The 288,358-nt window shown below is 43.0% G+C and overlaps 1 protein-coding gene across 1 annotated transcript; it reads right to left on the reverse strand.

The window, feature by feature from the left end:
• Positions 1 to 52,833: 52,833 nt before the first annotated feature.
• Positions 52,834 to 223,010, reverse strand: LOC130114572 (A-kinase anchor protein 13-like). The gene is made up of 47 exons (XM_056282434.1): positions 222,789 to 223,010; positions 183,663 to 183,706; positions 175,749 to 175,917; positions 170,492 to 170,589; positions 169,768 to 169,845; positions 169,154 to 169,535; positions 161,826 to 162,018; positions 153,853 to 154,090; positions 149,737 to 150,517; positions 144,721 to 148,557; positions 136,299 to 136,375; positions 117,806 to 117,899; positions 111,241 to 111,371; positions 109,812 to 110,010; positions 108,983 to 109,169; positions 107,393 to 107,452; positions 106,029 to 106,088; positions 102,013 to 102,205; positions 101,770 to 101,878; positions 97,553 to 97,595; positions 97,070 to 97,184; positions 88,901 to 89,063; positions 81,360 to 81,427; positions 79,567 to 79,624; positions 76,774 to 76,948; positions 76,404 to 76,510; positions 75,968 to 76,114; positions 75,635 to 75,744; positions 75,222 to 75,365; positions 72,838 to 72,963; positions 72,079 to 72,196; positions 71,785 to 71,905; positions 69,353 to 69,483; positions 68,495 to 68,571; positions 68,082 to 68,148; positions 67,696 to 67,810; positions 66,146 to 66,228; positions 65,679 to 65,870; positions 64,760 to 64,915; positions 64,063 to 64,133; positions 63,573 to 63,617; positions 63,310 to 63,357; positions 62,835 to 63,032; positions 60,178 to 60,459; positions 59,706 to 59,825; positions 58,903 to 59,101; positions 52,834 to 58,197 (listed from the first exon to the last, which is right to left on the reverse strand). Exons 2-47 carry the CDS (start codon positions 183,693 to 183,695, stop codon positions 58,139 to 58,141), a joined length of 10,257 nt encoding a protein of 3,418 aa, XP_056138409.1. The 5' UTR covers positions 183,696 to 183,706; positions 222,789 to 223,010; the 3' UTR covers positions 52,834 to 58,138.
• Positions 223,011 to 288,358: the final 65,348 nt, after the last annotated feature.

Below are 288,358 nucleotides of genomic sequence, written 5' to 3' on the forward strand. Positions count from 1 at the left end.
CTCCCACCTGGCTGTAGACAATGCCTTCAGTGTAAAGTTACTGGCATGTTCTGTGAGAGTGGTCCAGTGGTGAACTGAGGAGCTTAACAGAGTGTAAAGTTGTTGTAAAAGACCAAAGAAGCTGACAGATGTCACAGATGACTTGGCTGCACCACCAACAAGGTTGTGACTTCTACAAGGAACACATAACACCTTGCCCACCCACCCACAAATCTGGCCTCGACAGCTGGAAAGATCCAAACCTAGTGTTTCTAGGTGCCCTAAAAATAACTCACATAAGCCTTTTCCTGTTGTGTCAAGTGCCTGAAGAAAACCAACAAATTGCTCATGAATAGAGACACCTTTTGAGGTCTCACAATTTACAATTTGTAGCACCACTGATAACGTCTTATTTTGACTGAGGTCTGTAGTGCAGTCCATGATTACTGCATGATATTTGACTTTTTTTTTACTCTCTCTACAATTGTATCAGTTGTACACTTTGCCACAAGGGAAATTAGTTCATTTTGAATATGGTTGCTTAAGTAAGTGTCACTTAGCTCTTTTGCCTAAATTCCCCTCAAATGCTCTCTCATTACTGGGTCAAACTGAGCCATCAGTTCTACTTGCTCAAGGAAATTTCCATTGCCAGATTCAAACAACCTTTCTGAGTCTCCAAGAAATACAAGGATGCGCTCTTCCAGATGGTTCACAATTGCAATTAATCTTCTTAAAATCTCTTTCCAGCGGTTTACTTCAAGAGCAATTACATCTTGGTTCACATGATGTATAGCTGTGTTTGTTTGTTGTCTCTGTGATAGACTGCACCACGTATCCATGTTTGTGATGTGTTCAGCAGACTTCTCATGCTGTCTCAAGTGGGCTGAAATTTTTTTTCAGTTATTGAACCCATCCCCATTTAGCTAAGTAATCTTTTCTTGGTTTCCAAACAGGTGGGGAAAAAAGCACATAACACAGTCTTTTTATTTTCCACTGCACATGAGCCAAGACCTGCTTATCTTTTTTCCATTCTTCATTTGCATGTAATTGTTATGGCTTGTAAATCTGCACTCCTCTTGATTTTTTAGAAAAATTCTGTCCTTGACCTGAACTGGTCCTCTCTGCACTATTGCACAGCACTCCTTGTCTGACAGCTGTTTCAGTCAGAGTGCTGGGTCATCTTCAAGTGTAACACATAGGTTGGGGTGACTGCTAGTCACTAGTTGATTATTATCTGTGTCACCATCTTCATCATAGCCATAGTTATCATGGAGAATGAACGCGGCAGTTCCGTTACCATTTCCAGTTGAAGGATCCTGTAAGGTTGTCTTGCATGTAGCAGCAGCATCGATTGAGCAGCCCGAGTTGACACTGCTGGCAGCAGTGGGTAGCTGCTCTTTGCTAATATTAGCAATGCTAACACCAGTGCTAGCACAAGCAGCAGCTTCTTGCTGCTCTTTAGTATTGTTAATGTTGTAAGTATTTGTGGTGAAAAAGGTTGTGACCTTTGGCAGTTAGTAAAAACTTTCTGCTTTCCTCCTGTTTCCTCTTTTGTTCAGCATCGCTGGGGTAGCTTCGCTTCATTTTTCATCGGTTTGTACACCACACCAAGCCATTTGTTTACACGAATTGGTTACTGTCTTCCTGAATCATTTCGGCAGATGACTGAATATACAATAAGGTAATTCAGGTATGGGCTTGGCTAATACTTGGATGGGAGATGTCCCGGGAAAACTGAGTTGCTGCCAGAAGCGGTGATAGTCGGCCAGTAGGGGGCAGTCTTTCCTCTGGTCCTAATAAAATAATTTTAAAAAATCAAATGTCAACGCCCCAGTGCAGTGATGGGGACACTGTACTGTAGGAGATGCCGTTTTTCGGATGAGACATTAAACCGAGGTCCTGACTCACTGTGGTCATTAAAGATCCCATGGCACTTATCGCAAAGAGTAGGGGAGTTCCTCGGTGTACTGGCAAAATTCCCAACCTGGCTCTCTCCATCTGGCCACCTAATCATCCCTCCATGTAACTGACTCAATGATTCCTCCCTCGCCACCTCAAGCTGATGTGTAGTGAGCGTTCTGGTGCAAAATGGCTGCCGTGCGTCACCCAGGTGGGTGCTACACATTGGTGATGGTTGAAGTGAGTTACCTCCTTCAATGTGAAGCGCTTTGGGTGTCTAGAAAAGCGTTATATAAATGTAATGATTATTATTATTAAGAAGAAGATGCAATTAGATCATGGCATAGTCCAAATGTAGAGGGGACTGAGGGGGGAGGGCCCTGAGACACTCATGAATTAAGCATTCTGATGCCTTTTTAGCGTATGGATTTTTAGAAAGACAATTAATTAGAGAAAAGTTAAAAAAATCTTAACCATAAGTTTATAAGGTATTTTATGGGGCCCTTGGTAGCTTGGAGCCTAAGGCAATTGCCGACATTTGCCTAACGGTAAAGTCCACCTCTGCTGTGGATGATGCAGTAAATATGGCACACCACTTCATCCTCCAGTACCTGGAGCCTGCAGAAACCTATGCCAGGATCCTGTTCGTAGATTTCAGCTATGCCTTCAACACCATCATCCTGGGTCTGCTGCAGGACAAGCTCTCCCAGCTGCACATACCTGACTCCAGCTGCAGGTGGATCACTGACTTCCTATCTTTCAGGAAGCAGCACGTGAAGCTTGGGAAATATGTTTCTGACTCCTGGTCCATCAGCACCAGTTTCCCTCAAGGCTGTGTCCTTTCCCCTCTACTCTTCTCCCTGTATACAAAACAGCTGCACCTCCAGTCACCAGTCTGTCAAGCTCCTGAAGTTTGCTGATAACACCACTCTCATTGGGCTCATCTCTGGTGGGGATGAGTCCACCTACAGGTGGGAGATTGACCATCTGGTGTCCTGGTGCGACCAAAGCAACTCTGCTTTGGTCACATTTCCACTGTCTTTTAAGTGTTGAGCTCTAAAGACAGTGGATATGGTTCTGGACTTCAAAAAGCACCAAGCCTCCGCCCCCATCACCCTGTGTGGCTCCCCAGTTGACACTGTGGAATCCTTCCACTTCCTGGCACCATCATCACCCAGGAACTCAAGTGGGAACCGAACATCAGCTCCCTCATCAAGAAGGCACAAAAGAGGTTGTACTTGCTGCAGCAGCTGAAAAAGTTCAACCTGCCAATGCCAATGATGGTGCATTTTTATACTGCCATCATTGAGTCCATTCTCACCTCCTCAATCACTATCTGGTAAGCTGCTGCCACTGCCAAGGACAAGGGCAGATTGCAGCGCATCATTTGCTCTGCTGAGAGGATGATTGGCGGCATCCAAGACCTCTACGCCTCAAGGATACTGAGGCGAGTAGGAAAGAACATCGTTGACTCTTCCCACCCAGGCCATGGTCTCTTCAAAACACTCTCCTCTGGCAAGAGGTTAAGGTCTATAAAAACCAGACCCTCACACCACAACAACAGCTTCTTCCCAACAGCAGTAGGCCTTTCCAACAAGCCCCCAGACACCCACAGATACTGATGCTGCCCCCCATCCACCCCCCACCCCCTTTAGCCCTCTCCCCACACCATGGCATGACATACACCTACACAGATGCAGACACACTCACCTGCACACACACAGTGCAATATATCTATTTGCCCCTATTGTGCCCTCTGTACATGGACACTTTGCATAAAGCCCAGACTACCCTGTAAGTAACTCTTATTCTGCAATAACTTCTCGTTTTGTAAATAACTTAAATAAAATTCTCATTTAACATTCTGTCAATAGAGTACTTTCCATATTCCTAGTGTTTCCTCATTATTGCACCTTATTGCACCTATTTTTATTTTATTTTGTCTTGCATATATATTTAATTATATTATTCTTTAACTTTTACCTTACTATTTTCCCCTCTTGCACCAATATACCAAGTCAAACTCCTTGTATTTTCTTGAACTACTTGGCAATAAATATGATTGTGATTGTGATTCTGATTCAATAAAAATCCAATGTTGGTATGGATCAACATGATCTGCTAACAGTACATCCATTGTAAACAGAATTTGAGGGTTAAACTTGGGATTTTCTCATTGCATAGTCCCAGTGCAGAATTATCCTTAGCTTTAAGCTAAAAATAGCTTCACTCATTTCAGAAATTGTACCCTGCAGCCTCAGAAAGTCTCCTCTTTTTTAACTCTGCAAAAACTGGGGTGTAACCCTAAAATGGAGCAGGGCTTGCCCGCCTTGGGCTAAAGTTAGGGTCAGTTCACTTTATAATATGTCAAATGTCAAGCTAACCTAAGGGTCGGTGTATGCTTTTTGCCTGAAGCGAGGTTCATTATGAAAAGGAAATATAAAGGAGGCACAGAGAGAGACTTGGAAGTAGGTTACACTAAACTCTCTACCCCTTTTTCTGATAAAGCATGAAACGCTAGAAGTGAAAAGACTTCTTGTTTCGTATAGCTCAAGGGAATGGCCCAGCGAGGTTTATGATTTAAACAATGAATCATTTATTCAAATGGAATTTTCAACAGAGGACAGACAGCCTCCCAACATGGTTGATTTACAGTGTTTAGATTTTGTTTTGACTTTTTTTCTAGACTTAAATGTTTTAGCGCTTGTATTCGACATGATCACTTAGTTCTTAGCTTTTACTCCGTATTTGTATTTAAACTGTTTTACTGGGTACAAAATCCCACTCACACTGGGGGAGTAAGGGATATTTTTTTCCACTGGACCCACCGATTTTAAAAACATGTGTCCATCAATTCAAAAGGCATTTTGTAAGGATGTGCCAATAACATGGCCCATTATGTTATTTTTAAAAGTATTTTAATAGGTTCTTCCAATGCAGCAGTTTCGCAATTTTTTTGTCTTTCTGGGAAAATGGTGTGTATGCAAAACTCTTTACTGTGTCCTCACCAGATCTTCGCATCCCTTTAACATTGCAACCAAAAGGTCACAGGTTTTACCCATAAACCAATGATTCACAGTGTCTCAATCTGGTGCAATGTTGCAGTGGAAAATAAAGATAAAAAAAATAAACAAAAACTGCAATTTGGTGTAATATTGAGAGCTTGGAACTAAGACAGAGCCATACACCTTTACTACTGTGATATAGTTTGATACTGTGACTAGTCTTATCTTTGAACTTCAGAATTTCTTCATAGTCTATCCCTTCCTCAACTTGCTGACAGTATCTGCCCTCATCCCCACTTAAAATTCTGGTGGTGGCCTGCAAGGCTACAAAGGGAACCGCTCCCTCCTGTCTTAAGCCCTGAATCCACTCACCCCTCTGTGGGTGACCTGGCCATCATTTCACATGCAATGCAAAAAAACAAAAAAACAAAATTCACAACCTCAACAAGAGATTATACGACTTTAGGATATCTTTACATGAAATCATTTTTGAATCCTTTTTGAAAGAGTTGCTGTTCTCCTTTCTGCACTACAAAATAATGTGGACTTCTCCAAAACCAGCCCAGACGTTTCTTACAACATATGCAGTGGTCTGTTTCAGCCGTGGCTATTCAGTTACTATCTTAGCACAATAATAGATTTTTAATGGTTATGCTTGACCTTCATATAGATAACAACAAAAAACATTATGAAAGACAGCACAAATACATTTAATTTACCATAAACATACTGAAAAAATTATGCAAACTTTAGTAAGAAGACAGAGAAAAATAATCTTAATGTTGAGAAGTCTACTGATATTGTAAGATCTCTCCCTTCACTTGAGTTCTACATATTTTTGAACAAGCACCGATTCTGTACAAACCCACAGCATCTTCATAGCAATAACTATTATTAATACAGGTCCTTTTCAATACAAGTAGAGAAATGGAGGGGTTTCGGTGCTAATGTCTGAAGATTCAATAAATTGAATTTTCAGAAAAATAAAATTAGAACTCAGTAAAGTGTATTTCTTCCTACCTATTTACCCAACATGGATGTTGTTAAATTTCTTTGGAAAGAATTTGAGCATCAAACCCTCCCCCCTTTTTTCTCAGTTGTGCATTTACTATTCATCTAAAGTGTGTGTGTGTGTGTGTGTGTGTGTGTGTGTGTGTGTGTGTGTGTGTGTGTGTGTGTGTGTGTGTGTGTGTGTGTGTGTGTGTGTGTGTGTGTGTGTGTGTGTGTGTGTGTGTGTGTGTGTGATATTTCACTTCTCGCAGGGAGACGCCAGATGCTTATTTAAAGCATCTGGCTTCATGGGGAGCATGAAATGGCTATATCTCACCCAATCGAATTCCTCATCCATCTCTGCAACAACCCATTCATCACCCAGCCAGGAGCACTTCTGCAAGCTTGCCACAATGACCAAATTTAAAGACAACAGAACCACTGCAAAAAGGCTGTTTTCTTCACCTTGAGACCATTACTGAATAAATGTCACCTTTCAGACTTGGACCCTAGCTCTGGTGTTTCTATGCAGGACCAAATCAGCCTTATACCTTTTCTTGGTAGGTGCTGAAGTTTACGAAATGCCTTTACAAGTGTCTTTTTGTGTACAAAAACAGTCACATGCAAAATCCAAAATATGTGTGAGAACGAGTGCGTGTTTCTATTCATTGCGACAGAATGGGAACTGTAATATATTTCCCTCTGCTATGAATCTAGCCAAATTTATTGGTGATTGAGTAATAACGTAGCTAAATGTCACAGAGTCATAGTTAAGCCACACATCTTTAACTACAGGGAAATGAAAGGCCATCTAAATTGTTCCATCATGGTTAGTTGTAACACTGTCATGCCACCATTTGTATCTGTCTTATGGTTGTCATCTTACATCCCAAAAGTTTACATTCCATCTTGTAATATGGAAAATGTATTGTGTCTGTTACATCTAATCTGCTTGTTTCTGTGTATTACAATCTCTCTGGCCCAAAGACATATTCACAAATAGTCGAGATAGGGCCACACACAAAAAAAAGAAAAAAGAAAAAAAGAATTGGAAGAGATTTCAGGGAACAAACATGAACAGATGACTGAAGCAGAGAAAAGCAAGTCGCTGCCAAATTGCTAAATTAGCTTAGGTGTTGGCAGATGCACTGGATGTTGCAGTCATCTGGCTGCCTTGAAAAACGGCATGGTGAACTCAAGCTAGGTAATATGACAGTGAGCTAAAGCTGGTCTTTAAACAGTGTTTTACAGTGGGACAATGAACCCAAGTTGTTTTTACTTCAGCATGGTTTAACATGTGGACCAATACATTTTGCCTCATTTAAGTCTTTTAAAAATGAATACCACATTACCCTACTGCTAACAACTCCCCACCCCCACTCCCTTTCAGCCTCTCATTCAGCTTGCCTCCTTCTCCACTGAGGCTCAACAAGCAAGATGTTAGTAGACTTTCCGGGTAACAGAGAAAACCCTGGCTGGGATCACAGGCCTTTTTGCATGCAGAGTCAACATGGTCCACGGACGACACAATCACCATGGGCTTACACATCGTTGTACACCATCTTGACAGAACGGGACAAAAATACATGAACTCCGGCTCCGCTTTCAGCACCATCAGACCTGAGCTGATGCAGGTTAGTTCTTCTCAGATACACAAGCACTTGTGCACCACCAGGCTGTGTCCTCAGCTCTGATTCATTCTCTTTCAACCAGCGACTGCACTTCCACTTACCCCTATGTGACATTTCTGAAGCTTGCTGATGAAACATGCCGATATTTTTTTTTGGGGGGGGGGTTCCCCCTTTGTCTCCCCAACTGTATCTGGCCAATTACCCAATTCTTCCGAGCTGTCCCGGTATCTGCTCCACCCCCTCTGCCGATCCGGGGAGGGCTGCAGACCACCACATGCCTCCTCCGATACATGTGGAGTCGCCAGCCACTTCTTTTCACCTGAAAGTGAGGAGTTTCGCCAGGGGGACATAGCGCATAGGAGGATCATGCTATTGCCTCCAGTTCCCCCTCCCCCCCGAACAGGTTCCCCGACTGATCAGAGGAGGCACTGGTGCAGCAACCAGGATACATACCCACATCCGGCTTCCCACCCGCAGACATGGCCAATTGTGTCTGTAGGGACGCCCAACCAAGCCGGAGGTAACACGGGGATTTGAACCGGCAATCCCGATGTTGGTAGACAACAGAATAGACTGCCACGCCACCCGGACACCCTTTACATGCTGATAGGTTTAATGAATGATGGCCACATCAGGTCAGCATGTAGCCACAACCACTAGGGGCTTAGCGCTCCTCAAGTGGTGGAGATGATGGTAAACGTTGCCTTCCTGCCAACACAGCAATCACCTTTGTGGAATTATTCCATTTCCATCTTTAAAAAGGTACAACAAGGAATGTACTTCCTGTGACAGCTGAAGTAATTCAACTCACTCTTGACCGCTAACTCTGTCCTTGTTTCGTCCATAACTATCACTTCGAGCTAGCCATGCAACTAAATAGAGCTTGACTATGACGTATCATCTGGGCAGTGGAGGAGACATTGATTGTAAGTTTATCATCCCCAAACACCTCTGGGACTTCAGGCAAGAGAAATGCATGGGCTAAAGATCATGATGGCTGTCACATATTCCAATCTCTCCTTTAAAGGCCTCACAGATTGAAAGATTTTGGCCGTCTTGATCGTTTGTTGTAGGTCACATTGTACGATGGGAAAAGGGTAAAATCTTGACACAGTAAACTCCCCTTGTGAGACTGTGCAGCTTGACATGAGACTACTGTCACGTTGTGCATTTGACTGAACGACAAGGCTACGGCCTAGGTCAACTCATGACAAGCCAACCCTGCCCTATGACACCAAAAAAAAAAGACACTCAAAATGGTGTCATTGCAAAAATATGCAACTGCATCAATGATGGCAAGTTTTTGCCTCGAGGAACCTAAAACAAAAAATGAAAAGGAACAGTGCATGGACCCATTTGACAGTCAAAAATGAACTCTGACAAGCTAGTCATTATTATGGTGACAGCGTTTCCCTGGAGAGCTATTGGGCAGCTTTGACTCTATAGATTGACATCTATTTTTTAGACCCTACCAGAGGCCTGAATAGGTACACTGCGCCATTGTACACTTGTTATCTTAAGGACGTCTCTTTTCCCAGTAGCCACACTTCCATTCAAGTGTTTTTATGCACATTTTGTTGTCTTGAATGAAAGAAGCCAGACAGAAACAGCAAATTTAAAATAAAATCCCTCTAAGTCACATGTTTGTTTGTTTTTTTATCCGATATAAATAAATGTCATGAATTGTGAAGGAAATGCATTTTGCTGAATTACAAAAAAATAAGTGCAAATAGAATTCAATCACATGATCAGCTTTTTCTTACTCTTAACTGGTCTATGCTTTCAAGATTCAAGAACTTTTTTTTATCATAGTAAAAGGATATATTTCTTATCACAACTAGAAGGATATATTTCTTATCACAATGAAATTGCAGTTGTGTCAACCTCAAAATGGTGCATACATAATGAGCTAATAAATATATCCTTCTAGTGGGTGTTAAAGTATGTGGGCCTAAATTCAGGGTTTTATTCACTTTAACAGACCTGATGGAAATACAACTAAATGTGTATGATCTTTTTGAAATTTGAAATTCATTCAAACATTGGGTGGAAACAGAAATACTGAGACTCAGTGATAAGCTCTGGTTTATGGTAGTAAACAATCTTTGCAGGGCAGCGGAGGAAGTCTTGAAGAAAGTGGATACCTCTAAGGGACCCAAGTATGGACTGAAAAGGGATATTGGAGCTACCAAGGAGGGTTCCTCTGGACTGCTGAAAAAACAGCTTTCACACTACAACGCTTCAGTGCAGACAGACCTTCAGGAAATCACAAATTACAAGAAAACTCCCAATTCTGCAGATGGCCTCCAGCTGACCAATAAATTCAATGAGAGCATTTACATGCAGAGTTGGGAGGGTGACTTTATAAATGTATTCCATTACAATTACAAATTACCTATTGAAAATGTATTTTGTAACTTAGTCTAAGTATCACAATATTAAAGTAATGTAATCTGGTTACTTTCAGTTACTTCTGGATTACCTCAATGCCAAATATGAATGACGAAAGAGAAGAAATTAATAACAGTAGCAAAAAGGCAAACAGACAACACTGTTTTAGTGTAATACATAGATTAAAGGCACCCACACCCACCCTCTCTTTTAGGCCTGCTACATGAATTAAGAGTATCCACAGTGTTTTTTTTATTCAACAAATCAAGTGTCCACCTACTGAACTGTCAAAAGGGAGATAATAAAAGACATTCAGGCAGTAGGCCTCTATGGATTACACATTAAAGTATAGGCTACAAGTATAGGCTACACATGTCCTGCATTGTCTCACACAAACACACTATTTGTCCCGTATTTGGTTTGTTGGCATCTGGTCACACTTCATGCAAGCTAGCATAAAATAAGTTGCCACAGAGACAAATTTGGACAGCCCGTCAGTAGCGTTGCCATCTTTAGCTCAGAAAAATAAGGGACACTTAACCCTATCCCATCTTGGCTCCCACAACTGCCTACCCAGGCCCCATGACCCCCACCTCAACGGAAAAGTTTTGTTTTGTTTGTTTATAAACAATTTCCCTGATTCTGTGGATGTACACATGGTGTTTTCATAATGTGCCTTGAAAGGCTTGAAAGGTTCATGTAAAGGGAAATATACAGTAGGCCAGACAACTGCCTACACTCAGTAGACCTGTCAGAGTAATACGTCTCTAGAAAACAGACATGTAGCTACATAATGTTTCAGTTAAGTGCTTTATTGGCAAACAAAAGCAACACAAAATGAATTCAATAAACATAATTCACTATTGTACAAAGGTACACTTTTTTTTATTTCTTAACAAAATTATACTATTTGGTTTAATAGTAAATGTACAATTTTAGGACTTAGGCCAGGTGCCCCTGGTACCACCGCGCCGAAATACAAGGCACTGCCTGCATATTTCTCCCTTCTCCAGTTGTGAGAATATGGAACAAATAACACTCTGTACCTGTTCAGCAAGGAACGCATCATTTCCTTCATATTTTAAGGGATGGGAGGCAATATAAACAAGCATGAAACGGTCAAGACCCACGGCGCACTCGCCAAGTGTGAAGTCGATTGGATGGATGGTTGCCAAGGAAATCGAAGAACAGACAGACAGACAGACAGACAGACAGAGAGTCCTTCCATTTTAGTTAGATTATTCCGAGGAATTTTGAAATGAATATAGTTAATTTATCCAAGACTAACAAGAACACGTCTTTCTAAGCGTTCCTCTCAGGTCATCCATGAGTGAGTGAGTGACCACAATTTGCGACACACCGCGGCAGTTGTGCGCCAGGCCGGATCCAGACGAGGGCAGGGGTGGGCATTACAAAATTTTAGCTCTGCCCACCCAAAATCACTATGCCCAAGTAAAAAAGCAACAAGAGTTTTAATTTAGGTTTATTTCTTGTTTTGATAAAAAAGCCTCTGTGGCTACAGTGCAGCTTCATAAAGTTGTCCTCTCACATAGCGGTTCACATTACTGTCAGTCAGTTCCGTTAGCTCACCCACTGCTGGAGAGCTGCTGTCGGCAGGAGCAGCTGGGCTCAGTCAGTCAGCTGTGGTCCATTCATGAACAAATAAGACACAGCAGCAAGTGAGCTGTTTCTGATCATTTATTTTTCCAACAGAAGAAAAAGTACAGCTTGCGGACTGTATCTGTGACTCTATCTGAATGACTGAAATAGTTTGTTGTGACCTTCTTGTCAAGTGCAGTAGGACAAACTCCATTCAAAATTCCTGCAGTTTAATATTGGCTTACTTATCGATAAATAAACATACAATTAGAACAAAACTTAAGACCTCTGACAAATACCTGGTGTCTTTTAGAAAATTCAACATGTATGTGATTCACAGAACATCTTGGCTGTGGGAACTAGGGGCTGCAGCACCTCCTAGTGAAATGTAGAAAAACTATAACCATAATTTAAAATTTTATTTTAATAAATGATTAATTATTGATGGTAATCCCCCCTCCCCCTTAGTCATTATCATAAATTAAATGTAATTTGATTATATACCTTGGTTGGTTAAAAAAAATAAAAACACAATAGATCAGAATGAATCTGCAATTTTTGCCAATGGTGAAGTGCGCCACGCATAAATAGCGGTGGGAACTTCCCGGGTCAAAAGTTTGTGTTGTACAGAAGTTGGTTGCAACATGGCACAACGGATTTCTTTAGAATTCCATCCTTGGCTAAAAAGCCTTTTAGACCTGGGGCAGAAAATCCATGAACACGGAGACATCGTTGCCTAGTTGGATATTCATGCCATGATGAAAACTTTCATCAGTGTCACCCCAGAGCACAAACACACATTTGGAGTGTTATGACTGCAGCACATAGTAAGAACGCTGGTTTATTACGTACGGCCACCGTGTAGTGAATGGGCATGATTTATCAACTATTCAGTTCAACTGGAAGTTTATTCATAAATTGGAAAACCAGAATGAGGTCACACCTTACAGTTTTAATTAGCCTACTGTATATCCTGTTATGCAATCATCAGGCCTGTTAGGCCTATACAGGTTAACACACGTTCAAAACTTTATTTTATTTTTGGGGGGGATTTTTCCCTCATTTTCTCCCCAGTTGTACCCGGCACATTACCCCACTCTTCCAAGCCATTCCGGTCAGTGCTCCACCCCCTCTGCCGACTCGGGGAGGGCTGCAGACTACCACATGCCTCCTCCACATGTGGAGTCACCAGCCGCTTCTTTTCACCTGACAGTGAGGCATTTCGCCAGGGGGCAGTAGCGCATGGGAGGATCACGCTATTCCCACCGGTATGATCCCTGTATCTAGTGGTAATCACAATAACAATAATAATAATAATAATCACCGTCACCATTACGGGTGGCACGGTGGTGCAGTGTTTAGCGCAGTTGCCTCGTGGTAAGAAGGTTTTGGGTTCAAGCCCCGGGGCAGTCCAGCCTTGGGGGTCATCCTGGGTCATCCTCTGTGGGGAGTTTGCATGTTCTACCCGGGTCTGCGTGGGTTTCCTCCCACAGTCCAAAGACATGTAGGTCAGGTGAAACGGCCATACTAAATTGCCCCTAGGTATGAATGTGTGTGTGTGTGTGTGTGTGTGTGTGTGTGTGTGTGTGTGTGTGTGTGTGTGTGTGTGTGTGTGTGTGTGTGTGTGTGTGTCGGCCCTGTGATGGCCTAGCGACATGTCCAGGGTGTTTCCCCGCCTGCCGCCCAATGACTGCTGGGATAGGCTCCAGCATCCCCGCCACCCTGAGAGCAGGAGAAGCGGTTTGGATAATGGATGTCTGAATGGATAATAATCATTACATTTATATAGCACCTTTCCAGACACCCAAAGCGCTTCATATTGAAGGGGGTAACTCACTTCAACCACCACCAATGAGTAGCACCCCCCTGGGTGACGCATGGCAGCCATTTTGTGCCAGAACGCTCGCCATACATTGAGCCAATTACATGGGGGGATGATTAGGTGGCCAGATGGAGACAGCCGGGTCGGGAATTTTGCCCGGACACCGGGGAACCCTTACTCTTTGAATTAAGTGCCACGGGATCTTTAATGACCAGTGTCAGGACTTCGGTTTAATGTCTCATCCCAAGGTTAAACCGTTAAAAGTCCTACAGCACAGTGTCCGCGTCACTGCACTTGGGAACTGGGATTTGATATTTGTTGTTTTTGAACAGATGGAAGAAATAATGCACATTACGTTATAGTCAAACATACAACTTTGCCATTGTGTCTCAGTGAAATGGATCAAATAAGTTTGCAGTAATATCAGAAAATCAGTATACAGCAGTAGGACGTATTAAAGTGTATTAACAGTAGAATGACGAGAGTTTTGTACTTTACAGAGCTTCATTTATGGGAGAAACGTCCTCACATGATGAAGAGGAGGCCAAGGCAGGAGCACCCTCCCCGGTTAAGGAGGAGCAGGAAACTATCTTCAACAGTCCAGACCCAGTGGAAGAACACTGTTTGAGAAGCGTATGCCCTACTGAATTACCCTCACCTGATGAAGAGACGGAGGCCAAGAGAGGACATAAGGTCAAGAAGGGCTGTCTCCGGCGCCTCTTTGGGAGGCTGAGGAAGATTGTTTGCTCCTGCAATGACAAAGCTCTGTCATGAAAGAGCCCTTCTCTCTTCAACCCTGCTACCAAATGGTCTACAACGGCCTTAAAAAAATGTAAAAAAAAAAATGACCTGTCTCATTATAATTATAATATTGTACAGGATGAAAGAAAGGAGACGAGACCACTTCTCCTTTTGACCACACAGCCATGGGGTCGTTCACCATATTAAAAGCTCAACCTTGTGTCTACCCACAATCCCCCTTGCTAACCCCCGCCCACTGTCTTAAAGGGACTGTCTCTGGTCCACATGGTGAATATCTAACCTGCAAGTAGGCCACTACAATATCAATATTATTATTATTATCATTATAACTCTGTTATCCTCTTTCAATGTTGTATTGTGTAAATTGTGTAAACACATCATTGCACGTTGTCCGTCTTGGGAGAGAGATCCCTCCTCTGTTGCTCTCCCTGAGGTTTCTTCCTGTTTTTTCCCCTGTTAAAGGTTTTTAATAGGGAGTTTTTTTCTTATCCGATGTGAGGGTCTAAGGACAGGATGTTGTGTAAAGCTCCTTCAGGCAAGTTTGTAATTGTGATATTGGGCTACACAAATAAAATTTACTTGACTAATTCATTTTGTCATTCAGTTATTCAGTGGCGTGTCTTTTCCACTAGGTGGGGCTGCTTTGAATCCAGCACGTCAGAATTATATTTTTTCTTGACACACAGCAGGCATAAGAGTCTAGTCCCCGAGGATACATCATTTAATATTTTTTTAAGAAACATACACAAGTCTATTTCCAAACATCTAATACATTTCAGAAATAAAAACAAATAGCATATAGTTAACAGAACTCGTTTATTTTTCCGTTTGCCTGTCATTGTCTGACACTACATTTAATTTATGTAATGTAGGCTTGATAACATGCATTAATTGAATTAGACAATTAAAATGATTGGCTATTGGTGATTTTGCATTTGAAACTGTTATTCTATTTAAGCCACAACTAATCAAATTTCAAATTTCACAAAACAATCAAATTTCCACCCATAAACATCATTTGCAGCCATATAAATCTCATTAAATTAATAGCGCAAATGCGGGAAAGTTTCCAACAAATAGACGTACATATTGTGCACAGAAAGTGTTCCACATAAAATAATGAATGAGAAAAAACTAAACTATCGTAACATAGGCCTACAGTAGCCTACTATGTATTGATTGATAAGCATCTGGAAAATATCAAAATAAATTTCACCAGCCCCTCCTAATTGTTCGAAGCATAGACTGTATGAAAGGTTCGAAGACAAGTGCATGTAGGCCAGTTTCGGTCGTGTTTTTCCACTCCAAATCAAGGCTACTCCCCATAGGGGTTAGGCTACTCACTTATAGTAGTTGAATTTGGCCCGTCGTTCTTTCAATGATGCGAATCTGTCTATTACCTTGGAGTTAAAAGTGGGAATGTCCTTCACGAGTCTCTTTTCCATGGACAACATGGCAAGTGCATTGAGATGCTCGTTGGTCATTGTGTTTCTGAGAAATGTTTTGATCCTTTTTAGCGTCGAGAAACATCTCTCAGCCTCCAATGTTGTCATCGGGGTTGTGATTTGGATGCGAAGGACGTTTAACAATCGCGGACAGGGTGAGTTGGAGGTTGTTTTCCACTATGAAGTGGAGCAGAGCCACAGAGCCACAGCGCCGCTGCACACATGGAACTCCTCTCTCGTAGATAAGAGAGAGTTCTCTACGCAGTTTGGTCTTGTTGGTCGTCAGGTATGCCTCAGCTGTGCTGTTGAGTGCTGCGTGAGGGAAGTGCTGTTTGTGAATGATGAATAAGTTGTTCTGCAACAGTGTAGCATTTTAAAAGTGTTCCGTGAATGCAAAGCGCTCGTTAGCATGAGCTAATATGATATGGCACACCTCAGTAGCCATTCCGCGGTATGTTTCCAGGTCAGGCCATCTGCGCTGGGAAGAGGCCATTTGGAGAGATGCTGAACGCTCTCTGCACAGGGCTGGAACAGATTCACCAAGCACCCTCTGAATATTGTCTGTACTGCTACACCCAATGAGACTCTTGTCCTATATTACGTTTTACAGCTGTTTTACATTATCTAATACAGTTGATGCAGACAATCTTTTGGAGGATCCTGCTGTCGATCTAACAGATTTTGAGGACTTTAAGGAGTGAGAGGAGAGTGACTTATTCTCCTTGCTGTCTTGACCTTGAGCCTCTAAATTTTCCATTATGTCGATGAGTGCTTGACTTGAAAAGGCTTTGTCAGTTACTGACCTCTGGCTGAGTCCGACAGCTAGTTGATGTTCCTCGCAGAGTGCTAGCTTTTCACTGTACTGCTACACCCAATGTGACTATTGTCCTGTATTAGGTTTTACAGCCAGCTAAACTCTCCCTTGCATCATATCCTCCAAGGAACAGACCAGTGTTGTATATGGACGGGATATAATAACAAGGAAGTCTGAAACTGAAAATAAACATACAGAAAAGCATACATCAGTATACAATATAAAATAGCTTACTCAATCTAGAGTTACAGATAGGATAACTAATCCTCTATTTTTCAGGAAACAAAGGTAAGCATAAAACTAACATTTTCTTTGCAGGAATAAAATGTAAGTTGTAACTCATCTGGTATAGCATTGAACACTGTATTTACACTAGCATCAAAAGTATAGCCTGAATGCCATCATTAAAATGTGCTGTCATACATGTTACCAAAATTATACAAACTGTAGCAAATATGTAAAAAATACTTCAAAATAAAAATTCTAACAATGATAGATCATAGCTTTACTTACAGATATTGCCACTCAAAGGGGTAGAAACTAGGTGATGGCTAATGATGGAGCATGAATATTGCTGTGTTGTCACAGGAAAAGGAAGTAGCTGAAACTGCGGTACTTATCTATGCCACTAGAAGGCAAAAGACTCAAGATAATGGAACTATGCCCCTAGTGGCAGGGAGGCTATAAAAATAAAGGAAACTTCGATTACACTCCCCGTCTGGCATTATTTAAAATGCCACAATAAGCATTTACATAATCTAATCTTCTGGAGACAAGAGAAGAATACACTCTGAGATGGGTCTGGAGAAAGTCTTAGTAGTCTTGTGACAGGTAAGCTTGACCTCAGCTTTCCTGACTACTCCATCTTTGCTGAGGTCATTGTCCTGATACCAGAGAAAGCGAAGAAAATCTCTGTGATCTTCCTGAACAACAAAACATTAGAATATCTGGTCTATGTCTTCTGTGACAGCAACAGGTTCCTTTCGGAAGTGGAAAAGCACACCCAAAAGGGTGTTGTTGAGGTCTGGCCCCGAAAGCAGCTAGTCATTGAGAGACACTCCATAAAGTGGGAAGATACCATCTGTCTTTATCTTTGTCACAAGGTGGTGCCAGCGCTGCATGATTGTTATCGAGCATTTTCTGCATGAACTCGACAAGGTGTTCTCTCATGTCTTCCTTCTTGTCCAGCTGGTGTCGAAGAGACATACACTACCGTTCAAAAGTTTGGGATCACATTGAAATGTCCATATTTTTGAAGGAAAAGCACTGTACTTTTCAATGAAGATAACTTTAAACTAGTCTTAACTTTAAAGAAATACACTCTATACATTGCTAATGTGGTAAATGACTATTCTAGCTGCAAATGTCTGGTTTTTGGTGCAATATCTACATAGGTGTATAGAGGCCCATTTCAAGCAACTATCACTCCAGTGTTATTAATGGTACAATGTGTTTGCTCATTGGCTCAAAAGGCTAATTGATGATTAGAAAACCCTTGTGCAATCATATTCACACAACCTAAAACAGTTTAGCTCGTTACAGAAGCTACAAAACTGACCTTCCTTTGAGCAGATTGAGTTTCTGGAGCATCACATTTGTGGGGTCAATTAAACGCTCAAAATGGCCAGAAAAAGAGAACTTTCATCTGAAACTCGACAGTCTATTCTTGTTCTTAGAAATGAAGGCTATTCCATGCGAGAAATTGCTAAGAAATTGAAGATTTCCTACACCGGTGTGTACTACTCCCTTCAGAGGACAGCACAAACAGGCTCTAACCAGAGTAGAAAAAGAAGTGGGAGGTCGCGTTGCACAACTGAGCAAGAAGATAAGTACATTAGAGTCTCTAGTTTGAGAAACAGACGCCTCACAGGTCCCCAACTGGCATCTTCATTAAATAGTACCCGCAAAACACCAGTGTCAACATCTACAGTGAAGAGGCGGCTGCGGGATTCTGGGCTTCAGGGCAGAGTGGCAAAGAAAAAGCCATATCTGAGACTGACCAATAAAAGAAAAAGATTAAGATGGGCAAAAGAACACAGACATTGGACAGAGGAAGACTGGAAAAAAGTGTTGTGGACGGATGAATCCAAGTTTGAGGTGTTTGGATCACAAAGAAGAACGTTTGTGAGACGCAGAACAAATGAAAAGATGCTGGAAGAATGCCTGACGCCATCTGTTAAGCATGGTGGAGGTAATGTGATGGTCTGGGGTTGCTTTGGTGCTGGTAAGGTGGGAGATTTGTACAGGGTAAAAGGGATTCTGAATAAGGAAGGCTATCACTCCATTTTGCAACGCCATGCCATACCCAGTGGACAGCGCTTGATTGGAGCCAATTTCATCCTACAACAGGACAATGACCCTAAACACACCTCCAAATTGTGCAAGAACTATTTAGAGCAGAAGCAGGCAGCTGGTATTCTATCGGTAATGGAGTGGCCAGCGCAGTCACCAGATCTGAACCCCATTGAGCTGTTGTGGGAGCAGCTTGACCGTATGGTATGCAAGAAGTGCCCATCCAACCAATCCAACTTGTGGGAGCTGCTTCTGGAAGCGTGGGGTGCAATTTCTCCAGATTACCTCAACAAATTAACAGCTAGAATGCCAAAGGTCTGCAATGCTGTAATTGCTGCAAATGGAGGGTTCTTTGACGAAAGCAAAGTTTGATCTAAAAAAAATCTTATTTCAAATACAAATCATTATTTCTAACCTTGTCAATGTCTTGACTCTATTTTCTATTCATTTCACAACATATGGTGGTGAATAAGTGTGACTTTTCATGGAAAACACAAAATTGTTTGGGTGATCCCAAACTTTTGAACGGTAGTGTAAGCCACTTGTAGACATAGGGTCTGTTGTCTGGGAGTAGACGTCTGGGGCTGCAAAACGGTAATGGGGTGACCCAGCTGTTAGTTTCATCTTTGAAGACTCCTTTCATCTTCATCAGAAAAAGCATGTCTTCGACAGATGGTGCAAGCTGGTTGTCGGTATCAGTGCAGCGAAAGACTGTCTCCCCTAAACTCTCTTCAGTGGGTCTTGAGTATGGGCTTGAAGCTTGAAGTTGATGGGGAGTGGCTTTCGAGTAACTCAGACTGAAGTTCTCCTTCACATTGATGTGGCTGTCACAGGGGGTGAGAAGGCTTGGGCGTCCATTATCTAATACATGCGTTTTTAGAGCACTCACTTTAGTTGGCTTGTGAGCACTGCCGAGGCACACATCGCCTAGGATAACCCAGCCCAGGTCGAGCTTCTGTGCGTATGGGTCATGGTCTCTGCCACTGAGCTGCTTTCTCACCTTGTGAGCTCTCAGAAGGTTCCGTCCAATGAACAGGAGGATGTCTGCATCTAGGTCAAGGGGCAGTATCTCAGCAGCTATTGACCTCAGATGGCGAGGGTGTAGTGCAGCTTCAGGAGTGGGTATTTCTTCCCTGCTGTTAGGGATAGCATTACACTCAATGAGCGTAGGGACAGGAAAACTCGTTTTCCCATCTACTGACTCTATTGTGTAGCCGCAAGCTCTTCTACCTGATGTTTCTACTACGCCAGCGCAGGTCTTCAGCGTGTATGGTTCAACTGTGCTTTGAATGTCAAACATGTCAAAAAACTGTCTGTGAATGTTCTCATTCATCCAGGTCATGGTTATCCAAAGGAGTTGAATCAAGTGCAACTGGACTTGGTATATATCCGTGAAGACGTTTCGCCTCTCATCCAAGAGGCTTCCTCAGTTCTTGCCTTTCTGACTAGACCAAGCTAGTCTGACTGGCTGGTGATGAGACTTAGAATTTATCCTCTAGGAGTCGTTGTCAGAGCTATTGATATGCGTGGCTCTTTGTGTCCCGATGTTTACCAACGCCCGTCGCTAACAGAACCATAGATACGAGTGGCTCTTTTGTGTACAGATGTTTGGACGCGCCCGTCATTATCGGAGCTATTGATATGCGTGGCCCTCCTGTGCTCCGATGTCTAGCCATGCCCGTAACCATCGGAGTTATTGATTTGCATTTGTTTAGCAGCGACGGTCGCTGGGGGTGTTAGTTTCGACTTCATTATTCAGTGGTCATGAGAGTCGTTGGAGCCGTTAGTGACCGACTGTTGTTCTTGGAGGCTAGGCTTCTTGAGTCTCCTGGGTAGAGATGAAAGGACGGCATTGTAAGCGGGAGCTTTAAAAACCTGCGGCTACCCCAGTTGGACCTTTGTGAAAACTGCAACACGTTCCAAAAAGACCAACCAGGTGAGCGACGAGGAGAAAAGAAACAGAAGGAATAGCACAGTCATCCCGTACGTTTCTGGGGTCTCCGAGAAACTCAGGAGAATTTTCAACAAACACAGCATCCCGGTATACTTCAAACCCAGCAACACACTCCGACAAAGACTGAATCATCCCAAAGACTGTGTACCACACACCCGGAAAAGCAATCTGGTGTATGCTGTACAACGCAATAAGGATTGCACTGACCTATACATAGGAGAAACCAAACAACCACTACACAAACGGATGGCCCAACACAGAAGGCCAAACTCCTCAGGACAAGACTCAGCAGTCTATCTACACCTAAAGGAGAAGACACACTGCTTCGAGGACAGCAACGTACACATTTTGGACAGAGAAGATAGGGTGAAGGAAGCCATCTATGCGAAACTGGAAAAACCATCCCTCAACAGAGGAGGAGGTCTGCGACACCACCTATCTCCCACTTACAATGCCGTCCTTTCATCTCTACCCAGGAGACTCAAGAAGCCTAGCCTCCAAGAACAACAGTCGGTCACTAACGGCTCCAACGACTCTCATGACCACTGCATAATGAAGTCGAAACTAACACCCCCAACGACCGTCGCTGCTAAACAAATGCAAATCAATAACTCCGATGGTGACGGGCGTGGCTGGACATCGGAGCACAGGAGAGCCACGCATATCAATAGCTCCGATAACGACGGGCGCGTCCAAACACCGGTACACAAAAGAGCTACTCATATCTATGGCTCTGTTAGCGACGGACATTGATAAACATCGGGACACAAAGAGCCACGCATATCAATAGCTCTGACAACGACTCCTAGAGGACAAATTCTGAGTCTCATCACCAGCCAGTCATACTAGCTTGGTCTAGTCAGAAAGGCAAGAACTGAGGAAGCCTCTTGGATGAGAGGCGAGACGTCTTCGTGGATATATACCAAGTCCAGTTGCACTTGAGTCAACTCCTTTGGATGTCAAAAAACTCAGTTTTTGCAAGGGACAGATTACTTTGGTTGTCCACAATTGCATACATCTTCTTGCTGTTGTGTTGCTGACCTTCAGGGAAGACATGCACAAGGCAAATCTTCGAGCAGGATTTTCCTGTGAATCCATTTCCACATACCTTTGTACACGTTGCTGTAACATCCAGCTTTGATGAGCTTGCTTCCTCCCCGCCATGCTGTTTAGGGGCAAATAGGGGCTCGGTTGTCTGTGGTGCTGGGCCAGGGTGAAGAGCTGCTAAGTGCCTCTCACTTTCACACTCCATACACCCGATGGTGACATTACAGTCCTTTGCCTGGTGACTGGTGGATGCAAGGCAACGGTAGCAGATGTTGTTGTCTTTGATGAACTTCTTTCTGTCTTCAAGCAGCATCATCCTGAAACCTCTACATCTTTTCAGTGGGTGCGGCTTGTGATGTATAGGTCCGTGTCTGTTTAGATCTTCAACTACCCTTTCTACTTTTGTGGTTACCTCTGCTGACATGTCTGTCTTGTGCACCGTAACTGATGGCTGTCTGTTGTAATTACCCAGGGGCCTTTCTTTCTTGAAGCTGACAGAGGAGATAGAAGCTGTTGTAAAGCTTGGGTCATTCCTTGCTCTGGCCTCTTTCTGCACAAACTCAGAAAAGACAGAAAGGTGGGAAGGCCACTCTATGCTCTTCTTTAAATGCTGACCCAACTGTTGTCCACTTTTCTTGGAGGTGAAAGGGTAGCTTCTCCACAATTGGACCTACTCCCCTGGCTGTGTTGAGGTAACTTAAACCAGGTAAATATCCATCTAGCTTTGCAGCTGACAGTTCTAAAAGCAAGTCTGATAGCTCGCGGAGCTTTTGAGGTTCTTTGCTGGAGAGCTTTGGGAAGTTCTCTATTCTAGAGAACAAGGCTCTTTCTATTGCCTCTGTTGAGCCATAGCATTCTTCGAGTCTTGTCCAGATCATACCTAGACCAACAGATGGATGACGTATGTTGACTGCTTTGACCCTTCTAGCATGTTCTGAAGACTCTGGGCCCAGCCACTTGATGAGCAAGTTTACTTCTTCACTGGCAGTAAGACCAATGTCTGCAATGGTACTCTGAAAGGTAGCCTTCCAGCTGAGATAATTCTCTGGCTTGTCATCAAACTTAGTCAGTCCTCCAGTTACCAGCTGGCTCTTTGCTAGGAACTTGGCGAGGTCACTGGTGGTGTTGTCAGTAGGTGCAGGTTTTGGGTTACACCTCCACTATGGTTGTGGCTCACTGTAGGAAAGACATTGTTGAAGTGTATCTCTTTGCAGCGCCGGTTTACTGCCCTCTGGTGGTGATGAGTGGTACTGATTTGGATCTTATCTGAAGTAAGATGCGAACTCTGGTGAAGGTTTCACTTGTTTTTGCTGAGGGGTGACGTCATCATGCTGAGTGGACATGCCTTTGCGTGAGCTCAGTGTAGTTGCTTGAGTGTTTATTTATGTACTCACTCACTTTCTGCTCTGGGGTTACTTGGATGGGCAAGAAATCTAACTCTCCACTTTGCTCTGCAATAAACTGAGCAGCAGCAGACTGCATTACCTCTGCTTTGGCCATGAAAGCGTCAGCTTCTTTCTTGGCTTGAAGTGCATCAAGAGTTGCATCTAAGCGGACCTTTTCAACATTTGCATTAGTTTCTATGTGAGCTTTCTCTAATTTAATATTCATTTGTTGGTCAGCGTAGGCTGCTCTGGCTTTAGCAGCCTGTGCTTCAGCCAGTGCTAGTGCTGCTGCCATACTGGCTCTAGTTGACGCGGACGATCTTTTTGAGGATCCTGCTGTCGATCTAACACTCAGCTTTCTTGAAGATTTTGAGGACTTTAAGGAGTGAGAGGAGAGTGACTTATTCTCCTCACTGTCTTGACCTTGAGCCTCTAAATTTTTCCTTATGTCAATGAGTGCTTGACTTGAAAAGGCTTTGTCAGATACTGACCTCTGGCTGAGTCCGACAGCTAGTTGAGGTCCCTCGCAGAGTGCTATCTTTTCACTGTACTGCTACACCCAATGTGACTTTTGTACTGTATTAGGTTTTACAGCCAATTAAACTCTCCCTTGCATCATATCCTCCAAGGAACAGACCAGTGTTGTATATGGACGGGATATAATAACAAGGAAGTCTGAAACTGAAAATAAACATACAGAAAAGCATACATCAGTATACAATATAAAATAGCTTACTCAATCTAGAGTTACAGATAGGATAACTAATCCTCTATTTTTCAGGAAACAAAGGTAAGCATAAAACTAACATTTTCTTTGCAGGAATAAAATGTAAATTGTAACTAATCTGGTATAGCATTGAACACTGTATTTATGCTAGCATCAAAAGTATAGCCTGAATGCCATCATTCAAATATGCTGTCATACATGTTACCAAAATTATACAAACTGTAGCAAATATGTAAAAAATACTTCAAAATAAAGATTCCAGCAATGATGGATAATAGCTTTACTTACAGCTAATGCCACTCAAAGGGGTAGAAACTAGGTGATGGCTAATGATGGAGCATGAATATTGGTGTGTTGTCACAGGAAAAGGAAGTAACTGAAACTGTGGTACTTATCTATGCCACTAGAAGGCAAAAGACTCAAGATAATGGAACTATGCCCCTAGTGGCAGGGAGGCTCTAAAAATAAAGGAAACCGTTCCATTACATTGTCCACGAATGTGTTGGTCGCTCCTTGCACGTACACTGCGTCGAAATTTCTTCTCTGCAATTGACTGAACAACACATCAACGTGAGGCATAACAGCGTGAAATAAGTCCAAGAAGAAGTTAAACTCCCAGTCCTCCAAAAGCCGTAGAAATCCATGCGCCTCCCGCTCGGTAGTCGGATCGTTGCCCATGACCAGGATTGTTTGGAAACACTCGATTAGATCCAGTTTGTGTTCGTAAACTGCATTGACGGCCCGCGAGTGGAAAATCCACCGCGTTTGAGCTGCTTTTGGTAGCCTGCACCTTGCCACATCATCCAGCACAGCTGTCCTCTTTGGGGAGCGAGAGAAAAACGCAGAGAACCCACTCAAATGTGAAAAGAAAACGCGCACTCTCGCAATCTGGCTAGCGGCTTGCTGCATAATAAGATTTAATTGGTGGGCATAACAGTGAATATAGTAGGCAAACCTGGTATACATCTTGAATTCTCTTGCGCACGCCACCTGTTACTCCCCGCATCACGCTCGCATCGTCGTAAACCTGCGCTATCACTTTATATCTCTGCTGCCCTCCCTTCTATCACTTTATCTCTCTGCTGCTCTCCCCCTCTATCACTTTATCTCTCTGCTGCTCTCCCTTCTATCGCTTTATCTCTCTGCTGCTCTCCCTTCTATCACTTTATCTCTCTGCTGCTCTCCCCCTCTATCACTTTATCTCTCTGCTGCTCTCCCTTCTATCACTTTATCTCTGCTGCTCTCCCTTCTCTGGCAGGATGTGTTCTAATTGATTGCGAATTGATGCGGCAACAGTCTCGGCATTGGCAGTCTGTATGGGAATAAAACTGTGAAAACGCTCCTGAACCTGATGTGATTTGTCAATATAACGTAGTACAAGCACTATAACTGAGACTGCGTTGATACGTCAGCGGTTTCGTCGGCCTGAATGGCTAGAAAGTCTGCGTTTTTAATCTCATCTACTATGTACTCTCACATGATCCCCAATATACAATCCAGCAGTTCATTCTGAATAATAGTTGACGTACCTTTAAACACGGTTGCCGTTTCCACATGTTGTTTCAACACACTGTCCAATTCAGCAGCACAAGTCACCAGTCCGATAAAAATCCCAGGGTTGGCAGTGTCACTGCTCTCATCGTGGCCACGTAACCCAAGTTCATACGCTCCACAAAATGTGACACAGTCAATAATCCTTGAAAGTATAGCTCTATTCCTGCCCACCTCTTCATTGTGTTTAGCGACGCCGATCTTGTAGCTGTCGCTAAGTTGGCTAGCAATGTTAGTTCTCCCAAACATGGCTAGTTTCATGGCATTATCCATATGAGCCTTACTGTCTTCGTGTTTTTTTTATTTTTTTCGGAAAGATGCTTAAGATCGCTCACTCCGGTTTCAGTTCAAGCCTTGCCCGATGCGGACGTTGGAAAAAGTAAGCACGGAAAGCAAAAAACAGCATGCCGCTTGTCACCTCCACAGAGCCATGGTTTCCGAGCATACCAGTTGCTAGCAAAATCCCTGATGTTTGCTTTGCCACGATCACCAGAGGGCTGTCGAATGTTGAGGTTCTCAGGCTGATCTGGACCCAACTGCTTCACAATAAGCTTCTCCGACAAACCTCTCCGTTCAAATGTTTTTTCAAACGAAGAATCAACACTGTTAGGAGCAGGTTGTTCCTCTAGCTAGCACATCAGCCATTGTTACATTAGCCACTTTACTAACCGCTAGCCAACTCCCCGACTTCCAGCTCTACCACTAACAACTACTATGCATAGTTTTACACAGCGCCCTCTACCAAATCGGGCGGGTATTTCTCCGCCCAAGAATCGGCTCGTTTCGGCGCGCGCCGTCAACCAATCCAGTGTGCGATGGCGTGGCTGCATTTAAACCCGCGTGTCTCCCGCCAGGCGGAGAAAAATGCGCCTTCCGGCGAACAGACAAACGTTGCAAGTGTAACGGGGGCAGTCCTATGGTGTTCTATGCTGGTCAGCCTGCTGCACGCCCGTCACTCTCATCATTGGTTCTGCGTTGTGTTCTATTTTGGGTGGGGCCCCAGGTGTTGTGGGGGGCCCTCAGTCTCTCATCATCATCATCATCATCATGATCAAGGAAGGAGGGGGGACACACAGGACTCTATTTGGCCCACCTTGCCATTTATTTTGGTTTCAAACCCTTCGGCAAACGTCCAGTCCTCCAGCGGGAGCGGTGTTTCTTACGGACGTGGTGGTCGAAGCTCAACCACTGCCCGGACTCCACTCGTCTGCGTTAGAAGGAGAAACCGTCCACGGGACTCCGATGTAAGAAAGGATAAACAAGTATTTTATCCCACAGCTTGCAGTATCTTCTTACAGGGATACTCAAGGTTACGTTCTCCTCAACCAGAAAACTGTGCTACGGTAAGAAACACGCGTGGCTCGGCTCGATCGCTGCTTGACACTCCCTCCACAAAACAAAAACGGCCTCTCCCGCGTTCCCACTTCCGTGTACCCACAAGACCTCTCTCTTAAAGCGACAGTACAGGTACATGACGGTCGTTATAAAACATACATTAAAGTAAATAATGACATAAAATAAAATGTAGTAAACAAATAACAGCACACAGACAGGATTTGGTGATATTTCATACTCAACCAAAATAAAATAAAAACATTAATTTTAACCTGGTTACACAAGCAATGTTTTTTCGTCAGTTATCCCACTTTTCTATTATAATACATGCTTTATGTAAATATTGGATTTTATACACACACGGCACCACAATTAAAAAATATATATACATTATGTAAGGTGGTAATGTAAATCCGCCACAGGGTGGCACTGTTACGCTGTATGTTCCCCTGGGAATGCCGCAAATGGCGATGTTTGTCCCTCTTGCAACACCGTACCCTTAGTTCTTGTCCCGGGCAAAATGCTACGTTGATCAAATGTTTTTGTTTTCTTCTGCCGGAAGCTGTGAGTATGATGAGGTGAAGTGCAAGCGAGTGCCAATAAAGTGTCCAGGTCTCAGCCACGATCCCAAGCCTCCGCCTCCTTCCTTTTCCACGCAAACATCATACTACAACAAACACAACGCAGAGTCCCAGGGCGTGTAGGGAGACGACGGCCGAACGCAAAGTTCGGGTTACATCATGGTGCCGTGACCCGAATCGTGGTGCTTCGAGATTCAAGGAGATACAGAGACTCGCGTCCTCGCCTTTGCTGCTGCATTGAACTGCGTTACCTTCAGTGACTGGACAGTGTGGTGGACTGAACTACTGTCATCGGCGCTGCAGCGTTGGCAAGATACTCACCTCTTCAAATATCCTTTAAAGACTGTTGAAAGCTTGCTATATCCATTTGAGGACTTTTTATGATATTTCGATAAACTTAACTGTTATTTGAGTTGTGTAAAAGTATGCTATGTGAGATCCTGCTATAGAAACACTGTGTTTAACATAAAGCTGATATATATCATTCATAATTTTTTGGTTTTGGTTAAGGGTTGTGTATTGACCGTCTGATTTTGACTCAAGTTTAATGTGAGTTTTGAGTTGATAGTGATTATTGTTTTTTGATATATTTACTGGAAAAAAAGGAGATTTTGCATACACAGCTAAACTTATTCTGTGAACACAGTGAATCATTAATAGTCATCTGTTTTGACACCAACAGTTACACCAGTCATAGTGATTTAGAAAAAAAAAATCAAAATGTTCAGTGACTATGCAGATTATCAGTCAAAGCAAGAAGGTGCCTCTGCTGCCACACCGGGTTCCCAACTGCCCCCGATGCCCACAGCCAGCCACAACTGTGACTCTCCAGCCCAGACACAACCCCACCTTTCAAGCAAGGGCGTAACAACCACCAGTGCTGCAAATCAACAGCAATCAGTGAGGTCAAAGCTTAACAACTACTTCACTAGCCCCACCACCACCCAACAGCTGATCCTCCCTCAAGACCACCACAGCAGTCAGCAGCCCCCATACCCAGGACTAAGTGCACCACTCACTCCACCACCCCCAATACTGTCACCTTACCCTATTCACTACTCCACTCCAGCTCATGCACCCACCTTGTCAGCCTCTAGAGCTCCAATGCAAGCACCCTCACTATGTTTTGACAGCAGCCCAGCTGCCAAACCAATCCACTGAAACAGCAGGCCAGACTACAGCCTGCCCAGTGCATCCCTTCCAGCTGTACAGATATTAGTGGAACCTAATCCCCCGGCCCAAGCCAGTGTGAAACAGCACACACACCCTTTGCCCATTCACAGCCTCTCGTGCCCCACCTCCACGGAAATGCAAACTGTACAGCAGCCTACCATGACTCACCTAGACACCCCTCCTTACCAAAGCCCTGCTGCTGAGCCTAAACCCCAGGTGTACACTGGTCCTGCATATAATCCCCCTGTGCCCCAGGCCCTCATGCCAAGCTTTCAAATGCCACCAATGATGAACATTATGAACTACCCCTCTTCTACTGGCCAGACCCTTCAAAGTTTGCAGCATGGATCAATCCCCCAGGTGCATATGTCACAGCCTGCTGCCCTCTACCCCCAAGAGGTGACCACCCCACTAGCAGTGCAACATGTAGCCCCTAACCACACAGCCCCTGCCTCAGACCCTCGAGCTGTCATGTACCACAACACACTCCCACAACACCCTCCACCACACCCATCCACCACCCCGCACATGCACCCACGTCCGTATGAGCCCCCAATGAATGCTCCCGTCAGAGCCGCAGCCAACACAACCCTTCCACCAGCTGCATATGGTGGGTTCATGCAAACTCATCAGGTAAAAAAATGTCCAAATCTTCACTGGCAATCCAGACAGCAAAATACTTGTAGAAGACTGGGTTCGTGATATGCAGTACCTTCTGGAGGCAATCGAGCTCCCCACACACCTCCGCTTTTCGACTGTTGTGCGACACCAGAGCGGTGAGGCCAGGAAGCTAGTCCTGAACCTACCCCCCCACAACCAGACTCCAGAGAAGGCGTTTGAGGAGCTCAGGGCTGAATACAGCGACACACAAGGCTCACTTGATCCACTAGCCGACTTCTATGAGCGCAGCCAGAGGTCCGGAGAGTCTGCCTGCTCTTATGCTATTGCTCTGGAGGCAACACTGAGAGCGGTAGAGGAAAGTCAGAGAGGGGGCAGGCAATTTCCTGATCGTGATAGTAAACTCACTCGACAGTTTCTAAGAGGGCTTATGGATGAGATGGTGTATGCAAGGATTGCACCAATGAGGCCCAGGCTTTTGAGTTTCCGGGAGCTGCAAGCAGAGCTTAGAAACCTTGAAAAAGAGACTCAGAAGTTCCAGTCACAACACAAGACAAAGAAAGCGCTCACCCAGGTGCAGGTCACATCAGAATGTGATACCAATATGAGGTCAGAGAGGTCAAAACACACTTCAGAATGGACAGAGCTTAAAGATATGGTCAAGAAATTAGCTCTTAGCCAAGAAGAACAGATGACCAAGTTGGCTCACCTTGAGTTGAGAATTGCTGCACCTACCCCTGCACCAGCCCCTGCACCCCCACTAAGGCCCCAACCATCTCCCAGAACAGTTACTCAGGGCTCCAGTGTTGTTTGCTACCGGTGTGGGAAGCAAGGGCATATAGCCCGAGTATGTCGAGCGGTGCTCCCAGATCCCAGTCCGCCCTGGACTCACCAACCCCAGCCTGCGACCTCCGCGGAGAGCACCACGCCCCACTCAACACAGCATTTAAACGCCTAGAGCCTGTGGTAACTGGGGCAACCATGGGCAAGCAGCAAGACCCCCCACTGCAGGTGAGCGATACTGATAATGGAGTAGAGGACATTCCTATTGTGGGTCCCAGGAATGAGGGTGAGGTGGAAGTCAATGGATTAAAGTGCAGGGCTCTTATCGATTCCGGCTCTCAGGTAACCAGTATTACTCATGGATACTGGTGCAACCACCCTGACCTCCATGGACAGAAACTACGGCCCTCTAAAATACCCATAGCAGGTGCAGCAGGTCAGGATGTGCCTTACTCTGGTGTCCTGCGCATTAGGTTGAAAGTGCTGGGGAAAGAGTTCCAGAGTGTGCCGGCTTTTGTTGTCCCTGACTCCGAGTATCGCTCCTCCGTCCCACTGCTTGTGGGAACTAATGTCGTCCGTGCTGCCAGGAGGCACCTCCAAGCAACCTATGGGGAGCAATATCTTCAACGGGTGAAGGAAAGCCATCCAGAGTGGTACACAGCTTTACTGGAAACTGGCGACACTGAATATACAGGAGCAGACGACATGGTGGGCCCTGCTGTGTACACTGGCCGTAAAATACGCATCCCGGGAGGGAAAGAGATGGACTTAATGTGCAAAATCAAAGCTGGCCCACAAAGAACGACATACACAACGCTAATTGAAGGCCACACCTCCATTCGGCTTCCCCAGGACCGTATGGTCGCCAAAGTTCTTGCAGATGTGAAGAAAGGCTGTGCTCCTGTCAGAGTGATGAACCTGTCCCAACAAACTGTCACAATCAAACCACACACACAGCTGGCCAGCGCCTTCCTGGTGGACAGTGTTGTGGATTTTTTCAGCCACGGAACAGGGTTGTCATCAAAATGAGGAGAACAAAGAGACATACCTGTGTCTGAACCAAGTTGTGAACAGTGGTGGGGTAGACATAAGTGAAGCAGCTGTGGAGAATGAGCACCAGCGCGCCCTCCTAAAAGAGCTTGTGGAGAGGAATATGGGGGTGTTCTCACAGCACTCAATGGACTACGGCCACACAAAAACAGTGCAGCACGAAATCCCCCTGGTCGACTCAAAGCCCTTTCGACTCCCATACCGCAAGATTCCCCCTTCACAGTGGCAGGATGTGAGGAAGTTGCTGACAGAAATGGAAACAGCAGGGGTTATCAGGCCTAGTAAGAATCCATATGCTTCGCCAGTAGTGATTGTTACCAAGAAAGACGGATCACTAAGATTATGCATCGATTACCGGAGGCTTAACGCCTGTAGCACAAGAGATGCATTTCCACTGCCCAGAATAGAGGAGGCCCTGGAGGCTCTGGGTCAAGCAAAGTATTTCTCAACACTTGATCTCACGTCTGGATACTGGCAGGTAGAGGTGGCGGAGCAGGACAAACACAAAACAGCATTCAGCACTCCCATGGGGCTGTTTGAAGCCAACAGAATGCCTTTCGGCCTTCAAAATGCTTCGTCCACCTTCCAGAGACTCATGACCTGCTGCTTTGGCGATCTGAACTTCACCCATCTCCTGATCTACCTTGATGATCTGATCATATTCTCTAAAACCTTTGATGAGCATCTGGAGAGGCTGCAGCTGGTGTTCGATCGACTGAAGGAGCATGGCTTGAAGTTGAAGCCTTCCAAATGTCAGCTTGTGAGAAAGGAGGTACACTACTTGGGTCATCTGGTGTCTGCGGAGGGCATCAGGACAGACCCAGAGAAGATCACTAGAGTCAAGGACTGGGCGAGGCCCACGAATCGTAAAGAGGTGCTTCAGGTCCTGGGATTCACCGGATATTACAGGCGGTTTGTGTGCAGTTACTCCACCTTAGCCGCGCCCCTGTACTGCCTTACCGCTGATGACCCTAGAAAGAAACGGAGAGGGGGGAAGAAGAGGTTAGTGCCTGACCCGCCCTTTGTCTGGACTGATGAGTGTGAGGAGGCTTTTCAGTCACTGAGGGAAAGATTGACAACTGCTCCAGTGTTAGGCTATCCAGACTACAGCCTACCCTTTCTGCTCCAGGCTGACGCCTCGGGGGAGGGGCTTGGTGCTGTATTAGCCCAAGTTCAGGACGGAGTCGAGAGAGTCATAGCTTATGGCAGCAGAGGCTTGAGCCCAGCAGAGACGAGGTATCCTGCACACAAACTAGAGTTCCTTGCTCTGAAATGGGCAGTGACCGACAAGTTCTATGACCATCTATATGGGCGCAAGTTCTCAGTCCAGACAGACAATAACTCCTCAAGTATGTCATGTCGTCTGCAAAATTGGATGCTACAGGTCAGCGGTGGGTGTCTCGGCTGTCAGCATTTGATTTTGATGTGCAGTATCGAAGGGGACAGAATAATGTGAACGCTGATGCCCTCTCCTGGCTGTCTAACCAGGAGGTCACCCAAGTCCTGCAAACCTGCCCTCAGCTTGTATCAGCCAAAGTACAAAGGTGTGTAGAGGAACAATCTCCCCAACAACTGGAAAGCTCCGCTTCGGAGGGACCTGAGCATCAAGAACCTCTGTCACACACGCTCGGTGAATCCTATCAAGATGTGGGGATGGACTCTCTACCTACATTGACAAAACAGGAGATTCGTGCAGGGCAAAAAGAGGATCCTGTAATCAGTCCTGTTTTGCACTTTAAAAGTGTGAACCAAAAACCGAGCCACAGCGAGAGGATTGGTGATGGCAGGCAGGTTTGCCTTCTCTTAAAAGAGTGGCGGAGGTTATTAGTAAGGGATGGAATAATGTATCGTCAGGTCCAAGACTGTCAAAGGGGAGTAGTAGAGCAGCTGGTACTACCAGAGAGATTTCACACATCCGTCAACACTGCACTTCATGATGACTCAGGGCATTTAGGGTTTGAGAGAACGCTGCAGATGATAAGGGAGAGATTTTACTGGCCTAAGATGTTCCAGGAAATCAAGGCTTGGTGTGAGCAGTGTGAAAGGTGCTGCCTCAGAAAGACTCCAACTGCAGGCCTCAGGGCTCCCCTGGTCAGTATTCACAGCAGCGCTCCTATGGAATTTGTGTGTGTAGACTTTCTGACTCTGTAGAAATCAAAGGGAGGCATAGAAAATGTGCTTATTGTTACTGACCACTTCTCCCGGTACGCCCAGGCCTATCCCACTAAAGACCAAAAAGCCTGTACAGTGGCGAAGGTACTGTGGAAGAACTGTTTCTGTCGGTTTGGATTCCCAGCAAAACTACATGCAGACCAGGGGCGTAATTTTGAAAGTGCTGTGGTGAAAGAGCTGTGTAAGTGTACTGGTGTCACTAAGACACACACAACCCCCTATCACCCCCAGGGTAACGGCACCACCAAAAGGTTCAACCGGACTCTCATGGACATGCTGGGGACATTAGAGCCTCACCTGAAACCCCGCTGGCATGAGTATGTGGATGCAATGGCACATGCTTATAACTGCACCAAACATGACTCTACTGGGTACACACCGTATTACCTAATGTTTGGTAGACATCCACGACTCCCAGTCGACCTGATTTTTGGGCTTTCTACCACCAAAGAGCCATGTGAGTATAGTGAATATGTCCAGACCCTTCATGACTGTCTGTCAGAAGCTTATACTCAGGCTAACCAGGCCTCACGACGTGCAAAAGAGCAGCAGAAAAGGTACTATGATCAAAAGGCAAAGAGTCAAGGTTTCAGCCCAGGGGACAGAGTCTTGGTCAAAATATGTCATGTGGAGGGACGGCAGAAACTGGGAGACAGATGGGAGTCACGCCCATACATTGTGGTGAAGAAACAACCCAGTATACCTGTGTATGTGGTCCGAACAGAGGATGGTGAAAAAGAGAGAGTGGTTCACCGCAACCTTCTTACACAGTGTATGTTTCTTCCGGTGGAGCGGGCTGGTGCAACAACAAGTGCAGGAGTTGAGTCTGACATGGGGGACTGGGAGGTGGATGGCATGGAGGTAATGGGGGAGGAAGATCTGCCTGGCACAAGAGACGGGCTGGACGAACACACAGGAATGGAGGAAATGGAAGTGGAGGCCGAAAAAGTGAGTCAAGGGGGGAAAGAGGACATAAATGTCAGTGACACCAACGCACTTGATGGCCCCAGCCTGAGGAGGAACCCACAGAGAACTCGACGTCCCCCAAAGAAACTGTCTTACGAGTCACAGGTGGTGAGATCAAAAGAGGAACAGCAGAAGATAGAGAGGGGCTGGACATTGTGGCAGAGGGCCATAGCAGAGAGAGCAGGGCACGTATAATCCACGAAAAAAACAAACAAACAAACAAAACAAGTTTTTATTAATGGTTTATTTATTTTGATTGCATTTACACATCTACATTTCATATGCAACACATGGTCATAAGTTTTATTTGTTTTGTTTTGTTTGGTCTGATGGCTGGGACGCCGTCAATTAAAGAAGTGGTAGATGTAAGGTAGTAATGTAAATCCGCCACAGGGTGGCACTGTTACGCTGTATGTTCCCCTGGGAATGCCGCAAATGGCGATGTTTGTCCCTCTTGCAACACCGTACCCCTAGTTCTTGTCCCGGGCAAAATGCTACGTTGATCAAATGTTTTTGTTTTCTTCTGCCGGAAGCTGTGAGTATGATGAGGTGAAGTGCAAGCGAGTGCCAATAAAGTGTCCAGGTCTCAGCCACGATCCCAAGCCTCCGCCTCCTTCCTTTTCCACGCAAACATCATACTACAACAAACACAACGCAGAGTCCCAGGGCGTGTAGGGAGACGACGGCCGAACGCAAAGTTCGGGTTACAATTACAATACTTATTTTCCAGTTGGAACTGTACCTAGGGCGGCGCCCTAGCGCCCCCAGTGGACGAACCGCCACTGGATAGTGAGTTCATAAACAGTTCATGCATGTAGCCTGTAGTAGTCTGACATTAAAACGAGAACAGACTGTAATACAGCGCACAGCGACATGAATAAAGAGTTGCCCAGCCCAACTCTCTGATTGCCCCCCCCCCAATTAAAGCAGCCTGGAACTTGGCCTGGTTGTGGGGCGCTGAGAGAAAAATATATATTTTATGATATTTTTGAAATGTAATCCTGAATAATAATCCTTGTTTTTTCTTTTTTTTAAAAGTTATTGATAATCTGATTACATCTTTTTATTCTGTAACTGTATTGGACTACAGTTAGTTTTTTTTGTATCCTGATTACATAACCCCCCTTACTGTATTCTATTACCCCCCCCCCAAGCCTGTTTACATGCAGATAAATGATCCCACCCAAGGACCCATAGAGGCATTACTCCGACTTTAGAAATATTAATGTAAATGCTTTATCGGGTTATAGCTATCGGGGCTAGATTGATTAAAGGGTAAGCAGAACCCAATAATTGCACCTACATTTGAGCTCAATCTTTTGATTTAATACAACATGTAAACAACATAGTCATTTAATAATCTGCTTTTTGAAATTCTGCATGTAAAAGCTTACTGTTAACAGGATATTGTCTGAACAACACAGCAAAATGATGTTTTTAGGGAGACTGAAAAAAAGACGTGTTAGAGATATAACAAGCATAAGTCAGATCCATGTACATTGGTGTAGACAGCATACTATTGCAAAATGAGTATATTGTTGCAAAAATCGACACTCTAATCAGCCATATTTCCTAAATATGGTGGCAGTCAGTGATCTATCCTCTGTGTTCATTTTTTTTCCCATTCCTCATCTCTGTGGCCTAAATTTTACCTCACATTATCACCACAGCCCCACAGAAGACATACACCAGGATAGCATTTGTGGACTTCACGTCTTCCTTCAATACCACGGTGCCAGGATTCCTGCAGGACAAGCTTTCCATCTGCCGGTGCCAAACCCCATCTGTGGATCAGCAACTCCCTGATAGAAAGGAGCCAACACACGAGACAAGGAAGGGAGGGCACAGAGAAAACACACTGACTCCTTGTGCAAGTACTCTACAAGGGTGTGTGCTCTCTGTTCTTCTTTCCCCTCTCCTGACAAAACTTTTCCTTCCAGGAAAAGTTCGCCTGAAATTTGCTGACGATACGAAGTTAATTGGCGTCATACACAACAACGATGAATCATCCCCATTTAACAGTGCTGGTTCAACATTCTCCCTTGATCGTATTTCTGGGAATTGGGATGTGGTGTTTTACTGCAGCACTGCCACCCTCAGTCTAACCCACACCACCGTCACCGTCCTCTTCATCTACACCCGTTTTTTGTGTGTTTTTTTGGTGTTTTTTCTAAAGGTGAGTAGGCAGAGACAGGCTAAAAACAAGTGCAAACTTACCACTTAAATAGGGAGATTACATAGATGTCACGGTCTATATTAGCACAATCAGAAAGGCCTAGCAGAGGATGTGCTTCTGCAGCAGGTAATGGTAGCCCAACCCACACAGCCATTTCTGAGTCTGTTGTCCCCAAATGAGATCAAAAACAACAATCTCAAGAATGTCAGACAAGTGATGTCTTCATGAGAAAAATGCATACTTTATTTCAGCCTCTGAAGAAATTTGCACACAATTTATAACTTTACTTAATTTTTTCCCCTTTTATCTCAGTCTTACACAAGATGAAGAAAATGATCGCCACAGTTAATGCATTTTTTGTTATTTTTACCTGTAATCATTCGCTGCTCTTAAGGGCTTGCAACCCAAATTAAAGTTGAATCATTCATTGAAATTACAAATTTAGAGGATGAAAAACATTTTCTTTTCTTAATAAATCAGAAGACCGTTTGTTTCCATCAGACAGGATGCTTTACACCAACATCCAAGTGTCACAGGTATACTCCGCTGCTGATGGGCTGGAGTCCCTTTTCACTCTTTGTCTGTAATTCACCTTTTAATGGGCAGCACTCTTAAACTGGCCTCGTCAGCACTATACTAGATCACTTAACACAAAGACCAAAGAGAGAGAACATGACGATAGAGAGAGAGAGAGAGAGAGAGAGAGAGAGAGAGAGAGAGAGAGAGAGAGAGGAAATGGATGATAGGAAGAGGGAAAGTAGGAGTAAACATAATTAAGTAAAGGAAGAGGTACTCTGAGAATGAACAGGTTTAAGGATGCTTGGCTCTTGTGTTTACACATGGATGCATGTGTGAATGTGCATGAGATAGGTAGGGGTCGAGGAAGACAACGAGAGAGAAAGAAACTGCACATGAAAAACACTATGTGGATTAAAGGCACAATGAGTATGATTTGTCGGTTGTGGCTTTTAAACGCAACATTCAAAGTTGGTCCCTCCTCCCCAGCTCAGTGACACCAGAAGGACACACCCCCTGACCGCAGCAGCCAGAACACTTCCCAGTGTGCAGGCCAACTCCACGTCGCTCTCCATTCCCATCCTTTTTGTCAGTGCTCGCCAGCGGGTGAAAGCCAACCACAGATTCACTCTCGTTTTGGGACCAGCTCTGTCCGCTTGGCCTTTCGCCTCGTTATATTTGCATCTTTTCGGCGTTGTGTCTGCCAGTGTCGTAGCGTCCTCTTGGATATAAGCTTACAGATCTCAATCTGTAGAAAGCCACTTTATTTTGTTATTGTAGGTTATGTGTTCTCTGTATTTAACCCATCCTATTGTATAGCAGCAGTGGGCAGCTGCAGCGCTCGGGGACCAACTCCAGTTCTTCTCTCCGTTGCCTTGCTCAGGGGCACAGACAGGAGTATTAACCCTAACATGCATGTCTTTTTGATGGTGGGAGGAAACTGGAGCACCCGGAGGAAACCCATGCAGACATGGGAAGAACGTGCAATCCACACAGAAAGGACCTGGGACGGTCTGGGGTTCGAACCCAGGACCTTCTTGCTGTGAGGCAACAGTACAAACCACTGGGCCACCGTGCTGCCCCAAAAGTAGCAAAAAAACAGGGGACTGGCTGTCTGTGGGGGTGCTGGGCGCTACAACCATAACCTCCACCGTGCTGCTGAAAACAAGAGCATACTCAGAAAGGAGCGAGTTACCAGAAAGGCCCAAACCACATCCTCAACCACTTCTTCACACCCTTGCCCACATTGCCCAAAAATATGCTGCTCCAGGATCAGCCTCTTCGCCCACCTGAAAACCCACAAGACCTAGAAGGCGGACAGTCATACTCGACCCCAAGTGACTGCTGATGATGATGATTACGATAATGATGATGATGGTGTGTGTGTGTGTGTGTGTGTGTGTGTGTGTGTGTGTGTGTGTGTGTGTGTGTGTGTGTGTGTGTGTGTGTAACAAACCAACAAAGGAGAAAAAGATTGTGTGTGGTCAGGAATGTGTGTGGTTATGTAAGGAAGGTACAAAGGGAGGAAGGTAAGGTAGAGATGGGGGGGGGGGGGTTGAATGACAAACGAAGGGAGAGAAAGCCACAAAGAGCAAGTGGCTGACTGAAGAAACAAATTAGAAGATGCATAGCTGTGCAGCATTGTGCCAAGGTGTTTTCCTAGTTCACTCTTTATGATAGATTAATATACAATCATATCCTCACATGTACACATTCCTGCTCTGTTGTACCACTGAGAAAATTCTTTACTCGCCTTTATCTGGATTTGTTCATCACTTCAGATTATTGGCAATGGCTTATCTGTATGTTATATCCTGTTTATTATGTGTTGGAAATAAATCATTCATTCATTCATTCACCAGTGACACAATTTCTGGACTCTGCGATGGTAAACCCTTTGCAGGATTTAGTAAATCAAAATGTCCATTTTGAGAAACTACCGTAGCTCATTTCATTTCACTGCATTAATTTCATTTTAACATCCTCAGAAAGCAAATGTATGATGTCCAGAAACACCAAATGTAGCTCCATATATAGATTTACATCACCTTTAAAGTTGTGTGCTATGTCTAAATGTTGCAGTGAGCAGTAAGCCAGCCTATGTATGAGAAAACCTATTAACATAGATCGTAATTTGATTCTGTATTTTGTTTTTGTTTTTAGTTGGTTTTTTTGTTTTGTTTTTTTTGTTTGTTTGTTTTTGCAGACCCGTCATCATGTTTCTGGGCCACAGACTTGCTCACCATAGGGAAGCACCCCAGAGTTGTGTATGTAAACTGATACCATGACTCATGCCATAACATAGCCCACGCTCCATGGAGAGTGCCTGTTCGGAGTCTCCTATAGCAGCATTGTGTCCAGGAATTATTTGTAGTAAAAAGAAAAAAAGGGGCTATCCCAGCTCCTGCAGAATTTAGCAATAACTCCTCTCATATTTGACAGGTCAATCGTCAACACGAGGAATTCTTTCACAACGCTAGAAACTGGGGGAATGAGGCTCCTTATCGGTGATGTCATCATTAGATAGCACCGGAGGCTTCACCACTGGCAATTAATGCAAGGATGAGGATTTACTGGAGATGAGTTATGCCGTATCAGAGAACAGCCTCATCGCAGCTCTGCTATTCATCATTTGCTCTGCTTGCAACGGTCCCTGCAGTGGCCTAATTTTAGAGATTCAATTGTGTGAAGTGACGCCGGGATTGGCAGCGGGTCCCCGTGATGACCAAAGCAATACAGAAGTAATGAAGCACAAGAGGCTGTGGTTCACAGTGCATTTAAAACCGCTAAGAGTTTGGCAGTTTGGCAACAGCTCCCTCCCCATGAGCGCCGCCTGACATATTGCTCTCATAAGTGTGGTGACTCACCAAAAAAATAAAAAAAATAAGAGTGGTCAGAGTCCAAGAGCTCATTTATATTTTTAATGGTGTTTGTTATTTAGATCTCCAACATGCCCTCAGCATTATGGTTACAAAGGGACAAGCTAGGTGGGATGAGTGGTTCATTATGAATAGTACACTGCAATGCAAACCAGAGAAGTGTATGAAAAACAGTCCGGACAAGTGCTGCACAATTAATGCAGCAATCGCGACGTCAGCCTGTGCAATCGACCCGTTATCGCGTGACGTTAAAGATGCGCGCGCAGAACGTGTGGCAAAACATGGCCGAGAAACAACGCGCATACGTATGAAACTCACACATGAAAGAGAATGAAACTTAAAATTAAACGGAGAAAAGTTAGAAATTTGAGAAAATGGAAATCTCAGAATACGTTGAAGGTCTCAGCAATGAAGACAGAAAGCATTAGGACTCGAAACTTACCCTAAGCACTGGAGATAAACTTCCCTATCCGTTTATACTTGCTGAAGCTCAGCGGACAAGTGACGTCACCAAGATGCCAAACATCGGCTGGAGGGATGTGACTGAACACCCCTTAGACCAGGGGTCTCAAACTCAACTTACCTGGGGGCCGCTGGAGGTAGAGTTTGGGTGAGGCTGGGCCGCAAGTATTCCAAAAAAAAAAAAAAGTACAACCGATCCAATGTTCTCAATCTTTTTTTTTTTAAATTTTTTTAATTTATATATACAGGTGATCAAAACAAGACAGGTAACAGTACAAGTGCAGGAACAAAAACGAACAGTGTGAGACAAAAAGGGGACACCAGGTTCTGTTATGACAAGATGGAATACTAATAAGCTAATAAGCTAAAAAAAAAAACAAAAAAAAACAACAAAAACAAACAAGCTATCAAATAAGCTCATTGACCTGCACTGCAGGTCAATGAGCTCCATTTGAAGCACAGGAGGGGCATCTTGCACATCAAAGGAGAAGGGGTCAGCAAACATTTGAAAAGTGGCTCTGTGTGTCTTGAACTCTGCAAACCTGTGATCAAATTGCTCCTGTAGCGTCACAATGGCATCAGCATACTTCTCACCACTGAATGGTGTGCCTGCATTCATGAGTGCCTTGCGTGCTGGGAAATGGCAGAGGTTTGTCTGAGAGAGCTGGGCTTTCCATAACACAAGTTTTGTGGAGAATGATCTCACGTTGTCATAGGCAGCACTGACAAGCTGCCCTTGGTTTTGTAATTTCTTGTTTAGTACATTCAGCTCATGTGTGATGTCAACAAGGAAAGCTAAGTCCATGAGCCATTTGGGATCACTTAGCACAGGAACAGCCATCCCAGCCTTCTCCATGAAGGCTTTCACTTCTGCTCTCAACTCAAAAAACCTCTTCAAGACGTTTCCCCTGCTGAGCCAACGTACCTCAGTGAAGTAGAGCACATCCTCATATGCTGACTCTATTTCCTCCAAAAAGGCGCGGAACTCCAGGTGCTTTAAACCCCTGGATCTGATATGGTTGATGCATTTCACAACGACAGACATCACATTGTCAAACTTCAGGCATTTGCTGCAAAGGGCCTGCTGATGGATAATGCAGTGCAGAGCAATGGCCTCCTCCACACCCTTCTCTTCCAGTTTTTTTTTAACAAGTGCCACCACTCCATTTCTCCTCCCTGTCATTGATGCCACTCCGTCGGTTGTTATTCCAGCAAACCTCTTCCATGGCAAACCCGCATCCACAATGGCATCACACAGCTGGCGGAATATCTCTTGAGAGGTGGTCTGGCCATGCATTGGAATCACTGTGAGCAACTCCCCCATCACTTCAAAACTGTCGTCAACACCACGGACATAGATTGCGAGCTGCGCAGTGTCAGTGATGTCTGTGCTCTCATCAAGAGCGACTGAGTATGCACAGAAACGTTTGGCTTTCTCACGCAGTTGATCATATATGTTACCTGACAGGTCAGAAACGAGCTCTGCCACTGTGTTGGCTGCAAGGCTGATGTTGCTAAACTGACCCTTCTTTTCCGGACAGACTATACTTGCAGCCTGTAACATGCACTTTTTAACAAACTCCCCTTCTTTGAATGGCTTTCCCGACTTAGCAATCATCTCACTCACCACGTAGCTAGCTTCGACTGCTGCTGCATCATGATCTTTGCTAGCTTTCTTGAAGAAATCTTGTCGCTTCAGTAAACATGTTTTAAGATTGGCGACCCGTTTCTCTCTCTCGTCTCCCTGGTATTTTGTATACTCATCATCAGCATGTCTAGTCGAGTAATGACGTCTGATGTTGTATTCCTTGTGCACCGTCACTTTCTCGGTGCATATAAGACACGTCGGGCTGCCTCCTCTGTGCTCAACAAAAAAGCATGCCGTCTCCCACTTTTCCTGAAATGGTCTGTGCTCGTCACCAACTTTTCTCTTCACGGCAGGTTTTGAGAAAGACATAACTGGGGCTTGCTGACAGGATATATTTTCCTTCCACTTGGTGTCGCTCCGGAATCAAGTTTCAACCAAGTTTCAACCGTTGCTAATTCGCGCTGCCCATTATAGTGCGTTAAAGTTGTGCTCGGAAGTCGGACTTTCTGAGCTCCAAGTTGGACATTTCAACTGGAAGTCTGAAATCCGAGTCGTTCTAATTTACAACTTCCAACGTAACGGGAACGCACCATGACTTGACAACAAAGGCGACACCGGAAGCTGTCATGAGCCTGCGCTATGGTAGCTCAGTGAAAAATAAAAGCCCAGGGCAAGCGCGGGCCGCACTAACACTAAACTTTGATGTCAAGTAGGGGGCCACAAAATAACGCGGGCCGCGAGTTTGAGACCCATGCCTTAGACACACCAAGTATATTTACCAAAGAATCAATGAAGGCACACAAGTCTTTAGGAGCATATGATTACTTTGTTGGTGGACATGTCCAAGGCTGCTTTTACCACCCGTTATCGAAGGAAAACAAGTGTAACCGGTTATTTTCTTGCCCGGTGCGGGATTCGACACGAGTGTACTGCACCACAAGGCGACATCACTAACCGCTCGGCTAAAGGGTCAGACCCGCTAGCTAGGGGCTAACGTGTCTTAGTAGTTTACAGTCGTCCCCCTCCCCGGAAGCGCGCCCTCGCGCTTTGTTATTCCCGCGCTCCGAAGAGACTTCTGAGGATCTGCACACTTCCGGATCCCACCGCTGCCACCAATGTAACCGGTTATTTTCTTGCCCGGTGCGGGATTCGATATGGGGTGTGCTGCACCACAAGGCGACATCACTAACCGCTCGGCTAAAGGGTCAGACCCGCTAGCTAGGGGCTAACGTGTCTTAGTGGTTTACAGTCGTCCCCCTCGCCGGAAGCGATATTATGAACCCTACATAGCCCTCGCCAAAATCCCGTACCCTGTCCCAAATCTCGCGAACGGACGCCGGATTTCCGCTGCGTTGCTAAGGAAACAATCAACTATCAACTCGGTGCGAAGCAAAGCTAACGTTAGCTACCTTCAATTTTGTAATTTTGTATTTTTCGCAATTTTGGACAGCTGGCTGCTTTTGTAATTTTGGACTGCTGGCTGTCAACAACAGAACGGAGGTAAGTAACGTTAGTTGTCTGAAAATGAACATATATCTAATAAATAGACTTTCTCACATTTGGTGGTATTTTCAATTATTGCAGTCGCTCCTGTCGAGAGTGAGGGGTCGCCAAAGTTAGTAAATTTCTCCCCCTAGTGGCAAAATAATAATTAAAATGGCAGTCTTATGTGCTCTCCTCTGTTCATGATCCTCATTGCTCATTGAAACTTGAGTAGTTTCGATGTCTGATACTTCATTACTTTTACCCAAGTAGCCTATAGCTTTTCAGCAGGCCTTCTTTATACAACACTGTGCACTATACACTATAGGCCTAGGCTAATAGTAGAAAATGTAAACTTTCTGGTAAATGAAGTGAAAGACATGACTAGGATGTTTGTCTTATGATTTAAGTGTTTGCCCTGAAAACGAAATTAAGCAGGAAGTCTAGATTATTTTTGGTTTTGATAAAATAATCAAAATATTAAGTTACATAACTTATGAATCGTCTAAAAAGTGAACCATGGGGTTGAAATTATGATTGTGAGGGAAAGAATAGCCTTAAGTTGACTAACCTAACAATTTTAGGTTACAAGGTCTGCCTCTGCTCCTTGGATACGTTATTGGTATTATATTAATGTTGATTGTGGATAACTTAGACAGGTTAAATTGTGGGTGTACAGCGTTTCCTTGATGAGCGCTAACCCCATAACAACATATTTTCGCGTTGCTACGGTGGCGCACACGTGACAAAGCCAGAAACGGGATTTTGGCGAGGCCTATGTAGGGTTCATAATATCGCTCCCCGGAAGCGCGCCCTCGCGCTTTGTTATTCCCGCGCTCCGAAGAGACTTCTGAGGATCTGCACACTTCCGGATCCCACCGCTGCCACCAATGTAACCGGTTATTTTCTTGCCCGGTGCGGGATTCGTTACGGGGTGTGCTGCACCACAAGGCGACATCACTAACCGCTCGGCTAAAGGGTCAGACCCGTTAGCTAGGGACTAATGTGTCTTATTAGTAGTTTACACAAGTTTTGCTTCAACAAATCAAAGGTGAACCCTCGTAGTTTAAATGTTTGTACGGTTGAATTGTTTGTATTCAACAAAAGTTGAATTGTTTGTACGGTTATGAGAGCGAGGCTGGAGTCAAATTATGACCTCAAACATCATGACACAAGAAAGCTGATGGATGGAATCGTTGTCAGACTTGAGCAAGGCTAGGCATCAACAAGCCAGACTTTGGTTTGGCAGTTGCTCTACAAGGACAGTACTGTAGAGCCGAAGGAACGGAGAAGACCGTAGGTTCACACTTTAGCCGTGTAGGCAACTTTCTTTAATCCACGGTAAATCAGAGAGACAACCAAACCACAGCTCGACTGAGCGGCGGTGGCAAGAATCCCCAGAAAACTGGCTGGACAACCATAACTTAACCCTGCGTTAACCTGCCAGGGCAACCATGACTTAACCCTTAGTTCCTGGGTTGAATTCTGTCCCCAATACGTATCCACCACATGAGCCCCCCCAGAATTCGCCCTAGTAATCGAAGTCAGGCAGGCGCGGGGGGACGACAGGCCGTCCGCGGCGGCTCCGGATAACAGGGGCCGGAGTGTCTCCGGGAGGCATTGACGCGGGCCTGTGGAGGTCGGCCTGAGGAGCAGAAGAGGCAGCTCGGGCCTCCACGGGGGGAGGAGGCGGAGCCGGGGGACGACCGCGACGAGGAGGTTGGGCTAACTCCAACGGCTGCGTCAAGTCCAGGTGTGCGGGTTTAACTCGGTCCACTGAAACATGCTCGGCCGTGCCCCCAAAATCCACCACCAGGTGCTTAGTTCCCCGTTCCAGGACGCGGAAGGGGCCGTCATAAGGGGGTTGCAGAGAGAAGATGGGACAGGTGTTCTTCCTCGGAGGCGCTGGCGATGAGTATGTCGTCCAAATAGACAAAGATGAAAGGAAGGCCACGGAGCACTGAATCCATCAGCCGCTGAAAGGACTGGGCCGCGTTTTTGAGTCCAAATGGCATTCGTAGGAATTCAAATAGGCCAAATGGGGTAGTCACCGCTGTCTTGGGGATGTCTGAGGGGTGCACGGGAACTTGATGATAACCACGGACCAGGTCGACTTTTGAGAAGACGCATTTGCCAGACAGGTTTGCAGAAAAGTCCTGGATATGCGGGACAGGATAGCGGTCGGGCGTGGTGGCGTCATTTAGTCGGCGGTAGTCCCCGCATGGGCGCCAACCTCCATCAGGCTTAGCGACGATGTGGAGTGGGGACGCCCACGGGCTGTCAGAGCGGCGGATGATCCCCATGCGTTCCAGGTGCTCAAACTCAGACTTGGCAATGGCGAGTTTGGCGGGGTCGAGACGCCTGGCTCTGGCGTAGACCGGGGGCCCCTTCGTAGCAATGTGATGCTCCACCCCATGCTTAGCGGTAGGTGCAGAGAAGGTAGGCTGGGTGAGGTCAGGGAACTCAGCGAGGAGGCGGTTGAACTTGTCTGCCTCTGAGAGAGAGTTGGCTAGACCTGCATAGGCCGCTTCCCTCCGCGTACATGCGAAGGAGGAGAAGGTTAAGGCATCGACCAGACGGCTGTTCTGAATGTCCACTAGCAAACCGTAAGCGCACAAAAAATCAGCTCCGAGGAGGGGAAGCGTTACATTGGCCATGACGAACTCCCACGTGAAACGTTGTCCACCAAAACACAGTTCTACAGACCGCACGCCGTAGGTGTGGATAGGGCTGCCGTCAGCCGTCGCCAACTGGGGGCCCCGCTCCCCGCCCATGATGTCGACGTCAGTAGCAGGGAGCACGCTCCTCTGTGCGCCCGTGTCACAAAGAAATCGCCGACCGGAGATGGTGTCGAGGATGAAGAGTAGCCTGCTCGTATCGCCAACACTCATGGCCACTACTGAGTGTTGGCCCTCTCGTTTCCCGTCGGCCTGTAGTTGCAGGGGGAACGGCACCGTTTAGCTTTCGCACCAAATCGAGCGTGGTACATACAGAGTCCAGAGGGCTTGTAGCGGTCTGACGCTGTGGCGCCACCGTCGGGCCACGCCCGCGATGTCGGCGGGGGGCCAGTGAAGGTAGGAGCCAGCACCCCGGCATGGGAGGAACGTTGTGTAGCGACGAAGAATCGGTCAGCCTCCTTTGCCAGCTCACGGGGATCAGTGATGGTGGAGTTAGCGAGCGCAGTCTGGACGTGGGGCGGCATGTTGCGCAGAAACAGCTCCATAAACAGGAAACATGGCTTTTCTTGACCCAGTAGGTTTAACATCCTGCTCATTAGCTCCGATGGTTTGCCATCTCCCAAGCCCTGAATTGCGAAGAGGCGACGTGCTCTCTCCGTTGTTGACAGTTCAAAAGTTTCAAGGAGGAGATGTTTAAGTGCGGCGTATTTACCATCGGCCGGTGGGTTGGTTATGAAACCGCTTATCCTGGAAGCCGTAGCGCACCTGGTCTCGTCTGCTGTTATGTCTCTGAGCGCGAACTGCGCCTCAGCCTGCGCGAACCATGTAGCCGCGGAAGACTCCCAAAACTCCGGCAGTTTAATTGCAACGGCGTTCGTAGCCATAATGTGTGTGGTTTCAGAAAACTTATCCGAAAACCGACGTCGGGGTCATCAGTGTAGAGCCGAAGGAACGGAGAAGACCGTAGGTTCACACTTTAGCCGTGTAGGCAACTTTCTTTAATCCACGGTAAATCAGAGAGACAACCAAACCACAGCTCGACTGAGCGGCGGTGGCAAGAATCCCCAGAAAACTGGCTGGACAACCATAACTTAACCCTGCGTTAACCTGCCAGGGCAACCATGACTTAACCCTTAGTTCCTGGGTTGAATTCTGTCCCCAATACGTATCCACCACAGTACCACGTTTACAGCTGTTACAGTACGTTCAGTCACAATACGTATTTGTGTAAGAAACGGATACATAGCAGATATGACATGTTCTCCGCAAAGCTTCGCCTTTGATATTTGCTCCTCTGACCTTCGTCTTCCAGTCCTCTCGGCGGATCGCATGAATCCAGGCCTGTCTTCTCCGTTTTTCGACTGGAGTTTTCGCTTTCCGCTCAGGACAGAAATGCAGATGCTTGTTTTTACCGCCTTTACGATTTGTACAACCGACAGCGTAACGACCGTGAGGCATTTCGTTTCGTTTTAAATCACTTCCTCCGTGATGGTCTCTTAACACCAGACTTGTGGCCCCTTTGTGCCTCACAGACTGCACTCACACATTTGGTGCATGTAAATAAGGGAACACGTCTATCATATAACCGCAAATGCTGCGATTTAATGAAGTAAAATGCGTGTGTATGTGCAGGGGCGTAACGGATCAGCACCGGGCCCTAATGCAAGATGGTCGAAGCGGGCCCTGTAGTAACAGGTCGGACCACCATAAGGCGCACCTCTAAACACAGAGGAAAACATAACGGTGCCGGCACACCAACACATAGGCCTACATAAACATTGTGGTGACAGCGCTGCACCAACACGTATATAAGCCACCGCACACTGACAAGTCAAATAATTAATAAATAAGTTCTACTTGCATCATAGGCGCACTCTCCTGGCTTTTCGCTGTGTGAAGTTAATTAAACCATTAAGATCCAGCTGGCAGGCACAGGCATTCTCTTGAGAGGGTGGCAAGTCGAGACAAACAGGCCTGTCCCATTGCGCTCCTCAGATACGACTTGATGAGCTTTAGTTTTGAAAATGACCGTTCTGCAGTTTCAACAGTCACTGGAAGTGTTAAGAAAAGTAGTAAACCTGTACAGACTTCCCCAAAGCTTGCAGCGACGCAGTTGTTGTCCACGATCAACATGTTGGCTAGTTGTTGGATTGTGTCGACGATATTTTCTCTCAATTAAACGAGCACAGAATGACATGGGTTGCATTGGAAATGCTGAAGTGACGTCATTTTTGTAAATATCACACAACTTGCTTGCTGGCTCAAAAAGTTCATCATCTGTTGCGATGCACAGTGTTTAAGGCTGTACAACTTGGAATGTGTCCACTGTTGTCCTCAAACCCGTGAATCGCTGTGTCAGCTGAGAGATCACAGTGTCGAGAGAGGCACTGAACACAGCCACGCCAAAACAGGACTCTGCGTCTGCTAAACGTTCGTCTTGACAAAGTCCATCAAAATGCCCTTTCACTGTCCTCGGTCGAGTATCCTCAAAGGTTTTGCTTACCCCCCATTTCTCTGCGAGAGCCAGTCTGTTTGGCATCCTCAAACCGGTCTCGGAAGGCCTGCAGGTCTGCAATGGCACTGTCTAGTAGCCTAACAGCAGGTGCAGTTGGCTCTTGCTCAGCTGAATTAGTCCTGCTTTCTACCTCCTCGTCTTTCTTACTTTCTTTTTTTTAAAGACACTATTTTGGGGAGCTTAGCTTTTTCCTTCCCTGCTGCTTCTTTTAATTTTCTTTTTTGAAACCCGCTTTTGTGTTTGTACTCCATCTCCATGCTGCCTGCTGTCAGTTTATTTAACGTTACTGGTCTGATTTAAACTAGCTGTAGGCTATCGTGTAGTCTCGTCACATGATCGAATTGAGACTTGACATTGGACAACAACAACAACATGCAGTATTACCCAGCAATCACTACATATTATGTGTAAAATTATGACAAATATACCAAAATAAGAAGCACTAATTCGTCGTGTTTCATAGTTTATAGATTGCTACAGAATACTTTATGTAGAAACCATAACGGAGAATGCCTTTTTGCAGGTATATATGGCTCGCTCCACGGGCCCCTTCACCTCCATGGGCGGGGCCCAGTGCAGCCGTGCTGCCCACCTTGGCCATATTCGGCTGTGCAGGGTGGGCCCCAAATCATCGCTGGCCCCTATGCAGCTGCATACTCTGCATTATGGTAGTTACGCCCCTGTGCACGCGAACGTATTTGTGTGCAGTCTGCATATCTACGCCCATAATTAAGAGACGACCAATCAGTCTCTGTTTAGTGAAGCATGTGCAGTCTACGGTCACATGACTATCCGGTGTGCTGTGCGCAGACCAGAAAGAAGGAAAAAATTGATACCTACGACAACGAGCAGGTTAACGGACTGGTGGCAAAAACAAAAACAAAAACCAAAACGCGACCTCTGTTATGTGGCGATGTTTTGGAGTCGAGCCCAGCGACATTGAGCAGAAAGAGGTACTGTGTAAAACATGCAAAGTGAAAGTCGCTACATGTATTATTGTATATGTATGTAGTATTATCTGTATATGTATAAATTTGTTTGTTATATCGCAATAAAAGATCGCGATATTGTCCACAATAATCGCGATATGACTTTTTTCACCAAATCGCGCAGCGCTAGCGACTCAGACCATCAGCATGGTCTTCAGCATCACCGGGGCTTGAGGACCATGAAGTGTGCCTGCAGCATCCTGGCTGACCCATATCCACTCTCAGGCACCACGTATATATCAATTTATAATTTAAAGCTGCTACGATGAATTTTTTACTGATTATTTATCAGTCCAAATCTAATTTTGATGCCTCTATATGACTGCCATCAGCAAATGTGAACATCAGTGCATTATATATTGCTATATAATGGTTTCAAGTACGTTTCTCCGGGTTGGATTCCCTGCAAAATCTGATGAAATGATGTACGACACACAGACGGGCTGCATAGCCACAGTTAGAGACACATTACCTCATTGCTGTATATCTTGTTTTAAGCTGTGTTTTCCAAAATATTACTACATCTCTTCATCTTCTTTTCAAAACAAATGCAAAACAAATGTGTGAATGCAGATTTTTCCAACAAGAGACAATGCTTATGACAAATGAAGCCGTTCTTCTGCAACACACTACTGCTTTTGTCCACAGGGATGCACAAAATCAACAGAAATCCAAAACTCTTCGTAGCAACTCGAAACTAACACAACCCGGCATGAGAAACATCTTGTAAGCCCAAGCAGTGGGCCTCATTAAGAATTGAAATGCATCACTAAAAAAAAAACAATAAACAGCTAATCGGTACCTGGAAGGCTTTAATAGAGCTACGTGTTAAAATCTACCGCCTTGGATATATGACAATGTGTCGTATCTGCCAAGGAATCAAAGCACACAATCGTTTCCTCAGGCCAAAGTGATGTTAATGTGTTGGAGCGACTCACTCTGCGCCATTTGCACTCCAAACATCTGCAGAGCAAGATATGGCAGCCAAAACCAGGTCAACAACAAGCAAAAACAAAAACAAAAAAATTATACCCCCTTCCCCGTTCAAACAGCTATGTACTATGTAATATACGACCACCACATTTAACACCCTTTAACTACCCTTTAAATAGCAGCCAGAAGTGGATTAGAGACCCATTTCCCTTACTGGCATCTATTAGAAAGCAGGCACAGATGGTGGAAGAATCAAGACACTAGTTGCTGATAGAAGTGGAACATTTAACTCTACTGGTACATGTAGATACTATGCTCTTTATGACCTTACAGGCTCCAAAGGTTTAAAGACCCAACCTGGAATCAGACAACGGGCATGATAAGGACTGTTGAACATCAGAGGTCCGAGTTGGACACAGACAACGACCTAGGAAGGCATTATGAACCTGAAATTTAATATCGAAAACAATGCTTTTTGACTTTCGAAGAAAGAAAGAAAGCCAATTTATTTTGTCATTGTAGGTTACAATGAATTAGTTTCCTGCACTTAACCCATCCTGTTGTATAGGAGCAGTGGGCAGCTGCAGCGCCCGGGGACCAACTCCAGTTCTTCTCTCCATTGCCTTGCTCAGGGGCACAGACAGGAGTATTAACCCTAACATGCATGTCTTTTGATGGTGGGTGGAAACCGGAGCACTCAGAGGAAACCCACGCAGACACAGGGAGAACATGCAAACTCCACACAGAAGGGGCCTGGTACAGCCTGGGGTTCGAACCCAGGACCTTCTTGCTGTGAGACAACAGTGCTAACCACTGAGCCACCGTGCTGCCATTTTAATTACTCAGCAATCAGGGGCACGCTGAAAAACTACATGTGCTAAAAGCTTTCTTGAGAAAAGTAGAAAATAGTTTACTTTACTGAAAGAAAAAAAATCAATTTTGAGAAAGTGGCTCTTTAAATTATTGATCTTTGGAGACACTGAGAACACAACAGGGGGTACAGAGGTTAACTGTTACTGGTGATTATCCACATTATATGCAGCTATTTCAGTTTTTATTCGGTAATAATGTCAACGGAGAGTGAAAACAACAGTTTGGTTCCTTTCTTCCTAATGTTAGGTGACATATAGTATGTCCCCCTGGCAGAAAACCGATAACATCTAGAAATACCTATGCAAATGATTCTTGAATATGTGCCGCTGATCCAAATATAATCAACTGGGTATGCATCTTCAGTCATTTTAAGTGTTTTGCACTTCCTTTTTTTTTTTTTGGATTTCCACAAATGGTTAACTGACTATTTTTGCATGTAGGGAGACCTTGGTAGAAAATACAGATAGCAGCTAACAGTCTAAGTCTTACCATGCTGTGTGAAACAAAGTGCAGGTGTCATGGAAAGTGGGCTGACATTTAGGAATTTAAATCAACTTAAGGCAGCAAAGGAGACCTGATAACTCATTGGGCGTTGTCTTTTATTAAGCGGGCCCCCGTGCTGACAAATCTCATGAAGCACAAGTAAATATCTCTGCTCCTTGTGACAACAGAAGGATGAAGTGATGCCACTTATATCTGAATGGCCTTGGCAATAGGAGAGAGTGCCATAGCAACCTTTCCTCCTTTTGAGCTGCGAGAAGCATCGACTACTGAGGCAAAGACAGTTATTCACAGTTTACTGGTGCCTTTATAATGAGGTGCATTAGAGAAACCATGGCAGCTGTGGGCCCTAGACTCCCTCTTACTACTAAAAATTACCAATGAACTTTCTTCCCGGCATTCTCTGCAATGTGTTTGTGCCATGAGAATTAGATTAGAGAGAATGTGATTAGTATTGATATACCGATGTCTCTTCATCAAACCCTTGAAGAATATTCACTCAATTCAATTAAAACCCTGAGAGGGCAACATAAGGCTTCATCAGCAAGCTCCATTTACAGATAGAAGATCCCGAAATTCGATCACCAGCACACCTGTTTTGCAGTTTTCCATATTCCTCCAACGGTCGGATGATGTACACGGTCCCCTAATCTGAGACTTCAGACTCTCACAACTATGAATGTGTGCATGAATCATAACACATCTGGGATGCTTGCAGGCAGGCTGTGCCAATTCAGCGGTAAAAACTGTTGCCGCTTGTTGGGACACAAGGTTAAATATACTGGCACATGCAAACAAACCAAGTAGGTTAAATACACAAGAGGCAGGAAGCTGTGAGACTCAGAGGATGTACGTACATGTACCGATTCACAGTCACTCCCACACAGCAACCTGCCATCACCAGCCAGTTGCTGTAAATTATATTGTAAGGCGGCTTTTCAAAGCGGATGCAGACGGCACTGACGGCTAAATGAGCCATTCCCCGAGGCAAGCTCTCCGTCTTTTCAGTCCATTCTCCCTTCTCCTTCTCACCCCCCCCCCATCACCTATTCCACGGCTTTCATTACACCATCTTTCACTGTCTCCATAATTCTCTTATCTCAGACTTTAGCACACACTCTTCTCCACTTTTCGCTGCTCTAACGCCCTCATCATATCCCCTTCCTCAAATCCTTCTCCCTCCGGTCAGAGCCTGAGAAAGAATCCATTCCTGCAAGGGGGGAGCATCTTTCACTGCATCATGAAATGGACTCACAGACAAAACTACGGACAAGCAACCATAGTTATTTATTGTAGAGGGAAAAACTGAAACTGTACATTTCTAATAACTTTTATACCTGCAAAACAGGGAGAGTAAAGATAAATAAAGCCTCATTTTATATATATATATATATATATATATATATAAAATGGATCATCCAACAGAACAAAACCCACAGTCATCAATACTTTGAAAGTTCAAAATTTGTACATAAAATGTATATACATGCTTTTCTGCTTTGCCCTTTTTGCTTTTTACATGAAATAAGAAAAAAAAAAAGCTTTGTACCTTCGTGTCTGTAGTACAAATACACTTAAAAAATCTTTGGCACACAGTGCAAAACTGTAAGGTCTAATGTGAAATTTCAAAGCCTTTGTGAATAGTTTAGTAATATTCTAGTGCATTTTAATGTGTTACACAACCTTAATAGAAGAGCACGGAGCCCAGCGGGAAAACTGCCAGGCATGCTAGAAATATCTCTGGTCAAGCTACAAAACAAAAATTAGATTTTTCAAAATCTATTATCTATATGCAAATCTACATTTGTCTCTTTGTATTAAACCTCTGATTAGAGTTGTTTTTGATTCCCGGTGCCAACAGGATGGAGCTTTACAGTGGTTGGCTGGTTACAAGAGGGTGGTATTTGGTCTAGGGGGCTCTGTGTGCATGTGTCCGATATATCATAGGAACTCTATTGTCAGCCTGATAGTTTGGACTACAAAGACTTCAACACTGGAAAAAAAGAAAGAAAGGAGAAAACAGGACAGCTACTGAGTGACATGAGTCAAAGCATCACCGCAGGTAGTTGTGTTAGGATCAACCAAACGGTTCAGCTCCTTGTGAAGGTGCGTGTGTGTTGGTTGAAGTGTGTCGTTAATCTTTATATGTTAAGAGCAACGCATGACTGAAGGTCATTTAATATGATGAGCGTTTCCTATATCGTCACTGCTTCTGTTCAGCGTTAATGTTTCGAACATGACCAAAGAGGGGCACCTTAAGTAGTTCAAGTTCAAATCTGGTTTATAAAACCAGATTCAACATGCTCAAATATTCTAAGAGGGTTTGGAAAGAATACAAGTGCCAGTAGGATCGTATCAGGGTTGGTTTATATTTTCCAATTGGTAAATTTAAAAAAAAAAAAAATGCAAATGCCAATAAAGGCAAGCAGCCAATAAAACTAGTAACAATCGCCCAGTTCATATATTTCAACAAAATAATTAAACTAATGAGTAGACTTCAAAAATGCTTATTCTACATCTTGATTGAGAACACGAAATAGTATTTATGTCATAAATTAATATGGTGGTCAGATTTAGACATTCAATAATCTCTTTTTTCCTCCCATCTTGCTTGGTCAACGTGACATTCTGTTAAGTTTACAAAAAGTGGTAAAAAGGCACCAGTGCCATCTGCTGGTCAGTGGCAGAACAACACCATAGGAAGACAAATTTGACATACTGCAGTTGCAGTGAGGGGTGATAAACATGTTAAAGTCTAGCTTTGATTATAGTCTAGATAACTTGTGTATACGAGTCATTTGACACCAGTGCGGTTTACAAATCTACACTTGGACATCAGAGAGTATTTTCAAACCAATTTTACATTTTCAAGACCTGATGACTGGATGATTCCCCGTCTCACTTTTAATTCAAAGAAATCCTCAGTTTGCAGCATATGCAATACGGATATTTACAAATGATGAAATATATATTTTGTGTGCTCAGGGTGATGTGGGTTTGGTGAAAAGATAGAGTGGGTATGAAGAGAGGGGGGCAAAGGGAGGAACGCGGACACATATGGAGAGAGGGGACATGATGATGGAGGAGGAGGAGTGTGAAGGAGACAGAGGAAAGGTGAAAGGAGATAGAGAAAGAAAGTGTATTACCACGAGGGAACATTTGAGGACTGCTGTGCTTTCATTTTTTTTTTTTCTAAATACAAATCTGCTCCTCTCAGCAGAAACACAGAAATGACGTGGTAGGTTGACATATTACGCTTTAGTCTGCAGGCTCCAATGAACTCCATCCCCTCAGAGAGAAGGGTAGAGAACAGAGAGGGAAAAAAAATCAATGGGGCAGAAATATAAAGCTATGAGTTACTATTCTGGATGGGCGGCGGGAGCATCCACTATGCATTTGTGTATCAGTACTGGAACTGCCCATAGGGGGAAAAAATACAGAAAAATAGAGGAATGATCTGGGAACCCCCCCCCCCTTCATTTTCACCCAGTAGATTATTGTTGTCATTTTGGTACAATGAACTGAAAACACAACTAGGCTATAAATCAATAGGATTTTGTCTTAACTGTTTTTTGCTGACACAGATTTTATGCCCAATATATCCTTATGTCATTTGTGTCAAGAGGCGAAGCATGCTGGACTTTAAAACAGTTACTGATGGATTTGTTTAAACACTTTAAAAAAAAAGCCCTCCGACACATCTGCCTTGTTGTTTTTCTTGTGGATAGAGACGCTTCAGTTGAGAATGATCAGAATAGTCACATTAGATGTCATTGCCTTAAAAAAAATAAATTCAAATGAAATAAAATAGGAAGAATCTCAACAAAACCACAAGAGGAGGAAACGTCGCTATACTGAATAGCGTCGGGCTAATTCACTGACGGCAGATAATAAAGGAAATGGATTTTCTCCGAAATCCAATCAATGATAAACCTTTTGCATGAGAATGCTTTCTCATTCAACACATTGATAAATTAAAAAGGAAAAAACAAAACAAAACAAAAAGGATTGCGCTGACCAATGTAAATAGTTTATCTAGATTATTTTATATCTCATGAAATGATTGAGCTAACAGTGAATTGACCGTAGCATTCTATTCACAAACGTGACGCTGAAGTTTTTTTTTTTTCTCGACTCAAAAGAAAAAAAAAAGTCTCTTAATGTAAACTCAATGATTGTCTCATTTTAACTGGAAGCATTTGAGATTTCCTACAATTTTACTACAAGTCTATGTGCTTCTAACGTCTACCTAAAGTGCTTATAAATAGCTTTCTAGCCTTGATCGAATGGCATCGCAGTGGCTGACAAAACCAACAGAAATCCTGTTGCATTGCACCGATTGTCACATGAACTCCTATGCGGCTGCAGGAATCGGGGATGCACCGATGCACTTTTTTTTTTTTGTCAGTCCCTACACTGATTCCAAGAGTTAAACTTCAAATAGTGGCCGATAAAGGGTGGAGAAAGATGACAGGATACAAGGAGTCATTTACACTCATATGGATCTAAGAGCTGTCAATGTGTGAAAAATAAGAACCAAGCCACGCTGCTTCGATTTCTGGCAGGTTACATGAAGCATCTCCTTCTGGTTTTGAGTAGCCGGCTACTTGCAAGGACACTAACGGCCTTTTTGAACCTGACAATGTACTCCATACCAGAATCAGTTTAGTTTTCATCCCTCATAGTGATTGTCACAGATACTTCTAGTTTAGACTGGGATGACTCTGATGGGGTACCAGGAATGTACTCTGGGTAAACATCTTTTTACATTAACATTAAATGGATGTAATTTTGCTGCCCTTGATTGTCCATTGACTGGACAGCTCACATTATGTCAACACAATTTCAGTAAAAAGTAATTCTGAAATGTGCCACTCCAGTATTACCAGGGACATTTCCTATGCTCATACCTATGCACTGCTGTTGTGTGAAGACCTAGTACGTCTGTTTTTTCCCTTAATATTAAACTGATTCATAACGTGGACCTTGTCTGTGGTATACAATTCATGTGAGTGGGCCCAGATTAAAAACCCAAACAGCCATCGATTCGAAAATCCGGCTTTTTTTGCAGAATTCCTGAGATGCTGACTTTCATGGGAGGTTTATATATGACCAAGGAGAAAAGCTGAGTCCGTATTTCATTCCACAGCCAAGTTGTGTGTCAAAACACTCAACAAAACAGGGAACACCGGACAATGAAGGCACCAGAATCACTCTTTGCAGGTCTTTGGCTACCAGTCCTATTTTGACACAAAACAGAAAGCTTTTCTCAAGTCTTTCTTTGTTTTCCCCCTTTTTCTCCCAGACTTTATTCTCTATCGATTCCTCCACAAAGAGACAAACGTGTCTCTTTCTAGACTCATCCATCTCTCTCGAGTGTCCCCGACTTGTCATGTCTGGGTGCCCGGGGCTTACATCCTTTCAAAACTGTTCCTCCTTTGTTGTGTAAAATGACCAAACTTTGACCTCATCACATGGTCAGTATAGTGGAATATACCAGAATCACTCAATCAGTGGTTACAAAGTGTTAGAAATAGTGTGGCAAATATAATTTGCTGCAGCCAATTCCCATAGTAAACCAGAATGATTTCTTTGCCGACCCGGCTGGTAAAATAAGAGCATAAATAAATCAAAGAAAGAAAAAGTTGGTGCCCATTTGTTTTAAAACAATATAGCTCAAAATAATACTTTAGACCAAGGGCCCTGCCACTTTTTAAGCCTGGAAGGCAAACCAAGGAAAAACAGTCTCTCTCATCCTGGCACCTAGATACATGATAAAGCGAACTAGCACTCATCATGGTGATGTGTCGCTCCTCCATCACCTTGAGCATTGAGAGTTAGCATCAGCTATATGACAAAGAACAGGCCACGCGGTTATTATTGCTTCATCTTAAAGCTAAAGATTGCTACAGTTTCAAAAGTTCTGAGATGTGACTACCTGCAGCATGGACAGCCCTCACAACAGATGGACAAGTTTTAACAAATGTCTCATTTATATGTCACAACAATTGCTGGAAAAATAATCCAGATTTATTTTCCTCTTGTAGGTCCCTCAGCCAGTTGTCAAGAAAAATGTCAGTCATCCTGACTGAAGTGGCAATTTACAGTCAGTTCTGAGGCGGGGCTGGGTGCAGGAAATAAGGATCTTCAACTTTGTTCCCAACAAACCTGAGACACAGGGATTTTTTTCAGTGTCTTGCACTGGGAATCAGGCTATTACAACATATTGCTGCTCTTGCTGTGTCAGGACACACCAGGAGTCGGCTCATTATCCATTATGGTTCCCAGCCTACAGCTTGAAAGACCAGCGCTCAGTCTCTCTGGCTGTCTCATAGGAAGGCTTGGAGAGATTCCAGATGAGAGGTCTTCATCAGAGGAAGATGTAGATTTATGAAAAGCACACTGTTTGACTCAACCTGAGGTGCAACATGATGCTGGTTGAAGAAACCCTCATCAAAAGATTAGCTTGGTGCACTGGAAGTCGCCTGGCTCCTCAACGGTTCAGGCAGACAGGGTGATGTGGAGCAAGCCCAGACTGGCAACGGAGGATGTCTCGACTTCTGATTCTCAAGACTTCAACAGAAGTAGATGTCTCCATCATTCTGAGCTTCTGACGTCACTGTGGCCTGGCTTTCTGGACATACAAAGAGACAGACAGTCAGAGAACAGCACGAATCTTAATATTGGTTTTCAGTTCTGGGTTAAACAATCAGAGCTTCTGCTTAAACTGAGAATTCAGGTCTTAAATAACCAGATTTCTACAGCAGAACAGAGAATGGGTTACTATGAGGTGTTTCCTGTGGTTTTCCATCACAGAATAGACCAGACCCACGGAAAAATATAATTTGCAAATACTCTTAAGTTTTCTTCAGCAGAGGATAGAGGAGGTTTGCTTTAAATGAATATAATGAACATTGAACATTTTCTCCAATAACAATCAAGCATTTGAAAGCTAGTTTAGCATAATTAGCTACGATTGACATTTTGAGTGAGCTGAACTGTCCTGATGAAACATAATTTATCCGGTACCATGAAAATAACCTCTGCATTACAATTTGACTGCTCTGGCTATAGACCGGCAGTAAATGGTTTGCAGTGCCAAAGGGTACTTTTGTTCAACCAAGGGTCTCATATCACAACATGAACAAAGAAAAAATAGCTAAAAATAGTTTGAATACTCAGCTAGTTCACATCAGTTCTGTACTGGCCAGTCAGTACAGAACTGACGGTTTCAGTTGGCTTGTTAGTTTGCAACAAGTGATTTGTATTTCAATGAATGATGACTTTAAAGAAAGCATTTTTCAGTTTTTCAACCATCACAGAATCTTGTCGATTGTACCTCCTCCTTTTCCCTTCTTCTTCTTTTTCTCTTTCTTCTCCTTGGGTTTAGCCAGCTGGAGAAGTCTAGTAGGGAGCTGGGACTCCTTCTCACTTCCCTGTTTGGAGGAAGAGGAGAAGGGGTTGAAGTTCTTGCTCATCCTCTTTGATCCAATGCGGAGGAAGGGTTCTTTGGTTGGGGCAGAAGATGAGAGTTCCACCTATGAAACAATGAACAGAAAAAAATAATAATGTTGTTCAGTTAAGAATTTCTTTCTGAAGTTATCACACAGGTTACACAGGCCAAACTATAGGTCAGACAAAGTTGTATTAATGACCTGACTTGCATCTGTATTTCCTGAAGGCAGTTTTTTGTGGCACATAAAACATGGTACAAAAACCCTGCACCAGGATTTAGTTTGCAAACAGTTCTCATCTGGTACATTTTTTAAGCCAACTTAGCCTGTGGATGGGTAGAGTCTGTCCTGAGATGATACTGTGCATTCAAATTTAGCAAATTTTGAACAATGAGTATATAAGTTTAGCGGCTAAACTAATGAAAATTTGAAAGCAAATTAATTTTCCATGACTGGTATTTACCTACCGATCAGCAAATGGTCGTCATTCAATAAATCACAAATGTCTAGGCAACTTACAACAAGGATGCTGTCACACGAAATATATTACATGGCCTAATGGCACAATTTTGTGCCGTAGCATTGTTGCTAATGTCTGCAGTAACAACACTTATCTACTTACCTCGTATGTTAAGGGTATGAAAGTTCACACAGAATTTAACAATTGGAAAACTAATATTTTCCTTACCTCTTGAGCTTGTTCTGGTGCCTCTCTCGGCTCCAGGTCCAGAGAGCTGGAGCTGTGGAACCTCAGCGAGTCATCGGAGGTGGTGGAGGGGGTCCGCTGGTACCTGTGAAGATGGTCTGACTAAAAACGAAAAAGCCAAACATGAACATTTGACAAGGACATGTCATCACTGATAACATCCCTAATATTTTTTTAGCAAGCAGGCAAATCATTGGCTGAAGTCCTAGTTGTACTTCTTTCCATGCATCTACTCCGAACCCGTTTCTTGGGGTTACATCATCTTATAAATGATGAAATGTATTAACTGAACGAGTGGTGTGTTCTGAGGACTAGAAACTCAGCACTGCCCGTTCTGTTGGCATAAAGGATAAAAAAAGAAAACTAATACTAGAAAAACCGTTTCTGTTGGGCATGCAGCCTCCAGTTTTACCATGTTTACTCTCTCACACACACACAAACACACAATGCTTACCTCGTCTCTCCCCACTGCCTCCATTCTCTCCGTCTCTCTCCTCAGTGCCTCCTTGTCCCTCTCTAGCCTCCGTTGTGACTCCCTCAATCGCTCTAAATCTCTCTGGTAGTCTTCTTTTTTCTTCTGGAACTCATCTCTCTCCTCCTCCAGCTCCTTGCGTTTCCTGTTGGCCTCCTCTTCTTCCTCCCTCAGCCTGTCATGTCTCTCAGCCAATCGTTTCTCCTTAACCTCCCACTCCTTTTCTCGTCTCCTCTTTTCTTCTTGGTGTGCAGCCTGTTGTTTCTGCCATTAGAAAATAGCAGCAATATTGTACTGACCATGCACAAATGGTGAAGTTTCTCAATGAAAGCAATGAGAAGCAACTGAACTGAAAATGAGACAGGAGATTTAGAAGGTGTCTGCTGACATTTTTTCACGTTAATATTTAACGATGCTAACGAAAACTTAGCATCTTCAGCTCTGCCACCTCCAGTTCTGCCTCCTGTCTTTTCGTCAGTGACCCTGTCTCCAAACCACATAACATAGCTGGTCTCAATGCCATCTTGTAAACCTTCCCTTTAACTCTTGCTTCCCTTCTGTCACAAATCACTCATGACACTTCTCCACCCACTCCACCCTGCCTGCACACTCTTCTTCACCTCTCTTCTGCACTCCCCATTACTTTGAACAGTTGACTCCAAGTATTTAAACTCATCCACCTTCGTCACCATTCTGCTGTCCTCCCTTTCATTCACATATATGCATTCCATCTTGCTCCTACTGACTTTCATTCCTCTTCGCTCCGGTGCATACCTCCACCTCTCCAGGCTCTCCTCAACCTGCTCCCTACTCTCGCTACAGATCACAATGCCCTCCGCGGACATCAAAGTCCACGGAGACTCCTGACTGATCTCGTTCTTCAACCTGTCTATCACCATTGCAAACAAGAAAGGGCTCAGAGGGGCGTCTGGGTAGTGTAGTGGTCTATTCCGTTGCCTACCAACACGGGGATCACCAGTTCAAATCCCCTTACCTCCGGCTTGGTCGGGCGTCCCTACAGACACAATTGGCCGTGTCTGCAGGTGGGAAGCCGGATGTGGGTATGTGTCCTGGTCGCTGCACTAGCGCCTCCTCTGGTCGGTTGGGGCATCTTTTCAGGGGGAGGGGGAACGGGGGAATACCGTGATCCTCCCTTGTGCTACATCCCCCTGGTGAAACTCTTCACTGTCAGGTGAAAAGAAGCGGCTGGCAACTCCACATGTATCGGAGGAGGCATGAGGTAGTCTGCAGCCCTCTCCAGATCGGCAGAGGAGGGGGAGCAATAACTGGAACAGCTTGGAAGAGTGGGGTAATTGGCCCAAGGATACAATTGGGGAGAAAAAAGGGGGAAAATTACCCCCCCAAAAAAAGGGGGGGGGCTCAGAGCCAATCCTTGATGTAACTCCACCTCCAACTTGAACCCATCCGTCATTCTAACTGCACACCTCACCATTGTCACACTGCCCTCATACATATCCTGCACCACTCCTACATACTTCTCTGCCACTCACTCCCGGCTTCCTCATACAATACCACACCTCCTCTCTCAGCACCCTGTCGTACACGTTCTCTAAATCCACAAAGACACAATGTACATAACTCCTTCTGGCCTTCTCTATACTTCTCCATCAAGATTCTTAAAGCAAACATTGCATCTGTGGCGCTCTTTCCTAGCACGAAACCATACTGCTGCTCACTAATCGTCACCTCTTAAGCTAGCTTCTATTTCTATTTCCCATATCTTCATGCAGTGGCTGATCAACTTTATACCTCTGTAGTTGCTACAGTTCTGCACATGGCCCTTATTCTTGAAAATTGGTACCAGTATGCTTCTTCTCCACTCCTCAGGCATCCTCTCGCTTTCCAAGATTGTGTTAAAACAATCTAGTTCAAAACTCCACCACCTTTCCACTCTCTGTCCTCTTCATAGCTGCCCTCACTTCCTCCTTGTTAATCCACCGCACTTCCTGTTTCACTATCCCCACATCATCCAACCTTCTCTCTCTCTCTCTCATTTTCTTCATTCATCAGCCCCTCGAAGTACTCCTTCCACATTCTCAACCCACTTTCCTCACTTGTCAGCACATTTCTATTCTTGATCAGTTTTAATATTGCAGCATTTCCTCTAAATTTAAACAGTGAAGCACAATGAACAGATGCTATTTTATGTAATGGTTGCTACATCTCTGAATGTTGAGTTTGAAATGACTGAATGTTTACTAGGGAGCACAGGAAGGTATTATCATGTTTTAAGCTTTTGTAAAACAAAATGAATACATATTTTTTGGATTGTTACAGTTTCCTTGTTTTACTTTGTATAAGAGGAGTTAGACCCTTAAACAAAAATCACAACATCAAATCACAATAATCATATTATTGTGATATTCAGAAAATCACAGTATGTATTGAATCGGCACTATAATATCATCATAATATCGAATCTGGTGGTGCCCGGTGATTCTCAGCCCTAATTAATATTTCTTAGTATTTTGATGTTAATATTTGCTAGTATTTTGGTGCATTTCAAACATACTGCTGTTCTGATAAATCCCATGGTTTTTCTACCCAAGTAGAAACCAATGAATAACATGCTTCATAATCATCCTAGACTGGAGAAGGAGTGAGAAGTGAAACCAAACCTGCAGGCTAGCCGCCTCCTGCCGTTGTCTCTCCAGGCTCCTCTGCTTCTCTTGCTCGATTAGGGAGGAAGGGCGGGAGGAGGAGGTGGACGAGAGGGAGGAAGAGGAGGAGTGCCGGGAGGAAGAGTTGGTGGTGGTGCGGTCGTTGAGGGCCTGGCGCTGGTCCTCAATGAATGAGTCCTGCTGGACCACCACAGCCTTGGCAGAAGGAGATGGGTGATGGTTATTTGGAGACATAATTATGATAAACATGGACTCTGATCTCACCATGATTTATAGCTGAAAAAGGGGCAAAATTATTTTCTTTTAAATGAATGTTTTTCAGTAGCAGTTTTAGTTTTCCTGTTGTGGCATTTTTGCAACTGCTGAACGCCTACAGTGGAAACTTGGTGGATCGGTAAATGGACGGATTGAGTTTTAGTGTTGGTGGTGTTCCTTGCTGATCTAGAGGAAAAGCTGGTGTGTTATCTGGTACCTGCAATGATGTAAGCAGGTCGTGGAGACGTGTAACACTGTGCTGGACCTGCTGGATAAATTCATGAAAAGCATTAAATTACACTTTCTGAGAAAAACGCTATATCTAAAAACAGTTTCAGAAGATGCCAGTTGAATTATCTTACTTGCTTGACGTTATATTATTTAACCTTGCCGAACGCTTAAATAAGGTTCAAAAGAGGACACTGTAAAGTTTCACTGAACAAATCCACCATCATTTCATGGGGTGGACACTATAATTACCTCATTGTTCCTCTTCAGTAACATCTGTAGGCTGGTATTTGCCCCCTGAGGTGGAGACAAACAAATGTAAACATGATGGTAAAATATAGCTTTTTTTCCAACTCTGAACCATTTCAAAAGTAAAATCTTTGCTCTTGTTCCAACACGTTGGAGAAAGTTCTTCATGCCACCACTGCCACAACTCATATTAACTTGGTATCAGCCAGTTGCCAATATTGTAGCTGCCTCTGCCTGACTCTAGTACACCAAGGACACATCACCACTTCCCTGCTTTTCTCCAATGGCTCCCTGTGTGCTATAAAATCAATTTCATGTTGCTGTTTTTGTTTGTTTTTAAAGCCTTGATTGATTTACATTTCAAACCATCTCCATCCCCGGCCAACCCTTATGAGCCTTAGAGTCTCAGATTACGGCTCTACAGTGTAAAAAATAACATACTGGTCAGATATTAGACTAAATACATATGAACACACAAACACATAATACCCACCTTCTTCAACACACTGTCTGACTCAGTCCTGCGAAGGTCAAGTGAGTCATCCCCTTCTTCTTTCTCACCATCTGAGGAAAAGATTGAGAAAGGATGAGAGAGAGAGCGCAAGGGGGGGCATAAAAAGGAGGTTATGAAGTTAATTATTTCCTGTAACAGCATAAATTAACTTCAGATGATGGTCCGCTGTAGCGATCCCTAACGGGAGCAGCCAAAAGAGGAAGAAGGAACTGTAACATTACCAAGTTGTCAAGACACAGCATTTTATTCTATGATGCTATTCCCAGCAGAATATCACAAGACGGTCACACCAAAGATGACTGCAAAAACGCCTCATGATTAATACAATATCCTACCAATACAAACTGTAACGATCACAATAAAACAGCTGAAGTATGACACAAACCTTCTGTAAAAATGTTAGCATCATCTCCCTGATTCAACACATTTATTTCATTTGTACAAAATCGTTACTATTGCAACAACAGTACCTGGTGTGTGCACACGGATGTATCGGTCGCATGTGTCTCTGTGACTGCAGTAAGTGTCCCAGCATGCACACTGTCTGCACACATTAATGTAGTATGTATACAGGTAACCGTACTTGTGTGCTGCAGCTAATCTGTATGGATGTGCAGAGGTTATGTGGAGAACAGCTACATGTCTGTGTGCATTAATGCTTTTGCATGAGTCTTACTCTTGCTGCTGTTCATTTGATGACTGTCAAAGCCTCCGAATGTCTCCGCTCTCCTGGGAAGACACACTGGTCCTACACCGCCGCCTGTAGCACTGACTGGTGTAATGCACCCTGCTCCACCTAGACCAGTGTTCACCAAGGCATGCAGTGTCTCAACTATTGAGAAAGACAGACAGACAGAAATATTATAAGTATATTTTCAACAATTTCATTGGACATGGATAAATAATGTGCTCAAGCATGTAATAGCAGTGCTTTTTTTTCTGGATCTACCCCCCCTTTTTCTCCCCAATTGTACCCATCCAATTACCCCACTCTCCCGAGCTGTCCCGGTCGCTGCTCCACCCTCTCTGCCGATCCGGGGAGGGCTGCAGACTACCACATGCTTCCTCCGATACATGTGGAGTCTCCAGCCGCTTCTTTTCACCTGACAGTGAGGAGTTTCGCCAGGGGGATGTAACAAGTGGGAGGGTCATGCTATTCCCCCCAGTTCCCCCTCCTCCCCAAACAGGCACCCCAATCGAACAGACAAGGTGCTAGTGCGGAGACCAGGACATATACCTACATTTAGCTTCCCACTCGCAGACATGGCCAACTCTGTCTGTAGGGACGCCCGACCATGCCGGAGGTAACACAGGGATTCCAACCGGCGATCCCCATGTTGGTAAGCAATAGAATAGACCGCTATGCTTAATAGCAGTGATTTTGATGGTAAAACTGAAATAATTTCAGCGTCAATTGCTCCAAATAGTTATATATATATATATATATATATATATATATATATATATATATATATATATATATATATAAAAAACAAAAAAAAATGCTGGACAATCTGAGGAAAAAGTATCTCCCGCTCTACTCCCCCCCTCCTTATTTCATTCAGGACTCTTCTGACTGGTCGGTTTCAACTAACCCTCCTTCAGGGCATCCTTCATGATTGGCTCTCCTTTTGTGACATCGTCAGGTGTGGCCCTGAATAACATGCGTTCCCCAAGTGGTGGGTTTGTATCATCGGGGGCTGAGTTACTATCACAGAGGTCCCTGAAGATGTGGATTTTCTCTTTCAACAGTGAGACGATCTGTTCATCTTTTCTTCTTAGTTGTTCTGCAGCACAAAGACAGTCGGATATCAGATAAAGAGAATGTGAAGTAATGCTCACACACACACACACACACACACACACACACACACACACACACACACACACACACACACACATACACGAACATGCATGCTATGAAATCTCTGCAAAACTAACAAAGAACGACTAGCGTGGAAGAGAATATAATAGAATAAAATAGAATAGAATAAAAGACAGACTGACAAAGAACATAATTAGGCAAAGGAAAACAGAAAAAAGGAGAAATGTTATAAGCCACCTCTGATCTCTTTGGCTCTATTCTCCTGTTGTCTCCTGTCCTCCTCTGTCTCACTGGGAACCCCCTCATCCTCGTCCTTTTCCCTGTCAACATGGTGTAAAATGGACACATTGTTAAGTCGTCACAGCCTTTATGAAAAGGGAAAAATATACAAAAATGCGACTGTACGTACAATCAAGTTGACTTCTTAAGAAAAATATCAAGCCAAAGGTTAACACAGTCAAACAAGCCTTTAAATGGACTTGAGATTTTCAACCCAGGAGATAATAATAATAATAATAATAATAATAATAATAATAATAATAGAACTAAACTATTTCATGGCACTTTTAAAAAATGTATGGTTTTACATGTTTCACCAAGACATGTAAAACCATAAAGACAGTGTCAAATAAAAAGTGAAACACACCAAAAGGATGAAAAGGTGATACTGTACAGATGAGCCTTTCTCCAGGATTTAAAACAATCGGCAGATTCTGCTGTTCTGAAATCAAATGGAAGACTGTTCCATAATATAAATTTAGATTTAAACTTAGTAGGAGGGGCCGCTGAAAGACCTTGACCTATGGTAGGGGTGCAGGAGTTCGATACACTTTGGAGCTCTGCCATGCAAGGCCTTGTGTGAAATGAGAAGAATTTCAAGATTACAAAACAAACTGGGAGCCAGAGATGCTGTTTTCATATTCGTTTAGTTCTTGACAAGCACATTGTTTGTCATGACTGCCCTACACAACACTTTTTTGTTTTGGATTTTTCCCCTTTTTCCTCCCCTATTGTACCCGTCCAATTGCCCCACTCTTCCAAGCCGTCCTGGTCGCTGCTCCACCCCCTCTGCCGATCCGGGGAGGGCTGCAGACTACCACATGCCTCCTCCGAAAAATGTGTGGCGCCACCAGCCGCTTCTTTCCACCTGACAGTGAGGAGTTTCACCGGGGGGATGTAGCACATGGGAGGATCATGCTATTCCTCCTCCACCCCAAACAGGTGCCTCGCCTGGCCAGAGGAGGGGCTAATGCAGTGACCAAAACACATACACACATCCGGCTTCCCACCCGCAGACACAGCCAATTGTGTCTGTAGGAATGCCCGACCAAGCCGGAGGTAACACGGGGATTCGAACCAGCGATCCCCATGTTGGTAGGCAACGGAATAGACCGCTATGCTACCTGGACATCCCCTAAACAACACTCTTTAAGGGGCCTAGTCCCTGACTGGTTGGATGAGGCAGGACTGGGAGGACAGTGGTATCTGTCTGTATGTACATTTTAAGACCAGAGACTGACTTGAGCCGAGATAAGCTGGTGACAGAAATAACTGAAATCTAAATGGTTGAACCGTAGTCTAACTCTGGGTCAAATGTGACTGCTGAGTTTAGAGTTTGATTCAAATGAAACAGAAAATAAAGACAAATTAATTTGTCTCTTCAGAATGTTTTCTTAAGTCTGGGTCCAAATTTAATACGAATTTATATACAAATTCAATGCAACAAGAAACAACATGAACAATGAGCACAAAGAAAGGTAAGTGTGTGTGTGTCTGTGTGTCATTACATGCACTGCATGGCGTCCTGTATAATGGCCATCCATGTGTTTCGTTCTTCTTTGCTGCTTGCCAATACCTCCACCATCTCAGGTCTCTCTATCCCAGCTGTGATGAGAAACAGACCTGGGAGAAAGACATTGCATCATCGTTATAATCAAAAGGCTTCAGTTCAGCTCTAATTCACTGCAGTCCAGCTCAATTTGTTCGATACAAATATCTCAGTTTAGCACAATGAAAAATCAGTTTAGGGCCAACAGAGCATGTTATTGTCTGAGGCGTGGGAAATAAGTCTGACCTTCTAAGCTCTGTAAGAGTTGTAATTGATGTTGACTATTTGGATACCACTGAAATTTTACAATGAATGTAAAGGGGGGGGCAAAAAAGAGAAAAAGACCTCGTTCCTCATTTGCCACTTCTCTGACAATCAGCTTTTGTAAAGAGATGACTGTAGACCGCTGGTCCTGAGGGAAAACAGAGAATAAATTATTAAAAACAGAATTAAATGAACTGTTCTTAATTATCTTTAAGAAACACTAAATGGCGTAAGCAGGCTCTAAAAGAAAACATTTTGCAGGTTAAATATGGATTTCTATCAAATTATTTAATAGAATCACATTGGATGACATTAAGCGGGTTTAAATGTATGATTGTTCTGTTTGGGAACAGCGCTGGCATATTGCAGTCTTGTCTTTCAAGTGGTTGAGCAATAGATGCAAGGAAGAATCCTGTATCAAAGGGATAACAAATCACAATAAGTGATGAATTCAAGAGTCTACATGTTATCTTGATTCTTAAAACTTAATTTACCAGAGAGGCAAAGACGTATTTCTGGTCCTTTTCCTGAAGAAACACCAACACATCAGACAGCAGCATGGCGTGGACATCTAAAGTGGGGGCAGAGAAAGACGTCAGCAGACTTCAACATTTTTTTTTTTGGCATTTTCCCCCCCTATTTCTCCCCAATTTACTTTGGCCAATTACCCCACTCTTCCGAGCCATCCCGGTTGCTGCTCCACCCCCTCTGCCGATCCGGGGAGGGCTAAAGACTACCACATGCCTCCTCCAATATATGTGGAGTCGCCAGCCGCTTCTTTTCACCTGACAGTGAGGAGTTTCGCCAGGGGGACGTAGCGCGTGGGAAGATCATGCTATTCACCCAGTTCCCCCTCCCCCCTGAACAGGCACCCAAACCGACCAGAGGAGGCGCTACTGCAGCGACCAGGACACATACCCACATCTGGCTTCCCACCCGCAGACATGTCCAATTGTGTCTGTAGGGATGCCCGACCAAGCTGGAGGTAACACAGGGATTCAAACCGGCGATCCCTGTGTTGGTAGGCAACGCCACCCGGACACCCTGACTTCAACATCCTGAGTGCTCCCCAACACATACTTGTATTTTCTCCTCGGACAAATCTTGCATTTCATTTTTTCCCTTCAGTGGCTCAATTTTGAATGAAAAAAATAAATATATTGAAGCGGGAAGAACCATCGTGAAAGCACATAAACAGACACAGAAGACATCTCTCTGTGCCATTAATGAAATAGATAAAGAAAAAAAGGAAATGTGATAAATTAATGAGTGGCCATTGTGTAAAAATTGAGGCGGAAGATTATTTTAGACTAATCAGGTAAAAAAAAAAGTGCAGAGGAAGTGTGTGAAACCTTTGAGTCTTCCAGCGGTATTCTTCAGCTGTAGCACTCCATCATGAAGCAGCCTCCTCCCTCTGATGAGGTCTTCTTTGGCAAACATCTGACCACTCTTCATCCGCATGATGGATTTGCTGTCGGTGCGGCTGAGATGCCATTTAGAACAATCATTTATTATCCATACATTACTTTCATCGTTGGTCACTAACTGACAACTCCTTATTTTGGTCATGGTTAACTGCAGCATAAACAGCAATCGTAATTAATAATTGTAATATAAATAATAATAAACAAGTAACGTTAAGACCAAAATTGCAATATACACTACCGTTCAAAAGTTTGGGATCACCCAAACAATTTCGTGTTTTCCATGAAAAGTCACACTTATTCACCACCATATGTTGTGAAATGAATAGAAAATAGAGTCAAGACATTGACAAGGTTAGAAATAATGATTTGTATTTGAAATAAGATTTTTTTTACATCAAACTTTGCTTTCGTCGAAGAATCCTCCATTTGCAGCAATTACAGCATTGCAGACCTTTGGCATTCTAGCTGTTAATTTGTTGAGGTAATCTGGAGAAATTGCACCCCACGCTTCCAGAAGCAGCTCCCACAAGTTGGATTGGTTGGATGGGCACTTCTTTGAGCAGATTGAGTTTCTGGAGCATCACATTTGCGGGGTCAATTAAACGCTCAAAATGGCCAGAAAAAGAGAACTTTCATCTGAAACTCGACAGTCTATTCTTGTTCTTAGAAATGAAGGCTATTCCATGCGAGAAATTGCTAAGAAATTGAAGATTTCCTACACCGGTGTGTACTACTCCCTTCAGAGGACAGCACAAACAGGCTCTAACAGGTACTATTTAATGAAGATGCCAGTTGGGGACCTGTGAGGCGTCTGTTTCTCAAACTAGAGACTCTAATGTACTTATCTTCTTGCTCAGTTGTGCAACGCGGCCTCCCACTTCTTTTTCTACTCTGGTTAGAGCCTGTTTGTGCTGTCCTCTGAAGGGAGTAGTACACACCGGTGTAGGAAATCTTCAATTTCTTAGCAATTTCTCGCATGGAATAGCCTTCATTTCTAAGAACAAGAATAGACTGTTGAGTTTCAGATGAAAGTTCTCTTTTTCTGGCCATTTTGAGCGTTTAATTGACCCCACAAATGTGATGCTCCAGAAACTCAATCTGCTCAAAGAAGTGCCCATCCAACCAATCCAACTTGTGGGAGCTGCTACTGGAAGCATGGGGTGCAATTTCTCCAGATTACCTCAACAAATTAACAGCTAGAATGCCAAAGGTCTGCAATGCTGTAATTGCTGCAAATGGAGGATTCTTTGATGAAAGCAAAGTTTGATGTAAAAAAAATCTTATTTCAAATACAAATCATTATTTCTAACCTTGTCAATGTATTGACTCTATTTTCTATTCATTTCACAACATATGGTGGTGAATAAGTGTGACTTTTCATGGAAAACACAAAATTGTTTGGGTGATCCCAAACTTTTGAACGGTAGTGTATGTATATATGTATATCAGTGAGACTCAATTCTATCACAGTAACCAACTGCACTTTAAGTCCATTTACATGTTTATTGACATGTAATGACAATGGTGCTTAATAAACAGTGTTAGCAAATAATATTCATGATTTGTATCAGCCCACTTAGGTTTAAGTGGCAGATGTTCAAGGGATTTTGGAATACATTTGAAAGTCAATAACGTCTCACTAGATGTCTTAAAGAGAAAATTCACTGATTTTCAACCTTATCTCTGCCTAGTATCTGTGACAGGGATAGCACATAAAAAAACCTGTGGTTGTTTCTGCCTCTCTGAGGCAGCAGTGAAACCAAGTTTGTTCCAGCCAACAACAGACGTCACGACATGTCAGTTGGCGGCTGGAAATACTAAATACAGCCCAACAGGGTTTCCAATACTCTAATCTACTCTAAACATGCTGTTCAAAATCGCATCCTCATTCTCTCGGCTAAGCTACATTTCTGATGGTGGAAATAACATCCCACAACACCAGCGCAGAGGATTTTATGACATACAGAGGCTTATGTGCAATGCATTCTGGTATGTGTAGGCGCTGTGGAAAAGACTCTGAGCAGGACAACACAGATTGCTCTGTCAATATTGTACGCAGTGAGGACTTAACTGCTTCAATCCACTACATTACTCATCAATACTGATTGCACATACACAAAACCATCGGTTAAATTTCCCTTTAACATAATCAACTTAATAAATAACTTAGTTGAAATTGTTTTGATGTCGTATACCACAACTTTGCATTTTAAGAGCCATTATTGTATGGTGAAATTATCTGCATATCCTGGTTAAGCCAATCAAGTAAAAGTAGGGAGTAGGGTCAAAAATGGGGAGACATTTGTCATCAGGACCACATCTAAATAACGGTAGCAACAGTAAGGACCAAGTAGTACCTGTAGACCTCCCTCAGTCGCCGTTTCTTCTCCTGCTCATTGACCTTGCTGTCCACTGCTGCAATTAGCTCCTTCACACATCGCAGTGCCTCAGACACATACCCATGGTCTTCATCTGTGTCTATTAGGAGACGACACATCAGTATTTGTCTTTAATGGGGAACTTTCCACTTATTTGTGTGTTAGTGTGTGCTCACTGCTACCTCGTCTTACACAAAAAGAGAGATGTGGGGGTAGAAGGTCATAGAATTGTGCAGGTCTCCTCTGAAAAGCCTGTCTTTGTATCATCCTTACCTTTGGTGTGCTGCAGTATCCTCTGTATGAGAACAGGGTATTTTGTAATCCTCTGGGTGACTAACAAAATACACTCGGGAATACTGAGTCGTCGCACAATACTGCTGCTCATCATCCTCTGCAAAAATGAATAAATGAATAAATGAATAAAAGCAAAACATGGGGGCAGAACAGTTAAATACAAACAAGTGTCAACTTTAAGTGGACCTGGCAGCTTGGACATGCTGCACGTGTTATTACGTAAATGACAGAGGCCAGACAGTGTGCAAATATATTTTCCCTGCAGAAAATTCAATCATTTTTGGAGTCCATCGCAGAAAAAAATCAAAGCCCCAGTTTTAATTGGAAGAAAGTCTGCTGTTGTTGGGAAGCTGATTTGCGTGGTTTGATGTATCCAGTTTTTAATACTTTTCCACTTCAAAGGGTGAACTCAAAAACAGTCTAGATGGAGGTTATGCAGTTAAGCAGTCTTGTTTGTCCAGTCACTGGAAAAATGTGTGTACTTCGAGAAAGGAATGAGTTCTCCTCCTTTACAGCTTAATGAATATTCTTGCACAGATGTCAGTGGTTGGTATGCAGAAGGGAGACAGTAGAAGAAAAAATGGTGCAGGAGATGATACCAAGAAGTGTGTAGCACAGCACAAAAACATCATATCTAAATACTCCATAGAGAACAGCTGGACAAACCATCGCTTCCTGTATCGGACTTCCTGAGTACCCACTATACTGAAGACCTCTTTAGGACAGTTGAGTCCTTACCTTGATGAAGGCCTGGAAGCGCTTGTCTTTGGCGAGCAGCTCTTTGTAGAGGTTGACAGCGTCATTGTGACGACTGCAGAACTTCCCGTAAACTTTTTTCAGACGTTCCGCATTGCAACCAGAGAACTGAATAAATTGACAAGATTGAAGTGTCACTATAAACAGGAATCATTGTTAAGATAAGACAAAAGTGTAATTAGAAATAAAAGTCATAATCAGATCAGTGTTTCCCATACATTGATTTATTTGTGATGGTTCGCCACAATATCATCATTGACCGCCACATATTGATTTTTCTATTTTTTTTTACTATTTAAAATGGGTGAATTCTTATTTTATTGTAGAGCTGTGTGCAAGTGCATTGATTCAGCCCCTCCTTGCCCTGCTCTTGCGCTCTCTCACAAACATAGCTGTCTGTGAATAGTCCCTCCTTTCCGTGCACAATCTGAATCAAAACATGATCATGCACAGGAGGAATGATTGCTGTCGGCTTTTCCCCGCAGAGATGACAGCTGGTCGAATTCCTGAATAGAATCAATCCGGAGTTCATGAATGGTTATTATCATGAACACCTCTGCACAAATCTGTCCAAAACTGATGCGTTCAAATTAACTGATAAGTTACGAAGTCTATCGATGTTCTTATCACAACGCTGTCAATCTCGGAGACCCAACTCTTCAAATAAGTTATTAGCAAGCATGTAAGGAGCCTAGCTAGTAAGGATAGCGATAACTTAATGTTAGAATACAGCTGGGTTGTCAAGGTTAGCACGCTATACATAGCTGCTAGTCAATTTTAAATTTAAATTCAAATGTTTATTTGGGAAGGGACAATGTACATTAATCAACATTCAAAACAAATGTAAACATACCCGATTAGCTAATAGGCTAGTTTCCATTGACAGTCCCTTTGCCTGATGTTGTTAGGCAAATATCAACTGCTCATGCATGTGGATAACATTAATGTTAATTCTTTAACTCTGATCCTGAATTTGTGCTTCCTCAATCCAGATGAATACTTAAAAATATTTTCAAAGACTCAAAAGGGCTTGTCTGGTGGAGGCACAAAGACAGTCTGGACCAGAGGTATTAGCAAAACAGCGTACCAGGAAACTTAAGAAAACACATGTGGGACAGCTTAACAGTCCGACCAGTGTGATTAGCTATCCAGCTAATTGGTTTTGAATATTTCCAGGCTTCAACCAGTGCTGCTGTGGCAGCTGAAGCAGCAACAGAGGGTCAGAAAGGGATAGCAGTAGCTGATGAAGAGAGAGGAGGAGGAGGAGGAAGAGGACAGCAGCCAACATGCTGCTGTGGGACAGCCAGCTAGGGCAGAAGCAACAGTTGAGGTTGACAGCAAACACAGAGATGTGAAAGCAGGGCAGGTCAGAAAGTAGATTTCCCAGGAAAAGGGGCCTCATTTCTATTCTTCTGTGCTTTGTAGACAGGACATCAGCAAGCAGCAAGCACAGAGGCACTGGATTTGATCCAGAGTGGCTGAATATGCCTCAGTTCAAGACTTGGCTGTACCACACACAGCATAGTAAATTTAATATCTGCATAATTTATGCTATCATGAATAAATAATCAGAAATAATGTTTTATTATTTTTTTCTGTTGTCTTTCTTATTTCTTCTTATTATAATGTGATATCTTTTATGTCATGTCTTGTGTATATAATTTAAAGATAAAACATGATCACAAAAAAGAATAAATAATTAGGTATATGTGTGTGGCTATTTAGCAAAACTGTTAAATGATTGCTCTACTTTTTAGGGATGCTTTGTCAACTGTGCAGCCACCACAAGCTGTACATTTTTCAGTTATTTCAGTTAGCACTGTATATGTTTTACAGTTATTTGACACCAAGTGAAGCAATGGAGCACTGTATATAATTTGTTATTTGTTTGACACAATGTGACGCAATGGAGCGGTTTATATTTACTTGTCACAAAATACTTGGCAATAAAAAATATTTGCAGTGGTGCACCTTATATATGGTATCATTTAATAATTAATTTAAGAAAGCATGGGTGTGCCTCCTTCTGCATGCACCCCCCCCCCCCCTCATCAGCTACCACCACAAATAGAGTGTAATTCTGTGGGAAGCACTGCATATGGTCTGATATAAAGTGGATGTTGCTTTGGCTTTGCAGAGTGTCAAGTCTCACGTGCTTGCTTTATTCAATTCACTTCTTTACATTGTTTCTTTTATTTAAGTGTTAGGTATTTTTATGGTTTCTTGTGATGCACTTTCTGTCATCTTTCTTTTTTATTTTTACAATCGTTTATTTTTAATACTACATAATTCTGTATTTAAAAATGACCACTTTCCTCTATTTACAGCCCCAGGCTATTATTGACCAATCAGCTCTTCTCCCTCACCTGATTGACAAGGACGTCACCAATACTGCGGATGAGGAAGCTGTTGTTGTTCCGCCCATCAGCCAACGAGGCTCTCTTTCGCTCCAAGAGCAGTGTGAGGAAGTGCGTGTGTGTGTCCAAGAGGTCTTCTAGCATGGGGAAAATCTTAAGAAGAGGGGGGAAAAAAAAGAAGTCAGGTCTTCATGTGCATGTTATTATCTGGCTCTACTCCATCACACTATTTGATTCTAAAACCCAAGATTTTAGAGAATTTTGATGGGTTTCATTTCCATGGAAATCTCAACTCTATGTACTTGCATTTCCTAGACTACGTAGCACCATTTCATGTGAGAAGAAAAATGAAGAAATAAACTAGTCCTGGGTGCTTGTATGCGGATACCTTCATCTAGAAGGTTTCCTAGCACACTGATTACCTTGTCCAGAGTGTGAGTGTCCAGCTGCAGTTCTTTCTGAACACCTTTATAGTAAACTTCAGACATTATTCTCAGTGTCCTCAAATGGTGGAACTCTGTCTGATATAGCTCTGCGTACAGGGAGGGAGACTGATGTTATTTCCATGTGCATTAACAATAATATGCTATGACAGTCTGTGCTAAATCCATCCAAAGAAAATGAATCACACTGTTACACAGACCAATTAAAACACACCGATGCCCCTCTTGAAATTAGTAAATGTGTCTTTTTACCCTAGCGGCAAATGTAACAACGATGATAACGGTGTGAGGTAATTTTATTTCTCCCTTTACCGTAGATGACGTCTTGTCTCTTGACTTCATCTTTTTTGTGCAGCTTCAGGAACTTCTTATCTACAGTGGCGCTCCAAGAGTCTGCTTCTACATTTTTAACTTCGCACTCAAACTCCCCCATCAACTGACTGTCCATCATCTCTGTACCTGTGAACAGACAGACAAAGCAAGTTGTCACATAAGACAGACATAAACATCTTACAACTGCATATCGAGGATTCTGCTTTAAGGTTACTTCACTATAATACTTGCTGTTAGTCATATATGTTCCTGCATGCATGTACACACACACACAACACCTATCTGAATAACCTCACGTAAACAAACACACATACAAAGACACACATAAATACATTTCTTGAGATTAAGTCAGTAAAAAACTTCAAGGGAAAAAAGGCTTTAATTTATTTGGAGGTGCATATGTGGCTGCCTTTACCTTCATCGGTAAGTGACTCAGTGGAGGCATTGACCTTGCTTCCCTGATGGAGAGAGTCAGTAGACTGGGAGAGAAACTTCAGACCTTTCAAAGGAACTTCATCAAGCCTACAGAGAATATGACCATCAAAGAGTTGAAGAGGTTTAAGTCCATTGTGAGTTATGATTCATACATTTGCTATGGTGCTAACGCCTTAGCATATTCTTGCATCAACTATTTTCAGCAAATCTGTAAGGGGAACATATTTATCCATGTTGAGTAGTGAGACATGCACTGTCCCAAACTGTGCACATTAAACCTGCAAGTTGTACTGTACACACACACACACACACACACACACACTTACTTGTGTTACTTGTGTGTGTCTTACCCTGCTATGTTACTGGTGGAGATGCTCTTGGACAGGTTGCTGTGTGTGTTGAAAGACAATATACTGGGATTCCTCCTTGGAAACACCAGGCCAACCTGATCCTCGGGGCTGGTTAGCGCGGACCATCGTTCCCGAGTTGACGATGATGACGGCAGAGACGATGTTGAGGATGTAGCTGGTTATAGACATAAACAGGAAGTGTCGGCTTTAGGAAAGCAAATACAACTTTAAAATTAGAATGTAAAGTAAACTCTCATAAATGTCTGGGTTTCTTTGGGGTTTTTTCCCCCGTCAAAGACCCTAATTTAATATGTCACTTTGGATCCCAGGTTTATGAAAACATACTGACAATCCTATCAGTGAGGTGTAAACTTTCTCTGTCCAAAATCATAATTTACAAAACAAGACTGGAAAGGGTCATGAAGCTGTCTAAAGTATAAACATTAAACACATGGGCTCAGATAGGTTATCATATAAAGCTTAAAAAGCTGGGGCTTTTTTAGTGGACCACATGATAAGAGTATTGGTCTGTTTTAATGAGCTAAGTCCCATGGAGAAAGACCAGATTCACTCTGGCTAAAATATTTGAGTTCTGGAAGAAGAATAAAATATCACTTTTGTTGATTGAAGCATTTGCTGCTTATTTGGTGTCGGGTAAAAAAAAAAAGTTCATTAGGTGCATTTTGGTGTCTCCTTAATTAGTTTTTGGCTAGTTTGCGGCCAGTATAAATCTGAATGAGCAGTCTTGCATACATAATGGCTCATAGATATTTTCTTTTTCACTTCCGCTGTGGGAAGATGGTGGCGCAAATTCACATTTGCAGCAGCCTCAACCAGTACCAGTGTGGGAAGATGGCGGAGCGAATTCACGTTTGCGGTGGCCTCCCCCAGTACCGTCCACGCAGTGTCTTTGTCCATGTCAGTGTCTAAGTTTGTCTTTGTTTGATGGCTGGGAGAGCTGGCGCTGGATCGGCTGGGAGAGCTTGGTCTGCTGTGTCCGGTGGGCCCAGGGACCACGGCCCTGCCTGGAGCTGTGCCCGAAGAGGTAACACCAAGGGTGGTCTGACAGAATGCGGAAGCAAGGCAGGCTAAGCTAACTGCTAGCCCATGCAGACTGGCAGTTCCGATAACACCAAGGGCGGTCTGGCGGTGGCTTTGCCTAGCCTTGACTGTGTTTGTAGTGTTGTCATGTGGAGTGTGGGGAAGTGTGTTGAAAGTGTCTGGCTGGGAGAGCTAGCATTGGATCGGCTGAGGGAGCTTGGTGTGCTGCATCCTGTGGGCCCAAGCACCATGGCCCTGACCGGAGCTGCGCCCCAAGAGGAAACACCGAGGGCGGTCTGACAGGACATGGAAGTGGGGCAGGCTAAGCTAACTGCTAGCCCATGCAGACCGGCAGTTCTGACAGTCATCCTGGCTGGCATTCGTTCTCTTGGACAGTGATTTTTTTTTTTTTTTAGTTTAGATATATGTGTTAGTTTGGATATATGTGTTCTTGTAGTTCTTGGATATGTGTTTTTGTCTTTTTGTTGCACTGTTGTGGGCTTGGGGGAAACGCTGTTTCGTTTTATTTCATTTCATGTGCGCAAGTGCATGAAATTAAATGACCAAGTCTTTGATAGATGAATTCTGAACCGCAGACTATGTTTTTTATTCGATAATATAAAGCTGTCGACAGTTTACTCCCTCTATTTCCCAACTATAGAGTCACTAGATTCATTACAGACAGTTGTTGAGTGCATTTGAGGGGATGGGTGTCTAATGGGACCATCTGTTTGTATTTCTGCCCATCTGTCTGGCTGTCAATTCTTCCATCTCAGTGTTTGTTTGCCAACCCTCTTAAGGCCATCTTAAACTTAACAATTATTGTTTCTTGCCATGGAATCGCTCCTGGTTGGCCACATCTGACAGCCTCTGAAACCTTTCAACATGGTTATAATTTAGTTGCAACCAACTGAGATCTGTTCAGCTTCATGCAACCAGTGCCATTCAATATCAGAATGCAGATGGTGATGTTTGTCAATGTGCAGACATGCTCCATTTAAAAAAAATCTAGCCTGTATTAGTTAGTTGGAGCTCGTTATCACGTTTCTGAGCTTGCTTAGTCCACTCATTCATTTAGCTTGCCAGCTATGACTCAAGAAAATCTTCATATAGTACATAGTTGCTTCTGTTAACCAAGCAAATAGCATTAGTCTATTCACTTATTTATATTGCAGCTTCAAATAACCTCAACCCAACATTAAATGGCAACATTACATTACAGTAGTTATCTAGCTAGCCAGCATTAAACGTTTGCTATTCCAGTATTGGCATTATCTATGTTGTCTTTCATATAAAAATCTGTCCTGCAAGATGGCTAACTGCATCGGTCAGGATTACATACATATTGTAATGGTCCCTGAGTCCAATTTAAATTGCAACAAGTTGCTCTATTTAACAGTGAAGCTGCACAGCATGACATCACATGCAACTTGTTGCTGCAATCAAATTTGCATGAAAAATGCTTTGTGCACATCATGAACCTTACCTATCTTTGTATGTGTAAATCTTATTTAAATATATATAACAGAACAAGTGTACCTTTAGATTTACCACTGAAATGAATGAAATGGCCTCATTTAAATTTTTTAGTAGGCCTGTGATGACAACTGTAAATGTTGCACTTGGTCCAGATTTACTTACAAGGTTTTGTGGAAGTGCAATTTTCCATGTACAAATGCCTTTCAGTGTTTTGATCATTGGTATTTGTTAACAGGCTGGGAAAGTGTTCAGCTGTGTGATGTGTGTTCTTACATTTATTCCTCAAGTTGACAGCTGACCCTGGTCCAGCTTCTGGTGCCAATGACTGCTGCTGGAGACAAAAATATTACATTACTAAAGGGAGATAGTATTTAATCATTCAAATTAAGACTTCATAAATGTTAATCCTTCGTTTCTTGACAGTTCACCTTAATTACATCACATCTGAGTCTATATGCTTCTAGTTGACTGTCCTGGCCTAGGGGAATAACATGTAATTTTAATGATTTTGGGAAAAAAATGGCATGACCTCTATCTACAAAAGGAACATACAAGGAATCGGCTTAAGTGAGATGCTAAACATAAAGACACAGGGACAAGAAAATTATGCTTTAAAGTAGAAAAACACTGAGACCATCCAACATTGAAAAGTACCTAAAACCATAGAAATATCAAAATATCTCATTTACACCTAAATAAGGTATTATTGGATGATAAACAAAGTTTCGGGATTTGAACCACAAAACAATAAACCGGCGACAAAATACTGATGCAATTAAAAAGAAAAACAAACTAGAACAGTACACTCAGTAGAGTGCAGATCCCCGACAGGTGTATCTCCTCTTCTCCGGTGCTCAGACTTGGGCAACAAACCAGCTGAGGCGTTAGCACACAATTGCGGTATAAAAAAGGTTTTCAGGGCATTCAGGTAGCATAGCGGTCTATTCTGTTGCCTGCCTGCATGGGGATCGTCGGTTAGAATCCCTGTGTTGCCTCCGGCTTGGTCGGGCTTCCCTACAGACACAATTGGCTGTGTCTGCAGGCAGGAAGCCGGATGTGGGTATGTGTCCTGGCCGCTGCACTAGCGCCTCCTCTGGTCAGTCGGGGCGCCTGTTCGGGGGGGAGGGGGAACTGGGGGGGAATAGCATGATCCTCCCATGTGCTACATCCCCCTGGTGAAACTCCTCACTGTCAGGTGAAAAGAAGTGGCTGGCAACTCCACATGTATCGGAGGAGGCATGTGGTAGTCTGCAGCCCTCCCTGAATCGGCAGAGGGGGTGGAACAGCGATCAGGACGGCTCAGACGAGTGTGGTAATTGGCCAAGTACAAGTTGGGAGAAAAGGGGGGGGGGTTTAAAGGTTTTGAATCACCCGCATATGAGAGGTCCTTGTTCATACAGTCATAACTGTGCACTAACATGATTAGGCTGACAGGCCCAGTAGTACGTGAGATTAGCAGTGGACAGATACCTGCACACATGGGCAGAAAAACCAGTGTTTTTCCTGCCATTATAAGACTTTTGTGCAGTGCCCAAGTCAAACTGAATGGGAAATATGGAAAAAAAAGTCTTTATTATGCAGTGCTCAAGCTAAAAAAAAATCTACTTAATAAAAAGGTTTTGCCTGTCAGTCTGTGGATGTGCAGCCTTCAAGGTGGACCCTCGCACGAATGTGACCAAGTCTAATATGAACTTGCACTTTCTAAAAAGAAGAGGTTTGCTGTGTGACCATTTTGGTCTAACCCTAATCTGTCTTTATTTTCATCATATAATAAAGCTGGGTAAACCATTTATGGTCACGCATGCGCTACTCACATCTACAGTTGACTCAGATGAGGCAGTGACAAGAATATGAAACACTTCCTGTTTTGACTGCAACTGTAATTATTCCCCGCCAGGGAGGACTGAGATAGAAGGACTGTACGGTATATAGGTGACAAATATAGGCAGTACATGATTGCAGACATGGCACTGTAATTCACACTAGATGAAGATGCTTGACAAAATGCTTATGCTAGGCTAAGCTCTGTCATGTAATGTCATGTTTGGGGTGTGTACCAGGACTACCTTCATTTTGCTTTTTGCACAAACAGGCAGACTCTCTCTGCAGCTCTTATGGACATGGGCACCACAGTCTGAAAACAATGAAGAGACAATGAGCATTAGAAGTGTTTATCATTCTGCATTTGATTATGTGATTAGATATCAAACTATGTGGAAATCAAGCTGTCAGTCAGCCCGCATGAACCTCTTCATGTTGTCGTGATCACCCCAAAAAACCCAAACATTCCTACAGAATGAATGTCACAAAAATTGATCCAGACCTCTTTTTAGACAATCAAAGCCAATTTCTCTGTTTATTTCCAAGTGGATTCCAGTGTCGCTTCAGGGTCCAGATTAGTTGAGCTTTACCAAGAAGTTATGAGACACTGGTGTTGGGTTTGGATTACATAATAAAAAGTACACAACACAAATGTACATAAACAAATAGATGCATTTCAAGGAAATCTGCAAATGATATATTTTCATTCACGCTTCAAAAATCTGCTTTCATTCACGCTCCAAAAATCTGCTTCTAAACTTTAAAGCTAACACTCAACTCTCCCATCAACTGGCTGTCCATCAGTTCTGTACCTCTGAGCAGAGACAGACAAGTTCAAACACAAGCAACCTTTAACAGCGAGGCTTACAGTAGGTGACTCAAACAGCAGTGCGTCCAATAACACTTCCTAACAGTGATGTTCTGCATATTTGTGTGTGTTCCAGCTTGCAAGCATTTAAGTATGCTTTCTTGCATGCACGTGTTTTGTCTTTTTCTATGCTTTGAGAGGAAGCCTGCAAAGGGGAACACTTCTGCATCCACTGAAGTCTTGTCTTGGTTTCACAAGCTATTTTTTTTTTTGGAAAAGCCTCGGTGTTTTGACAACTTTTTTTTCTTCCAAAAATCCAATTGCAATTCAATTATGCACATTTATTAGAGTTAAGTCAATCATCTGCTTGTCTCGCTGTCCTTTTATCAGTATGAATTCAAAGAATGAAAAATCTTCTCAAAACCATCGGAAATCTTTACAGATTAGCCTTCTGTAGTTTGAGATGCGCCTCTAGTCAGCTGACTGCAACAGTCAGACTCTTTCTTACAGACTAGCCTACACCACACTGAGACAGCCACTCCAGTGTGACTCAGACAATCCAACCAGTTGTCCAAGAGGTCCGGCTACAACAATACACACTGGGGCTCTGTCTCCCTCCGGCACACACAGACACACACACAAATGCAGACGCCATCTCTTACACTGTCGATCAAATGCAAAGTTTCACACAGACACACTCTCGCTCTGTGTATCAAACAGGAAGTTTGTCTCTTAAGCAACAGTGGACTGACCAGTTACGTCATTGTCAGACACTGCCGTCTAGTCCCAGCATCTCTCTCTCTCGCTCTCTGTCTGTCTGTCTTGCTCTGGGTGATGCAACTGGTTGCAAGAGTGGATAGACTGGCAGAGGGCCAATCCTCCTCCTCTCGTGTTGATGCTCGACAACGGGGCAGTGTGTGTTGTGTGTGTGTGTGTGTGTGTGTGTGTGTGTGTGTGTGTGTGTGTGTGTGTGTGTGTGTGCAGAGCTCTGCTTCCACTCCCTGCAAGCACAGTGGGTGTGCCAGCTGTTTTATTTTTTTCTCTCATATGCATGCTGCAGCTTTCATGGCGACAGAATGAGAGGTAAGGCTGCAAGTACAACTGCTCTTGTCCACCGTCCACGGCTTGTTGACAAAACAGACACACGGAACGAAATATGGTATTATTTCGCTTACATAGCCGACACCACAAAGCCCGCCTGTAAAAGATGTTTTAAACCCATGCAGACCAAGAGAGCCAACATGGCCAACTTGGCAAAGCATCTCACTGACAGACATGCCAACCTGTTCAAGGAACTCAAAGAGCGACAGGTTAGCAAATGTAATAAGACAACATAATTACATGTCCTCAAATATTAGTCAAACGAGTGTGGTTTATTTTGTGACAAGATAACTTTTTTTCACCATTGGAGTTTGACAAGACAATTAAGGGAAATTATAACTGTTTAATTTGGCTTTAGCGTTTCAGCTAACTTACCAATGTGGCAAACATCTATATGCAAACGCAATGTTCACACTGGTAATGTCAACTTTTTTTTTCTTTTTTGGATTTAACCCCCCCTTTTTCTCCCCAATTGTATCCAGCCAATTACCCCATTCTTCCAAGCTGTCCCAGTCGCTGCTCCAACCCCTCTGCCAATCCGGGGAGGGCTGCAGACTACCACATGCCTCCTCCGATACATGTGAGAGTTGCCAGCTGCTTCTTTTCACCTGACAAGTGAGGAGTTTCACCAGGGGGATATACCACGAGGGAGGATCACACTATTCCCCCCAGTTCCCCCTCCCCCCTAAACAGGCACCCCGACCGACCAGAGGAGGTGTTAGTGCAGTGACCAGGACGCATACCCACATCCGGCTTCCCACCCACAGACACGGCCAATTGCGTCTGTAGGGATGCCCTACCAAGCCAGAGGTAACACTGGGATTCAAACCGGCGATCCCAGTGTTGGTAGGCACTGGAGTAGACTGCTACGCTACCTGGACACCCTGGTAACGTTAACTTTACCATAACTTGCAAGCTGCTAAAAATCAGGCATTCATAAGTATGCAGATCAACAACATCAGATATAAAAAATGATCAATTTATACTCAGTCAGTACCGGTAATGGTAATTATGGCATGTACACTTTTGTCAATAATAGCAAATATGCTCAGTAGAGTGCTGACCTCTGCCGAGGTGGTGTATTGAGTGATTTGTGTTCAGTCTACTTTAGTGCACTACTGTAGTGTGCAGGGTAATAATCCTGGGTTTAAGCGTTATCAGGAAGTGCCAGAGTTAGTGTTAATGTAATTTATGTTTATCATTTTTATGCTCAATGAAGTCATAGTTAATGTGTTTTCTACTATGATTGCTGAGCTATTAATTGAAAGTAAGGTTATGTTGGTTGCAAATATAAAGTTAACTATCAAAGAAATCCCATAAACTCAAGCATAGGGGACATCAGATCACTGCATACCATGTAAAAGCTTTAAGAACACTACGAACTTGATCTAAAATAAATGTACTAATTTATTGCCAAAAACACACCTACATGTATGAAAAACAAAACAAAAAGAATTTTTAAGTTCCATGCTATGTCATCTAATATATATTATTCTTTTACTTTTCCTGATGTTCTCGGCTTTTGCCGTGGTATCGTTTCAGTATCGGTATCAAGATATTTAGGCAGGTATCATATCGAAGTCATGATTTTGGAATCATGACAAAACTAGTGTAGTATTTATGTAGTTTGCATCAATTAGATGTAGGTGTGCCAAAGAACCGGCATTGACAGTACTATTGTTAGCATCTGTTCTGTCTGTCTGTCAACGCTGTTAGGTGTGCTAGCACATTTAAATCAAACAGACCCATTATTCATGTTACTAGCTACAGCTGTGTTTATCCTGCTATGCTTACGCCACAGAGTACTAAGACCAACCTGCTGTGTTTTTAACCTTTAGATGGTTTTTAACCTCTAGATGTCCGCAAACTCACCAAAATGGTCTACTTTTTAGTTACTCTTAACATTTCCTAAAAAATTTTATTTTTCTCCAAACTCCTTTCCATTTGAATGGAAATGCCACTTTAGGGATTCACTTATTCAAGGCATCTTTTAACAAGTTTTATAGGAATCTTATGGCATTCATAGCAGTGCAAGAACAAAAAGTGTAGATAACATAAAATTGCGCTTTAACTTCCATTTTAACTGAGCTTCAATTTAACCATATGGTAATTTCAGTGTTGGATATCTGCCGTCTGTCATCACTTTGCTGGTGATATCTGAACTCTTACTTAAGAAAATTAACCGAAAACAAAAGAATACTTAAATAAGAATACTTGCCAAATGGCAGAAGTTTTTTTTTTAATCCAAATATGCCGTCGTATGTCTAAGCTCAGCATCAAATCCAGGAACTAAGAAATTATTTTACGCTATAAGGAAGTTACTTGAGGAGTCGATATGTTTTTTGTAAGCCCTCTTATCGCATGCACAAGCTTTTTGCCCATAAGAAAAAAAAAAGGTGACGTTGCAATAACCACCATAACCCTCCTCAGTTATTACAACATTAAGTATTGTGTAACTGATGGTAAGAGGCAAGGCATGCTGTGGGTACTTCATTTCAGGACCACTTTACATTGTATTATGCAAGTATACATACACTTGTAATATTGAACAGAAAATAACTTCCCATTTTTCTCAGTTTAATACAAACAGAGTTGAAATTTCTTTAAGTTGAAAGTCACAGAATCAAGTTGTCGGTCTGAGGAAGTGTTTAAGTGAACATGTTTCAAAACTAGTATGCCCACTTCTGTCAGACCAAGTTTCCATTTAGTTCCCCTCAAATGAACGAGTTATAGTACCACACATTATTGTCTTTGTATATGGGGATTTGATTTAACTTATTAAGATCATCTCTGGCTCCTTCCTGATTCTGATATCTATTTTTATTTGAGGGTGTTAAGTGTGTGTGGTGTAACTTTTTATTTGGTTTCTCATTCTAAAAGCTCACCGTGGGAAAACAACATAGTCTGCCCTGCAACACAGACAACTCTGTACAATACAGTTTCCTGGATGACCGAATTCTCTTACAGTGATTGTGTAATTGTGAAAACTGCCTTCTCAGACTTCCGATAGATAACATCATATGGGCCTCTATTTGTCAGCATGGGTACATAGCTGCCAACAAGATAAGACTTTCACACCAACACCTTCCTGTTGGCTGGTTTTCCTCTGGTATTTTAAAAATGATGTCAAAAAGATGTTCAAGGAAGATTATTTTACCACACTCAAATGCCCCATAACAGACCACATGTGGGTATTCTGGTCTGAAGTCAAAAAAGGACTTGTCTGGGGACACGGGTTTATATAAAGGCCATCCTCTGACAATCTCGTTAATGGAATAACTAATGCAGCAAAAAAAGAGCAAATGTAAATTCAACTAAAATTCATACAGAGGATCTTAGTGCATTGGTGGCCTTAATATAAGCAAATGTAGGATGCACTGATACCAACGCTGGTATCAGATGTTGGGCTGACACCAGGCTAAAATTAATTATTAATTTGACCCAGGACTAAAATCTAATAACAAAAGCCATGAAAAACATGTTATAAATACAAGAAAAAAAATCTTGATTTACTTCATTTTTGGCAAATGGTAGGCCATAATTCTTTAATGGTAGAAAAAAAAAGGTTTCCGTCTTGTTATTTTGCCCCATGACCCCAAATTAATGGTCTAAGTCTGTACCGTTCAGCAGTATATGATTACCTAACATACAGATCAGGGCGGCCCTATATATGAGAATGAATTACAGGAACAGCTATCAGGTGAACTTGTGTTCTCTCCTCTCCAAGTTTGATGTCAGCAAATAACAGTTACACTAAGTTGATGCGCTAGCTTGCAGTGCATCTCCCTCTAGGTGGTCTGTCTTGCTAACCTAGCTGGGAAGTGCATCTCTTGGCCTGTCTGTGTCTTCCTTGCTTGCCAGCCAATTCCAGGGCTGTTGTTCTGTGACTTTGTACGCGACAAAGTGAGAGTGAATAAATTGTGAGTGTGTATAAATTGCAGCTGGGAAAAGATAATCGTGTCACGCGTGAACATGCGTTCATATGCGCGTGCGCGAAATGAAACTTGTGCTTTCCAGCAGCAAACTCTGTGGGGACCAGTCCAGACAATATATGGGTGTAATGGCACTCCTCATAGGTGCACATAATTTTAAAACAAGACAATGACTATCTAGTCTCTATGTCAAGAATTAGTTACAACTTTGGACTAATGCAAGATGGAAAGCAATGGATTAACAATGACTATTGATTAAATGCAGAATTTAAAATGTTGATTAGCTGGGCATACTGGGCAATATGGATGCACATCTCTCAGTAAATAATAACCATCAAGTATTCAGCCAAGCCATAGTATGAATAGTATTTTATATTTAACGGAGGGTGGTTGTAGTGGGAGCACTGGGGTATCAGGTGTGACTGTGTGGCAATGGCACATGGTTTACATGGCTCACGGGTCAGGTAGGAGGGCCCCTTAGCAGAATTTTGCTTAGGGCCCCAGGGAGGTCAGGACCAGCTCTGCTAACATGCCAACTCTAACACCATTACAGAAAACATTTCAAATCCCTTTCCAAGAATAACAACTGAGCAGTCCATCTTCATAAAACAGAGTAGGAAAGTAGGAAAATTAATGGATTATATTACTAATTTCTCCAGGTTAATTGTGATGAGAAGACTCACATTTGTTGCTGTGAGTACAGTTTCTATTCTACTTTTTTTTATTTTTAACCACACAATTTTAGCCAAAGTGACTTACAAGAGTCAGCAATTAGCAGAAATATTCATATGTCAACCTACAAGCATCATACAGCACTTAATAGTAATCATATTATCATAGCCAAGACTGCATGTCATGTCAAGTGCATTTAGTCTAACTGCATAACTGGTAGATCACTAACAGAAACATGAGTATGAAATTCACACGACGAATTAGGTAAATAATGTCACAAATCACTATTACAGTATAGCAGTATTATACCCAAGAGTACATGAACTATCAAGTGCAAATATTATAAGGGTGCAATAGGTGAAGTGAGTGAGTCTGCAGCTCGATGGAAACTGGAAGTTCATCATAAAATGTTGGGGCCAGGTGAGAGAAAGCCCACCTAAAAGACTTAAAATCCTAAAGCGGGCATTGACAATAACCCTGCAAAGGCAGAATGAAGAAGGCAAGAAGAGCGTACATGTTAATAGGGGTTTGCAGGAAACCTACAGCAAGGTTTTAAACTTTATACAGGCAGCAAAAGAGAGCCGGTGTGAAGAAACAAAGAGAGGTTAGACGTGTGCACATCTTGGAAGGTTGAAAACCAAACGTGCTGCATTATTCTGTATCCTTTGCAGCAGGTGGGAAACCAGCGAGAAGCGTTTTGCAATAATCTAGTCTAACCGAGAGATGATTAACAAGCACCTGATGTGGATTTGAGAGTAATTCACACAGTACTGGACAGAAAAAAACAGTCCAAATCCTAGCTAGAAAGCTGCAGCTCCTAAAAAGGTGTCTTCTAGAAAGCAAAATGTGGAGCTGTTCCAATAGCAACTAAATTAAAACTTCCAAGAACGTCACGTTTAGAGTGTGAATATAAAAATTGGCTGGTACTTTCACTTTAGTGCTCATGATAAAATTAAACTGCGAGAACAACAGAGCGCATATTAAGGGAAGTGAGCGAGGCAAACCATAAAGAAACTGGCAGGAGGATTACTTTATCAAATTTATTGAAAACAAGGAACAGGCTGAAGAACAAGGACAAAGGTGAGAGGAGAAAAAGAAAAGACAACGGTAAAGGCGACAGAGTAGAGGACACTATATTTAGATTCTGGCAGCAAAGACGAAGAGGAGGAAGGACAGGAGGAGGATGAGTAGAGTGTATGGAGAGAGAAGAGCAGAAAAAGAAGAGGGAGGAGGTGGAGGAGGATGAGTAGTAGGAGTAGTCTGTCTGTCTTACTGTTACAAAGGAAGGCTTCCTTCGTGTTGAGGGCTTTGGTACACTGTTGACAGGCTGAGGAAGGGCATGGAGGTACTGGAGAGAAGAGATGACCGTTGACAAGCTTCTTTTCTTTTTCCCTAATCTCTCGCTCTTTCTCTCCTTTTCTGTCTTTGTCCTTCTCCTGAGGTAAAAAAAAATGGGAGAAAGGGGAAAAAAAAAGGATCAAAACAAGACTTTTGCTAACACCTAAAGTAATTGCATTCATACACATCTGTATCTACAGTCTAAAATGTGCATTAGGACTTCACACCGGTATCCAGACAATACTAAGTAGACAACTCATTAAAATCTATTGACTTCCTCCATTATTCCCATAACTGCTTTGTTGACATCACACGTGACCTTGCAGGACAAGCAGCACACTTACTTGGCTTTTTCGAATATATAAATGTCATGTGATTTTGTTAGTCCATACTCCCAACCCATAACCTATATTCCCAGTTAAGCCAATGGACATAAACTTTAGAAAATGAGAGGACTTCGGAAGAGTGGGAAAATAAAGTAAGGTAGCTCTGCTTTTTGATATTCAAACATATAAATTTGGCTTCTTTTTATCTTCTACGGATTCAGAAGTCATCCACAGTTGTTTTTTTTTGTCAGCCGAGTAGGCTGCCACTACAACTCCCATTAATATGACCTCTGTCAATTATGCCTTTTATGGATATCATTAAGAATGCAGCAGCAGGGATCTAAAAATGGTACCAAATGAACAGATTATATGTCCCAATTTAAGTATCTCTTCACTGCTGTCAAGTAGGAACATATTTTAAGATTTCACTGACTATGGTATGAAAGCACGCCTTGGCATCTCCTCCATTGTATACTTGTTAGTATCTTAGGATCTGGCATGCAGCCCGAGAACCTCAGGCAGGGCCCCACTGAATGTCTTATGATATAAAAATCTTTTCAGTCAAGTCAAGTTAACTTTATATGTATACCCAATTATCACAAAGTACAAATTTGCCTCAGGGGGCTTTACAACAACACAACATCCTGTCGTTAGACCCTCGCATCGGATAAGAAACAACTCCCTAAAAAACACCTTTAACAGGGAGAAAAATAGGAAGAAACCTCAGGGAGAGCAACAGAGGAGGGGTCTCTCTCCCAAGACGGACAACGTGCAATGGATGTTGTGTTTACACAATTTACAGAATGCAACCTTCAAAGAGGATAACACAATTATAATGGAATTATAAAATATATGAAGAATATGATGAGGAGGATGCCAAGCAGTGTCCAGACGCCACCGGAACAGCCCAGGACCCGAGCCACGCGACCACCATCACCATGTATTTAAAACTATTTTTTTTTAACTTTGTTAACTTGTTTTTATGTTATGCTCCTCATAACCTTGTGTTGGGGATGCAAATATTATTGTCATTAAATGACTGTAATCTCCTTTTTCTATATTTTAACTGAATTCGTTTGAAACTGTTGGTTATAAACGGTGTAGTAGTACTGCGAGGAACCATGAACCACAGCATTTTTGGCAATGGCTCACAAACTTGCCCGAGTATTTCATCGAGAAATGTAGTTTTTTATTTTTTATTATAGAGCTCTGCATGAGTATCCCACTTACAGACAATGCATTGTATTCGGGTAAGGCTCTATTAGACGGTGAGCTGCACCATTGAATAAACCCACCAAGTCCAAGTGATGCAATGCTGTTAGCGGGACAGCCGTCTAAATGCTGCTGTAAACTGCTTAAATTGTACTGTAGTGCCGATGTGGAGACAGGACGGGGGGGAAAAAAAGAGTTATCTAGGAGAAAAGTATTCAATGGATCAAATTAGGGAGAGGCCAAAATCATGCCTTTATTGCGAAAAATAGCTGCGCTCCATTATACTCTATTCTGGTATCGGCTCTTAACCCACGTGCAACCATAAATAACGTCATACTGTATACCTTCTGTCTGCTTCGCTATAAACACATGAACATATTATGGTCTGACTGCCTAGATACGGACGGGGCATTGGTTTGATCGGAAACTTGACTCTAATCAACTTGTTGAGTTTGGGTACATGGCATACAAAGTGGGTCAAGATTATGAAGCCCAAAATAGCTTCAAAATAGCAGCAGACCTGCTCGTCCTGTGAAAATGCCCGAGGAATTACTCCCACCAGCTCTGTATACATCTCCCTTGCTCCCGTCATTCACACACACACACACACGTGCTTTAATACCAAGTAACAGATACCATTATGACAGAAGCTAAACCCTTTACAGCATACACACCACACAACGACGAACTACCGCTACAACGCCTACTGATCAACCCTGAGGAAAAAACAGCTAATAATCAAATGCAATTTCAGCTCACTTTTTAGCAGGCAGATGATAAGAGGAATGATCTGACAAGAAGTTCATGGAAAAAATGTGAGTTTGACATATATATCTATTGAGCTCTATTCAAATTGTCTTCAATGTCATCGCCACCATCACTGGTATCACGACACAGTAGGGTACACTGAGGGTATCACTAGCCTCAGTGTACCCTGAGGGTATCACCGAGGGTATCACCAGCCTCGGTGTACTCTCATTATCACTGCCACCCGTCCATTACGGCTTCCATCATCACCAACATCAACACTGTGTGTGTATCACTGCCTTGCTGAGCTCTCTCCTCATACACACACACACACACACACACACACACACACACACACACACAGACACACACACACACACACAGGCAGACAGACACACAGACAGACACACACACACACACAGGCAGACAGACAGACAGACACACACACACACACACACACACAAGCACACAGACACACAGACACACACACACACACACACACAGACGCTCACACACACACACAGACACAGACAGACACCCACACCCACACACACACACACACACACACCTGTACAGCCATCATCTTCTGCCTCCTACCTCACAGAATCTATTTTCTGCTCTCCGTTTTATTGAGCAGGTGAATCTTTTACACGCCATCCTTGACATAATCCTCTTCGTCCTCGATCTTTACATTAGTTTGGGATTTGTTTGTCTCTCCACGTCTGTCTCCATCGTTCTTTCTACTTTTCAATTCCTATCTTTCTCTCCTCTTTTCCTTTGTGCTCTCTAAATAAGGTGCCCGTGTCAGACAGACGTCTGACTTGTCTTCTTTCTATCTGGCTTGCCACTGTCTACACGCCGTCATCTGCCTTCTTTAAATATCGGGAAGTGAGCGCACGCACATTCATAGCTGAAGTGCAGAAGTCCTCCACAGATGCTCAGACATGCACACAGAGGCGATCACTGCACAAGGTTCCTCTTTCTTGTAATTTTGCCTCTTCTCAGACTCCTGAAGAAACCGCGCATCTTAGAAATGTTAATGTTTTAGGATATGACAAATGTCTGCTTCCTGTCCCACGAGAAGCCGATGCTGACACAGCACAGAGCAGGGAGGATAGTGTGGTTTGGTCGGTAGATGATAAAATAAGTGAAACATACAGCATCCCAAGGCAAATGAAACAACACTTCAGCACAAGGTCCATGTTCCATTTGTAAATTAGATGTGCACACGCGCACACACACACACACACACACACACACACACACACACACACACACACACACACACACACACACACACACACACAAACCCATCCTCTTCCTTCCTGTTCTCTCTCACGTCCCTCTGCCACCCTAACACTCCAGCAAACATCCTGTGTAACAGTTTTGATTCAGGCTACACTTAACCCTTATGTTGTCTTTGTGGTCCTCCTGGAGACCCCAGCCAACCTTTGATAAGAAAAACATCATAAACACCGTTTTAGACAGTTTAATACTTCACAACTTTGTTACTGTGCAAGAACTGCTCGTCTTGTCTGCTCATATGTACCCTAGTCCCATTGTATCTCATGCACATTTGTATGTAGTGTCTTTCTGTGCGCTCAATAATCCCGCTAAGGAAATCACAGAAAGTTGAATCAGTTGATATTGACACAACATCACTCATCTGACATCTTCAGTTTCAACTGACTGCAGGTGTCTCCACCCCTTATAAACAATACAGTGGCATAACGGCCGAAAAAACCCCAATTGGTTTCATATGCAAATTATTGTGACCATTAACTAGAGTTACAATGGCTATGTGTACTATTCACAGAGGATTGGGGAATAACTGCAACCACCGCATTGTAAGATGGCAACAGATGTACTCAGATCTTCTCATGAAGCTGTGTCTTCAGTCCATGTACTTCACATACAGGGGCCAGTACTACAGGCAGAAGCATGGATGCGCTATGGGTTCCCCAGTTTCACCTATACTGGCCAACTTGTTCATGGAGGAAGTGGAAAAGATGGCTCCGATGTCCTATCCAGGGACACCACCTTGCCATTGGTTCAGATTTGTGGACGACACCTGGGTTGAAAATAAATCTCAGGACGTACCAGATTTCGCCGACCACATTAACTCTGGACATCATCATTGGCAGCCACTCGGGGTCGAGTATGACTGTCCTCTTTCAAGGTCCTTGTGGGTGTCCTTGTGGGAGGACACCTGTGCATGACAGCTTTTTATGTGGAGTGGCTGTTGTGCCTGCAGCCACCGCACGGTCCTTGGCAGGGGGTGGCCAGAGTCCAATGGCATGGAGAACCAAGACGATTGGGGACCATCCTCTGTTGCAGCCTTCATCCACTTTCACTAGCACTGTGACCTGAAGACATCTTCTGCCAGTTCCGCCACCGTTGAGGTCTTTGTTGGATCACACTTCATCTGGAAGCTCCTCCTTGCCTTGGGTGACCCTACCAGGAGCCAAGCTTTGGACAGCATAGCTCTTGGGATCATTAGTACATGCAAGCTTCTCCACCACGACAAGGTGGCGATAGGAGAAGTCTGTGGAAAACCACATCACATTCACTAGGGAGGATGTGAAAAATGACAGGTTAGCCTTCTTAGACTGTTAAATTGTAATTGGTGATGGAGGACATTTAATTGTTGATGTTTACCGTAAACCAACACATAATGATCAGTACTTAAGGTTTGACTCTCATCATCCATTGGAGCACAAACTAGGAGTTATCAGGATGCTGTACCACTGAGCTGACAATGTCCCCACCAACACAGCGGCCAGAGAAGGGGAGAAATCCCACATTAAACAGGCCTTAGTTAAGTGTGGTTATCCTAACTGGGCGTTTGTCAAAGCCAGGAAGACATCCAAACAGTGCACCAGCCAATCGAAGAGAGAAGGACAACAGCTGCCCAAGTGTAAACCGGTGGTGATTCTGTATGTGGCGTGAGTGTCGGAACAATTGAGACGCGTATTTTTCAAACAGTTCAGTTGCTTTCAGACCCCAAAACACGCTGTGCCAGAAATTGGTCCACCCAAAGGATTGGTCCCCCTGCACAAACAGCAATATAGTGCCAGGAGGATTGCTGTGACTTGTACATCGAGGAAACCAAACAGACACTGGCGAAGAGGATGGCACAACACAGAAGAGCTAACATGTCAGGCCAGGACTCCGCAGTCTCCACTCATCTACAGGCCAGTGGCCACTCTTTCAAGGATGAGGATGTGCACATCCTTGATAGGGAGGAATGCTGGTTTGAATAGGTCCAAGAAGCCATCTATTTGAAGAGGGAACGACTATCCTTGAACTGGGGGGGGCTAAGTGGACATCTGTCACCATCTTACAATGCTGTGATTGCAAATATTCCCCAATCCTCTGTGAATAGTACACATTGCCATTGAAACTCTAGCTAATGGTTATAGCAATTTGCATATGAAACCAATCGTTTTCGGTTGTTATGCAACTGTATTGCTTATCAGGGTGGGCATACCTGCAGTCAGTTGAGACTGAAGAGGTCACTTAGACGAGTGATGCAATGTTTCTCTCAATAAACGTTGCGTCCAGATGAACTGATTCAACTTTCTGTGATTTGTATTTAGTACGTGTTGGTACTGGTTGGGACGAGTATCCAGTATGAGTACGTGGCTTAGACTCCTAATGCCATACAAGCCAACTACCACAGACATGAGTGAGAGTAACATGAACAGAGTCACACTAGCTCGGACGTCACCTGGGTTAACAAGGTCCACATCAGGTGTTGGGGAACCAGGCTAAACTGATGAGAAATGGGCCACTGGAACAAGACATTCATGGACAAGGGCTAAGAAACTGGATCTGATAGCTATCAATTAATAGCTTTTCAGCAGCCAACCGCTTTTATTGACCAAGTAGTGCGGTAGCGTTCACACAAGCGACGTTTTCCCAAACATTGTCGAAGCTCAAGCACAGCAGAGCTTTCTGCTACGGCCTGAAGGAAAACTGCAACGCCTCAGTAAGTGATGCCACCGCCGTACACGGACCTGTACGTGTAGCTGACAGAAGCACTTCCGTATGACGGTGACATCACGCACCAAACCTTGGGCTGATGCCTGCAACTTGTCTACTGCAGGGGAATACAGACACGCCAGCGAGTTAGAGGTTACTTGATGGAAAGACGGCAGAGGGTGCGGACAGAGATAGAGCTTTTTCTGACACACGCGCGCTCATACATACACACACACCAAATGTTATTTTGAGGACATGCTTTTTTTTTTTTGCCATGTTGTTATTGTTTGGAGCAGGTTTATTCTGCTGTGGTCTGAGTTGAGTTATTGAGTTTTCAGTTAACTTACAGTATGCAGATTGAGCACAAGTCTATTTTTTTTTAAGATTTTTTTTTTTGCTCTGTGATCATCTGGCGGCCTGTCCAGGGTGTTTTCTCACCTGCTGCCCAATGACTGCTGGAATAGCCTCCAGCATCCCCACGACCCTGAGAGCAGGATAAGCGGTTCAGATAACGAATGGATGGATGGATTTTTTTTTTTGGCATTTTCCGCCTTTATCTGATAGCGATAGTCGAGAGAGAGACAGGAAAGGCAGGGGAGAGAGAGGGGACGACATGCAGCAAAGGGCCTGAGACGGATTCAAACCCAGGCCATTGCGGCAAGGACTCCACGTTATGTGGTATGTGCTCTACCAGGTGAGCCACCGGAGTACCCCCAAAGTCTAAATTTAGCATACCAATGCACGCACGTGCACACACACACACACACACACACACACACACACACACACACACACACACACACACACACACACTCTCTCTCTCTCTCCACACCTTATTGTTATTATGTGGAGCACATGTTTTTTTGTTTGTTTGTTTGCTTTTGTTGTCAAATTGGCTTTGGAGAGCACAGCTTATTGTTTAATAAAGAATTGAACTGAATATTTTTTGCCTGCTTATCTTATTGACTGACAGGTTTATTGATCACTGAGCTAGCACTGACTTGGAATGAAGTTCCTTCAATGTAAAAAAAAAAAGCTTCGATGTAGTAAACTACTGTTTCCATGTAGCTTAGCAAGCTACATTTCTCTTAGTGTAGTGAAGCTTCATTTAATGTAGTACATTTTTAATTATATTTATATTGTATATTTCATGTAGTAAACTGGTAAACTACCAGTTTAATGTGGTAAACTGGTAGCTTAGCTCACGACACTTTCCAAGTAGCTTGCCCAACATTGCTTAGCCAGGAAGTCTCATACAGAGACTTTTTCCTCCGAAATTACTAACAAGAGTCAGCAAATACGTTGATATATATTCACGTGTCAACCTACTGATCATAGAACACTAGTAATCAAATCATTTCTTTGCATGGATGACATTTATAGTGCAATTAGAAATTACAATTTAGCTGGACAAAGCCACAAATGACCATTAATGGATTAAGGAAGGCATGGAAAAGGAGAGTTTTTAAATCTTTCTTGAATGCAGTAAGCGAGTTTGTAGTCCTGATGGAAAATGGTTCATTTCAGCAATTGTATTTGAAATAGGGGGAAACTGACAAAGAGAGACGGGCGAATAATGAACAATGGGGTGCATTGTTGTCAGGTGCTGCGCTGAACTGTGTCTCTGTCTTTGGCTATACCTGGAATTATTGATTGATACATACAAATTGTGCATACCTCAGATGATGTATGATACAGAGCAAAAAAGAGAAAGCTTGTTGGGTTATGCTACAAAGAACAACACACATACACACACACACACACACACACACACACACACACACACACACACACACACACACACACACACACACGCCAAAATGATAAACACTCACCTTGCTTTTCTTGCTCATCTTGCTGCGGAGGTAGCTGAATGTCCTGCTGACCTTGGTTCCTCCTCCTCTCATCTCAGTGTCGCTCCTCAATGGACCTGGCTCCTCCTCTGAAATACTGACAGACAGATTGAGAAATGGTGTAACCATGAATTCTTTATTAGGCACAACAGTTGGGGGTGAGAAGACAGACAAACTGCATGAAACATCTACAAAGAAGTTTAAGATTCCTCTTTTCAATGCTATGATCCCTTTTGGGGCTCAAGTCTTCCCAGGTGCCTTCATATAAAGGTTGAACCCAAATTAAGCAGTTTTGGCCCAGAGTTGAGTCATTCTGATTCTAACCCGCTTGTCATCATCTATCCTCACACTGATGTCATAAGCCACAAGAGAGCAGTGCAGAATCCCTTGTGGAGTCCAGCATCATAAATAAGGAAATTCATAGCATTGGAAAATACGATTATTATTATTAGGCTACATTCTTACCTGTATTCTAGTGACCCAGAAGTGCTGGAAGAGGAACCCACTCCTACAGGAAGTAACAAAATCATCACATTAAGTTGATAATATTCAAACCTTTGTTTTGCTGTGCATGTGTTAATGTGCATCTTGTTTAAAGGTATAGTCTGGTTAGCATTATTGTGATGACAAGGGATCTACAATGGTTTAAAATTTAGTCTAAAATTATTTAGCTAGTGATAATGTACTCATACCTGTGGGTCCTTAGTTTGACCAAAATTATTAGTTTATTATGCACAAACTTTATTTGTGGTTTCCACAGAAAACTAAATAAAAGTTGCACCAAACTGAAATATCACTAAACAGTATAAGGAAGGAGAGAAGGGGGAGGGGGAGGGGGGGCGGAGGAATAACCTAGTGAGGGTAGTTTTCTTTTTTAATAGTGGACACTGTGTGGCAGGTTTGGGGAGAATGCCAGGAAACAAATTAATCAAATGAATTGGCTGATGGAACTAAACCCATCGACACAACATAAAGAAGCAGTGAAAAGAGGAGAATCAGAAAGACCCAAGGGCAACCAAGGGAGTGTGAACGAGTTATCAGCATTACAAATAATACATATAAGTAATGAGACACCTAACCCAAAGACAGTTGTTCAGCACACATACACATGCACACACACACACACACACAAAATAAATAAACTACATTTTTATTACTAGTTATAAAAAACGGTTACCCCAAAGGCGCTGGACATTTTTTTTTTGTTCCCGTAAAGCTCATTTGTCCCCAGGCAGTTCAATGGGTACAGCAATGAATAAACACAGCCAGGATTGAGGGTTCCCACTAAGGGGCAACAGTTCAACATGTGTACATAATCATTATAGTACCTGCAACTGTTTTGGAGGAAGGCGTGCAGTAAATTGCCACGGTTACGCAAACATAACAAAATGGGGTTGTGCCCATTTATTGTTTCTTGGGGTAAAAATGAAAATTGAACTGTGGGTTCAATCTTATGCTTGTAAAACATAAAACTTCTAGGAGAAGGGCCCCATTTGGACCACTAACTGTATCAAAGCTATAAAGATCTCAATGATGGGAACCAGGGGCATGAATTTAATTTCCTGTTGATATTCAATGAGGGTGGAAAGACGGATGAGGAGAGAAGGTCGGAGATGGTGCCAGATGGCAAAACAAAAAACGTGCCATAGAGAACACATGCAGGTTTGTCATTCCCACCACACGCTACTGTCCATTAGCTGATTTCATTCATCAGTACACGTCAACAACAGAGAGTGAAACTAATAAGTGAAATCCACAGTAGTAGTGTCTGGCTGGTACAAAACCTGGCTTTTGATTGCAAATGGCTGAAAAAAGTCTGGGCTTAACAGATGAAGAGCCTTAAGGGTGTGTTTTAACTGAACGCGAAGTGAAATTTATAAGCGGCACGAATTTATGAAAAGAAAATGGAGGGAGACGAATGGGCGGAGTTAATCGCAACTACAATCGTTGCAAAATTAGCGTTAGCTCAAGCGAACTTTCGCCTAGCGAAAACCAATCACCTTCAAGTAGGGCTATAAGCTACGCCCCCTTTAAAGACATCTCTTCAGTCAAGATGGAGGACAAGCTGATTACCAAATATGTTGCACCGGTAACCAACACAATAAAACGTTCAATACACATGTGAAGTAGTGTCTGATGTTTTTACATTATTTATCATTCATACATCATTAATCATACACCATTTGGGTCTTATTGCTGAGCCAAATCTGGCTCACTAAAAACTTAGCTGTCTTTTATTGGGTCTAGCAAACTTGCTAGCAGCGTGTTATCAAAAATGCCTGCTTGTGATTTGGCACGAAATTCACTTGTTCATTTTTCAGGCAAGCACTCAAACCTGGGCATGGTTAAAACGCATAGTAAGGGTTGTGCCTGTTGAATGTAGAAGAGTTGAAAAAGCGAGTAAAACTCAATACAAGCCACAGGCTTTCCACTGAATTTCCGTATCTAAAATGAGTACTCCATGTTAAATTGCATTCATAGATGAGTAATAATGTATTCCTTTTTTGAATATTCAATGTAATGATACTGTCTAGCCAATGCCAACCTAATGCACTGGTGTGAATATTGTGCAACACTGAAATTAGAAAATCCTTTACTGTCTTTAAACATGAATGACATAACACTTTAACTTATCTTTTTAAGATACTGGGTTTTGAGGAGTCAAAGGTTTAAGTTAGGGGTACGTGTTTTGTGGGGGTTTTCAATTTAGCAACAGTATCAACATTAAGTAGCATACTATTCCAGTTATCACATGTATGTGAGGGGAAACGCCCTGAGGTTTTAGGAGAGGCCAGAGGTCAGTAACCAAATAGGGATAGGATTACTTTAGACCAAGAAATAAAATGGATAGAACTTTCCTTTCTAATTCAATGTTTCTGATAAATTACTTGACTGACACACATTTAAGACGGCTGCAAGAGCACATTTCTTTCTATGAAGAAAGTGCAGTGATTAAGACACCGTCATGACAAATTACCAAGTTGAAATCTCTGGCGGGAGTTGCATTGAACTTTCTATCATTTTATGTTTGTATTAGGGGTGGGACAATACTGGATCGAATTCCGAATCGTTCGATACGGTTTTCACGGTTCGAGACGCTCTGCATTTCACAAAATCATGTTATTAACACTAGAACGACCGGGATTTCACTCCTACCTAAAACAACCATGGGCGGTCAAAATGACGGCTGTTTTTTTAAACTCTACATTCCGTCAAGATAAATTCCCAATTGAGATATTAATGCATTGTATTTGTTAGTATGTCTGTTAGGAAACGACTGACACCAAAATTAATATTTTAACAACTTTAATACTGTAGCGAATTCATGGGGCAGCTAGGAACTGCCGCAGCTGGGACGCGAACCCGAGTCTCCCGTACCATGAGTACTACGTTAAGCGCCGACTAAAGGGTCTGATCCGTTAGCCAATGGGCTAGCAAGTGTACACATCCGTGATCGTTAGAATACTATTTTTCAAACAATTTAAAATCGCCGCTGTCCAACGCCTGTAAATACTGCAACGCCTCGGTGGTAGTCATGGTGCGTCTGAAACAGCGGCTGTACCCAGACATGTTGGAAATAATACCTGGAAAACAAAATGGAAAACACATACTGCTAATCTAACAAACATAACAAGGCCTATAAAACATGAAATGCAAAAAACAACTGAACGTTGTGACGGCAATGAAAACTCATTTTAATGCATATATATGCAATTTTAGGAGCATTCAGGGAGTGGCAGGTGTGTATCTTTTTTTTCTCCACAAAGTTATTAAACTTTGAAAATCCAAAACCGTCAAAATGACCGCCTTGGTCGTTCTAGTAATTTTTTAAGTTTTTAAGTAAAGCAGTTGTGTTATACAAGAAGAAAAGATGGAAAAAAATTTTGTTAGAACTTTTGCACTTGCATTACGTTTGAATACGTGCCTGGATAATGCCAAAATGTTGGGCTTAGTTCTTAAAATAAATGAAAAATAGAGAACTGCAATAGTGTTTTGTTGCCTGCTTATCAAGGCATCCACTGTATCGTATTGAATCAAAATTGTGAGCACTGAATCGTGAGACGTATCGAACAGTGAAATTTGTGAATGGTCCCACCCCTAGTTTGTATAAATGAAAATTTGTATTTTTGAGCAATTTTGACATATGGTGCATCTCATTTGGAATAAAGGAGATAACAAGAAAGTACTTTTTCTATCCATTCTGATTCTACACCAGGAAGTGGCCATTGTAAGCGAGCAATTGTCTTTTGTCAGACACATTAAAGGGCACCACACCGACACAGAAAGGGGAAACCCAAACCCGCAGGAGAGAATCGGGGATTCACTGTACTTACTACCTCCCTGCTCTTCCTCATCACTGGAGGAAGAGCCAATAGAAAAGAAGCTTCTAGTTTTGGGTAGAAGCGGGGAGATACTGAGGGAGAAGCTGATTCGTCGCTTTGCTCGAGGTCGTCCAATCACTGAAGGGTATTGGAAGGGGTGGAAGGATAAATAGGAAACCAAAAAGCTAATTTTTATCACAGTCTTTCAAAAATAAAAGTTAAAGAATTAAAAGGTGCTTCGAGAAATGAAAGCTGATGAGAAGTCTAAAATGAAACGAGCCCAACAATATTTAAGAAATGCAAAATGAGTGTAATTTCAGAGAAAGAAGAAGAGAAGAGAATTTGGAGGCAGACACTCACCGTCTGTTTCACGGTGACTGATGGCAAGCATTGAGATGGATTTGGTGAGGATTTGGTGGTGGGACATAGCATGACAGCTGGTTGTCATAGACAGGGCCCGGTGAGAGCCCTACGATACCCACAGGGAAAAAAGAAAAGGGAGGAAAAAAGAATTCAACCTCAGACATGGATTGTTCAGGCACGCACGCACATACAAAATAAACAACGTGCATATGCGCAAACACTTTCACACACAAACCTAACCTGACTATCAATGCTGCTTGCATCTCCTTCCTGCTCCTCCTCAGTGAGGGAGACGAGTGAGCCTCCTCCTTTCTCCTGGTTGTCCAGTCGTACTCCCCTTCCCAAAGACCTCCCTTCCCGATCAGACATTCCAAGATTTGCACATGAGGCTGGGCAAACTCCCCTCTCCACCTCCAAACCTTCCAGACTGTAGCTGTAGGTAGACAAAAATTGGAGAAATAATATATAAGAGTTAGATGAGTTCAGGTAGTGTCATGAGTCTTTGGCTTTACCCCTCAAGTTCTGTCTTGGTTGCAGCTATGCAAATTATGTCCAGGCAGTTTCTGAATTTAATTTTGTTTCACTACTATCAGTGCAATACTGAGATCGGAAAGCATGTTGCATTGGTTGTGAAGTTGTAGGCCAGCACAGCAAAATACATTATTACAACTGCTATTGAGAATTTCTCTCAAATCAAATACAGGTGTGGAATCAAAGTATCAAAATTAAGAATCATTTTATTGCTGCAACCTGCACAGACAACTGTGAAGCCGGAATCTAAATGTCAATCTCAACAACATCTTCAGTCTATAGGTTAGCATAGGAAACACAGAATACATTTCTATAGATGAGTGCCATTTATCTCATTGATCAGTTTTTAAAGATGTTCGATATAACAATGTACACAATAACATGCTTGTTCTCTTTGAAGATATGTGAGTCTTTATGTGCCTAGCTTTACTGATTGAGCATAGCTCAACCAGTTGAAATGCTCAAATATCTGAAGTCTGGTACAACTGGAACCTGCACCAGCATAAAAATACAACAACCAGAAGCTAAATTTATAAATCTGAGAAGCACATCTTTTATATCCAACAAAAAACTAATGGCTTAACTGAACCTCCATTTAACAGCATTCTCATGAAACACAAAGTCAGCATTATGAGGTCATGTCAGAATTTGTTCCATTTACCATGTAAGTTTCACCACACAAAGGAAACTGATGAGTGTCACCGTGACTGATGTACCAAGCTAATTCCTGATATGTGAAAACTAACTCTGCAAACAAAACTGATTTTGATTCTATACTGAGTTCATAATAGGCGATACATTTCACAGACATGGCTACACTATTATGGCCAGCAGAATTTGTTGTTTTTCAAATTTTGGGTTGTCATTGCCACTGCCTCAGGTCAGCTTCTCCAACTGTCAGTCTTAAAGTGTGCGGTTGGAAATCTACAGAATATGGAGATTCCCTAGCGGCACGATGGCGCAGTGGTTAGCATGGTTGCCTTACAGCAAGAAGGTCCTGGATTCGAGCCTGGGGTAGGCCAACCTTGGGGGTTGTCCCGGGTTGTCCTCTGTGTGGAGCTTGCATGTTCTCCCCGTGTCTGTGTGGGTTTCCTCCGGGTGCTCCAGTTTCCTCACACAGTCCAAAGACATGTAGGTCAGGTGAATTAGTCGTACTAAATTGTCCCCAGTTGTGAGTGTGTGTGTGTGTGTGTGTGTGGGCCCTGTGATGGCCTGGCGGCGTGTACAGGGTGTCTCCCCACCTGCCGCCCAGTGACTGCTGGGGTAGGCTCCAGCATCCCTGCAACCCTGAGGGCAGGCTAAGCAATTTGGATAATGGATGGATGGATGGATGAGTGTAATATATATATATATATATATATATATATATATATATATATATATATATATATATATACACTTTTTTTTTTTACAGCATATGAAATATTACCAAGTCCTTGCTTACCAGCACAATTTTATTTTATGATTTTCCACACCACTTCCGGTGTGGGAAGATGGCAGCGTGAATTCACATTTACAGCGGCCTGACCCAGTACCGATGTGGGAAGATGGCAGCGCGAACTTAAGTTTGCGGCGGCCTCACCCAGTACCGTCCATGCAGTGTCTTTGTCCACGTCTGTCCACATCCTCGTTTGATGGCTGGGAGAGCTGGCACTGGATCGGCTGGGAGAGCTTGGTCTGCTGCGTCCTATGGGCCCAGGGGCCACGGTCCTGCCCGGAGCTGCGCCCGAACAGGAAACACTGAGAGGGCGGTCTGACAAGACACGGAAGCGGGGCAGGCTAAGCTAACTGCTAGACCATGCAGACTGGCAGTTCCAATAACACTGAGGGCGGTCTGGTGGCGGCCTCGCCTAGCGTTGACTGTGTTTTTGGTGTTGTCGTGTAGAATACAGGGAGGTGTGTCGAAAGTGTCTGGCTGGGAGAGCTGGCGTTGGATCGGCTGGCGGAACCGGGTCTGCTGCGTCTGGTGGGCCCAGGGACCACAGTCCTGCCTGGAGCTGTGCCCGTGGAGGAAACGATGCGGAAGTGGGACAGGCTAAGCTAACTGCTAGTCCATGCAGACCGGCAGTTATGACAGTCATCCTGGCGTTCATTCTCTCGGACAGTGATTTTTTTTTTGTTTTTTTTTTTTGTAGTTTGATATATGCATTCTTGTAGTTTTTAGATATGTATTTTTGTCTTTGTGTTGGACTGCTGTGGGCTGGGGAAATTATATTTCACAGTGTTTCTGATTTCTGATTCATCGATGATGCTCCTAATACTTGTCATTCTGAACAGCAGCTAATTTATTAGCTAAAATAGCTAATGTCTTACTGTAGCTAAGATGTTCTGCTGTTGACTGTCAATCATAAAGTAAATTCGCCATCAACAGGACAGACAAGCACCAATCCATTAATCTATCACTTAGCTTATTAATAACTGACCAATGTATCAACTGCAGACATTTTAAATGGCCATGACAGACGTGAACCAATCTGTCAGACAGTGTTATGCTTCTCATGGAAACTACTAAGATACCAGCTATGCAACATAGTGAACTGTGTGATGAAAGCTCCATTCACACCTGTAATCAACTGCTTCTGTCTCGGATACGCTATCTGGAAAATGAACAATCCATATTCATACCTGTTGACAGCAGGGTATAGCAACCCTGAAAGGAGAAAGGGGATTTTTTCCCCCAAGATCCTCTTTGGTGAGTCCATTTCCAAATTTTCATAACTTTGAAAACTTGTTTTGAGCATATCCTAATAAGATTACAAAGGGATGCAAAATGTTCTCCAAGGATCCTTTTGACAAATTCCTCCTACCCCCCCCACACACCCAGACAATTTATCTGAATATATTGACCTAAGAAAGGTAATAATCAAACAAGCAAACAAAAAATAGAAGCCTTTTGTAATTCTAAGAAATATTCTCCTTTCCAGTCCCAAAATATTGACTTTGTGAGGAAGCTGAAAGCTAACAGGTAGCTTCTTGCACCAATTTCAGTCAAAGGAGTTCAGGATTACAAACGGCCTACGCTGTTTCTTAGCATTCTGCTCAGATCTCATCCTTCCTGCACAACATACACATCAGGTCATCATACACATACACATCAAGTCAAATCTGGCGGGTGTACAAGCTATTTTACTACACAATGTTACCTTCCCTTTCCTTTCATCTTTGAAGGGAATCTTTATAAACATCTTTATAAACAGCACAGTTGCATAATAATGACCAAAACCGGCGATCAGTTTCATATGCAAATGCTGTGACCATTAATTGGAGTTAAAATGGCAATGTGTACTATTCACATTTCAGTTGTTATGCAACTGTGCTGTTCGTAAGGGTGGGACCTGCAGTCAGCTTAGACTGACAAATCAAGATGAATTATGAAAACGTTTTTCCCACTAAACATTGTGTCCAGAGGAACTGATTCGCTTTCTGGGATTTCCTTACCTGGATTACTGAGCATGCATCAGGACATTTTGGTCCTTTTCTATAATGTATTGTAGTGTTGACAGCTAAAGTATTATGTAATGAAGAGCATTTCAGTTGCATTTAATGCAGCAGCTAATTTCTGAAATATTTTATGTTTGTCTCTGGGCCAGCATTTGCGCTCCTTTAACGCCAACATTTGGACATGCAGCTGTATTTTATCTTAATGTAATCTAACTGCAATCCAGTGCAAATGTACAAACAATTTGGTTCCTTAAATCAATGACTCAGTGATCAATATTTATTACCTTCTGTTGTCTATTTGCTCCTGATCAGGACGAGGCAGGTTGGAAGGACACCAACTCATACTGAAGAGATGGAAGGACAGGGGGAAATATAGATGAATGAGAGAAAAGCATTAAATAGAGAAGAATCCAGAAAGAAGGGATAGCGAAGAGGGAGAGGATAGTTGGTCAAAGAAAGGATAATGGAAGAAGGGAGGATAACAGACAGTAAAAATAAAAAGAGAGAGAAGGTTGGATGGACAAAAGGTTAGAAAATGATGGCATGATGAGCGCTTCAAATGGGATGGTTAAAGTTGAGAAACAATAACAAGCGGTTTCTGGAAACAACCAAAGTTCATTTAGGGCTGGTTTGTTCAGGCAGTAAACAATTCTGCAAAAACTGAAAATGTAATGAATAATTGCTATATCAACCAATTGATAGAAATGTATCTTGGAGTGTTTGGGCTTAAACTAGGACATTAAGGTACACATGTCTCCCCATCACACCCACTCCAATGTACAGTGATGACATAAACAAATCACTCGGGAAATTGTTGTTAACCATCCTATATGCAGAACGCCATAGGAGAACAGAAAGCCTCAAGTGGCATGAAACTAATTAAAGCGGCGTACTTCAAACAGTCAGATGCTTCTGCACAGTCTGACCAGCTGCAGAGGCGATGACAACTCAGGGGAGTTGCTCTGGTGAAGCTAAACTTAATACATCTGAGTCTTCCTATGGCGTTTGGAAGGAATCAAAGCAATTTTTTCCATTTCCATGCTCATTCTGTCTTTACAGATGTTATTTGCCAGTTCTTTCATTTCACTTTAATAAGGACTTTTCCATTGAATACCGTGCATGAGACTTGGCCCCTGTATAGCTGAATTCTAATATCAACAGGCCGAAAGCGGAAAGATAGAATGATGCAATAGCCCTTTTCTCATGTTACCAGGCAGAGGATAAAAGACCGAGCCCAGACACTATATTGCTTTGGCATACCGTTTATTGACTACTTTCTGGCACAGATTTGAGCTGGACAGATTTGACAGTAAAGGGTATGCTGGATAAGGTGAGGGAGCTCGAGTCTCTTCTCATACAAAGTATACAAGCCTACATGTGCTGCTCTTCTCTTTAATGGGTAGGCTGGGCAGGAAAGGAGGATAGATTTAATATCAGAATTACTAAGACTTCAACTATGAAACAGCCTGATATTGGCTCTATAATTAAAAAAAAATTTTTTTTATAGGACCCTTTGGTGTTTAGATTTTTGGCTACAAATTTTAGATTGTTCTTCATCAATAGGGACTTTAACAATCTTCCTGATTGAGCCAGTGTAACATGTTTGCGATGGGTAAATGGAGAAATGGGGGGATGGTAAAATACCTACCTTCTCCTGTGAAGGGGTGGCTTGGTTCTCCTTATCTCTCCCGACAGGTTCTTCAGTGAACTGACAGGGGGTAGATGGAGTGAGAATAGTTTAAGCAGATGGAGAGGAAGAGAGGCGTGTGAGTGAAGGAGTTAATTTGGATGTATCTACGGTCAGAAATAGCTACTAAGACACCAACTCTTTGCCACAGGTTGATGAAACAAGAGCAGAGAAAGAACATTTTTAGTTTTATGACCATGCTATTAAATGAGTGTAATTAAATGCAGTATAGGATGAGAGAGATGAAATTCGGGTTTAAATGTGAGAAATAACGGATAGCGAAATTCACCAAAAATCTCCGGGTCGTCATTGGTACTACTCCTCAAATTGTCTTTATTGTCTGCAAATGCCTCTCTGACTTGTTTTGAGATTTGGGATGTTGTAATTTACGGTGTAGTGATTAAGAGTCACTACCCCGGGAATGACAGGTAGCCCAACTGGCCTTGCTTTAAAGTCCATTAGAAAACTACTCTATACATCTTTGCTGATCTGTAGCTCTGTCAGCCACGTTACTTCCAGACAGAGCAGAGCAGCAGATAAAGCATACATGATATCCTAGTTGAACATTCATCTTCCCCGCCCACACAGCTGTTTAGGAAAGCTTAAACCTTTGGAGATTCCCACTTGACTCAGTGACCCAAGCAGGGCTTTTCCCAGCATGTAACAAGAGAAGGGGTGGCCTCTCTGGTCATGTTACAGTACACACGGATGCATGCACACAACAACACACCACACACACACACACACACGCGCCCCCCCTCCCCTTTTGCTCCCAAATGTACTTGGCCAATTACTCCACTTTTCCGAGCCGTCCCGGTCGCTGCTCCACCCCCTCTGCTGATCCGGGGAGGGCTGCAGACTACCACATGCCTCCTCTGATACATGTGGAGTCACCAGCCGCCTCTGTTCACCTGACAGTGAGGAGTTTCGCCAGGGGGACGTAGCGCGTGGGAGGATCACGCTATTCCCCCAGTTCCCCCTCCCCCCTGAACAGGCTCCCCAAGTGGCCAGAAGAGGCGCTAGTGCAGCGACCATTACATATACCCACAGCCGGCTTCCCGCCCGCAGACACGGTCAATTGTGTCTGTAGGGACACCGGACCAAGCCAGAGGTAACACGGGGATTCGCACCGGCGATCCCCGTGTTGGTAGGTAATTGAATAGATCGCCATGCCACCTGGACACCCCACCACATGTTGTTTGACTGTATAGATCACAATCGCACTGAGGCAATGGATTGATTTAATCCACCCACAAAACACTATGTCAGTGACCCACTTGCCACAATTGACAACAACAAAATACACCCAATTAATGCATTTTAGTATGTTCATTGCTCTGATGTGTTTATGTATACATATATTAATGAATGTGCGACTCTGTGACTATATGGGAACAGTGTATTCTTACAGGGACTAATGCCATATCCAGGCTGTCCTCCAGTCATGTGCCAAATGCTTGCTGGGCTAGACTCCAGCCTCCCGTGACTCAGAATTGGCATAAGAAGGAATAGTGTGTGTATGAGTGTGAGTATTAATGCGTATATGCCAACCTGCGATGTGCCATGTCTGTTTCTCCAGCTGTGTTATTTTTCCCTGGCTCCCAGCTGTGACGGCGGAACGGCGAGAGGGATCGAATGGAAGCACGCAGGATGGCAGATGACACTGGATTTTCAGTCAGCTGGTCTTTCCTCTCCTCCTCTTCCCCTCCGCCCATCCCAACTTCTTCACCTTCCCCTCCTAATAATCAAAATAAAACATCACGATATACTAAACTTAACAAGTTGAATGAAGTTGGACGGACATTAACAGATAGCTACAAATTCAAGATTCATATTCTGACACCAACGCTGTTTAGAATACAAAGGTGTTTTTCTGATACAGCATATTTCATCCTGATTATTCTCATGTCATACAACTAAAAGCAAGTCATTTGGCTTTACATTTACTCATGCCTTTGCTACCAAAGACTTGGTTTTTGTTCAGTGTTTTATATAGCCTCTTTTTCCAATTCAAAGACATAGGAAAGATTTGGCAATGCTACAAAGGTGACTACTTACAGCCAACATACTGAAACATACAGCCAACATAAAAATATATCAGACAATTATTTCTTCTAAATATATTTAGCAGCGGTGGGCGAAGAAATTCGAAAGGCTAAGAGAGTAAATGACAAGCAGAGGAAGACACATTGCTCACAGCCAAAAGATGGATATTTGTGTTTTCCTCTAAAAGGCAAACATGCACACAACCATTGTGCAGAAATTGTGCTTTTTCACTTAAACTGCCTGAATAATAATCACTTCAGTGGAGCTCAAAATGACACTCATCCACCACCGCTACCCGACCTTATAGAAAAACACATCCAAACGCGAAATGTACCTCCTTCCTCGGTTTCTGACTTCCAGGGATCTGCTGAGCTCCAAGGTGCTGCGGTGTCGCTGGCAGTTGCTGACCAGGCACCGCAGCTGGGAAGAGAGGAAGTGCTGAGGCGGCCCAGGCTGGAGGTATCATCTGTGGAGGACCAGGACACACACACCCCTCTTTCTCTCCTCTCACACCCAGGGACAGGCGCTTCAGGCTGGGGATAGATAACACATTCACCGGTCCAAAAATATGGATAACTGACATAGACACATTTTGGGGGATAAAAGGTACAATTTTTGTTTAAACCTGTTACCAATACAAAATTATATAACTAGTACTAACAAACATTCTGGAAGTCCACAAAGAACCTCGAGAGAAAGGGCCCTTTGTCAAGCATGGAGGAAACACACACACACACATACACACACACATACAATTCTGAAAAGTGTCTCCAAGTTTAAGAATTTCCCCTATTTGTTGTTCTTGTTCAAAAGAGAAATCTAGAGTCGGTCTGAGTGCCGTTTCAAAGGACTTTCCACCCTGCCAAGAAAGTTTTTTGGAGAAAAACACTAGCTTGAAGGCAAAAAAGTGGTCTAAATGACAGTTTAATCATCGGAGTGGCATGATTGGAAAAAGCCCTTTCTTAGAAGAACTGAGTCATACACAGCTCACTTTTGACGGTCCATATTCCAGAGTGACTTTCACTCTCTTTTCTCAGTCCTCACTTAATTCTCTCTCTTATCGCTCGCTTCACCCCCTCTGCCTCTTGTCCCTCTCTTTCTGTCAGAATCCCATCATCTCCTGTGACCAAATTTCCATGGAGCTGTGTACAACAGTGACTGCCAGCCAACTGGTTTTCCTCGTGTTTCTGTCTTGGGTCCAACAGGATGCAGAGGGGGCAGAGCTTCAGAGTGTGTTGCATAATACCATCTGGACCAGGGCCTCATTTAGCTAAAGGTTTTCCCATCAAATTTAATTTTAGAAAGTTGCGTAGGTAGGTGTCCACGTCAGTGTTGTTATTTCTAAGCTTGGGGTGAAAAAAGTTCCTAGGCCCATGCCAGCAGCCAACCTGACGTTATATTCACCTCAAATTGGTGTAATGTACACGACCATAGATTATGGGCTTATGGAATTTTTCCTCTTGCACACTGCACAATAAAAGCAATACAATTTTTTTTTTGCCACAGCCTTGATATGTGACCAGGCCCTTAGATGACGTTGTATAGCTAGTGATCAGAAACAAAGATGTGTGCCTGTACGTGGAATATGTGAATTTCTCTGCAAGTTTGCATGTTCTTTCACACTTTAGCATCTACACATATCCCTCCTGACCCTTGCAGCCTGCCTGCCCATCTCAAAAATGACCAAACTCTCTGGTGTGTGTGTGTGTGTGTGTGTGTGTGTGTGTGTGTGTGTGTGTGTGTGTGTGTGCGTGTTTCCATACCTTTTTGAAGACACTGTCATCCAGTTCAGCGCCAAGTGTCAGACTTTCTGCTTCACTGCCCGCTGTGTCTCTCTCTAGCACACACACCGACACACAATCTTCTTTATTCGCCTCGATCACTGGACGGAGATCTGCAGAGAGAAAAGGGAGAGAGAGAAACCAAAGTTTTAGGAAAGAAAAAGTCACTTAAGGGACTGCATGCTGGTAAAGCAACCCGTGTATATACAGTAATTTACCCTTTTAAAAGATGCAATGTGTAATATTTCAGCTTTCTTGAAGCATAATGTGACTAATAAGTATCAGCAGGAACCGCTGAATGGTACTGATTAGAAGAAAGTAAACAATTCTCCACCCTGCTTTCTGTATTCAGAACACGGGTTGTTTTTCTTTGACATCCCACCTCCCCTAAAGACTCGGCTTACATTTGGAAACTATGCAGTGACCACAACTAATGAGATTTACCTGGGGCATTCAGATATGGCAGATGTCAGCAAATGTGTTGTGTGTTTCTACATCAATTTGTCAGCCCGGATTGCTTTCATTTGTTGTTTTTAGGAGGTAAAGATTCAATATCATAGAAGAAAAGAGTCACATAAAATTGCTCATAGCACTTTTAAATAGCTGCAACAGTTTGGTGAGCAGGAATGATCTTCTTTTCTTTTTTTAAATCACTGTCCAATTTCATATCTATACAACTATAGACAAAGAATGACTATGAGCTAGATCTACTAACATTTTTGCACTATTGCAAACCCTCTTCCAGCATTAAAAAGCAGCTGCCGAGATTTACTATAAGGAAGCAATGGGCATTTTGTGCCAATTAGAGGGAGGAGTAGGTGGACAAAACTTTTTTTATGCATGAGCAAAATATGGGGAGGAGATAATGGATATAAAACACAACTGCGACTTATCAAGGCTGTCAGTAAATAAAGTGTTGGTGATTGTGCATGTTATTTAACGCATGTGAAAAGCATGTTTTGTCTCGTTGTGCCTCTGACATAGCTGCAACTGATGTAACTCGAAAAAGGCACTGTAGGATATGCAGAGAGAAAGGAGTTTTGTTTTTTAGCAGTATTTTTAAGTTTATTTACAATGTCAGATGAAAACACTGTGAACATATCACCTGCCAAGGCACATTATGCTTGATTTTCTGGAGGAAAACAAAGCTCTGAACCACAAACCAGAAGTCATGTAACCCCAGTGACAACTGAACTCCAAGCCACCACTTCCTTTGTTTGGCTCGGATTTCTTTCAGCAAATGGTGACATCTCACCTTCGATATCAATATTGCAGTTTCCCATTTTTAACACTATAAAAGAAAAATCAAAATCAAACTAGAGGAGTGCACTCAGTAGAGTGCAGATGTCCGCCAGTCGTACGTATCTCCCCTTCTCCAGTGCTCGAACTTGACGACAAACCCTTTTTTCGCCTACCGGGAAAAGGGAAACACACGCAGACAGAGAAACCAGTGTTTTCCTTACTATTGTATTATAAGACTTTTGCGCAGTGTCCAATTTGATTGAACGGGAAATACAGAGAAAAAAAATCGTTGTTAATACGTAGCGCTCAAGCAAAATAAATAAATAAATAAAATCTACCTAATAAAAACGTTTTGGCTGTCAGTCTGTGGATGTGCAGCCTCCTTAGCAGATCCTGGCAAAAAAGTGACATGAAATTTCATGTCATATCATGTCTGACATGAAACGACAGATCAGGCTATCATGATTTCAACCTTATTAAAAGACTTCAAATGTGTTTAACCATCGCAGTTTTCACGATATAAAATGAATCAGGGTGAATGGCTGCACTGCTGGTTGACTTTCATTGGTGAAACAATGATAAGAAAACATAGCTCAGCCATGGGATATGTTTTATTGTAGCTGCTGAGATGATTTCCAGAAGTGATTGTAATTAATCCCACTCTTGAAATTGTATTTTAATAGCGGAGTTCTAACATTGTAATCTATGGCATGTCCACATGGTGACGAGGTGAATAAAGCAAATTATTTTTGGTTCATCCAGTGTTCCTCCCGTTCTCCTGTGCTGAGATCAGCGGTGAATGATTTGCCGGCTTGCGAAATACGATCCAATGCCTGTTTACTTTCAAGACTCATGCCCAAATACAAAAATGTTTTGGTTTTGACACTACTGCCGCCCGATCTGACTCAACATGTGAGTTGTGCATGTGCACGGTTGAGTCGGGGTGTGCAGCGATGGAAAGCCGCATTGGTCGAACGAGCTAGAGAGTGAATGAAGAGAGGGAGTGGCGATAGCGGGAACAAATGTTTTTTGAAGGTTTTTAATCCCCGCAACCACGAGGCGTTCTTCATCATACAGTCATAACTGTGCACAAAATTTTTTTAGGCTGATACGTCCGGTAGTACACACACACACACACACACACACACACACACACACACACACACACACACACGTGCACAAGCGACCACACACATAATCCCCTCCAGGCCTGTCGGAGATTAAAAAAAAAACAAGCCCAAAATCCCAAATCTTAAATTCATTTAAGGAACAAGTAATGAGATTTTGACAAATTGTATCTAATGTTCTAATTCATTCATTCATCCATTATCCAAACCGCTTATCCTTACTCAGAGTCGCAGGGATGCTGGCGCCTACCACAGCAGTCATTGGGCGGCAGACAGGGAGACACCCTGGACAGGCTGCCAGGCCATCACAGTCTAATGTTCTAATTTTCCATCATTATCTGGAAATAAGAGCAATGAACTGTTGCGTGTTTTAGGGACCATTATCAACCACAGTCACAAGTCCTTTATGCACTAGTGCAAAGAGTGCAGAATTATATACGGTTCCCAAATGACCATGATGCTCTCAATGCAAAACAGGGGTTTCGTAATATAGTGGAGTTCTCAAATGTACTTGGAGCAATTGAAGGGACACATGGGCAAAAGGTGTTAATGATTAACAAAGCTGTGCCTGTGTTAATCATCCTGCAAATGCTTAGTAGATACCCTACTAAATCAGCCACCCCGATCAGCCCTAATTGGTAGTAAACTTGCGCTAATTTGTGCTTTTCTTAGACGTGGCCCTAAATGTCTCTACGTATGTCCCATTTTGAGGATGGTAAATTACAAACGCAACATAGGATTCTTAAAGAAGTATTTTTAAAGCTATGCTAAAAGCACTCACACCAACACACAGGGCAGAGGAACAGGGTAGCAACCACAGCAAAAAGCGTTGCAGTGCTGGTTGCAATCCACCAAGGCAGGAAACTGACCTCATATCACCCAGACCACAGAAATAGTCTGGAGGAAGTGAGAGAGAGACAGAGGGAGAGAGAGTTCATGCTTATATATGTTTGTGTGTGGAGTTCTCTGTACCTTTCTTTTGGTGTGTTTTTGTCTGTATGTGTCAGCTGTTATGTTGGCAAGGAGATTATTAGATCAATGTAACAATGTATATTATTAATGTTTATTAATATATATTATATTATTATAATATAATAATAATGATAATAATAATAATAATAATAATAATACAATATAATTAATATATTATATATATTCTGTGTATATGTATTCGGTGTCTGTGATGGGCTGGTGGCCTGTCCAGGGTGTCTTCCCACCTGCCGCCGAATGACTGCTGGGATAGGCTCCAGCATCCCCGCGACCTGAATTCGGATTAGCAGCTTGGATAATGGATGGATGGATGGATGTACCGATGTTAAAGTGACATAATTCACATTGTGATAATTTGCACAGCAAAGATCAAGCTCAAGCTGACTAAAAAAAAAAAATGCACTGAATAATACAAGTCCAGATAAGTAAATCATCTCTGTCCTGAAGAAAAACTGGGGGAAAAAAAGGGTTTATTTACTGTTCAGAATGGGTCGGGTGGTTCTGGTGAGATATAATTTACATTTTTGTAAAGATAATTTCAATGGACAAATCCAGACTATGGAAGTAAAACAACTTCAATGCAATCAAAAAGAAGATGAAGTAAGACAAGACATGGCCCAAACAAATAGAAAATATGGTATAAACCAAGACCAAAGTGGGGGTTTAAAACCTTAACGCCTAACTGTTTGTTACCTCCTGGTTATTCGTTAAACAGATTTTAACCTAATTTTAGACTGAATCACTGATTGTATGGATGCTTCATTTGCATTCCTGGAGTGAACCAAGTTACCTGAAACCAAGCCATTCTCAAATAGTACATACTATGTGTTTAAGCCTATTGAGGTGCCAGACATGGAAGGTCTTCTATGTGGAACAATGCAATGCCAGAAAATTGAGATAACCACAAGAAATTATATGTCTATTTTGTATACTTGGACACAATATGGGTGAATTTAGTTCACTTTCCAGCAAACAATGTTTAAATTGAGTATACAAAAAGGTAGTACTATATAACCATAACTAAATCGTGATGATTGGTTTCTCCCTAAGCGATGCTGTTGTATGTAAACACAGCTGTAATTCACAGATGACCTGGAGCTGGACACACTCAAATCAGTGGCGATGACAGTGGACTTCAGGAGGAGTCCCCTAACACCGCCCCCCTTTGCCATACTCAACAGCATGGTGTCTGCTGTGAAAACCTACAGATTTCTGGGTCCCACAATCTCCCAGGACCTAAGGTGGGCAACCAACATAGACACAATCATCAAAAAGGCCCAGCAGAGAATGTACTTTCTCCACCAGCTCAAGAAGTTCAACCTGCCTCAGGAACTGTTGATTCAGTTCTCCCCTGCAATAATCCAGTCTGTCTTCTGCACATCCATCACTGTCCAGTTTGGTTCGGCCACCAAACAGGACAGGGACAGACTACAGTGGACAGTTAAGTCTGCAGAGAAAATCATTGGTGCCAACCTGCCCTCCATTCAGGACTTATACACCTCCAGACTCAGGAAACGGGTAGGCAACATCACTGCAGACCCATCACACCCTGGTCACAACCTGTTCCAACTCCTCCCCTCTGGTAGGCGCTACAGAGCACTGTACCCCAAAACAACCAGATGTAAAAACAGTTTCTTTCTGTGGGCTGTCATTTAAATGAATGCTTAACACTGTCAATAAATCCAGCCATTTTGTCTATACTGTACTGTACATTGTATGTATACTGGTACGCTCTGTCATGTTAAGTACACTGAGAGAGCCATGAAACTGGAGTCAAATGCCATGTATGTGCAAACCTACATTTCCAATAAACATGATTCTGATTCTGATGACGGCAGTAAACGCAATATCTGAATGGGAGCCTACTTTCTGTAAAGGACCTAAACACAGCTGGATTATACAACATGCATGACATCTTTTGGCTTTGGTTTTCAGCGAGGGACACAGGAAGCACAAGGGTGAAGTATATGGTCTGTCAGGGTGATGATATGGTTTGGCCTGATCTGATTTCATTTCATGCTCATGGTACTGACGTCACAGAGAGTTTTAATAGCGTATCTGTTAGATTGTGTTAGACTGTGTTCGGTACAGAGTTGAGGCCTTCCATCTTCAGTCCATCCAGATATTCTCAATAATGGAGTTACTGCAGATTCATCTGTGGGGCATGTATTTAATCATATCAGACTCTGGGAGGACACAAGCACAGACAGATGCAGAAACAAACACACGTCTACGGACATATTTCTAACATAATCAACAACAGGGAGGTGTCTGTTCAATGACCTCAGGCGCACCATCAACTTAATCTAATTCCAATCTGTAGGTTGATCTCTCGAATGACTTTCCTGACAAGAATTTCACATGTGCCAGCATACACATCTATCTAGTTTCCTGTATGAAGTGGCTATCCAGGGTCAAAAATCAGGGTCAAAAAATGTCTCTGCACAAAACTCCCGTTACAGCTTTAATTTGCATCATGATACAGGAATCAAAACTTGAATTAGCACCTTTTTGTAAACCATAGTGCTGTATAAGACAAGTGTGCAACCACAAAAGGTTTAGGGTGACAAAAAAAGAAGGTAATTTACATAAAGGTCTCTTTTTTAATTCTCACCCAACACCCTCTGTGGTAGCACACCTGTTTTAAAGCACCAATATGTATTAAAATTTTGAAACTATTTTTGCATACTTGAATCTGTGTGGATTTTCCCTGTTCAATATCAATGTACGTGTATTTTTCCCCATACATCATGATTTCGCTTATGCAACCGATAAGAAAAACAAATGTAAAAAAAAAAATTATTCAATAAGAGCGCAAAGTATTTTCTGTATTTTCTTGAATGTGCACTTTTAGTAGGACGTGCTGCATTGCTATTACACTGACCTGTTTAAAAACGTTTTAAGCCGGCAGGATTAAAATCTAATGTCTGTTTCTAAAATCAGTGAAGACGGCCATTTATCATATATATCGCATATTTTCACAGTCAAGGTGGATAAGAGAGATTCAAAACATCCCAAACAGTGTAATGTGCTGAGAAATTACCCATGCCTTTTTCAGCATGTTCGATCAGTTTTTAGTTGTTTTACATGAGGGACAGCTCTCATTGAGCATCTTAGCACATTTGGGATGAGACGGTACAGGGCCTTCCTCATCCTCTGTGTTAATGCCTGAGGAGACTTGGTCGTACCCGTGCATGTTGTCACCGCTGTGCTGGTCAGAGCTGGAGGACGGTATTCAGGGCACGGCTGGAGAGGGCAGAAGGTCTCTTTCTCCCGCTGGATCTAATGACAGCAGAAAGAGCAAAAAGAGAATACATTAATTATTCAAAATAATCAAGTTTTCTAACATTTTTTTCTTTCTATTGGAGGCAGTGTTAAGTGTGTTATTACCACATCCTCTTGTAAGCGAGGTAAAAAAATTTGAATGCTGCAGGATGCAAAGAAAGATACTGCATGGCTTGTTTATTTGTGATCTTAGCGTGAGCATGTCCCCAAGCTACCAAGGCTCTTTAACTAGCGAATACAGATATGCTTGTGGACGCCTGGACACACACATACAGCTCACAAGTAAATCATTGTTACACCCATGCAGCTACAGACAGGAGTCCAGTGTTAATGTCAAAGAAATGTAGGAGGGGGCCTCTCTAGGGGGCAGTTGTAACACAAACGTGCGCACGCACACGCATGCACGCACGCACATGCACGCACACACACACACGCACACACGCACGCACGCACGCACACATCCCTTTTTATCTCTAAGGCACAAAGAATTGACAGTGGGATGTGGTAAAGATTTGTGGAGGACTTGTTTTTTTATACACAAAGGCACACTGTAAAAAGTAGATATTTTTTTAACTAGTCTTCTGAACATGTGAAAACAATTTAACATTTCTAATACACTCTCATTTCTCCAAACTGGATACAGTTATGTACATCTTGACGAGAACTGTCCCACCTGCACAGTTAACTGAAAATGTACTTGGTGGTATTGCTCATTAAAGCCAACGTCTACGTAACCTGTTTCAGTCTAGGAGTGCCCTTTGGTTTGAGAAAGGAATGCCCCACTGCCAAACAGCTGTTAACTAATACCCCCCCCCCAGAAGCAGAAACTTTTCTCACAGAGTGATACAGACGCTCAAAAACACAGAGCAGGAGAGATGAGGCAAGAACAGAGATCATGAAAATACTCTGATCCTCTGATCTTGTCATTCCCTTCTGAGAAAACTGAGGTTCTCTGGTGTGGTACAACTGAGGGTGGTGTACTGTATACACACACACACACACATCTACAGAGGGTATACATATACAGAGAGTGTGCAGTGCAGATTAAATCAAGTCTTCAGAAGAATGCTGGGAAAAGGCATTGTTTGCAAGGTCGTTTGGAAAGCGACAAAATGCAGCCGTAACAGAGGAGACAAATCGCCTCATTTCAGCTGTTTATCGTGGGAGAGGACTCAGAATCTGGTTGCACTGCAGTGTAAGATGTCATGTTTCCTTCTCACATCCACATATCAAAACCCCTGCTGGTCCATGCTGTGTGACTTCTTCTGTAGGCTGAGCCATCAGAATGAGCTCATATTTAGTTGTCTGATCATTAATCACCAAAGCCAATGACCCCTTTGTTCTCTTGTCTCAATAGATCTATTGTGCTGCTCCTATTATGCAGTCTCCATTATTAACATCCTGCACTAAACTGTCTTCTCTACAGAGAGCTGATTTTCCTACATGCATATGAGAAACAATGAGTCCTTATCTATCAATCTGTTCCTACACTGCCTGTATATTTCTGAGGCCAGTGCAGTCATAATTTTTAATCTACTAATATAATCCCTGAATACATATACGTATAAGACATTTTAGTCATGCTACGAGGTTCCTATGCAACGACACAAGAACTCATCTACTTTGACCTAAGCAGGCTCTCAGAAGTTTAAGAAAGAGTTAAAACTCATCATTTGCAAAATAATTATAGGCACTATGATAAACCAATCAGTACTTAACAACTACTTCAACCAACACCACACAGAAGACAACAGAGAGTAGGTTTTATGCAGTGCTTGACAATGCTAGAGTTGTTGATAGATACAGCAAAGGCTAAGGAATATGGTATCTAAAGTGTTGTCAGCTAAACCTACAATACAGATTACTTTCCTGAGCGATCACTTACCCCTGGTGGCAATTTGCTGAGGTACAAAGCACCAGTGTTAATTTTATAGCGTTTGACAGACATAGTAACAGTAACTAAGGAAGGTCAGGTTGCAGACATTTTTGCAAACAGTGAACCGTTTGCTTTAGTGATTTTTAATGCTTCTCTCCGTGCTAGGACTACAATGTGGAATGTACAAAGGGCCAACAGAAAACTGCATTTTACACAAGCTATAATAATCATCATATTGATAATATTCTACAACAGCATTTAAAGAAAAAGAATGCTTCCCTTTCAGTTGATTCACTCAGTACAACAGATATAGTATGGGATATCCCGACCCTTCATGGCCTGACTGAAGACACCTCTATTCACGCCTTTATGGCAGATGATCTGTGGTGACGTATGTGAGGCACCACCTGCATAAAAAAAATCTGTCACCATGGTTATCCCTCAGTTCTTCACTCTCCACCTTGCTAAGAACATCTCCGCCGAGTCAGGAGAGCTAGCTATACCTAGTTAGCTCTGTTTCTTTGCTAGGCTACTGCCGGCTCAAAGTTAGCTTAATGGCCCCAGCTGGTGTCTTTATGCATGCTCAATAATCCAGGTAAGGAAATCACAGAAACTTGAATCAATTCATCTAGACACAACGTTTATTGACAGACACATTTATTCACTCATCTAAGTGACCTCTTCAGTCTCAACTGACTGCAGGTATCCCCACACTTATATAAACAATACAGTGGCATAACGACTGAAAACAACAATTAGTTTCATATGCAAACTGCTGTGACCATTAACTAGAGTTACAATGGCAATGTGTACTATTCACAGAGGATTGAGGAATGGTTACAATCACAGCATTGTAAGATGGTGACAGATGTACTCTGATCCCACCCCCCTCTAGATTCAGGGATGGTCGTTCCCTCTTCTTATAGATGGCCTCTTTGACTCCCTGTTCAAACTAGCATTCCTCCCTATCAAGGATGTGCACATCCTCATCCTTGACAGAGTGGCCACTGGCCTGTAGATGGGTGTAGATTGTGGAATCCTGGCCTGATGCCTTAGCTCTTCTGTGTTGTGCCATCCTCTTTGCCAGTGTCTGTTTGGTTTCCCCGATGTATAAGTCAGCCATCCTCCCAGCACTTAGCAGCATACACTCTCTTGCGCTGTTTGTGTCGAGGGGACCTGCTCCTTGGGCTGGACCAATTTCTGGCACAGTGTGTTTTGGGGTTTGAAAGCAACTGAGACACAGTGTTTGGAAAATATGCATCTCAACTATTCCAACACTTCCGCCACATACGGAATCACCACTGGTTTACGCTTAGACAGCTGTTGACATTCTCTGATAGGCTACAGCACTGTTTGGGTGTCTTCCTTGGCACTGACAAATGCCCAGTTAGGATAACCACACTTAACCAGGGCCTTTTTAATGTGGGATTTCTCCCCTTCCCCGGCCGGAGTGTAGGTGGGGACGTTGTCAGCTCAGTGGTACAGCATCCTGATGACTCATACCTTGGGCTCCAGTGGATAATGAGAATCCAACCTTAAGTAATGATCAGTATGGGCTCCTATTGGTGTTAGCCACTGGCTAATTTTGAGTGTGTTTTGTCCACGAGCTTGGTGTCTCGGAATGAGCAACAAGCCTAAACAGATAAGGAAGAAGTTTTCTGTTTGCGCCTTTCCTCAGGAGTGTGGGTTCTCTTTGTATGACAGGGACCACCACAAGGCATTTCCCATCTGTCCAGGGACTGTCAACGCCAGGAGAGCAAGGATTGAGTCGGAGTCCTGTGCGTTTTGTTGCCAGCTCCGGCATTCAACCCTGGAGAGGTGGGTCACATTTGTGGAGAAAGTGCTGGGAAAGAATACCATCGCATGGCATGATGCCCTCCAATCCAAGTCGAAGGACCCAGCTTCATCTGAGTCCAACGGTGAGGAGCTTTAGGTCAAAGTCCCCACTGGTAACTGGGCTGACCACATGGAGTATATGTTGAGGGGGATAGCCGAGTTTGAGCCGGATCCCCCCGGGAGCGCTAGCCAGCCATAGCTTGAGTTAGCCGCTTACCATGGTGATGATGACTTGCTGGAAATTGGCTTGGACATGCATGGTTTATCGAACGATGAACAGGAGGGTTTATCATCAGGTCAGTATGCCACCGCTAATGCACTGGTTGGCCAGGATGATACATCTGTCTTCTCACTGAACCACCATGCAGCTCAGAGACAGGAGGTGGAGTGGCCTTCTTCATCGGCTCAGAACCTGTCCTGGTTTGCAGGACCCCCCCCCCCCCCGAGACAACAATGGTGAAAAACTGCCCGCCTATGTTCCCGGACTTTGTCTCAGAGTTAACCTCGACATGGAACAAATCACTGTCCATCTGTGTCACGGTGTCTGGATATGGGCAGTATTTGGATCTGGATGGAGCTGAAAAGGTTGGTTTGGTCAATCTTCTGCCTATGGCACCATCCCTGGAAGCTTATCTGGCCTCGTCCTACAACCATGGTGTGGGTGGCCCCGCATTCCTCCCATCCAAGCATTGCAGGTTCTCCACATCTCAGCTGGAGAAAAAGTACCGGGGTAGGCAGGAACCACTCATGCCCTGAGCTCCATCACCATGCTTAAAACATATTAAGCCATGTGGCGCTTGGAACACAGATGCCCTCTGACAGTCCACTGACACCTCTTCCCAGTGAGGTCAGAATTGCCATGGATTACATTCTCCATGTGTCCTGCTGAGCAGCACTCTCCCTGGGCAGAGAGATGGCATCTATGACTGTGGCACAGAGACACCTGTGGCTGACTCTTTCCAACGTTCTGGATAGGGATAGGGCCATTTACTTGGATGAGCCAGTATTCTCTGAGGGTTTGTTTGGGCAGTCACTTGACACCATCCAGGGGAAGTTTGAGATGAGGAAGAAGCAGACAGAAGCTCTGCACAGCATCATCCCCAGATGTGATGTGAAACCCAATGAAACCACTAGTGCTCGCAAGGCAGTGATATGACATAACAGAAGATGACAGGAAATCTAAGGGACAGCATGTGACCAGAAGACGTGACTGAGGCTGTAAGTGTACAAAACATTAGTGACATCATCTTATTATTGTCTTGCTTCCCTTTTTGAGATCACAGTAGCCTTAATTTAGATTGTATGGGCCTCCAGGACCAATTTTACACTGAACTGTAAGTTAACTAAATGTAGACCTTCTGTTTCCCTGCAAAAAAATCATGCCAGCCTCCTATTTGTCCTCCACCTCTTTCATCAATGACCGATATTTAATCAATGGCTGGTCATGGACCATTACAGATACACACAGGGTATTATTGTACCTGAAAAAAACAGGCAAAGTTGTGGTTCTCAACACACTTAAACTAGCACATCAAAAAGTACTCCAGAATAAAAAGTAAAAAACACTCGATAGTTTATGCCGGCTGAAGTGGATTTACCCACTAAAAAATTGGGATTATGGGTTTTACCTGGTCCAACCTGCTCAGTCTATTTCAAGTAAGAAGAGGGCCTATTCCCTAATGCTTTGCACAATATAAATACTTAACCATAAATAAAATACTCAAAACATTTTGGAGGTTTAATTTGTCCAAAGGATTTCCTTTGTTAGTCTCCTTATCTCTAATACATTCTCTGCTATTCCTTTAATGTCTCCCCCTGTTAATTAGGCAGAGATGGTGAATAGCTGTCCTACCACAAAAGGTGAAATTGAAAAAGACAATGCTGATTTGTAGTGAAAACAGCCTGGCACATGAATTCAGAGAGGTACATAAAACTATACAACAGAATGCAGAATACATTATCCTTTAGATCATGAATCATTCAGTATGGGTTTCTGCCAATGGGTCAGTATCTCCCAATGCTACAAATGACAGAGCAGAGGCTCTTCTAATGTTATGAAAAGAAAGTCTGACGGTATGCTACTGAAACTTAGTGGAAAATGGACATTAGTTAGTGGACATTTATGAGTTTACTGTCATATTATGTCTGTGTTGTAGTTGGTGAAGGACAAATGCGGCAGTTAACCAAAGCTTTGCCACAAAGTCTCAATTCAGAAACTGATGTTCAGTAATAACAGTAATAGTGATTAAAAACATAGATGTAGGATCAGTCATGAAATCAGTCAGTCATTACTGTAGGATTCAATGGTATAGTCAGTGCTAAGGCAATCTTCCCTACTGACTGACTGGCATTTTTTTTTGTTTTTTGTTACTGAACTATTTTAGATGAACAGGCCTGGCCTAGACAGGACCTGACGCGTTTTGTCTGTGCGTCTTTGTGATAATGTGGCAATAATGATCTCTATAATGATAATAATCTTGCAACATGTCTGTGAATGTTCTCATTCATCCAGGTCATGGTTATCCAAAGGAGTTGAATCAAGTGCAACTGGACTTGGTATATATCCGTGAAGACGTTTTGCCTCTCATTCAAGAGGCTTCCTCAGTTCGTGCCTTTCTGACTAGACCAAGCTAGTCTGACTGTCTGGTGATGAGACTCAGAATTTATGACTCCTAGAGGATAAATTCTGAGGAAGCCTCTTGGATGAGAGGCGAAACGTATTCACGGATATATACCAAGTCCAGTTGCACTTGATTCAACTCCTTTGGATAATAATCTCGGTGGTAATAACGGTCTCTAACCATTCTACATTTGAGAGTCAAATCATGATATTAAGAACCACTGATAACCTTTCTAAACCCTAAGGTTGGATTACTGACTGGGCAAAGTGGGCAACTGCCCTGGGGCCCTGGACACCCAGGAAACATGAGGGCCCAGTGTCGATTGGTTTGTGGTTATTTGACTGAATGCAAATTAGTTTGGGGATTTGCATCATTTAAACACAATATCAAAGGAATTTATAGGAGCCTTAGGAGGGGCCCATGTGCATGCACAACGTACAGGAAGTGGACAATTGGTCTGGTTGGTGGGAGCCAGGGTTGGAAATGAACTTTTGTGTCTATCTGTCACTGTGGCTGGTGGATTCCCAAATCTACCAGCCACTCAATAATTTTTACCAGCCACTTTCTTGTTTTAACCGGTAGTGTGTAACTTCATGTGAAAAATAATACAACATGATCTCCAATATTCAATCATGATTATTTGGGTAAAAAGGCTATTTAAGGTTATTTTAATTCATAAGGTAAATATTTAAACTCTCAAGGAAAATACTGACATTCTCCCTCTCTCATGCACACATATAGTAAGCACACTGTGCTATCTTTCTTACCTGGGTGTGGAAATTGGATGATTATTTGTCTTTTATGGCTTCCATTCCAATTTTAGGATTTTAGTCCCAATAATGAAACTATCAGTTCTCTTTTTTGGCATCTGAAGCGTGTTGACGACATGCCAAACAGAACATTGTCTGGCTTGTCTCCTCATAAACTAACCAATCACAGGACTCTCCATTTCCGGCTTGTCTCCACTTCTCATTATAAAAAAAAAAGAAAAAAAAAAAAGGTTTTTTGACCTTCGCCTGTTTGGTCTGTCTCCTCCTGGGAGGTTTTCTCTGCAGACCTCTTAACCTCTGCGATGCAACGCCATATTGTTTTTTGTTTGTCTGCTACAACGTTAGCCTAGACTACCTGACCTGAGGTGATTCTTTTTAACCGTTGGTTGCTAGTTAGCCTTCTCTGTGCATGCACATGCCGGTGTCTCCTCGTTAAAGTGTCTGAGTGAAACAAGCAGACTCGCAATTCAATCTGCGGAATGTATCAAACCCGCTCTACCTCCTGAGCCGTGCTGCCCCATAAATGACTTGTACTATAGTATAATCCCCAGAACAAGTGTCTCCAGCAGAACGAGTCAGCACCGGGCCCTAATGCAAGATGGCCAAAGTGGGCCCCGGCCTGCCCATCACAATCAGATGTAACACGTCATGTCAGTAAGTGAATGAAAGATGTGAAAGCACGCAGCTTTAACATGACCAGCAAAAGCAAAACGCACTGCACAGCTGACGTCTAATGAAATGATTACGTGGAGACCACCATGCTATAGAAGTCATAATAGTAAGGCCATGATAATGTAGCCTACTTAAAATCTGGTGTTGGAGCACCATAACAGATGAAAACATCGGCGACAGTGCAACCGCACTTAGGCAACATTATTCATGTTTGCACATTGTCCTTATAAACACAAAACACTATTAGTCAGATAAATAATTAAATAATATGTATGTTCTACTCACAACAGAGGTGCAGTCTCTGGGCTTTTTGCTGTGTAAAGTTACCTATTCTACTGTGTAGTATGCATGACCATAATTACGCGCTGGCACACTTTGCACATTTTTGAACATACCATATAGTGTAGATCAGTGCTCCGAGATTTTTGATACGATAGTGGTGAGATAAAGAGGGGTCTGTGTGCGCAGGCCTAAAACTGTTGCATGCCGCAATGCAGCTGCATTATCTGCATATATGGTAGTTTTGCTGCTAAAAATCTCTTGCTGATAAGACTATGAGAGCTTATTGTTAGCTCAACTATTAGACTGATTGTAATGCAAAGGTCAATCTGGCAACTCACTATGTAGGTTAAGTTGTAGAGTTTTAGTGTTTTGTTTTATGGGAGTATATGTAATTCTATGGGCTGTTCACAAATAACGACTCTCAATAATCACCAATACAAAGGCGGCCAACTCAGGAGAGTAAAATCAAGGTCAATACCAATTAGCAGTACGTGTCAACTGTTAAGAGGTCTACCAAAAAAGGCTTTTGTATGAGAGAAACACGAGAAAACTTACATTTCAAACATGTCAAAAATGATTTGATGTGTCAAGGGAAGCATTGTGAAAATGAGTGCAACAAGCCAGACTCCATAAATTGTCTTTAAAAAAGCAACTTAAAAAGATTATTCAAAATAAAAAGAAAGAAGCTGTTTCAGGTTTAAGACCAACAACTGGGCTAAATGCACTTAACTTTGGTAGATATTTAACACCACAAAAACTACAGCCTGGAAATTACCATATTATTGAATAAGTACCTTTGTGACAGTTCACCTTACGCTTCTTAAAGCGGGTATTTACACGAGGGTGGCCTTTTTGGAAAAGGCTCATTTCTAAGGACCACTTACCGAGACTCATAACCTGGTGGGAGGACCACAAAACCCGGTACCATGAACAAATACAATACCTAACAAAGTTGAAAGGCCCAGCTTTCACACTGCTTGCTACATCTACACTGAACTACATCCGTAGAGATGGTAATATATGGTTGTGGACGGCACAGACCCGACATTTCCTTACAGTCATCAGATCTGGAAACTGCTCTGCATCAGTTCACAGAGGCCAAAAAAAATAACAAGCACTTTTACCAGATGAGGCAAATCCTATGGTAAAAAAAAAACAAAACTATGATCTTCCATGTTTTCTAAGATGATTTGTCCCCATTATTACAGCTACATTCAAGGGTGGTTTCATGAAAACCAAGATGACGACAATCCCAAGATATAAACTTTTGGGCCAAGTTGTGGAGCACGGCAGAATTTTTCCAATTTCATTAATCTTTGCCAAGATTGGATAGAAGCTTTCCTTCTTGATACATGGTCCAATATCTAAACAGTTCATAACGTGTTTGACAAGATGAATAAAATGTTAATTATTTTATTCAGTGTGATTTTCTGTCTCATGCCCTATCTCATCATTTGACGATTCTGCCTTTGGTATGTTGTAAAGGAAGTGAGACATGTTTTTTTTTTCTCCACAATTGTATCCGGCCAATTACCCCACTCTTCTGAGCCGTCCCGGTCACTGCTCCACCCCCTCTGCCGATCCAGGGAGGGCTGCAGACTACCACATGCCTCCTCTGATACATGTAGAGTCGCCAGCCGCTTCTTTTCACCTGACAGTGAGGAGTTTCGCCAGGGGGACGTAGCGTGTGGGAGGATCACGCCCAGTTCCCCCTCCCCCCTGAACAGGCGCCCCTACCAACCTGAGGAGGTGCTAGTGCAGTGACCAGGATACATACCCACTTCCGGCTTCCCACCCACAGACACGGCCAACTGTGTCTGTAGGGATGCCCGACCAAGCCAGGGGTAGCACAGGGATTCGAACCGGCGATCCCCATGTTGGTATGCAAAGAATAGACCGCTACGCTACCCAGACACACGAAACATGTGATTTTAAAAGGGCTACACAGATTATGATTATTATTATTATGAAGTCTTGAAGCTATCTAAAAGGCAAAGTGTGCCCTTATTCTTTATCAGATGTTTCACCTACATGCGCTGTAGGGCATTTTCCTCACATGTTGCCTCTTTCTCAAAAGACGCAGTAGCTTGAACCATAAATGCAAGTACTCAGATGGAGACTCCAAGTGTAAATAAGTCCTCTAAACCAGAAGACTTAATCTAAACCAGAACTATCTATCCACCTATAAACAGCTTTGCCAGTAAAATCACAGCGGCCCTGATGGTTTCTATTCTCCCTGAAGCTACACAGCGATAGGTGGGGCTACGGAGACAAAGAAAATAACAACAACCACAACACTAACAAAAAAAAAAAAAGAAAAAGAAAAACAACGGTGTAGTACTTACTTATTCCATCATTATATAGTCCCAATACCAGCTGTTTTAAGATTGTTGGTGCACCAAACCTATAGTTTTTCAGCCCTACTGGTAACTGCATGGGCTGGATTTATATAATAAATTATGGCTAGTTTTGCATGGGAAGAACTGTATTTACAATTATTTACTGTAGAAATGGTTACAAGTCAATCCAAATGCTGACTTTTCTAACAAATTCAAAACACTTTACCAAAAAAAAAAGTATGTCTTTAACATTTATCTTATCTAAGATGCTGTGAAAACAATTAGCAAATTTCTAGGCCATTTTCACAAAGTATTAAAAATGAAGTGACTGTACTGTATATATCCGAAGGAAAAAAATAGTTCCAAGTTTCCCGAGGGAAAAAAAAAAAAAAAGGAAAAACTGCATGATTCAGTTTTACAAATGCAGGTTGTTGAGACGTTACTAAGTCATGGAGATGGCACATTTAGACTTGGAACTGCAAGCTCTTAGTGCTGGGAACTTTGGATCCAGTCAGAAACACACACACACACACACACACACACACACACACACACACACACACACATCGAAGACAGAGTTAAACACACACATAGGCAGATTACACACTCACACAGTGCAAGAAAGCAAGAGATACAACTGGACTGTGTATGTGTGTGTGTGTGTGTGTGTGTGTGTGTGTGTGTGTGTGTGTGAGAGAGCTAGACAGTGAGAGAACTAAACACACCCACAACAAAATCTCTTCATTGTATTGCCTAACTGACTCATACCAAAAAGACTCACACGTGTAAATGTGTGCCTGTGTCCACATGTCTCTGTGTTTGTGTGAATGTGTGTGTGTGTGTGTGTGTGTGTGTGTGTGTGTGTGTGTGTGTGTACACTCATGGCTCACAGGCCCGTGCTCCTCATGCAGAAAAACACTCCATCTCGGAATGTCACACCCTGGTCTGTGACGCAACCTCAGACAGGCAACCAACAGATGCTTGGACCCAACTGCTCTCTGGTGCTACACCACAGCGTCACACCACCCATCCCAACCATCAGAACACCATCACAGCATCACTGCACTCATGGGAAAACCATCAATATCACAAAGTCGTACATTTTGGCCATTAAAACAACAGCTTTGTTGCATGTTTTAAACAAGGCAGTTTTGCTTAAAGCAGCACTGCTAAAAACATCTCACGTTAACTTCAGGGCCCATGAAACCCATCAAAGCTCTGTGAGAGGCTCCCAAACTTTCAAACCATCAGGAACTCCAAATACTTCATGTGGTTTCTGTAAGACACACACAGCATGCAGTGTTGGCGCTGTGCTGTATAGGTGGTGTTATGACATGACAAGTTTACCAAATGTGTCTCCATACTCTTAAATCAAGTATTAAAGACAAAAGGTAACCTCAGAGGATACCTACTTATGTCATCAACCTCGATTTCAAGGTTACCATCGGCACATGTAGCAGAAGAATGGAGTGTAAAGTCCTGCGTCGTTACAGCCTTCCAATGTTTAGTCACATTAAAACAATAGACCACGTTTATGGACCCAGCAGCGAAACCGAGGTTTCAAAAATACCCGTTTTTAGTTCACTGTCCCAATACCTTGGCATTAAAAAGACCAACTTTCGGCTTGCGGTCTAGATACCGTTTCCCTGAAATTACAGTCTCGCATATAACCAGTTTAGGTTTTGACACCTCATTTTATGACACGTTTTTTCTACCCCCCCCCCCCAACCTACCTTAATTAGCACCACATCCACTGTCCTCTCTCCTTTGGCACAGAGGCTGTACCTTCGCTTGTGTCTCTCGTACATGCTAGCAGCCCTGTGACAGTGTACACCGTCAAAACCACAAAAACTAGTTCCTACTGTTGGTGGTGGGTCAGTGTGCAAACCAAGCCCAACATATCAGCGATGCTGTGGTAGGTTCGAATCCCAGATTGCCCTGACACACTGCTATCTGTTTTGCAATGCTGTCTACAAAGGGACTAACATAAGGGAGGGGGCGGCATGCCCACCCTTACAGGAGAAAAAAATAAGCACTCCATTTGTAGCGTGCAAAGCGATGGCTTTTCTCCTTCTACAGCGATGCCAGAGTAAAAACAAGGGACGCAGCCACGCAACGCTTCCCTGGTCCTTAAATTAGCAAAAGGAACTAAAGAAAAGCTAATGAAACCAACTCAAAAACAGAATTGAAATTAAGATACAGCTCTAGTGTACAACTGGCATCAGTTAGCACTGGTGAGAGAGCCAAAACTGACAACCAGTAAATACAAATCTCTTAAACCTAAATTAATAAATAGTTAACTTGAAAAACAACTAAACTCAAGCAGCAGTGTCTTCATTAGTACAGATTAAAAAGAAAAAATAACCAACAACAACTATACAACCAGAGGAAAAATAAAAGGCACTGTAGACTAAAATCTGGGATTGGATGAACTTCTCACAGCATCGGTAAACATGGATAAAAACTGCAGAACAAAACCAAAACGAAAATCTCATGAAACTCTAGTCCTAGTTTCATAGTTTTGCCAGTTCAGAAGGAGATGTTGAAATCCATATTCCAATGCATTATCCGGTGAAGTCTTTCTTGTGCTCCCTCACCGTGCAGTTCAGATCGGAAAATGAGACGCTCTACCCACATCTGTTCACAGCGCCGGCCCCTCCTTCCTCCTTCTCCTCCTTCTTTCCTTCTGTACCTCCATTTTTCCTTCTAACACACTCCACCCAGTGCATTTATTCCTCACTTGCTGAGAAACAACCCCCCCCACCCCCACCCGCAACATCATTTTATCTGTCAGGGCCTTTCTGCTGATGAAGGACACAGGTATAAAAGGAGGAATAAAAGGGAAACAAAGAAATCAAGAGAGGAAAGCATCCAGACAGAAGATGAAATATCAGATGTAGAAGGAAAACGTCCAGACAGAATAGGAATTCTCAGATGTTAGATGATAGAATAAACATTCGGGGCAGGAGATGTTGAGAATGGCAGAAAGAGGGATACGGATGCAGAGGGTAATACGGGAACAGAGCCCAGCACAAAGAGAGAAAAGGGCACGAAATGAAGTCCCAGAGGGACGGTAAGTGTGTGTGTGTGTGTGTATGTGTGAGAGAGAGAATGAGAGAAGGAGGAGGAAAAGAGTACAACGAGAACTTAAACTCGGACAAATGAAGTCCTTACAATGCCACTCTTCCTGGAGTAGTATGATTATAGGGAGGTCTGCATACTTCATTTTATAATCTGCCCTTTTACTTCTACATAGCAACGTCATATGTAATATAACGCCAATCAATTCTTTTCTATGGTTCTTTTACGTATCATCTTCGGTGCTATGCCATCCTGTGTTCATCCATTCAACTGCCCTGATGTAATTTCATATCTGCGTACAGGGAAAAACTTTGAACAAACTTGTAATATTAATTCAAAATGAGTAACTCTGAAGTATAGTGAACCCACTCTTCAGTCTTTTTCCTTTTCTAGCCAATGCTCATTTGAATATATACAAGTGTTCTGGTACGTACTATATTTCAGTCATGTGGGACAAAAATTATGGGCTGTCAAAGCAAATTCTCACTCCGGGACTCAATAAAAAAGCCATTACGCCTGTCATATTCGGGGTGTCATAAACCCATAATAAATTCACAGTTTGGGGTAACTATTAAGTGATCTGGGTGACTATGGTGAGATTTAATAGTTGGCCAACCCAAGAAAACACTGTAGTGATTACACACTGTTTTTCTTAAAATCAGGTGTAAAGACCGAGTCCTCTCCGAGGACAGTCCTGAGAGACCCCGGGACTGTTTCTGCCGCCATATGATCACAAGAGGTCTTTACGTGAAACTGATGTAATGGAAATAGGAATAGGGTGGAGTGGAACAGCTGAATACAGACAAAATAAGGCCTCATTATTTAAACCTGTTAAATCCACTTACTCAGGAACAGGAGATGTGGATGAAGGGGAAACCAAAGGATCAATGTTTTTTTTGGGTTTTTTTCAAACCCTTGAAACAGAGACATTGATGCCAAAAGAGCAATTCAATATCATCAAGATAGTCATAGTATCCTGTACAATTAACATAGGCGTATGCTGTGTTTTTTAGTATTGTTTGAGGATCTGTCAGTGCTTGACTATTGAGTTGCTATATCATCATTTTACCAAGACTTTTCTAGTCTGTAAAAGTGTGAAGCGTTGTTACTTGCTGATGAGAACAGAGCCGTTACTTATAGGCAATAAGTGGAAACAACCAACTGCATCTGTAACCAATCAGAAATATACAAACACAGCTGTCACCATGGCAACGACTACAGACAGTCCAGTTGTGACGCAGTGAGGCAGGGATTTCCAACACAGGGTGAAACAAGCAAGACAGGAGAGAGAGAGAGAGAGAGAGAGAGAGAGAGAGAGAGAGAGAGAGAGAGAGAGAGAGAGAGAGAGAGAGAGAGAGAGAGAGAGAGAGAGAGAGAGATGGCGCGCGAGAGAGAGACATATGGAAGTAGTTATACTGAGACTGAACACAAGGAAGCAGCAAAGGGCAACCAAGGCAGTGGATTTCAAATGCACAAGCATCAACAGCAACACCACATGTTTTGTCTGCATGTGTTGCAGTGTACGGGGGACACAAGGATCGAGGCACAGCTCATCCTCCATCTAACAGCAAGTACTGTGAAGTGTGTGGGTGGTGGCATTGGACTTGCATGGCAAAGAGAAGAATGAATTGAGATGATTTCAGGTAACTTGTGGAGAACGTTCTTCAATGTACCAAACCCCTTAGAGTGGTGGTTTTTAATCCTGCCCTTGGGTATCACCAGTGCTGCTGGTTTTCTATTCTGCCAGACAGTTAATTAGATTCACCTGTTGTGACAGGTTTAAACATTTCCCAGCAGTGTCCAAACTGTTAGTACAGTATACTATTGTCTTTATGCATGCTCAATAATCCAGGTAAGGAAATCACAGAAAGGTGAATCAGTTCATATGGTAACAACGATTATTGAGAGAAATGTTTCTCTAAATAAATGTTGTGTCCACATGAGCTGATTCACCTTTCTGTGATTATACTAGTGTGTAATGCATACATTTGGGGCATACTGTAGTTTGCACTACATTGTATTTGGCACATTCATATCCAAGTGACCCTTCTTAACACCAGAAGAAGAAATTTGTCCCTTTCACTTTGTCTGTTTTGATCTAGTCTTAGCTCTTGTGCTAAAACACACACACACACACACACACACACACACACACACGCACGCACACACACACACACACAATTTACTTGAATCACAGGATTATTTTGCTCCTTATTTGTTGAGCAGTTTCCCTACCGTTGAGTGTTTCTTTTAACAAAGTTTATATGTATATATGTGTGTGTGTATATACACACACACACACACACACACACACACACACACACACACACACACACACTCGCAAATCTATACTTGTGGGGCTCCCTCACTGACTACATTCATTTCCTAGCCCTTAACCCTAACCTTAACCACGCAAACTACATGTCTAACCCTAACCCTTAACTTAACCTTAACCTAACCCTAATTCTAACCTTAACCCTAAAACCAAGTCCTAACCCTAAAATAGAACCTTGTACTTATAAGGCCCCATAAAATGGCCCCACAAACTTGGTACACACACACACACACACACACACACAACCACAAATACACACACACACACACACATGCACTCAATTGTTAAAAGTACATTGGAATTTTCCAATGCTAGGTGCTGCTCCTCAAAATTCATTATCCATCATATTTATTGCTTTGGAAAAATGTCCTCTGAAAAACGGTGGGATAGTTTTGATTGTTTGATTGTTGTTTGATTGATCGCCATAAACTCCAAACTTAATATTTTCAGTTTTGTAGTATGCATACACATCACTTTCGTATACTAAATTTGCATACATAAATTTACATACATTCGCATTGTGCATACAAAAATTTGAATTATTATCAGTATGTAGTATGAACAATGCAGAAACAGTTCCTGATTGGATGGCTGGACTATGTGACACAACAGGTGTTTGGTAGAATAAATAACCAGCTGTACTGGGGGTCTGATGACCAAATAGAGAACCACTGCTTTAGAGTGAGACTTGTTTTCAGACATGACAATGACCCTGAGCATATGGCAAAATCAAAATCAACAGTGCAAGAATGTGTTAACAAAAAACTTTGCAAATATAAAAATAGTACTCTAATAAACACTCTAAAATCATAACACTAAAAATATGATTACTCTGGTCAGCTCTACAAGAGGTGTTGAATGGGAAGTCAGAAATTCTGCAGAATTAATTTGCAGGATTTTGTCAACCACATCAACCACAGTTCCACTTACATGTTTTATTGTCAGTAGAAAAACCTTAGTGTATGTATACATTCTCTCTTTACATCGGCACTGGGCTTAAACTAGTTTCTTGCAACTTTCAAATCACCACCAAGGCCAAGTTTTATGCTTAGAATGGTACTGGAGTCAAGCAACTTTTTTGGGACTGCCCTCTGTTGGTAGACATGATGCTATTACATTTCTTCATCTGAAAGAAACCAATAGTCAATAATAATCCCAAGTAGATTTTATAGTGTAGGTTTTATACTATACTATATAAACTATAGTAAAATATATATAGTATAGTTTGTATTAACCTATACTGAAAATTTAAGTCTACACAAAAAGAGACATTAACCCAAGGATTAATTTAAGAGAACAAACTGAGTTCTCCTTTTTATTTGTTATTTTAACACATTTCTACACACTTTAATTTTTGATAAAATCTTTGTGGCATTTGTGGTGAATTTATGATACTTTTTCTTACTTTTCAAAAATAGCATTTAAATCAATCTTTTCTTAAATGATCCTCAAAGTCTAAAGGCTTCTTTTACATCTTATTTGTACACTTTGCATAGCACTTTGTAGCTGTTATGATGTGTAACACTTTATTTTTCTCTCTAAGGGACCTAATTTCATTAAAAAATGCTAAAAATATAAATGTTGTGTCTACTCATGTTATGATTACCACATCTGGTACTTTTTCTTGTTTATCTCTTCTCGTTCCTCTTCTTCCATGCTGCTTAACTCTTGACATTCCGACATAATAAGCAATGTTGAGGTAATTCAGTTTATCCATCTATTTACCTGCCCATCTATGTATGTGAAACAACACACACACACACACACACACACACACACACACACACACACACACACACACACACACACAGTTGAGGTCCAAGACTGAACATTCCCATATCTCTTAGTGTGACCTCAGGCTGGCTGTAAAGTCAAGGAGGCCAAAAAGTACGTCATTTGGGGACAGTGGAAAAGGATTTATGGCTGTATCTGAGTGACCCTGCCCTGCCCTGACCTAACCTCATACCACTTAGACCTGACCTGACCTCAGCTAACCTCACATGTCATACTAAAGTAATGTAGATGGGAGCGTAGCTGAACCAGTGCTCAATTCTACCATGTTCTAGAAGAAGTTTAAAGCCAACATCATGTAACTTCTTCTGTGTTTTAAAAAGGGACAAAATCTTATTAGTCTATGGAAAACAATGCTGGTTTATGATATCAACTGGGCAAAAAATATCCTTGCACGTGGTTTAGTTCAACTACACAAATGTATGTGTCCCACTGGAGAGAAGCGGTGCAACTATGAAGTGTGTGTTCAATGTTGTAATGCTGTGCATTGTACAACTGTACATTCGACTCAAATGCAGTGTTTTTTGGGGGGGGGGTTTCCACAGCAATGTCCCGGTCTTTACTGCAACTCACTCTCTCACACACACACACACACACACACACACACACACACACACACACACACACACACACACACACACACACACACACACACACACACACACACACATACACACACACACACACACACACAACATGAAAGATATGTTTGATGTGATAAAACAGGTTTGTGTAAAACCTGTTTAAACTAATATGATGGTGGGTTGTTTTAACTCGGTTCTGAACAACTCACCTCCAGATTGAGTTTGGTGTCCAAGTCAGTCTCTCTTCGTTGAGGCTGTTCGTTTGCTGTTGAGCAGGTTTCTACTTCTGTGGAGAAGACACAAAGATTAGCTTGCACATGTTGTCCTATGGTAGTGAAATCCATTATAAGTACAGCAAGAAAAACTGCTGTTTCCCTTTATTCAAGTGAAAATACAGCAGCAGTACAAGTACAGACTTTAACTACAATATCCATAACGAGTGTCTTTTGTGCAACACAGCAGTTATCTTGTCTAGTATCTGTCATATTCATCTCATGAATAAACTTGCATGTTCTGATCCTCATTAATTTCATTAACATTTGCCATTCATTTTGATTAGGAGACACACAGCATTTCAGTCTAATTCTCCTTCTCAGCATGACACCAGTTTGCATTATCAAAGCGTATACGGTCCCCCCATTAGACTAAAACTTCCCCAGTTGGATTTATGCTCTATAGTTTTCAGCATTGCTCTGTTCTTCATATAATTACACAAGCCTTGACAAGCCATCTCTAGTTAGTCTTAAGCGGTAAAAACTTCTAGGACAGCCAACAATTGATGTTGGCAAGGCTTTCATCTATTATTACACATTCTATTTTCATTACGCTTGGAATTGAAAAGTAAAAAGAAGGCTACAAGATGGGTTAGTACAAAATATAATATTTCAGTGATGTTCACTGGTTACAGTGATGCTCTCATACTGCAGAATACTGCTATGATGAATTGCCAGAATTCCAGGCAGATTAAAATTGCATTTTATACCACTGTTGGGTTTGCGTGAAAATCTGCATCCGCACACAATCTGCACAATGTTTTGAATACACTAAAAGGTCTTTGTGAAAGCGTAATGATTACTAACGTGAAGACAAAAGACGTTCAACCACTGACCAAATAATGTCTGATTTAAAGAGAGACTGACATGCCCTTTCTGAGCACATTTTTTAACATTGGGAGTTTGAATCATAACCGGAAATAGGTGTGGTTTTCTGAATTCAAAGCTACTGGCTACTGTCTTCCTGGGTGGTCGTTTGGGTGTGGCTTGGTACCGCTCGTCACTTGCCGTAGGAAAGAGAAAAAAGAAATTCAGTGGTGGAAGGATTTGAATCACTGAGCTAACTAGCTAGCTAGCTTATTTGCAAGGCATAGCTAGCAGTAGGCTTATGGCACGGCAGTGCAATACAATTTGGCGAATAACATGTTCGATGATACAAATAACTGTTAGATAGATAGATAGCAATACGGCAATACGTCGTAGCAAGATCGATAATAAAGTCTCAGCAAAACAGCACAAACTCGAGCCAAGTAGCTAGCAGGAGGGGGTGAAGAACGGCTTCTCCGTGGTTTTATAGCATCTCGCTACGGACACACCCTATTATGCAAATTAACTGGTGTCTAACGTATCCACCGGCACAATTTGTCATTGGACACCATCTACAGTCAATCACAGATCTCTCTCGAGCAGCCGCAGATGTGCTGTTTTGGCCACTGAATTTCTCCGTGGTCACATTCCGACTCGGAACATAGCCTGTCAATAGGAATTTTCAGATTCTGATGTCAGTATCACTTTAAGTTTAATTTGGTAAGATTATTGAAAGAAAAACATTTAATCCTATTTTTCTATCACAATATCAAGTAGAAAGGATTATGTTTCAAATGATCTAATCTATATATTGTAACGTGCATGGGTAAGTAGACACGTTGGTCCTTGACTAACGGGTCAGACCCTTTAATCGACTGGTTAACGTTGTCGCTTGCGGAGTGGGAGATACGGGTTCGCGGCCTAGCTGTGGCGGTTCCCGGACTGCCTCCCGAATTCGCTGCAAAATATATATTCACATGAAAAAAATCACTACCATCCATATCTAAATTTGATAAAATAAATTTGATATATATTGACCGTAGTATTTCACAAAATTGAATTATGTGGTTTTGTGTCCTTAGTTTACTGTAATGGCACTGTCAGAGATCAGTGAAAGAGGCAAAGGACCCGCCCTGTCCTTTATTTCCATTTGAGACATTTCAGAACAAGCAAATTTTATGGGATAAAAAGTTGGGGATCCCAGACTGCCATGACAATGGCGAAACAAACAGCCGTCAGTAAGAATGGGCACAGCAGCTGCCCAGTGAGCCTGTCTGACAGTCAAACAGCAGGCTTGAGCCTGTATGTAGTCCCCCAGTAGGCCACAAGTCCACAAAATAATCAGGGAATAAGGCATACACATTTATCATCCACCTTTTATCTCTGTCAAACAAATATGATTTAGGAGACTATATGTTTTAACTAAATGATCAATCGGGGTATCATCGGCTGCTCACTGAGACCATGTGACAAGTACAGAGAACATAAACTTCATTATTAAAACCAAAGGCAAACCATATGGCGTGGGCCAACATTTTTCAGTACCAGTTAATGTACAGCCAAGAAGCATAAAGCAATCCTTGTCTGGTCAACCATATATTAAATATTGGGGCAATATGGTTTGTCTTCAATGGTGTCATATTGGCATGAACTTTAGATATTGTCATATCGTGATAAACAATTTTGTTGAAAATTAAGTCTGAAATATTTGATGGTGCATTATTTGACTAGTTTTGGTTTGATATTATACTTTACATTATCAAACAACTTAACTTAATTATCTTTAGTTGGATTCTTAAATTTGTTAAGTTTTTTGCATATGTATGCAGATATTGTGATATACATCAATCAGTCAAAACATTAAAACCACCTGCCTAATATTATGTAGGTCCCCCTTATGACACCAAAACACCTCTGACCCATAGAGTCATGGACTCCGCAAGAGCTCTAAAGGTGTCTTCTAGTATCTGGCACCAAGACATTAGTAGCAGATCCTTTAAGTCCTGCAAGTTGTGAGGTAGGGCCTCCATGGATCGGACTTGCTTTTCCAGTGCATCCCATAGATGCTCGATCAGATTGAGATCTGGGGAATTTGGAGGCCAAGACAACACCTTGAACTCTTTGTCATGTTCCTCAAACCATTCTTGAGCAATTTTTGCAGTATGGCAGGGCACATTTAGCCTGCTGAAAGAAGCAACTGTCACATCAGGGAATACCATTGCCATGAAGGGGTGTTACTTGGTCTAAAACCATGTTTAGGTAGGTGGTACATGTCAAAGTAACATCCACATGAATACCAGGACCCAAGGTGTCCCAGCAAAACATTGCCCAGAGCATCAAACTGCCTCCGTCGGCTTGCCTTCTACCCATAGTGCATCTTGGTGCCATCTCTTCTCCAGGTAAATGACGCACATGCACCCGGTCTTCCACAAGATCTAAAAGTAAAGGTGATTTATCAGACCAGGCCACCTTCTTCCATGGTCCAGTTCTGACGCTCATGTGTCCATTGTTGATGGTTTTAGCAGTGGACAGGGGTCATCATGGGTACTCGAATCAGTCTGTGGCTACACAGCCCCATACGCAGCAAGCTGCCATGCATTGTGTGTTCTGACACATGTCTATCATAGCCATCATTACCTTTCTCAGCAATTTGAGCTACAGTAGCTCTTCTGTGGGAATAGACCAGACAGGCTAACCTTTGCTCCCCATGCGCATCGATGAGCCTTGGGTGCTCATGACCCTGTCGCCAGTCCACCGGTTGTCCTTGCTTGGACTAATTTTGTAGGTACTGACCACTGCATACCGGGAACACCTCACAAGACCTGCCATTTTGGAGATGCTCTGACCCAGTCGTCTACCCATCACAATTTGGCTCTTGTCAAAGTCACTCAGATCCTTATGCTTGCCCATTTTTCCTGCTTCCAACACATCAACTTCAAGAACTGACAGTTCACTTGCTGCCTAATATATCCCACCCCTTGTAATAGGATAATAAGATGTTATTAACTTACCTGTCAGTTGTGTTAATGTTTTGGCTGATCGGTATATATCAATATGATGTGAAATACCCTGTGATCTGATCATTTTTTCCATATTGCCTAGCACTATATCAGTATATCCCACATTTTCTTGTTGTCAAAGAGAACATGTCTGCAATAAGTTTTGAGTAGCCTAATGAACTTTAAACAATATTTTTGATACCAACAGTGAATCCAATTACTCCCTGTAATATGAGCGGATTGCTAGTACTGCCAATCACACTGAGAATCAACATCTCAGTCTACAGTCTACCTTAACCATCAGCTAAATGTTTGGCTTTGCCGATCTGACAAAGCACACCGTCCTACCTCCCTCTCCGCCCAAGTTCCTCCTCCTCTCACCGCATAACCCCCCACCAAAACTCAAAATGGCCAACAGCAAAATCCAAGTGTGACTGGTGAAGAGATGAAAACCTCTACCAAACCAAACAGACTCATTTCTGATTGCATCTCAGATGTTGGCGGACCAAATCAAGGCAGAATCACCAGTTAATATCGGACTTGCTTTTGCTGGTTGGCGAGCACTACAAACTGGGAAAAATGGAAAATGAGCATGTTGTTTGATACACTTTGGCCACAGTAGAGACAGAACAGGAGTGGTGAGCAAAAGCCAAAGCTTGGCACACATTGCAAGATTTTTCAAATCTTAACAGATGTTGAAAATGTGAGAGACCCCACACATAATGACGTATAATGATACATTTCACAGTTTTTGATTCTCTGGTGTGTGGAGAGCACACACAATCACACAACACACACTAACACATTCCATTCACAATCAACAATGGTAAGTCACAGTCCTGACTCTCAAAACTCACACGATTAAACCTACACCAAACGTGACTTTCGCAGATGCTGTCATTGCTGTTGCTGTGTTTATGACTTCTACCACTTCAGTCAGCTTGGTTCCCAATTGGCTATTGTGACACCTGACAGTGCAGAGAGACTGCAACCTCTGTGTTCCCCATGGTCCCCCCCCCCCAACACAACAGGATATCAGATCGGATCCAATCAGATTGTAAATATTCAACACGTTTAACACTTGTGATTTGAAATCGGTGCGAACACAATGAGCTTCCAAGCAGATCAGGGGAAGTAAAATACAGCCTTAACATACCTCCCACCACAGAAAAATCTGAATAAGATAATCTCTAGAACCATCAAAAAAAATCATGACTAGTCGGAAGGGGGAAATCAGGCCCAAAACCTGAAATATGTTGTGGTGTGGGCCAGCCTTTAGCTGTGTGTGTTTTGGAATCTCTGTAGTACTATGGTGTGCCATCTAGTGGTCAGAAATGTAGCACTATGGTGTGCCATCTAGTGGTCAGAAATCACTTTAGACAGCTTCAACACTAGAAGGACCGGGATCTCACTTCTACCTAAAATGACCGCCAGTTTTTAAACTATATTCTGTCAACATAAATGCCCAATTGAGATATTAATGCATTGCATATGTTAGTATGTCTGTTAGGAAACGACTGACACCAAAATTAAAATTTTAACAACTATAATACTAGTTTTAAACAATTTAAACTTCAGAGAGACATGGTCGAACTTGAATAGCAAATGTGAAAAAGTGAAAATATTACCTGAAAAACAAAACGGAAAACACATATTGCTAATCTAAAAAACGTAACAAGGCCTATAAAACGTGAAATGTAAAAAAAAGAACTGAAAATAAATACTGAAACAGTCCCAAACGACCGGAACTTAAAAACTACTAGAACGACCTTGACCGCCCACGGTTTTTAAACTCTATATTCTGTCAAGATAAATACCCAATTGAGATATTAATGCACTACATAGGTTGGTATGTATGTTAAGAAACTAAATGACACCAAAAATTAACATTTTAGCAACTTTAATACTATTTTTCAAACAATTTAAAATGGCCGCTGTCCAACGCCTGTCTATAATGCAACGCGTCGGTGGTACGGTGCGTCTGTACCGAGATATTGGCAATAATCAAACATCAAATTTAGACTATTACTCTGTACTGGAGAATGCTAGTCCCCCCCCCCCCCCCCCGGGACAGAGCGATGAAGTTCACGAAGGAAATGATGCAACCAAAACACGTCATAAATAGTGACGTGACGCGCACGATCACGCACAAATTACCAGCGGTCATTTTGACCGCTCATGGATGGTCGTTTTCGGTAGCTTTTATCATAACTTTTTTTGTGCAATTGGTCTAAAACTCTTTTTAATACAGACCTGACGCTCCCTGAGTTCGCATATATATATATATATATATATATATATATATATATATATATATATATATATGCATTTTTATGAGAATTCAGGGAGCGTCAGGTCTGTATTTTTTTTTCTTCACAAAGTTATTAAACTTTGAAAAGCCAAAACGTCATCATGACCGCCTTGGTCATAACAGTTATAAAACACCGATAGGCATTTTAAATTTTGCATAACACTATCAAGGGTATTGAGATTTTCTCAACAAATAGTAAATAATAAACACTGAGTTTGTTGAATAGCAAAATGAAAGAGGTGGCTGTCATAAGGGACAGAACACAGAGTCAAAAGATGTGAAGCACAACTGCTGTTGTGAACAGAACGATACTGGATCATTATCTGAGGTTTGTAACTGGAGGTATGCCTAGTATTAACTGTACAGTTTAATTTGTGTTGCTAATGTATACCGTTTTACTTAATATCCTGACTGGAAGCTTAACATTGACATTGTAAAACTGTTGATTTTGTTCAGGTTCAACAGGGCTATCTGACCAAAAACCCAGAAAATCAAGTTGACACCTCAGAAACACAGCAATTTGGGGATTTTGAAAGTCATGTAATGTCCACTTTCCTAGAAAGAATAGTGGTGAGGGTGCAGAAAAGAAAAATTTCCCCAATTTTCTTACCAATTAGGATTATGATGATAACTAAAAAAAAAAACTCAAAAAAAGATTCTTGAATGTCTTATCATAGCATGCATCCACTTTCTGGAGGGGATGTAACCCCAAGCCCGACCGGCCGAATTTACACAGATGGTAAACGTGAGGCCAAATGTCAGTTTGTGAATGTGTTAGACACCAGGTTCACAAGAAGCTCCTCGTCTAAAAAGGAGAGAACACTGACGTGTCCAGGATGAAAAGGTGGGTGTGGAAAAAAAGGCTCTGCCAACACAATCATATGTTGAGTCACAAAAAACAAGAACACACACACACGCACACACACCCACACACACACACACACACACACACACACACACACACACACCCACACACACGCAGTCCCAGCATTAAGGGATAAGGGTCATGGATTCATGAGGTAATATCTATTTGAAGATGATGATTTTGTCAGGCATCCTGCGTCATTGTTCTGCTAATAATAACACACTCATGACAAACATGCTGTGGTTTATGAAAATGTTCACTTACATTTGATATTGACTCACTTTCTATTCAAAAGCATGTACATGTGTGCCACTGTATATATACCCCTGTAGGAAAGAGTTTGCAAAATATAAAAATGCTTTCTTTCTGTGGAAAAAGCCCACGTGGATGCAACCGAGAGTAAGGGTCCTTTACTGATTGACTGTATCAAACCTCTGAGATACAAACTAAGACCAAGATCTTACACGTTTCTCTATATGTTTGTGCCCAGACGAGTTCACACACGTTAAAACACAAGAGACGTTTAAGCGATGGTCAGGGCTCAAGATTGCTACGGTATTGCTAGGTACTGTCAAAACAAAACCATAGTTAACACCGCTCTTACAAATTCTTATACACTGATGCCAAACACATCCAGACAAGCAAACAAGCTGCTTGACACAACCAGAACGAATACACACACAGAAATGCCCTGACCATTTCTCAGACTGCCTCTAGTTTCACCGTCTACTGTAAGTCTTGATGACCTAACTGTGTTGCCTGGAGACAGCCCCACACAAACAGTGGCGCTGTACCAACTGTAACATGCATGAGTACAAGCACACACACCCAGGCACGTGAGCACACACCTGAGCACCCACACAGCGCCGGCCCGGTTAGTGTCATTATTCACACAAGTGACACGAGCTCCCTATTTATTTTTAATTATTACAGTGAGGAAGTTTAGACTATCATACACCTTAATTATGAGGGCTGAAATGAACAAGGCCAGGCGAGAAAATATCAACCATGCAGCATACACTATACGAGGTTACAGTTCTGGTGTAAATGACACTAGATAGAGCCCTTTACTGGAAGCTAGCATTTACTAGCATTTCTGGTTCATTAAGGAATAAAAAAGAGAAGATATATGGGAGGAGAGATGGCATGCGACAGAGGCTTTGTGGTACATTTGAACCCAGCGCCTCTCAAAACACAGCTAGAGATGAGAATCCTTGTGAGGAAAAAAGTTTCAGAGTAGAAACTGATGTTATGAGGCTACTTCACAATTACCAAAGACTACATTGGTATGATGTATGTGAGAGAGAGGAGATTGACACAGAACATGTCAGACATTTCAGCTATTTTTAGACTTGATAAATGGAGGAAGTAATTTACCTGTGTGGGGCTCCTGTGCTGTGATGGTCTCCCATCTCCCTTCCACTTTGTCTCTCTCCCTCTCCTTCCATCCATCTACAGTATCCAAAGCGTTCAAGTTTTTCTCTCGGTCTTGAAACATACCATTCTCGTTAACCACAAGGCTGGAGTGAGCACCTTCACACTGGAGTGTGCTGTGATCAATCTCTGAAGGGGTGGCAGCAAACCCAATCTGTGGCAAAGGATGGGATGTACCATTATCCGGACACACAGAGGTGGTCAAATCCTTTGAGTCTGGATTAGAATGGACCATACTATTCCCAGTCTGAAGTAGTGACGCCGGGGGTAGAGAGTCACAAAGAGCAACAGGAAGTGTCTTTTCGCAGGAAGGCAACAAAGAGCGAATGACCTCATCACCCTGTGCAACAACATGTGCCCCCTCATGCTGGCTTCCTGGGTCCAGATCACCTTTGCATTCCTTGACCTTCAAATGTGAATGTGGCATGTCTGTGATACCTTCTTCTCCGCTCTCCCTTCCCTCTGTCTTACATCCTGAGTCAACAGTGTCTACATGTTCTTGTTCGAGTGTCTGACCGTCTAGCTTTCCAGCTGTGAAAGTTTTGGCACCTGCACTATCTGTCTCATATTCTTTAAGATTACACTCTAGCTTGTCCATGAACCTCTCCACTGGGATGTCTCCCTCTCTTTTAGAAGCAGAGTCATCTTTGAATGATGTGCGGCAATTGCTAGGGTCTCCAAGTCTCGGATATGCCTCACCATGTGAGTCAAACACATCAGAGACCTTTCCACACTTTCCTGTGATTGTAATAGGGGCGGGTAGTTTGCTATCTTGATAGAGCTGACTTTTTGTATGGTCACCATTTAGGCTGTCTCGCTGAGATGTAGATACTCTTTCAAAGGCGGTGAAAGGTTCTGAGTTGCTCTGGGCTGGACTGTTTATTTTAAGTGGCTCTCTATTTGGCTTAGTTACAAATAGGTTTTCTGTATAGGTTCCTGGTTTCACATCCTCTCTATCAACCTTCATCTGCAGTTCAACGTCTGATGGGGTTGACAATTCAGAATTATCATGCTCTTTGCTATCTGACCGCATAGTAGGTTTGTAATGCATTTGTGTCCAGAGTTGTTTTTCTGGCAGTTTGTCATCTGACTTAAACATTTCTATTTCTGTCAATGCTACAGTAGTCAGTTCAACAGTGTCTTTTTCACCATTAGATTGTGTGGAGGGTTCAATATCTGAATGTTCTACATAACAGTTTTCTGTTTCAAGTGATAATGTGGTGTCTTTATGAGTTGTCTGCTCTTTATCTTGGTCAGTCAATTTAACTGTATTTGTATCTACTAAAAAATCAATATTAGTATGGTCTTTGCTAGTTGGTTGTGTAGACTGCTCAGCGTGTAAATCTTTTTGGAGACAAATTTCTGTTTCAGATGGTACCTTGTTATCAAGTAGCTCCACCTGTCCCCTACTGAACTCCTGAGATGTCTGTGTTGATGGTGTAATCTCTGACTGACTGCCTTCAAGCAGCCGTGTCAGTTCCATGTTAGCAACTGCAGATGCAATGGCTACTGTTACAATTGCTACAGCTGCAGCAGCCAGCTCCTCAATGTAGTGTTGTTTTTCCTGTAAGTCTGTGGTGGCCAGGTCATCACTACCTTCATCCTCTTGCCTACATCTAGCCTCCGTCCTCACCTCTTCCTCTATGCAGGTGGACGATAGCATCGCTCCTAGTTTTGTCTTGCTCCCTTCCTCCCCTTTCCTTTCCTGTCCTTCAGCCATCCTCTTGCCACCCTCAGTATCGGGGGCTACTGGCATCTCACTCTGTCTGCTTTGCCCCTCTCCCCAAACTGTCTTCTGGTTTTTCTCAGCCTCTCTCTTTTCCTCACCCATTTCCTCTTCCTTCTTTGTTGTGCCCATTTTCTTCTCCACACTCTGCCTGTCTCTAAGCAACTCTGTGGCCAAACAATGTTCTAAATATCCCCCCCTTGTCGTTTCTGTGCTTCCTTCCTGTTTTTGAAGCTGTGGCATATCCGATGCTCGCTTAAATAGACGCCTCCCAGGTTCCACAAACTCTGAACATTCAACAGCTTCTTCTGGTTGTACAGATTCAATAAAGCTTACAGATTTTCCAACGGTACGCAAATGTTTGTGAGGCTGTACTGGTCCAGTAGGGCCCATATACTCTTCAGATTTTGTGTTATCTTCAGGAATTTCCACAGAGTCCAAACATTCCTGAAGTTCCACAGGTTGTATAGAGTCGGCCTTTTTCACAGATTGCACAAGTTCTGTATCATGCCTAGGCAAATTAACGAGATGAAAATCCTCCGCCGGGTTCGTGGAATTTGAATACTCAAAAGGTATTTCCTTTGCAAAGTTAGATTCCACCGGTCTGGTCAGCTCCATTGGCACCACAGTTTTAACAGAAAAATCAGTGGATTCCGGTGATCCTGTAGAGTCAATGTTATCCAACTGCATTCTCATTTCGACAACTTTTGATTCTTCAGTTTCCATGGAGTTTGATAAATCCTTTGATTCTGACTCTGCCACAGCCATAAAATCATTTTTTTCTGTAGTTTCCTTTTCCATTTGTCCAATTTCGGGAGTGGTGCTGCTTGAATCAGAACTTGAAAGCTCACAGTTGGGTTTATGAGAGCTGCTGCTCTCACCCTCCGTCTGACTGGGCAGATGCATGGTGCCCGTATCAGCTTCCTTTCTCAAGACTGACTCAGAAGTACTGGGAGACTGGAAGTCAGCCCTTCCTGTTTTAGGCTTGGCCTCTGGCTGTGTCGGCGTGTCTATCTGCCTCTCCAATTCTGACTGCAAAATCAGGTCCGTCTGTCTCTCTCTGCGCATGTGTGACAGTGTTTGTATGACTGTCTCTCTTGCTGTCTCTCGTGGTCTCTCTGTCATTGTGTCCGACTGTTTCTCTGTCTCTGTTGCTACCTGATTATTTGTCTGTGACTCCATTCCAGACGGTGTGTCTTTCTGCATCTCTGTCTGGGTCTGGCTTTCTGTGCTGGAGCTGGAGCTAAACTTGACCTCTGTGCCCCCTCTTTTGCCTCTCTTTTTCCTCCTTTTCTTCTTCCCCCTCTCCCCCTTCTCCTCACTCCCTCCCTTCTCTCCTCCTTTCTCCTCAGCCTCCTCTCCTTCACCTATCTCTTCACTGATTGCAGTCCGTTCTCTGCTATCAGCCACCTCTCCACCTCCCATCACTCCTCCCCCTGGCCCTGGCAGCTTCCTCTTTTCTCCACACCCCTCCTCTCTTCCTCCCTCCTCCTGCTGTGCTCCATGTACTTCCTGTCTTTGTGCAGCAGGCCCGTGTGACAGTGTTGGCTCTGTTCCAGCACCATGGACTTGACTAAGTGCTGATGACAGTGGTTGAGAATAACGGCGGTGTTCTAAAGGCTGCTGAGAACTGGGGCCAGAGTCTTGGAGACGGCTCACATCATGTTCCTTGTGTTTTCTCTCTTCTTGTTCCAGCTGTGGGCCTACATTTTCTGCCAGTGTCGGATCCATCATGTCACTGTCATACCAAACAGCCAGTGGGACCGGCTCCTTTCTTTGCAGCTCCATTTCAGCTTCCTGTTTCGGTGTCCAGTCCGTGTTTTCATCCTGGTACCAAACTGTGTTTGAGACCATTTCTGATCCGTGTGGGGCCGATCCAATTCCTGATCCCATCCAGCCACCGTCCCGCCATAGCAATCTTCGAGGTATCCCTTCCAATCCCATGGACTTGTGGCTGCCTCTATGGCTGAGGTGAGGACTCTGATCACTGGCTGGCTCCTCTGTGTCTGAGTGGCTGTCCTGGGGGTCCAGGGATTGTCCCTGCCCCATAGCTACTAAATGAAAAAGAGGAACATGATTAAAGAAAAAAAAATCAGTTCACAAAAGAAATTTCACTTTGAGAGATGGTCTAGGTAAATGTTTAGATCATTGTAAAGCTCAAATAATTTTTCAAGCGCCGTATACTACTAAACAGAGTATACAAATTAGAACAAATATAACTCCATGTGAAATCAGAAGCAGAAGCAACTAGTATTTTAAGCAAAGTAATAACCTTTTATTTTTGTTTTCAATCATGTATTATGTAGTTTCTGGCAAAAGGTGATCATGAAGGATCTTTTCTGTCCTCGATGTTAAAACATGCTGCAAATAATTTAAGTATAAACTGTTCAGTTACACAATTGACAATCTTGTGGCCATGGGTGTGTCCGTATAGTTGTTTTTTGTTGCCTCCTGTATCTAACCCTCACTCTGACTCTACATTCAGGTATCCGCCAGGTGCTCCTCAACACCTAATCAACCAGTCAACGAATCATCCAATTTCCATCAGCTTTGCAGTCTCCCATTTAAACCCCCACGTGTTCAGTTTGTGTGGTGTCTGGCCCATTTTCGGTTAAGTTTGCATTTTGAGTATTTTGGTTATGTTTAGCCTTTAATTTGTTTAGTTCTTTCGGGCAAAGGGATCAAGGTAAGATGCCCATGGGCAAACACCCCATCACGTAGCTTACCTCTGTTAGACACACTAGGTTAGCAGCGGTTGCCACTTTTTGTCTTTAGGTTTGGTGCTTTTCAGGACTGTCAAGGGTGGGTTACTTTTGTTAGTAGTTTGTTTTGGCAACCGTTCAGTTCCCTTGTCCTGTCATGGTGTCAATAAATATTTATACTTTATTATATTTAAACATTTATGTCTCCCTGTGTTGCACCCTCACCTCACTGTTACCCAGTACACTAATTGTTGCACCCTCTCCAGACCGAGGGTCATAACAGACAATAATGATGTATTTTGTTGACATATATTGTGTAGAGTTTAAATGGGATTTGTGGGTTTGTCATTCTCAAATATTCCAAGTGCCATCTCCTCATTCCTTCCCAAACTCTTGTTATAAATATTTTAAACTGTTAAAGTCCACATGCATGATAATACAGTGAGACATATTGCAATAAAAAGCTACTTTTTTGGTCAACACTACCTCTGACAGTGTTAATACAAAGTCTGACTAATTCTGCTGGCCTACCTTTCACTTCTGTTGCTGATTCACAAGTGAAGTCTGCGTTAGTCTCTTTGTCTCTCTCTCTTGCTGTGTAATTAAAGCCCGTGTCCTTTGTCAGTTTTTCTTTCTCCGTATCTCCGTCAGAGGACTTGAGGCCAAGTTTCGAGTCTTCTCCTTCCTGTTTTTCTACTGTGGTGGTAACTAAGGCAACACCCCTGGTGCTAAACTGATTCCCTTCTTCGCCACCCAGCGAAGACAATGGTTTTATGGGTAATGAGGCCCCTTCATGGCTGCTTTTATTTTCAGTGGACTCCTCCTCAAACACTGTCACTGCTTGTATGGATGACCCTGGTCTACTTCCTGTTGTCTTTGTGGAGTTCCTTTTACTTCCATCTACGGTCTCTGCGGAGGTTCTATCGAATCCTGTAGTTTTTGATGCATGTATTGTGGTCTTTGTAGTTCTTTTTTTGTTTTTCCTGCAACGAACAGTGCACCAGTCAGCGACAGGGATGTCTTCCTGTTCTCCTGTTTTCCCCTCTTCCTGGATGAGCTGATGAGTGCAGGATGTAGCACTGACAATGGTTGAATCCTCCTCTACCCTTCTCTCCTCCAATGAGGTGGGACCTCCAAGTCTGTCTACTGGTTTGTCACAGTTCTCTGAAGTTGCTGCAGTCAAGCCAACGGCTCCCTTAATCTCTGGTTTGTGGTTAGAGCATGGCCACATCCCACCAACAGAAATGCAGAGTCCATGGTTTGAGAAGAGGTGTGGCGAGGCAGGTGTGATATCACAAAGATTTGTGTTTTTCTGAAAGACAGAACAGAAATGGGGAAAAAAACACTTTAAAAAAAGGGTTGAGTTCATCAACAACGGTTTACCTAAAACTTGCCTTTAGTTTCATTATATCTACTACTACTACTGCAGGAGTAGTAGTTACCATTTTAGTTTCATCATATATATTTTCCATATCAAAAAATTGCAGAACTCTTTTTTTGTGATTGTGCTATTAGCTCATTTTTGGAAGAAAGAAATGTTGGTACCAATACATCTGTGACAGGCCATTAATATTGACATCACAACATATACTTTGCATTACCCTGCAGTAGACAGTATGTGACCAATACTGCTAAGATCTATCAAATGATTGATTATACACTGCTCAAAAAAATAAAGGGAACACATAAGCAATGCAATGTAGCTCCAAGTCAATCACACTTTTGAGATATCAACCTGTCCAGTTAGGAAGCAACACTGATTTGTGACTCAATTTCACCTGTTGGTAAATTGTCTAATTTCCACCAGGTGGAAATTAGACAATTTGCAAGACAGCCCCTATAAAAGGAATGGATTTGCAGGTGGTGGCCACAGACCATTTGCCTGTCCTCATCTTTTCTGGCCGATCTTTGGTTAGTTTTTCATTTTGCTAGTGCCCTCACCATTAGAGGTGGCATGAGGCGGTATCTGCAACCTACAGAAGTTGCTCAGATAGTGCAGCTCATCCAGGATGGCACATCAATGCGTGCTGTGGCAAGAAGATTTGATGTGTCTCCCAGCACAGTGTCCAGAGCATGGAGGAGGTACCAGGAGACAGGCCAGTACACCAGGAGACGTGGAGGGGGCCGCAGGAGGACAACAACCCCGCAGCAGGACCGCTATCTGGTCCTTTGTGCAAGGAGGAACAGGAGGAGCACTGCCGGAGCCCTACAAAACGACCTTCAACAGGCCGCTAATGTGCAGGTTTCTGCTCAAACAGTGAGAAACAGAATGCATGAGGATGGTATGAGGGCCCGACGTCCACAATTGGGGCCTGTGCTCACAGCCCAACACCGTGCAACCCGATTGACCTTTGCCAGAGAACATCTTGGTTGGCAGATTCGCCATTGGCGCCCTGTGCTCTTCACAGATGAGAGCAGGTTCACACTGAACACGTGACAGACGTGAGAGAGTCTGGAGACGCTGTGGAGAACGTTCTGCTGCCTGCAACATCCTCCAGCATGACCGGTTTGGCGGTGGGTCAGTGATGGTTTGGGGAGGCATATCCTTGGAGGGCCGCACAGACCTCTACGTGCTAGCCAGAGGTACCATGACTGCCATTAGGTACCGGGATGAGATCCTCAGACCCCTTGTCAGACCATATGCTGGTGCAGTGGGCCCTGGGTTCCTGCTCATGCATGACAATGCTCGTCCTCATGTGGCCAGAGTGTGTCAGCAGTTCCTGTATGTCGAGGGCATTGATGCTATGGACTGGCCTGCACGTTCCCCAGACCTGAATCCAATCGAGCACCTCTGGGACATCATGTCTCGTACCATCCGCCAACGCGATGTCGCACCACAGACTGTCCAGGAGTTGACCGATGCCCTGATCCAGGTCTGGGAGGAGATCCCTCAGGAGACCATCCGTCGTCTCATCAGGAGCATGCCCAGACGTTGTAGGGAGTGCATACAGGCACGTGGAGGCCACACACACTACTGAGCCTCATTTTGAATCGTCTTGAAGAATTTCCACAGAAGTTGGATCAGCCTATGTTCTCATTTTCCACTTTGATTTTGAGTATGATTCTGAATCCAGACCTTAATGGGCTAATGATTTTGATTTCCATTGATCATTCTTAGGTTATTTTGCTCTAAACACATTCCTCTGTCTAATAAATAAAGATTTTCAGCTGAAATATTTCATTCATCGAGGTCTATATTGTGTTTTTAGGTGTTCCCTTTATTTTTTTGAGCAGTATATCATGTTACTAGTAAGGTACACATAGGAACATGAGTTGGTGCAGGCAAAGGGAGGTTTGGAAGCAGGTGGAGCCTGTTATCATAATCAGGTGTTAGTAATCCATTTGGCAGCTGTCATTTTCAATGACAGACAGTAATGCTTCGGATTATAGGCTATGAATTAAATGACACTTCAATTACTTTGATGATGGAATAACTACATTTAGCAGACATTAGAAATATCGAATGGACTAAAAACCAATTCTAGTTTAGTATTTATCTATTGATAGGTGCCATTTCAATCCTCTGTCAAATAAGTAAATTACAAGCTACACGATAGACCAAGAACACGATGTAATCATAAGGTGTAGACTACACCCTGAGGCCTGTGAGCAATGTTCATCCTCATAAGGATGCTATGAATTGAACAGATTAAGTGCACCAACCTGTTCCCATCACTGACATATTGGCATCTATTAGCAGTACATTACAAAATTAGACAATGGTGTACTGAAAGAGTGTAAAGTGACTCAATTTGATACCGGCGTATCTATGCAATTCCTATCATTATTACTGTGTGCAAACCTACAAAAGTCACTTAACTTATTTTAATGCATTGAGAAAAAGCACTTGGAGATTACCTATTGATGCCCAAATATTATTTGTTCCAATGTGTTATCAATATCCACAGTGTCAGTTGTATGTCAAGACAGGGCAAAATTGTGAGAGGTCGATGATATAGGTGCAATAACATATAAGGTCTTCTGCCTCTTATGTAGTAGAAAATAAGGGAAGAATAACATCCAACATTGCTGAGGTCTATCTAATGACAGTTGCCTTTAAGAAGTTCCAACAGGGCACACATGACATTAAGTGACTGTCTATTCCTTTGAAATTTACTTGTCTTTTATTTACAGGCATGGCGGTATGCAAGATGGCAGCTACAATAGCTTCACTATTAAGCAATAGATTATATTGTGCCAGGGATGCAGTCACGTGTCAAACCTGTAACACAACAGTTCCCAAACACAATAATGATAATTGTCTATTGACTTATCGAAAAGGGGAAGTCCTGGATTAACTGAGACGGCTCTTTTTCTAATAAGCCTTAATAAAGATATTCATGAGCATTCTCAGTGTTTAATTGAATCAGACTTACCCTTTTTTTTGCTTAAAATAACAAAAACTACTATTTCCTCACTGTCTTTTGGATCCTTGCATGCATTTTGCTTCAAATTACAAGCTTTGATAGCACACTTAAAACTCAATATCTATGATTGTTGTGGCATTTTGGGTGTCATATGATGTCAGTTTTTGAATCAAGTCCATCTATTTGGGGCCACCGGGGACAAAAGACAGAACTTTAATAATCAGATGTTATATTGGAATTAAAATATTTAAACCACAGAGTTAGCCATGTTCCACCTTACCTTTTTGTCTCTGTGAAGCTGTACGAGTCCTCTTAACTCTGTCACCTCTTCCTGTAAGCGACACCTTTTACTCCTCTGCCTTTCCTCGTGTTCTCCTTCTCCCTCACTGTCTTGGTAGGAGGAGATTGTTAGGGTGTAGGTGCCAAGACTTGGGTGATGTTGAAATATTCGGCCCCCTGGGTAAATGAGTAGCTCATCCCCCGACTCCACCCGGAGATCTGACGATGATTTTTCAAAACTGTAACAAAACAAGCACATCTCTGTCTGAGAATACACTAATACTGTGAGACACAAAGATACAAATGAAACGCAGGTTTGCCTTTCTGTACTTGTGCGGTCCCTCATTAACTACCATTCTTCCCCTAGTCCCTAACCTCAATCATCAGAACTACATGTCTAACCTTAATCCTTACCGTAACCCTAAACCTGAACCTAAATCCAAACCCTAAAAAAGACCCTTGAAGAAGCGAGGACCATCCAAAATGTCCTTCCTGCTTTAAAATGTCTCTGCTCTTATACATAAAAATCTCAAATTGGTCCTGAACACACACACACACACACACACCTCGGAAGGCTGCAATTCCTTCTCTGACACATATACAATATTCCATATTAATAGCTCACTAATGGTGTGCAAAATTATTTTGAATTATGTACAAAATGTTTAACCAAGGTTCACTGTACAACCCTTTTACACAAGTGCATCCTGAGACAATCTGGGAATAAATGCTCAATGCTGTGTGTGAAAGAGGGAGTTTGATTAAAAGATCCTTACATATGAAATTCCTTACTTTGTTTACAACTGCACACCCATACTGTAGCTGTACAAAACCAGTGTAAAAAACAAAACAAAAAGCAAAAAACAACAAAACAAACAAAACAAAAAAGCTAAAATAATTTTTATGCTGCACTAACCTGTAAGCAGGATTGGAGGCAATACTACCTCACAAAAGGCAAAAATACCCTATCTGACACACAACTACACACACACACCCACACTGCAGATGACGCCACTCATCCAGAATTCTCTCGCCCTGCCCAATCCATCAACACCCTTAGCAAGGATCAGATCAGTTGTCAAACAAATTGATGAGCTTTTTGCACAATGGCCAATCTATATTGCATCAATCAGATACTAGCATTGTACTGCATCCGATGGCGGCACACAATAATCCTCCAAAAACAAAGTTTAACTAGACTGTCCCAGTTATGCAGTAAACATGTCTTCCATCTTCTATCAGTGTTTAAGAAACTGTTCATTAGTAGGTTTTAAAATGGGTATTTTGTTTGTTATAGGTCTAACATCATGTTACAGGCACACACGTGCATGCGCACACACACACACACACACACACACACACACACACACACATTAAAAGTATGTGACATGTGGTTTGTTATTCCATCTGAATCAGCAACGGATAAGCGAACACACAGAAGCACATGCAAGCCTGGGCTGACAGTTGGTTTATGTACTGTGTAGCACACATGCACACACCTTCTCAACCAACCATGTCTGTCCTAAACAGGTTTGTCCTCATAACAGGGGCATTAACACTCCATTACTGTGCGTACAATAAAAAACAATGACATTGAAATTTGAAGAACCTGCATGATAAGTTCAGCGAGTTGTCATTTCTCAGTGAAAGTGTGAGCAGCAAGTCATCTTGGGGACACATATCATGTTAAACCACTCTTTGTTTTTCCAGCTAGCAGATCCCGCTGTGGGAGGAGTTTCCACTTCAAATCAAGAATGGAAGGCAAAAAAGTAAAGCAGACGTCGAAAGACTTGAGACTTCACTATATTATCGATAGTCATTTGACTTTTGATAGAATTGCCCCCCCCCCCCCCCACTGTATTCACAACCCATCACCAAGAGCTCAAAGTACAGGTGTTTGCCAAGGCAATATTACTAAAACTACATGATAGCCTGTAGCATTAGTAAGGCTGTCCATTGCTTTGTAAGTACTTCTTATGGTGTACATCTCCTGGGAAGAAATGACAAAACCACATCTGAAACGTACTGTATAGAAACTCACAAATAGCGATGAGCGTTTCAGGGATTTTATAGTTTGGTGTGTTCTCTACTATAAGTAATTTCAGAGGACAGCGTTTGCATTTCTCCCATAACTTTTCTGTTTTTTTAATTAAGGACAGAAACAAAGACAAAGGAAGAAGGAACAAAAAATACAAAAGAAAAAAGAGGGATGAAAAAAAAGAAACAAAGACAGGCACACAACCGGTTGCCACTTTTTACCTGCTGTAATTTCCTCTACAACTGTTGCTATTTTGAGTGTGTTGACAGACACAGTCCAGAGAGCTCCATTGTACTGGTGAGTTATTGGCCACCAGGAGAGTGTGTGTGGTCCACTAAGGTACAAAAGCCAATATTTACATTTCATTTCAGGATCTCTATTAATGAATCCCATATTCATTTGTCAGTGTTTATGTCTGACTTTCTAATGCTACACTCTATTTTTCTGTCAAACTGGTTTTCTCTTCTTTCCTCTTTCTTTTAACAGGTACTTTTATGCATTGTTCTTAGAAAAGTTGGTGTGTGTGTGTGTGTGTGTGTGTGTGTGTGTATGTTTGTTTGCATATGTTTGTGTGTGAATTGGTGGGACACAACCAAAGCAGCCATCTTCTCACAAGTAATTTCTTCTAAAAATCTCCCCACCCACTTCTATCTGTTGTAACAGGGAACGGAAATGACTGACCCGGGGTCTGTGATGTCGTTGAACAAAAAAGGGAGGAGAATTTGAGGGACGATGATTGCGGGGGGGGGGGATGAGAGTGGGAACAAGAGTGTGAGAAAGAGGGAGAAGGTTGAAGGAAGGAGAGAGAGAGACAGAGAGTGAGAAGGTTAAAGGAGAGAGAGAGAGAGGGTTGAAGGAAGGCGAGAGAGAGAGAGAGTAGAGATAACACATTAGACAATAGTTGGCTGGACTATTAATCCGAAACGTCTATCAGCAGGTGACTCAGTATCTCCACTCCTAGATTAGCGCACACGATCGCTCGCACACATGCCTACCACTGCACAACTCGGTGTAACACTGGCATAATCATGTCACTCGTTCATTTTGTCAAAATTAAAGAGCTTCTGCGGTGTCTTTGAAACATTTCACACACAGACACACACACACAGAATATGATCATATGCAGATTGGGATTGGTACATCTTGCAGTACCCACAGTTTGGCTTCTGGTCTCATGGATTAGTACATTTTTAGTACGGCAGAGGAAAATCGCCAAACTAAATTTAGCACTGACATGGTAACTGTCGAGTTTTACATCTTTCTTGTTCCTGGGTGGGGACCCGGAAGGGGTAACATGTCCACCAGTGCAATTAGTGACTCCTAGAGGTGGCGGAGTGCTTGCGCAGCTGCAGATGGATTATGGGGGAGAAGAGCACAATGATGACCTTACACATTATGCTCCCCTGGAAAAACCTGCAGGTGAAACGACATGTTGGCCAATTTGGGGGCATGGTCTACATCACCACACCCTCCCCCCACAACCATCACAGCAGATGTGAAATACCAGCACCTAAGCAGGACACGGAATTGGACAAGTTAAACTGGGCTAAAGGGGGGGGGGTCCTTCACCCATAAATGAGAAAAAAAAGAATAAATAAATACTTAGTTACATCATTAAAGGGCATGTATTTATAAAGATCCAACAGTTTTGTCAAGCTCAGGGTGACTCTAGTACCTGCTTATTAAATTGATAATCAGTGACTATGAACATGCCGATGCACACCATGTTTATGGGCGGACCTGATGTTTAGCTTCTCAACTGGAGCCTACACCTTCGTTTTAGCAACTCAACTCCTTCATCCAAAAATTAACTGACAGCATTTTGACACTTTATTGAGCTTTGTGGGCAAAATTCTCTCTTTACTTGCCCTCTTTAACAGGGAGTACAGGACACAGGGTAGCGGCAAGGCTTGTCATAAGACTGGATTATAAAACGTTTTATGGAGGAACGAATACGTGCACTTCAGTTTAAGAGCTGGTGGAACAACGCCAATCCAACAAGACATATGCAGAAGACAATTTCCATCAACCCCTTGGTTTTAAATATTTCCCTAGATATTTCAAAATTTGCCGAAAGAAATATGAGCTCCATGTTTTTTTCTGCCTTTTTTTTTCAGCTTGACAGCAACTTCAGACAGACCTCCTACATTACCGCACCGTTCAAATGAAATTAAAAGAAGTTTAATGTGGACAGAGGTCTGGTGACATGAGACCAGCTGAGCGTAAAGGACACAAACATCCTGATGTTAGATGCGTGTCAGCATTTCGGCTTCAGCAGGCTTACAGGCATAGCGTGTTTAAACTGTTACGTGGTATGTTTGGATTTTCAGCCCCCCTGCTTGGTGCAGCATACAGTGCTGTTGGTATGGAGAGGGCTCTAATGTTTGGGTTGTCTATTTACACTCCACTTTGGGGACTTTGCAGTTCATTCTGGGCCATACAGTGCCAGTTGGTGAGCAATCCTTGCCTGACTTGACCTCGCGGTACATACAAGGGCACTGACCTGCAAACTTCAATTCCACTTTTGCCCTCGCTTGTTTGATCTCATCAGACGTTCTCTTCAATTTGCTTTTTACAAGCGCTTCTCTTTTGTATGACCGTTCTAACATCAAATAAGGTCAGACGTGGGTCAAACCTTGTCATTCCTCACTATTCTTTCTTGGAAAGATTTGTGCTTTAAGAGGGATCCAGGCTTATGCTATCGCTGCACTCATTTTGAGTGACAGTGGACAGGAGCATCAGTTAACTTCTTCAACTGAACTGTAAGACGCTCATTTCAAACAGACTGTCTCGAGAATTTTTGCATTCAGGTTTTGAGTTGAGGTGCAGATATAAAAACTGTGCTGGTGGCATCTGGGTAGCGTGGCAGTCTATTCCGTTGCCCGTTGCCGGTTCGAATCCCTGTGTTACATCCGGCTTGGTGGGGTGTCCCTACAGACACAATTGGCCATGTCTGTGGGTAGGAAGCTGGATGTGGGTATGTGTCCTGGTTGCTACACTGGCGCCTCCTCTGGTCAGTCGGGGTGCCTGTTCGGGGGGGAGGGGTAACTGGGGGGAATAGTGTGATCCTCCTACACGCTACGTCACCCTGGTGAAACTCCTCACTGTCAGGTGAAAAGAAGCAGCTGGCGACTCCACATGTATCAGCGGAGGCACGTGGTAGTCTGCAGCCCTCCCCGGATCGGCAGAGGGGGTGGAGCAGCGACCGGGACAGCTCGGAAGACTGGGGTAATTGGTCGGATACAATTGCGGAGCAAAAAGGGGGTGGTGGATCCCCCCCCCAAAAAAAACTCTTGCCAGTATAATTTAAACAGAGCCAGAAAAGAACAAAAACTAAACTGTCAGGCTGTTTTTTTGCACTTCATATTCACATATGACATCAGTGATATGAGATAATGCATATTACAGGTGACTGATCTAACATTAACTCATTGCCTTAGTATCTTCTGTATTGATTATTTATTTAATCAGTCATTTCCTCTACTTTAGCCCTTCCCCATATCATTTTATAAGGTTCATATTTATCAATCAGTGCATTAAACAATGTATATTAAGCATCAAATGCATGCACGTCTTATCCAGATGGCAAGCTATTGGTTTTGATGCAAATGTCTAACATAAATGAAGTGTAAATGCATCCAACATTTCAACAGCGACTCATTCAGTTATAAAGCTATTGAACAGCACATGTTTATCAGGCTGTCTGAGAGACTCCACTTTATCAGTTTTCCACTCAGCACTTTGGAAACCATTTTAACATCAGTATGCTCGTACAAATGCACTCAGCTCACATTCCCATAAATCCTCGTGGAGAGAGAGACAAGTATTAAAAGCAGGAAGGAACTGCACCTTGCATCTATCACTCTTTCAAGAAGCTCTTAGAAGCTACGGATCATGAACAGCAAATGGTTATAATCACAACTTATCAACCCAGATGTAAAACCAGAGAACCTACATAGGTGAACTTCAATTCATGCATGCAGGTCTTAACCTGAACCAGACATTCCTAAGATGTGCAACTGTTAGAATGTGAACAGGTATCCAGATGGCACGCCGCTGCTTTCGATACAAATGTCTTATCATAAATAACTCCAAATGCATCAAACATTTTAACAGTCGATTGTTCAGTTATAAGGCTACTGAATTACGGTATTACCCACATGCTGAGATCTAGATTTACTGAACTGTCCTATCACCCATGTCAAAATGAACTAAAATAAAAACTCTGTTTGTCCAAATATTCTTGACCCTATTCTTCTACATGGCTTCTCGTTTGTCAGTATGAATAACTTTTTTTTTCTTTGTCCTGTTTTTTTCCCCTACTTGACCTGCTCTTGACTTTCGAGGTTTCACGTAAATTTCACAGAATATAATAAAGCACGTGTTGTAACACTTGATGTAATACTTTTGATAGTTCAAAAAAGTAGAGGCTAGTTTCAATAGCAATATATCCTTATTGAGTATATAAAAAAAAAAAACACAACCCAACATTCACTCACACTCACGAAAACAAAACCAGGATGAGCAACTTTAATTCCAAGTTCCCGTGCCTTTCATGGTGCTAAGTATGTCACGTTAATTATCTAACATACCTCTGTATCTAATGACACACAGGTACAGTTTGGACACACTTCTATGACATTGAAAGTGATTTTTTTTCCCCTTACGACACCATTTTTATCGAGTGAGTTTGAGAAGGTTGCAATAGAAAAAACAAAACAGTACAAAAAAGTAACAGGTGGGAATCTGAGTAGCGTATCGGTCTATTCCGTTGCCTACCAACACGGAGATCGCCAGTTCGATTCCCTGTGTTACTTACGGCTTGGTCGGGCATCCCTACAGACACAATTGGCCGTGTCTGCGGGTAGGAAGCCTGATGTGGGTATGTGTCCTGGTCGCTGCAGTAGCGCCTCCTCTGGTTGGTCGGGGCGCCTGTTTGGGGGGGGGACTGGGGGGAATACCGTGATCCTCCCACATGCTACATCCTCCTGGCGAAACTCCACTGTCAGGTGAAAAGAAGCGGCTGGTGACTCCACATGTATCGGAGGAGGCATGTGGTAGTCTGCAGCCCTCCCCGGATCGGCAGAGGGGGTGGAGCAGCGACCAGGATGGCACGGAAGAGTGGGGTAATTGGCCGGATACAATTGGTGAGAAAAAAGGGGGACAAATCCACCCCCCCACCCCACCAAAAATCCATCCAGTGAAACTCAAACACAGCTCACACACCCCCATCCAACCCATCGGATCATGACTGTGTACTGCACCCTTCATTACGAGGCACAGAGCTGACCCTGGGCGGATTAATGATTGATGATTTAAGCCAACAATCAGGCAAGTAGAACACGGCCGCTCACTTTAACATAACTATCGAATCTGACTTCCGATTGGCCAAAACAAATACTCTTTCAGACAAGAGCAAAAAAAGTGGAGTCGCTTGCATGTGGGGTTTTGACTTTTAAAACACAGACCAAATTGGTAAGAAAACTCATCATGCCAAAACAAATTAAACACACTCCAATATTTTTGTCCTTCCAAAAGGTCTGCTATTCAGGACAGGGTAGCCTGTTTGCGCAGTCTAAAGATTTAGCCATAACAACCCTGTCCGGTCAAACTTATTTATCTTTGAATGCTCATCATTTCAGCTGATCAAAATTTTCCAACTCCGGCACATATGCAACCAAACAAAAGCCATGCCATTCGTCATTACAGCCCAATTAAGTTGTTTGAACATTTTTGTAAGAGAAATGGAAAACAGAAAACCAGAAATAGCATGCTAGATGGTTTTTACACTAGATTTACATTACATCTTTACTTTGCAAAAGTTCCCATTAAGCTCTTTCAGTGACACACACACACGTTGATGAAATAATAAAAAAAAGTGCATAAAAACAAGGATTTCATCATGTGGAGTGCCCCCCCGGGTGACAACTACTCACCGTGTGAAGAGCTCCGACAGCTGCTGGTCTCCCCTCCTATCTGCCAGACACACGGGAGTTTCTCCCTGAGCGTCGGGTTGCCTCAGCGCCTCCCTGCCTCCAGGCTGCTGCAGCAGAAACTGTGCCACTCTCCTCAGGCCACGACTGGCAGCAAAGTGAAGCAGAGTAGACTTCGGCTGGCGCTTGGAGAAATCTGGGGAGGAGAGAGAGGGAGGAGGTGGGGTGAAGACCTTACAGATAAATGCGTGTGGGCAACATGGGAGAGTAGAGCAAGATGGACACCTCCTGGTGAGGGGAAATAGGCAAGGGAGTCAAATCAAGTCTAGTACAAGCAAGACAGGAGTGAGAGAGGGAGAGAGAGAGACTAGTTGAAGTGGTAATTAAACAAATACTTGGAAATGTGGAGGATGAGAGAGATAGGGAGGTGTAGAGGAACGGAGTAGGAGATACGAAATAGACTGAGATAAGTCGTTTTATTCATGTGTACATGCACATATGTAGCCAGTCTCATATTTTCCAGATATCAAAAGGAAGTGATTGTGTTTTTACCATCTCCAGAATATGATCAATGAAGTTTCTGGTACCATGGGTTTGTACTGCATACTATCTACTGCAATCAATGCATACCATACTTGGACCATACTTACTTATGAATTGCACACTGTGTTGCATTAAAAACCATTTTTATTTGAAAAACACCAATATCTATGCTGCAGATCATCACTTCAGCGTTACAAGTGCAGCACTGAATACGTAAAACTATCCAAGTTACTACAGGCAGCTGTTTATTACAACGTATCATCGACAATGCTGATTACCACCTGATTACCATATCTGATTACCACACGTCAAATGCCTGCAAATGCCTGTGTGGGTGTGTGTGTGTGTGTGTTTGTGTGGGCCCTGTGATGGACTGGTGGGCTGCCCAGTGTGTCTCCCTGCCTGCCGCCCAATGACTGCTGGGATAGGCTCCAGCATTGCCATGACTCTAAGTAGGATAAGCAGCTTGGATAATGGATGGATTACCACATGTGTCAATATCTGATTATTAATTGTTTATGCACTCTTTATTGCTTTTTATAGTTATTGCTTTCTATACCCTTTATTGGTTTAATACATTTTATATATATATAGTATGTATCTGTATATGTGTATAGGTGTGTTTATACACACACACACACACACACACACACACACACACACATACACATATATATATATTATTGTATATCTTTATTTAATCTTCTTTTCTCCGGCTTGGTTGGGCATCCCTACAGACACAATTGGCCGTGTCTATGAGTGAGAAGCTAGATGTGGGTATGTGTCCTGGTCATTGCACTGGTGCCTCCTCTGGTCGGTCGGGGCAACTGTTTGGGGGGGAGGGGGAACTGGGGGGGAATAGTGTGATCCTCCCATGTGCTGCACCCCCCTGGCGAGGCTCCTCACTGTCAGATGAAAAGAAGCGGCTGGTGACTCCACATGTATCGGAGGAAGCATGTGGTAGTCTGCAGTCCTCCCCGGATCGGCAGAGGGGGTGGCGCAGTGACCGGGACAGCTTGGAAGAGTGGGGTAATTGGCTGGATACAACTGGGTAGAAAGGTGGGGGGGATATATATTTTTTTCTTTTTTTTTTTTTCCTCCTGTAACGGTGCCTCCCAGCCAAAGAATTTCACACGTGTGTACTTGTGCAACCGGACTGACAATAAACATCTTGAATTCTTTTCAAAAACTCTTCATTCACTTTTGTCTTACGTGGACTTGCAAGCCAGTTGCCATCACAGATGGGACAAAGACAAACTACAGCCGCCTAGTTGACTCCTTCTCTGCGGAAGGAGCTCCCTGTCTCAGTGCTGCCTGCTGAAGGAGGTGGTTGGTGTAGGAGAGCACAAGTCAACTCCCCCGTCATAGTGCTAACGCTAGTTGTACCTACAACGTCCTAAGCAAAATGGACTCAAGCGCTCTCTGACATCCTCTGTATTGTTCTGCTTTACCTTGTCGAGACTGAGCCTTAATCTAGCAAGCAACACACCTTGATGTTGTTTACTTGTACACTGTATTTATTGTGCGCTCTTATTTTCCAGACCTGATGAGCAGAGATGTTAACCATCCCATTACAAAGCGGTAAAGCAAACTGAGAGCAAACCCACAAATGTTAACCTCTTTCAATTAAGTAAAATCGTGCAAACCAATGCACTGAAAAAGTACCTTTTCTCACACATGCAATGACAAAAAAAGAAAGAAAAGGTAGAGACAATATAAAAGGACAACCCTGAAATCTGATCTTTTTGTGTTCACAGTTGATTATACAGTACTTTTTAAACAGAACAATGGGCGCAAAACTTCGAAAAGACCAAAATTCTTTCCAAATTTTATCTGTCAGAATACTTGCAAAAGCACTGATTTTTTTGGATTTTGAGATACTTTATTGATCCCTGTGGGGAAATTACGCTCTGCATTTAATCCATCCTAGCCATGTAGCTAGGAGCAGTGGGCAGCTGCCGCGCAGCATCCGGGGACCAACTCCAGTTCATCTTGCCATGCCTCGGTCAGGGGCACAGACAGGAGTATTAACCCTAACACGCTTGTCTTTCTGATGGTGGGTTAGGGTTAGGGTGCAAACTCCACACAGAGGACGACCCGAGATGACTCCCAAGGTCGGACAACCCCGGGGTTCGAACCCAGGACCTTCTTGCTGTGAGGTGACAGCACTAACCACTGCGCTAACGTGCCAACCCAGTTGCTGGGATATCTTGGATGATTCACCTTACGGTTTAGGAAAAAGCAGTATGAGGTTTCAGTGACAGCGATGACCTATCTCAGTGGTCCCTCAAGACCTCATCCCGCATGTCCACGCCAATATAATGCTTATCCAACCTCCTTCTCCCCATCCAGAAGTTTCTCATCATGCTGCCTTGTACGAGCCAAGCTAAAGCAAGATTAAGTGGTGTCTATTTAAGTTATTCTAGGGAAAGTAAAGCCAAACTCTGATTAATTTACCTTTATTCAACAGATGGTGTTTCATCTGACAAAGACCTGCATAGGATCAGAGCTTTTTGTTTGTTCAAGAAACGAAACTGGAAAAAGTTTAAAAGTGTACAAGTTTTTCTCTTCCCTGTACAACTTGACTCAGGCCAACACCTTGCCCTGATGTGTGTATAACTATCACCTCTATTTGAATTATTCTACCAGAGACCATCTGATAAAGATAAACATCTGGGAGATCATCTATCCTTTGAATTCTTTAAGCTCTTCTTCAAGTTTTAAGAATCCAAACCTATCAGACCTGCACTGTGCTGGCCTTCGACTGTACAGGTTTCACATGAATGCATTATGTTACCATAAAACATGTCACCTCAGGGATAGCACGATTATCATACAAACCACAAAACTGATGATCAGTCATGATGATTTGAATTGAACACTTGCGGGAAGTTCTGTCATGGTGCCTCAGACCACCATGCAAGAAATAAACAAAATGAGACACAAAACTATGGCACTTCTCATTATAAAATGGTGTTACATACCGCCAACGGAGCTCTATAAATATAAATACATATGCGGTATGCATACACATCCAGATCTGCTGGGAAAAACGGCGGCTTTGATGCTTGGCCAATCTAACCCACATGACTTTGATGCTAAGCGGTGATGGATGCAGCGCTGCCACACTTACTGAGAGATACTTCTCTGCAATGCCAGATGTCCACCAAACAATGGGGCTCTGCAGACATATGCAGCTTTCTTATTTAGGTGCTATTCATCATCCAGAAAAATTGACTGGAATGTATGTCACCGGGATCATTTTCCTTGTCCACACCCGTCAACACCTTTACTTCACACAGGTGTAGTCACATTTAGTAAGGGTTTTTTTTGTACGCTTTTCTCAAAACCTAGGCACAATGCTACAACAATATATGCTATAAACATTATTTAAAAGAAATGTCTACACATTTGGGGAAAATCGATATGATCAAAAAAAAATACTACATAAGTAGTGCATGATTCAAATATAACCTAATAGTAAGCTACCAGGAAATTAGTTCATACTTTTGCAACAGGGAAGGAAATAATTTGAGCAGTTGCATTGGTGAGCATTTTTTGTTCCCCCCTCAGGCAAGCTGAGCTTAGCTGAGTGACACTAATGGCAGTGTGATTTTGATGAGTGCTGAAATGGCAACCTTAGATACTTTTAATAAGACATTTTTCCATTCAGTTGCGCACTGTATTTGACTGCTAACACCTTAACACCTTAAGAAGGTGGAGTGTGCATGTGTGTGTGTTTTAAATGTTTAAAAGACACTAAAAACTATGGCTACAGCCTCATACGAGTTGATGATAGCTAAATTGAGAGATTCTGTGTCTAAATTCACTGAAATTTGGGGTAGCTTTCTCAGATTTACTAGTGGTACACATCATCAGGTGGCAATATGTAAAAGAGAGCCTTGATGTATATCATATAGGGTGTTGTGTATTGTGTGGGTGTGTGTGTGTGTGGGGGGGTGTTGTGGCCTATCATGCTGTGCTGTTAAGTTTGCTTCTGTTTTTTTTTGTATTGTAATGTTGGTGTTTTGGGGAAAAAAATTAAATAAAAAATATTAATGACAAAAAAAAGGACACTGTAAAAACTCTTAATTTTGACAGAATGAATGAGTGACATGATTATGCCAGCATTACACCAGGTTGTGCAATGGTAGGCAAAACAACCCTGTTCACCACTATAGGCAAATGGGGGGCTACCACAAGAGAGACACCTCCTCATCGCTAGCCTCTGTTTTTGATCTGTGTCCAGGTCTGTTTAATTGCAAGCACGGTTACAGCAATGTTAGACACCAACAGCTGTGTTAGATGCCAAAAAAGCACATCATCCCTCTGTTCCTGGCTGTTGACTTAGCAATTCCCTGCTAAAAGCTCACTCAGACAACACAGAGGCAACACGGTGCTGCATGACAGCGTCGTACTTCAGTGCCCTGCTCAAGGGCAACACAACACTAGCTGTGTTGGGGAAGGATTTTGTCACACAACTTTTCAGCCCACATGTTTCTTGGTTTGGAATTACAAATGATGATATCCTGGTCTCAAGCCAAATTCGCTAACCTTGAAGTTACTGGCGCCCCAATTTTTGGCAGGTCAATGGGAGCGGGATCTAACTAGTCCAGCACTGTAGGAAAAATCTACAAATGTTCCTTTGTCTAAGATCCAAATTCGCAAGTCCCTGGTTTAGGAGTCATGTAACTGGTCCAGTGGCTCTGCCCAGAGTCGATATGTTGAATCAGATTGCTCTGTAGAGAGGAGAGAAGCAGCTGGCACATACTGGGCCGGTTATATCTACTCATTTCCTCTCCTCTCTCCATCACTCTCTACACCGAAGCAGAAAGAATCAGTGGAAATACTCTACTCAAGAATACATCTGTATGACCTAAGGGACGCTTCAGGTAGTTGTGCCTTTGTGAAAAATTACATTTTCTTCACCGGGCAGCCTTATACTCCCCAGCTTCACACACACACACACACGCACACACACAACCTCTTCTTTTTTATTTCCTACATCTGATGGGAATCACCTGAGTAGCCAGAGGCCCTGTAAAATGAAATATGCGATGCTCTGTGGCTTTCTTCACTATCACCACATTTTCAATAGCACTCTGCTACTCTTTCTGCACCCGCAGAAGACCATGAGATGTAAAGTTATATATCCTCTTCTTGGTATCACAGCCTTTCCTATTATTTGCTACTACAGCAAAAGCCATCTCTTTTCATGTTACATCTCGAGGGAAGGGGGGTAAAACATAGTTCATGATTGCAATTAACCGATTTTATTAAGAGAACAGTTCTGCAACAGTTTTCTTATGAGAGGCTCGGTTGGGGAGGGGAGGTGGGAAGATGGACAAAGAGACAGACAAACAGACACAAACGTTGCGTGATAATCAGTGAAGTTCCCATGAGTTACATTTCTTGGAAGATATTAATATTTGTCCTGTTCTTTGCCCAGAGTCATTTTGCCAACCGGGGGTTTTTCTACAGTGGCTGAGTTCATTACTGCGAGGCATCATATAAAACAGAGAAAAAAAGGCTGCTGGGGAAAAAAATCTGATTTGTCAGGAGTCTCTCCCTTACTCTCCTTTCCTTATGTCCCCTGGGTGTTTTGATTGACTTTTTTTTCCATTTTTTTCCTATTTTTCTTTGCTTTACTTTCTTTATATCCTTGCCACCCTTCTCCCTTCTCCCCTCTCCCTTTTTCCCCTCAGGATTTTCGGCTATTGTCTTCCTTTCCCTCTCGCTATCTCCCTCTTTCGTGTCTTCTGGCTGGCATTATCACTTCATCCCAGGAGAAGTCTATAAAGCACTTCATCTTGATGGTCACAGATCGGAGCCTCGGTTTCTCTAGCTTCTAACTTGGTCAGATTCACAGTACTGACAGGACTGTTGCAGATTAGGTCAATAGCAAATTAAATCTTGAACTGACTCATATTTCTCCCTGGAAAAGGCATCAATTCACACCCATCCCATACTTCCAGAAAACAACTTACTGGTCAATGTGGATGACACTGAAACTGAGCAAATAAAAGGCCTGGTGTGTTCAACAGCTTTGTGATGCTTTGTTAACGTTCCTTGTAATGACCAAGATCCATAACACTATTTAAATTAATAAAGGTTATTGAATTAACTAAATATAAAGCAGCTGCATTCATCTGGAAATATTTAAGCACCCAAAATCAAATTTTGGAGGGCAGATAGACTGCCCCTGTCCCTGGCTTGTGTGAACCAACATTAACTCAAATCTCCTCCATCACAGAACAGAAGGTACTTAATAGGCGCTATACACACACCGTCATACTGATGGACCAAAGCTGTCTCTAAGAGCAGAAGATAAACTTGGCTTTTGAAAGACTGAGAGTAGATGGCGGTGAAGGGGATGTGCAGGAAGTGGAAGAGAAAGAAAAGCAGATGATATTGAAGGAGGGATGGATGGTTTCCCTTTGAATCAGAGATAACACTTCTTTTCAGAGAATGAATAGAGAAGAGGAACTGGGTGAGAAAGAGGAGGACCAGCTGAACGGATGGACGGATTAGTAATCTGTTCAGTCCATCTGAGACAAATAAATAGGCTTTTCAGAAGATGAATGTTGAGGAGGAAAGATTAGAACCGAGGACATTATGGGGAGGAGGTTGGATGATATGGATGGATGCAGAGACAGACAGCTGCAGGGGCAGTAGGGGTGCCGGGCAGACTGGATGTTGGACATGTGTGTGGTTACTCATTTCAGGCATTACAGGGACCAAAATAACCCTTATCAAAATGAAACCATTCAACACATTCGCATACTCACCCACACCGTTCTCCAGTTCTGTGGAGTCGTCCATCCGTGTGCCCAAGTATGTCTCCAGTTGCATGTCGCTGTTTCTCCTCACGTGCGCATCCATGCATGTTTGCATATTTAAATCCGTCTGTTTGTTAGTGTGTACGCCCGTTTGGTTGCCAACAAGTTTGTCCGTCTGTCTGCACTTGTTTGCATCTGCATGTGCCTTCTGGTGCATATCCATTTGTGTTTGCTGGTCACAGAGTCTCTCTTTGTGTATTAGTTTGTGTGCGTGTCTGTCCATTTGTGGCTCTGTGTGTATTCCCAGTGCAGTCCGTCGGCGCCGCAAGGTGAGGTGTTTCAGGGCAAGTGCAAGGGTCTGATCTAGTCTCTCACACTCCTGTAATGGAACCTGGGAGACATTCAAGCATGTAAAGAGAAGGGAAACCATCACTAGTGCTCTTCTGGGTAACAGTACCTGAATCAAGCATACAATCTGTCAAGGATTTCTGTGCACACACAGGTAGTATATCTCTCCCCTCATAACCAGCATTTCAGCTCTGGTGTTAACTTTGCTGCAAGTGTTAAGGTTCTGACACAAAAACTACAGGAGATCAATTCCACTATTTGCTATTCCTCTTTACCTGATCATCATCCAATAACAGAGCTCCCTGTGGCGCTGTGTTGTTAAGCAGGAAGTTGGCCATGTCCAGAGCCAGGTCCTAAGGGTGACATTAAGAAAAGAGATGTTTTATGTATTTAATCTCAAATGTTCTGGAAAATCTCAAAGCCTTTCAAATTAAACATGGACTAGAACGCTGATGGCTAAATATGTGTAAACAGCAGTTTTTTAAAGCACTTCGCAGGACGGAGAAAAATAATACACACAGGTTGATACCACAGTACTGACTTCTTCCTTCATTGGCCAAAACGGAAGCTGGATTCAAAAATACATTATCGTTTTCCATAATTTAAACAGCTGTGCAAGGTTTGAAAATGAAAAAAAAAAAAAAACTTCAGCCCCTGCTTACCAACCCATGTGACTAATTTATCTATCAGTCACTACGACCAGCCAGGGGCAAAACATACCAATTTATGGCTGCTGGAAAATCCTCCCCCGTTAATAATTGTGTTTCATCAGTACATCCATTGATAAATTCATCCCCTCATTCACATCAAAACACCATGAATAGACAGCATGTGGCTGATCTTGATAGCTCAGTTGACAAACGCTAAATTAAAGTAGTGTTTTCCCTCAAACATCACCTGGAATACAGGTCCCATAAAACATCTGTAACAAAAAGCAGCCCTATAAATAAAACAGGAAACTGTTTTTGTCCATGCTGAATATTTGTCTTATGTCAGTACCTGAACATAGCAGAAGCTCTCCTGCGAACACGGGTCCACCTGTCCACTAGGTCGGGCTGAACACAACGTCACTAGAACCGGCTCACAGACATCATGAGCTGGAAAGAAACGGAAGCAAAGAGAAGAAAGAGAAAAAAAAGAAGACCAAAGCGATAAAGAATAAAGAGAGACAGAACAAATTTAGGTTAAGGAGATTATGGTAAAGTGAAGCAAAAATGACAAAAGCTGGATTTGTTACACTCCACAGGTGCTGCTGGACCTCTGGGATCAGCGATCAGGGATTAGCCGAGTCAGGCAGATGAATTAAAGTGGATCCCCAAGTTCAACTGAAACTTGAGAATTGCCTTTTTAGGATACACATTGCCCTCTCTGGGCTGCTTCCCATCTCTCCCTGTGATAAAACTTAACGGTACAAAATAATTACAACTTAATTGATCCAGACCCTTCTCTACCCTAAACCCAAAATGAAGGGGGCCTTTGCTTCCCAGGCCTACACTGACACATACAGATGGTCTCAAAACATGGCTGTTAAACTGGAACTAACTTGTAATTTGAATCTCTGACAATTTGCATTAGAGTTGCCAATTGACCTATTGCACACTTGTACTATTTGCATGAAAATACACTCTATGCCATGATTTGTCTATGATACCGACTTTGGCCTATCAATGGTGGACTTACGCTAATTGCACTCAACACATAATGCTTTTTATTCAGTGCTCCAAGATAGCAGAAGACGCAAACACAGAAAAGTCACTTTCAATAAAATGTGTCTGTTAAATGAGAAAATACAGATGTAAAATGTAATTCAGTTAATGATTAATATTGACATTTCAAAACTCAAGTTCAAATACATGCTATAGGACAGTCATTATAAACACACCTTTTTACACAACAACTACCTGCAATGCACCTGTGACTATCATGTTGTATAACTCCAAGTGCAGGAAAGCGTTTTGAGTACTGTTCAGAAGTATCATCTGAGAATTCCCATGATGCAATACACAAACATTAGCTTGTGCAAACGGCTCCTCAAAGGAAACCAGAGCATGACAAAAAATAGCCTTTGTTGAGATCAGCGTGTATAATCAAACTACATGCTTCCTCCTCCGTATGTGCGCTGTATGTCATATTTAGATCAGATTAGAGTTTCATCATATAATGGTGTGCTTGCTTTCAGACAAGGAGGCACCAGCGCCACTGACACAACAATGGAGGCTGTGACTTCCAGTCATGCTGCCTTGTAGTACGTTCATCATGTAGTTTTCTATTTTTATTCGCCAATAAACCATTCACTACTGTTCTGCTTTATGAGGAATTTCTATTCTTAAGGACTGAAACCGAGGTGACGGGCACTCTTACAACTTCCAAAGGTGTTTGCCTACTCTCCTCCTATCCCTGAATATACTTCGTGATCTGAGGGGGCACTTGTATTACTTTAGGTTGCTGCTGCTATTCACTCCTTTCAAACACTAATTCATGGGAAATTTGTGATCACTTAATAATAATAATAATAATAATGCATTTTATCTATGGGCACCTTTCACAGCGCTGAAGGACACCTTACAAAACACAATTAAAAACAAGCAGCACTGCATCAGACATGATAAAATCAAACAAAGCAGGGGTATACAATCACAAGTTAATACAAAAGATAGGTATAAAATCATCATCTGTGCAACGCTTAATGTTGGTTTAGCCATTAAAGTCGGGTTCAGACTGAATATGACAGTTTGAAAAGGTGTATTTTGAGATGGGATTTGAAGGTGGAAAGAGAGTCAGTAATGTGAATGTCTTGTGGGAGAGAGTCCCAGAGGCGGGGGGAAGAACAACTGAAGGCTCCAGACCCCGTAGTAGTCCAACGGGCAGATGGAGTAGTGAGCTGGATGGCAAAAGTGGAGGGTGTGTGGATATGAAGGAGTTTGGAAAGATATGAAGGAGCTAGGTTATTAAGGGCCTTAAAGGTGAGAAGCAGGATCTTGAACTTGATACGGTATTCAACAGGGAGCCAATGCAGTTGCTGAAGAACAGGAGTGATATGCTCTATGGAGGAAGTTCTGGTAATGATACAGGCAGCTGAATTCTGGGCCAATTGAAGTTTATGAAGACACTTGAGAAGGAAGACCAATACATGAACACTACAGGAAGTTGCTGAGTGACATGTTTTAGGCTAACACAGCCACAGGTTCAGCAGTTAAGCAGTACATATCCAGCTTTCAGCTGCATAATAAAATGCATTACTGGGCGTCCGGGCAGCGTAGCGGTCTATTCTGTTGCCTACCAACATGGGAAATGCCGGTTTGAATCCCCGTGTTACCTCCAGCTTGGTCAGGTGTCCCTACAGACACAATTGGCTGTGTCTGCAGGTGGAAAACCAGATGTGGGTATGTGTTCTGGTCGCTTCACTAGCACCTTGTCTGTTCGATTGGGGTGCCTGTTTGGGGAGGATGGGGGACTGAGGGGAATGGCGTGACCCTCCCACTTGTTACATCCCCCTGGCGAAACTCCTCACTGTCAGGTGAAAAGAAGCAGCTGGCGACGCCACATGTATCGGAGGAGGCGCGTGGTAGTCTGCAGTCCTCCCCGGATAGGCAGAGGGGGTGGAGCAGAGACCGGGACGGCTCAGAGAGCGGGGTGATTGGCCAGGTACAATTGGGGAGAAAAAGGGGGAGGGGGTAATGCATTACTATTCATAAGGGGTCCAGTACAGAATGTCAACTTTGTTGGTCTGTATTAACCTTGCCTGTCTTTCTAACACTGTCATTCTTCACTTTTATCTTACTATCGCTCTCCATTTTTCTGTCATATTCTCTCTCTACCTCCATTTGGAGTGCAGAATAGTAGAACCGTCACCGTCATGATAGCTTTATGAGGTTATGAGCTACTGTACCAGATTGTCATAATATTTACAAACCACACCGTTTAAAAAAATAACACATTAAATCAGAATTCCAGCTTAATGCACTGATTAGGTTCACATTAGACCAGACCCGGTTCACTTCGGTCTCCTCTGCATGTGTTGGGGGCGGGAAGGATAGGATCGCAACCTGCAGCTCTAGTTGTTTGACTCAAGCCGCAACGAGTATACTCAACACACTTTTCAGCTTGCGTGCACACACACATAAACTCAAAGATGTGCAAAAATGCACACGAGTGCACATTTACTGCCACATACAAACACACAAACCCACAAATTTAGAAGCAGATGCTGATTTGATGAAGGCTGTAATCCTTTTGACAACGTGGGTGGAAGCTGGGAGAAAAAAAAATCTTCTTAATCTGCATCTCTTTAGCATGTACATGTGTTCCATTCGCTTGTGTGTTTACGCTCTAAGCGTGCACACACACACACACACAAACACACACAGACACACACACACACACACACACGCTACAAAAATGCTTTCAGGAGCTGTAAATGTTTACGTTTTCCATCTTCTCCATCCATCTTATCCATTACTGCGGAATGTGCCAGAACTTCAAACTGAAGCTGTTCTGCTCTTAAAGCTGAAAATGGAGGGGGAATGTTCTGCTCTGAAGGAACCAGAGAGGTAATAGAGCACATGGCAGGGTCAATCACAGCCTAGGAAAATAAGGGTGGGGGACCGCAACAAGTAATTAATGCCCCCCTTCTGCCCTCCTGCTGATTGCCGATAACGTGGGGGGGGGGGGCAATCATAAATCACATTATCTCTGGAGTTTTTCACAATTCATGTCACTGTGATTTTCATTTTGTTTTTCCACGGCTTGGTAGCAATTTACTTATGAGTACAACGCTTTTTTGTGCTACTGCACAAACTTTTCTCTTGTTTTCTTTCTTTTCTAAAACTAAGTGGTCAGCAGTACCGGATGACAATATTTTAGGTTTTCAACATGTTCATAAATCGCTGAACCAATACCATCTTTGCAATTTTTATAACAGAGAGTGGTTTGAGTATTTTATATTTAGCGAACTGGATCCTGAGCCAAACAACAGAGTAGAAAACATTTTCGCATGCTTTTGGTCCACTGTCATGTGAACCATGTTTTGCTCTGCTGTTTTTGTCCACGAGCAGCTCGCTAAATTTATCTCACGCACTTTTGGGCACAATGGAAATCTATCTCGTGTTGTTTTCTAAACAACCAAATTCAGTCTACTGTTCACTGAATGTATTTCTTTTTTTTTGTTTTCTTTGAATTGTTCCCTCTTTTTCTCCCCAACTGCATCCACCCAATTACCCCACTCTTCCAAGCCGTCCTGGTCTCTGCTCCACCCCCTCTCTGCCGATCCGGGGAGGGCTGCAGACCACCACATGCCTCCTCCGATACATGTGGAGTCGCCAGACGCTTCTTTTTACCTGACAGTGAGGAGTTTCGCCCGGGGGACGTAGCGCGTGGGAGGATCACGCTATTCCCCCCCGTTCCCCCTCCCCCCCTGAACAGGTGCCCCGACAGACCAGGACACATACCCACATCCGGCTTCCCACCCGAAGACACGGCCGATTGAGTCTGTAGGGACGCCCGACCAAGCCAGAGGTAACACGGGGATTCGAACTGGCGATCCCCATGTTGGTAGGCAACGGAACAGACCACTATGCTACCTGGATGCCCCGCTACCCAGACGCCCATCTTTGCAATTTTTATAACAGAGAGTGGTTTGAGTATTTTGCATTTAGCAGATTGGATCCTGAGCCAAACCACAGAGTAGAGAACATGTTTGTACGCTTTTGGTCCCCTGTCAGGTGAACCACGTTTTGCTCTGCTGTTTTTGTCCACGAGCAGCTCGCTAAAATAATCTCATGCACTTTTGGGCACAATGGAAATCTATCTCGTGTTGTTTCTCTAAACAACCGAATTCATTCTACTGTTGGTTGAATGTATTTCTGAAGGGTGGGCTGGTATGAAAGTTAGGCAATTAACGTTTAGTAAAAGCAAAGAATGTAAATAGCTTGGATGAAGGCTATTAAAAGAAATCTTCCATAGACTGTAGAGTACTATAATGCCATGGTGTTACCAATGTGAGAGTTAATCAGTAAGAAATCTCAGCCAATGACTGGTGGAAAAAAAACATCAAGCCCCCCCCCCCCCATTCTTACCTTTAATGACCCCTTTATACAATGTAAAGTCACCGACCAAAAGATTGTGGTTGTACTTGGAAACTCGCAGGTGTGAACGTGCGTGTTTGCATGTCACAGACTACTGAACAAGCCACACTTTGCTATGTTTGTGTAATTGATGTGTTTTTGTGTATGCGTTTGTGTGTGTATGACTGTTATACCTGGGCACGTAGCCTGCAGCGTCACACGGCTGACTCGAAACGTGGTGGTAAGATGTCGTTGGTTTGAGCCCAAGAAGAGAAGATAAAACTCCACCCCCTCCTCCTCCTCCACTTCCTCAGCCCGCCGCACTTCTTCATTATCAAGCTGAACAGTCAACACACACTCTCCCTGGTCAAAGAAAAACAGATACATTAGCATGTAGCTCCCACCCTCCCATCCGTTATTTTCTCTCCTTCGGTACAGAGGAAGCGGCATCAGCTGCATGCACGCAGGAGCCCACATGTGTAATTTCATTACCTTGCTTGAGCAGGAGCACTCTGCTCTTTCCCAATCACATCTCACTTTTACAAAAATAAGAAGTGCAACTCAAAGACGATTGTGTAAACACACACATTGACTTTCTCTGTTATTACATAACACACTCCCCTCCTCTCATTGCTAAGTCAGTCAGTTGGTGGCCAAATCACAAACCATTGTCGGCCACAGCGTACATCATGCTGTAAATGTGTCAGAACACACAGTTTTCTCAGAGGGGTAATGGCAACAGGTTCCCTCTCTTTCCTTCCCCTCTATATGACAGTCTTTCATTATGCTCATCTGCCAACAAACACTTGGAATCAGTCTTTTTCTGTAGATTTATGTGACCCCACGGATAATGCCACGAGTGGAAAAAAATAAAACTTGTGTAATACCACAAGGATGGGAAATCTGAATTGCAGCACAGTGTAGCACATAACGGGTTTTGCATCAGCTACAACCACTGAGCCAAATGAGCTTTTCAGAATGGCGTTGTCTATGTGAATATCACAAAGATATACCTCTTGAATTATAAAGACAATTCATTTTGTCATTGTATTCTTCCAGTGAATTGTATTCTTCCAATGAAACGTGTCTTCTGCATTTAACCCATCCTATTGTAGAGGAGCAGTGGGCTGCTGCAGCGCCCGGGCACCAACTCCAGTTCTTCTTTCCATTGCCTTGCTCAGAGGCAGACAGGAGTATTAACCCTAACATGCATGTCTTTTTGATGGTGGGAGGAAAGCGGAGCACCCGGAAGAGACCTACGCAGACACTGGGAGAACATGCAGACTCCACACAGAGGACCACCTGGGATGGCCTGGGGTTCGAACCCAGGACCTTCTTGCTGTGAGGCAACAGTGCTAAAACCAAATGCTCAAACAAACGCAAATCAATTTTCTTGCAGGTTTTCTTGATTCACTGGATGATTTGGAGAGTAGACTATTATTCTGTCAAAAAACATCCTTCACATGGGAAAAGATACATCCAACATGCTGATGGACAATACGATAAGTTGCGCTGCCAAGTTGAAGAAATACTTTGCCTTCACTTGAATTACTAGTGTAGGCTATTTAGGCTATTTATCATGGGACAACCTATATAAATTGTTTTACAATGTTTTTGGCTGTGTAATGGTGGACCCAAGTTTGTTTCCGATAACCGCTACTTAATAGTTAAAAAAAAACTATTATTTCCTTTTACATCAACGAACGAACAAACAAACAAACAAACAAACAAACAAACAAACAAACAAACTGCAATTCCTTGTCACCAAATAAATAAACTGAGCATGTACAAGCAAGTGAAAGTATTCCTGCAAGAACACACAAACATCGAAACAAAAGGGGAGGTTATCTGACAGCAAACATGGAGCTCATCAGCTGAATCTGTAATGTATCAGATAAAATCCAAATATGTTCACATGAGTCAATAAACGGGTAATAAATCATATCTGGCTGAACCTTAACTGAGTCCTTCGCTGAGCCCTGAAAGTAATCAAAAACATTTTCTTTTTTTGGATTCTCTCCCCCCCCTTTTTCACCCCAATTGTACTTGGCCAATTACCCCACTCTTCCGAGCCATCCCGGTCGCTACTACACCCCCTCTGCCGATCCAGGGAGGGCTGCAGACTACCACATGCTTCCTCCAATACATGTGGAGTCGCCAGCTGCTTCTTTTCACCTGACAGTGAGGAGTTTCGCCAGGGGGACATAGCACGTGGAAGGATCATGCTATTCCCCCCAGTTGCCCCGCCCCCCCCGAACAGGTGCCCCGGCCAACCAGAAGAGGCACTAGTGCAGCGACCAGGACACATACCCACATCCGGCTTCCCACCCGCAGACACAGCCAATTGTGTCTGCAGGGACCCCCAACCAAGCCGGAGGTAACACAGGGATTCAAACCGGCGATCCCCCTGTTGGTAGACAATGGGATAGATCACCATGTCAATCAAAACATTTTCAAATGGCGTTACAATTGGTATAGATTATTGACTATTGCAAACTTTTCTCTCTCTCTGAATGATGACTTCTCCTTTCTCTCTTTCTGTGTGTGAATGGTGTGATGTGAGTCTCCCTTGTGTGCCCGTGCAGTCTGTCCTCTTCCCAGGTGTCCATGGTGATCATGATTGCCACCACTGCTTGGCATCCCCTCATCACATTTTATTTTTATATATCTTATAAATCCATATAATTTTGTTATACTGTTTCAATGTTATATCCTTCTCTCACTCAGACATGTGACTAATGTGTTTTTTTTTTGTCTAGATGGTGACGCTGGTTGTGTGGCTCGGGTCCTGGGCTGTTCCAGTGGCGGCTGGACACTGCTTGGCATCCTCCTTATCATATTCTTCATATATTTTACAATTCCATTATAATTCTGGTACCCTCTTTCAATGTTGTATTCTGTAAATTGTGTTTTATTCTGTACACACAACATCCATTGCACGTCTGTCTGTCTTAGGAGAGAGATCCCTCCTCTGTTCCTGCCCCTGAGGTTTCTTCCTATTTTTTCTCCCTGTTAAAGGTTTTTTTTAGGGAGTTGTTCCTTATCCGATGCGAGGGTCTAAGGACAGGACGTTGTGTTGCTGTAAAGCCCCCTGAGGCAAATTTGTAATTTGTGATATTGGGCCATACAAATAAAATTAACTTGACTTCCTCAGGCAAATATGATTGAGCTGAGCAGTATTTTTTATTTTATGTTTTACATTTTTGTCTTGCACCTGAATATTTTTTTCTGGATGTGCACACACTTGGTTCCTTCTCTGAAGCTTTATCATTTATAGTCATGAAATATTACTGTTTTTTTGTACAACATTGTCAGTGTTGACATTCAAAGGGCACCCATTCACAAATGAACTTTTTTACGCAAATTCAAATTCAAAATTTAAAGACGCAGCGAATGCACTTGGTCTCTGATAAGTTATACAATCAAACTTACTTAACCACATGGAGGAATTACTTTTGGACCCAATTTAACTTCACCGACAAGTAAAAAAAAAAAGAAAAGAAAAAGTTATTTAGCTTGTTACTCCTTTCTGAACATCTCCTTGAAACAAGCTTTTAAGGAAGGATTACTGGGTGGCGGGGTCACTACTGGCCTACGAGGGTCGCTACAGGTCGGTTGGGGAGTTTGTGGCTCCCGGTCCTTTCCTTGCCCCCTTCTGCGCACACTGCCCAGCTACAAATAAGCTGACCAGTCATGTCTATGTCCAGTCAGTCATGACCACAGTACTGAGTCACCCTCAGAAAATAGCTGGCTGCCACATTGAGTTTGGCTTGTTCATTCTATCAATGTATTCCCACACACTCATCTTAATCCCTGTGGTATTCAGCGTCCGACTCAACAGAGTAACAGGGAAAACAGATCCTTTCCACTGCATCATGGTATTTGATTTGTCAGTGCTACAAGGAGGAGTTTGCGTGCAGGCTATGTGAGGGACTCGAATAGTTGTAATATTCCGCACTAAAGAATCCCTGATTTCTGTTATCCAGTATAAAAGGCTGACTCTCGTAAGATAAACAGTGTTTATTTCAACATATCATGCAACAACACTCTCTGGCAGTCATTTATGCGGTCTACCCTTGTGTTTTCTACAAACCAAGTCACTTTCTGGACCCTTCAAGTGCCCTTCTCACTCACACTACATGTACCATAAAAGGGAGATTGTGGAACTTGGACTTTTAATTGCTGGTTCTTTCTTTATTAGACATTTGTCAGGTTCTTTAGCTTGTTGATAGCTGTGCCCCTTGTTTTAACTTGGGATGTTAACAATTCTGAAGATATTTAAGGCGTTTATAGGGGTAGTAAAGCTGTTATCAGCTCATCTTATTTCTCTCCATCCTGGTCCTCCCCTAAACGAAGCATGACATGGCACCCACCCACCCACACACCCACACACCTAAAAGCCTGTTAACCAACTCATCCTCAATCCTCCCCCCCTTTAGACACAATGGCTAGCAACGGCACACACAGCAGTGTTTCAGATCACTCATTCATTCAACAAACTAAAGACACACATACTCTGAAGATGACCATATCAAACACAAACACACATATGTACAAATATACACACAAGCACACATGCCTTTCAACAATATGGACCATTCAGTTGGCCAAAGATTAATTATCAACTCCTCTCTCTCACACTCTTGCTGCTATACCTCTGTCTCGTCCCCTCTCTAGCTCTCATATGCAACTGTTCAGCGTGCCAGCCCTACAAACGCGAATGTCCCTGAGGGATCACGTTAAGAGTGACTGACTGAGTGATCATGTTTACACACTTGGGCCGCTGGATCAGGTGACCAATGATGTAACTTAAGTTACACGATTGGCCAGCTGACCAATGACGTCACCCGATAAACAGATGTGGGAGTTTCCCTATTGGCCGTTGCTCTTTCAAAAATGAATTGGCGCAGCGGTTCCAGCTCATTCCACATTTATGGCATGCTAACGAACGGAATATATTGCTACTCGTGGATACTACTGAAATGCTAAGAACAGAATATTTTACTTCTGTTTCCACATCTGGTTACGCATTGTAACAGTCCAGCAGAGTAGGAGAGAAAACAGCTCTCCATGCGGCAAAAGGCATGAGGGAGCGTACACGGTTAAAGCACCCCAAATAACGATCAATCTGACAAAACACTCAGTGCTATGGCATTTTCATATTAGGTACGATTGCTTCGTACCGTGCCCGAGTACGATTGCCCTCCACTCCCCTGTTGCTCAGCTTTCACATCGGCGTACACTTGCATATGTATACACTCCGATAGAGTAGGTGGCGGTACGCACCTATTATCTCTTGTGATGTGCCAATAAACGAAGAGGAGGAGGAGGAGGAGAAGAAGAAGAAAGAAGAGAGACAGAAGAAGAAGAAAGACGAGAGAAGGGCGAAGAAGAACAAAGGAGAGAAGGAAGAAGAGAGAAGAAGAAGAAGAAGAAGAGCGAACAAAAAATAAAAAAATAAGAGAACGGCGAAGAAGAAGATAATGACGAAGAAGACTTGCGTCATCAACTACGCAACATTTGTTTATGTTGACATCGGCAGACAGAAACAGATTAAAGAGGGGAGGTTTTTAGCAGATAATAAGAATAGTTAAAAATACAATAATTACAATTAAATTAAGTCCTCTTTCAAATCAAACATCCCAAGATACGAGTGGAAATTATTATCCTTGCAACTGCATTTATAACTCTTTTGTTTTTTACTGGAACATAGCTTAACCATGTCATGTGATATACTATTTCAGTACACTTTAACAACTTATTACTTTAACAACAAATATCATTGGGAGTTTGGGACCACTACAGAAAATTGCAGATGAACATTTAACATCCAGGAATTCACATTATATACACTGCCACTGACTATCCCTCTAACAAATTGGCCACAATTTTTAACACTGACCATACACAAGCTATATACTAGGTTTTGACCTAGTCTTGTTTTTCTCATGCACTGGCAGTGATAATGCTGATAAGTGGGTGACGATGCTTGTTACCGATCCTCAGCTGGTGGTGAATAGAGAAAAATTCAGAGCAAAGGTTATTAAAACCAACACCGTCATCTTGGTATTCAGCTCAGATAAGAACAAATGGAAAACAGGTCACTGCTGTAGAAAAAAATAAAATTGCATAACTCCACCAAAATCAATCCGTCTGCCCACCTTTCTCTTTTTTTAAGTCTACATTTCTAAATAATAGACAGCCAAACCACGTTTTGAATGCAGCTGAAAAGAGATCTGGAGGATCTGAGGTTTGTGATTCTGGGGTGGTTTGGAAATGTGGCAAAATGTCTTACTATGCTCACATTTTGTCACTGTAAAATAAACAGGAGGGGGCATGAACAAATGGGGAGGCATACACAGAGAGCTCTTTAACTGTAAACTCCAATAGTACAAAATATCCTAAATCTGAAGCTTAAAATCTACAGTTGGAATTGCTGATCTACTGTGTTACTCAAGTGTGTATCACACACACCAAAAGACAACTCATTGTCCGAAACACTTCTGTTTTTCCAAACTGAGTGGACGGCGAAGTTTGCATACCCTCATAGGAATGGTGCTGCTCAGAATTTGTCATCAAAACATCAAACCAATACGGGCCTGAATAATTTTCATGTTACTAAAACAGCCATTTTAATAAGGGGTTGAACTGAAACCTCAAAAATGTTGCAATTTTTTTGCTCTGCTCAACATCATGTCCAAATTAGGGAGAACACACACTCAGGAAATACTACTTGTGGACAGAAAGTAAAACATGTTTGCACTGGCACTGAATGCGAGGTGTTATATAAAAAGATGTTAAAAGATCCAACTCTCGCCCCATGGTATATGAATTAACATCCACAGCAAAACGTTTATTTTCCGACCGTCTTCTCTTCGCCAGTCATTGAAGACTCACCATCCACCATATGCCGAGTGCTGATGAGTGTAGATGCCTTGGGAGCAGAGTACGGTGAGCAAGGCTCCATACACTTGTTTTGTGGATTCTTCCCATGGGGTGTTGCTGCGGACAGAGATGTGAGGGTTTTTTGCTCTATACTACCTCCTTACGCCATCTGTGCCATAAAGAACTACCTAATTTTGCTACATATAATTTGTGGTAATGTGACGGATGGTTGATTGAGAGGGTGTGATTACATCTTTTTGCCAGCACAGATCATAAAATCTACACCCGTGTTAAGGATGATGTAGATATGATCATTTTGCTGAATTTAGAGTGATCTGGTTTCCTCTGTGTTAGCAAAAACAAAAACAAAAACAAAAAAAGGCTGCTTTGCTTTAAATTGTTAACAATTAAAGCTCTCCATATTAGATTTGTAACTCTGGAAAATCCTGGTATTGTCCCAGTGATCTGTCAGAGTTCCCACTCTGTTTAGGAAAACATTTTCCAGGACTTTTAAAGGACATTTTCCATGACTTTTGCTTGGATGTACATAATGGCTGTTGCTGACAGAAGGTAATATTATTCAGTATTTACTATCACTGGAAGCCTCAAAAGTCTCTGAAAGGATTGTTTAACTTTTAGCTGCTCACTGAACGTATCACCTAAACTTCAAACACTAATGTGACATCTTCGCAGGTAAAAAAAAAACAACAAAAAAACACACAATTTTTAAACCAACTTGACAATGTTCCATGGCTTCAGTGATATTTCCAAGACATATGATCAATTTTGTTATTTTCCAAGCTTCCAGGTTTTCCAGGATGTATGGGAACCCTGTCTGTATAGTCATAACAGCATTGTTTTACTATGTCCCCACTTTGTTTTGGTTTTTACCAAATCAAAAAGGTATTTTGCCAACTAAGATGTATAGAAGACCGAAAAAAAGAGAGAAAATTACACTGTGAATTAGCCTAGTAAGATTAAGATCATTGCAACTTTGACTGCAATACAGAGGAATACTAATAGCGAAACAGGAAAAGAGCTGCTCTGTTGATACAGGTCATTATGCAACCCAGTCAGCATCAGACTATCACATACATCAGCAAGGAATGTAGTACCGCTGCGAACCGAGCTACAAGTGCCACACTTTGTTAAAATGCATACATATAGGTAATGTACTTGGAGTGCAAGGGTAATGGTGATGCTGGTTAAGTGGAGATACTCACATAGAGTGGAGCTTGCTGGGGATTCAGCTTCATGGCTCTGGACACTAGAGGAAGAGGGAGAGATAGAGTAATTACCATCAATAGTAAAATATGTATCACAAAATCTTTTTTAATATATACTGTCTTGTACAACTTATACAAAGTATGTTGTTCTTGCAATTCAAAGACAACAATAAGAATAATTTAAATCAGAGTAGCCCACTTCTGCAGACCTGCTTCCAGGTATATGCAGGATGAAAGGCTTTTCTTATAGTCACCACTACAGTATTAATGCAGGCATGATACAGAAAGCAGTACTATGGCCACCATTGCATTGTTCACAATAGAAGGTTGCCATACATGTGAAGAATGATTATTTTACCCTGTTGTAGAAAACTGTAATTACCAAATATAATAATTATTAACATAAAATATTGCACCTGGTAATTTATACGGAGAATTTTATTCATAACGGCGTTCACTCCCCTAAATGCACATGCTTTCATTATGGGTAGAACAAAGCCTTCTTTTCTGAGCTTCCCATGAATCTTTCAGCAGGAATGGAAATTCACAAGATGCTGCATAGTCAACAAAAGACAATGCATCTCATGAACATAAATCACCAATGAGTATAACTGGCTCTCTGTGCAAATGACATTATAATTGGAGAAATGTCGCAAAGGCTGTGATCTGGGGTCAGAACCAAGCTATTCTAAAAGGCTGTGATGTGGTTGGTCCATTCACAGACAGGAAACAGGAAGTTGGGAGAATAACAGAAGAGCCTAACAAGTCTGGTTGGCAAACTTTTAGACACACAGAGACACACACACACACACACACACACACACACACACACACACACACACACACACACACACACACACACACACTCTCTCTCTTTCTCTATACTTATGAGGACCCCCATTGGCTACATTTATTCCCCAGCCCCCAAGCTTGACCATCAAAACTATCTATAAGTACATACATACCTAACCTTGTCCCAACTAATGGCCCAACTAGCCATTAGCTCAAATCGGCTAAGAATTATATCTATACTGATTGGACACAATAGGGTACATTGTTAGGTGTAATTTCATCATCACCAATTGCCAAAATTATAATAATTAAAAAAGTGGACTTAACAATTTGATTGATTTGATCATTTCATGTGTGTCTGTGTGTGTGTGTGTGTGTGTGTGTGGGGGGGCTGTGTGATGGCCTGGCGGCCTGTCCAGGGTGTCTCCCTACCTGCTGCCCAATGATTGCTGGGATAGGCTCCAGCATCCTTGCAACCCTGAGAGCAGCAGTTCAGATAATGGATGGATAGATGGAAGGATACCTAACCCTAAATTTTACCTTACACTTAATCTAATCCCAATGCTAACCTTGACTCTAAATCCAAATCCTAATCTTGAAATAGCTGGTCCTCACTTTACAAAATAACTCAAATTGGTCCTTACAAAGACAGAAGTACAAGATCACACACACAGACCCCCCCCACACACACACACACATTCCGACAGAGCCAGACAGAAACACACTTGTGTTTTTGTTGCTAAAATGCATCCGAGCTTGCGTCATACGCATTAGGCTGGAATCAAAACTTTTACTAACAATAGTTTTAATGGAGCCTTTAAGCCAAGCAGACTTTTCAACCACCGCATTGATAACATCAGCTTTCTCACGCACATCGTTTTTTTTTTTTTGTTCAGATGTCTCAAGGGACACCAAAACTAACACCAACTGTCCTATGAACGTGTGACTGTGTACGCCACTTTGCTATTGCACATTGGGATGTGAAGATCTATTCGAACCAATGGGCATGACCACACACACACACACACACACACACTCACACACACACACACACACACACACACACACACACACACACACACACAATTTGTTGCTTTCTTATGTAAATTGCTGACTACAAAAATTCCCGATGAAAAAAACGCCCACCCACACACAAGGGTACAAGCATGGGATGTGTTATGTCATATGGTAGTGATTGTATCGCACTCCTAATAACTTTCTATTGAAAGCATGACTCAAAATTACCCCCCCCCAGTGTCCCGCAACTGTCCCAGACTAAACAAATTGTCCCAAATTGAAGTTCTTTTTTTATGACGTTGTGACGTAGCGTGGGCTCATGGGAGTTGTCGTCTTCATTGTTCAACAACCACAGCTGCTAATGAAAATTGTTGTGCGGGTTAAGGACCTTTCAGACACAACGCAGCAATGACGCCGCTGCGCTCTGACGCCCACTATTTCAGATGGTTTGCGCCACGCCACGGCAGCCCTTCACTGCGTCGAGCAAAGGGCGTGAGCGCAGTGAGCTGCTTTGTTCCTGCTGCTTTGTTCTCGCTACTGCCGCTCCCTCTCTTCATCCGCTCTCCAGCTCTGCGCTCCCTCTCTTCATCCGCTCTCCAGCTCTGCGCTCCCTCTCTTCATCCGCTCTCCAGCTCTGCGCTCCCTCTCTTCATCCGCTCTCCAGCTCTGCGCTCCCTCTCTTCATCCGCTCTCCAGCTCTGCGCTCCCTCTCTTCATCCGCTCTCCAGCTCTGCGCTCCCTCTCTTCATCCGCTCTCCAGCTCTGCGCTCCCTCTCTTCATCCGCTCTCCAGCTCTGCGCTCCCTCTCTTCATCCGCTCTCCAGCTCTGCGCTCCCTCTCTTCATCCGCTCTCCAGCTCTGCGCTCCCTCTCTTCATCCGCTCTCCAGCTCTGCGCTCCCTCTTCATCCGCTCTCCAGCTCTGCGCTCCCTCTCTTCATCCGCTCTCCAGCTCACCTGACCGCCGCTTCTCTCTCACCTTGGCTGTCAAAGGGAAGACAACACGCCGAAGACCTCAGCTATGCTGCAGTTATTATAATTGTGCTACCTTGTTCTATTTATTAGTTCGTCCATTTTTTTTTGTTCTTTACTGTGTCGGTAATTGGTAAAATAATAAGAATTTTAATTCTGAGTTGTTTGTGATTTCTTTGTCAGAAAAATGTCGGAGTATAACACTGTTAAGTCCATCGTTATAACAATAGAATTGTTATTCATAGTTTGTGGTTCCGGGGAGCAATTAGAGTGTGACACGGACCCCGAGTGATGAAAGTAACTGAACTGTCTGACTTAAAGATTTCTGTTAATAAAGTGATAAGTAAGCAAGTAAAGCTTTAACCGTCCATTCTGTAGGGGTTAAGTAAAGAACAGAACAGAATGAAACAATTGTTACGCCTATCTCATTAAAGGTATTGTTGCTATAAAAGAAATATGTGTTTTGTATCTCCATTTGACTATTGTTAGGTCCAGGTTGTACAACGTCAACTTACTAGGTCTAGAGCAGGGGAAGCTGCATTTTCTATTTAAGCCCCAAGTAGATGGAACACCCTGCCTGAGGACCTGAGAGAGGCCCCCACACTGGGCACATTTAAAAGCAGGTTAAAAACCTTACTTTTCAAAAGAGCCTACAGCTAAATTCATAGTGTGTGTGTGTGTGTGTGTGTGTGTGTTTTATATATTCTGCTCTGTTGTTACTTTTAATTAATCAGTGTTTATGGCACTTTTATTTATTTATTTCACTAACTCAGTTTTAAACTTGTTTGTACTTTTCTAGAATTTGCCTGTACTTTTATTTATTTTTTGTGCGGGGAGGAGAGATTTTATTGATTTCATTGTTTTATTGTGTGAAGCACTTTGTGTTACATTTGTTTGTATGAAAAGTGCTATACAAATAAAATCTGATTGATTGATGGATTGATTGATTGATTGATTGATTACGCCAATAGCTGACTGAAATCTGGAACTGGAGTTGGTCCCGCCCATTGCTCCCAGTGTATAGGAAGGGTTAAACGCAGGGGACAAAATTTTGTCTCAATGTATGCAAGAACAGAGAAATTGCAATAAAGAAATTATAAATAAATATAAATCTTATAAATATAAATGTCAAATCTCAAATTTGCTGGAGCTAGTATGCTGTTTCTGAACTTCTGTTTCACAGCACTTTTTCGGGCATTGTCTCGGATTCCGAGCCTATTATTATTAGCATGTATGTCTTAAACATATTTTATGAAAGCATTTACAAATGTTTGATATTTGTTTTTATTTATTTATACTGTTTTTTGTTTTTACTCTTACTTATTTGGTCTTACTCTTATTTTTGCCTTGTCTAGTTTTATTTCTTTGTAAAGCACTTTGTAACATTGTTTTATAAAAGTGCTATATAAAGGGTTAACATTTTATTATTATTATTATTATTATTATTCTGTAGGTCTATAATTCATCCATGATAGAAAAATTGTCACAAGCTGTTATGTCACAAAAAGTGCATAGATAGGACCTCGTTCAACCAATCCCTTAGGATTAAAAACATACATAAAACACGCCAAACCGTTTGGATTTTTTTTATTAACAAATAACAATACAAACAACAATACTGTAGAACAGAATCCTTAAAACTTAATGCCTTTAATTAAACCAAAAGACATGTGTTGGTTGCAACACTATGCTGCCCATCTCAGCCAAAAATTGAGAAATGTCTGGCTGAGTCCCTCACAAGTCATCTTCAGCCCCCCCCCCCAAAAAGGTATTCACGACAGCCCTAGATAATTGATTTTCCACGGTGTTGTTTTATTGTGATTAAATTAGAACAGTGGAATGATTGAAAAAGTGGGGTTTTATCTCAAAGTACAGAGCAATTAACTCACAAAAATGGCTCTTGTCTTCTGATCATAAGCGCTCTGACAAGAGCCATTTTTTTCTTATTTTTACCAATAAGACCGCAAGGGCAGAGGGGGCGACCGTCCCAGGGCCAACGCTCAGTAGGTGCCCCGCTGGTTTTAACAAAACCATTCCTATCAGCAGTCCCAGTGCCGAACCAAGTTTCAGCAGTTAAGAGCTACTAGTGCAGTGCCCATTTGGGTGTAATCCCCCGCCGACCACAATGTGCGTTGCAATGACAGAGTGGCGCTGTTTATCCAGTCGCCATGGGAAGAACGTCTCTATCTGTATGTATATGTATGTCTATACTTCGATTTTCTTGACAACCGCTCCACCAAACAAATTCACACTCACCGCTGCACTTCCTTGGGTCCTCAGGAATACACCTGCCAAGTGTGAAGTCGATTGGATTAACGGCTGTCAAGAAAATCTAAGGACAGACACACATACAGAGACTCCTTCCATTTTTGTTAGAATTGCTTTTGTGCATGGATGAGGCCAGACTATCTAGCATCAGTTTGCTGTGTGTTGAGAGGGACATACATATTGACAGAGACAAAGTGGTTGGCAGATTTGCCACCATGAAGGAAAGGAAGATGATGTTTTAAAAAGGGACCATGACAAAGTTCGTTAACCTGTTTGGGTTATTTTAATATATGGAGGACGGTGGAATACACAAATGGACTTCACTTAACTACAGCAGGCTGAGCAGGGACAGCAATTGGTGAGTGAAACATCAATTTTTATTCTTTATTAGCTTAAATTTTGGTTATGAAGAAATTAGTCCGAATGTTAGATTAATCTGTCGTTTAACTCCATGCTTACAGCATCTCGGCACTTGTCTGTGTCACTGCCTGTGGTGTTGTAGACTGTCTACTTTGTGTTGAAAAGGCCTTGTACAGTGTTGTATAACGCTGCGTCTATTTTATATTTGAATTGGCCTTGTATAGTCTTGTATAACGCTGTGTCTATTTTAGAATTGAATAGGCCTTGTAGCATTATACACCGCCGTGTCTAGGTGTTATTATTCCTGTGTAAGAAAGACAAGGTACTAAGTGCACCTGGCTGCTTGCTGTCGATCAGTGGTGGTGCTGAACCGTTTGTCAATTGATGCACAAAGAGCAGTGCATGATGTCCTCGATGCCGAAACATTTGAATGCGACTGGCAATATGTTTTCTTTTTTTGTTCTTGACAAAGTGGCTTCACTGTATATTTTCTTAAATATACGCTTGCTTGGCTCAATGAGTGACAATTTGTGTTTATGGATAGGATAGGATAGATCAGCTATTTTACAGCTGTGAATTTTAAAATTACTATCAGAAGGCCCCCCCCCTGAGAATGCTCCATCTCCTCTGTGCTGAGAGCCTAGCTGCGCCCCTGCTTCTGGTAACATAGTACTGACAGTTCACTGATGAATCCAATGTTAACATGGTAAGTTTATTATCTCAGCCATAGTGAGGTTACCTCTGCTAGCTCTCTTGAGATTCATAACCAATGATTTAATGGACATGTATGTTCCATGACTGTCCAATAGCCCAGTGGGATAAAGTGATTTTTGAATTAACAAAAGCAGTCAGGTTGAGGTTGAGATAATACGAAAGGCTTAAAAAATGACACGAAACTGCAACTTCGGATAGGGTCTACTGTATTAGAGTAGAAAAGTTAGAATAAGCAGGAAATGCAGTCACCGAAGAAAGGTGTGTTAAAAAATAGTAAGCATAAGGTATTAAATTGAACAAGGTTTACAGCAACTGATCCTCTCATCCTTCTGTCTGTCTGGCTGAGGCGATAATCCCCCACCCCCTCTTTGTACAAGTGTGTATGTTTGTATGTGTGTATTTATGTATATGTGCATGTGTGTGTACTTCCCTGTGCATGCTTCTTTGCCCCCCCCCATCTCACCACAGGGGCTCAGTTTATATAAATCTTCTTAACAAGGCCCACATACACAATAAGAATCCCAATAGTCCAGCAGAAGCACAGACTTTTTGCTCACAGACAGCATTAGTAACACAATGGCTAAAGTCACAATTTTTATTTACTTATTTTTGATTTGGGCAAAAAGTTTTCGATGAAGTGGAGTGCCATCACAACCCTTTGGATAAACATTCCACTTAACGACAGTATATAACTAGTCTGAGCCCTGTGACTTTTCAGACGACCCAAAAAGACCTTTCCAATAACTTGAAACACGAGCTTGTTGCGTAACTATGTCAATCAAGCTTAACAAGCTGAACAAATCATACCATTATTATTACTGAAAGGGCTTCGGTGTTTGGTCAGTTCATAAATATACTAAGCTGGCAAAACATAAAAGGACATCTTCCAACCACCGAGCTGAACTCCATGTATCAGGGCATGGACACAAGGTGCTCAAAGCATTTCACTGGGATGCTGGCCAGTGCTGACTCAGATGCCTCCCACAGGTGAGTGGGTGGGTTGTGGATCACTACTCAAAATAGCTTATTCCCACAAACATCCCACAAATGTTTAATTAGATCGAGATCTGGTCACAGGGCTGAATTAATTAATTAAACTGAATTCATTGTTTCCCTGGCAATGCTTCGCCTATTGTCCAGCTGAAATAATAACATTCGCAGATTCTGCCAAAGATGGGATGCACCTAATTGGCAATTATGTGCTGATATCCTGTGGCACTCAGACACTGCTTCACTTTAATCAAATGGCCAAATATGAGCCATGAAGACACACTATTACCCCTCCTCCTGCCCGTGAAGTTAACACACTGTGCATGATGGATGAATGGATTTGCGGTGTTCTCCATACACTAGTCCTCCCATCAGCATTAAACAGCATCAATTGGGATTAGCAGACCAAGCAATGCTTTAAAAATCTTCCCGCGTCCAGTATTTCTGTTCCTTAGGTCAGTGGTTTTCAAACTATGGGTTACAGGGACCCACCATCAGTCACAGCAGAGGGACGGATGGGTCCTAGGATGGTAAACCAGGATATCCACAATAAATGCAATGTAACATGTTGACACACCTTGTCTGTTTCACTTGATCATTAATGGGCCATGACTTACAACTGCAAAGGGGAGAACTGCATCAATGAAGAATATAGAGAGGATTGTTAATTGCCTCGCTAATTGACAGGAAATGAGAATTTATTATGTATTTTACAGCAAAAATTGTTTTGGGGGTTTCCAGCCACACTATGAAAAAACTTGGGAACCCCTTCCTTAGCGCACTGTATTAATTTGGTCATATTCATTTCGGAACAACAATAATCCTTAGCGTACTGTATTAATTTGGTCATATTCATTTCGGAACAACAACAACGCTATTTCAATGGTTGGCACTGTGTAATAGTCGACAATCATAGATTTAGCTGCTAAGCAGATTAGTCATCTAAAGTCCTTTTAGTTTAGGGGTGATTTCAATGGAAAAAGAAACCGTATTTAGCTCGATGTCACAGCACTTTGGCAACTAACCAACAAACTCCATGCGTCATGGCTAAGGGATGAATAGACTCAGCTGAGCCTCCAAGTGTGTGTGTTTCACTCATGACACTGGACAGGAAGTGTGTGTGTTTCACTCTGAGGAGCTTCCTACTAAGCCATGGGAAAACCTTTGTCCTCAGAGCCAATCAGCGACCTCCTCCCCCCATCCCGCCTACCCTCCAACAACCCCTGGGTTGTTGGGAGGTCGTGGGAGGTGGGGGTAAAAGGTTCTAACAACTTTGAACTGACCGTACTGCACAAGCTTCTGGGGACACAATATCACATACACCCCCAATCTCTATATAATTGGGATGGCTTCTAAAATTGCAATGCAAGGCTTTGACTGCCAAAAGCCCAAATCACTTCTCTATATGGTCAGATTCTAGGTTGTTTTTTTTAATATATCTTGTATAACCTCAGTTTTTCCATGTGGACCCTATGTTTTATGATTAGCTTGAGTTAAATTGCAGCTATAAATAAGTGGCAAAAATATACTGAAAACATATTCCTCAGCTTAAGACAAATACTAAGAGCAGATTTTCACGCTGCACTGTCTTGGCCCTTGGGAATTCTTAACCCTTAGATAAAAGTTTGGACTCATGCTGATTCAGCAACTTATTCGCCCTGCAACAATTAGCCAAGGATTTAGCTTTGAACTCCGTAGCTAATCCTGAAAAGTCAATGCCAGCCCATTTATAAAGCAGATAAACAGTGGATATAAATATTCTCTGTTGAAATGTAAGGGTTTTTGTTGTGATGTGAAAACAATGAAACCACGATAGATCCTGTCAGAACCTTTTCCTCTTTGCAACCTATAAAAATAAAGTGAATAAACACCAGAAACATTTTAGGGGAAAAAAGAAAAATACAGAACTTAAAATAACCTTGTTGTATAAGTGTACACACCCCTAAACTATTGCATAAGTGTGCACACCCCTGAACTAATACTTTGCTGAAGCGCCTTTTGATTTTATTACAGCACTCAAGTATTTTTGGGTAAGAGTAGCTTGGCACATCTTGACTTGGCAATATTTCCCCACTCTTCCTTGCAAAAACATTCAAGATCTGTCAAACTGCAAAGGCATCTCCTGTGCACAGCCCTCTTCAGGTCACCCCACAGATTTTCTATTAGATTCAGGTCTGGGCTCTGGCTGGGCCTTTCCAAAACAATCTTCTTTCGGTGAAGCCATTCCTTTGTTGATTTGGATGTATGTTTTGGGTTGTTGTCATGCTGAAAGGTAAAACGTCTCTTCATCTTTCTTGCAGACGCCTGAAGGTTTTGCATCAAAACTGACTGGTATTTGGAGCTATACATGATTCCCTCCACCTTGACTAAAGCCCCCGTTCGGGCTGAAGAAAAGCAGCCCCAAAGCATGATGCTGCCACCACCATGCTTCACCGAGGGTGTGGTGTTCTTTTGGTGATGTGCTGTGTTGTTTTTGAGCCAAACATACCTTTATAAATTATGGCCAAAAAGTTCAGCCTTGGTCTCTTCAGACCATAACACATTTTTCTACATGTTTTGGGAGACTGGCTGTATCGTTTCGCAAAACTTAGCCGGGCTTGGATATTTTTTTTTCATGTGAAAAGGCTTCTGTCTTGCCATCCTACCCCATAGCCCAGACATATGAAGAATACAGGAGATTGTTGTCACATGTAGGGAGCAACCAGTAATTACTAGAAATTCCTGCAGCTCCTTTAATGTTGCCGTAGGCCTCTTGGCAGCCTCCCTGACCAGTTTTCTCATTGTCTTCTCATCAATTTTGGAGGGACGTCCTGTTCTTGGTAATGTCACTGTTGTGCCATATTTTCTCCACTTGTTGATAATTGTCCTCGCTGTGGGGATGGGTTTTGTTATGATTTTAGCGATGCTACTAGTCTTACTGATACTGTGGTTCTTTTTGTTATTTTGTAAGAGAAAAACATGAAACAAATGAAGAACAGAATTAACGTAGCTTTATTTTCTCATGTCTGGAGAGAGAGTTACTTTAATCATTAACCCATGTTTGTATAATTAATCAGCTCTGTGTATGCTCTCGGCTGCTAGCATACATAGCATACCTGAGGTGGATGGGGCAACAAGAGATGAAACTACGAGATAGGGAGTCGAAAACTGTGCGTTTCTCCACTTGTATTTGACGCACTTTTGCTAGATGTTTTGAAAGACTGCTTGTGTTTCTAGCCTTACATGCAAAAGACTTGTTGCACTTGTGGCAACGGGCATTGTCAGTATTGACTCTAGAGAAGTATAACCAGACTTCGGACCGTTTAATTCTCTCTCCGCTATTGTCACTAAGAGCAGGCTCTCTTTTGTGTGTGTCTCTGGCAGATAGAGCTGGCACCGCCTCCCAGTTCGCACATACGAGAGCGTCAGAGAGAGAGAGAGAGAGAGATCTCTTCTGTATTGGGAATAGTGAAAATGCGTCACAGATGGATTTCTCAAATCTTATTGCAAATTAGAAATGGAGTTGGCGAGATAAAAGGTGCAAGACAACATTTATGTAGCCTAAATAAAGAGGACATTTATAGTCTTAATTTCTCCAATAACGATAGCAGAACCGTTAATATTGGAGCTTATCAATACTACGGTCTTTAATAACATAGCACTGGTGCCGTTTAATACCGGGTTTCGGTGCCCATCCCTACGTCACTGTGTTCCATGGTATATCTAATGCCTCTGAAACTCTTTTGTACCCCTCTCCTGATCAATACCTTTCAACAATGACATCTCCTTCATGCTTTGTAAGCCATTTGTGAACCATGGCTTTTACAGTTGGATGCAACCAAGATTTTCAACAAAAAAAAAGGAAGTGAAAAAAAAATTCTGACATGATTTATCTTGGTTTCGTTTTTTTAACATAAGAAAAACACCTGCCAATTTAACAGGGGTGTGTAGATTTTTTTATTTCCCCTGTCCTATCTCAGGACTAAAACCAAGTACAATCTACTTTCGAGTGTGTGCTGGTATGGCCCTGTTAAACCATGGGTGAAAGAATAGAAACACCGAAGACCACATTGTTGATACAAGATTGAATTATGTAAGCAAAATATAGTGTGCGTCATTATAACCATTTCAAAGATCACTGCAATATAAGATGGATGACTTCTCAAAATTTCACAGCTCTTAGTGACTACATACAAGAAGGCATCCCGACATGGGAACAGGAAACTGAAATTAAGCAAACATCAGTTGATAAAACTTAGATAGGAAATCAGAATGGAAACATCTGTGATGAATATAACATTAATTCTCACAGGTGAATGCACTGGAAGTCTTTATTTTCTCCTGTTACTATGCAGGTAAATGCCGTGTACCAAAAACTTACTAGAAACTGAGACAATTTATATGACAGTTGACTTTATGCTAAAGTCCCATCAAAGAGCTGGTGCCATACATTTATTTGCATAGGGGCAGACCTGTGCAAATAAAGCTACAGCTGCACCCCTGCAGAGTCCTGCTCCTAGACCCCGGCCTCCCCCCAAATCTGCTCATTTCCAGTCGGATGTGTGTCTCATGGGAAAACTGGCTGAAGCTAAAGACCTCAGTAGCGTCTTGGAAAAATAGGATCTTGTAGCTTTACTCACATTTAGTCAGCAGGAAAAGCCCTCGTCCACCCTCTCCTCACGCCCTTTGAGTAAATGATGCCCTATTCTTTCTGAAACTTGAAAAGATGAAACGCTGCCTTTGTGACTCAGGCGGAAAAGTCAGTAAATTACGGAAATCTTTCATTGAACATGTAAACAATCTCTAGTTTGACTCTGCTCCTGTTGTCTAAGCGCCTCCCTCTATTGCACCATCTGTGATGCTGTTATGTGACCAATATCTGAAAACCATATGCCATTACAGCAATTTTTACTGTGTGTGTATGTGTGTATGCACATTTTCTTAATTTATCTCACATACACTGTTCAATAGGCTGTTCCTGTTGTCCCCCAAACCCCCAAAGTTACTTTTACATATTTAGTTTTTAGTTTCTTAAATTATCTTGGTTGGTTGAAATATTACATACACACACACACACACACACATATATATATATATATATATAAAACTTTGTTAAATGAAACACTCAACAGTAGGGAAAGTGCTCAACAAATAAGGAGCAAAATAAAAAATAATGCAGTGAGTCAAGTAAATTCTTTATGCTTATGGCATGAAACAGGCTTGTGTTGTCTCATAAAGAATTTACTTGACCCACTGGATTTTATACATATATATATATAATCCAGTATAATGTCTGCCTGCCTTCGATCCTGTGCATCAGTCAAGTGTGGCTCGATGGCGCAGAACGCTCTCCTGTCCTGTCCCTGACTACAACATGGATTTCCACCTGGAATTGGCTGCCCCTGGAGGAAGGACAGCAGGATGGGAAACATGCATAAGTACCATTTCTTAAGCCACCACTCCCTGCATGTGTGTATGTGTGTGTGTTTGTGTGTCTCCAGATTTCTCTCAGAAGTCTGTGTCTACTGGTACTTCATTCAGCATGGTAGAGTTATGGGATGCCAGCATATCAGCTGTTCAAAGGCAGCTCTAATTGGCAGTTAACTTCTTGTTTTGATGACAGCAGGATCGGCAGCATGTTGCAGCTACTGCTGCACAAGGCAAGGCTGAGAAAACAGCAAGCACAGTCATCCATAGACAGTAGTTAGGCTTGGTTTTGACTTCATTTGAGCAAGGTCATTTAGGAGGATTTTAAGAGTATTGGGCTCTGTATTTATAGAAAGAGTACAGGGTGCAGACAGACAGGCAAGGAGACACAGAGCGAGACAGGCAGACAGATGGACAGACAGGAGTCCAACAGAAATAGTTTTAGCACCTCAGACTAAATCTAGAGTTGCCAGTAAAGAGGCCCTTCTCAGCTGTGTGCCTACGTGTGATAGTATTTCCCTAGCTTGTTTTAGAAACGGGCCACAAGGTGTTATTAGGACAGAAGATTGAGCGACAAAGAGAGGAAAAGCAAGGTAGCTCTCGCTCTCTCTCTCTCTCTCTCATCCTCTGAGCAACCAACATCCCAAGTCTTGTTACCCATGTGCCCCAGGTTGCCCACACTTATAGAAAAACCAATGTGTTTGCTCTCATCTACAATTTGGACATGCTTTAACATCTAGGCTAACACTGTTAACACAAAGGAATTTAACTTAACTTACAAACAAGTAATACAATTCACAAGTGCAAAATCAATACTAGAATGGGCCAGGTTGATGATGGATAACACTGACAGGTGTATTAAACATGGCAACGGTGTACTAATATCAGTCTATCACATGAATGATTATGCTGCCATGGCACATTGAGAGTAAATTCACTGCTGCATCAACTTTTGTTTTATATTTATTTCAGATGCTGTGATGCAACACACTTGCACTAAAACCTGCTGTTTCTGATTAAAATAGTTTTCAAAAAGCTGTCAAATCTGTTGTGCAGGCAAGTACACTGTATTGGCCAATTACTGTACAAACTTAAACCAATTAAGTTGTAAACAGAGACACATGGGAAATGTGTCAGTGTTCAAGCCTAGCTGATTGTACTGTAACGTGTACCAGAATAGTTGCCATGGCAACATCACCAGCAGAGTAAAACGTTTGAAACCCATTTGTGACTTAACTGTTAGCTGCCTTGGTTTAGAAAACAAGCCATTACCAGATAAACAAAACAAGGCGGACATCATGCACCCAGTCAAATGGTGACTCAACGTAGGCATGATTTCAACCAGGAATCAGGAACACTTTATTTGTCGTTTCATTTCATGTACTTGCGTACTGGACCTGCTTACATGAAATGAAACCAAACATCGTTTTCCCCAGCCCACAGCAGTGCAACACAACGACAAAAACACATTTCCAAAAATTACAAGAACACATACACCACACTACAAAAAAAAACAAAAAAACAAAAAAAGACAACAAAAAAAATCCCTGTCCAAGAGAACCAATGTAGGATGATTGTTGGAGCTGCCGAGCTGCCGGTCTGCCTGCGCTAGCAGTTAGCTTAGCCTGCTCCGCTTCCACGTCCTGTCCTGTCCTGTCAGATCGTCCTCGGTGTTTCACACGCTTTAGGGCGACCAGACGTCCCGGTTTGTCCGGGATTGTCCCCGTTTCAAGCTGGGTGTCCCGAGTCCCGACAAATATCTGTAAAATAGTAAAATGTCCCGGTTTTCGACACCCATCCCCCAAATGACCCGGTTTTCACAGCAGTTAAAAAAATATTGAATATTATATTTGCTTTGAGCGCTTACAGAGACGTTTCCCATGTTCTGTTCCACTCATTATTACCCAACCCAAAAACTCGGCTTGGCGGGAGGGGATAAAAACCCTTCAATGCGTCATGTCCGGCGAGACAGACAAGCTGGTGAGCGCGTGCGCGTGCACGAATGTGCGCGTACACTTTTTAGGGTCCCGGTTTGGGTCTTTGAAAATCTGGTCACCCTAACTTTGAACTGTCAAATTGTTTTCCAGTTCTTGAAATTTTGAAAAATAATTATCTTTAACTGGTTGAGCTTTGGAGAGAAAGATACAAAATGACCAGCATACCTTCTACCTTCCTTTAGCCAATGGAAAGTCGACTGCTCTCACTGCAGATAGCAAGTGTGTCGGTATCACTGCCACATGCACAACACAATACGTGATAATGGGGTGTGTAGACCAGGGGTTCTCAACCTTTTGTAACTCAAGGCCCACTTGGGTATGTGTCAAGACAGTCAGGGCCCACATACCGAAATAAATGTAAAATCTTATAAAAAGATAAATAAATAAAGGGGTATTCTGACCTGTAAACGATTGCTATGTCACTGTCAGCTGCAATGACTGAATTAAATATTCTGCTTGCCCTCAGTGAGATACTTGGAGTTGCTTCTGAGAAATGACCAGATCAAGCCGGGGTGGGATAGGTGAGAGGCTGATTCGCAGAGTAGCACTCAAAGTTACTTGCAGTCTGTTCCTAGCCTTTGATTTTGTGACAGTCACAATGGAAAACCCTGACTCACACAGGTATGCGGTGGTGAAAGGAAACAGAAATTTGATTGCCCATTGTGACAGAGAGTGATATTCATTGGCAGCCAATATCCAGAATGAAGCAAGGTCAACTTGTGTGAGTTGAAGCTTCAGACTGCTGTCAGCTGATAGTTCCATCAGCTGGTTTTCCAACACAGTGGACAGGGCCATGTCTTCAGATGCAGGATCCACTGAGAACGGGTCTCAAACTCAAAGATTTCCATTACAGGGGTCTTCTGGAAAGTAATCTGAAAATTTATTTGACAACTGTGTTAAATGTTGGGTGACAACACTGGAAATGTTAACAGGAGGAGAACCTTCCAAAGTTTCACTCAGGTGTGGGAACATATCCATTCGTCCCTCTTTGACTCTCCTGTTCCAAAGGATGAGGTTTTTTTTCTTGAACCCCTCAATTCTGTATGAAACCAAAAAAACGGTGCCGTTTCTTCCTTGCATTGATATATTCAGCTGATTCAACTGATCAAATATGTCTGATAAATAGGCTAGTTTTGCACAAAAGTTATCATCGATGTAATGCTCTGTCAGAGGGGACTGCTTCTCAAGAAATACATGCACTTCTTTTCTCAGTTCGCATAGGCGATTAAGCACATGTCCTCTTGAAAGCCACCTTACTTCACTGTGATACAAGAGTTGCACATGATCTGCATCCATTCTCTCACACAGAGCAGCAAAACATCTCGAGTTGACTGCGTTTTTTTTTTAAATATAGTTGAGTTTTCGCAGCCACATTCATGACGTCATGCAGTTCTGGTGACATCATCTTCGTAGCCAGATTTTCCCGATGTAACAAACAAAATGCCGTCCACTTCGCCTCCGGTGCCCTCTGCTGGATTTGCTTGACAACATCACGATGTATTCCTGTCATCGATGCAACGCCGTCCGTGCAGACGCCGATAAATGTTTCCAATCTAGTCCTTTTTCAGTGACGTAATTATCAAGGCAGCGGCAGCATTCTTCTGCCGTGGTTCTGGCGGGAAGCTCTTTGCAAAAAAAAGATCATCGTGATAACCGTCCCGGCTGTATCTCACAAAAACCAGCAATAAAGCTGCGTTGCTAACGTCAGTGGACTCGTCCAACTGTATGGCAAAATGTGGTCTTGCCTTTATTCTCTCCAGAAGTTGGCTTTCGATGTCATCGCTCACATCAACAATTCTCCTACTCACCGTGTCGGTCGATAGCGGCGCGGTCTGGATTTTCGTCGCCGCTGCCTCCCCCAGTAACTCTGGGCACATGTCCGCGGCCCGTCTCGCTTCCTTTGGAAAAAGTTTTCCAACACATCCAGGGTGTTTTGTGTTTTAGTGTCTCTGCAGCTTTGATGGGTTTAATGATTCATTTGAGAGGACTTCACCACATTCGACACACTGCGCTGTTAGCTCTGCATCACTACCTGCCATTGTGAAGTTAAACTTGATGTATTCAGGGTCGTATTTTCTGACCACACGCTTCGGTACCTTAGCCGTTGCAGAAGTCTCGCCTCTATCACCTTTTGTCTTTAAAAACCGATCCTTCGTTTTACTGTAGTCGAAATAATATACAAATGCTTGCTTGCGCTCTCATTCCGAGTCAGACACCGGAACTAATAGCGACAAAACGTTTGTCTCTATCTGATGACGTTGTGTATTTTAATTAAAAACATATATTAACACAAATCCCTGGGCCATTTAGGTATTGTGTAATTAGACGTGAACTCACTACTTGACAGACAAACATTTTCATTCTGGCTAACTATTTGGGCAGTACCTCCGCGGCCCACTGGGTGGTGCTCCCGCGGCCCAACGGTTGAGAATGGCTGGTGTAGACCAACACTGACTAGCTCGCACTGGCGTCGTGTAGCAACCAGGATAGTAGATCCTATGATTCCTCTGTGGTGCACGGACGAATAACAAATGCAGATCAGGAATACAAAAGACAGCCCTTTTCAGTATTTCAAGTTAGCACAGTAGCTGGCCGAGTTGATGATTGTAATCAGCTAAGCAGCTGGCAGTCGGCACTATTGGAGAACACTGCTAGGTTACAAATTACTGAAAGGTAAAGTATTGCAGTATCCTGCAATATTGTCATGTAGTTACCTCTTGCCAGCACCTTCCTTTGGATTTGGGGGTCTTCTCTAATATAACAATACTAATACTTTGCTAGCAGTGACCGTGTCGGTTTCACCATTTGGTTTTTTTAAATGATGCCATCCAGTAAGATGTTGAGACAAGTCTTAGGCAGTCAGTGTGTTCTCTTGAACGCTTCCTTCCTTTGAAGATGACTAAGCAGTTCATGACCCCATGTCGTAACAATCACATCTTTCAACAAGTTTTATAACCAACAGCGTTTCCAGTGGAAGTAAACTCAGCAAACTGTAACCTGCTCTAAATAACCAAGATGTTGTGCTCGGTTATTTGTTTACAAAAGTAGAATGCAAAACAAATGCAACACCCCTCCGTATAGTATCGTAACCAGCATAAAAAAGAGACACCGATACAAATGTAAGGATATTCCATCTAGTTTTGGGTTTGTTACGATGACTACCATTCATTACACTAAGGGCTAAATGAATGAGTCTGGCAAGAGTTATTTAATTTTTAATTTTTAATTATTTAAATTTTTTTTTAATTTTGAGATACTTTATTGATCCCCGTGTGGGAATTATGCTCCGCATTGAACACATCCTAGCTGTGTAGCTAAGAGCAGTGGCCAGCCGCTGTGCAGCACCCAGTGACCAACCCCAGTTCATCTTGCCATGCTTCAGTCAGGGGCATAGACAGGAGTATTAACCCTAGCATGCATGTCTTCCTGATGGCGGGGGAAACCGGAGCACCCGGAGAAAACCCACTGCAGACACGGGGAGAACATGCAAACTCCACACAGAGGATGACCTGGGATGAACCCCAAGTTTGGACAACCCCAGGGTTCAAACCCAGGACCTTCTTGCTGTGAGGCGACAGCACTAACCACTGCGCCACCGTGCCGCACAACGGTTATGGTTACTTGTGTGGATTGCTAGCGACCATAAAACCATCCCAACGTCCACATTCTCCCTGTGAAGGTAAATCATGAAAACCTTTGACCAAAGATGTCAGACTATCATCATGCCCACTTGGACAGGGCAGTCAGAGGACTACAATTAGCATGCCCTGAACACTTTCACATAAAAACTATGGACTCACTTTAGTCTCAAGGTGCATAAATCCTAGATTTTGTGTCATAGCATCTTGAATGCTTGTGTTCAGAATGTATGCCTGACATGCAAACAAGCACATATTTACATATCGGAAATGTAAGTAGGTTAATACAATGACAATCAATGTATAACCCAGAAAAAAATGTATATTCCATTATTTGCATGAAACATTTAATACACTGCTGGCATTTCAGCAGTAAACAAGGTTTTCAAAACATTGCTTTGAATTTAACCCCTGCTTTATCCATCATAGCCTCTGTTCGCCAATCCACTGGAAGGACTAGTCAAGTTTATTTATAAAGCCTCAATCCTAGCTCCAGCTCCATTACATACACGTAGTGAAAAACAGGAAGATACAGTAAACGATACCCTCTATCCATACCACACACGGACTAACACACACAAAGGCTACAGGGCAGGTTATCAGAAATGAGTGAGTGAGTGAGTGAGTGAGTGAGTGAGTGAGTGAGTGAGTGAGTGAGTGAGTGAGTGAGTGAGTGCGAGAGAGAGAGTAAAGTAGAAACCAGGGCATCTGAAATGCCACGATAACTGCAAGGCCACTTGAGATGGCATTGCTCTTTCCTCATGTTGAGAGACAGGTACTTAAGATACCCTGTAGAGAAATGATATGGAGAGACAAGGGCAGTAGAGAGACAATGCTGTAGCTTGGTATAATATAATAACTCAGTCTGAAACTAAAGATTCTATGCAAATTTTGTTGACGTTCACTTTGTAAGCTCCAACTCACTTCTTGTTTAAAGTAAAAAGTTTCGAATATCTTCTTCTTCTGTCGGCTTGTTCCCCGTTTCTCAGGGGTCGCTACAGTGGATTTTATAGTTTCTATCAGTACCCTATGAGAGCACAGCAACAATGGTGGTCATTGTTAACCCGGGCCTTGACTGATCCGGTATGGAGCCTCGACCGATGTGGTATAGTCTTATTAATCCACATGCTGATTTTGCAAAATTTTATATCAGATGCCCTTTCTGACACAACCACTAACCCTGTGGACCGGTACAAAGGTAAACCCCTGGATGCCAACCCAGTATTCATGGACTTGCACCCATGCCTGACGCCAATAAAAAGTTTGAAATATAATTTCCCTATTTCAACACAACTTACTCCTTTCAAGTTGAAGCAAACATGACACGTTGTAGGCAGGTTTCAGACTTTGCCTGCATTCAATACATGCAAAGGAACTGTATTTCCAACAAGTGGTTCCTTTTTCTTTCAGTGTAGTGTAGGGATGGGTGGTATCACCAGTATCAAGGTCACATTGGTATAAATTTGCTCTATAATGTGGATTTTGACAATAACACAAGATTTCTCCTAAACTGCAGACACAGATATCCAAATAGTGATTTCATGGTGTATGTTTTTTTTTGTGATTTTTAAAAGTTGCAGGTGAAATAGCAACAGACAGACATGGAATGCAGAAAATGTTGGTTAAAAAGATGGGTGCAGCCTTATGCTGTGTTCCCATCTTTATGAACTGTTGGTATAACCGGCGATCAGAACTCATTCATTTCAATGGAGGATGAAATGAAGGACAGTAAGACTAACGCCCCTTCTGGCTGACGGATGATGGAAACATTGGATTTTTTCCGAACTCTGCTAAAATGCAATAACAGAAAAATAGGAAGTCGGAAAGATGGCAATTTGTAAACAACCCCCCCCCCCCCGAGATTCGCCACCTTAACATGATGGAGGGGTTTGTGTGTCCCAGTGATCCTGGGCGCTGTGTTGTCGGGGGCATTAGCCCCTGGTAGGGTCTCCCAAGGCAAATTGGTCCAAGGGGAGGGGCCAGACTAAGAGCGATTCCCAAGAAACCCAATGAAATTACACCAGCAGAGTTACAGCATCTTGCCCGGAAAAGGGAAACCGGGGCCCCCTTGTGGAGCCAGACCTGGGAAGGGAGCTCGCCAGCGAGCGTCTGGTGGCCCGGCATTGGCCCATGGGGCCCGGTCGGGCCCAGCCCAAAAAAGCAACATGGAGCCACCACTTTGTGGACCCACCACATGCGGGGATGAGCATTGGGTTAGGGTGCAATGCAGGCCGGGTGGCAGGCAAAGGCAGGGACCGGGTCGTGCCGACTTCCGGCATCGCAGATTGGTCCTCGGGATGTGGAATGTCACCTCTCTGGCAGGGAAGGAACCTGAGCTGGTGCAAGAGGTGGAGCGATACCAACTAGATATAGTTGGACTCACCTCCACACATAGCATGGGCTCTGTTACCAAACTCCTGGAGAGAGGCTGGACTCATTACTTTGCCGGAGTTGGCCAAGGTGATAGGCGCTGAGCGGATGTGAGGATACTCACAAGTCCCCGGTTGAGCGCCGCCATGTTGGAGTTCACCCCTGGAAACGAGAGGGTCACCTCTATACAACTGCGAGTCGCTGGAGGGAAGGCTCTGACTGTTGTGTGTGCTTATGCACCGAATAGCAGTTTGGAGTATCCGGCCTTCTTGGAGTCTCTGGGTGTTGTCCTGGATAGAGCTCTGCCTCGGGACTCTATAGTTCTGCTGGGGGACTTCAACGCTCATGTGGGCAATGATGGAGAAACCTGGAAGGGCGTGATTGGGAGGAACAGCCTCCCCAGTCTGAACCCGAGGGGTGCCTTGTTATTGGACTTCTGTGCGAGTTGTGGATTAGCCATAACAAACACCATGTTCGAAAATAAGGTAGTTCCTAAGTGTACTTGGTACCAGAACACCTTAGCCCCAAGATCGATGATAGACTTTGTGGTCATATCATCAGATCTGCGGTCGTATGTTTTGGACACTCAGGTTAAGAGACGAGCAGAGCTGTCAACTGATTGGATCAGATGGCGGGGAAGGCTGCCGGACAGGCCTGGCAAACCCAAATGTGTAGTGAGGGTGAGTGCTTTGGGTGTCTAGAAAAGTGCTATGTAAATGTTATTATTATTATTATTATTATTATCTCTGCTCTTCGCAGATGATGTGGTTTTGTTGGCTTCATCAGACCGCGACCTCCAACATGCACTGGGGTGGTTTGCAGCTGAGTGTGAAATGGCCGGGATGAGAGTCAGCACCTCCAAGTCTGAGGCCATGGTTCTCTACAGGAAAATGGTGGATTGCTCACTCCGGGTTGGGGATGAGTTGTTGCCTCAAGTGAAGGAGTTCAAGTATCTCCGGGTCTTGTTCATGAGTGAGGCTAAGATGGAGCAGGAGATTGACAGGCGGATTGGTGCAGCATCAGCAGTAATGCGGACGTTGTCCATTGTGATGAAGCGGGAGCTGAGCCAGAAGGCAAAGCTCTCAATTTACCAGTCAATCTTCTTTCCAACCTTCACCTATGGTCATGAGCTTTGGGTAGTGACCAAAAGGGTGAGCTCGCGTATACAAGCGGCTGAAATGAGTTTCCTCCATAGGGTGTCTGGGCTCAGCCTTAGAGACAGGGTGAGGAGCTCGGACATCCGGAGGGAGCTTGGAATAGAGCCGCTGCTCCTTTGCGTCGAAAGGAGTCAGTTGAGGTGGTTCGGGCATCTAATTAGGATGCCTCCTGGGCACCTTCCTTTGGAGGTTTTCCGGGCATGGCCAACTGAGAGGAGACCCCGGGTAGACCCAGAACTTGCTGGAGGGACTACATGTCCAATCTGGCCTGGGAACACCTTGGGATTGCCCAGGAGGAGCTGGAGAACGTTGCTGGGGAGAGGGACGTCTGGAGTGCCCTACTTAGCTTGCTGCCACCGCGACCCTACCCCGGAGAAGTGGTTGATGAATGAATGAATGAATGAATGAATGAATGAATGAATGAATGAATGAACCTCCTTCCAGTAGATAACTCATCAAAAATAATTTCTGCCTTTTTCACAGTAGAAAATTTAATGTTAATAACTATTGATGATGTTGGTGATTGTGTGGTTCACCATTTGATTTTCTTTAATACAAAAACAAGTCATATATATAGAGAGAGAGAGAGAGAGAGAGAGAGAGAGAGAGAGAGAGAGAGAGAGAGAGAGAGAGAGAGAGAGAGAGATTTTTTGGGGGGGGGGGTCCTGCTAATTATAAATACTTGACTTGCCACTGGAAGAAACATTTGATCCATCATGAGATCCAAGCTTCGTAGAAGCTTAACGCCAAATTTGTGAGCTACTGTGTTATCCTCCCACAGACAGCTCAGCTGCCGCCACTGCCAGTTAGACACACATCTCTAGCTAGCTAGCTTGCTGGCTGAATCACTTCTTTAGCCACCGGGCCAACTGTGTCAATTGTTTTTACCTATGGCACATATGTACATTCTAAAAAAAGTAAGATATATCTTATATGGTTACTGCAGTTCAGATAAAATGTTAACTTTGATGGACAGTCCACTACACTGGTACAGGCAGGAAGCATGTGCTGGCTTGCTTGGGGGGGGGACTTCACAGATGATGAAATGAGTTGGGGAAATACACCGATCAGCCAAAACATTAAAAACACCTGCCTAATATTGCCTTCTTCCCATAGTGTACCCTGATGCCATCGCTTCCCGAGGTAAACGACACACATGCACCCAGCTGTCTACATGATGTAAAAGAAAACGTGACTCCTCAGACCAGGCCACCTTCTTCCATTGTTCCATGGTCCAGTTCTGACGTTCACGTGCCCATTGTGGGTACTTTCGGCAGTGGACAGAGGTCAGCATGGGTACTCTGACTGGTCAGCAGCTACGCAGCCCCGTACACAGCAAGGTGTTCTGACAGCAGTCTGTCATATTCAGCATTAACCTTTTCAGCAATTTGAGCTATAGTAGCTCTTCTGTGGGATCGGACCAGACAGGCTAACCTTCACTCCCCATGCACGTCAATGAGCCTGGGGCGCCCATGACCCTGTCGTCAGTTCACCAGTTGTCCTTCCTTGGACCACTTTTGGTAGGTACTGACCTCTTCATACTGGGAACACCCCACAAGAACTGCCGTTTTAGGAGATCCTCTGATCCAGTCGTCCAGCCATCACAACTTGGCCCTTTTCATTCACCAAGATCCTTACATTTGCCCATTTTTACTGCTTCCACACGTCAACTTCAAGAATTGACTGTTCACTTGCTGCCCATCCCACCCCTTGACAGGTGCCATTGTAACAAAATAATCAATGTTATTCACTTCACCTATCTGTGGTTTTAATGTTTTGATCAGTGTACTGTGAGTTAGGCTTGGGCAGTATCAAGGTATTACAGTACAATACCGTCAGAAATTATCAGTGATTTTTTTTTGTGAAGATTTGATTATGAAATGTCTAGAAATTTAGATTCGTTGTAATAAGCCACACCCATTGTAATCAATAATTACAAAATGTTATGCATTGACCGAGTCATGACCCAAGATTGTGCAAACCGAATTTCATACGAATCCATGCAACCGATTGCGATGTAAACTTTTCACATTTGTGGTGCCCCCTAAAGGTTAAGCGCAATGCACTTTAATATATAAGCTTAATGAAAACCCCTGAACAGTGTCTCAAATTTCAGGTTGATAGCGCAACAAATTCGTTAGTTAGTGCAAATTATGCAAATATTTAAAATTAGATATTTTGATAAAATGTGTTTGGCTTGTATAATGAAACCATATGTAATATCAAAAATCCGAAAAATTAACCTTTTCCGGCTTGGTCCAGAGATGCTCTGTACCAAATTTGGTAAAAATTGATCAAAATTTGTAGCAGCAGTGAAAAAAACGGATTTGAACAAAATTCAAAATGGCAGAAAATCTTTCTGAGCTTAAATGGGTGTGCCTCCTATCTTAAAATTCATCTGGACCCACAGAATCTAAGAATGTTCTCTTTTCTTTTCTGAGACTTACGGTTCAAAAGTTATAGGTCAAAACGTAAAGACTGATGTTATATCGCCACCATCTGGCTAAGTGGCTGAGTGGTGGGTGAGGTTTCCAACCTTTCTGCTAAGTTTGGGAACTGTAGCCATTATAGTTTCTGAAACCCAAATAATTTTAGGGCAGAAGAAGAAGAATAATAATCCTAACAGATACAATAGGATTCCAGCAGCTTCGTTGCATGGACCCCTAAATACTCAAAAGTCATTGAAGTAGGTATTTCAAATACAAGTAACAGAAATACTGCCCATCTCCGGGTGTCAGTTATATAGATGGTTTGGCTTGGAAAAAGTCAGATCACGAGGTGACATTTGTGTCAAAAAATGTGCTGCAGGACTGTGCTGCAAAATGTCAACACACATTTTTTTTCACCTTTGACTTTAAAGGCAAAGGTCTTCTGAGAAGAGTAATTGAATGCATACGGCAGAAAAAGTCTGAGCAGCAGTGAGAAGTTAACCCAGACAATTTTCCATGCTTGAAATTATTACATTTTTGTTCTTCAAAATAACATGAAGCAGAATCACCTGGTTTGAGGCTCAGCTTAGTGTATCACACCAGTCAAAATAAATATAGAACATAAGCTAGGGGGAAAAAAAACAACTTTTCAGCAGTTTACATATTGGCACCCCCAATAAAACTTACTGTAAACCTTGCCCAGTATGCGTCAGACACACATCAGACCTTCTGTCCAAGAAACACCAACAATTTCACATGGTCAGTCTGCACAGAAATGCAGACACGCGTGCGAAACAGTGCAAAAGTAAAGCAGAGAGGATCTATGTTCCCACAACTTTCTATAATTATACGTTATACAACTAAACGCTGACATAGGCTGTTCTTACACAGACAACTACACCAAGAACCTGGAGACTAACTCAGCTGGCCATAAGATATGTCTGGTATGGAAGGAATGAGAGCGAGAGAGAAAGAAAGCAAAAGAAAAACAGCAAGAGAAAGAACAAGAAAGAAAGAGAAAAGCAGACAGAGAAAAAAGGATAAAAGAAAAAAGAAAGATACAGACAGATATAAACAGAAAAGGTGAGGACAAAAAAACCCCACGTAGAAATAGAAAAAGACAGAAAAAGAAAATCGTAAAAGAGAGGAGCAAAGAAACAGACATAGCTGCTGCTTATTCAAAACCAGCCCCATGGCTTCAGTTCCTGCCTTGCGGCCATTCTGCTCTGATGCACATGCAGCTGCAGTGTCATTCACTTCCACCGGCTGCACAAATGAAGCAGCACAAGCCTATGGCCTTGTGAAAATGACTCACTACGGCTAGAAACGTGGAAGCAAGGCAGCTGCTGCTTTACAGCGGTAACCTTTGTATGTGCACGGTATCCTGCGTGCATCGTGCATTTGTCATACAGATATCACATCTCTCAACCGATTGTATGCTAGGCCACTTTACCATTCAGCTGACCAAATAAGTAAGTTTTTTTTAACAAGCCTCCTCCCCCTACTGAAGCAACGCTGCAACAGTATAGTACATGTGCATTCAAAAGTAAGGCTATGACTACATTAAGGATGAAATGTTGTTTTGGTTTTTGTTGAATTGGGTCCAAAGACCTTGTTTTGGGATCCATGCTGGTTTAACGTGTGCAGCCTCAAGTGCATATGTCCAATAAGTATACGCATATATGCCGTTATGGCCCAAATAAATGCTAATTTTCTTGTTGGTAGGTAAAAACCAAGGATTTTCTACCCTAGGGCAGTTTTTTTTGGGGGGGGGGCGGGTGTTGAATCAGTGTATTGATGCCTATGTCTAACCATACGACTTCCAATTTGTTAAATGTAATTATTTTTGAATTTGATTAAAATGATGTTACTTTTTCCAAGGGCTTTGTACGTGCTACCACCGCCACTTGTGTGGTCAGACAAGGTCTTTGCTAACATGTTTCAGCAGCTGTGTTTAGATGGCAAATAATAAAAACACTGAGTTTTTTGTTTTTGGCTCCTGTAGGTCCCTTACAGCATTAAAAAAAAAAGGCTAAAACACAATGCCTGGGATCTTACATTCTCCTGGCCAATGTCTTTCTGGCTCTCTCCCAGTCAAGTTTGGCCTTCCACTTTTAGTCTCTTTCTGTCAGCCGATGTGCCAGCGACAGTCATTGTGATTTTAGAGCTGTCAGAAGGGTTTTGCTAGCAGACAATACAGACATCATTTGTGTGTGTCTCTCTCTCCTGTTCTTGTTGGACCCACATCATTGTATGCCCAACACCTCTGAGCTATGAATAAATGGAACGAGTCCAGCTTTATGTTCCACAGAGACTGGGCCAAGACTGTGTTGGGTTTTCATCCTGCTCCCATAATGCTCCTCTTGTCTAGTTACCTCTGTATCTCATGGAAGAAGCTGTGTTCCTTTACAGATGCACAAGTAACACATTTCTGTCTTGATGAAAGTACACTCCAAACTTTGACTTCCTATCCGTTGCTGAAAAGTCATCTTCCTTTTCTAAGTGGAAGAAACAGAGTAAAACTAGTGCCTTGCTGTATTTATTGCCACAACAGTTGGTTAAATTCTCAAGATACCAATGCCTCATTTTCAGCCTGATGTTGGTGTGGTGTTGGTAACATAAAAATCCAAAATATAACCACCAAAATACACAGTGCAGTGAAAAACCCGAGGGATGATGGCAGAGTTCAAGAAGGTAACTCTTCATTATCTCGTGAAGCGAGGAGTCAAGAAGAAACAGCATGGTACACTGTCTGATAATCGGTAAAGCACGGCACTGAGACATTAAGTCAGGTTTATTAATTTAGCTTTAAATCACAATTACAGCTTCAGGGGCTTTAAATTTATACAGTGACACACAGTAAACAACAATGGACAACACTCAAGTACTATCTCTACTTAATCCTCGCAAAATGGTGCTTTCGCCAAAACCATCCATAGATAACATATTATATGTTATTCTTGTGCAACATTTTGTCCCAGTATATGGGTCTTTTCCTAAGTATCAAATACTATCATAAGGGACATGTTATAAACCCGCTTATCTATTGCCATCTACAGACAGGAGAGGACAAGGGAAGATGCCATTCGCACTAAAGGAAATACTTATCTCGTCATCGGTCACATTCACAAAGCTGAACAACTGCAGTTTAGCTCCTCAACCTGGGGCCATAATAAGATAAGGTGGTGTTGCTGTCTATCACCTTAAAAACAAAACTGGTGAAAGGTAAGACGGTCATAATTATAGGATACTTCCATGCCTAGCCCTCACATGGTGCCATAAAGCCTGTTTGCTCAACACGCAGTACAATCTAACACCTAAGCTGCAATAACTATTATCTGAGTATGTGAATGCATAACCGCCCACATTCAAGGACGACTACTGTGGTGCCCTTGAACAAAGCGCCGAGTACCCCCAGTCCTCCAGTCGAATGGTAAATACTGGTTTTGTTGGGCAGCTCCCAGGTGTGGATGTATGCAAGTGTTCTTGATGAGTAAGGCGATGCCTAATATCTGCAAGTGTGCTCAGCCAACCCTCCCCTGCGTAAATAAAGGTGTGAAAAAGTAAAGCATTTATTGGTCTCATGAAGACCGTTGTGGAGAGAAGAAAATGTCTTTATCTTTAGGAAGCTTGCCATCACTGGTGCCGTCCCTCTCATGACATGACAAGATCTATTGTGAAGACAGGAGGTGCAGTAAAAATAAAAACAATATTAGTTTTCCTCTTGCCTCAGCATTCATTTGCCATGGCCAGACTGGCGAAGGTCGCCACAGGAAGAGCCACTGTCACGTCATTAAGTCGTTTTCTCTCTGATATTGATTCCATACAATGTGTCTTCTATGTGCAGCGAGCTAACACTATCAAAAGTAAACAGAGGACAAATAAGAGGAAAAGCTATGATTGATTACATGTACATGTAGTCCCATCTGTGTTTGGACAAAAGGTCATGTGGCTTTCTGAGATTGATCAATACTACTGACTGGATGTGTTAGAATAAATTACTAAATTACCAAGTCAAAATTCAATAATGGTTCACTTTGCCTTCTGGGAACTAGATATTTCCCTCCTTGGAATCTGTATCCGATCAGTTTAGCGGCCAAGTAATTTTTTGGTTTTTGTTTGTTTTTTACACAATTTTTTTGGACACCTCCCTGTTGGGCGACTTGATGTGCTGTGGAACTGAAAATATCATAACTTTGTAAAAAGAAACACTCAATCGTAGGGAAAGTGCTCAACAAATAAGGAGCAAAATAATCCAGTGAGTCAAGTAAATTCTTTATGAGACAGTACAAGCCTATTTCATGCCATAACCAATCATCAGCTGTCAATAAACTCAAATTTTTAAAAAAAACTAATTGACAGCTGATGATTGCTTATGGCATGAAACAGGCTTGTACTGTCTCAAAGAATTTACTTGACTCACTGGATTTTTTATATATATACACTCACTGGCCACTTTATTAGGTACACCTTGCTAGCACTGGGTTGGACCCCCTTTTGCCTTCAGAACTGCCTTAATCCTTCGTGGCATAGATTCAACAAGGTACTGGAAACATTCCTCAGAGAGTTTGGTCCATATTGACATGATAGCATCACGCAGTTGCTGCAGATTTGTCGGTTGCACATCCATGATGCGAATCTCCCGGTCCACCACATCCCAAAGGTGCTCTATTGGATTGAGATCTGGTGACTGTGGAGGCCATTTGAGTACAGTGAACTCATTGTCATGTTCAAGAAACCAGTCTGAGATGATTCGAGCTTTATGACATGGCGCGTTATCCTGCTGGAAGTAGCCATCAGAAGATGGGAACACTGTGGTCATAAAGGGATGGACATGGTCAGCAACAATACTCAGGTAGGCTTAGGGATGGGTATCGTTATGATTTTATCGATACTACTACTCTTATCGGTACTGCTTATCGGTTCGGTACTTTATCGATACTCTTATCGGTTCTTTTTGATTATTATGCAAGAAAAAAGACACTTAATTAAGAACAGAATCGACATTGCTTTATTATTTTTTTTATAAATTTATTTCTGATTTTCCCCTTTTTTCTCCCAATTTAGTGGCCAATTGATCCCTATTTTAATTCAAACACCCACCCTCGTATTGCATGCGTTCGCCAACTGCATCTCTCCGGCCGGCAGTCTCGAAGGAAAGCGCCTCCCCACTTTCGTGACAAGGCGAATCCAAGCCGAACCACTGTTTTTCCGACACACACAGAGACGCATTCACATGACGAACACAAGCCGACTCCGCCCCCCTCCCGAAGACAGCGTTGCCAATGATTGCTGCTTCATCGAGTCCGGCCATAGTCGGATCTGGACATTGCTTTATGATTCTATTATATAACTTTATATAAATATAAACAAATATTATTTATTCAGCAGTAACAGCAGCAGCAATGTTTTAAATGCGTCTGAATGATAACTTTATAATCAACATTCAACAACAACAAATAAGATAAAAAATAAAAGTAGATAAAGATAAAGAAAAATATATATATATATTAAAAATAAATTTTTACAGCAAAAGGCTAACGGAAGTTCAAACAAACGAGAACCTAGAACATTATCCTAACAGTTCTTCTGCAGAAAAATCAACATATCTGCCTTCTCCGGCAGGAGTCGTGATCTCTCCTGACTTATAGTGTCCCCGGCTATTAGCCTAGCTAACTCCGTATCTATGGCTTATATATTTGTAGCTAAACAATTAGCTAAGCAATTATATTTTATTTATTGGCCTATTCGTAATAATTCGTTATTAGCCTAGCTAACTCCGTATCTATGGCTTATATATTTGTAGCTAAACAATTAGCTAAGCAATTATATTTTATTTATTGGCCTATTCGTAATAATTCGGCATTAGGCTAGCTAACTCCGTATCTATGGCTCATACGGCTGACCTGCAGTGGACGTGGATGGAACACTATGAGCAAAGCAGTCGAAAACGCCACATTTCTGCAGATTAATACCATGTTTCGACAAAAGATGTTTCGACAGATTGCTTGTATTGCCACCCTTACTGGCAAATGATTTGTTGCACTTGTGGCAACGAGCGTTGTTGTCATCGACTTTTGAAAAATATACCCAAACTTTTGAACGTTTAGTTCTCTCCGCCATGATGAGCGCTTGAGCAGAGCTGTCTGTGCGTGTGTGAGCGAGTGTGTGGAGCACAGCACAGCCCCGCCCCTCGCGCAGTAAGAGAGAGAGACAGAGAGATGGAGAAAACGGCGAACAAGATTATGTTCGCGACGTTTAAATTCCTCGAAAAACACAATTGCCACAATATAAATCTCACTCCATGATTTCTCGAGTACCTACCGACTACCGATAGCAGAACCGAAAACGTCGGATCTTAAAAATGCTCCGGTTTTCACTAATTTAGAACCGGTTCCCGTTTAGAACCGGGTTTCGGGGGGCATCCCTAGGTAGGCTGTGGCGTTGACACGATGCTCAATTGGTACTAAGGGGCCCAAAGTGTGCCAAGAAAATATCCCCCACACCATTACACCACCACCACCAGCCTGAACCGTTGATACAAGGCAGGATGGATCCATGCTTTCATGTTGTTGACGCCAAATTCTGACCCTACCATCCGAATGTCGCAGCAAAAATCGAGACTCATCAGACCAGGCAACGTTTTTCCAATCTTCTATTGTCCAATTTTGGTGAGCCTGTGCGAATTGTAGCCTCAGTTTCCTGTTCTTAGCTGACAGGAGTGGCGCCCGGTGTGGTCTTCTGCTGCTGTAGCCCATCTGCCTCAAGGTTTGACGTGTTGTGCGTTCAGAGATGCTCTTCTGCATACCTCGGTTGTAATGAGTGGTTATTTGAGTTACTGTTGCCTTTCTATCAGCTCGAACCAGTCTGGCCATTCTCCTCTGACCTCTGGCATCAACAAGGCATTTTCGCCCACAGAACTGCCGCTCACTGGATATTTTCTCTTTTTCAGACCATTCTCTGTAAACCCTAGAGATGGTTGTGCGTGAAAATCCCAGTAGATCAGCAGTTTCTGAAATACTCAGACCAGCCCGTCTGGCACCGACAACCATGCCACGTTCAACGTCACTTAAATCACCTTTCTTCCCCATTCTGATGCTCGGTTTGAACTGCAGCAGATCGTCTTGACCATGTCTACATGCCTAAATGCATTGAGTTGCTGCCATTTTATTGGCTGATTAGAAATTTGCGTTAACGAGCAGTTGGACAGGTGTGCCTAATAAAGTGGCCGGTGAGTGTATATTCACTGTACATATTGTGTTTCCTTTTTGTGTGTGTCATTGTAATGGTTTTCATTGGGAGTGACAAAGAAGGACAGGATTAGGAACGAGTATATTAGAGGGACAGCTCAAGTTGGACGGTTTGGAGAGGCAAGATTGAGATGGTTTGGACATGTGTGGAAGAGGGATGCTGGGTATATTGAGGGAAGGATGCTGGGTATATTGAGGGAACGATGCTGATTATGGAGCTGACAGGGAAGCGGAAAAGAGGAAGGCCAAAGAGGAGGTTTATGGATGTGGTGAGGGAGGACATGCAGGTGGCTGGTGTGACAGAGGAGGATGCAGAGGACAGGAAGAAATGGAAATGGATGATCCACTGTGGCGACCCCTAATGGGAGCAGCTGAAAGTAGTAGTAGTCGATTGTAATGGCGGAAGGTTGCTGCTTCTTTTTCCTCCCTTTTTGCACTGGAACTGAGCTACCATGCTGTACCAAAACAATTACCACCAACATTGTTGCGTGGCAATAATCTAATCTATCATGACACAAATTTGTGTTTTTTATCCTTTAAAACTATATTTTTGAGTTCTTGTTCTGTAGGATCCCAAAAGACCCAGACATGAGTGTCAAAGCATGTCAGGAGTTTATTTTATTTTTTTGGGTCCTCACAAACTGTGAGAAATTAGGCTTTAGACAAAGTCATACTGGGCTTGCATGTGACCCAGAAATGAACGAAATGACAAATATAACCATCAGTGTTTTTGCATTTACTTTGAGAGAAAGAGAGAGAGAGAGAGAGAGAGAGAGAGAGAGAGAGAGAGAGAGAGAGAGAGAGAGAGAGAGAGAGCGAGAGAGAGAGAGAGAGAGAGAGAGAGAGAGAGAGAGAGAGAGAGAGAGCGCGGACGATCCAATAGACTGGAACGGCCTTCCTGAAAGTGTTTAAAGTAGATAACATATGCCAGGCAGTTAATGTTGCGTATAATATATAATTACACAAAGACACACCCACACGCATACACCTACGCGCGCGCGCACACACACACTCCTTCCTGTGGGGGGTGACTAATCACTGAATGCATCTGATAACAGTGTACCGGTTCATGAAATAGTTAGCACTGTAAGAGTTAATTGTACATATGAGACAGTAGAATTGTGTGCATGACTGTTCAGAGCTTTTAACAGCATTACCGCACTGAGACATTGTGACAACAGGGTAAAATTTCCGAGCATCACTATATATTTTGCACACATCGTAGGGCCAAATATGGTCACCATGAAGCCAAACCATCTCTCCACGTGTGCAAACAAAATCTTAAATCTCTAATTCCAAATAAAGCATACCGTGGACACACCCACCCAACAGCTAGATGGGCTGTAACGAGGGACTTTCAGCAAAAGGAAATAAAATGTGGGGGAAAAATGCGTGACTGACTGTCTGCATGCACACACACACACACACACACACACACACACACACACACACACACACACACACACACACACACACACACACACACACACACACTGATTTTTTTCTTTTAAGATTTCAAAGTGCTGTGTAACAAAGTGGTTTATTCATGCCAGAAAAATGAAATAAGCACCAAAGAATCATAACCATCCCTCCCTCCCCCACCTTTCTGTACTGCAGGCCAACCCAAGACAAGTGTTGAATGGATACCTTCACATTTTCAACATTCATTGGTTATTAGTCTTTTCCAAACACTGATAGTTTGGTATTGTATTTTTATCTGTTCGATTCCCTTCATGGCATGTTGACATTCCCAGAACTGCTCATTTAAAACCAGAAGTAACAGCTAGCTGGATGTTTAGTTTCAATGAGGGATGCTAAGAACGACAAACCGGGGGGTCACCATAAATAAATTAATAAAAAAATAAATGACTAAATAGATAAATATAAACTTCCTTTTGGTATGATAACAAAGATTCGACATACTTTACAACAAGTGCTGATGGATTCCACTGGGGCTGCGACTCATGGGGGCAGCAGCATGACAAGCCAGCTCATCATCAGAGCGAGCTGATGACGAGACATCCGGTACAGCGCCATCGCCCTAGCACACTGTCCAGTGCATCACACCACTTGAGCAGATGACACACATGCAGCAATCTGAGACCGAGTAGACAGGCTGAACTACCTTAAGCTGAGCAGGGAACAGGTGACAAATTAAAACCAAGGTGGGCGAGAACAGAGGAGCACAGCAACCCTGTTGACTAACGACTGCCCCCCCAGAAAAGGAGACCATCACCACCACCCCTTCTTCTCTTCCAATATCACTCTCCCTTTGTCTCTCCCCCCTTTCTCTCAGCTGTCTGGGACATTTCCGGTTCACAGCTCTACATGACGAGGCTCCGCTGAGGGGAACAGAGTACATATTTACTCAATATCTGAGAGGACTTCGGAGATACGACTCGGTTTTCGACTGAGTATCGGTGAAGCAAAGCCAGAGCACAGCACAGCACAGCTCAAAAAATATACATCCACCCATGCAACACCACAAAATAACCGACCACAACTAAGTACAGCAGAGTAAAACATAGCAAAAAGTAGAGTAGGATGAAAACAAAACAGAGTAACGCAACAAAACCGAAAAGCCACTAGTGGGGAAGATCTTTGCAGGGAAGTGAAAGCACACACTCATCCCTCAGCAGCTGCTTCCGAGCAGGGCTGAGGGCAAGGCGTTGAACCTCAAGCTGTTCCAGCGGGCATGCTCAGTTGCGAGCAAGTTGAGTCTTGCAAATTAAAAGCCTTGACACACTTGGGCAGATAAGTAAAGGAACCGTTCCACACAGCGTAGGCTTGTCATAGTGCTCGGTGGCATACATTATTAAATCATCACAGGCATTATATGCACTACACCGCCAACACCATTATTTTAAAACTATAGAGTAAAAGGGCGTAATATCACTCCAGCGCAAACATTTGGTGAGCAGATTAAATGAATAAACACATGCAACAATGCACAGAACATGAAGGTCAGTCATCAATGACACTATCCGCCCTGGTGATGTTGTTTGCTAGCATTAAATTACATGTAACCTCGGGTCAATGCCAGTCTCAGGCAAACAAAGGTGTTTCCAAACTCTGGGGCTCATTAAACTATGTGACGTCGAAGGATTTGCATGCAAAAGATCTTTTGTTTGAACAGCAAACAGCCTTCTAAATTCTACACTGGGGAAACGCACATTAATGCAACCATAAACAGGCAAACTTCTTTCCTTCTGTATTTATAACTAGTGATGGAAAGGTAGGCCGAGGAGAATGGAAATGCAGTGCACAATGTAGTGGTTTAGGGAGGACTTTTTTGTAGGTCGACCCAGAAGTTGAGTTCCTTTGGCGTTATGGCTATAATGGATGGAGTTTTGGTTAAACACCTGAAATAACGTCTGTGGTTAAGATTATCTTAAGAGAATTGGATGTTGGGCATCCGGGTGGCATGGTGGTCTATTCCGTTGCCTACCAACACGGTGATCGCCGGATCGAATCTCCGCGTTACCTTCGGCTTGGTCAGGCGTCCCTACAGACACAATTGGCCATGTCTGCGGGTGGGAAGCCAGATGTGGTTATGAGTCCTGGTCACTGCAGTAGCCAGTAGCACCTCCTCTGGTTGGTCGGGGAGGATAGCGTGATTCTCCCACGTGCTACGTCCCCCCTGGGGAAACTCTTCATAGTCAGGTGAAAAAAAGGGGCTGGTGGCTCTACATGTATCAGAGGAGACATGTGGTAGTCTGCAGCCCTCCCCGGATCGGCAGAGGGGGTGGAGCAGTGAACGGGATGGCTCGGAAGAGTGGGGTAATTGGCCAGATACAACTGGGGAGAAAGGGGGGGAACTCCCCCCCAAAAAACAAAAAAAGTTTGGTCAATGTTGCAATGGTTGGCTTCTTTTTAGAAAAAAAAATGTATTTAACTCAAAGAAAAGTGTTTAAGTCTGCAACAAAGTGGAAAAAATGGTGTTTGAAAGAAATTATAGGGATGGTTTTACACCAAACTTTTCACCGATTTTGTCAAATTTGCATCTGGTGTCATCATATGAGATCTTCTTTTCCACCATCATGGGGTGGAGGGCTTACACCATCAATGTATAAGAGCTCCAAAAACAGTGTCCAGATCATCCAACCCCAAGTAGTGAAGAAAACTGACTAAGCCATCAAGACTGACAATAGGAAGAAGCATGGTGACTGAGAATAACCTGGCTTAACCAGATTCTCCTGATTTCCTACGTTAAATGCACTTATTGTAAGTCGCTTTGGATAAAAGCGTCGGCTAAATGACTGTAATGTAATGTAAAGTAAGCCAATTTGATAATTTCTTCATTATCACTGCTTTAGTAACACAATGATTTCGGCTGATAGAACCAGAGGACAAATAACTGCTCCCGAGGCTCGTTGAGGATGTCTTAAGCTGGAACAAGGGCAAAGTTATTTGTTCTGCTATTAATACCCTACAGTTCTGATATAACAGCAGATATGCCTTTAATGACACAACTAAGCTTGGTTTGTACATTGCCGCCACTGCCGTTTACAGTTCTGCCGGGTCTGACCTCGCCTACATTGTCCCCTTTGGGTCAGCCTAAAAAGGTTGTGTTTGGACTGTTCACTTTTGTGAGCAGAGCCGGCCTTTTCTAAAAATCACTCTGAGTGGGAAGCCACAGATAGCTGCCAACTGCAATCGACATGATCAGCTCACAGGATTTGCCTCGCTTGCGAGGCTAGCACTTGGCCGCTCCCAGATTTCAATGTGCAGACCTCTCTCTACAGTATCAGTGTGAAGCAGGACAGAAAGGAAAACGTGTGAAACGCTTAACAAAATCCTTCTCTGGATGAGCAAAACTGAAAAATTAAAACACACACACACACAAAAACAGCCCAGAGTGCACAGTAGAGCGTATTTAGCAGTTAAGAAAAAGACAGCTCAAGAGAGAGCGAGACAGATTGCATGACTCAACACAAAAACATCCATCACTGGTTAGCCTCCACATACCGCTGCACTATTGCTGTGTATGTGTGTGTGTGTGTGTGTGTGTGTGTGTGTATGTGTGTCAATGTGTGTGTGTGTCTTAGCCACACATTGACACAGAAAGAATTAGTGGGAAAGACAGCAACAGAAAGGTATGCATGGATATGTCTGTGCGTTCTTGTTCCTTACAGTGAGCAACAGATGATATGATAAAGACGCTATAAATAAACTTGTGTTTGACAACTACCACCATGTTTTCAGTGTTGCCTCTCCCCAGCTGCCCCTCCCAATCTCTCTCTGCCTCACAAGTCGTTTTGGTGCTATTGTTCTCCAGAAATATGTTCCTTCTTAACTGAACCTCTTTTAACCTCACTTGATCATCTTGTCTTTCCCTATGCACCATACATCACAAATACAGTCGTCAATATCGGCTACGGAGAAATGCATTCTCTCTTACCAGGACCCCGGCCCATTAAAACATGCAGACAGTCTGCAAGATGTAGTGAGGAGACCCACCAGAAGTATGTTCTTCATGACCCATATAAAAATTCTGGCTTTGTTTCTAAGGCATACTGACTGAGCCTCTGTGTGATTTAATGGTTTGCTCAGTCATCAACATGGTTTAACATTAGAAGCCAGTCCATTCACCATCCATTATGTAGACTTGCATTTACCTGGAGATGCTCCAATAAGATATACTGGTATCTGAGATTAGGCTGGCCGATACCAGGCCAAAACAGAGTATTGTTATCGGAGATGATACCCAAGACTAAAATTTGATACCAAAAGTCATTGGTAACATCTCACACACAAAGACAGACTGACTTGACTTGCTTCATTTTTGGCACATGGAAGCCTGTGCTTCTTTAATGATGGAAAATAAACACACCATGTCAATTATTTTGCCCACTGACCCTAAACTAATGGTTTAAGTCTGCACTGTTAAGTAAAAGTAATGGCTAGATTGGTCCTCGTATCATCTGGTACTTGTAGATTTGTACCTCAAAACAGTATCGGCAGTGAGAAAAACAAACAAACAAACAAAAAAAACCCAAAAACATACTGATGCATCCCTACATTCACCGTTTGATATGCTATCAGCTATGTTGTTACACGGTAGTAGGGTAGTCTTGTGCAGAATCAACAAACTGGGTTGAATCACCAATTAACAGACTGATTTTATCCAACTATATGAAAAATGAGTAATGGCCAGCTGACAGGCTACCTCATTGATTTGACAAGCATGTCAACTGAGTATCTTATTTGTCTGCCTTTACAACTGATGGACTAAAGGAGTGGCATGCTGACTCAGACAAATGAAACATTTCACCAACAGGCTGCCATGATGGATTAACTATCTAATGTTAAGTGACTGGTTGACTTGACTGGATATCATGGAAGGAAAATAACCTTTTTCTCTTGGTAAGCCTTTAGAACAGGAAAAGCTGGAATGACTGGAATTATGACCACATTGACAAAGCAGCAAAACCATAGGGGAGAGAGAGAGAAAGGGAGAGAGACTGTTATTTTCTACCCAGCTGTTTTCTGTCTTTTCTCTAAATTTTAGAGACAATAGGTTTCCCCACAGGACACTGGTGCTATTGGGGAGTGGGAGGGCATGGAGGATACACACGAGTTTCTGAGCATGTCTGTCCCCTGACATCTGAATGTTATGACTGAGAGTCATCATTGTTGATTCGGTTAATGTAATTCAGGAGGACTTGCATTATTCATTTTTTCTGGGGTACACGGCATTAGCGGCGCCCCCGGCATTAGAGGCGCGGGCAGTCACACCGCCTGCGTCCCACATACTATCTCCGACCGTGTAAACGAGACTCCAAAAGTTATGACTGGCAGCCATGTTCCCAGGCCGCAGCTTCAGTCCAGACACGCAGCCCAACACTGCGAACAAGGGAAATCGCGAACCATGCAAATGTGTGCCAGAGGGAGACAGAAAGCATGGAGTTGCATCACTGACAACAGTAATGAGAACCAACTTCTGTGGACACCGTTACCTTACGCAAGCTGCTTTTCCGATCAGAAGGACACACACGACATTTTTCTAGTTCAAAAATGTCAGCACTTACAGTGACCCCCCCCCCCTCTCCCGTGTATGTCAAGACTAACATGGTGCGACACCCGCAAAGTCTTCATCGCTAACGGAGCAGAGCTCTGGTCTGGAAGAAGGTTTGCAGTCCGAACGGATGAATAACCTGCCAGACGCACAACCGAGTCCGTCTCTTTCAGAGGGTCGGGGCTGCCTTTGTTTTTGAACTTATTTTAGCAGGCGCAAAAGGGGGGGGGTCCACCTTGTTTGCGACAGTAATCAACCAATTACAATTAAAAAAAACAAGAGGAAGCAACCATCCACTAACATGCCCTCTGTTCTTTTGCAAAGTAACGGTGAGATGGTGCAGAAATCAGCGACGAGCCAGATTTGCAAGGGAGATGTTTTATCCCCCCCATCCCCCCCCGACCGACCGACCGACCGACCGACCGACCAACACTGGCCATCTGCTTTTCCTAGCAAAAACACCAAACCCCGAAACACAATAAATGGGATGCTGGCAGAAAGCCACACACTTTGTCGCGACAAGCAAAGAACGCGAAAAACAAAAACAAAACAACAACAAAAAAACGCATGAACACAGACAGCGGAGTTAAAAGCCAACTGTTACCCCGCGACGACGGCTGTTCCCGAGTACCTTTCGCCCTATGGACAGCCTACTAAAGTACAGGTTCGCATCTGCCGACAGAGAAAAGGACAACATGTAAAGCCATTTTCTGGGCTGGGTTGAGCCGGGCTCGTCTATCCTCTTACCTCGTACTGAGTTATATTACTGCGCGCACTCCTCTTCGCGATGCATTCCCTTCTCCGTCCTAACGCCGCTTAACTTTGGGATATCCTGAAGGCTTTGAAAGCATCGTTTTACCCTTTCTCGCAATGCCCAACAGTGGTAAAACTGCCATATAGTTTTGCTTCGAAACCTCCTTTCAAACGAAAATCTTGTTCGGTGCGAATTCGCCCATCGGAGTCGCTGCAGTCCGGGGACACTAACCACTTGTTACACGCGGGGAGAGGTCCTGCGGTCCCACACAGGCGGGCATGCCACGAGAGGGCGGGCCGCAGGGCCAATGGAGCCTTTTCATTTGACCGCTCGTCGCATTGTCTCTCAATGTGAAAGGTCTGACAAGCTATCAATCACACGGCACCACGGCACTTTAAATTCCGCGAGTGGAGTCGAGTCGAGTCAGCGATTAGAAACGCACACAAACATAATGCGACGTTAGAGTGGGTTGACTTCATGCTCAGACTAACAATGGTGTTTCTAATCGGGACAAGCCTTCATCTTTCGCTTTGAGGGGGAAATAAAGCCAAGAAGTCCCACCCAATCTCTCATATATGATGATAGCATGCATGTGAGAGGAGCTCTACTCTATTCTATTCTATTCTATTCAGCTTGATAAAGTGCCTAAAATGGGAGAGGGTGGCCTCTAGCGTTGGAAGATGAAATTACATCTTGAATCGGCGCCGCTTCCAAGAGTGAGAGTGAAATGTCAATCTCGAAGCAGAAGACAAAGTTTCATATCTTTGTTTCAATTGTTCTCGAGAGAAGGGCCGTCTGGGCTAAAAAAGCAGGTTAACTATTTTGCTTTGGTACAGTCGGGAGAGGAATATTACAATTTAAGATTTTAGTGGGCAAAAGTGAAGTTCAGGGTGTATCAATCACCTGAATTTAAGAAGGTGAGGTGCTCCCCCAGATAATGCGAAAGTAAAATCTAAATGCTTGTTTACCATGGACTTTTGGCAGTGCTGCAATGAGAGAGGTAATTTTTGATTTTGTCTTGTTGCTATTTTTAGTTGGGACAACATCATTACTGTGATTCCAGGACCCTGATTTCCCCCAAATCACGCAGATAAGATGTGTTGTGTTAAAGTCTCGACTGAAAGTCAAGCGGAGCCTGTAGCCGTGAAACATAAAGGACACACACATTTTCCAAACAGGGGATCTGCGTATATACTTCTCTAATAAACCACCTGGTTTCAATCATCTCAATAATTGGTCTTCCGTGGAAAGTATGTTCTCTGAAAGACAGGTTCAAGTTTCCGTAAAAAAATGATCGCTATATTACTGATATTTTATTTCGGATAATGAATGGAGTGGATGGATTATTTCGGTTAAGAACAGATACACACTAATATGGCCCAATGAGAAAAACTGATGATTCTAAACAAACCCATTGTGATGTTTTGTGCTTACCATAACATCAATAAATGGACAGACAACGACTGGAGTGAACGAATCAGAACGATGATTTTAGTTAAGTCTCACAGGCTATATTTACACATGGCCGCTGGCTTCCTGACTGAATATAAGTGCCTGACTACCTAGCTAGCTACCATATCCTCCTATCCGCAGGGGGCGTACGTAGACTACAGCAAGTCACAAACTTGCTGAGTTAACAATAACTCAGTTTTAATTTCCGAAGTGCTACTTAAATACTTCCCTTGTAAGCATTCTCAAATACCCATAATAAAAAAATAAAAACCCATAACGGCCTGAACTTTGACTGTTATTCCTTATTTGCAATAAACACATTTACTGCAGCTGTCCATGAAACAACTGAAGTCAATTTCTATAGTTCAACCGAAACATCCCTTTACTTTGTGCTTTAAGCTTGCTTGTATAGAAGTCCATGGAACAATACTCTGTAAACAGTCTCAAATGACAACATTGTCAGTCCATGAAATAGAATAATCTCTCAATCCATAACAGTCCATATTGGTTCGTGACACTACTCATACTCACGGAGGTAGGGAGGAGGACGTCTATTGCGCCAAACAGGATATGATATATTGGAGGTGGTGTGTTGACAAGTCTCGTCGCTATCGTCATCTGGCTCTGGTGGAATGCTCTGGAGCTCAGTAGGGATTTTCTTGAAAAAGGATGAGTTCCATCCTTTGTCCATCCTTTGTTGCTGTGACCACTGAGCCTCTGATCTTGGACTCAGTGTATGATTCACTGTTGTAGGGTGTGGTGAGCTTGTTGTGCTTAGGCTGACGGTGGAGCACGGTGTCTCCTGGGGTTAGAGTACTTGGTGTTGTGTGACGACGTGTGTCGGCATAATTTCATCATAGCTTTAGCTTCTCCATCTTTTGCTCGGATTCCATGATCTGAGCTGTTGGGAGTGGCATGGTTGACTGTGGGAAACTTTGTGTAGATCTTCCGCTGGAACAGAAGCTCCGCTTGTGAAGCATCTGTGGTGCTGTGTGATGTGGAACGATACGGAACGATACTCTCAAAGGGAGATGTTGAGATGATGCTTCCATCGTATGCCTTGTGTCCCTGCAACACGGATGGTATTGGTTAGTGCGCACATTAAACGTTCTGCAGTGCCGTTAGCTTGGGGCTACTGGGGTGTGATCTTTTGCAGTGATGAAACCCAAGGTAGGTTGTGAACTGGGCAAATTGGCCACCGTTAAATGGAGGGCCATTATCTGTTTTGAGCACTCTGGGGATTCCAAACATGGAGAATACTTTGTCTATAACTGGTATGACTGTGTTAGCTGAAGTTGACTTAACAGCCTCAACTACTGGGTACCGTGTGTATTCATCCACAATGACAAGTAGATACTCTCCAGTGGGGAGAGGTCCATAGAAGTCTGCACTTGTGCTATGCCAGGGGGCTTCTGGTAACTCAGACATCTGCAGGGGTTCTGAGTGTGTGACCGGTGTGTTCGCCTGGCATGCTATACAGTTTTTGACTGTAGCTTCTGCTTGCTGGTCCACGTTTGGAAACCAAACTTTTGTCCTGAGGAGTGTTTTTGTCTTAACAATGCCCTGGTGTCCCACGTGGGCGAGCTGTAGGACTCTGTTCGGGCTGTAGGGATGATGATTCTCATGTTTCTTAATATGATATTGTCCGTGGGTGACACTGTTAGTTCACTGCTAATTTATTGGAATGGCTTCAGAATGGCAGTGTGTTGTGTGTCATGTGTGACTTTGTACCACATATTGTTTCTGATATGTGCACTGACCTTTTATAGGATCGGGTCTTTCAGTCTCTTCTTTAATCTCTGTGAGTCATTGCTTTGGGTCTAGCGTGATGCGTCATGAAGTTGACATATTCCTCTGCTACTTTTGCTACCTGTATGCTGCCACCTATCTGTGTGGGGATGGGATGACGGGACATGTAGTCGGCTGGCTTGTCAGCTCCTTTTCTATACCCCACTTTGTAGTTGTATGGTTGAAGCCTCAGTCCCCATCTCTCGATTCTGGCAGGTGGTTTTGATCTGGGATTGTTCCAGATTATCTCAAGGGCCTTGTGATCAGTCACTAGTGTGAATGGACATCCGTAGATGTATAAGTGAAAAGCTCACAGCTTCAGACAACAGCCAGTGCTTCTCACTCTTTCTGTGAGTAGCGCGTTTCCATATTGCTGAGAGCACGGCTTGCATATGCTATGGTGCGTCTCTCACCTTTCTCCTTTTGATAAAGGATGGCGCTGAGCCCTACCGGGCCGGCGTCAATGGTCAGCTGTTTCTTTGTTTGCATCAAAGTACGACATGGTGGTATCACTGATAAGACTGTCTTTGATGGCGTTTAGTGCTGCTTCTTGTTCTGGACCCCACTGCCATTGCGTATCTTTCCCTGTGAGCTTGTGGAGTGGTGCAGAGATAGAGGCAAAGCCTTTGATTAATCGAGAACAGTAATTAGCCATCCTGAGTAGACTCCTGATTTCACCTGGATCCTTTGGGATGCTGGACTGCTGTACATCTGCTACCTTTTTGGGGTCCGCTGAGATGCCATCGGCAGAAAAGATGAATCCAAAGAATTCGAGCCTGGACTTGTTGAATTCCCATTTCTTTCTGTTGAGTGTAAGGCCGCTCTCTTTGAGCCTCTGGAACACTGCTCTGAGGTTGCGGTCATGCTCAGACTGGGAGGTACCGTAGACGATTATGTCATCACTCAGATTTTTCACTCCTTTGAGGCCTTGGAGAGTCTGGCAGATTGTGTTCTGAAACACCTCTGCAGCTGATGAGATACCGAAGTTCAGGTGTTTATATCGCCTCAAACAAAGGTGGGTGGTGAATGTGGTTATATGCCTGCTGTCAGGGTGGAGCTCTAGATGGTGGTACCCTGCTGTCAGATCCAGCTTAGAAAATGTTCACGTTCGATGGCAGTGTTTGCTTGACGCATGTCCATGCAGATTCTCACTTTGTCTGGGTCTTTTGGTTTCGGGGGTGCGACGATGGGAGAGACCCATAGTGTGGGAACTGACACTGTCTCAATTACGTCATCTGCTTCCAGCTTTCATAGTTCATCTTCCACTTTCTGCCTTACGTGGAATGGCACACGCCTGTGCGGTTGGCATGTGGGTTCGACATTGGGGTTGATATGGAGCTTAACCTGGAAGTCTTTCAGCTTGCCAATTCCATCAAACAGCTCTGGGTACCTGTCGACAAGCTTGTCTGCAACTATCCTGCTGGTTGGTGTGGGTGACGAGGTCACTATCTTGAGCAGTCCTAGCCCGTAAATGTGTCATAGCTTAGTATGGAGAAACTGTCCCCTTGAATCACATACAACATGCCTTGACACTGTTTGTTTCCTTTTTCCGCATCTCCTTTGAATGCACCAACAACAGGGAGAGGGATTTTGAAGCGATAGGGGTAGATTTTTGTCACAGTTGGCCTGAGTTGTGGGCGTGGCTTTAGTTTGTTGAATGTTACTTCACTGATGAAGTTCACTGTGGCCCCTGAGTCTATCAACACTGGCACACTGAGGTTGTTTATCTTAATGTTGGTCTGCGGTAGTTTTGCAGTCTCTGTGTTTACTACAAACACATATTCATCATCACTGTTAGATGAATCTGGCTTGTTACTTTCACTGGGTTTAGTGCTGGTTACATGGTGTACTCTCTGACGTGCGTTCTGTTGTTTACTATTGTCTTCATATTGTTTTGTGTCCTTACCTCTGAGTTTTGAGCGACACTGTCTTGCAAAGTAGTTTTACCACATACTCTGCATAGCTTGTCTTTAGCTGGGCAGTCCTCTTCATGTGGGTATTTGCATCCACAATTCCTACACTGGTTGTTTAGTTTACCTCTGATTGGGTGTACAATTCCAGCTGATGGCTTGGTTTGAGCCTTCTCATGCACTGCATTCACTGTAGCAGCTGTATCCTGTTCTATGCCTGCAGCCTGCATTTCAGACAGTTCTACAGTTCTCCCATGGACGAGAAGTCCATTTAGTGTTATGTCGGGCTCTGTCAGTGCCTTCCTGCGAAGCATGGATGATGTGCAGCTCTGCATTAGTTGTGCTTTAATTTCAGAATCTATGTTTGCTAAATCACAGTTCTTTGCTAGCTTGTGCAGCCTGGTGTGGTAGCTATCCAAATGTTCTCTTGGTTGTGCCACTGCTTTTCTGAATATGCAAACTTGATACTGGACGTTCTTTTTCGATGAAAAATATCCTGTAAGCGTCTGTTTCGTATCTGCAGGTGGGGATGTTGACTTAATATAAATCTATTTTCAATCTAACTTCTAGACTTGAATCTAAATTCCAGTCTTTTGAGGCTCTTGTTCTTGGTCCATCTCCCTCAGTCTTGAATAGACTCGGCTCAGTGCAAATTGTATACTCTAGCTTATTTCTTGAAGAATTTGGAGAATTTGTCTCAGGCCTTGTTACTCACACTGATGATAATCAAATTCTTGGTGATTTCAATATTCACCTGAATAAGGCTGCTGAGCCTCTAAGTATAGCCTTTCTGGCACTAGTTGATATTTTTGGGTTCGCTCAGTTTGTTCAAGAGTCGACTCAATGTAGCGGTAACACCCTTGACTTGGTTTTATCTAAAGGGCTAGCTGTTTCTGATTTGAATATCTTCCCAACCACATCTGCTGTGTCAGATCATTTTCTCATCAAATTTGAAGCATTATTGGCCTGTACAGTTAATGTCGGCACAGATGTAATTCCCACTCGCCACATTGGTCCCTCCACTGTAGCTGCATTTGGCCAGCAGCTGCCTGGAGTCTTGGCTCCTTTCACTGTGGTAACTGACTTGGTTGAAAATTTCCCGAGTGACTTAAATGTGGCTCTCTCTAGTCTCCTCGATTCAGTTGCACCTCTCAGTACCAGAGCTAGGTGACTAAAGAGGCCTACACCTTGGTTTAATGATGAGACACGTGCACTTAAGTGGGCCTGCAGGAGACTGGAATGTAAATGGCAAAAATCAAAATTGGAAGTTTTTTACCTATCGTGGCATGAGTGTTTATTGAAATACAAACGTGCTTTATCAGCTGCAAAACAGCATATCTCTCTCACTTAATCAATATCAATAAACATAACCCCAAATTTCTCTTTGACACTGTATCTAAACTTACTAAAAAGCTGCTCACCATTCACGGCCCATGAAGTTCTAGATTTTTTTCTGCAATAAGGTCGATGAGATCTTAAACAAAATTAGTTCTTCAACTCCATCTACTCCTGCAGATCCTATCTTACCAAATTCATATCTATACAATGAATCACAGATAGTCCCTGTTATTACAGTTTTTGAGACTATCTCTCTTGATACTTTGACTAAGTTCGTGTCAACTTCTAAACCAACTGCTTGCCTACTTGACCCCTTACCAGCAAAACTTTTTAAAGACCTCTGGCCTTTTCTGGGACCTACAATGCTAGACATTGTTAATCTACCACTTACTACTGGCATTGTTGCCAGCAGTTTTAAGACAGCTGTGGTTAAACCTCTACTTAAAAACTCCCTCCTTGCTGGGGCCCCGGCGTCAGCCATCAGACCTCTGGAGCTTGTTCAGAAAGCTGCAGCTCGCCTGGTGTTCAACCGCCCTAAGTTCTCCCACACAACTCCCCTTCTCATGTCCCTACACTGGCTCCCAGTAGCTGCTCGCATCCAGTTTAAGACTCTGGTGCTAGCCTACAGGGCAGTGAAAGGAACAGCTCCTTCCTATCTCCAGGCCATGGTCAAGCCCTACACCCCCGCCCGACCACTTGGCTCTGCTGCCTCGGGACACCTGGTTGCCCCATCGCTCAGAGGCCCTTGCTGCCGATCGACCCGGTCATGGCTCTTTTCTGTCCTGGCCCCACAGTGGTGGAATTAATTCTCCACTGATGTCAGGACAGCGGAGTCGCTGCCCATCTTTCGGCGCAGGTTGAAAACTCCTCTCTTTAAGAACTACTTACTACCCTGCTACTTGTTCTTAGCACTTATTGTATTCACTCATTTTAAAAAAAATCGCTTTCTTGCACTTTTACTTTAGCACTGGTTTTGCTCTTAGATGCTTGTTTAGATGCACTTATGACCTCTGATGACTAGTAGTTCTCCTGATTTCCTGCGTTAAATGCACTTACTGTAAGTCACTTTGGATAAAAGCGTCGGCTAAATGACTGTAATGTACTATATGTACTTAAAAATCCGCACCTCAATCCAGAGTCTCTTAATAACTATCGGCCAGTCTCTAATCTTCCATTATTTTCTGAAGTACTAGAGAGAGTTGTGTATCAACAACTTTCGACCCATATAGAACCATCTATATGAACCTTTTCAATCAGCTTTCAGGCCCTGTCACTCTGTCACTGCTCTGACCAGAGTGGTGAATGATCTTTTACTAACTATGGACTCTGATTCCACTTCTGTGCTTCTACTACTGGACCTCAGTGCAGCCTTTGACACCATTGATCACTGCATACTATTAGACAGATTAAATTGTAATTTTGGTGTCTCTGACTTAGCTCTCTCTTGACTTAAGTCCTACTTATCTGGAAGAACACATTGTGTCTGCGATAATAATATTACCTCAAAAATTCTCTGACGTTAAATATGGTGTACCTCAGGGCTCAGTTCTTGGCCCTCTACTTTTCTCTCTTTATATTTCACCTCTTGGCTAAATTATACGCAGTTATGGGATAAATGTCCATTGCTATGCTGATGATACTCAGCTGTATGTGCCAATAAGGGCTGATGATCATACTCAAATGACTAATTTAGAGGCCTGCTTGGCTACTGTGAAAAATTGGATGTATTTCCGCTTTTAAATTGGGATAAAACTGAGATGCTGATCATTGGCCCTGCTAGACACAGACACCAGTTTGATCAAGTAACGATAACAAGCGACAACTCTGGTTTCACAAAGTGGGGCAGCCAAAAATCTTGGTGTTATGTTTGATCCCAGCCTTTCTTTTGATAAGCATGTTAAAGAAATCGCAAAGACTACCTTCTCACTTATGTAACATAGCTAAAATTCAATCTTTTCTGTCCATGGCTGACGCAGAGACTCTAATACATGCATTTATTTCATCCAGACTTGATTACTGTAATGTTGTTTTCAGGTCTGCCACATTCTAGTACTAAGTCTTCAGATGGTTCAGAATGCTGCTGCTAGAAACCTAACTAAATCTAGGAAATTTGATCACATTACACCAATTCTTGCCTCCCTTCATTGGCTTCCTATCCATGTTAGATCAGAATACAAGGTGCTTCTGCTGACTTATTAAATCCTAAATGGGCTTGCCCCATCTTACCTGTCTGATCTCCTTAAACCGTACAATCCATCTCGAGCTCTTCGCTCTCAAAATACAGGGCTCCTGTGTGCACCCAAAGTTAAAAAGAAGTCAGCTGGTGGCAGGGCCTTTTCCTATCGGGCTCCGTTCTTGTGGAATAACCTGCCTGCTGCCATCAGACAATTAGTCTGTTGGGTCCTTTAAGTCCAAATTTAAAACTCATCTTTTTGCCTTGGCTTACAATTAGTTGCGTTTAAGTTGAGTACTTCACAACTGCATGGTGGGTCAGTGTCTGTCTCAATGAATTTACCAACCACTGTTCTGCCGAAGAGATTATAGCGTATAGATTATGACTAATTGATGACTTAATTGATTATGACTAATGACTATTGCAAACTGTTCTCTTCTCTCACATGTACTTTCTCTCTCTCTCTGAATTTTGTCTTCTCCTTTCTCTTTTTCTGTGTGAATTGTGTCATGTGGGTCTCTCTTGTGTGCATGTGCAGCCAGTCCTCCTCCCAGGTTTCCGTGGTGACGGTGGTTGCCACCTGGACAGTGCTTGGGATTCCCCTCATCACATTTTCTTTTAATACGTCTTATAAATGCATATAATTGTTGTTATAGTTTTTTTTTCCATGCTGATGCTGGTCTCGTGGCTTGTGTCCTGGGCCGTTCCGGTGGCATTTGGACACTGCTTGGCATCCTGCGCATCATAGTCTTCATAAATTGTATAATTGCATTATAATTCTGTTATCCTCTTTCAATGTTGTTTTCTGTAAATTGTGTAAACACAACATTCATTGCACGTTGTCCGTCTTGGGAGAGAGATCCCTCCTCTGTTGCTCTCCCTGAGGTTTCTTCCTACATTTTCTCCGTTAGTTTTTTATTTATTTATTTTTTAGGGAGTTGCTCCTTATCCGATGCGAGGGTCTAAAGACAGGATGTTGTGTTGCTGTAAAGCCCACTGAGGCAAATTTGTAATTTGTGACTTTGGGCCATACAAACAAAATTGACTTGACTACCTGAGCAGAAGAAACAGAATGGAGAAAGCTGGGGATGATGATGCTGTTTTTGTGTTTGTAAAAATATCCTGTAAGCTTCTGTTTCGTATCTGCAATACTTGTCCTCCTCGACTACCATAGTATCATAGATATCATGCACTCGTTCTCCTGCTAAGTGCAACAGCAGTGCTTTTAGCCTAGCATCTCCAGTAATGTTTATAGCTGTGGTATAATTTTCAAACCTCGGTACCCATTTTGTCCATCATGGTCCAATAGAACTGGGATCGGGAGGAGAGCGACGTTGCCTACTGCGAGCGACACGGTACCGTTATTTTGGGAGTTAGCTTGTGTCCCCGTTAGCTTAGCTTAGCGACTCGGCGCTTTCGTCTTTTTTTTTTTCCTCGACGGAATTTTTCTTCGTCGCACAGGTTTTGATCCTCGTCGCCAGTGTGACGTTTGGTGCTTCTCATAACATCAATAAATGGACAGACAACGACTGGAGTGAACGATGATTTTGGCGAAGTCTCACAGGATCTATTTACACATGGCCGCTGGCTTCCTGACTGAACATAAGCGCCCGCCTACCTAGTTGGCTATATATCCTCCTATCCGCAAGGGGGCGTACGTAGACTACAGCAAGTCACAAAGACCAAAGCTTGTAATGATCTGCTTGTGGGCATTACACCCATTTACAAGATGATCCCTTCTATATCGATTTTTGAGCACCCAGAACACTGTATGTATCTAGATACTTTTATATCAAAAGAACCATTGATTATTTAAAACTGGTATAGTGATTTAGGGCTATCCAAATAAAATTTGATTTGACTGTAACTGAACTCCATCCAACTTTATCCATTATCCAACCGTTCCACAGTTACTCCCACACACATAAAAACCCCAATCCCACCATAGTAAGGTTAACATGGTAGTCAAATGATTCATCTATCGTTCAGGAAGTAGTAGCTCGATTCATAGTCTCCATTCATCCCTTATGGTCTGACAGTGACTGTAGTTTACATATCCAGAACCTTTCCCTCCATAAATTAGCTTCTAGATTATTATTATTATTATTATTATTATTATTATTAGATAGGCTTAGCCACCGGTGACGTCATATCACCTCGCCTGATACTGTTCTCATGTTCACACATTCTCATTTTCACTGGACTTTTTAACTTGTCTATAGACCACTGCACTTCCGCGTTCGAACGTTAGAGCGGGGGGAGCTAGAGGGGGATAGAAGCCGGCAAGTTTGAACACGGTTTAAATGGCTATCTATGTCGCTACGTTGGCTGCTGCGGACAAGAACCGATATTTGCGAAAAATTCGCAGTATCGGTGGCCAGTGTCCTTTCAATCGAGCAGGGGAATGGGTTAATAACCCCACTCAAGGGCCAGATGTGTCTTATGGCGACATCTACAATTACCTCATTGAGTCTCCAGGCAGGCAAACATTGATTTCTGTCATCTAGCCAGCTAGCTAACGTTAACTAGATATGCCTTTTCGTGTCAAGATATAGGCGTAGCTACGTCTACAACTTAGTTTGTCCACTTTATATTGAAGTCATAATATAACCCTATACACGTAACTACAGAAACATACAGCGAGCGGGAGAGTATTCTCCTCTCCAGAGAGAGGGGGTTGTAGCCAAAACAATGGTCAGTCGTCGTGTCAGAAATGACATGCAGATTAGGCTGCACCTGTAATGTAGCTACGATTGACTCCTGCTTTTGACTGGGACACTAGCTATGGTTGATGTTAGCTAGGCCTATCTAATGGACGTGATTTGATCATGTTTGAATAACCACCTTGTCCGGCGGAGGGAAGTTAACTTTACTCCCCTTAAAATCCGACAGCCTTCAGTATAAGTAATGTAGGCTATATAATGAATGTGAGCACAGTGCCTCAACCTGATTTGAATTTCCATGGTCTCATACAGGTATTTACACGGCGAAGAAAATGAAAAATTACAAATCACTGGAGGCTCACAAGTTTTTTTCAAGTGAGTGGGTATCTGTTGTTGAACACTATAATCCATCGAAGGACATTACCGTATTCAGGACCCAGGTGAAGCCATCGTATAGAGTCACAGAGAAACCCCACAATACATGGGTTGCTGCCAGGAGCACAGGAGCAATTCTGAGTGCTCACTGCTGTAAACGAGTTGTAAAGTCTCATTAGTAGAAGGAAACAACACACTTTAACAACTGCGATTGCATGGCAGGGTAAGCCGACTAATAATACCAACACTACTATAAATAATAATAGCTACATTGCCTGAGGAAAGTAATGAGTTCTACATCTCAATATAACATATTGAATGAAATGACTGTAGTAAAAAAAATCACTTCCATTTCAGACTCGGAGAGACATGCTCTCATGTGGCTACATTGCTATTCAAACTGGAGACATCAGTCCGTTTAGGCTACACAAGTGTGGCACCCACCAGTATAGCCTGTGCGTGGAATAAAGTGTCGACTAAAAAGGTGGAGGCCGACAGAATCTGCAACATCCAATTTTATTCAGAAAGTGAGAAAAGGAAGGAAGGCAGGCCTTTTGGGGATCGTAGCTACGGCTAGGCTGCGTATCTAATACAGTGCGGCTTGGCGGCTTGGGTTCTCTATCCCCCTCTCCTGGCGTCCTGTTGTCAAGGTACCCGGAAGTGTTCAGGTGGTCTATAGACATGAGAGAGAGCAGGGACCCTTTGATTAGGCAAGTCACATAGTTGGAGTTGCAGTTGACAAAACCTCTAACTTTAAAAAAGTTTTTTCTCCTTTGTGTAGATGTGGGGAAGGTGTCTGTCATAATGTTGTAATTAACAGCGTCCACAAGTTCTGGTTCCCCAATCGTTTCCCTCCGTTAACCAGGAAGACTCAGCTCTTACTTTAAATGCTGCCACTCTACCCACAAATAAGCATAAAACAGGGTTGTGTTGCTATCCATAGCCGTCCCTCGTGTCTGCAAATAGTATCCAGACATTAAAAGAAAGTCTTTTCTGTACTACAATGTACGTGAGTTTCAGTGGATACTAAATGGGTAAGATGTCCTCTGGGAGAGGTGATATGTCAGACTCTCTATATGTGAGGTAGATAGATAGATAGATAGATAGATAGATAGATAGATAGATAGATAGATAGATAGATAGATAGATAGATAGATAGATAGATAGATAGATAGATAGATAGATAGATAGATTCAATACAATCTTGGTGTTACGTTTGATCCCAGCCTTTCCTTTGATAAGCACATTAAAGAAATCACTAAGACTGCTTTTTTTCCACTTACGTAACAGAGCTATAATTCAGCAGTGGTTAACATAGCTAACCACTGTTCTGCCGAAGAGATTATAGCGTATAGACTATGACTAATGACTGTTGCAAACTGTTATCTTCTCTCACATGTCTTTTCTCTTCTTTTCTCTCTCTCTCTGAATGATGTCTTCTCCCATGTGAGTCTCCCAGCATTCGGTCCTCCTCCAGTTGTCTCTGTGGTGATGGTGGTCGCCACCTGGACGCTGCTTGGCATTCCCCTCATCACATTTTCTTTTTATATATCTCATAAATCCATATAATCTTTGTTATCCTGTTTTGTTTTGTTTTTTGTTTGTTTCGTTTGTTTTTTGTTTTACATGGTGATCCTGGTCGCGTGGCTTGGGTCCTGTGCTGTTCCAGTGGCGTTTGGACACTGCTTGGCATCCTCCTCATCACATTCTTCATAAATTTTATAATTCCATTATAATTCTGTTATCCTCTTACAATATTGTATTCTGTAAATTGTGTAAATACAACATCCATCGCATGTTGTCCGTCTTGGGAGAGGGATCCCTCCTCTGTTGCTCTCCTAGAGGTTTCTTCCTATTTTTTCTCCCTGTTAATTTTTTTTTTTTTAGGGAGTTGTTCCTTATCCTATAAGAGGTTCTAAGGACAGGGTGTTGTCTTGCTGTAAAGCCCACTGAGGCAAATTTGTAATTTGTGATATTGGCCTATACAAATAAAATTGACTTGACTTGACTTACTCTTCCCACCTCCAGAAAACACTGATGGTCAGTGGCGGGAAAGCCTTCCTATCTCTCCGAAAGTCGACAAGCAGCTCTTTACTTTTGGAGACGTTCAGTTCCAATTTGTAGAAAGAGCACCAGTCAATCAGAGATAAGACCTCGTTTTCTGAAGGCTTATTCATTGTCACATGAGATCAGCATGTGCAGATCAGCAAGAGCACACCACAGTTTGGGACTGTCTACTTCTGATTTCTTCGTGGTCTCAGGTTCTGGTCCACTGGTTCAGAAACGTTTACTTCCCTCTTCCCTTTGTTTATACCTTCCAGTTGTTGGTTCGTTTGGGTTTTGTTGGGTGTGCTCTTCTCACTGGCCCTTCAAAGTCAAATAAGGGACCTTACCTATGAACTGTACAATGTATTTATTCTTCAAGGTAAGGGACCTCAAGCCCCCTCAAAATATTCCATAGCCCCCCTCCATCAGCGTGGTCTACAACCAGGCCTTCTGCCCTTGTTAGTTTGACATAACATTTGAATTACTTCTGACTTGATGCTTCTGACTTGACTTGAGACTCATTTCTATAGAACCGTCATCTGTCTCCAGACTTAACTTGGACTTGTCCCAACTAAGTGACTTGTGACACTACTTAAACTTGTGATATAAAACTTGTGATGTGCAGCTCTGGGTTATAGTGTCATCAACACAAAGTGGATAACTCTATCTAGAGCATAAACTACTGCATGAAACTTGATTTTTTTTACTTTTTGTTGTGCCATCAGAAGGATATCAAAATACACCGAGTCATTTCTTTTTGATCTAGGCCATGTTGATAGTTCTCTATCCTACCTTCTACATCTAAAGCTTGCGATTCCATCTCACTTTGCAGCAGGATATGTAGACATTAGCCATGCCCCTCTGTTTAATCAGAGGTGGCTTTAAAACGAGGGACGGTAAGAGGTAGAATAAACCTCCTCAGAGAAGAGTGCAAAAGAACGAAGGTCACAAGTGCGCCAGCGTCCCAACGTGTAGTAACGTAGTCTCAACACGAGATGTCGCCACTGAAATGCAATAGGTATCCCAGGAGTGACCGCGAACAGGGCAGAGATCACACAGCACACCCGCAATAATGAATGAGGGTGTGTCTCTGTCATTGACCTGGTGACGCCAACCTCCATCATTCATTTTAAAAAAAGAAGACGAAGAAGAAAAGGAAATCGCGTACATGCTGCTGTATGGGTACGAGCAGCCGGATGAAGTAATTTGTTGTCTGGCGTCTATCAGACTTTTATCAAGGTGAGTTGACTTTCACTGACCTCCAGTTTACTCATCGGCAATCAGCAAGGCATCAGTGCGCGCATTTAGCAATGAAACGTCTCACATGAACCGACATCGATTGGTGGCATCCCGGAAGTTGTTTCCTTTCTTGCTTAGATTTTTTTTAAGCTTGGCTGGCTCAAATGTTAGGCGGTGTACTGTGTGTTTTTGCGATAGCTGCTCTTTTCTCTCGGGTAGGATATACTTAATATGATTGCCATATGTATCCTCATACAAAGCCATGTCGTTCTTTTTCTTTTTCTTTTCCTTTTAGATCGGTTCATTTTTGAAAAAAACAGCGTTTAAAAAAAGAAGGAGCAGGTGATAGTGTTGAAGATTAGATTATTCCTATGGTGGTGATGATGATGATGATGATGATGATGATGATGGTGATGGGGTGACGCAGACAACCATAGAGGTGATGATGCCAGTTCAGGGCCATTAAGGAGTGAACTGGCCTCTCAGACATCTTATTTTTACGGGTTTCATTAAAGTAGGGAGGGATGATGCAACCTTCAAAGCACAATATAAAACAGCTTTCGCTTTGTTCCCTTTGCTACTGCCACATAACTTTCTGTTCCCCACAACCCCCCAATGTTAACACAAAGTCTAAACTGCTCTTCCCTCTACTGGCCATGTTTTTTCTTAAAACTGAACAAAAAAGATCACATGCCCACCATCCAAAACTGGTGAAAAAATGAGACTAAAACAAACCTCACACTGTTTCTCTCTGTTTTTTTTTAAATGGAGTCATACTGTAATGCTTAAAGTGCTTAGGTATTATCTCCGTTAGTGTCTATTCCTGTGCTGCCCTCTGATGTTTGTAGTCCGCTGGGATGATTATTCTGCACTGTGGTTAAATTTCTGTCTGTTCATTACAGCCGCAAATCCTTCTCCGAATTCTCCGACAGCCCATGAAACACTGCAAAAATCACAATTTAACCATGTCCACCCACCTGGCCAGGGATGAAACTAAATGATCCTGGGTATTACAGTCAAAATATGGTCTATTGAAGACAATCTGAGAGGCTCTTCTGGATATATTAATGGACCTGTAACAGTACCAGCCTTCCAAGTATGCCTGAGAAGTCTGCAGTGAGTGCAGGGATCCTGTCTCTCCCTCTGTTCCAGATCAGAGCTCCCTGTTCAGGTAGAGACCTGAGAGAAACAAGGTCCGGTGTGGAGAAAATGCAAAGCTGACACAACCAAGCGAGAGCAGAGACAGAGTGACAAAGAGAAAGGGAGGAGGAAATAAGGAAGGAAAGACGGGGACGTGTGATGTGATCAGGCAAGAGTGTCCTGAGGAGCTGAGCTCTTCCATCTCTGACTCTGAGCAATGGCGAGTGAGTGAGAAAGAGTTGACAGACAGAAAGAAATGGAGCGAGATAAATAATGTTACCAAGAGTGGAGAGAGAGAGAGAGAGAGAGAGAGAGAGAGAGAGAGAGAGAGAGAGAGAGAGAGAGAGAGAGAGAGAGAGAGAGAGAGAGAGAGAGAGAGAGAGAGAGAGAGAGAGAACTTAAAAGTTAGGGAGTTGGATCGTGGAAGCATAAATAAGTAGAGGAGGCGTCCATTTTCTGCAATGGAGGGCAATCCAGAGAGGAGCCAGCGATACCTTCGCTGTAATCATCATCCTCCTCACAACCAGGACCAGCAGCATAGGAAGAGGAGAGTCAGCCACACTCTGAATGACCAGAAGAAGGTAAGGCTAACACACACACACACACACACACACACACACACACACACACACACACACACACACACACACACACACACACACACACACACACACACACAAAAGAGTCCTAGGTCTTGGGCCGTGCCTCTACAAAACTGATCCTTTTAACTCATGAAGCATGAGATTTTCTCAATATCAGTGTATTCTTTGTGGAGCTAAATTTGCCCAGTACAAAGCGTGTACGATAATAACAATCATTATTAAAATACTGTTGTTATTATTATTATTATTATTATTATTATTTAATAACGTTTCTTTATGGACTTACCAAAATGGCGACAAAGCTAAAAATGTGACCAGTAAATAAATAAAAAGTAAAATACTTAACAGCAAATCAAATACAAAAGAATTTAAAGCCAGGCTACTGAGAAGAAGGACACAGACCTGAATAGCACGTTGTTGTTGGTGGGATGTTGCTCCAGAGCCTGTAGCGATCCTGATACTAAGTTCAGTAACCCTTAGTCTTTATTCTAAACTCTGTATCCGGACCACTATCCATGGATTGCTTGGGTTCACAGAGGTAAGGTTGAAAACCGAGAGATAAGGCTAGTCTCTGGTCTACAATGTGTTTTATAGATTATGATGACATTTTGTTAAAATCTATTTTAGAAACCAACATTAACAGTACTTTTGGCAGTTGTTAGTGTTGGTTCTGTCTGTCTGTCACGATGAATCAAACAGACCCATTATTAATGTTACTAGCGGCAGCTGTGTTCATCCTGCTATGCTTACATCACAGAGTACCAAGACCAGCCTGGCATGTTTTCAACTTTTAGATGATTTTTAAAGTGTAGATGTCAGCAAACTTACTAAAATGGTCGAGGGTTTAGTTACTCTCTGATGCGCTTTTTATGTGGCCAGTTGAGTTTCCTGAAGACCAGGCCAGTTAGTCTCATGAGCCGTCCTTGTCTCACGAGCTTCCCACTTGAAAGAGTACATGAACACCCTACAAAGTCGCATAATCAAGTCGGGTACATTGGAATTCTAGATTTTTTTCTCTCCATATTTTCCCCCCTTTTCTCCCCAATTTGTATCCGGCCAATTACCCCGCTCTTTTTGAGCCGTCCCGTTCGCTGCTCCACCCCCTCTCTGCCGATTCGGGGGGCGCCCCGACCGACCAGAGGAGGCGCTAGGGCAGCGACCAGGACACATACCCACATCCGACTTCCCACCCGCAGACACGGCCAATTGAGTCTGTAGGGACGCCCGACCAAGCCGGAGGTAACGCGGGGATTCGACCCGGCGATCCCGTGTTGGTAAGCAACGGAATAGACCGCTGCGCTACCCGGGCGCCCCACCGGAAGTCTAGATGCAACACGGACTGGCCGAGTTCTGACGTCAGTCTATTTCAACATGGCCGCGCTCAACCACGAACGTTTGGAGCATCTTGTTAACCGAACCCACTGAAAGTGACAACGGTGTCAACAAGTTAGCTTCGTTAGTTTGCTAACAAATAATTCAGGTAGAATCAAGAAACGGAATAATTGGCCAGATAAAATGTTTAATAATCACCGTATGCGTTTGCTCTCCTCTTGAACATCATGAAGGTGCTGGTAACAGCTTTGGGTGTATTTGCTGTTCGTTAGCAGAAGCCACAAACAGAGCGGGCGTTGTGTTCTTCCCGGGTTCCCACCAAACACGAACTGAACGCATGCAAGTCGCTTGAACGACTTCCGCACTCGGAGAAAACTATCATCCGACCAACCCGACATGCACTTGAAAGCAGGGTAACTCTCATATGACCAGACCTTCGTCTTGTCAAGCTCACACAGGGTTTGCTGAATTATATAAGAACATGTAAATAGCACTTAAATAAGAATATTCAAAAGGCAGCCTTCTGGCAAACCAGTAAGGTTTCTCATTCACATATCGCCTGTCAGTGACATTACAGGCAGACACAAATTACGGCGGCGTTTCAGGGACACACAGAACACTGCTCAGGATGCTAATGGAGTGTTATCCTATTACATATAGAGAGAAAATGTTGAAAATCAGGATTTCTTTCCTTGAAGACCATCGATCCCAGAAATAATTTAGTAAATCATGAAGTCTTTGCTGGGGAAGCGCCCCCAAACTGTATATTCAAGGTTGAGAACGATTTTCAGAATTTTTAAAAATCTTTTTGTCTATAATTATTTTGCATGCCATTTATCTGGTATGTGTTACAGTCCATCTTAGTTAAGTTATTGTTTGTGTCTCCTCTTGTTTCCTTGTCTCGTGCTTCCTGTTTTATTTTGATACTCATGTTGCATTGTTCATATTTATGTCACGGATGTCTAGCTACATACTTGTTTGGTATGTTAATATACTTTTGTAGAGTTAGACTGCAGGAGCAAACATTAGACGTCCAGTCGTACTTGGTGGGGCAGGAAGAGAACTTTATTGCACATGCGCAGAAGTCATACACACACACACACACACACACACACATATGGATACCCGCAAGGACCAAAATAGCTGCTTATAGCGCAGTAAATAATACAGTGGCTGACTGGCTGTATATGTGAGACTGCACATTATGTTCAACACCCTCACTCAGGCTCACCTTTACAGACTTACATGAAAAGAAAAACAGGTCTTCCTTAAAACATAAATTACCTATGCCGGTAATTAACATAACATAACGGTAACATTATTCCTTGAATAACAACTCAGGAAAGCCCCAGCTTTATTGTTGTTTGATACTTCTGGGTTATCTATGTTTCCCCAAACAAATAACATCTGAACTTCTCAAACTTTGCTTTTGTCAGTGGTTTGGTCAACACGTCGGCCATCATGTTTTCTGTGGGACAGTATTCAATGGATATTTTACCATCAATATGTGCGGCTCGCACAAAATGATATTTAATATCAACATGTTTGCTCCGTTGCCTACATACTGGATTTTTGGACAGAGCAATCGTCCCCTGATTGTCTTCGAATATTCTCACTGGTGTGTGCTGCCTATCCTTATTCATCCCTTGAAGTAATTGAACAAGATATAGGCTCTCTTGGGCAGTGGCTGCTAGAGCCATGTACTCCGCCTCACATGTTGACAAAGCCACTGTTGGTTGTTTCCTAGTCTTCCAGGATACAACTGGACCCTCTTTGACCAAGCTAAAACAGTACCCAGTAGTACTCCTCCTGTCATTTTGGTCTGACGCCCAGTCGGCATCACTATAACCCTCTAGTTTAAGGTCTTTGTCACATCTTTTGTAACATAGCTCATATTCAATTGTGCCCTTCAAGTAACGTAGCACCTGTTTAGCTGTTACCCAGTGTTGTTGTTTTGGCTGTGCTAAGTGTTGTGACAACTTGCTGACCACCCAGCTTAGGTCTGGTCTAGTAGAGGTCATTATGTAGATCAGACTGCCAACTATCTCTCTGTAACCTGTGGCATCTTCAACCTCACCCTCCTCATCAAAATTTAGCTTTTGCTCACAGGGTGTTGACCTCGGTTTACAGTCGGACATGCCAAACCTCTGTAGCACCTTTGCAATGTGTCTCGCCTGACTCATCTTGATTTCTCCCTTTTTCTGTGTGAAATCAATACCCAAGAAATGTTTAAGCTCCCCTAGATCCTTCATTTTGAACTTCATTTTCAACATTTCCTTTACCTCACTGATCAAGTCGTTGTTGTTGGCTGCAATTATTAAATCGTCCACCCAAATAATCAGGATCACCTTCTCATTTTCAGATTGTTTATCATATACACAATTGTCGGCCGCATTCTGGATAAATCCGTTTTCTACTAGGTGATCATGTAGGAGTTTGTTCCAGTTGCGCCCTGATTGTTTCAGGCCATACAACGACTTGTTCAGCTTACAAACCAAACGATCATCAGTGTTGGACTCATCTATGAATCCCTCCGGCTGTTCTATATACACCTCACAGTCCATCGGGGCATGTAGGTACGCCGTTTTCACGTCCATGTGATGGAGCACTAGGTCGTCTTGTGCCGCCATCTGCATCAGAATTCTCACTGACGTCATGTTAGCAGTTGGGGAGAATGTCTCTTTATAATCTATCCCCTCTATCTGGCTATAGCCCTTAGCTACATATCTAGCTTTGTATGTTTCAGATTCATCATGGTTCTCTTTAATCGTAAAGACCCAGCGACCTCCCACAACAGTTTTCCCCTTAGGAAGTGTGGTCAATGTGAACGTTTCGTTCTCTTTTAAAAAGTTAATCTCTTCTTCCATTGCGTTAGCCCACTTCTGAGACTTATTAGAGCTCATGGCCTCCTTGAATGTGTTTGGTACCCCAAATACAGCTCTATAAAAATAATCCACATCTTGCTCGTCAGTACATTCTGCTTTACACTGGTATTCTTCAAGATATTTTGGGGTCTTCCTCTCTCTAGTTGGGTAGCGGTTTCTGCCCTCACTATCCCCCTGGTTATTAGAAAGTGTACCACTTTCACCTCCTGTACCTGTAATCTGGGGCTGCTCATCAGTCCTAACTGGTACTACATCAGGCTCGTATGAGTCTATATCCTCATAGCTGTCTCCATCGTTGTGTGGACCTGTTTGTGTCTGGCAGTCTCTGTTGCTCTTCTGTATGAACTTAACTAATCTACACTTTGACACTTTTCCTGTTTTTGGATAATATACATTGTATGCAGGGCTGTATTTATCATATCCTATGAAAATGCCCTTCTCGCACCTTGGATCCAGTTTCTTTTTGTCTTGTCTATAGGCATAGCACTCAGTGCCAAAAACCATCATATGGGAAATATTTGGTGTTTTCCCTGTGAAAGCACTGTATGGGGTTTGCTTTAATCGCTTACAATAGCACCTGTTGCGTATCTGTGCAGCTGTCTGCACCGCAAACCTCCATAGCTGTTTTGGCATCTTACTTTCTAGCAGCATACATCGTGCCATGTCAAATAATGTTCTCCAGTTTCGTTCTGCCGTGCCGTTCTGATGCGGCGAGTAGGGGGCACTAGTTTGGTGACTAATTTTATTTTCTCTCAGCAGATCTTGGAAACATACTCCAGTGAACTCGGTACCATTGTCAGACCTAATGGTTTTCACCTGCCCAAAGGAGGCAGTGTCAGCTAAGAATTTTTCGGTAGCCTTAGCTGTATCACTCTTTGACCTCATGAAATATGTCCATGTCATACTGCTATAGTCATCTGTGAAAGCTATGGTGTATTTATACCCATCTTTATCAGTAGGCTCGATCGGGCCGCACAGATCTGTATAGACTAGTTCAAGTATTCCTTTAGCTTTGCTATCAGCCTGTCTATTTCTAGACTCCACAAATTTTCCTTGTGTACATGTTTCACAGTTGAAGTTAGATTTGTCATTTTTCCCCTTAATCATCATTCCTTCAACTACACCTTCTAGTCTTGAAACATCATCTAAGTTACAATGACCAAGGATTCTGTGCCACGTTTCAATATCATGACATCCTTTGTATCCGTCAACATTATCGTCAGTATTATTAGCTGTAGACAAATAATACAGTTTCCCAAATACTTCAATGTTAAACTTGGTACCCTCGTTTTTATACCCCATCCAATTTTCACCTTCCTTGAAGTGGATTTCTGCTCCGTTACTTGAGGCTGCTTTAACGGAAAAAATGTCCTGAGGAAACGTCGGGATATACAGGGCCCTCTTCAGTCGTGCTGTCACCTTTCTTCCTTCGCTGTCAATTAAGGTGACTTCAGCTTCTCCTCTGGCCTCGGCAACTCCGGTAGCCTTTGTCCCATCTGCAAGTTCAATCACGTGACTCTTGGGCTTAAAGCCTTTATCGACTGTTTTGACTTTGTAAAGTCATTTATCATGTGTGACGTCGCGCCACAGTCGACCATCAAACCTCTGTTGTTGACAGTCCGCCTCACCGGCCTGGTGTCCTCTTTCATCTTGAAGCAATATGACCTGCCTTCCCGGTCATCGGCGTCCGCCTCTATTTCTCGGTGGGTGCCGTCTGTCTCTCGGTGCGCTCCCCAGCGTCCGTCCTGGTCCCCCGCTGCACCCTGCTCTGCTCCGGTCACTCCTGCGATGGCGTCTCGCTGCTTCCCCCGGCCTCGCGCGTCTCTCCTGCGTTCCGCTCTTCTTGGTTTAGGCATGCTCGTACATGTTCGAGACATATGCCCTTTTTTGTGGCATCTGAAGCACTCAATTTCGGCCATGCTCTTTCTCTCTCTACCTCTTCCACGAGAGGTGGTGGCTGCTGTGGCAGCTCTTATCACACTGTCCACGTCATCACCATTACTCGGCTTGTACCTTTCTGTGTCTTCAAAGCTCCTTAGTTTTGCCTTAAATTCACTGAATGTCAGGCTGTCACTACTCTGAGTAATATGAACCACGAACGGTTTGAAAAAGTCCGGCAGTCCTTTCACTACCATTCCCACTTGCAACCCGTCACTTATGTTCTCGTCGGCTCCTTTCAATGACGAGAATATTGTCTCTGCACGAACAATATACTCCGTGACGGTCTCGTTGCTTTCCATGCGAAGAGCTGAGAGTTCACAATATAAACTCACCACGCGCGGTTTCCCTTTGCCCGCGTAATGTTGCCGAAGTATCTTCAATGCCGCCCTACTGTCGGTTGCTGCATCCCGCATAATTAGTGACAAGCTCTTGTTGTCTAAAACTTGCACCAGCTCCGCGTACGCTTCTCTGTTTTTCTTGACGTCTGCTTCTCTCAACTGGACAGCATTTTCGCCCGCAGCGGTAACTGGCACGTTCAGTAGAGTCTCGCTGAGTCCTCTCAACTCCATGTGGGCTAGGAAGCGAGTTTCCCATAACTCGTATCCTCTCTCGTCGCCGTCGAACAAAAGTCTATTAAATCGCTGACTAGACATGGCACTGGGCCCATAACCTGTTGCATTGTTCATATTTATGTCACGGATGTCTAGCTACATACTTGTTTGGTATGTTAATATACTTTTGTAGAGTTAGACTGCAGGAGCAAACATTAGACGTCCAGTCGTACTTGGTGGGGCAGGAAGAGAACTTTATTGCACATGCGCAGAAGTCATACACACACACACACATATGGATACCCGCAAGGACCAAAATAGCTGCTTATAGCGCAGTAAATAATACAGTGGCTGACTGGCTGTATATGTGAGACTGCACATTATGTTCAACAACTCACCTTGTCTCTCGTTGCAGATACCTTCACCTCCTGCCCTCCTGTGTTTCCCGCGTGTGTGATTACCTGCCCCCCCCTAATATGTTGCACCTGTGTCCAATTGACCTTTCGCAAAGTACTGCCCCAGAACGGTGCTTGTCCAGTCCTACCTTAGCAACGGTTTCTATGTGAGGGAGGTCCGTCAAGCTTTCAAACAGACAGCAAAATGCTGAAATGGTGTGCCTAGGATCTGCAAATCGGATACTAGATATCTGAAAAGTTTGGAGGGGGTGTAATTTTCTTTCCTTTCCCAAAACCCAGAACGCAAGAAGCGCAATGTCGGCAATGGATTTCGCTGGTAAACAGACCCCATGGCCAGCTTAATCCATCCAAAATCAACAAAAATACCTGTCTGCTCCAAGCTAAGCTTGCCACTAGCTATTATTGATAGCTAATATAGCTAACGCATTATAAGTGTTACTTTTACCCACACAATGATTATTACCAATTTCAGCATATTGTGGTGACCCACATCTATATAACTAGAGACATTCACCTAAGAGGACAGTGTACCTTTAAGGGAAGAGGTGAGGGGTCAGATAATGCACTTCCGCTTCCGGTACACAGTTCAGTGTCGCTGTCGAACGTATGACATGCAAAGTTGGAGCTAGTAAACTACCTCGACTACGTCTACTCTCACGTCTCCTGTCTCGTTGTTTTCTAACTCCACAATATCAACGTATTACTGACTAACAAAATAAAATTATTAATGTACCTGATGAACGTAACTGAAGTAATACTTGGGGTAGTATTGGTCGAGGATCAATGACCACACCGGGTTATAGGACTCAGGTTTAATCGTGGCTCAGTAGGCAGACGTAATAACCATACATGGTAGTGGTGTAACCATAATAACAGTCCGGGTAGTACATAACACCTAGTGTAGTTCCAGTGGATATACATAGCATTATATCACTATCCCCCCTGTTTAGTTTTCAATTTTTACAGCATCAAAATTCTCTAGAACATTCGGTTATATAAACCAACATATCACACAATTCCAATGTGGTACAATCATTGATCAGCATTGTACAGTCATTACACAGAGGTTGCCTTCTCTTTTTTTTTTTTTAGACAACACACTCAGAATTGTCCATCTCAAAAAACAATAAACATATTCAGAGCCCTCCTTTTGTGTGTGATTGTCTCTACTCATAGTCCTTGTAGTGAGCTGGTTTGGAAACAGCTCTTCCATATCTTGTGCGTACTGTCTTGTGTGTTTCACAGGTTTGGCTGGAAGAAGTTCCAGCTGCATGAGTGTCCTGTTGAGGTTCTGTGAAGCGGGTTCTTGTGCTCCTCAGTGCATGGGGGTGGTGAATTTCCCGCAGGTGGCTCCTGCCACGTCTGAGTTTCTTCCCATTTGATGTTTGCACAATGTAGCTCCTTGGCTCATCGCACTTTTGTACGACGGTGGCTGGATACCAAGTCTCTTTTTCCTTGTTTAGGACAGATACGTGCTGTCCGGGACCGAGTGGAGGTAGTTCTCTGCCGCTGCTGCGGTCATGATGTTCCTTCATGTCTGCTGTTTAGTCTGGTCAGTTAAGGGCAAATATGGGGTCAAGGCTGCAAAAAGTCATTCACATTTGAGCCAATGTTTTTCTGTTAATTTAGGGTCCAATAAAGAAAAAAATGCAAGGAGCCCAAAATTTTAGGTGGGGGAAGTCTCTGAAATGGCCACGCCCACTTTTTAGGCCTGGAAATCAGTATCTCGGCTCCTGAATGTCGCAGAGAGCTGATCATGGGCTCAAAAGAAGCAGAAGCACCACATTTATATAAGCATTATGAACAAACATATACCCCAAAACCTTTACTTTTTCAGGTATTTACAAAAAACTAATTTTCACTGGTCACATACATGGCCACGCCCACTTTTTAGCCCTGGGACTATATCTCAGGCTCAGCTCTCGGAGGTTGCCCCGAGTTGATATTGGGCTCAAAAGATGTGGAAATAACTATTTATATTAGTGCTCTGAACAAATATACTGTATGCCCTAAAACCTTAACGTTTTGAGCTATTCATGAACATGTTCTTTTTTCCATTGAATTGATCAGCAGCATGCAATCAACTTTAGCCAAATCTGTGCAAGAAGGCTATACAGTTTGTTTGAGTAAAAGTGTTACATCTACTCATGGAGTGCTAGTATTCAAGTTGACTCTTTGTTATAAGAGGAGGAACCCAGTAACCACCAAAGAAACAAAGCAAACCATGTGAGGTCCAAAAAAATCTTTATTTTAACCTCACACATCCCATCAGACTGGATTCAAACACTTGCTGAGGCACTTGCAATAAATGAGACATTTCATCCCTCTGCCAGCACAAGAACATGAGGTACACTTATTAGATCTGCAACTACACACCCCTGTTACTTGAGACAATGTATCTCTTGTGGAAACTGTGCTCCACTTGACGAAGAGTTCCTCTCCTTCGGTAGTCCAACCCCATTCAATGACAGGGGGACAAGGGAGTTGTAGCAGGCTGTTTCCCCACAGCCATCCTGCCTGGAATGTAGCTCTCAACAGATGCTGTAGAAGCGCATCCTGACTTGGGGGTAGGTCTCTCAGCTCATCATTAACTGAGTGCTTGAACAGCTGGAATCTGAGCTCATCTATACTGACACAGTTGTACAGTCCAGTCTTGTTGTACCAGCTCATTACCCAGGGCTCAATAACGTCCATGCTTTCCTTAACTGTCTCGATACTAGGGCAGCAACTTAGTCCTCTCAAAGCAGCAGTGAGTTCTGTGGACTTACTGTGGTTTATCCAGGCTTTGTATTGAGCAGTCTTTGAGTGGCCAAAGAAGGCGCTCACAGAATCACAGCCACTAAAAGAATGGAACACAGGCATGGCATCGGCCACATCTCCACTTGTGTGCTTCTGTGATTGAGTAGAATTGGCGTTTGCCAGGAACTGCAAAGTCAACTATAAGTTGCAAGTCATTACATACTGATAGGAACTGTGTAGTGAACCCTAGTAGGATGACTACCACATCGGAGTCGACTGTTCTAACTGTAACTGACTTGATCCCCTTGTTTAGCATGTGCATCACATGGCAAACGATGCGGTTGTCAGCCTCCTCAAGCATATCTATGCTGTCATAAAGCTGGATCTCGAAGCTTTCGCCGAAGTTTGCAAGCACCTTTCTGCCGTAGGTGATGCTGAACTCCTTGTCCCAGTTCCACGCTTGTGCCTTAGCAATCCTGGCGAACATTAGATTCAGGGCTACTTTGTTGTCTACATTAGACAGAAAAGCTTCAAAGAATTGCTTAGATTCTGGCATGGTGTCATTCTCACTGAAAGCCATCTGTGAACTACCTGCTGATCCCCGGTTCTTCCTAGTCGCAGTCTTGATACTCATATTCTGGTAGAGGTCAGCCACAATGTCAATACGATTGGCTTTCTTCTCATGACCGATCCTGGCAATGCTGTTCAACACTTTGATTACAAAGTCTTGGAATGTCATGCCGTTGGTGAGAGACTTTGCCATGATTCGTACTTGCACAGACAAATCTATCACAAGTCCTTCTGAGGATGTAGATTGAACTTGTACACCGATGTCCTTAAGAATTTGAGACTTTTGGCTATGATAAATATCTCCATCCTTTGTTGACAAGGCGTCGGGTAAACCTGAAATTGAAATGAATAGTTAAGCTAAGTGTGACTCTTGGGCTTACTGTCAAATCAATTAACTTGAATGTGAAATTGAATCAATGAATATCACTGTATTAAAAATCTGGTAAGACTTAAGTAACATCTAAAATATTTGAATAACTGACTTTATATCAATTAGTTTCACCTGTGAATTCACCACCAAATAACTTCCTTGTCTCTTCTTCTCTTGATCTGCAGGCCTCCTTCAGCTTTGCAAAGGTTCCTTTGGGTGGCTTGATTGCAGGGCTAGCGAGTTGGACTTTTGCACATGAACTTGGGAGTTTCAGGGCATTTCGTGAGATGGTTGCATTGACATCCTTCTTACTTAATACAATTCGCTCCTGCACAAACTGGTCATGCTGAGTTTTGCCGACTGTAAAGACAAAACTGGAGTCTTTACTTATGACATCTGGGAAGGGAATGGATGAGTTCAACCTCATGAACTGAGCTTCATCGAACGGGTTGGTAAGGATACCCTGGTACACCTTGAGTGTGTGGCTTGAAAATGTTTCCTTGAAGGAATCCAGCATTTCTTTGTGCCCGTGTGATGGATCTTGACCTTCGACCTCATCTAGGTAGCGCTGGATTTCGGGTAGCGCAAGTTCGAGTTTCCTGAAGAACTCTTGATCTTCCCGATTGATGATATCGACATATCCAGTGTCAGACTTGATGACCTTTATGTTATGTTCCTGCTTTTGATCACATGCAATCTTTGAGAATGGGTTGTCTCTGGTGTTTACTGTGAAAGAGCCTGAAAGAAATTCCTTGAACAAGTATGGGTGTCTCCATTTGAGCTCTTTGAGATCCTGAAGAAACACTGATGCCCATCTGGCATAGTGTGTATGATCAAGTGCAAAGAAAAGAGGAATGAGCTGCTCAAGTGCACTGATCATCATGATGAAGTTTGCCTCTCGAAAGGATCTTATGAAGATAAGAACCTTCTTGATTGTGTCAACAACATTGTTCCAGTAGTGAAACATGGGGCTGTTTTCATTGGCCACCCAGTTACTCCAAGTCAAACTGTTGTCCTCTAGACGTTTTGCCTGAAATGCTTCATCTCTCTTCTTGGCCAGCACCACAGCCAGGAGTTGAATACAGTATCTAGCCTTCTTTATGGAATTCACATCGCAGACAGCAGTTGTCAGACCTGTGATATTCAGATTAGCTGAGGTTAAGATGGTATCAAGGCCAGTTCCTTTTATCAACTGCCCAACACAGACAAGAGAAACCTTCTCAAGGTGCAGCCCACCCATGAACGCGAAGTATGAATGAGAAAACTCTTCCCCCATGGCCCACTGTATCATCTTCTTGATGGCATAAAGGGGCTGATCGGATCCACCCACTGCAACCTGGCCTGGGTTAAGATATCTTGTGTATGATACTGCTATTCTCATGACATGGAGCTGAAGACAACTAAGATATTTTCTAAACTCATGATTCGTGTGTGTATTGTGCTTCATGCTTTATAACATAGGCAGCGAATGAGATTCATGTCAAATATAGCTTTTTACAACCTTCAGGAGCTGATACGTGAAACGTGACCAGTAAAAATTAGTTTTCTTAAAATATCTGAAAAAGTAAAGGTTTTGGGGTATATGTTTGTTCATATTGCTTATATAAATGTGGTGCTTCTGCTTCTTTTGAGCCCATGATCAGCTCTCTGCGACATTCAGGAGCCGAGATACTGATTTCCAGGCCTAAAAAGTGGGCGTGGCCATTTCAGAGACTTCCCCCACCTAAAATTTTGGGCTCCTTGCATTTTTTTCTTTATTGGACTCTAAATTAACAGAAAAACATAGGCTCAAATGTGAATGACTTTTTGCAGCCATTTTGCCTTAACTGACTAGACTAGTTCTCTGCTCCAGGTGGAGTCGGTTTTCCTCCTTGCCTGTGTCCCCTCGACTCGGCAGCAGGGTGGTGACTGGCCTTCCGAAGATCAGTTCTGCTGGTGATGGTAGTTTACTGTCGATGGGTGTTGCTCTGACCTGTAGTAAGGCCACTTGTATGTTACCTCCTTGTCTCATGGTTTTCTTCACAATGGATTTGATGTGTCGCACATGCCTCTCAATGAATCCATTGCTTTTTGGATAGTGGGGTGAGCTTGTCACGTGCCTGATTCCCCAGTCAGCTGTGAATTTCTGGAACGCGTGCCCTGTGTACTGGGGTCCATTATCTTTAAGTATCTCGTCAGGCCTTCCAAAAAGAGACATGTACATTTCCATTTTTTGTGCAACTGCTCGGCTGGACACAGGCATGGGCATTTCATCCACTAGAGGGAACTTAGAATATCTGTCCACAATCAGTAAATACTGATGTCCATCGATCTCGAATAGATCAGAAGCTAGGGATTGCCATGGTTTTGATGGTGTGTTGTGTGGGTTGAGAGGTTGCTTTGGATTTGCATCCTGATGTTCCACGCATACGCTACATGACCTACAGACTCTTTCGATGTCATCGTTCATTCTGATCCAGTAGACACTTTCTCTCGCCAGTCGCCGTGTCTTTTCGATGCCCTGGTGTCCTACATGCAGCTGTTCGAGTATAGAATCAGTCATGGAGTCTGGGATGAGCACCTGTCTGCCTTTGAATATGACTCCTGCTTCAACTGCGAGCTCATCTCTGAATGACCAGTACTCACGTAGTTGTCTTGGTAGAGCTTTGATGTTGTCTGGCCATCCCTGGTGGATCAGCTCTTTCAGTGCATTGAGTCTGGGGTCGCTGGTGGTTTCCGTGCGGAGTGCGTCCTGTTTCTTGGGAGAGAAGTTTATCATTGCAACAGTGAGCATCTCTGGATCCTCGACTTCTGCCTCTATTCCGTCAATGCGCTCGTCCAGCTCGATGTTGCTGTTGTTCTCAGGGTTGGGTAGTCGGCTGAGTGTGTCTGCCAGGACCATCTGGTTTCCTTGTCGATACGTGACCTCGTAGTTGTATCCTTGTGTTTTTATAAGCATTCGCTGAAGCCATGGCGGGGCGGCATGCAGTGGCTTTGTGCATATGGTAACGAGGGGTTTGTGGTCTGTAACTACAATGAATGACTTCCCATACAGGTAGGTATGGTATCGCTGCATTCCATAGCCTATGGCCATCATTTCTCGCTCTATATTGCTGTACCTGGATTGGCAGTCGTCCAGTGTCTTTGAGCCAAAAGCTATGGGTTTTTTGTTCTGCACTAATGCCACGCCCAGTCCTTTCTGTGATGCATCAACCTCAAGTGTCAGAGGTGTGCTTGGATCATAGTACTTCAGGCAGTCATGTTCGTTGATAACTGATTTCAGGTCCTCGAAGCTCTTTTGGTGGTCAGTGTCCCATGTCCAAGGCACGTCACTTTTCAGCAGCACCCTCAGTGTGTGTGCTTTGTCTGTGAACTTTGGGAAGTAGGGTGACAGGTAGGTCAGCATCCCCAAGAATCTGCTCAGTTCATCTTTGTTCTGGGGTGTCGGCATTTTCTGGATGTCCCTGACGACACCGTCGAGCCCCTCCAGGATTTGGTCCATCTTTGCCTGGAAGAGATCTTGAGAGACACTGAGACCAAATGGCAAACGTTTCCAGCAGTATCTACCAAATGGAGTTCGTAATGTGGTTAGCAGTTGTGACTCTTCATCTAGGTGTATTGACCAATATCCAGCTTTTGCATCAAGTTTGCTGAATATTTTTGCATTTGCAAACTTCGGGTTCAGTTCCTCCACAGTAGGAATCTTGTGTGGGCATCTCCTAAGGCTGGCATTAAGCTTTTGGGGGTCTAAGCATATACGAAGGGAACCGTCTTTCTTTGTGCTGTATGCCAGACTCGAGCACCAGTCTGTGTGCTGTTCTACTTTTCTTAACACATCTTGTTCGACTAGGTTATTCAGTTCATCTTTCAGTTTGTCTTTGATGTGAATGCTGCACTTACGTGGTGGGTCTATGAATGGTTCAGCATCCTTTTTCAGGAAGAGCTTGGCCTTTCCACTGAAGTTGCCAATTTTGTCAAACTGGTCTGGGTATACTTTCTTTAGGTCTGCACTGTTAGATATGGTCATTTTGGGTTTTGTCTGTCTTGTGTTGACTTTTTTCTGGTTTGCATTTCCTTTCTCGATCGCTGCATCTACATTGACAGTCACTAGGTTTAACAGTTCACATGTTGGCAGCCCAACTATGGCTGGCCCTGGTACGTCTACAACATAGAACTTTGCATTGATCCATTTGGATTCTTTGTACTGGCATGGAATGTCAATGGTGCCTAGGCAGGGGATGGCGTGACCACTGTATGCAGATAGCCTCCTGTTGGTTTTTTTCAGTCGTTTCTGGGTGCATGCATTTTCACCGTACATCTGCTTGAAGGTACGTAATGGGAGTGTGTTGCCTGACGCACCTGTGTCTATCTTCAGACGTAGTGTGTATCCACGACCAGGTAGGTCAGGTGGTGTCACCTTCAGGACTGTGTACGCCTCCTCTCTGGCCGGCTTGCTGTCTATGCTATGCATGCACTTTTCACTGATAGTTATGGAGTGGAACTGTTTCTGGTAAGTACTTTCGTTCTCACTGTCCGTTTCACTGCTACTCTCTACAGCAGGGGTGCCCACAATTTTTTGACTCGTGAGCTACTTTTAAAATGACCAGGTCAAAATGATCTACTCATATTAAAAATAATAATAAAAATACTCAATACATGTTTTACATATATATGAACATTTATATGCAGTGTGTGTATTTATATATATGTTGTGTTACATATACAGTATTGCAATGAATTTGCATTTATATTGAACCTTACACAGGCAGTAATCATACCAAGCATTTGCTACTACACTATGTTGAAATTGCATCACTGCATGAACCTTTACAGCTATGGTAAATAGATTTGTGATCTCTACCTCTCTACTCTGAGGATGACCTGCACTGGAAGGAGTCAGACAGGGTTGCATAGTTCGGACAGTAGCTGCTGGTAGCCAGCCTCAAGCAGGCCTCCAAATGATCATCTGTCATGGTGGAACGGTATTTGGACTTGATAATCTTCATGTGAGAAAAGGCTGACTCACACAAATAAGTAGAGCCGAATAATGCCGTCAAGGAGGTTACGCATTTCCTCATGTTTGGGTACTTGTCCTCTGTAAGTAAGTTCCAAAACTCTCCATGCGCCCTGGACTTAAGCTGAATGTCAGCCTGTACTGTCAGCATCTCATCCTCCACTGCAGACGAGTTCAGGTGAAACAGTGTTGCCATTTTTGAGGCGAGGGAATCCACCTCTGTATCTTCCCCAAATGGGTAGCACATAAATGTAGCGATTGGCTCAAGCAAAGCAAAGTCTTGAAACCGTTTGTCAAAGTCTGACCGGACATTTTCAATCTGCTCTGTGTAGCGTGCACTGTCAAGTTGCGCACACGCCCTCCCTTGTTTCTCCAGCTCTGCTGCGAGGTTTCGCAAGTTTCCCAAATCACGGCGCTGCAACTTTGAGGACAGAAGTTGCATTTTCCGTTTGAAAGCGTTAACTGAGCTGATCATGTTTACCACGCTTTTGTCTTTTCCTTGCAGCTCTAAGTTAAGCTCGTTCAACATGTTGGTTAAATCATTTACAAACGCCAAGTCTAGCAGCCACTGATTGTCATTAAGTTGCTTGTGTTCCGCATGTTTAGTGATAAGGAGAAACTCCTTAATCTCCGGACAGAGCTCTCGAAATCTCTGCAAGAATCTCCCTCTACTAAACCATCTCACGTCAGTGTGTAGCAAGAGGTCAGAGTAGTTACAGTCGGCCTCTTCCAAATGTGGACCAAACAACCGTCTTTGAAGAGACCTCGCTCGAATAGAACAGGCGGGTTTGGTTGCCACATCCATGATCTCTTTCATGTTTAGCATTTTTGCGCATAATGCTTGTTGGTGTATTATGCAATGGTAATTAAGGAAGTCCGGGAAAGCATCGTCCTCCCTGCACTTGGTAATAAATCCATTGGAGCGGCCCACCATAGCAGGCGCACCGTCCGTGGTGATTGACACCAGTTTACACACTGGGAGCTGGATTTTATCCACGAAGTTTTTGAAGATCTGAAAAATGTCCTCTCCCCGCGTGTGTTCCTTCATGGCTAGTATTGTTAACAGCTCCTCTTTTGCGGTCATATCTTGAAACACCATGCGAATGAAAATGCACAATTGGGCCGTATCACTTATGTCCGTAGACTCGTCCAATTGTAGTGAGAAACACTCGCAGTCCACGATGTCCCTCCAAAGCTGCTGTGTCAAATCATCGCCCATCACTTCACAGCGCCTTGTGACAGAATGTCTTGATAACTTGAGAGCTTTGATTGAAGATATTATTTCTGATTTGTTTTTAAAGTCCGAAACAACGAATCTGCTGCCTCAAGGAAGGCCTCTTTCATCATCTCTCCATCTTGGAAGGCTTTCTTATGCTTAATGATGGAGTGACTCACCCGTAAAGATGCTTTGGTGGCTGCCTTTGCCTTTGAATTCAGCTGCGTGAAAAGTGACTGCTGGGCGATTAACTGCGATTTTAGTTCCCTCACCTTTCTCTTTCTCAGCTCGCTTTTCGGAGGGAAGTCATTGTCATAGTTTTTATGAACAGTTCGAAAGTGCCTCTCCACATTTCCTTTCTTTGGGATAGCAATGCTAGACTGACAGATGAGACAAACGCATTTGGAATAAGACATGGTGAAAAAAAAGTCCTCCTCCCATTCCACATGGAAATGGTACGTTTTTTGTTTCTTGCTAGGTCCGGCTCCCCCACTCATTTTTGTTTTGTTTCACTTTTTAGTAGAATTTTTTTTAGAGAGTTGAACTAGCTAGCTCGATGCAGTTCTGCGTTAGCTCACGTTGTGGGCATGTGAACTTCAAGGTACGTTCGAGAAGGGCTCTGGTTGTTATGGTAACCTAATGTAACAAAGTTTTAGGTTCCGTTCTAGAATCTTTGGTTTTAGGCAACAGCAGACTGGACGTCCTTTACGTCAATCAAAAGGCAAATGCCAAATGGAGGACAGATGATAGGCTAATGTCTTGGAAAAAAAATTTTTTTTGGAATGTCATGGAGATCTACCAGCACTGCCTTCGACGTAGTGGGCACCCCTGCTCTGCAGCATGTATGCGAGTCCTGCTCTGTTGCTTTTTGTCTTTATAGGTTTTGCGCTTGTGCTGTTTGTCTTGTGGTGTGTGGGACTTACTTCCCCCGCTCCTGCTCTGGCTGGAGTGTTCCTGGCGCTCTCGTTTGGCCTTCCTGCAGCGCCGCTCCCAGTGACCTTTTGCACCACACGCATTGCATTCATCATCATATGCAGGACATCGTTTGCGCTTGTGCTGTTTGTCTTGTGGTGTGTGGGACTTACTTCCCCCGCTCCTGCTCTGGCTGGAGTGTTCCTGGCGCTCTCGTTTGGCCTTCCTGCAGCGCCGCTCCCAGTGACCTTTTGCACCACACGCATTGCATTCATCATCATATGCAGGACATCGACGTGGTTTGTGGCTTCTACAGTTACGACATATGCGGTCCCTGTCCACAGCGTGGATTCTCTCATTGTGTGACAGGCTAAGTTTGTCTAACTGTTCATTGCCTGCTGTCAGGGCTTCATATTTTCGTCCCTCGGCCAGAACCTCTGCTAAGCAATATCCTTTTGGTTTGCTGTATAGATCATTCCTCAGGGCATCATGGGGAGTGCTCACAATAATAAGCTCAATCATACGCTCGTTAAACTCTTCGTCTGAAAACTGACATTTCTGTGCTAGTGTTCTGGCTCTGGTCACAAAATCATCAATATTCTCATCTGGTTTCTGTCTGTGTTGCATCAGTTGCAGTCTATGGATTCTGAAATTTACGTTCAACTTTAGCTGTTTTTCAAAGAAGTCCCATAGTTTGGCAGGCTTTTTCTTTTCATCATCGGTGAGACCACTGGCGTTCAGTCTTTTTAATCCTTCATCTCCGATTCCACGACATATTTTCCTAGCTTGTTTAGCTGCGCCATTTATTTCTTCATCTTCTAAATACAGAGTCATTTTCTGTTTATACAGTGAAATTGCCTCACCCAGGTCCGGGTCTGACCAATTCATCGTCGGTAGATGCGATGCCATGACGTCTCCTGTTGCTAGCTAGCTAGTTAGCTTTGCGGCTAGCTCAGCTCCTGCGCACTCTTGCTTGAATGATGACAGAAATTATCCACGGACAATTTTATCAGTCTATCTTCATTCTTCATAGAGAGTACTTTACCGCTGCCACCATGAAGTAATACTTGGGGTAGTATTGGTCGAGGATCAATGACCACACCGGGTTATAGAACTCAGGTTTAATCGTGGCTCAGTAGGCAGACGTAATAACCATACATGGTAGTGGTGTAACTATAATAACTATCATCCTGATCCTTGCGTGACAGCGTTCCAGCATTTTCCCCCTCGTGAGTGTTCTAGAGCAGACTTTAGTGTTTTTGGACTTTGCCTTTTGCCTGTTGTTTTTGATGCCTTTGCTGAGCTGATTGACCTCTGTGCCGACTTGATTTTTGCCCTATCCTCGAGTGTGTTTGCATTCTGGGTCCTGCTCTAGTTCAGTGCTTGACAGTGTGCACTATGCAGTGCAATGTGTTTACTCCCAAGTTTGCATAACTGATTTAATAAAGGCTGCTTACTCTAAATTAAACTTACAATTGCAAAAAAAAGAAGAAAAGACTGTCATTTCAGAGAGACTTATCGAGTAAGATATTGGATACTGCCAAAGTTTTGACAATATTAGGATATTGTTTTTTAGCCATATCGCCCAGCCGTTGGGGTTACTGGGGATAACCCCAACCAGGTGTTAAGGAGGATCTATGCAGGGTTCCATTTACTTTATATATGGAAATTAGTAGGATCTTATTCTAGCTATAGCTGTTTTTCATCCAGTGTGTCCTTAAATATTTCTTGTTGCCTAGCTGTTTTGACTTAGTTATCTTTTCAGCTTATAAATATATTCCTTGGTAACTTGCTGTTTGCAGTTTTAATAGTTTTGTGTGAGGTTTGATAGAGTTTTACATAAGTGACCAGTTTCTGGGCAATAAGCCTACTTTAATTTTAGCTCTTTGGCCAATTAGGTGTTAAGTGGCCAGGGTGTGACCTGCACTCCTGGCAGACAATTAGCAATCAGTGTTCTTTAAATCACTGTTGCTGCTTCCAGGCTCTAGGCAAACAAGTGGAGGGAAAACAGGTCTAGGCTGAACAAAGGCTAGAGTGAACAAAGGCAAGCGCGACTTTTTCAAGCCAAGACTTCGTCAAGCAAGGACTGCTCTTTTTAGATCCAATCAGTCATCTGTATTTTGTGTACCTAGTATAGACTATGTGTTACCTTCGCATTCCTGTCCTTTCCTCTTCCTGGGGCTGGCATAGACATTGGGTCACTCCAAGGCGCTGTGGCCCTACCAGTCTCATCTGTCTCACTCTCTCCACTCACGTTGAGCAAATGGTGACGGGAGGGCTCTGGAATTGCCAGTCTGCAGTGCCAAAAGCTGAGTTTATCTCAGGCTACACATCCTTGGTCTCCCTCAACTTTCTTGCTCTAACTGAGACCTGGATCATGCCAGAAAACACTACCATGCCCGCAGCTCTGTCAGATGTGTACTCTTTTTCTCACACTTCCAGAGCTGGGAGGCGGGGTGGTGGTACTGGCCTGCTAATCTCCTCGAAATGGAAATACTCTCTTGTTTCCATTCCACAATTTTCTCCGCCCTCTTTTGAATTTCATGCTGTTACTGTCTCTTATCCAGTCAAACTCACCATCGTGGTTGTGTACCGCCCACCAGGCCCCCTTGATGAGTTTCTGGAGGAGATTGACACACTTGTCTCACACTTCCCTGATGATGACTCTGCACTTATCCTTCTCAGTGACTTCAACATCCACACTGACAAGCTAGATCCTCTTCTGTCTTTCCTCTCCTCCTTTGACCTTCACCTCTCACCCTCTCCTCCTACCCACAAAGCTGGCAACCAGCTGGACCTTATCTTTACTAGACACTGTCCTATTTTCAATCTCTCTGTTACGCCCCTCCAGCTCTCTGACCACTATTTTATGTCCTACTCTCTTCTCCGCCCTCAGTCCCTCCCCCTACCCACATGGTTTCCACCCGTCGACACCTCCGCTCTCTCTCCACCTCTGATCTTTCTTCTTCTGTTACCTCTATCCTCCCTACAACTGAATCTTTCTCCCTCCTACCCCCTGACACTGCTACTGATCGTCTTCTCTCTACCCTCTTCTCTGGATAACCTCTGTCCCCTCACCTCCAGGCCTGCACGCCCAACTCCACCTGCCCCTTGGCTGTCTGACTCAGTACGTACTGACAGACAGAGCCTAAGAGTGGCAGAGGGCAAATGGAGAAAAGACTAACTCCAAGAGGACTTCTCAACTTCCAATCTCTTCTTTCCACTTTCTCCTCCTCCCTTTCTGCTGCTAAAGCTGCCTTCTATTGCTCTCAAACCCAATCCTCTGCCTCGAATCCTAAGAAACTCTTTGAAACCTCATCTACACTTCTTCAACCCCCACCTCCTCCTCCTACTTCCTCCCTCCTCCCTGATGACTTCGCTAACTTCTTTGACAAGAAGGCAAACGACATCAGATCCTCCTTTTCTCACTACCTGGTTAGTGCTCCTTGCACTAGCCCACCCTCTGCACCCTCCCTCACCTCTCCACGTCCCACCATATCCCACCTCGCTCCCCTCTCCCCCGATGAGGTCCTCAACCTCATCACATCCAGTCACCCCACCACATGCTCCCTTTACCCGGTCCCCTCCCCTCTTCTTCAGTCTATAGCACCTGAACTCCTTCCCTTTCTAACCTACCTCATCAACACCTCCATCCAGGCAGGATGCTTTCCATCTGCCTTCAAGACTGCTAGAATCACCCCCCTTCTCAAGAAACCATCACTTAAGCCCTCTGATGTCAAAAACTACAGACCGGTTTCCCTTCTACCCTTTCTATCCAAAACTCTCGAACGTGTTGTCTTTAACCAACTTTCTTTGTACCTCCACCAGAACAGCCTCCTGGACCCCAACCAGTCTGGGTTCAAGGTGGGTCACTCGACAGAGACGGCCCTCCTTGCAGTGACTGAATCACTGCACTCTGCGAGAGCAAACTCTCTCTCCTCTGTCCTGATACTCCGGGACCTGTCAGCTGCGTTCAACACAGTGAACCACCAGATCCTCCTCTCTACCCTCGAGGGGCTGGGTGTCCCAGGCTCTGCACTCTCAATGTTTGCATCCTACCTGTCGGGTCGCTCTTACCAGGTGACATGGAGGAGATCTGTGTCGGAGCCTCGCAGACTGACTACAGGCGTTCCACAGGGTTCAGTTTTCGGTCCTCTCCTATTCTCCCTGTACATAACATCCCTGGGTTCTGTTATTCGCTCACATGACTTCTCTTACTATTGTTATGCCGATGACACCCAGCTGATCTTGTCCTTCCCTCCCTCTGACACACAAATAGAGACACACATTGCTGCGTGCTTGACTGGCATCTCGGAGTGGATTGCGACACACCACCTGAAACTCAATCTGGACAACACAGAGCTGATGTTCCTCCTGGGGAAATGTTGCCCACACCAAGACCTGGCCATCACCATTGACAACACCGTGGTTGATGCCTACTCGGACTGTGAGGAATCTGGGTGTGATCCTGGACGACCAACTGTCATTTGCTGCAAACGTAGCAGTGGTTGCTCGCTCCTGCAGATTTCTCCTCTAGAACATCGGGAGGATTCGCCCATTCCTCACCGACGAGACAGCACTGATGCTCATCCAGGCTCTGGTCATCTCCTGGCTGGACTACAGAAACTCCCTCCTTGCTGGCGCCCCTGCGTCGACAATCAGACCTCTGGAGCTTGTTCAGAAAGCTGCAGCTCATCTGGTGTTCAACCGCCCTAAGTTCTCCCACACAACTCCCCTTCTCATGTCCCTACACTGGCTCCCAGTAGCTGCTCGCATCCAGTTTAAGACTCTGGTGCTAGCCTACAGGGCAGTGAAAGGAACAGCTCCTTCCTATCTCCAGGCCATGGTCAAGCCCTACACCCCCGCCCGACCACTTGGCTCTGCTGCCTCGGGACGCCTGGTTGCCCCGTCGCTCAGAGGCCCCTGCTGCCGATTGACCCGGTCACGGCTGTTTTCTGTCCTGGCCCCACAGTGGTGGAATGAACTCCCCACTGATGTCAGCACAGTGGAGTCGCTGCCCATCTTTCAGTGCAGGTTGAAAAACTCACCTCTTCAAGAACTACTACTCTGTTACTTGCTCGTAGCACTTATTGTATTCACTCATTTATAAAAAAAAAAATCTTTCTCCTGCTACTACTTTAGCACTGGTTTTCCTCTTAGATGCTTGTTTAGAGAGAAGATGCACTTATGACCTCTGATGACTAGTAGTTCTCCTGATTTCCTATGTTAAATGCACTTACTGTAAGTCGCTTTGGATAAAAGCGTCGGATAAATGACTGTAATGTAATGTAATAGAAGTTAGCATGCAAAACCCTTTCTCTACTGCTGTCTTCATCACACACTGTTTGTATTGCTGCACTTTTAGAAGACACCTCTGTCAAATTTTATTGACCAACATCGATTTCTCAAGCCCAAGCTTCTTCTCAAAACTTTATATCCATGTGAGGACTTTCTTTTCTGACAAGGATAGAATTATAGAATGATATGCGCCCGTGCGTACACACACGGCAATCTCAGAAAAACCAACAGGGCTGTGGTTTAGGCCAACACCCCTTTCCAAAAGTCCAAATCAAAAAATCTGATTTAAACTCTAAGATAAACTGGACTTACAGCTCTTATTTCAGCCATAGGATAATGATTATATGACAGACCTGACATGGCACAATTCTGTTTTTGCATGTTTTGAGTTTGGAGTATTAAATATGATTAACTATTAGGTTTATATGGTTAATAGTTTTGATGGTTATCTGCTCTCTCCTTTACTCGTTTCTCTTTATTGTTCAATCATGCACTCCATCTCTGTCACATCCATCTTTATCTCTGACTCTCTCTCTCTCTCTCTCTCTCTCGGGTGCACTCTCTCTCTCTCTCTCTCTCTCTCTCTCTCTCTCTCTCTCCTCTCTCTCTCTCTTCTCTCTCTCTCTCTCTCTCTCCTCTCTCTCTCTCTCTCTCTCTCTCTCTCTCTCCTAAGGTGCTGTCACATTGGTACAAAATTAAACAGCGATTTATTTCACTTACCGTTGATGTCAACTGAAAACCGGGAGTAAAAACGTTAAAACATTTGCTTCCGGTTGTGATGCAATTTTTCTCCCCCACGTTCATGTCGAGTTCAAATTTGGTCAACTTTGACCCGCAAATCCGTGTAGCTGGCCAATAAACAATGGTTTTGCCGTGCTGACCTTCAACCAAATCCAAAACAGAGGAATCTTAATCACAATCTTATCGGACACCCATTGCAGAACACAGCTCTTTCCAAGTGCAAAGTGATTTAAAAAAAAGTTTCTTGTACAACAGGAGGAGTAGACGGCGTATTCCTGATTTTATTTTCGCTGTAATGTACAGTTAACATTAGCTTGTTGATATCATGTTTTGGCATTGGATAGCTATTTAGTGAAGCATGATGTCACATCCTTTTTTCATTGCAGTGAGCTCAGAGAGTGAGTTGGGTGAAATCAGATGCGGCCGGCCTTTCCCCTCTAATCCCTTGCTCATAATACGGCAGACAGTGGAGTGAGACACTGTGCAGGCTGTTATTACACTGTTTCTGTGCTTATAAGGCCAAAAATTACACCCCACTTTTTAATCTACCAAAGCACCCACTTCACAATTTTCAGATTTAACCCAGAACAGGCATTTTATCTCTCCCTCAAACCAAAGAAGTAGGGTATTTTTTTCTGTATAAGCTGTAAAAGACCCCCCCCCCCCCATAAATAATAGATCCCTTTTGGTGGGCTTTGAGCGTAGCATGTCTGTCTGTTATGCTAGCATGTTTAATGGATGAACTGCTAAACCAGCAGTGACATGTAGGCATAGCGGGGGGAGGCTGAGGTTTTTAAACACTTCTCTATGTGGAGACACAGCCGCTAAGGATGACGGTAGCAAGCTTATAACCAGAAGGTTCCCAATTCAAATTCCCTGATCAACTGGGAAATTTGGGCAAAAGTTTGAATGAGTAGCTTTTCTTTGTCTGCAGCAGCACACACCGGTAATGAGCAGGGCACGTCGGTGCTCTTCGGTGGCCGGCGGTAAAAGACGGTTCAATTTTAGAGCTCAAGAGCTCATCAGAGTTTTAAGAGTCTTCCAGAATTGACATTTTACTCCACTGTTTACCCCCTGTGTGTGCATTTGTGTGTGTGCATGCATGTGTGTGTGCATGTGCATGCGTGTGTGTGTGCTTGTAAATATTGATTAGTTTTTTTTCCTATTACAAGGACAGGTTAGAAGTTGAAGGTGCGAAGGCTGATAGACAGGGTTAAATGAAAAATGGAAGTGTAAGTTGATAAAGAGAGGTACAATAAGCATTTGTGATACTACACATGTGCACATAGTATATGTATATGTGTGTAGATCTATGTACTTTTTTTTCAAATGTGATATTTTTGTGACAGGATTTTCAAAGTGCACATTTTTGGTTTGAAATCTCAATACTGAATAGACTGGACTTGAATTTACTTGACTTTAAAGTGAGCTGTGGCCGAAATCGCAGGAAAATGAATGAACGGAGGAGGGAGAGATAGAGAGATGCATGATGGAAGAGAAATGGGGGGTGAAGACGGGGAGGGGATGCAGTGATGGAAATGGTTCCTTGGACTTGAACTGCAGCGTTGTCGTGAAACATCAGCATCAATGCATGCGCATACACACACACACACACGAAACAATCCCCTGCTCACGTCAAGTTTTGCGGTGAACATTTTCATCACGATATCTTTTGATTTCAGCTTTCTTGGCGAGGTCTTGGAGTTCTTCAAACAAAGGCAGCTCTCCAGTTCCACAAGCTCGCTTCTGGAAGCTCTTTGTGATATATCTCAGACCTTATTCTCCTCAGGTTTTTTGGGCAACCCCCAAAGTTTCCCTAGGGCACAGTCTTGATGTATTGAAATTTAGCTATCCATGACCATTTGGCTTTTATTTCTCGTTTGTGGTGCACGAATCACCTGCTGATCCGTTGGATGTTGCACCCTCCCTGCACCTGATGTGCAAAATCACGAAAGTTTCAAAACGCTTAAGAAATGGAAGCCAGGTTTAGAACTAAACACACTTCTGCCTCAAATAGCTCTCTCTCTCTCTCTCTCTCTCTCTCTCTCTCTCTCTCTCTCTCTCTCTCTCTCTCTCTCTCTCTCTCTCTCTCTCTCTCTCTCTCTTTCTCTCTCACTTGCCTCCTCTCCTCTTTCCTCACTCTTCACTGCACACCGTTCTCCTCTCACTCATCATACATGTCTCCTTTCCCCGTCCTCATTCTCGCAATACAGTTCTCCCCCTATCTCCTCATTCACACTCCTTTTTCCTCTCTCCTTCCATCAACGTCCTCTCCTTGCATCCCTCCTTTCTGTGCTGCACATTATTCTATCCTAAATGCCCCCCCCCCCGCTTCCTCTTTACCTCTCTCTCTCTCGGTGCTAGCTTTGTCTTCTGAATCTTTGGTGTCCTGCTCTGTGGAAGCTCGGTGGGTTACAGAGTTTAGAGAGCAGTAGTCAGCGCTTTGTGATGCGGTCTGACAGTTTCTCCATCACCGTCCCATGCTCGTGAATTCACCTCACTCTGGCCCAATCTCTCTCTCTTTTCACATATCCGCTCTTCCTCCACTCCATTCAGACAATATCTGATCCTCACCCCATCTCTCTTGCTTTCCCTAATCCCTGTGTACCTCCTTGTTACACAGTGTGCCTACTTGTCTAAATCTCTGTCATAACTTCATTGTGTTTGTTTTGGTCGGTATTGCTGTGCACCACTTCGATCATTCTCTGTTCTCTATTATTCGCCACTCATTATACCCCTATCCCCATCTCTCCTTCATATTTATGTTATATCTAGTATCCCTTCTTAGTTGGTGATTTTAGTGTCAGGGCCTACACTTTAGTTCGTCACTCATCCAGGAGAGGGTTGTCTATCTCAGTACTTCTGAGTCTATAACAGTGGCAGTTCTGGGTTAGAGCTGCCCCTGTCATAGACTCTGAGGTTCCGAGATAGGCAACTGAGCTGTATATACTAGTACTGACAGACCATGCAAGCCCACCTAATGATACTAATGACCTGCTCCACTGAACTGAAAGACAGGCTGAGGGAGACAGTAAGTCATCTTCTGTGCAAAACCATTCGCTGCATCGACTCGAGCAGTTTTTCTCAAGTGCTCCAAGGTTAGAAGAACTATATATATATATTGAGAGAGAGAGAGAGAGAGAGAGAGAGAGAGAGAGAGAGAGAGAGAGAGAGAGAGAGAGAGAGAGAGAGAGAGAGAGAGGAGAGAGAGAGAGAGAGAGAGAGAGGGAGAGAGAGAGAGAGAGAGAGAGAGAGATGAAGGAAATGTCAATTATAGTTACAGACCCAATTAATTACTCTAATGTACAAATCTGTCTCGAGTCAATGAATAAATTGCTAAATATGTAAAAGTAACAAGTAACACAGAAAGCATTTTTTAAAACAGCATTTGAATATTGACTCTTTTGTCATCCTTTTCTAAAAGCAGTGAAGCTGTGTGTGTATATATATATATAAATAGATAGATAGATAGATAGATAGATAGATAGATAGATAGATAGATAGGCAGTTGAATTGCACTCAAAGTGTTTTCTAATTGAGCTTTTATTTGATAACTACATGTTATAGATTATGCATGTGGCACACTGCAGGCTGCCAGGACAAACATTTCAATGGTCAAATAAGAGAGGTGTGGATATGGAGACACAGGCATACATCACATAGCGGTACTTCCTTTCAATTATGTCTGACTAAGCTTCCAAACGAACGGATTTGAAGAGGTGGGAACAGAAGAGTCTAAAGGAAGAGGAGAGATGCTGGGAGGAGAAGAGGCACAAGTCACAAAGAAGTGTGATGACCGTACATTTTTATTAAGACACTTCATTAGGAGAGAAGTGTGAATGAGGGAAGTAAATGAATGGGAGCGCATAAGGAGGAGGAGGAGGAGGAGGAGGATGTGTGAATGAGTCATCTTTTTGGATGGCTGCTGTAAGGCAGGCTAGAGAGAGAGAGAGAGAGAGAGAGAGAGTCACTGGGTCTCCTCCCGTCTCCCTCTGGCCTCCCTGTGTCTACCAGTCTCCCCTGAGAGGAGAGCTAATACAGTTCATGAATAAATGACAGCGTGTGCAGCTTTTGTGTGTTTGTGGGTGACAAAATGAAGAATGCTTGGATACCATGTCGCAATGTTTGTAAAGGGCTTCCCCACCTCCCTCCTTCAGCTATCCATGCCTGCACCCCCTCAACTCTTGAGGGTTTTGCTGTCAATAATACATGAGGTTTGGGGCCGGGAGGCTGTCTAATCAAAATCCAGGTCATTATGTCAGTGGTCAAAAAACTGGTCTGGGTTCAGAAGGTGTGTCACAGGGAGACAATAAGTTAAAAAGAGGAAACTAGAAGATTTCTTCGCAGCCTGATTTTTTTTGACAGTGGTGTTATTTCATATATGCATAGTTTGCTTCCTGTGACAAAACTCTGAGCATTTGTTGAAGTAGTATGTTCAACCTAATTGCTATTATTTTTGCTTAGTCCATGAGCTATTACCACAAAGTCACTTTCTGTTGTTGGTTATCCATCTCATTCATCTTGTGTGTGGACATGCTATAGCTACAGTGGAAACATGCTATCTACAAAGATGCATCTATATCCTTTTTGAAAATGTTTTTGGCTAAAAATAGAGGATACAGAAGATTGTTTATAAGTCAAACCCACACAATTTGCAAATTCATGGCCCAACAACACAATGCTGTCAGAAATATTTTGCATATACACAGGGATCTTGGTTAAAGCCACACGTATTAAAAAGGAAACTGAGAACAAAATTGCTTTGATCAAATAAAAGGCCCCCCTCTTTTACATTAGGAATAAGCAGAATTAAGAGTTTATCTATCCCCATGTCTATCTGAGCAGCTCAATCTGTATTGACAGTGTCGCCCTCTGCTGGTGGACTCTGCAGGTGACCAGTTGGCTGGGGGGAAAAAGGAGGAAGTCTCCTCAGCTCTGTTTAGTTCATGACCAGGACCTATGATAACAGGGAAATGTGCATGAAGATTTTGCAAGTTGAACGATGGGAGGGTGCAGCATCTTGGTCAATGTAAGGCTAGCAGCTATTTACACTGGGGAAATTAAACAGACAAAAATCAAAGTAAATGTATGGAGTCAGTGCATCCGTTGGATTCCCTGTCACACTAACCTGTGGTTATTTTAGAAGGAGAGACATTTTTGTAATATTAACTCCTGCGAAAATATTGGATAGGAACATCACTTTAAAACACTAAATGAAACTCATCTACAACTTACGGGGTGGTCACATTGCAGTTTCATCTTCCATTCGTTTCAATTCAAATGCATGCAGAGGGTGGGAGAAAGGATCTGCATGTCCACCAGGAATATGTGTCTCTTTGCTCCGTAGCAGAATTCGAGCTTGGTGAACTTTGGCCAGTGATTTCGTACGGCGTAAACACAGCAGACCAATAGAGATGCTCAACGTAGCGGTGACCCCGATGCTGAAAATCAAACACGGTGGAAACCACGTTTCTCATGATCTCACACCATCCACTTGTAGCCGGGTGGTAAATCTGTTAAATATGTTAAATGATTTTCCACTTAAATTTAGTATAGTTTAACTGTTAATATATGTAATTGTTACACTGTCAAGCCATGTAAAATGTCATTTGATGTATTTAAATTGTGAAGCAGATTGTGAGTGTATTTTTATAGTTTTGGTTGTCATTGCATGTTTTGACCAGTAAGTGGCAGTGTTGCGGACTTTTATTGTAACTCCGTGCAAGTCATCCAAGTGCATCTTGGGTACTCTTTCTGCAAGTTATCCAAGTGCATCTTGGGTATTCTTTCTTTTTTTCTTGTGTGAAGCACCTGAAGATTGCGGTTTGACGGTGCTCTGACTCCGTAGTAAGTAAAGGTAAATATCTTGTGAAATATACCTGTAACATTATTCCAAACAATATTGTGTGTCGGTAATTTGACAAGATGGTTTGATTTAGACGCTACTGGAGTTGATGTTCGGTGATTTTGGGCGCGAGCCGTCGACCACTGTTCGCCATTGCAGGCATGACAAGGTAATGTTGGCGTGCATAAAGCCACACCATGCCATTGTATTTGGGTAGTAAGGGAAATGTAAAGGTTTTATATGCATTTTAATTCTGTTTAAAGGTAACTGACAGAGTGAGAAGTTGCGCGATCTTCAGGAAGTTCCACATGTCTTTGTTAAACCCTGTTTAACATACATAGTCCACTGCCGTATTTTGCACCGTATGTTGTATGTTGTATTTATTTTCCTTTTAAAATCTTTTCTGTTAAACTTGCCACATCTGTGAACATTTATGAGCTGTTTGCTCGAAAGACACAGGAATTTATGCACTCAGTAAAACGATCTGCATTCAAAGGTTCAAACAATAAAATTAAAGCTACAAGGACCCCGGAAGTAATTGTGTCCTGTGTGGTATCTAATTCCACGGGCTACACACTGTTTTATCATTTCAGTTTAGCCGATTACAAAATACTCCTCCAGAGAGGCTGCATGGTTCACAGTGTCGCTGGAAAGCGGAACAGATAGTATACAGTATGTAGTATATCACGTTGTTATTCAGGTTCCCTCCATCCTAGGAACGTTGGAAAACCTGGGAACTTAGAGACTAGTTTTCCAGTCGTGGAGAAAACCTTGAAAAATGCAAAAATTGATCAAATGTCTCTGAACTACTACTGAGGTCAAGTAAAACTGTTAAATTAGGGAAGTAAAATAGCATTTTTAACTGCTGAGATTGCATATTTTCATCCATATTACTAATCACTGAGATTGCACATCAGTGTCTGAGGTTTGACAGGTATGTTCAGTGACCAGCTAAAAGATGTGCCGTCCATTTAGTGACTGTTTAGCCTTCCACTGATAGTTAATACTGAATAATACAACCTCCTGAGAGCAGCAGATGTCATGCAATCATGGAAAATGTCCTTGAAAATTCCTGGAAAATGATTTCCTACAAAGAGTGGGAACTCTTGGAGGAGTCGGTTTACACACACACACACACACACACAGAGCACCTTACATACATCACTCACTATTATTGTTGCTGTTGTTTTGTTCTGTTTTGTTGTTGTTCAGTTGCTGTTGTTGCTGCAGTGTTGAGGAGCCGAAACGCAAGAATTTTACTCTCTTATAGTTTTATAATGAGACGTAACAAATAAAGAATCTTGAAATATTGAATCTTGAACGGGGATATCACATCTGGCTGCCCCATATTCCTTGTGGGTAACAACATTTTGGTCGCATCAGCGGCGCCTGATTGGTTTTCTGTCCGTCTATATTCACATGTATGGCACGGAAAGGTAAGTTAAGAGCCAAACAGGTTGCGCGCTGACCTACTGATCAAGTTGGCAGGTATTCAGCCAAACGGCGAAGGAAGCACCAGCTTAAGACATTAATCAGCTTGTTTGCTGAGATCGAGAGAGAGAGAGAGGGAGACAGGAGCACTTCAGTAGAGACAGTAATCTTTGTTGTTAGGTTGTCTAATCTAATCAGTAGCTTAACACACTGGGCATGAGTACAGCTGACGGGGATGTAGGGCTCCGACTACTACAGATGAACCAACAGGACCATGAGCATGGCTGACAGTCATCTGCTTTTCTGTCTTAGTGGCAGCTGCTATCTGTCCCAATTATCTGGAGTTTAAACAGAGGCCATGCTACATGTGAGCCCTCGGCGTTCAAAGACTAGGTGAATACTGTAAGTCAGTTGTAGGTCAGCTCTCCAGGATTCACTTGAGATGCCCAGCAGCACCGCTCTCTCTCCGTTGCACAAATCTCATTGCTGGGGAAATGTTGCACCATGCAAGACCTATCAAATTTTAGATTGTGACAATGATGAATGATATGATTAGCTTGTTTGCGGCGATTGTTTCTGGTTGTGCTGTACTTGTCTTCTAATTCTATTTCTCATCTGTTTCTGTTCTGTTGTCTGTTTTTTTTTATTCTTATGAAACTGTACAGACCATTAGTCAATGCTGGTTGTCATGATGTTGCTTTACTTGAGTTAGATGTTGTGGTGCTGTCTTGAGTTTAGTTCTTATTTTCAGTTTATGTTAAAGCACTATGCTAATATAATATGATATTGGGTGGTATGGTGGTGCAGTGGTTAGTGCTGTCGCCTCACAGCAACAAGGTGCTGGGTTTGAACCCCGGGGTTGTCCAATCTTGGGGTTCATCCCAGGTCGTCCTCTGTGTGGAGTTTGCATGTTGTCCCCGTGTCTGCGGTGGGTTTTCTCCGGGTACTCTAGTTTCCCCCACCATGCATGTTAGGGTTAATACTCCTGTTTGTGCCCCTGACCGAGGCATGGCAAGACGAACTGTAGTTGGTACCCAGTTGCTGCACGGTGGCTGCCCACTGCTCTTAGCTACACAGCTAGGATGGGTTAAATGCAGAGCAGAAATTCCCAACAGGGATCAATAAAGTATCTCAAAATTTAAAAAAAATTCCAAAGATGCCCTTATGGCGAACTATATTCACATGAGTTTACTAAATTTGCATGCACATGCCAATATGGATGACACAGTGTTAATTATAAAGGTGAGAAGTATGCTAATCAGCCAAGGTGTGCTACCCAGCATCTAACTAGTTTGTAATTTGGTGCCTATAGTATGGCTAAAATAGAAAAATTGATAAGATCTTCATTTAGTAGTAGATGAAAATGACACTCTGTGTGCATTAGGTTGATTGCCACATGTAAACAATGATGAATGTCACAAAAGTGATTTTCCCTTGCTAGTATAGCTTTGGAGCAAGCCAACTGCAATGCTAGGAGGAACTCCAGGTCCATGGAGGGGCATGATAAGGTTATGTCTTCCATCTCTGTCCAAATCCAAGGACGTGGTGGCACACACACACACATTTTTGATTTAGCCTCTTGAAACATATTTACATGTTCTCATTAAGATATAGAAAAACCCCAGATAGATCGATTGATACATAGAGATTACATAGATATTTTGACCTTCTCAACATGCCTTTGCTTGAATTTGCTGAAGCTTTTCTTTTGTTGCTTGTATTTGGGAGCTGGTAAGTTGTCCCAGGATGAATCCTGAGGCCATGATGGAGAGGAAATTTCTCAGATTTATTCCAAACAATATAAAGGTAATATGGCAGATGTGTGGCAGTCTGATTCATCAGAGCTGGAAATAAGTGAATTTACATGAAGTAGGATATGGGCGTCTGGTATCGTGCAAAAAAAGAGAAGAAGGTAAAATTACACTCTGGCAGAAGAGCATTCTGCAAAAGACGGACCTACTATAAAAGAATTGCACTCAGGTAAATGAAGCGATCCGTTATTCGTGGGTACAGAATAACCCTGTGGACGCTGAGGCTTCGTACCGTCTCTGCCATGACACATTTAAGCTTCTCTAGAAGCTTTTGGAGACCCAACAAGTTATAATCTGGAGGCTGAGGTCTACTATGTTTTGGTAGTTACAGTATATCTACCTGTTAAATGATTTGGGAAACTGACCCAAACCTCTCCATCATGACAATCTTACAAAGTTTTAATCATCCATATCTCGACACCCGTATGCTCTACTAGATGATGCAGACATACACATGAGCATCTTTAAATATTCATAATACTTTTAACAATTTCAGCTCATCATAATTCACTGAATGTCTCTGTTTTCACCACCTAGTAACAATATCCTACATCCATATGTAACCTGCTTACACACAGACAGGCATTTAATATGCATTCCTTAATAGCTTTCCATAATGGCAAAAACAAATATGCTTTGTTTTGCCAAACTCATCCACATATAATGCATTTATATCAAGTAGGATGTCGGAGTGATGAGCAGCGAAAACAAAAAAAAGAGGGGAAAAAAAAGGGAGAAAATAATGTCAAATATGAGTGTATGCATGGGGAGCGACATTTTCTAGCCCCAAGTTGAAGCTGCCATTAGGAGGTTTGGATCGGTGTTGACTTTGTTCAGCCCTCTGGACTAAAGCAATAGTGTTTCACAGAGGAACGACTTCATTTTCCATAAGCATTTCTCTTGTGGCAAAGATCTACATTTACCCTCTGGTAGCTCGTGCATTTGTTTTGAAGAGAAGAGTAAGAGCTGATTTGGAAAAACAGCTGTTTGCAGGATCTGCAGCGATGAGGTTCAGTATCACTACACAGCCTATGTGCCGTGAAACGTTTTGCCAGGTTTGCAGGTGTTTGACTCGAAGAAAAGCATTTAAATCATATAATAGAATCTGATTTTCTCATCATTTATGCGTGTGATTTTCCCCGTGTCTCGTATCACTCCACACAGTATAGGTGTGTTTAAACCAGTTTCTACTTTACGCATGGGGGGGGGGGGCAAAGGTTTATGGTCTCCCTAAAGGGGATAAGGCTCTCTGTTTGTGTTTACAGTGTGTCACATAGGGGGCGTGACAGTGTGTGTATGAGAGAGAGAGAGAGAGAGAGAGAGAGAGAGAGAGAGAGAGAGAGAGAGAGAGAGAGAGAGAGAGAGAGAGAGAGAGAGAGAGAGAGAGAGAGAGAGAGAGAGAGAGAGGAGAGAGAGAGAGAGAGAGAGAGAGAGAGAGAGAGAGAGAGAGAGAGAGAGAGAGAGAGACCTGGCAGGATCCCAGCTAGATGCACTGTATGCTAAGACACATCTGCTGCTCACCTGTCTGCATGCTGGTATCAGTACCTGTCTCTCCATCCCGCCAGCTCCCTGTCTGTCCCTTCTGTTGGCCTGTCTGGTGGCACATGCTAAGCTCGGCTGTGGAGCCGAGTGTCAAGGTGGAGCTCAGCCGACATCACACACACATACTGCAGCTACAGCAACCTGACAGAGGAATAACCTACATACACTAGCCGATCTACAGGTGACGGTGTAAACGTGGGAGCTTTTTGATCTGATTTTTTTTGTTTTTGTTTTTGTTCCCTAGAAGGCCAGCTCAGTTCTCAGGTTTATTCAGGATGAGATTGTTTTTATTTTGCCGTCTTGTCTTCTGCGATTTTTGGACACAGTGCTCTTCTTGACCAAGGACATTCTACATTTGCTGTTTTTCCTGCATAATTTTACTTTTTCACTTCTGTTATGTTGCTCTTATCTGCGGATGTTGAAGAAGTGGACAAAGCAATGCAGAGTTTTCTCAGAGAGGACGGACAGTCGTCAGACTCCATACCTCCTTAATATTTAGCAGCCTAATCTGCCAGTTGGAATTCTGCAAAGTGGAAAATCGGTCCTTAAATCAAAGAAGTAACTTTTGAGGGATGTTTTAGACCACATGCTAGCGTGTGGTGTATTTGGTGAGCATATATTTAGGTACAGTAAGTTTACTTGTGTGGGTGCATCCTGCAAATAACATGCTGTTGAACTTATAAAAATTTTAAAAAAATCAAGCTTTAACATTACATTGTGTAAGTGAGAAGCTGAGCTGTTGTTGGAAGTCAAAGGACAAGAAGAATAGGAAAAAATTAAACAGTCGTGGACAAGAGAGGAAGAGGAGGAAAAAAGAAGGAAGGAAGATGCCATCCATCCTAGTGTCCTCTGTCAAGAAGAGAGAAGGGATGAAGTCTGGACTTCCTAAACTCAAAACCAAGCTACCGGAACCCAAACTACCAGAAACCAAACTACCTGAAAACAAAATGCATCCCTCAGCCCAAGCTCCAGTCCAAAACCACACCCGTCCACAGCTCTGTGCCCCCGCCTCAACTGGGCCGCACCGCCAGCCAACAGAAAAACCAACTTAATGTTAACATTGGACTAAAGAAGCCTGAAACAAACCTCGGCAAGCCTGATTTGAGCCTAAACAAGCCAAACATCAACTCTAACCACAGTTCCCACAAGTCAGCTCTCCCTACCCTTATCCCCCTCAGAGCCACCGCCAAGTCCAAGGGAGACAATGGGAGGCGAGGAAATGAGAGAGATGGAGGAGTGAGTGATGGAAATGATCAGAATAGGGGCAGTGGGCTGAAGGAGAAGGGGAAGGAGACGTCTGGCGAGGAGACAGAAGTAAACCAGAGAGTCTCCACCCCAGTAAGGGAGAATGACCCTCAGGTAAGTGTGTCTATTTGTCTCACTGTTTCTTTTAACAGTGAGACTAGCACTATTTATTTAAGTGCCTAACTCCATTTTGACTACAAATATTACCTGAACGATAATCATTATCATCACCATTCATTCATATTTCTAAAGTACAGAGTTATAATTGCTTCAGATATTATTCTGTCAAATATCTAATACTCGCTGTCCCGTAATTTTCAGTTTCATTCAGTAAAAATAAAACTTCCAACGTCCTTCAGACGCCGGTGTACTGTACAGTGGCTTTCAAAGTGTGAGGCCCGCCTCCCCTGGGGGGCGCTAAAGAGTTTCAGGGCCCCCCCCAGGTAGATACAAGAAAATGGCTGAACCCAGCGAAAAACGCAGACCGGGTTTTCTGCCTTGACCCTGATTAAAAGCGGTGGAGGCTGCAGATGGAAGGCGACCTGCGCTTGTTCCTGTCATCCGTACAGCCCCGCATCCGCCGTCTTTGTGCAGCCAAGATGCAGACTCACTGTTTCCATTAAGGTAGAGAAAGCTATGTAGGCCAACCATAGTAAGGCTAACAGGACTAGGTCCGAACCTAGCATATGGCTGGACCGTGTATGGTTAATGTTCGAAATTGTGGCCACTTTGCTAAAAGATAGTCGTCAGCGGCATTGTCTGTAATGTGAGTTCCTGGACATTGAATGTTCATCTGCAATTTTCTGTCGTGGTCCCAGTCATATTTGTTGTTAAAATGTACTAAATCACATGGTTAAGCTATGTTAGAGTCTTCTTTTTCTTTCGACTTGTTCCCCGTTTCTCAGGGGTCGCCACAGCGGATTTTACGGTTTCCGTCGTTTGGCCAAATTTTACGTCAGATGCCCTTCCTGACACAACCACTAAACCTATGGATAAACTATGTTAGACTAAAAAAATAAAAAAAATCAGTTACATACACACACACACACACACACACACACACACACACACACACACACACACACACACACACACATATAAACGTTATAAAAAAGCTGATCCGCTTTGGCGACTCCTAACGGGAGCAGTCGAAAGTACCACTAGTAGTAGTAGTAATAAAAAAATGCAGTTTTAAATGCAGTTGCAAGAACAATACTTTCCACTCATATCGTGGGATGTTTGATTTGACAAAGAACTTAATTTAATTGCAAGTTACACCGTGAGGCCAATTCACAGTCTTGACGTACCATACACGGACCGCGCGGACTAAAATGACGCAATCGCGTTCCTCCGCATACGTCCGCCGGCCCATGTCCGCGCGAAGCTCAATTTTTGTGACCCGCGCGTACCTAGAGCGTTCGCCTACCGGTGTCACACAAAAACATGGCTCGGCATGAAACTGTTTCACATCGACACGCATTTCGTGTGGCACCGGAAACCTTTAGTTTCTTCTTCGTGGCTTTACAACTTTTATACAATATGGAGACAATGGGTTTTTTCCCCTATCCATACTTCTCCAATCCCTCACCAACATGCTGCACTCCCCCTCTCTATCCCTTCCTTCGTTAAGCGGTCGAACATACCACCTCCACGAGCTTTTTCTTTCCAGCATAGCCTGGCAACAGAGTGGACAGCGCCATGTTGTTCACAATCTAAACTGTCGGCGGAAAAGGAAAACGACGCGCAAAGATTGTGGGAAATGTAGGGTTTGGGTATGCGCTGGCACGACTGGACTACGAAAAGGTGTAGTCCGTCCGCACGGTGTATGCGCCCAGTACTTATAGACTATGTGAGCGCCCAGAGGCTGTGCGCTATATATCGTGTGACGACAGAAAACGTCTATCGTTTCATATCAAGCTCTATCGTTTGTTTCGTTGTGTCGCAAATCACACTCTTTACGGCAATATGTTTCGTCATTTGGACGACCCCTTCCGCTCTTTGCACAGCACGGACGCAGGTAGGACTTTTGCATGAAGACAATACGAACAAATATGGAGGACAGTGACTAACGCGACCAGCCAGCACAAAATGAGGAGCTTGTAACTAAAAGAAGGGCTACTGTCGTATGGATGTGGTTTGGGTATGACACGGACCAGAAAACCGTACTTTGCAAAATATGCCGCCGAGATACTGCCACAATCCAATCAGTTCTACCGTTAAAGAGTGTTATATGATGGGTTTTATATTTTTGACCATATTCACATTTTAGGCCTATGTTTATTGAGTTTGCAACTATAGTTGAAGTGTTTTCTATGTATGAATTTATAGATTAAAATTGTAGTGAATCCGGAGGGCATCCGGGACGCCGCATCCGGGACGCGAACCTGTGGCTCCCACGCCGCAAGCGACTGCGTTAACCAGTCGACTGGTCCGATCCGTTAGCCAAGGGCTGGCGAGCCTATTTATACGTGCACGTTACACTATCCCCCTCCTTCGGGATCCGCGTCCCCGCGAATCGCCACAGCCAGGACGCGAACCTGGGGCTCCTGCACCGCGTCCTGGCTGTGACGGTCCGGCCGGGCTGCCCCCCCCCCCAATTCGTTACAATATTTTATATTTTGTTACATGCTTGATTGAAAATGTGTGCAACGGTTCCAAATAAAATGACAAAATAATGACATATAAGTACCTTTTATTTGTCGAGAATATAATTTAAAATGTAATAAGAAATAGGCCTTTCCATGTGGTCATTTTATATAAACTATTGAATTCACAAAAATGTGCTATATTGTGATAATGGATCATTACCGTGATATGAATGACCTGATATGAGCTCTTGGTCATGGACTGCTACGCTACCCAGACGCCCCGGTTCTGCATGCTCTTGACAGCGCATTCATTGTGTTGAGTAGCATGTGGTTTTGTATTTTCATGTGGACGGTGTTTTTTTTAATATTTTTTATTAAGAATGGAGGAAAAACCCCGTTTTCAACAACACCTGTGAATGTGTGGTCTAGGCCAGTGGTTCTCAACCTTTTTGGGGTCCTGGACCCCCTGCGTATTTTTGATCTACCCTGAGGACCCCTCCACCTGATCTTTGGGGAGGGGGGTTGCAATTTGATAGAAACAGTAGAAACTGCATTTTAAATTGCATTATAGCATTTATTCACTCTTTGGGGCAAAAATAAGAGCTTTCAGTTGTAACTTAGATATAGTTAACAAAACAGAATTCTTATGCAGTAACTTTCAGATATATGTAACAAAACAGAATATGTATTCAGTAACTTTCAGATATATGTAACAAAACAGAATATGTATTCAGGAACTTTCAGATATGTGTAACAAAACAGAATATGTATTCAGGAACTTTCAGATATGTGTAACAAAACAGAATATGTATTCAGTAACTTTCAGATATATGTAACATAATTTTTATGCAGTAACTTTTAACAATGCAAACGGGAGTGAGATCTCTTATTAAAATATAATAAATTACACTTGTGAAACAGATGTAATTAGAGAAAAAAGTCCTGTTACCCTTTATAGTTTAGGTAGATAAAGGTCTCAGTCACATTTGAGTAAAATAATCCTATTTCTATAAATGTCATAGGATCTTTTTTTAAAGATATTTTATTTTCACGGACCCCTTGCAATTACACCACGGACCACTAGGGGTCCGCGGACCCCCGGTTGAGAAACACTGGTCTAGGCATCTGTCAGTCAGCGATATTTGCATTTGTAGGGCTGGTCCAACCAATGAACAGTGTTTATTTATTTTTTTTACCAGAACGCATTTCAAACTTTACACATTACCTTACAAATGGTGTCGGGAAGCAGCATTGTGCACCAGTGGGTTGTTCACATTGTCATGTTCTCCATTCAGTTTTGTTAAAAGGTGACAGATATGTGTTAATTTTTTTTTTTTTTACTTTGCTCCGGTTTCCTCCCACAGTCCAAAGACATGTAAGTCAGGTGAATTGGCCGTACTAAATTGTCCTTAGGTATGTGTGTGTGTGTGTGTGTGTGTGTGTGTGTGTGTGTGTGTGTGTGTGTGTGTGTGTGTGTGTGCCCTGTGATGGCCTGGTGGCCTGTCCAGGTTGTCCCCCGCCTGCCGCCCAGTGACTGCTGCAATAGGCTCCGGCATCCCTGCGACCCTGAGAGCAGGATAAGCGGTTCAGATAATGGATGGATGGGTGGATGGACTTCACAAACATGCGCAAATAGGCATTGACTAATTCCTAACCTCTTTTATTGATTTTTATTAAAATGTGGGAGATCGTATTAGGACTGAGTGTTCAAAATAAAATTTTTCAAAGTCTTTATGGTTGCAAGCCTTTATTTTAAAACAGCGGATTATTATTATTATTATTATTATTATTATTATTATTATTGTTATTAGTTATTATGCCATTTATAAAATGGGGGAGGCCCCGGTGACTTGATGTTCTCTGAAGGGAGGCTCACTGTCTTACGCTTTGAAAACTTGCTGTAGAAGGCAGGGCCGGATCACGACATTAATGGGCCCTAGGCCTTGCCTCCGTTTCGGGCCCCCCTCCCCCACACCCCACGAACATGAAAAGTAAATGCAATATAACAGACAGCTGGCGAATACGGACGGACGCAATAACGCAACTGATTGATTGATTGATTAATTAATTAATTATATGCTAGTTAAATAAGTATCATTCATTATAATTAAGTAATAAATACGTATTCAATAGGCTATAGTTAATACCACGTAATGCCCGGTAGGATGCTTGTGTGAGGAAATAATAGGCTACTGAGTGCTGCACTCTTGATTTAATGTGTCCAATAGAGGGAGACCGCTTGGGAAAGGGAAGTATGAAAGTTATTTCTTTTTACGGCATAATGATTATTCCTGATTGAGAAACAAATATTTATTGGGTGTGTAAGTGTCATAGGAATTGTTGATATGTTAAAAAAAAGCTACTAATATAATAATAATAATGATTTTAAAATATATTTCCCCTCTTCCTCCATAATTTTGGGCCCCCTCGGAAATTTGGGCCCTTGGCCTGGGCCTTGTGGAGACCCGGCCCTGGTAGAAGGTGTCCTGCGTGCAGTATTAGTTGTCAGGTAGTGTGTCAGGCCGTCGTTGAGTGACTGGTGTTGGCATGTGAGACGTCTGCTTGTCTATTGGCTCTGATAGCAACATGCTGTGCAGCCTCTCACACCCACGGTATTATCGCAAGCATCAATGGACTCAGCTGATCTCTGGGTGTGCGTCTGTATGTACAGCAGTTGGGGGGGGGGTGTTTGAGTGTGTGGTGCCAACATATGGCAGAGCATGAGGTGCCGGGGCAAAAGTGATGTTGGTTTAGAGGGAGGGGAGGGGGTTAATTAGATTGTCTTCGGATAAAGCCTACAGTACAAAGTTTTGAGTTGAGAGTCAGGTTCCGTTATCAAGAAAACTACAAGATTGAGAGCACTGATGAAGAACCAGGCTTCACGAGTTCAGTACAACTGGCCATTACGTCAAGACATGTTGCTCCAGACTTAGAATATAAATGGGTTATTAAAAAAAAGTACAAACTCTTCTCAGACATCTAAGATGATGGGGGGTAGAAATGGGTTGTTTAGCATCACAAGTTTAACCCAGACGTCAACGATTTATGTATGTATGTCTGTTTTTATTTATTTATTATTGGCCATCAAGTTATCAAAATCTACCTGGGAAGGGTTGATGTGATGACTCATTGATTTGTATATTAGTAAATTTGCTTAAGCAAACTTTACACTGTGACCGATAACACAAACAAAGTACACATGGAGTGTGCGTGTATGTATGTGTGTGTGTGTGTGTGTGTGTTTAACAGACAGATTAGAGGAATGTTCTCATCTGCTCTGGTAGCGATCCCTGCCATGATCGGTTAGGTGGATAGGTGTGTGGGTGCAAGCCTGTGCACATGTCCACATTTGTGCTTGAAGTCTAAGGAAGAGCATTTGCACGAAATGCCACTCAGTTTCATAAAGTTACGACTGACAGCTATTGGAGTGCAAATCATGTTTCATTTTTTAATCATTCTCTCCACATCGGTACTTCATTCTTTGGGTTGTAAGAATTGCCGGTGCACGCTTTAAAAAGTAATTATTCTTCTCAATTTCAAAGATAGGCTTTTATCAGGTTCATATGCAGCTGTCTTTACCCTTCACATTTATATGGCCAATTATATGGCTAAACAACAAAAGCTAATTTGATTTAATTTCTCCATCTCATCACAGATGGTTATTTCACCAAGGTTTGAGGGATAATCATTATACTATCACTCTGCACTTCTACAGAAGGATCCATTACTTTGCTTGAAGGTTACCATAGGTACCTTAAACATTATATATAGCGTTTGATATGCTAAGTAGTAGCCGATTTGCTATAATTAGCTCAAGTGAATTACAAAGTCGGTTTTAATGTTTTGTCGGAATGGTAAGGAGCGGTCTAAAGCTCCTGTATTAAAATGCCAATACTTGCGCTGCAACTTAACATTTTGAGTGTAAAGGTAGTACTGAGCAAGGCAATGGTCAGAAAAACCAACAGGAACTATTTAACATGTTTTAAAAATACCAAAAGGATGCTTAAAACAATAAAAACAATAGTGTGACCAATAATAACAAATGGACCTTGGACTGACTCCAGGTGTACTGCCTGCCATTCCTGCTAAAACCTCTCCAAACATCTTTTAACGCATAAGTTTCCATTAACTGCTTAAGTCTGGCAGATGAAGCGGGGTGAGGCTCCAATTTGGCCTTTCTGTGCAATTCAAATCACCTCCCAGTAACAAAAACTCATCAGTAAAATTATGAGTTACATCACACAAAACGTTTTAAAGTCTCATTCTTTCAGTGCTCAAAACTGCAGCATAAACATTTACAAAGATAATTTTCACACCCTCATATTGTACCTCAACTTTTGAAATATGACCACACATTAATTCTTCCAGCTCAAAGGAACAGGGACTGTAGCGCCGCATTATGTAATAACGCCACATTTTTTTCAAATCAAGACATACATTTTGGTGGTTTATTACATAATGCACCAAATTATTAAATTTTCTTCATAAAAAAGTGTAACATCCGCATTTTGTAATAACCGGTGCAATTTGTAACAACTTATTACAAAATGCGGATGTTACACTTTTTTATGAAGAAAATTTAATAATTTGGTGCATTATGTAATAAACCACCAAAATGTATGTCTTGATTTGAAAAAAACGTGGCGTTATTACATAATGATGTGAAAATGTATTACATTATTACATAATGCGGCGTTATTACATAATGCGGCGCTACAGGGACTAAAGCCCTTTGAAAAGTGCACCCCAACTCCTCCGCTGTTAAGACTATTTATTTATTTATTTGGTTTTTTTCCCCCCCGGGATTTTCCCACCTTTTCTTCCAATTGTATCCGGCCAATTACCCCACTCTTCCGAGCCATCCCGGGTGCTGCTCCACCCCCTCTGCCGATCCGAGGAGGGCTGCAGACTACCACATGTCTCCCCCAATACATGTGGAGTCACCAGCCGCTTCTTTTCACCTGATAGTGAGGAGTTTCGCCAGGGGGGTGTAGCGCGTGAGAGGATCACACTATTCCCTCCTGTCCCCCCCCCCCCCCCCCCAACAGGCACCCCGACCAACCAGAGGAGTGCAGCGACCAGGACAAATACCCACATCCAGCCAATTATGTCTGTAGGGATGCCCCACCAAACCGGAGGTAACACAGGGATGCGAACCGCCAGTCCCCGTGTTGGTAGGCAACGGAATAGACCGCCACGCCACCCAGACGTCGTTAAGACAATTTATAGCTTGGAATTACTTCCCCAGGTGGACTGAACATAGTCTGTTCCTGGCTGAGGGAGCTGTCAGTCTGATAAGCTATACTATAAAAAATTCCCTGATTAGACACATGAACTCAACTAGCTGACTCCACATCCGCACTAGGTTTAAACCCAGCAGGTTATCTAATCACCTACGACCTGCTGAGTGATAAGTCCCTAGTATCAAATTAACCTGTATATTTCAGGCGTCTGGGTGGCGTAACGATTTGTTCCATTGCCTACCAACATGGGGATCTCCGGTTTGAATCCCCATATTACCTCAGGCTTGGTCGGGCGTCCCTACAGACACAATTGGCCGTGTGTGCGGGTGGGAAGCCGAATGTGGGTATGTGTTCTGGTCGCTGCACTAGCGCCTGCTCTGGTCAGTCGGGGTGCCTTTTCGGAGAGTAGACGGAACTGGAGGGGAATAGTGTGATCCTCCCACGCGCTATGTCCCTCTGGCGAAACTCCTTACTGTCAGGTGAAAAGAAGCTGCTGGCGACTCCACATGTATCGCAGGAGGCACGTGGTAGTCTGCAGCCCTCCCCGGATCGGCAGAGGGGGTGGAGCAATGACCGGGATGGCTCGGAAGAGTGGGTTAATTGGCCAGATACAATTGGGGAGAAAAAAGGGGGGAAACATTAAAAAAACAAACAAAAAAAACTATATTTCATGCATGATCTGATATCGCCATGTTGATGTTCCCATGACATCATAATTAATGTTGCTCCTGGACCATCACTGCAACTAGAACAATACCAAAGCTAACCTAACATAACCTCAGCCAACCCATAACAACCCAACACTTACCTTACCCTAATCTTAACCGATGGCTAACGACAGCACAACAACGTGATTGGTCAGTTGCAATGAGGATCCTGGAACAACATTAATTATGTTGTAGGAACATCACCAATGCTGTGATATCAGATACACCATCTGTTATGTCCTCCTCTGTAGATCTATACAGACTGGGCTAACCATTATTTGGTGAAGTCAGGTCACCAAAGGCTGATTAAAGACCTTCAGCGTGATCTAGCTGATGGAGTTCTGCTGGCGCAGGTTATACAGGTCATTGGTAAGTAATCTGTGCTCTCTTTAGAGATATCTACTACAGCTAATCAAGTTAAATATATACCTAGCCCTTCAATTTTTTTTTACCTAATAAACCTTCCTTTTTCTGCAGCCAATGAGAAGGTAGGTAACATCAATGGATTCCCAAAGACCAGAGCTCATATGGTGAGTGTTATGAACTCAACATTTAGGTGTCTGTAGGGTTAGGTTAGTTTTGACGTGTTGCACTTTGCATTCTTAGTACAGGGTTAACTTTAGTACTTTGAATATTAATATTTGTAGTGCTCATTACATTATGCTTTAACCTGCTCTCATCACCTTTGCCAGGTTGAAAATATTGAAGTGTGTCTGGGTTTCTTGGCTGCCAAAGGAATCAACATCCATGGCCTGTGTTCAGAGGGTGAGTTTTTTTCTTATAGCATCAGAAGACTGACACGTTCAACAGGCTGTTTGAAGTCATGTCAGTTTAGCAGTCATGTTCCAGTTAAATGAATGTGACTGAACAATAAATGGTTGTCTATGTAACATGTATTGACCTATTCTTGGTGGTGCTTGCTTCACCATAAAGTATAAGCTGATACAGAACCAGCAATATTTTAAGTTTTACAAACTTCTCAATTAGCAATATTAATCCATTAATTAAACATACTCATTCAGTCCATTTGTATCTATCTTTTCTTCAGAGATTGGTCAAGGTAACCTAAAGAGTATTTTGAGTCTGTTCTTCAGCCTTTCAAAATACAAACAGCAACAACTAAAAGCTGGGAAACAAACCACATGCTGCGACAAACCTAGTAACCCTAACCAGGCCAACCTGACCAACATCCAGCCATCCTCAAGCTTGAGGAGGAAGCCCACTGGTACTTGCCCAAACACACCAACATCGGACACCCTAACCGAGTAAGAACTGAGGTTTCTACCTTTATTCATACAGAATGAGTATTTTCAATGCTTCCCAACTTCTTATATTCACACTTTCCCATCGATGAACTTCCTGACTCCCCTTAAGTTTCTTTTGTTGACCGCTGAAAAAGCTCCCCTGAAACACTTGTGGGTTAAGTGCATTGCACAAGAATACAATATGAATATTGTCTAAACTGTGTGGAATAGACACTCAACACAAGTAGATATTTGTAAGAGCAAGGGAATACATGCTCTCATCTAAGATTGCCTAAGTGTCTGGCTTCAAATACATGAAGCTGAGCTCTTTGAGTATATACAACCCTATTCAAATCTGTTTTTCAAGGTCCTGACTATGTCTTAATGGTAGTGCCCATCACTTGGGAACTGACAGAGCTGTTGTTAATGAATTCCATGAAGAACAAATGTGAATTATTAGTTTGCATTCTCCTCTCATGGGATATTTATTTCAATGTTGTTGTAATATGTTAATTTTCTGTTATGTTACAGCATTTGTTGTGTTGCTGCTCGCTTGACCATAATTCTATTGGTAACCAGTAAATAAGCAATATTTTTAATCTTGTTGGATTGACTAAACAAAGGGCTGATGAAATAAATGTCCACTGTGCTTCTTTTTCTAGCAAGCTTTGGGCAGTCCTAGTCTGAAGAGAACACAAGTACTATATGTGGCTTATGATATATGTTTCTATATGCTTATATACTGATGAGCCAAAACAATATGACAACCTGCCTAATATACTGTTGGTCCTCCATAGGCCACCAAAACTGTGCCAACCCGCAGAGACCCCTGAAGGTGTTCTGTGGTATCTGGCACCAAAACATTAGCAGCAGATCCTTCAAGTTATGTAAGTTGCGATGTGGAGCTGCTGTGGATCGAGATCTGGAGAATGTGGAGGCCAGGGAAACACCTTGAACACTTCATGTTCCTCAAACTAATCCTGAACAATGTGTGCAATGTGGCAGGGTGCATTAACTTGCTGAAAGAGGCCACTGCAATCAAGGAATGCCATTGCCATTAAGGGGTGTACCTGGTCTGCAATAATGTTTAGGTAGGTGGCACGTGTCACATTGATGTCCACATGAATGGCCGAACCCAGGGTTTCCCAGCAGAACATTGCCCAGAGCATCACACTGCCTCTACCGGCTTGTTTTCCCACAGTGCATCCTGGTGCCATCACTTCCCCCAGGTAAACGTCACACAGGTACATGGCCATGTACATAATCTAAAGGAAAACTGGACTCATCAGACTAGGCGACCTTCTTCCACTGCTCCAAAGTCCAGTTCTGACGGTCGCATGCCCATTGTAGCGCTTTCAACAGTGGATAGGGGTCATCATGGAGCTGTGTCTGCATTCTCGGCACAAAGTCAAACACGTTTTCGGTGGGTGTCGGACTCCGCCAAGTTTGTCCCTTGTCTCCGATTCCGTTTGTGATATTCATGGACAGGATCTCAGGTGCAGCCAAGGTGAGGAGTGTGTCCATTTTGAGAACCTTAGAATTGCATCTCTGCTCTTCGCAGATGATGTGGTTTTGTTGGCTTCATCAGAACGCAACCTCCAGTGCACACTGGGCGGTTTGCAGCTGAGTTAAATGGCTGGGATGAAAGTCAGCACCTCCAAGTCTGAGGCCATGGTTCTCTACCGGAAAATGGTGGATTGCTCCCTCTGGGTTGGGGATGAGTTGTTGCCTCAAGTGAAGGAATTCAAGTATCTCGGGGTAATGTTGATGAGTGAGAGTAGGATGGAGCAGGAGATTGACAGGCGGATTGGTGCAGCCTCAGCAGTAATGCAGACATTGTACCAGACTGTTGTAGTGAAGAGGGAGCAGAGCTGGAAGACAAAGCTCTCAATTTACCAGTCAATCTTGGTTCAAACCCTCACCTGTTGTCATGAGCTTTGGGTAGTGACCAAAAGGGTGAGATCATGGATACAAGCAGCTGAAATCAGTTTCCTCCATAGGGCGTCCGGGCTCAGCCTTAGAGATAGGGTGAGGAGTTCGGCCATCCGGAGGGAGCTTGGAGTAGAGCCGCTGCTCCTTCGTGTTGAAAGGAGCCAGTTGAGGTGGTTCGGGCATCTGATTAGGATGCCTCCCGGGCGCCTTCCTTTGTAGGTTTTCCAGGCACGGCCAGCTGGGAGGAGACCCCGGGGTAGACCCAGAACTTGCTGGAGGGACTACATCTCCAATCTGGCCTGGGAGCACCATGGGATCCCCCAGGAGGAGCTGGAGGGCGTTGCTGGGGAGAGAGATATCTGGAATGCCCTACTTGGCTTGCTGCCACCGTGACCTGACCTTGGAGAAGCTGCTGATGATGAATGAATGAATGTATTCTGTAGAGTGGGATTTTTTTTTTGTCATAAGGCCTTTATAAAATCTCAAGATAACACCCTTATTTGAATCTTTTTGATAGGCGCCAATAAATATACTCAGTATAGGATCATTAAAGTCTGTTTTATCTTTGTTATGTTCAAAATGATCACGTATCTGGAGATATCTATAAAAATCAGATTTTTCCCCATCATATTCTTGGGGTTTGCATCGGGTTTGCATGTTCTCTGTGTGTCCACATTCAGGTACTTCAATTCCTGATGTGCATTTTAGGTGAATTAGAGACTCTAACTTGCCCATAGGTGTGAATGTTTTGTGAGGGCCCAGCAATGGACTGGTAACCTGTCCAGGCTCTCTCTTTGCTTTCTGCCCAGTCATGCTGGGATAGGCTCCAGTAACCACCACCCTGAAATGGATTAAGCAAGCATGAACAATGATGAAGGAATGAATGAAGTACACTTGCTAAGTACTAATGCAGTTAGTTAACTAATGTAGTACATTACTGAAAACTGCTAGATTTTTCATCTGAAAACGGTCTCATGAGGTCAGATAAGTCTGCTCAAAACACGATGAATGCGTTAGAATATTTTGCTCAAGATCCTATGTAAGTTTAGTCACATTCCTTAATTATCTTGCCTTTTTTATTTCCTTCCATCTTTCCTCTTTCTCCTTATAATCTCTTCTCTTTATTGTTCAATCATTTGCTCCATCACTCTCTTATCCATATTTTCCTCTGACTCCACCTCTCTCTCCCTCTCTCTCTCTCTCTCTCTCTCTCTCTCTCTCTCTCTCTCTCATGCAGTCCACAACAGGTGACCAGAGGTGCGAAACTGTCATTGCTGCCTCAGAA

The sequence above is a fragment of the Lampris incognitus genome, chromosome 6 (genome assembly GCF_029633865.1).
Source record: "Lampris incognitus isolate fLamInc1 chromosome 6, fLamInc1.hap2, whole genome shotgun sequence".
Taxonomy (NCBI): Eukaryota; Metazoa; Chordata; class Actinopteri; order Lampriformes; family Lampridae; genus Lampris; species Lampris incognitus.

What these genes read in the sequence shown, in the direction of transcription:
- LOC130114572 (XM_056282434.1), bottom strand. Translation starts at nt 183,695, where the DNA reads ATGAAGCTGAATCCCCAGCAAGCTCCACTCTAT. An exon ending in GAGACAAGACGTCATCTACG is followed by an intron (nt 75,745 to 75,967) that starts GTAAAGGGAGAA and finishes CCCTGTACGCAG; the next exon opens with AGCTATATCAGACAGAGTTC. An exon ending in TACCGCTGGAAGACTCAAAG is followed by an intron (nt 68,572 to 69,352) that starts GTTTCACACACT and finishes CCCCCACTTTAG; the next exon opens with ATGTCCACGCCATGCTGCTG.